This window comes from Lonchura striata, chromosome 4 (assembly GCF_050655825.1).
Source record: "Lonchura striata isolate lonStrDom1 chromosome 4, ASM5065582v1, whole genome shotgun sequence".
Taxonomy (NCBI): Eukaryota; Metazoa; Chordata; class Aves; order Passeriformes; family Estrildidae; genus Lonchura; species Lonchura striata.
Genome location: NC_140706.1, coordinates 23,957,540 through 24,195,024, shown reverse-complemented (window position 1 = coordinate 24,195,024; position 237,485 = coordinate 23,957,540). Strand labels below are relative to the sequence as shown.

Here is a 237,485-nt window from a genome sequence, read left to right as displayed (position 1 = left end):
AAAACTCAAAAATGAATGTGTTTCAGATGCACTGAGAATAGGGACTCCATTATCTTTATTGTATAATAGCAGCTAGATTATCTTTATTGTATAAAAGCAAAAGACATTCTATAAAATGAGCCCAGGTATTTACAACATAAATTTATAACTCACTCTTCTTTATACTAGAGCATTATTATATATATCTTAGGCTGTTTCCAGAAAAGTGAAAAAAAGCAAATGTTTCAGTGTGGGTTTTTTTTCAGTTTAGTTCTTTTTTTTGGGGGGGTGGGGGGTGGGATGGGGGGAGATTTTTTGGTTTCTTTTAATTCAAAGTAGAGTTCTAAGCAAAGTCCTTTTAATTCTTCAAAATGTACAAATTTGGCTTCTACTGAAAATAAGACAAGAATGTAAGAAACAGCAGGTGCCTGGAGATGAGACCATTAAGACATGCTGTACATCTCCCAGCTTAGTGGTTTTCCTAAAGTTGTTGATTTAGTTGTTCATTTCCAAAAATGAAAGGATAACAACAATGATTTGAAGGAAAGTTTTGTACAAGGGTCACTTGGTCATGTCTATATAGATCCAGTGATTGTTATACCATTTCTTGGTATATAATTTAAGTTTGAAAAGTAGTTAAAACAAAATGTAGTTATAAAAAAAAAATACTTGCACTGTGACCTCAAACAGAATGCGATTTTGATTTGATTTTAAATGTGTGATATCTGTAGTGTCTAGTCTGCTTTCATTCTTGTAGTGAGACCTTACTGCCTGAAATCACTGCATATATTCCCTCTAGTGAAGTGAAAAAAAACAAGGTGAAGAGGGAAGTGATGAATGCCTGCTGAACTACAAGAAATTTGCAAGAATCTGTTTACAGAAAAAGAGGATCTTCCACATGGAAGCTCAAAGTGAAAGTCAATCCTCCATCTGGAATGCTTATTTGATCCTGGTTTCCTTTTGAGGAATGTTTGAAGAATGTTCTGGAGAAGAATACTGAGTTTAAAATTAATTGGGACAATAATAATTTTTTCAAGCCCTTGATGTAAGGTTTCTGCTTGCCACCAAATTAATGACAATCTTTTATGGTAATAATCAAAAGAAGCAAGGACGACTCAAAGTCCCAAATTTAGACAAAAGATTACTTTTCACAGTAATAACTCACCAGCTCCCTAACCACTGCTTCCCCCAGTGAGCACTACAGAGAGGGATCTACATAGTTTTCCCCTAGTATGGGAGGAAGTCCTCCTAGTCTGGACTTTCTAGTCATCCAACTTCTTGTCCCTCCTGCTGCTCTTCCTCTAGTCATTGAACTACAAAAACTTTTTTTCTAAGTGTTAATCTAAATCCTTAAGTTTAGAGTGGGACACATTGCAGCACTGCAACTACATCCTCTTGCAGATAATATATACATTTATTCTCTCATTTATATCAGGTAGTCCATGAAAGATTAATAATGCTTTGAGACTGGCTTTGTTTTCTTTACCAACAACTTTATTGCTTAGTTTTCACTTAAGTGCTGTATTCAACCTCCTATTAGAAGCTCAAGGGAAGGGAAAGGCCATAATAAAGATCAACTCATTCAGACACAATGATCTGTGAAGACACCAGAACTGGCCATAGTCTGTGTATATATTCCATTTTGGTGGGACCACACAGCTTTCTGCCAGTTCCCTAGGCTCAGTGATGCTCTTCCACCCACCCCAGCAGCATCTTCATTGGAGATTCCTCAGTTGTTTCCATACCATACTTTTGCAAGGAGACACACAAAGTTTGCATGTTCTTGTTTACCCTGTCTTTCACACATTTTTGGCATGACAGACACCTGCTAAACCAGGGTGGAGGTCCTACCTGAACAAAATGAAAGTCTGTCCCTGGATTTTCATTTGCCTCATGGCTTCAAGACCCTGCCTTTCAGGCTACCAGAGTAAAAAACCTGCACAAGCAGAGGTCTCATGTAAGACATGACACTACATGAACACGTTGGGTACCCTAGAAGGGATTTCAGTTAACTTTTACTCACTAAGGTAAGTGTCCTAGAGCAGTGAATAATGCCAGCAGTACTGTTTACAATTTTCCTTTTAAGGCGTGGTTGTTCTGTTCATAGGTGTGCCAGGAAATGTTGTCCATGAAGGCTCCCTATTTGTTCTAAAAATGCACATACACAAGGGAAAAAGAAAGTATAGAAAGTAGCAGGAACAACATAGAAATGGATGGAGACATGCCTTAGGACAAGGCAGGCTTTTTAAGATCACATCACCCAGCACTTGCACCTTGTAAAGGTTCATTAATATGTCTCTTATGAAACCTGAAAATGGCAAGGATTTGTTGCCATTCTTCTAAAGATTATGTAAAGATTAAAGGTCTATCAGCCCTAATTGAGTATAGCTCAATCCTCCTTCAGCTCTAAAAGCCACAGCAAATAAATTCATGTACCCGGGTATGCAGTATGAAAATACTGCTTCTTTTTTATATGCACAATAATTTGGACTTTAATTTTACATGGAGAATAAGATAATAATTTGCTAAACATACGAGAGGACAGATGCCTGTTAGACCCTTAAATTTAAATCTGCTGTTGCCATCAATAATCATTCACCAGTTCACCAGTTCTGTTCTCTGTTTAAAAAAGTATTAAGCTGATGTTTTAACTAAATGGCCAAATTCACTAGATCTCTTTCCAGTTCCAGTTTTCATCTGACATTCATTTCACAGAGCATGTCTCAGCATTACAAGTCAGGTACATTTCCTTCAGTGAATTGCCCATCTCACTGAAAGCTGCTGCTTCAAAACCTGAAGAGATTGTTGCCATCCGGTCTTGCTTCCTCTCAGCAGCACTTCAATTCCATGGCTCCCTGCTAGGATGCCAGCTTGTCATTCCTCACACAGGGCACTATTTGCAGGGATTGAAAGACATAGGCCATGCCGTGCAAGCAAAGCCAGTTTATTATACCAGTCACCAGTATTTATAGTTCTCTAAGTTCCATACAAAATTTTCCTTTGCCCCTACTTCTGTAGCAACACAATCTTTTTGGTTACCAAGTCCCTGTTACATTCTTGTGCCAGCAATGTCCTTGTTACATCTTCTCTCATTAAAGTGGTCAGAGTGACCAGACATGATGTCTTCACTTTTGTTCTTGCCTTGAGTTTATCTCTGCCATGGTTTCCACTGTACCTGGGCCAAGATATCAGCAATGCTACCCAGCTCAGCTTCTGTAGCTGTCTGATGTTCCACACTCCCCCTCCTTTTATAAAAAAAGTAAAAGGTCACCACCATAAAATACCAATTTTTCTTGAAGCCAAATAAGCATCATGTGTGTCTCTAGCCCTGCTTTCACTATTACCATCTTCTTAGAGCACTTTGCTAACTACCTCACTTCTGTGCCTTCCTGACTGTCTCCTTGCAGCTCAGCTGGCATAATCCAATATCTTCTATTGGACTTCTATACCTTTCTGGGGTAATCAATATCTTCTATTGGACCTCAGAGCTGATTTTGATATCATCACTTGCCCTTCTTCACTGTCTACAAACATGCTGGAAGAAAACAGTACAAGTCTAACTATTGCACAAAAGATACAAGCCGTAAAAAAGCATCAGCAAACAGAAACAATACTTTAAAAACAAAACAGTTGGATATTCTACAAGAATGTGTTTTTTGTCTTGAAGTGAAAAGCACAGCAGATTTCTCTCATATGTTTTTCAGTTGCTCATCTTTATATCTTTATATCTTTATATCTTTATATCTTTACCTAGTAGGAGATCGCCTTAGAATAGAAATTAAAGTCATTCTCCATATGATTTCACCTCGTTACAACATTGTTTTGGTGGATGAGCAGTGTATCTTCTCAGTCTTGCCATGTATACAGATCCATATCTTGTCTTTCCTCATCCCTGTGGCTTTTTCCAACCAGCATCAGCTCTGCCGTTTTATGATAAACATTCTTTATTTTCTTAGACTTTCACATCAGTAGATTTCATCTCGGGCCAACAAGAGATAAACTGCCCAATAGAAAACATTAGTCAAGGGTGAAATGGGTGGGGGAAAGAGGATCAACTGAGACTACAAAAATTATTAGTCAAATTAAGGCACATTAAGGATGAAATGGTTCAGATTTAAGGCAATAAGAAAAAAAAAAGTGAAGAGAGTAAAAAATCCAAATAACCTAAAAAAAGAAAAATCAGCACCAAAGTTAAAATGGACTATGAGAATCAACTTACATCCCTGGAAGTTCATACACATATGCTAACATGGGAGTTGTGTGAGAACAGCATGGGAGTTGTGTGAGAAAAATATTTTACCATGTATAGCTGTCAGGATGACAGCAGGTCAGTGGCAAAACCACAATGATAATTTGCTCAGAGGGTGACAAGTCCTAGAAAAACAAGTGAGATAATCCCTTTTTATTCAGGAAAACAAAGCTTATGATTCACTGTGTGAAATATAGAACCAGTGGGTCAGAGCTCAACATTAAATCATCTATCTATAAGTACTATGCCAACAAATGGAAAAGCAGACCTGAGGAAAGAAGAAAATGAATTATACATAAGCATTTCTGCAATATTATAAGCGTTCTAAAAAAGTAAGTATAGGAATGAGTGTGCAAGCAGCTTCTTTCTGTGTGGTAAGGTCTACTTAACAGCCTGGTGTAACTGGAACCCTTCCTATTGCTTCTCCATGTCCCCAGGGTGTGTGCAGAGACTGGACACCAGCTCTTAGGAAGGGACATGCTGCACCATGGAAGAGTAAATCTAAGTATGAGATTGCTTGGAAGGATCCATGAAACACCCTCATATTTCTCCCCCATAGGCAATATCCTGCTAGTACATTACTGAAATCTTCAAAAGGCAGGATTTTGGAACTTATATATTTACACACACCAGGAGCATACATATATTTACTTATATTTCAAACTATTGCCATTACCAAACAAAACCATGGAGTATGGAGTTACCCAGGTAGTGGAGATCTTGACAAATTGAAACCGGTGGGAGGTCTGCACAAAGAGGTACTTACAGTAACAGAGGGAAGAGAAAGGTTTGTAGGAGCTAGGTGTGTCCAGTTAAGTATGTAATTTCAATTACCTAAGTTTAAGGACATTTTCTCCCTTGAAACAATACTTTTTTTTTTTGCTTCTGTGTTCCTACCTAGCACATACCTAATGTGTCTTACTTTAATGCATCCTTCAGAAATGGCCAGGCTGTATATACTGGGCAAAGAATGCAAAGTGACTCCCTCCTATAAACTACACAAAACACATGGGAACTAAAACCCCAAATATTATAAAAAGAATACATGTTCTGTAGGTGTGTGGGCTTTCACCATGAAACAGTATTTTTATGGGAATCTCTCCTCTTTCATGTGAGCACACTCTGCTGAGAATTACTGCCATGTTGTATTACATATAGCTGCAGTATAAAGGACATACAACAGAAATATCTCCTGTGCAAATTATGCATATTTTGGTTAGACTTTAATCTGTTCTATTTAAATTCATGACTCATTTCTTATGTGTAGATGAGATTTAAGGATCTACATTTAAGTTAAAGACTGTGAAATTACAATATTTTGACAAATCAAAATGGTTAGTGTTCCAAGTTTTCTACTTCAATAGCACCATAGATTTTTAATATGTTATAATTCGTCACCAAGTATTATTAGAAATTAGTCAGTGGTTTTAATGAACTAGACTCTTCCCTATTAAACAAAAAGAGAGAAATTTGAACAAGAATTTGCATCAAATAGGCAACTCTCTAAAACCCATACTGTATGTTTCATTTTCAATCATCTTCTCTAAAATTTCAGCCTGATGACCTGGATTGAACCCTCCCCAATAGATCTTCCAGCCACACCTACATTTCCACAGCACTGTATCCTTCTCTTTCTCACTCTGCCTCAGAACTGGCCAGCATTTGGTAGTTCCACCCCAAATATGAACTATCTGAGGTGTTTGTTCCTATAATAGTATGGATATAGGCAGATCTATCCTATAATTTCTCTCCTGTAATGCTGTCTCCAAAGTAGAATCATGGTCCTAGTACCCATATTATGCTAGATGACTGTCCTGAGGTGACACACATAGTTATGGCACAGAGTTATAGCTTATTCCCATTATCTAAAAACCCACAGACAGTCCACCTCCAAGCAGGATTGCAGATACTGGTTTCCAAGACAGCTTATTTCCATGACAGACAGAAGTGGGGGTGATAGAGACAGGTCAGCAAACTATATATTTGTGAGCAAGCTGAGCCTTCTGGAAGACTAGGTTTTGGAGATCCTAACTCTGCCATTGCAGAAAAAGGAGTGCAACCACACGGCTGCACTGGCATGCTGCTGCTCCTGGCATGTTCCTGTATGAATTCCAAGAGGCTTGTGAAAAAACACTTCAGTGACAGCTGATATGTTCAGTAAACACCAGTCCAGCAAGTATATTTGCCACCTAAGGAAAACCCCAGCCATTAGCTTACACCTGCATCTGGTGACAGGAGATGGCTGGGTTGCGTGGCAGTTTCTGCATGGAGTCCAGGAAGCTGTGATGTGCTGATTGTTTTATTTTCTTACCTATACAGCTTTGAAAAGACTTCCAGATATGCAAGACAAAAATATTGTCTCTAGTTTTGACCCCACGCTCTATGTGCTGGAAATTTGCTAAACTTATAACACAGGAGTTGCAAAGTCAGGAGATACAGACTCTGGTCCAGCAGAGAAAGGAGCTGACTAAGCAGGCCTGGCACCAGTAACAGAGAGATTAGATTAATCTAGAGCCAGAAGTGGGAAATAGTTCTTTCTCAGCAGCCACCCTGCAACAGTAGTTTCTGGTTTACGAGCCCTCAGGGAGCACTGGATCGACAGCAGCTGTGAGAGCTATTTGTCAGGAGTATTCAGTCTGATCCTGAGCCTTCCCTTACTTTTTGCCATTTACAGTGAATGCTGAACAACATAAATTCTGGGCAAACCTAGCTGTCTCAGGGGGAAGTGGGGCTCGAGTGAACTCTCTGGTAAATCTCTCACCTCTCAGGTTCCAAGAGAGAGCCTAAATTACATTGAAAACTCCTCTACAACAGGTGAGTGAGCAGGATTCAGCTGAGTATCCTGCAGTAGTTGGGATTTGGCACACTAAGATTCCCAAGGTATAGTCCTAAACATTCCTGGGAGGTGCTGAGGTTAATGATGGATGTGTGTTTCTTCTGATGAGAACCATACATGGGAAAAGGAGGCACCTCTGTTCAGTTTGTATTTTTCTGTCCTGCAGAAAATAAGGCTTTTCTTAGATATGTTTTCATCAAGGCATCACCAGCTTGGATGGTAGGCTCAGCTCCTCCTCAGAGGTCACTCTGCATCCCACCCACTTTGAACACCTTTCCATGAATACCCTTATGCTTGGGCTTTACCAGCTCTGAGAATGGCACCAGACAGTTAGAGCTGCTTCAAATGGCAAGTATTTGTCAAAATTATGTTCTGTGTAGGATTTCAAACAAGTCAGCACTTAAAGCATGGAAAAAACAATGAATTAATTTAAAGATTTTTCCAAAATATCTATTTGTGCAGTATGTGACAGGACATAACACCTACACATTATTATAGGGCAAAAGTTTTTTGCTTCCACAGTCTATGTATGGATATTGAAAAGAGCAGAGGCAGACAGTCTTAGGAAACAAACTAAGAGAACTCTCACCACTGCATAACAGTCTGCATAGTAGATCAGGGAAGTGAGATTAATAGAATGTAACAGGATCTCCAGAGGGACGCCTGCATCTAAGGAGGTACCTGTAGCACTGTCTTCCCTGAATATAGTGAGATGTCTTGCAGGTCTTTGTCTTGTACCTCCAGTGGCTGCCTGGAGACATCACTTACAGGTCTTTTTCATGCCTTCAAATAACCCACGCAAAGTTTCTCTCAGGCAGGCAGAGAAACCCTTGTAATCGTGACCACAGAGGCTGGTATGCAAAATATCTCAAGTTAAAATTGTGCTGTAGAACATTACTTCATAGTCTAGACTTATCACTTCTGCAACAATTTAATCAAGGTTACATAAGCTACAGAAAGCTCTTCACTATATGAAGATAAGCCTTAACAGAGTTTTGTAATAAAGCCTAATAGCATATACTGATGGGTGGGGGGAAAAATAAAATAAAATTTAGTTTCCATTGCAATAGGAGTACTGTGACTAGTTTTGCTTTCTTTCTTTTATTGTTATTGCTGGTTGTAAAATATATGAAGGAACAGCTAAAGTGCCTCTACTCTAGGAGATACAAGAATCCATCATTCAAATTACATCATCCATCAAGGATTAGTTTCCAGAAGTCCAGCTTAGTGCTACTTTAAGCAGTCCATAGGTGGGAATGGACATATAGAGCAAGAAGAGCAAGGCAAATGCCAATCTTCATCCAACCAGCAGCACTGAAGCAATAACATTAGATTGTCAGCAAGACATCATCTTCAAATTGAAATGTTCTCAGGACTCATTTTATTGTACAGATCAATTACACAGAGCCTCCTCCAGTCAATGTTATAAAAAAGCCACCTTGAAATTCATCTGAGACTCTTTCACCTAAGCCTGTTCTGTGTTTGCTGAAAGTGGCATTGGACCTTTCATCCCCTGTGTACGGTATGCAGGAAGATGGATAGAGGCCAGGCAGCCCAGGAGAGGAGAAGAAGAGCATCTTCACTTACAGCTGTAGAAGAGCATCTCCCACAGTCTCCATCAAGCAGTGAAGCCTCGCTCCTATTTTCCCATTAGGACTCTGGCATCAGTCCAGCTGCTGTATGGAATTGGTAAGCTCCTGAGACTTCTGCTGCTACCTGGCCTCTCTGAGAGCTGTTTTTGGGACTGCCAGCCTTATGTCACTGGGAAAGGTTTATGGAGTTCCAGGTCATTTCTAGATAGTTCCAATCATCTTTCAGGATGTTGTTATGAACGTGCAGCCTACCTGAAGAACAGAGGTAGTACAATACAAGACCAGCTGTAGTTCTCATTGCTGCTGCTGTTGTTACATCCTTTAACTGCATGTGGATTTCTGATGGAACTGGCTTCCATCGCTCTTCACCACTATCAAACAGTAAAGGCTAAAAAGCACTCATTCTTAAAGAAATGCACTACTTAGTTTTCCACTCTTACATAAACTTGGTACACTTAATCCACTTAGTCTGACATGGCAAAGTCTCAAATGGCTGGTAGAGGATAAGACAGCAGTTCTGCTTCAGTCTCAAGTCACCAAACAAGTATTAGTTTTCTAACTGTGAGTACTTTGTGGGAGGGAAACTTTGTGGGATAAAATTTCCCTCTAAAATGGGAGAAAGGCTGAGCTGGTACAATGGAGTAGATTAAAAATTTTATTTGTTTGACTAAAAGGTGGGAGAGATTATTTGCCACATGGTCTGTAAAAAAAGGGATCTTTTACTTAAGGCTTGGCCATGACAATTTATGTAATTAAACTATGTAATACTTGTGTAAGACATTTGGAAGAATTTATGTACCCCTCAAACATTAGAATTTTCATTTTGGTTTAAACTGCAATGATAGTAATTTTTTTCATATCAGATACTGATGAATTTTAGGTTCATTATGTTACATCAGTATATTCTAAGACTAAGCTTGTATAGGTCATTGGTATGAGATTTTTCTTCTCTTCTGGCATTGTCTACTTTCTCCGATTTAATTTAAGCATTTTACATTGTTTCTTTGCTGTTTAAAATGGCACATAATTACTTACAGTCTAAGACTCAGCAGAACACTCAATCACTTCCTAATGTATGAGTGTTACAGGTTTACTAGAGGGTAATAAAAAATCCAAAAATGTCACCTGGCTAATTGTTTAATAATACTCATGCATTTATTATGCTACATCCTGCCACTGATGCTGATAAAATGGAACACAGATGAATAGCTGTAGGCAACTTGCAGAGAAAAACTTCAGCCCCCTTGTTCAAATCTTCCTATCCTCAGAGTTTGCCCTGTGAGCACAGTGTGCACTGGAGAGCTGCATATACACAGCAATAGACAAAGCTGGCAATATCACCTATTGTCAGTCTCCTGACATTTCCATTGAAAGACCCTATTTTGGTTGTCCCTGCCTAACTGGACTAAAATGTTCTATGGCAGGTTCTCTGCCTCAGGCTGAGTTTTATTGGAAATATTACAGGGAAAAAGTACTCTGCTGTGTCAGAAAGTAGAGTTGGAGGAGGGGAACACATTGCTTTTTTCACATTACCAAAGCAGTTTAATTATCTAAACTGGAATCTGCTTTACCACTGCTCTTCTCAGCCCTTGCAAAGTGCTGTAGCTGATCAAGTGGCTGGGCCCATGTGACTATGGAAAAAAAACACCTGGATGATGAAAATTGCTGTGGAACAGATGTGCTTGAGTAAAGCAGGTTTCAGATCTCCATTTTTGTTTCAGTAAGACGATTCCCAGCTAGAAAAAGAGGCTAGCTCTAACCATTTAGAGAGAAACTGGTATCTCACAGTGGAGAAGTAGGACACAGTATTGGGATGAGACAGAGAGAATACACACTTGAAGAGGAAAGGAGAAAGGGAGAAAGGGAGAAAGGGAGGGAGAAGGCAAAGGGGAAGTGAGCAACACAGCCTGGGGCTTGCACCAGACAGCAGTCTATACTTCAGACCCTGATGGAGACAGAGATCACCAGGTTCCCTACCCTTTCCCTGCTAGCAGAAGCTTATATTGTCCTCATCATGTGGCTTCTCTGAGAACAGAATGACAAGTTGTTATCTCACCCACTGATGGAGATTTGTGTATTGGAACTGAAATACTCAATACCGTTGATTGACCCTGACATGTCAATATAGTTAATATGATTCCTCTGTAGCAGCAGTGGTTTCCTCAGCTCTTGGAATGGTTAGATCTAAAAAATATGCAGGAAAAAAACATAAGATAAATTGCAAGTCATATATATTAAACTACATTAAAGACTGATTCTGTATTTCTCATCACGTGCCATGTGGGATTGATCCATTTAATTTCTCACAGCAGTTAGCTGCCAAATTCTGCTTCCATGTTTGGAGCAGGGACAAACAGGACCAATGGTCTAAAATGGGATAAGGGGAAGAGCCTGGGCACTTTTCAGTTTGCCTGGCCCTTGCTCCCTTTCAAAAGTATGAGGAGAATTGATTTTGTATCTATGATTTAAAACCAAACAGTTGGTAAAATTACTGTTAAATGCATGTGTATATATAATTTACCATTTGTCTTAATTTCAAACCTCCATTCCAAGCTCTTTCAATAAAGAACAAATTTCTTTGGACAGACTTTTTTATTTCTAGTTCCCTACTTATCAGTACAGCAGGCAGTGAATGCTGGAGTCGTCTCTCCTGTCTTCCTTTCTTCCTCCCTCCCTCACATGGAGGGTGCATTTACAAATCATGTTTTACAGGAAACTTCCAGACTCTAAACAACCATAAGCAATGCAATGAATCACAAGCACAGACATAATGCATACACAGGAAGCTACTGAAATCGCTCAAAAAAGTAACTGAAAAAATAAACATGTTCTGTGGTGGTGTTGGAGGTGATGGAGAGGCAGGAAATGCTCATTTCTGAACCTGTTCACTCTGAGTCATTTGAGGAATTGCAAAGAAAACAGCTAGCATTTGTACCTCCCATGTGATGCTTTTCATCAAATGAAGGGTGCTAGCCAGAGACTAACCACTTCATCAGGTGTCAGGCTCAATGTGCTCTTCCCCAGCTCTCAAGGAAATGTGTTCTGCAGTCACACTGGTTAGGCGGAGGGGAAAAGGCTTATTTTTAGTGGTAGACATTTGAATCACTCTGATTTCTGGCAGTTCAGAGGCGGGCAGCGAACGCTCAGGCCGAGCGTAGCAGGTGGGGACTCGGTTGCCTCTGAGGTGCCCCAGCTGGGCAGGAGGAAGAGGCAGATGGCTGCCCCAAAGCCCAGCCCTGGGGAGCTGCCTCGGGAGAGCAGCCACTGCCTTAGTACCAAGGACAAGGACTGGGGACGGGGAAGAGCATCTCGGAGCATGGACCAGCCAGCCAGCTCCGATTCAAGCGCCTGCTGTTCCCTTTCATTAGAAAGACAATCAGACTCAAAGTCAAAAGCAGCGGTGTTGGATATTTTTATTTCATAACTCAATCCAAATGGTAGATTTCATGATAGCCTGAAGTGATGAAATTTAGCAAATCAAACAGGAATGTCCATTTAGGCAGCAGTAGTTACAGCTGTGTATGTGCCTTTGCATCAGAGCATCTTTGGGACCTGCTCCACCTATTCCTGCAGCTCCTCACAGGCAGCCAGATCTGCTCTACTGAAGTGCAGTGTCATTTGCTCAGTGCAGCCTGTAAGGTGACTCAGGTCTAGTATGCTCATCAAAAACAATATTAATACATTAATAGGACACAGATTTCAGATATATCAACAATTATCTGGAGCACAGCACAAGTCTTGACAGAAAGTATGCTCCTACACATTAAAAAGATTGAGAGCTAAAAATCAGTTAATGGTAAAATGGAAAAATATAAAAGAATACCACAAATAAAACCCATCTCTGCTGTGGGCATATTTCTCTTTAGTTCAGAGATCATTTCCAGAAGCTGCAGGAGGAAATAATTGTGAGTCTGCCAAACAATCTGTGACACAAAAGCCTGGAGTGGAATAATAACCAGAGAAAAGCACTTTATTCCCTTTATGTGATATATTTGTTTTCCCATCAGAAACCACAGAGCCATGATAAGCTGATGTTAGAATTCTGCAGCTCTTTCTTCATGAGGATCATTAAAGAATAGAATATAGCTATATTAAAAACTTGTGGTGGTGAAAATTAGCCATCCCTGTCCAGGAAGGGCTCTTTTTAACTACACAGGAGCATCTCTTGGGTGTGAAACAGCAAATGGCATACACAGGTTTTGCAGTAGACTAGTGTAGGAAGGTGAGCAATTCTGGTAACTAAGAAAGGGCTTCATGGAACTCATTGCTATTCTGGGACTGCAGTGGTTTTGTAGTTTTATAGGAACATTTCTCCCTCTAATGCAATAGCCAGCAGATTCCCTGCAAACAGCTCATTTCCTTAAGCCACGGGTGAGAGGGACATTTCTGACCTAAAAACAATATCTGACCTAAAAACATCTCAGAAAAGAATGGGGAAGTGAATTGGGAAAGGTATTTTTTCTGGAAAATGGTCTAATCAATCTTCCTTTCTTCCCATGATGTGTATGAGTGTCTTCCAGACACTGAAAACCCACCGAAGAAACAGTCCTCTCTGAAGCAACAAACAGCAGAAGGTGCTGCTCTGAAGTGTTACTGCATGCTTAGCAGAAGCAGAGAAGTGGTTTATCATGTAATGCAGCACATAAAGCCCTCATTTGAATTAGCCATGTAAGTGACAAATAGGGTTAGCAGCCCAAATGAACCCAGGGAAATTTGAGCAGAATTTAATTAATGACTTAAATCAATAATGAAACTACCTATGTTAATCTTTCAAAAACAGTCATTAATTTTTTCCTAAGCTCAACCAGTACATGGATAAACGGGCAAAGTCAAAGCATTATTTTTTTTCTTGAAGTTCCTTACTACAGAAATTTCAAACTGCAGTGAACTACCTAGTGAAATATTAATTCCATTTTCTTGTAGCTAAGCATAAGGGGATACAGCAGAGGAAAAGAGAGATGGCAATTAATAAGTTAATTTATTAAAAATTAAATGTAAAGTAAAAAATTTAAAGTAAACACATGTGGTTTATTTCTAATGCTATTGCACCTAATTCTATCTTGTGATTATCAAGGGAATGCACTCAATTGCAAATAAAAGAAAAGTCGTTCACTTGAGTCTGGAAATAGAAGAGATTGTGAAGTTTCTTTTAATGCAGTCCACTCTCTGAAATTGCAAAATTCCTTTCTATGTGAAGAATCTTTATCAGTAGTGAATTAATTGTATCCATATTAATATGAGTTGACATCATAAATTCACTTTGAAAGTCAATGACCAGATTTTTTCTGTGCAGCTACTGAAAATGAATATCACAAAGTATTTTCTTTTCTCACTCCTTTCTTAGCATATATATATTAAAGAAAATTTTAGAGGGGATATAAAAGCTCCTTCAACATTTTTCCCATCTCCAATGTAGTGCACACTACATAACAGGTCGCTTGCCACTTTTGCAAAGACTGCATTGCAATGTAATATTCTCCTCCTTGCCACTGTTTGGTATACAGCTTTTACCAACTACATCACAGTACTCTTTTATTTTGTCCATTAAGGAGTTGATAACGCTCAGTGCTCAAGGATGCTGGGTTTGCACATTTCTCAGTGTGCCTTTTGTACTGAGCTGTGCCAGGAGGTTTGTGCCCGATGCTGAAGCTCAGTTCTTAAGGATACATTCTGAGAAGTTCTGCTCTTCAAAGGATTTTGGGGAAAAAAACCACCAAAATTTATGAGTAGCTTCTCAAAAGACAGTCATAAATGAAACTGAAGAGTTAAATCTTTATCTAAGCTACCTCACATGCATATCTCTGAACACCAGCAGAGAAAAAGGACCCTGCCTTGGACAGCCTCCACTTTAAACAAGGATGGCTAGAAATTGCAGAAGCTGATTTGTCAAGAAGCAAACTCAGTTTACAGCAATGCAGTTGTTCGATCTGCTGCAGACTAACAGAATATTTGACTGAGGTCAGGTTTCCAGAGTACACAGCAAATACAGACCTGTAGACCTGGTTCTTCAGAAAGTCTTGGAATTGCTTACATCTCATAGTATTTTCTGATTCCTTCTGTTGATTTAGTAAGCATAGGAAAAAGAAAAAGCATGATGATTTAAAGTAGCCTGCTTTACATTGATTAATCTATTTAGACATCGAAAGGAGTTTATATTCTGAAGATGCAGAAATTCCCAGACCTGCGTTTTTTTGTAGACCCTTGAAAACACAGGTTGCCTCAGTGTGATTAGAGGTATGGAAATAAACTGAGGCAAAAGTGGAAATGTAAGTTATAAGTTAAACAGTGCACTCTAAACATATAGCTATGTTTAAAGGTCTAAAATCAATTGTTTGACCATCTGGAATAACCTTTAGTCTAAAATAATACAATTAATCTGGAAATAAAAATCTTATCAATCTAGAGTGGTTTATATTATTGCACATTACCTTATCAAAGTTCCTTCACAGTGACACTCATTGACTGGTACAATTTCTTTGCACTTGGCATGCAGGGTACTCAGTTTTCCTCTGGGAAAAAATAGCTCTAGCTCTGTGATGCCAAACACAAATGAAGAATTGCTATCCTAAACAGCTAAAATAGATGAAAAGTCTAATTGAAGGAAAGCATGCCACCTCTTCTGCTCAGGTGCTCCTGCCAAATTGCATGAAGGGCCACACTTTACATCTGGGTCAGGTCACTGGTGGTTCTTTACCCTGCCCTTTGTCTCAATCAAACCCTCTCCCTACACTCAAAGCCATAACAGTGCTTTGTTAATCATACATAATAAATTCTCCTCCCAGACAAATAGCAGGAGAAGAAACATAAAGAGTACCCTAAATCTTTACTTCACTGTTACTTGTTTTATACACAAAGGTAAAACAAAGTGAGGTTTTAACAGCAGCCACTGTGAAAAAGTACATACATATTTACATGAAATGGTTCAGCAATTGTCCAAGGAGGAAGAGTTATATCTGAATAATAAAAATTAAGGTTAGTATGGTGATGATGTTACTATGATACAATAACATATAACACAACCTTTGCACTAACAAAGTTTGCTAGATTCTATCCCTCCTTTCCCCTGTTCCAGGAAGCTTTGTTTCATATTTGATCTTTTATCCATAAATCAGGTCTACAGGTATTAGGTTCACAGCATCTGTGAATAAAACAACTACATAAAACCAAATAATATTAGGCCTAAGATTGCATGTGAATGGGGAGAAAAGAGGTAGCTGGAATACCAGAGACAGTAACAGAAGACTGGCCACAGACTCATTTTAGTCTGTCTTTCTGCAGTATGGAGTACAATCCCTGCATCATATTGGCTGGGAAGTTGACAGACGAGAAAAGCAATAAGGGGCATTATTGTCTCTCCCATCATCCTGTCTTTAATGATCACAAATTCAAACCAGTAATCTGTGGTAGTGCATGATGTGAGGTGGCACAGAATTGCTTCAAGTAATGTGGGTAATATCTGACATAGAGGGAATAGCTTAGATCAGTGTTTAAAATTTAATTTCCCAGACATTTCAAATTATTCTTCACTTAACACTAATTTAATATTTAGATATAAGTCTCCTCAGGGAAGGGAAGAAGGAAGAAGTGTGACTATGATACCAATGAACAGGGTGGTTAGAATGAAACAGCTAATCTAGAAAGTCAAAGCAATATAAAAGACAGAATTTATAGCAAGTGTTCTTATTGGCTCAAGTGGAAAAATTACACAGATGATTCTACTGTTTTGAAATACAATTGTTGAATTGAATGTCAAAAACCTTATTGCTGGCTCAGAAGATAGAGTGGTATCATTCTGCACCCATGCTGTATAATCCTAAATTTCTTAGCTATTGAGATCCTGCTCCTAGAACATCATGTCTCTGCTCTTACTTGAGCCTGTAGCAAAACCAGGAGGCAAACAGCAGAGAAAAAGCTCTTCCAAAAAAAAGAAAAAAGAGGGGCACAAACCCAAAAATTCTTCTAGTCTTTCTAGTTATTTTTGTAACAGAGATTTATTGTCTTCTCAAGAACCAATTGAAGCAGATTGCCATCTTCCAGATGTAAAGAACTATTTAAATGAACCAGCAGTATTAAATTGTTCTGAAGATAAAAAAAAAAAAAAAGTGTAACCATGTTGCTGCAGGTGAGATACTGAAGAGAAAAGTCTGAAAGGAAGTGGAAGTACAACAGCTTGCACCAGTTTTTCCCCTGTTCCCTATGCAGGACCCATCAGAGATACAGACTGCAGTGAGAGGATTGATGGGCTGGTCACTAGAGATAGTACTTCTGTAGTAGTCCCTTCATCTGCAATATGGATACAAAGGCTAAAATATAATTTTCTCTATGGATAGTTTCACCTGCGTTGGTTCTTTTAAGAGAACCAAATTATTCCAATTATCTCCACAGCAGAGATGTCCAGCATTGCATGTGATACACAGACCCTGGAGGAAGCTTGGACGTCAAAGCCAAATTCTACCACTCTCCCTGAAAACAAAATAAGCCCAAAAGAATGAAGAATGCTCACCACTTCTCTAATCAAGCCATAGGAATCTGCTGCTGTGACATTCAGTGAAATGTTTCTCTTCTGTTCTCAGGGGAGCCTGTGCAATGTACAATGCTTCTGCTTTCTTCCTGTTCTGCTGGGCACCAACAATCCCATCAGAATACCTTTTGTCCATCAGAATACCTTCTGTATGTTCACCATGTATCTGTGACAGCAGTGCTTTGTAGCAAGACCTTTCCAAATGCAAGAAAGTTTAAAAAAAATTTGAAAGTTACCACAAAATCAACCCACATATTTTCAAGGACGGTATTTAAATGTAACAGCAATTCTTTGTCATATTGTCAAGAGAGTTTTCTGTATTTTTAGAAACTAAGCAGCCAAAAATAGAATATGAAGTCTAATATTACTCTGCTCTCTTGACATGTAAGCCATTACAAAACCAGTTAAATTAGACTTTTTAAATTTATCTAAAATATTTTTCTTTTCTTGTTTTATACTGTAATTCACCAAATTTAACTATGAATTGGAACATGTCTTGATAGAACAATATACAATAGAAGTCAGATTATATCGTCTTCCCTTTCAAAATTAAAATAATAATTTGCTTTAAGACAATAGACACTTGAAGCATCAGGAGTGCAAAAAAAATTTATTTTGCAAAAAGAAAGGGGAGGAGAAAATCTCAGATATAATTCCTGCAATCTCTATTCATAATTGTTTATGTCAGATGCTCTATGGTTTGAATTGCTAAAGTAAGTTCAGGAGTGGGTAAATCAGGGGCAGGAGGGGTGAAAGAGGTAGGAAGAAGAATCAAATGTTTCAAACTGGAACTCTTGAATGCAGGTAATTTTGTCAGTTAATTTGACACAGTCAGATTCCCAGTGCTCCTTGGATATTGCTTTTCTAAGGTCATTTAGTACCCAGTTTAAAAGAAAAATTTTAAATTACAATGGAATTCCATTCCTATGACTATTCCATTATGTTTGAGACAAACATGCACTGTTCCACTATCTTAGCTTCTTGAGTCATAAAAGAACAAAGCAGGCAAAGCCAGGAGATAAGGCAAAACCACTACTTGAATTCAGGTTGATCCTGAATTTCTAGACTGAGGCTTACATTTTTCACTTACTACTGTCTCTTTATTTTTTCTTTCCCTTTTGGTATAGTGTGTAACTATGTTTCAAGAAAGCAGAAACTTAAAAACAATAAAATACTTTTTCAGGGAGAAGTTCCCACATAAAATACAGGAAATGAGGAAAAAATTATCCAATAGTATATAAATTTCAAATGTGTCCTCCAAACAAAGCAAAGTCAATAGCCCAAGCAAAACAACTGGCTCACTTGACCAGCTTTTTCCTTGTGTTTTAGAAGAAAGGATTAAAAAAAAAGTTTTCTTAAGAAAAGAAGACACAAACAAATAAAAATTTGGCAAGGTTAGAAAATGCAGAGTCAACATCATGTTAAAAGTATTTAACACAAGGGAAGTACCCAATATTGCTCAGGGATGGCAGAAAAAAACAAAGAAAGGTAACTGATTTTTTTTTTAAAAACCACACATTCATCAAGATGTTCTGATGGGGAAAAATTAATCAAATAGGAAAAAGCCTAAGAATATTTCAGTCCTTCTATAAAAAGTATAATTTGATCTACATGGATGCTGGCAAGTTTTGCATTCTTACATTCTTAAAGCAGCTTTTTTAATATGTCACATAACTTGTAACCCAGATTTTTTTCCAGCCATGTCCTACACTGTTCTCCAGCATGCCTCAGAGTGGAGAGTTGCTGAATTAATGAAATAAAACATTAGGACTTCTATGGTTACTTTTTTTGCTTTCTAGTCTGTCTCATTTTGTGAAAACAGCAAAGACTGGAAAAGTAATTAGGATGAAAGTAGTTCCATTGCCAAATAAACTTAATGGTGTCATTAAATCAAAGTATGCAAAGAAGACTCAGGTCAAGTAGAATTCTAATGATGTAAACCCCAGAAGTAGAATTCAAGGCCTACTCATGAACACAAAAGGGAAATCTTCCTCCTCTCCACAGAAATGAGAATTTCCAGATAATAGCATGTAAATATAGCATCACAAATGTAGCTACAGCAATGCCTACAAAATATATCTCAGATAATAGTACTTTATTTGAAGATGTATTACTTGGTTTTTATCTTTAATAATTAACATATCTGGGACCTGGACACACAAAATCATCTGAAATTATTTCCTTCTTTGTTATTATGAAAAAATATGGGCCTGTTTTTCCCATGTGTCCTCCATACATATGCACACATCTATACACACAAAAGCCATTTTATACCACACTGAGCATTCAGTCTTTGCTCTTTTCTCCTACAGAGACAGAAGAAGCTCTCAAGAAGAATGATGTGAGTTTGGAAGTGGGGATGGGGAGGCCTAGCAGGGCAGGGATTGCTGGGGTGAATATGCACTGTTTCCCTGGGTGGAACCTTAGCTGTCCTTTGGGTACACCAACCAAAGGATTGTGAAGAAACTGTGTTGGTCTGCTATTAATACAATAGTCATCTCTGTGATTGCTAAAATTGATTCATGCACATATACTATTTTTCCACTTGTGTGATTTTCAGGTGGATTTTCAGTTAGATACTGAATACTCCTATATAGTTAAATCTGTGGCAGAATTATCCAGCAGTTTCCTGATATGCATGCTCTACCTTATATTTTCAGAATAATCAGGTGCACTCACATTGCTATGCTATCAAAAAACTCTTTTTGACAGGGATTCTTTCAGCCAATTCACATTGCTGTTCCAGAGACAGGATTTGTGTCAGGTCAAACAACCCTCAATTTTCTTTGACAAGAGGACGATGACAGATTAAGCACACACTGAAAATGAGCACCGAGAATGAGGGATGTTTCTAAGGGGGGAGAAGAGGCCAGCTTTCTTCTTGGAAGGCAAGTGCTTAGGAAAACTACTGGGCTTTTTTGTCAGCAGGCTAGCTCCTGATCCCAGCAAGCAGCTGGCAACTGTGCTTGCTTGGCTGGCTGTGGCTGCAGAGGCAGCGCAGGCGCGGCGCTGCGGTGGAGCACAGGAGCTCCCAGCATGGCAGCATCGCTCTTCAGCCACTCAACTGTCTGCTGCAGAACACAGGACTGCAAAAGAAAAATATCACATCACGTGAAGGGCATCTCTCATTTCAATTGTGTAATGAAAGTTCTTCACTGCAAACCTTTTGCGCCCACTTTAATCAAGTCACTCAACAGAGCAGTGACACCTTCACTTCAACCATATAAATAGTGGTTTTGAACTAATATACTACATATTTCATGGTGAAATAAGAACTGTAAAATACTTGGACTGTTTTAAAAGAATCTTCAATGCATTGAAGTCTCAGGACTGCAACCCTGAGACAAAGCACAAGGTAGCAGTAACTTGTGCCATAAATCACTGCATGATAATCCAGCAAGCACCTTAAAATCATCCAAACTTTCTTTATCCAAACAAATAATAATTCTTTATTCAGTATTTTGACAGACTGATCACCAAATTGTATTGATTTGTATCAGGTCATAAACATATCTCAGTTTGAACTTTACTTCACTATTGACAAAACGCCTAGATTAAAAATGTTTAAAACCTAGTGAAAGTGTTTCAAGGCCTGGAAATAAATCCACATAAGCTGTGTTTAATTGGTGGCAGACAAATACTTTTAATATTTGAGACAGTAGTTTTTTTAAAGTATCAAACCTTTTTTAATTTATTCATTTCAGAAGTCTTGTCAAGTAGAAACACATATGGGGGTTCTTGTAAATTCAGTGGTAAGAAGCAAAATACAAGAACTAAAGCAATAATATTTGACATTCTGGAAAAGAAAATCTGAAGTCTGACAAATATCAAAATAAATTTAAAAGTATCATAGCATATGCTCCTATAACATCCAGCATTTATCTTCTCAAATACGATTAACTGAATAATTCATAATTGCTGAAGATGGGGAATGAATGAGTTTGCTATACTAATCTTTGTGAAAGTGATTACCAGCATTGCATGGGGTTTCCAGTACTCCCTTTTACACTTTGAATGGATGCTTTACTTCAGTTTCATAAATGACCACTCACAAGGACTTTTTTTCTTCTGTGTCATTGTTATGTATGGAACATAAGCCATTGCCAGCTATTTTTTTTTTCTTTTTGTCTTGCAGTTTGTATTATTTTCAAAAATAGTGCAATATTACAATTAGGCATTTGTCTTCCATGGAAGCGAAGATTTTCATGCATAGGACTGAAACCAAATTCTCGTTTTACAGAAAAAAGAGCATGCTGAAGCTGTTGATTGGGTTAGAGATTGTGTTTAAACTCAGGACTGCTTCTTTTACTCTCAACTGTGTGTACAAAGCAGGGACTTCAACTGAAAATATCAATTTTATTACCTGTCAAATGTAGTATATAGCAGGTGCTTTTTCAGTGACAGCATCCCTATCCTCAGAATGATTTTATCTCAGAGCCAAGTAAAGATAATGTTCCTGTGCAATCCACAAAAATCCAATTAGTGCATGGGTCTCCTTGGCTTTATCTCCACTCGTCAGGCCTTACTAAGGGGATCCAGCTCTCTCAGCCTCGCTCAGCCTTGTGCAAGCAAACGTTTCTTGGAGCAGAGGACTTTGCATTGGCCAGCACACTTGCACAGCACAGTGCTTTTGCACACCTCTTCTGCTTCCCCTTCAGATGGGTCCTGCTTCTATCTTTGCCTGTGATCATACTACCCAAATGTATCTGACACCCTCTGTGGCCATTGTTAGTAGAGGCTCCAGCTTTCTTTCCAGGTGGTAACAGGCAGTTCCCGTTGGGAACAGGAAGGCAGTAAGAGCAAAAGTTCTGGGAGTGAAACTGCTGGCTACCCACACGAGAGCTGAGAGCTGGGTAGAACACCTGCAGAAACCTGAACGAGTTTCTGTTCTTTTTTCTTTCCCTATGAGAGAAAGGAATAAATTTATTTTCACTGCCACATTTCCTTTAGGAAACTAAGGCAAAGGTCATGTGCTGAATGCTGAGTCACTGTTTTGATTTATGCACCCATTGCAGTTTGCGTTTTATCCCTGCATGTTGAGTAATCATGTGACACTGCCAACTATTAGAGTCAACTGATTTCCACAATTAAAATAATTCTCCATAAATATACAGGAAATGCTTAGCATGATTGTAAAATAGCACATAATTGTATGGACTTTTATTTTTGAAAGTTGTTCTACTTAGTTTTCTATATTTGATCCTTTACAAGGGAAGAATGAAAAGTAAGCAATACTATTATTTTTTTTTCCTAAACTAAGTATTTTTTTACTAAGTACTAAGTATTTTATAGTATTAATAAGTATTATTTACTTAATACTAAGTATTATTTTCTAAACTAAGTATTTTATAATTGTTTCCAAAAGCTATTATTAAATACAGTTTACAGGTAAAGACACAATTGTGGAAATCACTGCAGGAAACAAGAGGTGCTATCTGGAGCTATATTAATGTTTTCCTTCTAGCTCACTGAAGGAAACAATTAATAAAACAGGGATCCTATCAATTGGACACATGGTGCTCTTCCACAATGGAGGATGAAGCACCTTTACTTTTCTCCCTTTGGTGTCCCAGAAAAGCATCTGATTTAGCAAAATCATGCTTTTCTTGTATTTTGCTATGGCAAACTATACTTTCCCCTTAAATCAGCTCTGCATAGAGTTCCATTTGGGTTCAAGACCACTCAGTTCTCTGGGTCCTAAGTACACTGCAGCTGTGTGCAGTACTGCTGAGATATAAATAGATCATCATCTCAGCAGGTTTTAAAGCTACAAATAAGCTTATTAAAATTGAGACATTGCACAAACTGCTTTCAGTTCTATTAATGATTATCCTTTGATTCAGTAACACTGAATTCAGTTATTCCATAACATTGCATGGAAAGGTGACAGTCACAGTGATGTCTCTGGATCTAAGTTTACAGTACATATTTCTCTGAGTAGGAACAGCTACTTTTCATCAGGCAAATGTCTGAGAATTGAAAGAATATATAACGCAATTTTTTTTTGCTTAGAGGAAGCTTACCTTTATATCCTCGTATCAAATTCATCTTGGTAAGAGAGACAAAATGTACAACAGGTATTGCTGGTTCTGGTGGAAGTTTAGCAACTAGATGAACTGTTAAGCTCCCACCATGGTAAATGCTGTTCTGTGTTTCAAAACCTGAATAATCATCTGGTTTAATTTCCAAACATCTGATGTAATAGTGATTTCACTTGGTAGTCTTTTATGATGACCCTTTTCTCTCAGATAAACATTAGATTAGTCTCTTGGTGTCTAAATAAATGCTAATATCTCTAAAGAGCTAGAAGAGAGATGGAAATAGAAGACTTGGAGAAATTAAAAAATCTTTTAATTTCTCCTTCAATTTCCCTTTTCTGGAATAATAGAGCTTTTTGACTTCTTTGAAGTCTTACCAACCTTCCCCTACATTTGCATTTTATAACAGATTTTTTTATATTTAGCATTTTTCTTTGGCTAGCAGAAGAGGTTATGATATTGGATTAGTGCTTTATTCATAGTAGGATTTCAGATGAGTCATGGATATATCGCTGCAGCAGCTGTTGCAGACCTTGTAATGCCATTATGCCCTGACTCTGAGAAGTTGCACTGAAGTACTGTGGCTATCCTCTTAGTGATTTCTACAACACAGAAGCCCTTTAATGTAGATGATGGGAGACTATCAAAGGAATTTTTATGTAGAGCATATCCTGCAGGCATAATGCACACAACATGCACTTTTCATGTTTTGTGACCTTTTCAAATCTTATATGGAAAAATACTGCAGAAGATGAGGAACATGTACTTGCAGAAGTTTGTAGCTATGACCTGTCAAAAAAGATTCACTTCCTGAATAGTGAAAAAAAACAAAATAGAACATTTCCTAACTCAATAAAAGAAAAACAAAAACCCAAAACTCCCAACTAGACAGTGAAAGAAACAAGGAAAAAAAAAAAAAAAAACCAATAACAAAAAACAACCAAACAAAATGCTTCCATGCTCATAGTAAGGAAAAAAAAAACACAAAAGAAAAAACAAACAAACAAAAAAAACCTCCTCTTTGCTGATGATTTTTAAAGTCCTATTTCCTTGCTTATGGTAAAACACCTCTGCAGCCCCACTAAAGACCATTAATGTCTACAAGAGCTTTTAGAGGTCTTGCTGAAAAAGTACACAGTTGCAGTACAGAAGGAAATAGGTCTCATTTGACACCATAAATTTGGTCCGGAATTTAGCTGAATGTCTGCAGAAGATTAGAAAGCATCTTATACATTCCCAACACCATTATAAAATTCTGAGTTCTGGGGAAGAGTTATCATAAGCATAGACCCAGGTAATGCTTGACATTTTAAGCTTCAATCCCAAGAACTCTGCTAAGCTTCCACCCTTGAGTGATGCCATCTGCACAGGAATATTAATCCAGTATTTACCTCTAAGGTCTCTTATGTTAAAATTGTCACTCTCAGCTAAATTCAGATTTAGAGCAGATAACCTGCTACACCTGGGGAGAGGTACATAAAGTACAGCCACTTGTCCTAAGGACTCAGTAAATAACAGCTGTGATCACTTTTTTCTGTCAAGTCATCCAGTCAGGTAAAAGGCACTGCATTAGACTAATGGAAGATATATACCTGGCTTCTTGCATACATTTCTAACATTAAACTTTCTAGTCAATGCTAATTTAATTTGATTTTATTCCACTGCCTTTATTTGAGTATATCTCGAGTTAATCTGGTTTGTGAATATATAAAAAAAGTAATAGAGGACATGCATACAGAGATTTAATAGTAGCAAGTTCTCACTGCCTAATACAAAGGAAGGGGCATCTGTCATGTTACGCATTCACTCTGTATCAGAACTTCCTTCAAAGCTTTTCAGAGACTCCCATCATGCTGCATGTTTTGATTTTGCAATGAACCCAGTACATGGACATTATTTTGTTTAAAGGTCATGCAAACGTTGGCTGAGTACACTCTTAAACAAAACTATTTCATAAATACACATGGTTAGAATATTTCATAAGGGCCCGGTGTTGCAAGGTTTTGAGTATATGAGCAATGACCTTATTCCCCAGATTAGTCTGTATTTATCACCTACATAAAAGGGAATAGACATTGTAAATACTTACAAATACATCAACACAGATCAAAATAATCTTGTGCTATAATAGCAAATATTACCTCTGGGCAGCTAGGTATAGGCTAGATATAGTGTGTGTGAACAATAAGGTACTGTTCAATTGAAAGTTGGATGTTTTAGTTTGTTACATTGAGTGTTCTAGAGTTCCTGAAGAAAGTTACAACAGAATCTTCTTTCTTTAAAATGTATTGCAGCTGCTGTTCTATCTAGGTAGCTTTATATCTCTTGTCACTGTGATATTGCAGAGCTAAATGAATGCTGAACACAGACTTTATTAGAAAGTAAAATACCATGCCATGAGCATCTAACTTAGAAATAAATATAATTATATTCTTAATTTAAGAGTGGCATTCTTTTAAAGATTACGTGAGCATGCCCTTCTGCTCTTCATCTGTTTTTTTAATTGTGCCACATACATTACCTTACCCTAGAGAAGATAGAAAGGAAATGGATAGTGCAATAGGTCACTTCACTGATGAATAATCCTGATATATAGCATAGTATTATTTGGCACTATGTTTTTTAGGCAGAAGCAGGTTTTTTGTTTTTTTCTACTGACTAGAAAATAACACGATGGGTTTAAAATTACTAAAAATAAAACAATCTGGGCAGCATCCTTACACGCCTAAGGTTAATAGCAAAAAGGATGGTCACATTTGTCATGTCCAAGATTTAATTTTGAGGTTTTCTTTTTATTGAAGGATGTGGAATATATCAGAAGAAAGTTTTCACAGAAGCATATGAACACAAAACTTCTTTGGGAAGTTGGGAAAAGTGGTTTGTGAACAAAGTCTAAACTGAGCAGGGCTTCATAGGTGCATTAAAGCCTGTAAGGTTCAACAGGCAGCCAGGATACTGTGCCTTTCAACTCAGGAAAAACTGATTCTGTAACCCTTACAGTAAAACTTCCTAGTTTTTACAGGCATTCTAGAGCCGAAGATAAAAAAATCATCATGCAGGTTATTTTCAGATTTAATTAAAATTATTAGATTTCTGTCTAAGACCTCTTTAATGTCAAAGTTACTGTTTTACAGGCAGACTAACATTCTCCTGGAATGGCTTGATGAAATGTGCCATAAACATCATGAGTATTCTGACACTCCTGAGTATCAAATCTTACCTGTCATAAGAGCTGGACATTTGGTTATTACCCACAGCCCAAGAGCTGAAGCTTTTAACCAAGGACTATGACAAGTACCAACTCCAATGCCAAATACCAGACATTTGTCCACGAGTGTGTAGAAAGCATGAGTTTCTTGATGCCCTAAAAGAAGTGTACTTGTGTAGCTTAAAAGTTGTTGTTGTCTTAAAAGACACTTTATCCATTATTTTAACTACTCTCTCTCTTCATTTGCTTTGTACAATGTTCCATTACTCCTACTCCTTCCCTGTCTACAACCATCTCCTGACTCCAGTCCTCAGTGCTGCAATCACACCTCATCCTCCTTGGCATGCAATTGTCTCCAAAAGTGACACTGAAAAACACAGGAAGTTTAATTATTTCAGTTGTTCAATGTTAATCTAGTACATTTCCTCCTGGTCTGAGAAAGACACTGTGAAAAGCTAGTACAGAGGGGAATCCTGCTCTGTCCTTCAAGTCCCAGCAAATGGTGTAACCTTCAGAGATTTGGCTGTCAAATTCTGCCTGCACTGAGAATCTGCAAGCTCAGATGGAGTCATGACTCGCACAATTTCAAGTTGACTTTATTCTCAGCCTCTTTGGAGCAATGTCATAAAACATTCCTCTGACAAATAGGCAGATCAGCTGCAGGTCTGCAAAGGTTTAGCAGTTTCTTAAATAAACAATCAGTGAATATTTAAAATAGGAGTCCCTCACCCCACCATTTTCTCTCTCCCAAAAGGTTGGCTGCTCATATTTGAATGCAGTGAAATCAGGAAGTGACAAGAAGGCACAGAGATCAGTTTCCAGCCTCCTGCTACACTGCAGGAGGGCACTACAGACAGTGCCCATTGTACTGCCCTACTACTACAGAGTGACATCTGCTCACTCTCCTCAAACCGTGGAGCTGACTCATGCACTGTATTGCTTTATTTAACAGATTTTTTAATGAGTGGATTTCAGACTGATAATGCGTTTTTGGTTTATGATTTCCTTCTCTTTACTCATATTTGAATATGCCTGCTATCATACCTCTTAACTATCTCTATCTAGATACTAGGATAGATACTTAAATCTCTTATCAGTGCTTTCTGTAACTGACTGCCTGTAAAACTGAAAGCATTTCTTTTGGTACAGGTTCTCCTTATTTGCCCTCCTCATTTTCCCAAAAACATGTGTCTAATTGGATACAAGTATTTTAACAGTGTTTTTTGGAAAAGTATCCCAGCTGTTTTCAATTCAAACTTCAGCAGCCTTCCTCACCATCCAGTTATTCTATACGCAGTGTCATAACATCTTTAAAATTGAAAGTGTTAAAGCCAGCATAAAATGGAGGAAACAACAGTGAATTCTACTATTTTTATCAATGTAAAATTATATAACTTTAATTTGCACTGATTTCTTAGAGTGAAAGTAATCACTGAACAGAAGAATTAAATAGTCATGCTGTGTAATTCAGACCTGTGTGTGCCACCAGTCATTACCCTTTTAGCATTTTCTCATAAGAATTGCCCTTACAGAAGAAACCAATCTAGTATAAACATCTGCATTTTGTTTCTCTTCTGTGGTTTTAATCTAGTATTTGCATAAGCATGTGATCAGCCACAAAGAGGCCATCTGGCTGGCCACACTCTCCCTGATCCATTTTCTTTATGTGCCAACAGTGCTTGCTCCTGTGCCATCTTCCTTGTGGATAAGTCTGTTCACCATAACACTGTACCCAAACTATCAGCATGACTGTTTCAGTTTCTGTCTGCTGAGCAATGAGTACTTGTGTATTTGCCACAGCTTCACAAACATCAAGGAATTCCTGCAGAATGCTACAACAGCCTTGAACCCACTGTGAAGGCCAAGAAGTCTGGCAAGAGTTCAAATCTTTGCCTTGTTGGTTTGTTTTTTAATTTTCAGGCATGATGAATTTCCTCTTATTTTCAACAGCTGTGACTATCAAGTGAGTCGCATACACACTTCCACTTTCATGTTCCCCTTTAATGTCTGCTCTTGTATGACTGCTCTTCCTGTTTATCCAGTTTACCAGTTATATCATGACAAGGTCCTGTGAGGTTCAGCAGATAGTTACTGGTAGTGCTGTAAGACACTCTGTCTACTATGGAACTATATTTATGACTTAAGACCATGGAAACCCAAGATTATGATCATTTCAGTCCAGCCTTGCATGGTCTTCAACACCTGCAAAGAGACCTTGACAAACTAGGCAATCACCAGTTTGAAGTTCTGAAGTATTGACGGGGCTATTACCAACCAAGTAAATTCAACATGGAAAGTGCCAGACTCTGCACCTGGAATGGGGCAACCCTGGATGTACAGACAGACTGGGGAATGAGATGCTGGAAAGCAGTGCCACGGAAAGGGACCTGGGGGTCCTGGTCAACAGAAAGTTGAGTGTGAGTCAGCAGTGCCCTGGAAGCCAGGAGGGACAACCCTGTCCTGGGTCATCAGACAGACAGGCAATGGAGGGGTTTGTCCTGCCTTGCTCTGCACCGGGGTGGCCTCACCTCAAGTCCTGTGTGCAGTTTTGTTCAATATAAGAAAGATATAAAAATACTAGGGAGTATCCAAAGGAGGGCAACAAAAATGGTGAAGGGCCTTGAGCAGAAGCCACATGAAGAGCAGCTGAGGTCGCTCGGTCTGCTCAGCCTGGAGAAGAGAACCTGACTGCAGTTACAGCTTCCTTTTGAAGGGGAGAGGAAGGACAGACACTGATCTCTTCCCTGTGGTGCCCAGTGACAGGACCCAAGGGAATGGCCTGGAGTTGTGTTAGGGGAGATTCAGGTTGGATATTAGAAAAAGGTTTTTCAATTGGTTACTGGAAAGGGCTATCCAGAAAAGTGGTCACAGCCTGACAGAATTCAAGAATTTGGACAATGCTCTCAGACCCATGGTGTCACTCTTGAGGAGGGAAGGTCAGAAATGAGACTCAATGATCCTTTCAACTCAACTTATTCTCTGATTCTTTGATTCTGTGACTTCTTCTGAAGGGCTAAGTACTATTCTTAGCATTATTGAGGCCAGGACCTCATTATAATAGGGCTGGCATTATTCATATTAATATCAAAAGGGAATAGCAAGGCACCTTAAGGATATTGTTGTTCCAAACTCCCTGCCATGGACAGGGAACCCTTCACTAAACCAGGTTGCTCAGAGCCTAATCCAGTCTGGTCTTGATAACCTCCAGGGATGAGGAGTCTACCACCTCCCTGGGAAACCTATTCCAGTGCCTTGCCACCTTACAGAAAAGAATTTCCTCTTCATATCTAATCTAAACCTACCCTTTTGATTAAGGAAAAAAAAAATCTGTTCAAAAGATAAATAAAAGTTGAGAATTTGGAATTTGGAAGTCATGTGTGACAGCTCATAAAGTATATGGCACAATAGACCAGGAGACAGAAGACAGCAGAGGTCTCCAAAGATCTCTTCCTACATAAGCTCTCTCTCTGATTATATCCATCCCTCATTCTTGCAAATTGAGTTCTAGCAAGGCCTTTTTTGGGAAAAGATAATGAGTAACTTCCCCTCCCTCCACATTTAAAAAAAAGTTATGAAAGAAAAGGATAATGAGGTAGACTTAAAGAAGTACTGATACACTAACTTTATTGACCAAAAGGAATGTTTCTGCCCGCATATTTAATAGTATCTGGACTGTCTTTTCAAGGCCAACCTACAAAGCAGACTAAGAACTGACCATAACTGTATAGCACCATTGTGGACATCTAGGTTGACTGCTTCCAACTACCACAAATCCTTTTTTCAGGATCATACCTTTTCAGGAACTTGCATGTATGATGTGGGCCAAATGATGCTGCCACACAGTTTTTCAGGATGCACATGAGAGAAGATGCTCTTGCACACTTCCATTGCAAGCAACCACGTGTTTGGTTTTATCCTATGGAATTTTATATCCATAAGCATTTTTTTCCTTCAGTGCCATGAACGTGAATCTATAAAAGTATAAAGAAAATTTGAGTAAAAGATCTTTAGGCTCAGGTGTGGAGTTTAATCTACAAAGAACAGGATTTACAGATGTAGCATCTGTTACAGTCTGGATCTGCTTTGTTTCTGTTTGTCTGGGGTTTTCTTGCTTTCCTATGATTTGTTTATGCAGTCAGATACTGCTACAGCAGCTGAGGGAGAAACTAACAGGAATGCCTTCACAGGTTTCTATAAATCAGCCTAGAGATCGAATTATTTAATGTGATTTGTGGCATGTTCTATATGTCTAAATATCCACTTCAGGGGGTTGCAGTTTCTTTTATTAACGTCTCACCTCAGGAAAGGAGAAGTTTTGTATTTCATAATCATAAATGATACGCTCAACATAAATTTACATTGGCTTGTACAAAACAAGCACATTCTATAATAAAAATTTCACAGATGTAACATGTGGGGAAACAGAAGAATTGTTGTTTTCTGTTAAACCACAAAAATAACTGTCAGGAATTTCACTAGAAATATTCAAAATATCAGCAAAGTCAAACAGGTTTTAAAAACTTCCTTTGGAGATATATTTAACTGAGAAGATTAAAAACCTAACATGAGAAATTACAAAGATTAGAAAATAATGAGTTATTATGTAATTTTGTAAATAAAACTAATTACCATTTTATTGATTTCAGGAAGAATTTTAAAGCACTTAATCTAATCTATTTACAGATTAGTTAGCAGAAGTATATACTTAGAAATATGCAGAATGGATTTAAAATCAGAACACAAAGTCTGTAACTTACCCTTTCAGGGGTCAAAGAAAGCAAAGAAAAAATATGCTATTGCTCCATTGAGCACAGAAATAGTTGTTTTCAGCAATAGCAGACTCATCTGAGCTAGAGTGGTTGCTTCTCTGTACCTTTTTTGAGTTTTAGATGCAGTTATTTATGAAGTTTAATTAGACACTTCCCATTCTATGGGAGTATCCTGTGTATTCAATTACAAAACTAATGGTTCAGAATTATGAGAGTTTGAGATTAATTGCACAGTCACCAGTTGCTGTACTATCCTATGAAGCAGAAAAAGATATAACAGAAATCCTTTCCACAAACCTCTGGAAAAAAAGCAAAAGTTACAGTATTATTTTCCCCTCCATTCCCTTCCACTACTGTATGAAACCTGGCAACTTATCAATATATCACAAAGGGAAACTGCACCCTGAAAATTCATATGAATTAATAGCATTACTGGGAAAATCTAGGCTAAAATTTTATGTATGCCAAGTTTGTGAAAACTTCAAGCCTGCAGACCTCATTTATTCTGCTTTATATATGCAGTATTTTATATAGAGTATTTCCTACTCTGGTAGGCTACTACAGTGCACAGTTAGTATACCAGAAATGGAAATTTCTATATTATATAATAAAGTAAGCGTTTATACCATTTGCAAGAACAGATTTGAGTTGGGTAAATAGTCTTCACCCCTGAAAGCCATTACAGGTGAAATGGTGATGCAAGACTGGATCATCATAGATCACTCAAATCATCAAACTATGGAATAGTGGAGGTAGTATTTTTTGACATATGTATAAATGTGTATCCTTTCACAATTTTCTTTTCTAGCTCAAAATTTCAGCTGTCATTGCAAGACACTTTATGTCTGAAACAACTTATTCTTCTCAATGAATATGCAATTTTTCTGCATATATTTTAAAAATGAGGTTTCTGTCATCTTTTGTTCCAAAAGGTAGGGTGTGCTAACAAATTAATGCTAATAAATTTCTATCTGTTCCACTAGAACTTCTACATATTTCAAAATACGCATTGAAATTGAAGAGAAAACTTAATTAAGAATGTAATCTAATCTTAAAAGCAGAATACAGTCATATCATTTAATTTATAGCTGTGTTGGAAAGCAGGCTAACTTGCTTCTGTTTTGTAGTCCTGTCATGTACATTTCAAACAAGTGATGATCCAAAGCTAAATATTGGATTCCTTAAATATAGAGCACATTTTCAAGTGCATAAACTAAGCATATTCTCAGCTTAAAAAGTGGCAGAAGCCTTTTCTGACCTGTTTGTATCAAAACAGGAAGAGTGGCATGTGGAGATGGAAACTTCTTGAGTAACACAGATTCAATTTGCATAGAAGAGGTGAAAGGATGGACTTCATGCAGTTGTCTTCCAAAGGAAAAAAATAAATACAATGGCCAGCTGGTTTTGCTGGCTGATCACATGGGGGAAATGTAAAAGAAATAGACACTATTGTGCTTCTCCTAAAGTAATGCTGCAAGTGGATGGGGAATGTCAGGAAATATAGCAGCTGAGTTTCATTCATCTGGATGACATCTGGATAAACTGTCTGTTGTGTAACTATATGGTTAAACATGTTTATCTTACCTTGAGACTTTGTAGAATAAAACCTGGAAAAATGGACAACTTCTTAACTGATGGTAAGATTTTAAAAGCCATACTCATTCTTTCAAATATTACTCATGCTATAACTTCAAAAAAGGCTTTTTCTTAAAAAAAAATACTTTTAAGCTTTTATAGTAACTCAGAGTACACAAAAGTATACCAAGATTAAGGCTAGTAATTTTTTGGTTGTGCTGTTTGTGAGGTGGATAGTGGCCTTATTTGTAAAATAACTATTCACAATTTTAAATAACACTTGGCAGCATTGCTATAGTATCTTCTGTTCTCAAGAGAGTATACACTTCCAGCTGCCCAAAGGTATCAGTAATAAGCACCACTTGCCAGGGATATTACAGCCAAAAAACCCAGTTTAGACATAAAATAGCATCCAAATGTGGATTTAAGTGACAATCCTATTTGTCACCAACACTCCAGTAATCTGGGGGGAAATGCATGTTGACTGGCATTTATATTGATTTACAGTGAATTTCACAATTTCGTTGCAGCCTTTTAACAATAGTGAAGCTGCTAGAAATTGCAAACTACCACTCCCATTCCCCCTCCCCCAAGATTCTCTTTCACAAAAGGGTTCTATTGATGCTGGGAGGTTTATATATATATATATATATGTTGAGTCCCCTAAATGATTGCTTCAGTCAGGCTTCAGTGGAATGTCATAGAAAACTAGAAGCTGTTTTTTGCTGAAAGTAATTTGCACCAGCCAAGACTGCCCACAGCTGACTGACCCACACTGAGTATTTCTTAAAACTGGATGAGCAATACATGCTGTTTCCAGGTATTTTATTTTACCAGAAAAATGCATGAAGAGACATCCTTCTACAATACTTGTTTCTGGTTCAGAAAAGAAAAAACAAAACTCAAAACCCACACAAAACCACAAACAACCCATACAGATTGCTGCATAGGATGATGGAGAAAAGCATTCTCTTTTGAAGGACACTCTCAAGCAGGTTTTCTGGCCTGTGCCTTGAAAGAAATCCACAGTATTTATTTCCTAATGCAGTTTTCTCTGAAGCAAAGTATTCCTCTTCCTTGATATTTAAGCTCAGCATTTAAGAAAAACAAATTCTTGGTTCACTTTCCTCCATGAATGAAGCTTCATAGAATCATAAAATTAATGCTGAGAAAGACCTCTAAAATCATTGAGTCCAACCATTAACAATACTGCCAGGTCAATCACTAAACCCTAAGCACCAACAACATGTTTTGCTTCATCCATTTAGAGATTAAATTTATACAATTTTATCAAATATTCACTCTGTTGCTGTCAAGAAAAAATAAATATATCTCTTTATTTTCTTATAGTGGGTGTATATGCTCTATAGTGAATACAGCATCAATCCTACATCTGTAATCTGTGTTATGTATTTTCTTGGGGACACAATGGTGGCCTTTAGGGGACACGTCAGCCTCAAAACCTCTCAGGACTCATGAGACAATACTAGCTTTATTCTATTCCATCATCCTCGCGGCAGCCTGTATGCTTTCTGCCTGACTGAAACAGATGCAAGACATAATTATGCCAAGCAGACCTGCCTCCAAATCCCATCACCTTTCCTAGTGTTCCGCATCCTGTTTTTGCTGTGGCTGTTTCTTGCCGAGCATGGGGACGGACTGCGGCAGGCGCGCTGCTCAGCCTGTTGCAGCCACCCCGGTGTCAGGCTCACGGGCTGGAAGGGAAAGTGCCGCTGCTGCTTCCGCCCGAGGCATCTGCGGCTGGGACCTCCTCCCCAACAGCCCACACGGGAGCCGCGCTTGCATTCACACTGACTCACGGCTGTCAAGCTGCGGCATCCTCGCTGAGATTAAAAATAAAAAGTCGGGCGAGAGCTCGAAGGCTGCCTGTCAAACAGAGCGTGGCACCAACACTCTCCTGGCCTGAACGAGGGCTATGGAACACCGTTTCAAATTCCCTCTCCGGATGAACGCCTCCCGGCCCCCACCGCGCCCCTCTGCACCTCGCCCAGCAGCGAACGAGACGGCGCTGGGCAGGGAGGGAGTCAGGGAGCTCTGCACATAACCGCGGCTGAGCAGCTCTGCCGGCCCGCCCCTGCCCCTCGGCAAGGCCCCCGGGCTGCACACGCCTGGCGGGGCCCCGCGCAGCCCGCCCGCCGCGGCTGCCGGAGACACCGGGCGACCTTGCCCGGGGCTTCCCCCGCCCGCCCCCCGCGCCGGGCAGCGGCCCAGGGCTCGGCGCGTTCCATTCCCCCCGCCTCACGGGGTGGGGGGCGCATGGAGGCCCTTCGCTCGCTCCAGTGGCGGGACGCACACCGCCACAGTGCCGGTGACCGGTTAGGCGCGGTGACCCGAGAAGCCCGGGGGACGGGGAGATAGCGGCGGGACGCCTCGGGACGGGAAGGCGCGGAGGGGGGGCGGAGTTGGTAGGTTCCGGAGGGGGCCGGCGAGTGCGGAGCGCGGGCGCCGCGGCTGTCAGTGAGCAGCGGCGGCGCCAGCGGGGAGAGGCGCCGGCGGAGAGAGGCGCTGCCCCGGGTTGCCGGAGCCGCTGCCTCGGGCTGCCGGAGGAGCCGCCGCCGTCGGGACCCGCCGCCCTCGCCCCGGGCCTCGCAGCGGCGCGCTCCGGCGCGCAGCAGGTGCAGGGCGCGCCGTTGGAGGGAGGCGGCCGCGCCGCCGCCCCGGCGATGCCGGCGGTGCAGAAAACGGTGTCCGAGATCCGCTCCCGCGCAGAGGGTAAGAGCCGCCCGCCTCTCGGCGCCGGCAGGGAGCGACCGGGGAGCCCGGCCGAGGAGCCCGACCGGGGAGCCCGGCCGGGGAGCCCGACCGGGGAGCCCGGCCGGCGTTCCGGCGCGGAGCCGCGGCGGGGCTGCGCCGCCTGGCCGGGAGGGGGCGGCGGGAGCCGGAGTCGCGCCGCCGCCGCGCTCCTCGCCCCGGCTCCTTCGTGCCGTGCGGCCCCGGCGGGGCTGCGGCAGCGCCGGCCCCGGCCTGGGGCGTGAGCGGTGCCGGTGTTCTCAGCGAGGCCTCGTATTTATGGTTGTCTGTATCCGATGAGCCCCGGGCAGCGTTTTGTCCCCCAGCGATGGCAGCGGTGGTTTCGTTTTCCCCGCCGTGTGCGGCTGCTCGGCACGCCGGCCCCAGGCGGCAGCGGGGGCTCATAGCCTGGGGTCCTCGGCCTGGGAGTCAGCCGGAATCCCTCTTTTGTGTGTAACATGTACGTGTGCGCTCATCATCGGGAAGAAGCGTTTCTGATGCGCGGTTTGTGCCAGGAGGCTTCGGACACTGCTGAGATCTGGTGCCTAAGTGGGTTTGTTTAACCTGAGGCAACGTGTCAGCAGCTGCTTTGTGAAAAGAATCATTGCCCTAGGATTACGTTACTATAAAGTTTATTTTATGGAAAAGTAACATTTGAAATCGTGGACCTCAAAGCAGCAGTATGTTAGGACTGCCTGTCATTTTTGGTTGCTGTAGGTAACAATAACAATGTCCCGGTAATGGCATAAGTGGTATTGAGGCAGTTATGCTCGATTTGTCCCCTTGTCTGAAAGTTTCCTTGCTTAAACAATATATCCAGTTGATTTTTTTTTTTTTGCTTTGTTGTGCTTTGTTTGCTATTGGGGGACACAAACTTCCTCCCTGTATCTTTCTTCCTTCTTCCAAACAAAGAACATTTTAATTAATTTTTGTGCAAGGAAAAGCACAAAGAAACATAGATTAGAAGTAGGCTGTTAGATTTATGTTCTTTTCCAGTTTTACCATGTTAAATGCCTTCCTCCACCAAAAGTAGGTTTGTAGGAGGTCTGGCTCTGCCTCTGCTTGGGAAATGTTAGTGTCAAAGAAATAGAAGGATGCATCTAAGAAGGAAGGGAGAAAGTGCATCCTTTCAGGAGCACTTCTGAAATGTGTTTACAACCAGAGCAGCCTGAGACTCAGCAGAGAGTCCTGTATACTTATGGTGATTAGTAGATGCGTATAATGAGACTAGTTAAATGTCCAATTTTTCAGTGCTTAATTTCAATTCTTTTCACTTACTCTTGTTCCAGACAATTGGTTTTCACTGCAAGCTGAGCATCACATAAATGAATTGGTAAAATTGATGCTCTCTTTAAAGGTGTCTAGTTCCAGAACTCTTAATGGTTATTAATGGAATAAATGTGGTGTTCCCTAAAGGTAACTGGCTATCTAATATTTACAATTGCAGTAAAAGGGGAAAAAAAAAAAGTCTGGTTTATTTTTCAAGGTTGAATGACTGTGAATGAGTTAAATACTGGGTTTAAAAAGCTTACCAAAACCATTTTCTTTAGGACTGACAGTAGGTATAAAGCATCTTTTAAGAAACTTAACTTTTGGAAAATGGCATGATAGTTTTTTAATTACACCAGTCGAGTTGATTCTGTATGACTCATACTGTACTTTACTATATATATAGTACTACTCAAAAAAATTTGAGATCTGCTACTGTTTTCTTAGTCTTATATTAATGTGACACTTACTAATTAATTTGATCTGCATTTATATATACTCCATACATTTAGACTACATAGTTGGCATTTCTAAACAGCTCTTTCTAAATGTGACTGTTTTCTTGAAGAAAACTCCCAGGCTCTACTGTGTATTTGACAGGGACATAAAGGAACTGTCAGACCCTAGTTCTGGCAACCACCCAAGTGTTTTAGATAAGCACTATGCCAAGTGATGATAAGGCTGCTTTCAAAGAGCTCCACCAAAGTCCTACCCCCAGTGCAGAGTTGTAACTGGCAGGGTCCCTCTGTGTTCTTGGAACACTAGTAATACTGTAATCACAAACAGCAGCTTCCATGACTTCTGTCATGGTATGGACCATTCCTTGGCCTAAGACCTGTGGGGGTCTGACAGACAGTATTACTTTACTTATTCTAGAATTTTTGTATTGTATCTTTGGGTTTAAAAATCTCACTTTTCTCTCCTGTCACTGCAGCAACTAATTTCTGCTTCAGAGACCTTTTCCATGGATCATGAACTACATTACCAGGCTGGACTGTCTTGGACACCACAAATGATATGCTCAGATGAAACAAACCAAATCAGAACTATCAGCATGATGTAGCATTCCCAGGAAGTGGTCAACAGTTGCACAGAAGAATTGACACTACAGTCTGTAAATTACTGAAAAATAAAAATTGTAGGTGTTTTAGTGTCTGTAAGCCAACATGTTACCTGCGTAGAGAAAAGAATTTGAGCAAAAAGGAACTACCGATTTTGTGCCGTTTTTCCAAACCTCTGCAAATTCTTCATGGCTGAAGAAGGATAACCAAGCTTGCTTATAACCATGTTTTAATAGGTTTTTATGTCTGTTATCTTGTTGTGAGAAATAGGTGCAGCTTACTATTCTGAAGTGGTGTGTGTATCAATAAAGTCTCGCTCAAAGCACAGAAGATCTGGCCCTCAAACAAATTTAGGAAATTGATGTCATGTATTCTGCAATTGCAAAACACAAGGGGAATCTTTGAGTAGAGTGGCCTACATAAAGCTTTATTAAATACAGTAACTAACTGTGGTTATTTTAGCTATATACAGTTAATATATACATCTATTAAATAATATGAAATTGGATCATTCACATAATTATATTTCTTTTGAGAGGTTCTGGGAAAGTGGAATTGTTCTTAAGTTTTATTAGGGTTCTCTGAAGATTGAAGCATTAATCCTTTTCCTCTGTGTGTTGATGGAGTTCAGTGAACTATATTAGGCCATTGAAAAAGGATAGAGAGTTGAGGTGCCATGATGCTGCCTACCAAAACTAGTAGGTAATAACTAGTTCTTGTTGGTGTCCTTGTACAAAATCTAGGTGAAGCTGAACTGGGGTAAGATAACTTTCAGAGAACTGGTGAAATTATTTTCACATGAAGAAGGAATGTATTTTGAAATTCTGCAGTGGCCATCAGATTGTCTTCAGCAGACTATTGGGTTTTGTAGTGCCTAATGTATCCGTAGGTATTTCTACTTATGGTCTTTAGGACTGTATAACATTTTACCAGATTTAGCGATCATTATAGTCACTTTTTTCTAGGGTTTATTTCTGCCAAGTGTGTTTTGATCCCAGTGTTTCACAACAGGGAAAAAACTTGTTTTAGTTCTAGACAGGCTTGTCCATCTCAGTGGAACCAACAGGTTCAATCCGGTCATTTAAATTCCCTTCTGTTCTCTTGATTCCTCAGAAGAACAGACTGATGGGTCAGGTTCCCAATGCCTATTCTGTTACTGAAGGTCTGTCATGGCTTTGCAACAAATAATTCTGAAGATACTTTCTTTTTCATTGTGATTCCATCTTTGAACTATGCCACATGCTTCAGAAATACAAGCTAGCAAACAGACTATTCTGGCTTTGGCTGGGATAGACTCAGTTTTCTTCCTAGCAGCAGATACAATGCTGTGTTTTGGATTTAGGATGAGAATAATGTTGATAACACACTAATGTTTCAGTTGTTTCTGAGCAGCACTTACACTAAACTAGGAACTTGTCAGCATCTCATACTGCCCTGCTAGGGAGGAGGCTGGGAGTTCAAAAGGTTAAGGAGGGGACACAGCCAGGGCAGCTGCCTCCCTGCTGACCAAAGGGATATCCCAGACCTTTTGGTATTATGCTGAACAGCACAACTGGGGAGAGTTGGCAGGGGTCTGGCAGCCTGCTGCTCAGCGACTGGAGGGACAGTGGTCAGTGGTTGGTGAGCAATTCTGCATTACTTGTTTTGTACATTCTTTTATCATTATTTTCCCTTCTTCTTCTGTCCTATTAAGCAGTTTTTATCTCAGCCCATGAGTTTTACCTTTTTTCTGATTCTCTGCACCCACCCTTGGGATAGGCGAGTGACTATGTGGTGTTTAGCTGCCTGCCAGATTAAACCACAGCACTTAGTTGTATAAGAGGTTCTTGGCTACAGCATCAGCTTTCAGAGGTTTCAAAAGCCCTACTTAGAGAATAAAAACAAAATTTTTAGTGATGAAGAGGAGTGTATTAAAATCCTTTTAACAATTTGGTTGAGGGTTTTCTTTCCTCCCCTTTATTTCTATATTGTAGTGTGTATATATGTAACAGTACAATCTTGCAGTGAAAATGAGACTGTTTTAAGGAATGAAAGCTTAAAGACTTAAACTACCCTACCTAAAGAAAAAATTAGGGGTATGGAATTTACTGTTGTTGTTTTACTAATACACAAACTTTTTAATCAAGACTGGTGTAGGAGGAGTCCCTGCAAATACTGAGTGTTTGAAGAGAGATGCTTCTTCCAAATTTATTATTGGAATCAAAATATGGTCTTCAGTGGGTGTTCTTGTTGAAAGACACTCTAGTTGGTTTGGAGGCTGTGTTTGTTTGTTTCATCAGTTATTTATTTGCAGTTTGTTGGTATTGAAGATGTTTGTTTGATTTTGTTGTGGTTTTGGGGGGGGGTTTTTTGTTTTTTGTTTTTTCTGGGTTAGGCTGCCAAATGAGCCTGTGTGATTCCTTGAGTGTTTTGTTGGCACCTGTTAAGGTGGACAAGTCTGTTAGGCTGACTATCCTTCCTCTGAAGAGACTTCTTGAGATAAATACCAATGCTTGAATGTGTGTGCCTTTTATCGGGTGAGGAAATAAATAGAGAAATTGCAGATGGTGAATGTAGTAGTGAGGATTTCCTGTATCTTAATAGAGTCTGTGAATTATGAATGGGAAATGCAATGAAATTAAAAGTTTCTCCTGAGCCTTTTCTCAGTGTGTGGAGACTTGACCTTGAAAGTAATGTCCAAAATGTTTTTTTGGATAGGTAAGAGGCAATATACTAGGCCAGTGGACTGGATAATGATTTGGGTTTTGCCTAATATGTTTGCAAGCATATATAGAATGTACTAGAAATAAGTGTTGAGTTTTTATGTACAGCCCTAATTGTCCTTGACATGCTATACATTCTGATGTATTCAGTTGCATTATAACGTAGGGGTTTTCAATGTCTTATTCTCATACAGAATGGACAGTGTATATTTAACTATATACACACATTATTGGTAGCATATTAAAACTTTATGGTGATTGATTTATGCTATACCTGTTGGTACTTTACAAGCTCCAGCCTGAAGACTGGTTAGGCCTGTTGTCAGCAATGTAGTGGCTCACTGGTTGACAAAATATTAGTGAAAAGCCTTGGGAGAGAAGAATACATTGGTGTCCCATTTTACAGATGGAGGTTGGGATGCAGGCTGGCACAAGATTCCTCATAGACCATAGAAGAAGATACAGAAAACTCAACTTTGGCTAGTGGAGGCAGGTGCTGGGAATGTCAGTGAGCCTAATAAAACTATTTCAAGTTAAGCACACACAAAATCGAGAATATACTGATGCCACTTCTCTGGGAATAATCTGGCTAATGTCACAAAGAAAATCTGGACCAAGTGCAGGAATCTCATTAACCAATGAGATCAACCAGTTAAGATTAACCAGCTTAATGGCCTTGGCTTCCAATGACCACATCCTTCCAGCTCAAGATCTGTCCATCACAATGAGCACAAAATCAAGCCAAGGTGGCAGGACTGGATGAAGCAAGGCATTTGACACTGTCCCACACAGTATCTCTAGAGATACATGGATTTGATGGCTGGACCAGCTGGTAGATAAAGAAATGACTGAATGGTTGCATTCTGAGAGATGCAGTCAGTGGAATGCAGTGACAACTGACATTCCTTAGCTGTCAGTATGGGTATGAGAGCTGACTTTTTTTCACATTTTGTCAGTGATTTGGACAGTGAGATTGAGGGACTGCCCAGCAAGTCTGCTAACAATGCCAAGCTGTATGATGTGGTGGATGTGCTGGAGAGAAGGAATGTCACCCAGAGGCACCTTGACAGTCTTTAGAGGTGGCCTGTCTGAACCTCATGAAGTTCAAGGAGGCCAAGTGCGAGGTCCTGCACCTGGGTCAGGGCAGTCCCAAGCACAAATACAGGTTGTGTGGAGAATGGACTGACAGCAGCCCTGAGGAGAAGGACTTGGGGGTGTTTTTGGACTAGAGACTCCACAGGATTTGACAACGTGCATTTGGAACCCTGATGGCCAGCCATATCCTGGGCTACATCAAAAGAGGTGTGACCAGCACGTCCAAGTGTCAGCACCTCGATGGGCAGATGAGAGCTTCTGCTCATCTTCCTTGCTCTTGTGAGACCCCACCTGGAGTACTGAATCTGGTTCTGGGGGCCACAGCATAAGAAAGGCATGGACCTATTGAAGCAAGTCCACAGGAGGGCCACTAAGTTAATCACAGGGCTGGAACATGTATAAAGACTGGTTGAGAGAGTTCAGCCTGAAGAAATGAAGGTTCAGAGGAGAACTTCTAGCAGCATTCCAGTAGCAAAAGGAGGCCTGCAAGAAGGTTATAAAGGAACTTTTAACAAGGGCATTTATTGATAGGACAAGGGGGAATGACCTTAAGCTGAAGGAGGGTAGTTTTAGATTAGGTATTAGGAAGAAAATCTTTAAGGACGGTAAGACATTGAACAAGTTGCCTGGAGAGGTTGCAGACTCACTATCCCTGGAAGTGTGCAAGACCAGGCTGGATGGTGTTCTGAGTAACCTGATTGACTGCAAGGTTCCCTGCCCATGACAGGAGCGTTGGAACTACATGATCTCTAAGATTCCTTCCAAACCAAACCATTCTATGAATTAGCAAGAAGTCCCTGACAAAGCTCACATTTAAAAAGGGGAACCTACAAGAGGTCAAAGCAGCAACGGTGGCTTTGACCTCTTGTAGGTTCCCCTTCTCTGGCAACAGCTAAAGGATTAGAGAGAGATGGATTTAGGTGGCAAAGTTACAGCCTACCTGGGATTTAACCTGATGAGTGGCTTGCAGATGCCATTCTTGTTCTCTTTCAGATGTAACAGCAGGAAGATGAGGATTGAGAAGGGTGCTGCCTCTAAGCTGCTGCCACAGGGAGCCCAGAAACAAAAGACAGAATAGGATGCAGTAAACAGTGTCCTCTCCCCTTTGGTCTCTACTGATAAGATCAGCTTTCAGGAACCACAGGTTCTTGATACCAGTTGGAAAGTCTGAAACAAAAAAGACTGGCATTAGTGGAGAATGATCAATTTAGGGAGCAGTTAAACAAACTGGCAATACAAAAGTCCATGAGATCTAATAAGGTGGAATCATGAGTGCAGAGGGAGCTGGCAGGTCTCCCTCTAAGTGATCTTTGCAAGGTAAGGATGGTCTGTGGGGAGTGTAGGTTTTCACTGAGCATCTTGCATATATAAAAAAGACTTTTTTGTTTTTCTAGGGGTCATTACCTGTGAGAAATGCAAATACATTGAGGCCACATTCACAATAAATGTCCTTTTTGTCTCATGAAGTGCCTTAAATTTTGTGTAAGTAAATCTGCTTATTTAGAAAATCATGCTGTGTCTTTCCAGGCTATGAGAAGACAGAGGATGTTTCAGAGAAAACTTCCCTAGCTGATCAAGAGGAAGTGAGAACTATATTCATCAATCAGCCCCAGCTAACCAAATTCTGCAATAATCACATCAGGTACTAGCAAAAACACTAGAACATTGCATGCTGAATAGCAAAATTGAAAAGGTTTCATGAGTTTCATTTATTCTACATCTGTCATTTCTACTGGCCACCAATAATAGTCTTAGACACTGGAAGGAGTAGTGAAGTGAAATGAGGAGACAAGTAAGCTGTTTTGGTTACAAACTTGACCTTCTGAATTTTTAAGAATGGAGTGGAGAGGATACAGCTGCTTTACAGCTGGGCCATCAGTGTGTCCCTAGAGGATGCATTTGTTCTTCAGCTTTCAGTTCATCTTTGAACCTATTCCTGGCAGCTGAATGCTGATGCAGATGTACTGCACTTGAGCACAGCATTGTTTGTGCTTTGGAAGCACTTCACTTTTTCAGCCAGCCAGTTACAAAGATGCTGTGGTTGCCTGTGAGACTAGTGTTCAGTTTCAGGTTCAGGCTTTAGAGACTTTGCTGATGGTTTATGCTGGGGTTTTTTTGTTTGCTTTTTTTGAATTTTAAGTCATGCAGTAAATACTCATAAGTAATGTGTGTTTAGATCTGATAATATTCTCACTTTTGCTGTTAAAATTCAATGGAAATTAATGGCAAAGACACCTCTGTACCAAGTAGGTCTGTTTTCTGAAGGTACCTTTGATAATGTGCAGAATTTCTGTAGACATTGAGAATAATGTGGTGGGATTTTCCATGGCCTTGAGAAACTTCATATGCTATTTCTTGGTGTATACGACTTATTCTTCTGTCTTATGCTTACAGAGTAGAGGGCTTTTGCAGGATGCATCATTCCCCCTTATATTGTCAGTTTTATGCAAGGTCAAAGTAAATATTACTGTCTTATAAATAAGTACAAATATTCTTACAAGTGTTTTGTTTTAGAACCTTAGATGGAGGTGGTCTGTTCTTAAACAGATGTAAAAGGCTGACAGAGAGATGGGAGCTCAAACATTTTGTGAGGATGGCTTAGGAGAGATAGTTTTGTTAGGATAAATTTTATTCTCTTCTTCCAGCCTAGCAAAAGCACACTTAATATCCAGTATTTATCAGTTTTGAATCAAAAAGTAAAATGTTTCATTTGAAAGCTTGTATAATTGAGAGGGAAAGAATACATTTGAAGACATTTCTGTTCTTTAATAATAGCATGTGTTTTTGTCTCTTCCTCTCAGCACTGCAAAGTACAACATAATCACATTCCTGCCAAGGTTCCTTTATTCCCAGTTCAGAAGAGCTGCTAATGCGTTTTTTCTTTTTATTGCATTGCTTCAGGTAAGATCAACAATAAGATTCTAATGTTTTAAACTTGTTAAGACACCATTTATGTTATAGGTAGAGATAGTGAGATACTTGAGATTTCTGTACTGTTCTTTCCAAGCTAGCTGGCCTATCAGAACAGCTATATCATGTAGGCATATCTTTAATAAAATTATTGGGTTTGTGGCATTCTTGCTCCTTGGAGATAACAAAATGCACACATAGATTTTTCTATAAAACAGTTTAAGTATAGCTGAAATTCTCTTGGGTCAAAAATACTTGTGAGAATAAAATTCCATTTAAAAGTATCTGGCATATACAGAAAACTGTTGCCTGTAGTTGCCATTTCTTCTATAGGGTAATGTCTAAAAACATACTGAACTATATGAATTTTATTCCTGCAAGTTCTTTTGAGGGACAGGAATTACAGCTGAGTGGAAGTGATTATTTATTCATAGAGATAAAGATTGAAATTGAGCCTGGACAAACAAACCAGTTATGGAGTCCAATACTACAGCAACTATTTCCTGTAAACCAGCTAATCAATGTAGTGGTTAGGAAGGAAGCACATAGTCTGTTTATATCACCATTGTAGCTCCATTAGGTATGTTTATACAGTGTACCCAGCTTACTGAGACTTTTTTGAAGTACATAACATTTTGTACCTCTGTATTTTAGTTTTGTGATAGTTCAAGTTGAAAACATCGTGGGGTTTTTGTGTACTATTCTTTCAGTGCATTAGCTGATGATAAATAAAAAATTGTACTCTGTTCAGGTGCAGTCATAATTACCATTGACTAGTTCTGCATTTCAAACATATTTTAAATGTATTGTTTACAATATGTTGGTTTGTCTTTTGAGGTGTCATTGTGTTAGGGATTGACATACAAAACAAAAAATACTGTAAAATGGCACACTAACTACAATATGTACTCTTTGCTTCCTCACTTTGAATGTTTCTGCAAGTCAAAGTTTATTTCTCTGTCCTTACTCCAATGTCTTTCCTTCTACTTTAAGTGCTTGGGGCAGTTTTTTTTATGATGCACCTGCATAAGTAGCTTACAGTTTTCTAGGGGGGAGAAAGTTCAGGGTTTCATTAGATTTTCTGCCTGCAAGCCTGTGGCTTCTAAATAAACACCCTGCTAACCCCATCTGGCATCTCAGGTTAATCCAGTGATCCAGCAGCATTCCCTGCGATGCCACTGTGCACCTCAAGGTAGAGACAGAGAATACAAGGTTTCAGAAGTGTTAGCAAGTGGAGTTTTTAAAGTTAGAACTTTAAAGCCCACTAGTGTGTCAGGCTATCAGTGAGCCTGCATTGCCAAGAGAAGGAAATAGAGGAGAATGGAATTGGAGTACAGGCTGGTGACCCTTTTACTTTCAGATTTTGCCTGCAAAATAACATGCAGTTGGAATGGGAATTTGGACATATATTTAGGAAGGAATGAAAAGGTGGGAATAGCTGGAGAAGAGATAGATCCCTTTCTTCTGTAGCCAGCATATAGTCACTTGGTGGACAGTAGCTTTTGGCTTAATTTCCATTTAATTCCTTGAAAAACATCTGTAGTAACCTGGAAATAACCTGGAAGATAGATCTATATTGGTCTTACAAAAAGCATATTATATATAGCATATATCTTGTTTTCTTTCAGAAGTGCAATATGGTGGTAGCAAAAAGAAATGTGTAGAATTCATGAGTAACACTGGCTGTTTTTCAAAACATTTATGATAAATTGAGGATCTCTTTTAACCACTTTGGGGCACCACTAGTTAGTGTACTCTTCTCTTGCAGAGTTCTCATTGTCCTCACACTGCTTTACCGATAACTCTGTAAAGGCAGCAATCCTTTCAACTATCAGTCTTGCCATTAAGAACTCTAGTCAATATAATTATGGATAACTATCCAAATCTATGTATATCACATAATATACATGGATTTGGATAGTTATAATAATCACATTTTCTCACAATTTACATACATGTTTGCTTGCATCATCTGTGCCTGTACCTGGTTAGCAAAAATGGGGTTTTTTTTACTGTAGTCTGGCAGCTATTTGAAATTTATCATTTAATATCTAGTATGATTAAAAATATCTCTTAAGATATTAAGACTGTAAAGAAACAAAAATACCTTGGACTAGTGTCTGGTCTAACAAAAATCTAAATTGGCAAGTTTAGTTATATTTTATAAATATGTATTTTAATTCAATTTGAAACACAGAAAAGGAAGGTGAATATTTTGCAAACACTAAAACCTCTGGAAATAGGACCACTGAACCCTATACTTTTTAAAATGCAAATATTCTTTTATTGTATCAGCTGCTTCTGAATTGAAGACTATAAAGCTCTCTTGGAAATAATTAACACTGTGTCTAAAAAGTGAACTCATGTGTCTTTATTTGTACAGAAAGTACTGTGTCTTGTATTAAAAATGTTTTCAACCAGCAATACAAAATATTTTTTTCTCTTTTTTTTTAATAGCAAATACCAGATGTGTCGCCAACAGGCCGCTACACAACATTGGTTCCTCTCTTATTTATTTTAGCTGTAGCTGCAGTGAAGGAGATAATAGAGGATATTGTAAGTATTTAATAGCAATATTTTGTAAATAGCTATCATACTGTTCATTTAGAATATAACAAAAATGTTTCCTGGTTGTCAAATCTAGGTCCAAGCATTTGATGCACCTCTTTATTTCTGATGTCCCATGCATAAAATCCTTAGTTGCATCATTGTGACTTTTCATGGGTTTTTTTAAACAGATGGAGAATAGGCTTTTTCAGTTTTTTTCCTGTTGCTTCAGTCCAGTGCAATTAACTGCTAGCATTTCCTAAATGTTAGCATTTTCTTGGTGCTGTGATCTGCTGACTACTGATGGCCAGGAACAGACATAGAATTGGTCCTCGTTAGGCACCTATGCCAGGATTTCCTAGACTCTTTCCAGTAGCTGTCAGTGGTAATGGTTGTTTTGCTTTCTTCTTGCACTGATACAAAATTGTCTGTGGTAGTGTTTTGCTTTCTTCTCGCATTGAAAGAAAACTTTAAGGAGGTGGGACATTGTAAACACAGAAGCGTCCATTCTCATTTATTTTATTTTGAGGGACAGAAAGGAATTTCAGTCTCTGTTTCACTTCACACAAAGATGTTGGGGTTTTCTGAGTACCTTCTTTCCTTCTCTTCACTAGAAATATATGATAGAAACCTGTCTCTCTAACTTGCTTAAAATAACTGAGTCCTTTAATTAATGTCTTTTGTATCTAAGGAATTAAAGTAATCTTAATTATTTACCAAATCACTCTAGATGCTAAGAATTTCTTTATCTGCTTTTGTTTTATTTTAGTTCTGCAAGTATGTTACAAGAAGGACAAGACATTAGATATGTCATGATCCAGCAGTGTCTTGTCCACTAGAGGAGTAGTGTTCCTGTTTGTGGGCTCTTCTCTTTGAGTTTTGGAAAGTGTTTCAGGTAGTGTAGTCTTTCCTCGCACACAAGTAGTAAGCTGCCTGGGAACGCCAGATTTATTGTGTTTGAGCAGAATTACAATGTATATGTACATGACCAAGAGGAAGAGTAGTTTGGAATGGAGAGTGGTTGGTCACATGCTGCCTTCATTCTCCTCATTTACCTCTGTGAATGGATAGTAGGCTCCCTAGGTTGTATGAAGCTCGTGGATCGCAGCATTAAGTGGTTCTGCAAGACACAATGAGGTTTACATTAAATATTCTTCTTCTGTTTGGCATTTCTAGTTTTTGCTGCCTTACAGTCAGCTTTCTCCTTAAATGCCTTTGTTGCTTTCTCTTTACATAAACAAAATCTCTTTAAAAAAGCCATAAAAGCAATTCATGTTCTTTTAGATATTTTTAACCATTCTGCTGTTAATGCTTACAGACTTACACCATCTGTCAGTGTCTAGGCAAATATAAAACTGAGGCTGATGCTACTGTACAAAGTGTCCTTTTTAAAATTATCTCATCCAGTTGCTTTTCTTTTGTTGTTTGTTTCTACCATATGCTCTTTGCAACTTGAAGTGTACAGTTTGGTGTGACAGGGGAGAAAGACAGGAATCAGGTAGAGTAGGTTGTGGATATACCCGCTAAATAAAGTTCTCATTACCAAATGCTACAGAGATGCCTAAAACCAATACAGCTGTACCTTTTTTTTTTTTTTTTTTTTCTGAGAAAGCTAACCACTTTCTGCATAGTAAAATATTGAAAGTGTTTTTCCTTAACCATTAATTTTCAGTATGTCTCAGTTTTTTTTACACAGTGAAATATCTAGGACCCCCATGAATGGTAATCTTCATCTAATATTAAAGCTTTTGGATAGGAACCTTGTATACTACAAGGTAACAACAAATACACATGTCAAAATAATACTTTTAGCTCAAGAACCAAATGTTTCTCTTTATGGAATGAAATACCAAGAAGAGAAAGACATTAGCAGAAGATAATATTCATGAACAGCATGTGTTTTCCATATATGCATCAAAGGTGTTAGCAAGATTTGTGACATGCAGTGTTAGATTGTCAACTGTTTCCAATGATTTTCACCCACCATACCTCAGAAACACTGGATATTAATCACTTTTCAAAACACTTTATAAAATGGAGGAGATTCACTGTGTGGGCAAATATACATCTTCTATGGTCAAGTTATGCTTTCCCTTTGATCAAAAGCTATTTATCTGTACAGTCAGCATCTTTTTAAAAGGAGAATCTGCTGGTAATCTATGAAAATCTAGTAGAAAATAATATTTCAATTTTTCAAAGTTAAAAGACAGTCTTTTAAGAGCTGCTAGCTCAGAGTCAGATCTACATTTTATTGTCAACAAATCACTCAAGTATGTTGACTTATTTTTTTTTCATTTTACAAGATTGCTTTTGATTTTGTTTGTATCACAAAATCATGAATTCTGAACATCTGTTTAAAAAGTATACCTATTTAAATTAATTTTCTGAAACATGTTCCTGCTCAGGAAAAACTGAGTTCATGAATCCTAAATAGTGTGTTTAAACTAGCACTCTCCTAAGCTAAATAGTGTGCTTAAACTAGCACTCTCCTAAGCTTTTTTTATCTGAGTTTGGTCATACCTTGAAAATGCTGGCTGTTAATTGCTGTATCAAAAGATTACTGTCAAAAGATGTCTCTTAGCTCTATTAAAACTGAGGGGCATCTTCACCTGTTGGGGGGGGGGGGGCTGTGCTGTTGAGTTTTTGTTTGTCTGTTACTGTTGTTGAAGCTTTGTAGAAGTGGAGTCATGTTTACACAGTCATTGCCTGGCTTCAGATGTCTGTATGAGACACTCAGATGAAGAATTGTTCCATGATCTTTGCTGTGGTAGAGTCATCTCCCAGTTCCAGGAAAGGACAAAGTTATGGCTTTGAAATGCACCAGTTCTTTATGTAAGGAATGTGTCCAGATAGAGATTGCCCACCTGAAAAGATATTTTAGTACAGTATAATTAGCCTGGAACTGGATGTGACTTTCCTGGTGTTCATAACTGTGCAAGTAATTAATAGTCCTGTTTAAATACCTACGTGGTTTATTGAATAGATGAGTAGGAGGGGCTAATAGATGGGTTTGTTATAGAAGTATGAAAGCTTTATCTTATCAACAAAAGTCTTTAACCACTCTGCATTTTTAATTTAGAAAAGACATAAAGCTGATAATGCAGTGAACAAGAAACAAACTCAAGGTAGGAAATTTTTTTAACCTTTTTTTGGTGGGAGGTTGAATTTGTCAACTTGAACAACTGACATAATTGAGTGGGAAATTGCATGTGCAGATTACTTCAAAATTTCTCATGTAAACAGTTGAACTAATTATTTGCAGAGATGTTAGCCCTACAAAATAGAATATGTTCTAGATTAAGGTTGTGAGGTTCCTAAGAAACTTGAACATTTACTCATTTAGCAGAGGTAATGCTTTCACTGTTAGAAGTCGTAATCATCTGTATATTTGATGAACTTACATTATAATTAAAAGTCTGCATTTTTGAGTACAAATATATTTTTTTTCAGCCAGCAGTAGGAAGGAAGCATCAAAAAAATAGAACTGTCTTTCTATTCTGCTTCAAAACTGTGGATAAAAACGAATGAGTTATTTCAGGTTTGATTTGTTGGGGCTTTTTCATTAAATCTATGTAACAGTTTGATTAGAAATTATGAGATACTTAGCCAGTGTACCCTAACCAAAACATTGGCATGTTTTTTTTGTAAAAGATTTTGATAAAGTAAAAAAAAAGCTCAGAAAGTGAGGAAGATATTAGTATATCCTAAACATGCTTGTCAGGTAGGATGTCAAAATTTAGGTTCCTGCTTTGCTGCTCTTCAGCTTTTCATGTTACTTGTTCTGAGGTAGACCTCTCTTGATGGAATTAGTCTCGTTTTTATAAAGAGGAGGAGGAATGAGTGTCATGTGAATGTGATTGCACAAAATATGAAAAATACCACAAGGAGAAAAATCTTACATGGAATCCTTTGAAATATATTATAAAAATAATAATTATTTTTTTTAGGGAGAAATGTTGTTATCACCTAAAGATGAACAGTTGTGTAGCACTGCTAAATACTGGAAACATAAATTTTAAAGCCTACCTAAATAGTATATAAATTTTTACTGTAAAATGTATGGGGGCTGGGAGGGCAAGATAGCTTAGGAAACTATTGAGCATGTAGAAACTACTGAGCTCAATAGCAGGTATGGAGAGATTAGGATGGGACCTCTAGCAGGTTTGGAGAGATTAGGATTGGACTTTTCAATTTTTCTTCTTGTCCAGAGTGTAAAAAGATTTAATAAAAGACTTGTTTTACTCTTTTCTTACTCTTCTTCTTGGTTACCTCTCATCAGGGTCTTTGGTAGCTGTTCCTAAGATTCCTGGATGTTCCATGCATGCAGAAGAGTATCTTGGAAGTTAAATGTGTGATGAGGATAAATGAAATACTGCTCACACTGATAAATATGTTTCTGAAGCTAATGCAGGATTTGCATAATGTGCAGCACTGATCCTAACATCCTGACAAATCAATTTTTAAATCTGTTGTCAAGTACAATCTATTCTCAAAGCAATAATTAAAAAGCTAATTGGTGTGGTACTCTCTTACTTTGTTTTCATGTATTCAGCAGTTCTGAATACAGCAGACCCTGAAAAGTAGCAATGTGCATAGTACGTTGTAAATGCAGCTCCACCTTTGACTGCCTTGTAAACAAACAAAATTGTTAGTGAAGTGACATGTGCAATTGTAGATTCTGTATATGGGTACCCGTTCAACTTTCTGTTGCTTAATGATGATCTGTATCTCAGTTAGCCTTAAGTAATTAGCTTTCTGAAAGTTTACTATCAAAAACCTTTTCCAAAGGATTTGGATATATTAGGCTGCATTGGGGATGCTTTTTGTTGCATCAGGCTGCATACATGTGTGATACAGCAGGACACCATCAGACATTCTGAAAGGATGAAATCTGCTTTTCTGTAGTATTATGAAGTAGCCTTCTGTAGGGCAGATGGAAGATGCTTTTGAAAATTAGTTGTTAGAGACAGCTGAAAAGTGGGAGATAAAAATAAGAAAATCAGGCTGCAGGAGGCTTTATGGTGCAAGTTCTCTAACAATTATATAAAGGGTACATAACAACACCACTTCTTTTTTTGTTCTCATCAGAAATGGATTTAACTGAATGTTAGTGTGTGTTAATTGTCCTTAAAAACATACCAGATCAAGCTAGGGTTAAAGAACACTTGAGATTTCAGGTGGCTCAGCATATCTTCATGAGTCTGACTCATCTGGTTTTGTGCTGATTTTAACCAGTTAAACCAGCAAGAAGCAAATCCAGAAAGAAAAAATGATAGTGTCCTTCCATGGAGTGGATTAAAGGGTTCATCAAAGGGCCCAGCAAACCCTGGAGGCAGTTTGCATGACTCAGTGAGGGCGCACACCTTGACACAGGTTGCAGCAGGACAGGACCTTCCCTCTGCAGCCAGAATCCCCTTCTTACAAAGCCCCTAGCCACATCTGGTGACATACTTACATTTCAGAGCTGCAGAACTCCCGTGGTAGTTATTAGAGTGTAACTATTTGTGAAATGTAGTTGTCTGGACTGCTATAAGGTTATTTTTAATTCTTGTCAATTCTTTCATCTGATTGGTGCCATGGCCCCATCAGTATTGCTGTATTAGAAGCTGTATTGCTGACACAAGGGGATGGAAATAGGTAGTTGGTAGCACAATTATCAAATGTCTTGGATTCCTTAGGACAGTGTTACAACCAGTCATTACACTGAATCTGTAGTTCTAGCAGTGGAGGGAAATGGTTTGTCAAAATAGATTTTGTATAACAATCAGCTGGTTGGTGAGGCAGTCATTAAAATATATTGCTTACTGTCAGAAAGGGAGACTGCCTGACCTACCTTTGCCCTGAGCATATCAGCACTAATAAATTTGGGGGAAAGAAGGGGCAGACTTGCCAAGCAGGTTAAGTAATGGTTGCAGATATAATTGAGATACGCAAGAAAAGGAGTCAGTCTGGACAGAACCTCCAAGAAGATTTAAATGTAAAAGCCATGTGTAGTCCCAGATTTTGATCCACATTTTTGAAGTCAGCATACTCTTGTGTAAGAATTTGGTCCTGATTGGGAACTGATGCTTCCTGATGGTTTAAAAGCTGGAAAACACAGTGAAAGGGAGCAATCTCTTAAAGTTATCTGAGTATTGATACATAGCAATGTTTCTTTTTCTTTTTGCACATCCATCTTCAGTAACTGGGACTAAAAAACCATTACCTTTATTATTCTCTGAAAATAACAATCTTGGCATTAACTAGCAACAAGGCATGGTTTTTGTATCATAATAGTAACACATAAAACTAGAATAGTGGAGTGTGGTTACAATATTAATTCTTACAACCAGTGAAAAAAATATACTAAATTCTACTCTAAATAGCTTGGGGTATTTTCAAGATATGTGTGGAGGAGGTGACTGTAGTTAGCCTTGAGTTCTCCGATATACCAATAACAGAATAGATAAACTACAGTGAGCCTCCTGGCACTTTTAATTAATATTGAATATATTCCTCTTGCCCCCCCCCCACCCAATATTTTCAGAACTTTTTAACTTCAGAACTTTTTATTCCAGTTACTGATTTATTTTGAAAACATATTGTCGTAAAATCTGTATCAGATTTATTCGATTCTCTAGCCCTATAAAATGTTCTCATTGACTTTGTAATAAGATTCAATGGCACAAAACCTGTTATAAAGAATATGTGCTATATATTTGTGATACTTGATCTGAATTCATAGAAACAAGGTATGCTCTAAAATATTATGTAAATTAGATATGTCTGTATGGCTTTTCATAAAGAATCTAGCACACAACTTTGTACCGCAGTTACGACTGGAAAATTTTTTAATTTTTTCCTTTTTTTTAGTACTACGAAATGGTGCATGGGAGATTGTCCACTGGGAAAAGGTGTGTGTCTTTATTGGTGACTTTTAGAGCATAAATAATATTTAATATTTGTTTTATTTCTCCATGTAATTATTAATGATAAAGAATAATTGGTATTATGGGAAATGTATAATCTCTTGTATTTTATTTTTTCTTTGTTTATATTTGTCTCTCAAAACATACTTTGAAGTCAAGTCAGTTTTCATGTCATGAGTTCAAACTGGTCAAGTTCAGTGGAAATAAGATGAATGATATGATGGCTGTGGCAAAATTACTCACTTCCTTAGCATAATGTGGTTTTCCAAGGCAGAAACTTCTTTATGGAAACTAGTTACTTCCTGAATTTGTTGAATTTCATCAGCTTAAATCATGAGAACTTTAAAGATGTTTATGCAGTGGTTAGGAAGGGACTCTTAAAGGTATCTTTCAAGATAAACTTTATGCTGTCATCTAGTCACTTAGTTTTAATGGTTGCCATACCTGAAAACTTGAAGAAAATTTGACATGGTTTCCATACCTGAAAACTTGAAGAAAATTTGACCCACCATAATTTGGAGCCAAGGTTCAGATGGCTTATACCTTTGAAGAAGCAAGAATATAGTGTGATGCAGTAAAACTGTGGTTTTAGGTGAGATTAATTTCTTCTTTAACTCAGCTTCAGTCTTTCAGTAAAGTATTTAACAAAACCAGCCAAATTAAAGAACTGCATAGACAAGGCTATTAAATATTAGGCTTATTTGGCTAATTAAGCTTATTAAAGGTTAGATTTCCAAAGAATTCCAATAACTTTTGACAGAACTCTAGTTGTACAATCAAACTTCTCTAAGTGTGTGAGTTTCTAAGTCTTGCTAGGAAATTCAGCAGGTAAATATTTACTGTGCTTAAAACAAGGGTATAATACATTTTGTTTGAGACCATTAACCAATTCCCAGTTTTCTTTCAGGTAGATGTTGGAGATATAGTTATAATAAAAGGCAAAGAGTATATACCTGCTGACACTGTACTGCTCTCATCAAGGTAGAGATGCCCACTGATACTTATAGTGTAGAGGCTGGTTTCTCTACCCTGCATTTATTTATTTATTGTGATTGCTCCAAGGAAATAAAGAATAAACAAAAGTGCTGCTGTTTTGAAGTGTGCTCCTGTGTTCATTTGGTCATTTATCATTTAAATCAATTTTTTTAAATTGCGACAATTGCAGTTTTAAAATTACACTGGCATTCAATTTACCCCTAAGAAGAATGTAGTATGTTAATTTTGTTGTTGAATACAATACAAAAAAGGTTGGTTCCCTGTCTAAAAATTGGACCTCAACTGCCATATTTAGCCATGTTGACTTTTTGATATGTACCCAACAAATTTCATCCCATAAGTAAATCAAAATTTATATATTACAGGGAACAGAAATGGATTCTAAATTATATAGTCTCCAGTTTGATAATTGAATCAGGGAAAAAAGTGAACATGAGATGTGAATCATCAAATTAGTACTGTCTGAACACTCACTTTATTATCTAATATATATAATTATGAATAATTTCATCAGTTGGAGGCAAGACTTAATTTTTAGCATGTAATGCTGTGACCCTTTTACATGGACAATCAGAGATTGTTTATCATCATTTCCTTGGACAGTTTTATTTAAGAAATCCACATCTTAAGTGGGAGATGCATGTTTTTCAACATCTATTTGATCAGGTCACCAGACAACAGATTCTAAGAATGTTTTTTAATGGATATTACCTAAATGTGAATGTGTTATAATTTTTTTTTTTTCTGGCACAAGCAGAAGTGTTATGTATATGACTGTTGTTTTGGTATAAACCCTCTGTGACCCCACTGAAGTTAATTAATCTACTCATTACAATTAATAAAGTTAGGATCCTATGCATTTCTGTTGACAGGCTGTGGTATAGACTAGCACATTGTTTCTTTGCCTTCCATTATATCTCAAAATTAAGTGCAACTGTTTCTAAAACACTTCTAATAAATTATTATCTAGTATAAAGTAGTTCCCAGAAAATGTTGTAAATTTCCCCCACAGTCTGTCTTCAGTGCAACTGCTACTCATAACTTAGCCTGTATTTGGTTTCTTCTGTAAACCTTTTACTTCTGTACTTTGAGAGGCATTTATAAATTCTCCACCAAGATCTTTGCTTCTCCACCAAGAACTTTGCAGGCAATACACCATGCAGTAAGAACACTTTTTCTGTTGGCCTGGTAACAGTTTCTGTCATGCTAACCATATGTCTTGCATACTCTCAGAGCAGCTTCTTCATAGTCTTCCTGAGTAATCCCCTAAATTTGAATCTATTCCTAGATATCTTCACAGTTTTGCCCTTTCACATTTGGAGGACACTTGCATCACAGTTGTGGTTTACACACAGGAAGCACCAACTGCCTGAAAAGCCTACTTTGCAATCCTTGTACCCCCAGAGGAATCTTGTATCATAAGTTGACAGTGAAAATACTAGTTAGCTGCTACTGGCCTTTCCACTTTTTTTAACCCCTCTTTAGTGCCTTTTTTAGAACAAACAATGTGTGTCCTACTATGTGTGTCCAGCTATGACTGTTACCCACACTGAATTTTCCTGTCAGCTTTTCTTCTAGGATCCAGTGTGCAGTGGGGACTCTTTGAATCACAATTGCTTTTCTAGGCCCAGTTTAGGCATTTCTTCCAGCTAAATTGTTTTCCCTAATTATATTACTAGGATCCTGTTTCAGCCTTGCTTCCAGGAGAGAACCCTGTACTACTACATGACCTGTAATTCTCTCTGCATACTGGCATTTGCTCTCTTCCATCTCTTATCTCCATATGGCCATGTTTCTTCTGGAAGACTCTCATCAATTTTGCTTTCAGGTCTTTATTGATACCCAGCTACATTTTAGGTTCCAGAAGCAATACAAGTCTGTGGGCCTGGTTTTAATTCAAACTAATAATACCGGATTTTTTTTAACAGCAATAGCAGTTGCTGGAGAACAAGAGGATCTTAATTATTTTAGGAAACTATAATCTCTTACAGTGAAGGACACAAACCTCTGAGATTTAATTCTGTATGGTTCTTGGTAGTTCAGTGTACACTAAAATTTGCAAAACAGGAAAAAAATACAAAATAATTTTCAGCATGTCTACATAGATAAGGTACTTGTTACCCGGCTCTTCAGAAAAGCTGCTGGAAAATTGGTTGTTGTGGCTTTTATTTTTTAATTGATGTATGGACTGTTTAGAAACTTGGTCAGTTGAGAAATAAGCATAACACTTTTTTATGTTTACGTACAATGTCAGTGTGTTCTGCAGCTTAAAGTTTGTGCCTTAGAGTAAAATAAACCACTTGAGTAAAAATGAAAGTGTTCTAGCTCTTTTCTTTCTGACCTGATTAAAATAGATTTTGAAAAAATTGTCATCAGACATTTTAATTAACATGTATTGTTTGAATAATAATTTCAAACTCTGTCTTTTTGTCTTTGTTCATTTGTTTTGTTTTGGTTTTGGTTTTTTTTTCCCCTGTCAATTATTTTTCTGTTCTAATCATTTCAAACTGGGATGTGTAGGTGGCAGTAGGGGAAGTAGTGAAAGTGACCAATGGGGAACATCTCCCAGCTGATCTCATCAGTCTGTCGTCAAGGTTAGAATAAAGTAGTTGCACAGGATACGTGTATGTGGGTCCTCATATACCAAATATGAAAAACACTGCCATGTTGATAATCTTTGCTTTGCTAGTCACCTTTCTCCAACAAAACCTACATATTTATAAAATTAGAAAGGGTTCTTTTATCAAACACAGATTATGAACGTGAATATACACAATAACACTTGAAGAAGTTAAAATTGTTTCAGTCCTCTTGGTTTTTACACTACCTCCATGAAATTTTATCAAACAAGTTGTCACTGAATAAAAACAATTAAACACCAGGTTGAATATATTTTTAACAGGAATAGACATGTTTCTACCAACTTGCTATTTTCAGCAAATATAGTTTAACATTGGTAAGAGTGGTAGAGGACCCTCTGCACAAACTTGGATGTTGCACAATCTCTGCTGCATGTGGTGGCAAAAGCAGCGTTGTTCCTGTGTATTGTGACAAAATGCATGTTTTTTAGACAGCTTTATGCTATTGTCTGCACTATTACCACACTGTTTTTTCCCTAACCAATCAATGGGCCTGCCTTGATCTAACTTTAACTTACTTTGGAGGTCACTGTAATCTGCTACAGTTCTTGCAATTAAGCATGTGTCTCACTTGAAATGTCTTTGCTGCCTTAGTTTGTTTTACAAGTGCTTGACAAAAATATTGTTTGGTTTTTATTGTTAACTAATAAAAATGTTAGAATTATGAAAATTGTCTCACACAGGTGGTTCCATCCAAGCAGGCTAAATAAAAGTTATTTATATTTCTAGAGAAGTTTGCCAATAATAAAACAGTAGCCTGAATGTGCCGTATTACAATTTTTCACACTTTAATGCTTGTACTTTACAAAATTTTGTTAAAATAACCTACTTAACATCCTGCAAATAATCTAAAATTAAATCACTTCCCTTTAGCCACTTTTGCATTAATAAAGGAAATTTTAAAAATAATTGATGCTCGAATTTCATGCTAGAAGGAAGAAAAACACTAGAAGGAATTAAGTGGTGTAGAGAGTAAAACTTAATTCTTTTTAGTGTTAAGAGGTTTTTATGACTTACTTGATCCTTTTCAGAATTGAAACTTGTTTCTGTCTTAGATTTAAATAGTAGATGTTCTGTCCTCACACTCAGGAAATGTGTAAAGATAGAACACTTCTGTGTACAGTGCTTTTGTCAATTTTTCATTTAAGAAAATAAGCTTTGGCAAACTTCTCTGAAAATGTAAAGTACTGTTTGTTTTTATAGACTTGGCTGTAAATTATTCTGGTTTTGAAGATTTGATAAGACAAACCTCTTTGCATAAATAAGTATTACAAGATTACAGGATGTTTATGGATGTTGCCATTATAATTTTGAATTCAGGACTTTTTTTCTCTTAATAGTGAACCACAAGCCATGTGCTACATTGAAACATCTAACTTAGATGGTGAGACAAACTTAAAAATTCGACAGGTAGGAATTTCATTTTTGGGAATATTGCTAATATTATTTTTGTCTATTAATGCTTAAAAAGACATTTTATTACATTAATGGATCTTCTAGAAGACTGAAATTTTAGTGGTTTGAATAAAAAACTGGATTATTGGCATCATAAAAGTGGAGGAATGAGTGGTTACTCCTAAGTCATTCTTTGTGCTTTGTTTTAGGGTTTTTTGGGAGAATAGGTAGAAACATAAATGGTTTGGATATTGGCTTTGTTTCTAGAGGAACAGATGATGGGGCAGAAGCCCTGCAGAAAGCAGCTGATGGGGCCAGTATTGCCCTTCAGGGACAGGTAGGGAATAGCAGATTTTGACTGAGTGTGCTGTCAGTGTGCAGGGACATTCTTGCTGAGCTCTGTGATGGATTATAACCCTATATTGGTCATGGTATTTTCAGATGCCATGGTGACTTCTTCACTGTAGCACCCAATTGTGACAGTAGAATGCAGCTGGTCCATTTTGCTCCCATAGGGATGATTGGTTTTGGTCTTGCTATTAGGTTTGTAATACGTAGATTTGTTATTGGATAGTGATTTTTAATGTCATGACAAATGAATTTTGTTTACAGGGTTTGCCACTGACATCAGACATCAAGGACACAGAAAGTTTGATGCAACTCTCTGGCAGAATTGAGTGTGAGAGCCCAAACCGACATCTCTATGACTTTGTTGGAAACATCAGGTTGGATGGGCATGGGTACGTAAATACAAGGTAGAAGATCTTGGGCGATTCAGTCTATACAGTAGACAGCTATGTGTTCTTAAACTACTGAAGTAAAAATCTGAACAATAAATTTTCTTTTAAGTATTCTCTGCTAGACTTTAGTCTTTCGAAAACCTAGAAGCATAAAACCTTACTTCTAATGTCTGCAACTTGAGTTGTACTTTACATTACAACTAGTTGTACTTCAGAAAGCATTCGGTATTGATAATAGGAGAGACTGCTAATCAAATTCTGACAGTTCTGGAATATATACCTAGTAACTCACTTCTTAGGCATGTCGTTTGTTACAGAAGCGGAATAGAAATAATGTCTCTTTTTTTTTTTTTTTTTTTTAATTGTTTTCTTCTTTTTGTTGAAGTGTGGAGTGGAACAGAGTCCATTGCTGTATACCTCAAATCCTTCTAATTTGGTAGCTGAAAAATGTTTAATACCTTAGTTTACTGAAAGCAGGTTCCTTTAAAAATAGAAAATGTGCACTTACAACACACATGCTTGTAAAACTGCTTAATAAATTCTGAAAATACTGAAATGTTTACCAAATACTTACCAATACATCAATAGTCAGGGTCCTCTGTGGATTCACAGATTTACTGCTAGATCCAAAATTGATGGATCCTTCATTCCCAAAGACTTACAGTATTTCTTATTTATTTGTTAGGTATTTATTTCTCCATATCCAATATTGTTCATGTTTGTAGTTTTAGACTGATACATATAGTATCAACTAAATACCTCTTTTTTTTCCCCCTTAATATTCAATTTTTTATTTACTGATTTCTTACAGATGCATTCTGAGATTTTTCAGTCTCAAGAGTGTGGAGCTATTATAATTCCATTGTACTTGTCATTAAGAAGAAAAACTATTTACCTGTAATTCTTCTCTGAAGGTAATAGTTATAGAAGATCCACACATTAATTCTTCCTCCTTGGCTTGAAGGAAAAGCATACTTTCCTTTTTACTCTAATAATTCAATTTTTAAAATTTGATTAAAATAAATACTGAATGTGTTGATGGCTGTTATGCCTCAAGAATGTGTAGGAGGACGCCATCTGCTGGTCAAGAAATTTTTCATTTGAGAAATTACGTTTTAGAATATTTTGCCAATCATTCCTGTGCAGTAGGATTGTTCCAAAAGTGTGGCTCTAATATATTTACCTTCAGTGAAAAAGAATTGCAGGTAAGTAACTCTTTTTGGATCTTAGCCTTACTTCAACCTGAAAAATCAGGGATATGTTCTTTTTCTGCCCATAATAGAGGGAGTGAAAATTCATCTAATTAATATTTATTTGTCCAGATCTTTAGACCTTCCTACACATTATGTAGATCCAGCAGGTGTGATTTGCACTTTATTCTTTGCCATCTTAACATATTTTCAAAAGCAATAGAGGATGCTGAAAACGTGTCTCCCTTTTCTTTCACTTAATATAAGTCATTGGACTGCCATAAATGTATCTTGTTGACCCTTTCAGTCTTTCCTTTTACCCTTCATGGGAGAGCAACTCAAAAAAAAAAAAAAAGTTTGTTTTTTTTTTTTTTCTTTTGGATATCTAGTATTCAAGGAGATAGAACACCATTACAGATTTTTGCCTTTTGGCTAAATCTGTGAACTAAAAGAGGCAAAAGTTTTCTGGCTATCCTCAGCCTTTGAATGAGCTAATACTTATCACCAAAGTGTGCAGCTCTTCATTATGTTTTTGAGTATAGAAAATCATGCCAGCTTGGTTTTAGTCCTTGAAGACAATTAGCTAGAGAAGGGAGAAAAATTCTTTAACCTGGTTTATATGAACCTATGACTTGACAGTGGCTTGGTGAATGGTGAGGGGATTGTGCAACACAAGGTCAAATTCTGGTTATCCAGGCCTAAAGTATATGTTTTCTGGAAGACATTCTTAAAGTTTTGGATAAGAGTGAATTATTTTTGAAACCTTAGATTTTTAGCCTGGCTTTTATCTGTCAAGTTTTCTCTGTCAAAACTCCCAAAAAGTTAACTGTGAAAATTAGATTCCTAACCTATTAACAATAATAATGTAAATTTTGGGAAATTAGTTTTAACAAATGCTGATTACATTTAATCATTGCCATTGACTGGTTTAGTGTTAAAATGTAAAACTTCTTATTTCTAGTACTGTTCCATTGGGATCTGATCAGATTCTTCTACGAGGAGCTCAGTTGAGAAATACTCAGTGGGTTCACGGGATAGTTGTCTATACTGGACATGACACGAAACTTATGCAGGTTTGTCCCTTGGATTTTGTCTGACCTGTCTGTTTTATTACCTTAATTTACCATTCCATGGTACAGAAATATGGCTTGGTACTAAAATGTCAGTGATAGAGCATCTTTCATATCAATTAAAAAGAATAAAAATAAAGCAATTTCTTGTTATTTTAGTCACTTTATCCCAAAGTAGTTTTTTCACTAATAAGCATATTCATTGATTCTATTTTGTAATGTGTGCATTGAAAACTCTTTATTAGCAAGTTCTTTTATCATAGTTTTTCTTTTTCCATTTTTGACTGCTCCTAAAACTGCCCTTTAATGGGGGTTTCTTTCAAGTACAAAGGTAATCATTCTTGTCAGAAAACAAACAAAAAGTGAGGAGGGAAGAGACTGAAATTACTTTGTGTTTCGAAGTATCAGAACTGAGATGCACCTTTTGATAAAAAAGAATTTCAGATTGGTCATTCGTGCCTTATTTATTACTTTTCTAATTTGTAAAATAGTTGCTTGAAAAAGTGTGTCTGTTTTAGCAGCTGTCTTCTATTGCACTGACAAAGTGTATGCGCATTCATTTTTAATGTTTACTGTTAACTATTGTTGTTACCAGTGTTCTGTGTAATTCTTGTGTCACAATCTAAAGCTCCAGTTCATAGATTTATAAGCTGCTGGCTTTTGAGATGTTTTAAGTTAAAGAGTTACGACATTTTTGGGGATGATGTATTTGGGAGAACATTGAGAAAAGTATACAGTAACATGTAATTTGAAAAGCAAGAGCCATGTTACCTCATCTAATGTTTAATAACCACTGTTGATTTTTGTCTTTTGCAGAATTCAACAAGTCCACCTCTTAAAATGTCAAATGTGGAACGGATTACAAATATTCAGATTTTGATTTTGTTCTGCATCCTTATTGCCATGTCTTTGATCTGCTCTATTGGTTCAGCTATATGGAACCAAAGGCATACTGGAAGAGACTGGTATCTTGATCTAAATTGTAAGATCTAAAAGATTATATTAATATTTTATTATGTGGTTGCCTTTCATATTTGGAAATAAGGATAATTGCACAGTGTTTTTTGTCAGTCTCTCTTTGTTTGCTGACTAAAGTCATTAGGCTAGGTATATCATAGCAAGTATAAAATTTACCTAACTGTGCCGTCTGAACTCTTGCTAAATTCAGGAAGGGCGCGATGATTTGTGTGTCTCTACTTTTTTCAGGCATTCCATCTCTGCAGCTCAGCAAGGTCTGCATCAGCATTCCAGTGGCATAAACAGTCAGCTTCCTAGACATCAGACTGAAGCCTCTTTGAGCTGCTACCAGTAGATTGCACTTAAAGCTGCAGTGATTTTTCTGAATTTTTAAACTTGCTTGTCTTAGGAAATGATGCTGTGGCTTTATAATTTTTACTGGGCTTTAACTAGTCAATATCAGCACTTAATAGATTCCTCCTAAAGAAGATAAAAGAGACACAAGTTTCATCTAACATATTACACTGGGCAGCTGTAGGTAAGGTGGATGTAGGGCAGTGTTACACAGGCCTTCATGGCAGCATGCAACATACTGACAGAGTCTGACACTCTGGTAGGAAACAAAATTTAAAAGAAGTTTTCATGAATATATTTTGCAGTTAATTATTCATATTTTTGGAATTTCTTAGGGCCCTTTATACTTAGGCAGAGCCAGAACTGAAACAGAGCTCCTGAGTACAAAGCTTCTGAATGTAGTCAACAAAAAGGGGTTTTTGGGGGTTTTGGTAAGTTCTTAAAGAAAAATATTGAAGTTCTGATTTGAAGGCATTCCTAAAGTTTCTGTGTCTGCATTTATGATGAGCTTTGCTTTCCTTCTTTTTGATGCTGATAAATAAACATTTTTTTTTTAATTAAGAAACTCAACTTTCATGTTTTCCTAGTGAGATAAAAAAAATGAACTAGTTCATAGAATATTGACAATTTTGGGTAATATCAAAGAAGGTCATTAGATGCGCTTCATCTGTGCATTTTTTTTTTCTTTTCTGGGAAATATAAAAGTTTTAAGGATATGGTGGCTAGCACGGTAGTGAAGCAGCTCATAAATTGTTGTTATTTCTGAAAAAAGAAACATGAAATAGTGGCCATTGATATTTTGATTTGTGTGTTCTAAATTGATTATCCATGTCAGTTTATTTTCTTATACTTGTCTCATGATTAAATGAAATTGTTTTGAACTATGTAAGGTATATCCTTTAAGACTGTATTCAGTATATAGTTGTTCTGATACCAGAGATGTAAGAAGCATTATAATTTATATGTAAATGCATTTTATACTCCTTTCTCCTTAGTTATTTAATTTTTTAGCTCTCTGATCTTTTAGGCAAGTACATCATTTGGTGTTGGAATTTATATTAATGAAAGTCTCCAAAACCTTCTTTCCCGGATCTTAGAGTAACAACCAAAACCACATTGGACAGACAGGGGAAACCTATTTGAGGCTGATTTTCTTTGAGATACCTTAAATACAGCTAGGCAGGCTCCATCTCTTACCCTTTTGCAGTACTGCACAGCAGACTTTCTCATCCTTTCTGAGGTGCTAGTCTAGAGTTATCTTTAAAAGAAAAACCTAACACTTTAAAGGAAAAAGTATTATAAAACTACTTGTTTTTTTATATGTTAATACTCACATTTCCAGTTGTTTAGAACTTTCACTAGACTCTCTAATTTCATATCTTCCTTTCATGGGGTGTGAATTTAACCTCTTTCATAGCATTTTGCTCTGTTGAGGGAGAGTATATGATTATGTGAAGGCAGATTGAAAAGAAATTCATTCCACTATATAGTTCCCCTTTCAAAATATAAAACTATTACATTTTGAGTTTAGAACTTGGTTGCTTATGTAGATATTCCTAGATTTTGATCTTAAAATGTAGCAAAAGAGGAAATGGCTGGTAAGTTTGCTCTTCAGAAATTGGAGATCATTGTAAAGATTGCTAAATTTGAACTCCACTATTATAATAGAGGTCCTTAACTCTGAGGAAGGTCTTATCTATAGGCAAGTGATACTGTAATTAATTCCAAAGTTTCTTCTTAGAACACTTTAAAAATCAGCTGTTAATGCAATATTTTGAATACAGTACATATATGTACTTCTAAGTACAGTCTCAAATATTTATTTGATTACTTTGTTTTTTGGCAGATGGTGGAGCAAGCAACTTTGGATTGAATTTCTTGACTTTTATCATTCTCTTCAATAATCTCATTCCAATCAGCTTGTTGGTTACACTTGAAGTCGTTAAATTTATCCAGGCATATTTCATAAATTGGGTAAATATTATTTTTATAATATTGATTTCTAAAATAAAGTGGTTCACAAGTAAGTGAAAGGATAGATTGCTTGTCTATGTTTACATATTTTCAGGCTTTTTCTAAATGCTGTTTATTTATTACTAGTGGAATCTGAGGATAACAAATTATCCTTATATAATATATAATTATATAATTTATTATTACCTCACATTATAAAATCTGAGGTAATAATAAATTATTTCATTTAGTGCTCTTATGCCTGCACCAGATTAATTTTTGTAGCATGTTTGTTGTGATCCACTAATTGTAGGGAAGCAAAGTGAACCTTCTGTGGATTGCAGATAGAAATTTAAGGTTCAAATATTCCCCAAAACATGATTAAAGCCAAACAAGTTTAAATGTTGATACCCAAAAATTGATACATTTTATTTAACAGTAAATGAGAAAGAAGGAAAAAAAAAAGGGGGTGGGGGGACAGGAAGAGACAGATTAAATAGAAAGAGACAGATTAAATAGAAATATATCACCGCTCTGTGGGTCCCAACGATGTGTCATTGGTCCTCTCCATCTGTCTGGTCTTCTTGGTGATGAGGGTCTGCCTCCAAAAGCACAGAATTCAATGGATTTATATTTAATTAACCAGCCTGGTTTGGGCCATGTGGAAACGTCCAGGGCAAGTTTGACACCGTCTCTAGGAAGACTCTGCATCGCATCACGTGCATTGCTCTGGGGCAAGGCCTCAGGAATGAGTCTGGAGAGCACTTTGGAGGTCTTTGATGTTTGTGACACCCCCTCAATTGCCCCTCACACGACTGTCCTGTGGATGTGGCTTTCTTGGGCTGCTGGGGCATTGTTTCACAGCTGAGCCAGTTAGTGGGATGGAGGATGGGTGTTCACTACCTCTGGCCAGAGGTTGTACCGCATGCCCAAGGCCCTCCTCCTCCTCCTCCTCCTCCCTTGGTGGGGAAGGAGTCTGCACAAACCCGGCAGCCAGACTGGGAGGTGTGGCCTCCCCCAGCCCATAGCTAGGGAGGGATGATTTTAGGGACAGCTGCTGGGCTTGGCCCTCCTGTGAATGCTGTCCCAGCCTCACTTGTTTCTTCCCAGACCTGAGAAGATTGAGCAAAAGTGTCGCTTTATCTTACCTCAAGCTCTCTTAGGTGGCTTAACTCACAGTCCAAGGTTTCACGCAGGGGGCCCATTCAAGGTGGGCTTGGTGGTTGCAGCTTTTCACGTCAATGTTTAAGCCATGAACTAACACATTTCAGTCTCTTGACAGTGTTTTTCTGCTTTTTACTTTATTAGTATTGATATCCAGGTATCATTCAGAATGACAAGAAGAATGTGTTTTGCAGCACTGGGGAGTTTTGTCCAGTTTCATATTTTCTTCCCAGACTTTGGTATTTTGATTTGGCATTTTGCTTATTTTTTTTTTCCAAGCACAACCCTAGTTTAATGGAATGGGATTTATTGTACAAGGCAGTGTCTGCTAATATTATCTCTTATGAAACATATAAAGATCATTTTGACATCCTTTATTTTTTTTTCTTAATGAATTAGTGAGGAAAATGAAGGGATTACTCTGAGCTGGGAGTGAGTTATTTTCCTTAAAGCCATGTAAACATGCCTTCAATTTTTCCATTTTTTTCCAAATCTAAATTTATCATAGCATTCTGAACACTTTAATCCAATTCCTTGATCAAATATGTCAAGTACATTTGTATGTGTGAGATATGTTCTGGAGATGATAGGTAAGAATCCATGTGAAGTAGCAGGTGAAGCATATGCTTTATTTTAAAAGTTAAATACTTTTGTGAACAGTCACCTGGCTTTGATTTCCTAAGGGGTTTTTTTTGTACTGTAAAACAAATTGGAGAATGCAGTGAAATTCTTCCTTAATTGTCTGTATTTTAAAATAAATATTCAACAAAGACACATCTCAAATGTGTATATTGCTACTGTTTATCCAAGAAATCAGAAAGGCAGTTTTAACTTTTCTTCCTGTCCCAGTTTCTCATTATGAGGGATTAGTTGCCTTTAATTTATCCTAATCTTAAGTAATATTTCTCTTTCTGTGTAGATTATATTTTTATGGAGAAACTGGTCATCTGCAATCTGTTGCACTACGTTACCATGTTTGACAATGTTTTAATCTTTTACTGTATGTAAAAACAAACTCTGATGTTTATTTAGCAAGTAGGAGGAAAAGAATTCACACTATATGAATTGTATCTTATGTTTATTGTGTACTCTCAAATTTGTCCTCATGTTTTTATCTCAAGATATATTTATCTTGCTATTTAGAAATGACTGGTTGTGCATACAATAGAAGTAGGTAAGACTCACTTCTCCCTAAGAGTAATTTCTGCTTGTTGCTAATGTCATTTTAAATGTATGGGTTAACAGTTTTTCAATAATACTGATCACTAGAAATAATCTGAACAAAATCACCCATGAGAAAATCTTCCTTCTTCTGGGGTCTCTTGGAAGTGATCTGATAGTGTCTGTGGCTTCCCATGTTGAAACAATCTTAGGTGTATCTATCCATGTGTGGTCTTTTCTTCTACACTTAACTGTTCTATTTATGTGCTAGATTTTTTTGTGAGAAGTTCTGGAAGATTGATTTTTACATATATGTACTTTTTTTATCTCTAGGACATAGACATGCACTATGAACCTACGGACACTGCTGCAATGGCTCGTACTTCCAATCTCAATGAAGAACTTGGACAGGTAGATAAAAGAATTATTGGTTGTAACTCTGTATTGAAATTATTCATGTGAGGATTTATTTCAAAAAATATACACTCTAGCCTTATTATTTGCTTATTTCTATCTTCTTTGTTTTGTCAGATATTTTTAAAAATACTTGCAGTATCAGTGAATTAAAACCAGTATTACATGAACAATCTCTGTGTCAATGTGCATGTGGTAATCACAGAAGATGGAAGTATATCAATAAAGTTACTAAATCAGAGGAATTTTGAGCATTAAGGCTGTCTGAGCATTAGTCTCAGTATATACATTTATGATCATGTGTATCTTTAATTATGGCATTTTTTTTCACATGCTCTGCTTTCCCCAGAAATGACAGTGAGTGTCTTAGGGTTGAATTAGTTCTATACGTGTCCTCTTTTCTTGCCACTAAACACTGAAAGCTGTGAATGGAATGGGGGCTGAATTAAACCTGGAAATTTGGGCTTAATTCTTTGTGCTTTGGAGTTCTCTTTTAATACTGTAAAATCAGTTCAACTTTTCACAAGCCATCACTTGTTATGTGTTGTTCATAATTAGGAAGTATGACTTAGTACAAGTGTGCCTGGGGCAGAGGGTATGCTTCTAGAAGAACTACACATGGTATTTGTTTTTTCAGTCAATTATATTTGCAGTCTGGCTTTAAAAACATGCTGAACTTTCTGGTATACTGGTGATGAGCAGCTCTTGCTGTGGAAAATAAATTACATGCTCATTGAATTGAATTGTATTATGAACACAAGTATGCGTGTTCTTGCATTTCCTAATAGAAGTTCTATTAGAACTTCTCATAACTAATTCTTTACTTTATTGCATGGGCATGTAAAAGTTGTCTCTTGCTTTCCAAAACCAATAAATAATAGCTTAGTTTTAGCCATATAGTAAAGCAGTCCTAGGGAGTAATACATAAGAAAAGTACCTTCTGGAAAAAATGGTTGATGGTTATGTTCTGTGACTGCTCTACGTAGAGTACGGAGCCTTTGCCTGCTGGGTTTAACATGTATGTGGAGAAAATTTTGTTCTTTTCCTGGCTTTGAAGGGGAGCACAAGCTCCTCTAGAGGGTAAAAAGTCTTTGTTGAATCTTAGCTTTCCTTCTGTTTCATTTTACAGTATCTGTTTTTATTATCTCTGCTGCTAGTTTGTTATTCACATTCCCAGACACATTCTTTTCTTTTGACTTCTATAGTTTTTGTCTTCATTTCTTAGGATTCTTATCAAATTCTTCTTCACCATTAAGAGCTAGTCAGGCATCTTGGGATCTCCACTTTCATTTTTTGACGGATTCTTGATTTGAGCAGATTTTTGTATGGAGACCAAAGGACTCTACTAAAAAGAGCAGGTTTCTTCTTTGAAGTACATGAAGGTTGCACATAATGAAGACATTTCCCCCAAGAGATCTTCAAGTTTTAAGAAAGGCAAAACTTTGGTGTTGAGAAAAAAAAGGTTGACTTTTTTAGCTGTAATTCCCACTCTCCTATTGTGCCCATACACAAAAAAAAAAATAAATTTGCAGCATAAACCTGACACAGAAGGATTCCTTCTAACTGCTGATTTGGCTAAGGCATAGTTCCTCAGAAACATTTTTACTAATACATAGCTGTCTTAGTCCCAGGTATAATGTAGTTAATTCCTAATTAAGAATCCTTGGATTTGTTTTTTTAATTAGAAGTAAATTTTAATGAATTGAAGTTTACCTGACTCATAGAACTTTTGGTTCTTCACAGACTACCTCATTTCTTAATATATTGACTTTTTTCATAAGATTAGGTTTAAACAAAACTTTAAAATATAACAGGTTCACATATTTCAGCTTTGAATTTTAAAATGCTTTACCTAGTAGTTTCTGAAACAGAAGGGTTTCTAATGCCAGGGGAATAGAAGATGTAGAGTAAGTAGAAAGGAATGTGTTTCTCCTTTTCCTGTAGTTTGGCATTCCTGAACTGTTGTGCTTTACTAACATTTTGGCTTTAAGAAGATATTTCTACATCAAAAAGTTCAGTTTAGAAATGCATATAGATACTTTTCTTACCATATTGCTTTCTGTCAGAAGTTTAATGTTTTACTGGCAAAGTCATTTGTCTTCACAAGTTTCTTGCACTTCAGCAAAATATAGAGTGAGGAGTGGTTAATTACACCACTGTGCATTGAAGAAAGCTTAAGTTTCCTGACATCTCAGTTAATTGATTTCTTTGGAAATGGGTATGAAGGCTGTGTATCTGCCATGTTTATGTGTTGTTTTTGTTGTTGGATTTTTCCTGTGAACTGTGAAAATTGCAGAACAGGTAAAAATATTTCATATGTTGATAGTCATGAATTGTACTAGATATGTCACTAACTGCTGAATGTTGATGTATAATGTATTTTATCATTCATTTAGGTCAAATACATATTTTCTGACAAAACTGGTACCCTGACATGCAATGTCATGCAATTTAAGAAGTGTACAGTAGCAGGAATTGCATATGGGTAGGTATTTTTATATATTTCTTCCTCTGTGTACCTCTGCCTGTCCATATATACTCATGCATTAATACTGTAGTTAAAATAAACTTACACATGAAAATGTCTACAACTCAGTCAGCTTTTTACAGTGACTATAAAATGTTACTTACAAGAGACAGCATCACTTCTGTCACAACATCTTTTTTTTCAAAGAGGAACAAAAATAAAGTTCGGGTATACCACAGGCTTTCTGCTGTAAGGCAACTTCAGTATGCATGGTTTTGCCATCATTTACTCTGTTTAATGTTGTTACAAACAAAAGCCTGAAAGAGACTTGCAAAAAATTTGTTTGTTATAGTTTATGAAGTCTCAATAGAAACACCATATTTTTGCAATTATCATAGCCATCTAGGCACTAGCAAAATAGTTGAAAAGCAGGGTTTTTTTTGCAATTTTGTTTTATTAACCAACTACTTTTTTTAACATGTGATCCAATTTTTTAGCATTTGTGATTCTTTCTCCTCTCCCTGTTCTATTTTTCCCTTGCTTCTTGTGCAGCCATTGCCCTGAGCCTGAGGATTATAGTGTTCCTTCAGATGATTGGTAAGCTCTAAAAATCATTTAGCTTCTGCTGTTTCTTGAAGATTCAGGTTTAAAAATACTGAGCAATATATTTAGAGATGGAGCTAAATGTGAGATAGTGTACTGCTCGGAAGTTAATTCAGCATTGAATTCACACAAACTGACCATCTTGCACAAAGTTATGCCATCCAAATTCTGTGGCATTAAGTTGCAGACTCTGGAATACAATCTCTAAGTGGGTCCCTAAAATATAGTGCAGTCATTATACTGACAGTCCTGGTGCAATTCAAAACTACTTATTGGAGAGAAAGTTTTGTGTTTTCTTATATATCTGGTACTATGGTAACTTTAATCCCACTTTTCTGCTGGTAGTCAGTGATTAGTTAGCAATAATCAATAATATGTTTAGGGAAAAAATCCATATTTGAGGGTAAAAAATATGTAATGTTATTGTTGCTCTTTTACTTCCTCCAGATTTAGAATATTAGCACTATGTAGTTCTTAACTGGAACTGAGATTAGAGCGCCCAAATACACTTGGGACTAACATTAATGTCTTAGTGGGGATTTCAGGAAAGAAAAGTCCTGGCTTCCTTTCTGCTGTCATCTACATGAAGCCTTGTGCTTCTTCATCATACTTTCTTATACTAAATATTTGCAATACCATTCAAAGTAAGCTCAGATACATCAGAGAAAAAAATATCATTTTCAGTCTTTAAATAATCTCTATTTTATTTGTTGAAAGTAACAATAAGACAATATCACACAAAATTGGAATGTGTTGCCATCTTTTGTTGAAAACAATTGAAGAAAAAAAAATCTTTACTAAATTAGAATTAATAATTCTTTGTTTAGATAGAGAAAAAAACCAAAGCCAGAAAAATTCCTCCTGCAACACATAAAATGTAGTACACATGCATACCCCAAAATCTTACCTGACCTGAATATCATTTGATGTAGAAGGAAAATATTTACTAAAGATGCATAAGTTTCCAAGCAATTTCATTGAAACAATGCAGTGCCTACATGAAATTAAGCATGCTTGCTCATAAGCCATTAATGAAAAAAGACTGGTTTTGAATAAATATTTGTTCACATAAATATCTTTATGAACACATCTGAAATGGATAAATAAACTGATATCTAAAATATATTTAATATTTAAAAACAAAACAAAACAAACCTTATAGGCAAAAAAATATATTAGAAATAGTTAGAAAATATGAACTTGAAATTTCTTGGTGTGTAAATCTATTGCAACTAATAAAATCTCTTTGTGCCAGTAACATTTCTAGCCCTAACATGACTAATATACTAAATCCCAGATATTTTATATCTTTTTTTTGTATTAGAAAGAATTGTTTTCCACTTTGTTTTCTGTATTTTAGCACTGAGAATCTGTAAATTTTATATCTGAAAGGTTTAAGTGAACAAAGCTTAAAGCTTAGATTCTAAATAAATATAATGTGTCTGAAGGTGTTAATACTTGGCATTTCAAGATCTATTTGCTTTGCATTCAAAAAAGAAGTCTTGGTGAAGAAGAATGCTTCAAATTTTTCACTGTAATTAGAAAGTTAGAAAAGGTAGTCCTTGCATGGCAGAAGAGAGAACAGAGGAAGTTCTGCATTTTATATTCCTCCATGGTAGTTACTGCAGGACTTAGTTCACTTTTGGTTTTCATAGAGAATCTTTTGTCTGCCTTTCATGTATATGGCTTATTCTTCAACTTAAGTCACCAAATGTATTTATTCTTTTGTAAGATTATGTAATCCAAACCAAAAGTAAATGAGAAAAAAAATTCCTTCAACTGGATTCACTTTTCAGAATTGTTTTGTTTCACTCAAATTCAAAGTCATCTGGATTGTCTTAATACTTAGCTGTAGTATTAAGACTGTAGCTATAGTCAGCTGCAGTAACAAATCTTCCTAGAAGTGTCTACATATTTGAGCTCTCACATTCAGACAGAATATTTGTGCAATTTGGGAGATGTTAGTGTATGACTTTATTTCTCTAGAACCATCTCCTCCTTGCATCTCTTAAGTCCATACTTCATGACTGTTGTCTTGTCTTCTTTATCGTTCAATTTCATATGTTCCTTTTTGATCATAAGCAATAAAAAGCAAATTCTCTGCATGCAGACTTCTCTGATGTCTGAATTAATTTGTTTAGCTCTTTCTGATACCAGTTTCTAAATGTCTGCTTTTCTGCAGACATTTAGAAACTTATCCCAAAACTGCTAATTTCTTGATGACCTGTGATCTCTTTGGGCATATATATTTTCTGTGTCCCTTCTATAATCTCATTCTAGAGATCAGAAGACAAGAAGCCTCAGTTTTACAGTGTGGATATATTTTTATTCATCCTTCATTACCTGAATTCAGTAGAAAGACTTTGCTGGATTTAAGTGTATTTATAGAAACCAAGGTTTCTTCAAATTAAATAAACTTTTGAAATGTGAGACAAATACCTTTTCAATTCTTTTTCTCACAATATGTGATTTCAGCCTTTATTGTAGCAGCTATAGCCCAAAACTTGTGTTTGAAAGATTTGTATATAAACTGTTAAAATCATGCTAAGAGTGATCTCTTTTTTACTCAATTATTTCTAGGCAAGGCCCACAAAATGGAGAAGAAAAAACATTTAGTGACGTATCATTACTGGAGAATCTTCAAAACAACCATGTAAGTTATATAGAAATAATTATTATTGTTTTGTGAGATGAAGCCATTGCTTCCAGTAATTCAAAATATTATGTCCTTTGAGGGAAAACAAATAAATTGTATATTTTTACAAAATCAGCATGTGTTCATGAATACTTTTGTAATTGCTGATATATGTTAATTAGATCAAACCCTTATTTTCTCCCATCCATTTTTGTTTTGATGATAAGGATCAGATGTTACGAGTTTGAAGTAGTCTTGCGTTCTTCTTTCATCATCTTCAGATGATGAAATGAAGGAGGCATTTTGGAGACTTGTATTTGCCCCAAAGAGACAATACATTTCTCAGGAAAATAACAAGTTATTTATTATCTGGTTAAGAAACAGTACCATCATTACCACTTTCTACTTTTTGTTTGTACAAGAGATTTTTTTACCTAGCCATAAACAACACCTACTTTAAACAGTGTAACTGTTCTCTTTTTGAAGAGTTAAAGTGAATTGCTCTTTTCTTAAATTTTGTCCTTGCAGGAGGCTAGTTCCAGTTTAACTGGCAGACAGTGAAGCATTTTCTTCTTGCCAGTGCAGCAGTCTTTAATGGTAGACATCTGAGAACTATTCTCAAGTGTATCTAAAACAAAGGGGACTCATACTTACCTGCACATTTATATTTACAGTGCTAGTAACAGGGAGAGTGGCATATTTGGAAGGAGGTATCAGCTATTGCTGCTGTATTTAGAGTGTCCATGGTGTGCAATTGTTGAATCTTCAGTTTTCTGGTAGATGTGTAGTGTTAAGTATATATAATATGAGCATGCTATAAAAATGTGTTTGCATCTTAAAAATTCAGGTACACATTCAAAGCGAGGTTTCAACACTATTGTAAATGCATTCTGAAGTGCTTTGGAAAATAATTTGTAATTCAACTTTCTGAATTCATCTTAGAGGATGTGGGGGCTGTCAGTGGAAGAGAGTACAAACCTGCTCCCATTAGTGTTTCTGCACTACAGAATTAAATTATCAGAGATTGTTGTATTTTATAGAGTAATTGTAATGTTATTCTTAGTCCACTACAAATCTGAAAAACTATAAATATGCTACAAGAAGCCCTCAGCTGAGGTGGCAGCTGCTTTGAGCTCACTTACAGGGAATGCTGGGGTTTCTTTTAAACCAATCAGTTCATTCATTTTGCAAATGCTAGCTGTAGTAATAAGGTTCTTAGCTGTATTTGTCAAGTTCAGTCACCTGTTCTACTTACATGTTTCTTTTCCACTCTTTTGGCTAAATTATTTTAAGCTGTTTCCACTTTTTACATTTTGAAGTGCCTGATATATTCATCTTTAAAAGCAGTCTGATCTTGCAACATTTTCTATGTGATTTTTGTTTGCTACATATTTCTAAAGGTTCTCAAAAAGTGTTGTCAAATACAGTACAAGACAAAAGTAAGGGACTATTTTTTAGTAAAAATGACAACATCCAAAGAGTCTTCTGTGAATAGAATTCTTTCAATACATCGTTCATACTTACCTTCCCTAAAAAGTAATTGTTTGAACTGTTCCATGTTTCTGGTTATCTAATTTTGATTGTTATGATAGCAAATGCCGCTAAATTCTATTTATATAACCAGTATGTAAGTACAGCAGAAAGAAGGTAACCTTCATGCTGGAATTAGTTTACAGATAGTATTTAAAGAAAAGAGGTGCCTTTCATTAAATGTTTGTGGGCTATTATTTGTCTATATCTATTACTACATTTTGGTTGTTTATTGCTTAAATGATTAATCACACTGACCTATTTTTTTCCTTAGCCTACTGCACCTATAATATGTGAGTTCTTGACAATGATGGCAGTGTGTCATACAGCAGTTCCAGAAAGAGAAGGTGATAAAATTATATATCAAGCAGCATCTCCAGGTGAGACTCAAATAACTCAGTGAACATATTCTATCAACTCAACAAGCAAATTTTACTCAGTTTATTGTTTTTGAAGTATCTTCCAAAATTAAAAAAAAACCCAAACCTATCCCTCAAAAAATAATTTGTATCAGCTAAAATCAGTTTTCTAAAAAAGGATTTAGACTTTTTAAATTTTCATTAGAAAATATATTTGAATGTTACGTGGATTATATAAGGGCAAAGAATCAGCAACCATACAGCACTGCTAAGGTGTTGTCAGATTGCTGTGGAGTTCTAAAAGGAGTGCTCAAAAGTAAATAAAAATCAAATCAGGACAAAAAATTTATGTTTTTGCTTATTCTATAAGCCTATTCTGTACTTGGTAAGCATGATACTGATTTAAAACAGAAACTGTGTAATCAAAACAGAAATGTTTTTAATAGGATAGAAGTTGTGATTAATTCTGTTAAGGATTGAGAAAATATTATTGTGCCAAAGGTCTGTTTCAAGCCTATTGTGGTCCATAGACAATGTTTGAATTCAGGAAATGATTAAGCAAGGCAGAATGATTAAAATGTGCTCAGCTAATGTGTTACAATTTATGACGGGAAAAATTACCTCAAGTGCAGAGGTTCTTCCTTGGTTCCCCAGCTTCCAGGTGGCTACTTCTGCGACTCCTGTCCTTCAGCAGCTGAAAGACAAGGGCAGAGGTAAATAAAGTTAATGTAAATAAAGTTAACTGGGTCATGGCAGTATTTTACAGGGCATTCGAAACAAACTCCATTCTGACATCCTGAGCCACTCGGAGACAACTGATGACTGTTGGAGATGTGGTTGCTGGTTTCCTGAATGTAAACATTGAAGTTATCTGTTATTTACAGCAATGACTTAGCACTCTTTTCCAAACCAAAACTTAAACAAAAAGCATTGTATATTGTCCAGTGACCCAAGGAAGATGCTAACCTAGGTGCTTTGAAGAGGGTGCTCTCATTACTGAGCTGAGAGGTGTGCTCCTTTCAGGGCTTATTTTCTCTGAACTCATTTCATCAGTTTTCACAGGAGAAAAAAAGAGTTCTTTCCAGCAACACGTTTAATCTTAAAATCCATAAAGGAAAAAGAAAGTGAAAAGTACAAAAGCCTCAACTGTGTTGATCAAATAATGATTAACAGTTTTCTGGCACATTTGTAAAATAACTATTGAACTTGCTGCAGATGAAGGAGCATTGGTCAGAGCAGCCAGGAATCTTCATTTTGTTTTCACTGGAAGGACACCTGACTCAGTAATCATTGAATCTGTAAGTACTTTGGAGTAACATTATAATTACTGTATTTGCTTATGATTTAGTATAAATAATCTGAATAACTGCATTATGATACATTTTGGTTGTTTTTGGTTCTTTTCCTTGAGATTTTTTTTTTAATTCTTACCCTTCTGGTTTGTTTTTTTGTTTTTATTCTTCAGCTGGGACAGGAAGAGAGATATGAACTGCTAAATGTCCTGGAATTCACAAGGTAAATTTGTACTTGGTGGCTTTTTGTGAAAATACTTAGACACTTCTCTCATGGATAAAAATGCTTCCATTTTTTATATTTTTACAGGCAAAATATGCAGTTTGTGTAGCTTGTATCTGTGTAGTATGTAAACACACTATAGACAAAACAGAGTATGTGATTAAGATTACACCTCCTAGTTTATTGTGAAACATTTTTGGAGGGTTTTTTTTTTTTCTAGTTGTCTACATAGTGACTAATATTTTTCACTTTTGACTTTGGTCAAAGATTAAAAAACCTTTGGTTTCAAAATTTAAAAAAATACATGGAAAATAATATAGGAAAGTACTCAGACTTCTAAATGTATTTCTGAAAGCCCTGGCACCATATGACTTATTAAAAAGTAAGTGTATTTATCATGACGGATAAAATAAATTTTCTATTTGACCTTAAATACACTTGTGTAATTATGGCTTGTTTAAATACTCTGGACTGAGACTCATTATTTTCTGAGCAGCATCACTACAGTATTGACTAGTTGGTTTACTTGGGATTTGAGTTTTTCACATCTTTTGCTTTCAGTAAAAATTTTGTGTTAAAGTTCTTGGAGTTACAAATGTCCCCATAAGAAATATGGATGCAGTTTCAATTCTTATGTAGAGCTGTTTATATTGTATCTGCATTTGCTGCCTGTGTTCTAAATGTTTATGTAGGTCTCTTGCTTACTTTGGCACAGGATAAGGAAGAGATTTGCATGGAGAGGAAGTTCCCTTTTTTCTTAAAATGATTCCTCATAATTGTGCCTGTGGAAAGTGATTGTTGTTTTCCTTCCTGTCGTATTATATTTCCCTTAAACTTAGCTAAAAACAATCAAAAAAAATCCAATGCATGAGACAGACTGAAGATGTATAAGTTGTGTGAAATCAGAGTAGTTGCCTATAGTTATAGTAATAGCAATAATAGTATGAAACAATGAAGGATTCAACAGAAAATAATTTTTATAGTTTTGAATGTATTTTAATGTATGTTTGCAATTAATGTTTTTTTTTAATATATTGTAGAGGACATACGTGCATTTTTTTAGATTTATGTCATGATTTCATTTTTTTCTGCAGGCATTGCTTGCATATTATTTTTTTTGTAAGTTAGCAAGTTTGTACTGCAAAGCACATTGCTGTTAATTTGACTTCTGTGAAAGTTCATACTGTGCTTCTGGAGTAGCAGTGAAGTATTGCTACTTTGTTTCTGATTTTGATCTTTGTCTTGATTTTATAGATTTTATTTAAACTTCTGCGTAAGTATAAAATTGTAATTTAAATAGTGATACTTTAAATCTCAGCCTTTGAAGGTATAAGGTTTTTGGTGGGTACTGATCCCAGAATTTTATTAAGTATTCTGTTTTTATAGATGTTTTTGTTCTTATTCTGCAATATTTAGCTATGTTTCGAATTGACTTGTTGGAAGCACTAGAGGTCACCCGTGTTCCACAGCAAGAGAAATTTTGGCTCCACAACAGCACTATTTGTATGGACAGGAGCATGTACCTTCAGAGCAGTAATCTATTTTGAATAAACTGTCAAGAGTTTGCAGGTGTTCCAAGTTTTTCTCAGAAAAAATGCAAATTAATTCCTTGCCATTTTCCAGTACAGGCTAGATTAATATTCTTCTGAAAGTACAGTGCAACAGCATCAGCATTTGATAGGACAGTCTTACAGAGAGGCATGTTACAGAAGTAAAACTTGTAGGAATACTTGGTAGACTTGTCACTTCTGGTATTCTCTTTTTTAACTGATTACACTTGTGCCTGTGAAGAGAGAAGTAAACTTATACAACACAGTAATTATACTTGTTCATGGTGAGAAAGTAGTTGTCAGTCTAACTGGCAGGTGAGTATACTGAAGGTACTATGCTGATAATTCTTAAAATTAGCAACTAATGTCTGTGTTTACGTAGCCTCCAGTAGATAGTCTGCTTAGATGCTGTAACTGCTGTGGTACCTTTAGTTCTAGGAAGTGAAGGGTTGTTGAGATTCTCTGCTGTTCAGGCCTCCCTGTACTGTTAGGGAAGGAATTGTGCAATGCTGTGCCTGTACTTGTATTCTGTCACCTGGTGCTATAACAAATGGAAAAACTGCAGCTGTCCCTTGGCAACCCAAACCAACTCCTAGGATATGTGTCTGCAGGGCAGGGGTAGGCAAGTCACTGTCAGAGATCCAAAAGCATAGAAGTCTTATGTTTGGTTTCATCCCTGTGCCAAACTACATGCACTGTGTTTTCACCTGGGCCAGTTGTGAAATTGAGTAAGATTTTGAGTGTGTGATTCCTGGTGTTATTAAGGATAACCGATGTCCACTATCAGTGCACAAATTGCACATCAGTCCTTGCATCAACATGTCTTTTCTAGCAATGCTACTGAATGAGGTTTTGATTTGTATCTGCTTGTTTTCCTAGAGGAAAGAATTGCATTTTTAGCACCAGAATTAAGGTCACTGCCAAGTATTGAGTGCATATGTAGTAATAATATCTCAATATCTGGAGTATGTACTATCGGTTGATTTAATTACTGATTTTCGTCTATATCCTTGGGGCATATCTCCATAGCCTAGCAGAAATCATCTGTTTAAAGTTTCTTGTCTGAATTCCTGTGTTTTTGATTTACCATGCCATTGTATTTACCTGTAATTCAAACCTTGATTAGTCTGTCCTGTAGTGATTGGTTTGATGAGTAATCCACATATCTTAGCTGTTCTGCTGGGCAGACAGAAGGCATCCTAGAGCATTTGAGGCCTTACCTCCTCTCAATCATTTAGAGAGCTCCAGAATACTCTGATTTTGTGACTGAAGACCTGATACTTCTAAAAGGAAAAAAAGAATAAGTGGCTGGCAGAGGAGGTACCAAAACCTCTATAGCGATGTTTGTTTTCTGTGGTTGTTTAATCTTAAATCCAGTCAGATTGTAGAGTAACTAGACCTGTCAAGAGCTGCTTGGCAAATCTTGTGACTGAGGGAAGTATTTCTGTCTCTTTGACATGCTTGTGTCTGTTTATAATCCCACTGCAACTCCTTGGGAATTACCAGCTATTCTGCCTCTTTGTAACATCCCAAGGGGTTACCCAGCCTGCAGGTCCATAGAGATCACAACAGTGGGTTTGCAGCATTCCATAGCACACAAGAACATGGGGGCTTTTTTCCTGATTTTTTTTTTTAATTACTGATTATTAAAAATTACTCTTAGCAAAGGAATGTATTAAAGCACACCCTGAGGATGATTTTCTTGGGGCTGGCTCTTAGAGAGGTTCCATGTTCAGTGCAAGTAAGTCATTTATGTGGGGCACAGATATACAGGAATGCAGGGCACCACCACATTCAGCAGTCAGTAGATGCTGCTAATTTCTGTATTTCACTTGGGACAGTCAGTAGATGATGGTGTGTTCTTTTCTCCCAGATCAGTTTATATTTTCCCAGATTTTTGTAAATTCCTAATTTCTTATGATATTTTCTCCCTTTTCCAGACAAAAAGTTTTAGTTACAGTTTTGTGCATATTGATGGAATCTCATGATGTCTCCAATTTCTAGGCTTGCAGACATTTTCTCTGTTACTATTTCAGCAACCATCTTCTGTTCAGTATTTTTCCTGTTGTAACCAGGTCATCTCTATAGCTGCTCACATTACTTCTACAGAGAACAAGCAGAGCATAACAGTGGTCTCACAATTACAGTTATTTGTAGTCGTGCAATTTAGTGGTTTACTGTAGTTTCACCAGGAAGAGGAAATAAAACTGTCACTGCCATAAAAAGGTTCATAAAAAGTTAGAAGTCCTTGACAGTAACTGTTGGTCATTAGCTTTATTGCAGTTTTACTAAAAAAGTTTATGTCAGTGAGGATTCAATATCTGTTTGTACAGCTAAAATTTCAGAATGCTACAGGAAGTCATTGGTTATTCTTTGATACAATTCCAGTAGAATAATATGCAGCTCCATACAGGACTTCAAGGTTTCAGTCTTCTGGTATTGCAAGACAAGTACAAAACTGCAGAGTTTTTACTTGTCAAGGGTAAATATATCAAATTAGTGTTTTATACACCCCCCTAATCTACTGTAATTTCTTTACTATTTCTGAATTGAACATTCAGGCAACTCTAATGAGTTCAAGTAGCAGAAGCTAGATAGTCTTGGCTGGAATCAATGTGGATCTTAGACTTGCTTTTATTTTAGGCAGCTTAAGTGTAGTTTAGATGATCCTGATTTATCCAGTGTTGTCTAAGTAGATTCACAACTGGACACTGTCTAAAGCTTTTTGGAATTCTACTTATCTGAGGTTTAGAGGTGAAATGGAAAAGAAATTGCAGTAGTTAATGGCTTTGTCTGTGCTTTTGTGCAGTTTTCACAGTAACAATGTCATTTAATACTGCTATTCAGAAATTTTTACTTGAAGAAGAGTGCACACCCAGGTGAAATTAGAAAATGCTTTCCTGAAGATACATTTCAGCCTGCTACTTCACCTATAATTATAAATTTATTTCCTCACCTATGTCCACATTCCATTTACAGGATGTTTTCCATGGCAGTCTGAACTTCAGGAACCATTCATACAATAATGCTCTTTGATGATCTATAAATGAGATCCAGTTCCAACAGGAACCAAAATTGTTAAAGGACCATTTATTTCCATCTCTGTTTTACTGTGAACTGTTCTATGAGAAGTGTTTGGTTCCCTGAATAGTTTCTGTAGATTTATTTATAAAGTTAAAATTTGAAAGAGTTATGATATAAATACTCATCTTGACAGGACATGATCTTGCGCCTAAAGAATGCTTGTTGGCAAACCTAACAGGGAAGAAGACTGAAAGCAGACCGTGACGGTCTTCTCCATGTTTTCTTCCAATTTCTACCTCAGTTATGAGGACAAAAAGAAAAAAAATAACTTGGATTTTATTAATAACTGAGGGCCAGAGAGTAGTTAAAATTAGTCCAGCCTTTTTCCAGCTCTTAGCATACTGAAATTTTGCGTGATAAATGAAACTCTGGGATAACAGTAATAGGATTGCTGTACAGTATATGAGCGACTCTGGCTGGCTGGGAAAGAAGAAAAAACTGAAACAGTCTATGATACCTCTTTTTGATATTGATGATAAGTGCTTTGTGCTTTAAGGTGCTTTTTTGTCATACAGTATTTAGATTAAGGTGAAAATTCTTGTTATTTTGATGGTAAAAAGGCCTACAGAAGTATACACAGCAAGAAAATTAGCATTCATTTCAATTGTTAGACACTAAAACTATTTTCCATCCCAGTCAGCTGAGAACATAATTCAGAATAGATAGCATTGACTTTTTATACTTTGTGTAATATAAGATATATATTGATATTATTAGGTAAAATATTGGTAAATGCTTATATTTATGAACCACCTTTTACAGAGGATTTAATTTTCTTTCAGCACTAGGAAGAGAATGTCAGTGATAGTTCGCACACCATCAGGGAAGTTAAGACTCTACTGCAAAGGAGCTGTGAGTTTTATTCTTTTTTCACTGTAACAGAGAATACATACTACCAATACAAATACAAAAGCAAAAGATTATAATAACTGCAGTCAAAACATTGAAAATATGGGGGAAGGAATGTTGATGTACCTCTTTCAATTTACATTGTTTTGCTGTGTAGCTGTTCAATGTGATGAACTAGTTAATGTCTTTTTTTACTAACTGCCTATGAAGGTATGACATCTATTCTTTCATCCTATTCTTTGTACTGGACTAATACCTTTATGTTTCCTAATAATTGCTTCCTTCTGTACTTCCAAGAAAATGGATGATGAACCTGTATTAATTACTTGCTGGAGTAGCTGAGTATGGATCACTAGATAGAGATAGTAATCTGGCATAACTGACTAAATGGGAATATTAACCAACCATTGATATTATGCAGAAGTAGAATTTCCCAAGAGCAGTGAGAAGTACCTGTGAGAAGGTACCCTTATCATAATGCATATGGGAATGGCAGAGTTACTCATTTGTTCTCAGTCTGTATGTCAAGTCAAGTTTGAGGGGAAAGGAGATGAAATCCAATTGCAGAATGGCTTAAGGAAAGGAAATTTGTTGAATATAAGTGGCCATTTTTTATCATTTCAAGTGAAGAAAAAAAACTGTTGTTAATTTTCTGTGATGGCTACAAAAAAATCTGAGAATGGCCATTATGAAGTGCTAATTTTATTTTGTGGGCATAATATACAAAGAGGAGGACAACATTTTGGTACTTTTCAAAATAAGGGGAAATAACATCAAAAATGTAGAAGAAAAAAACTGCATTATAATAGAATGTGTAAATTTAGAAAATCTGAGGATTAGAAAGTCCTTTTCTAACTTATGAAATAAGGTTATGTCTTTTAATTTTTGATGCTATTTTTCACCCATTTTTCTACATTATTTGTATTGTCTACCCAATAGAAATCATGTTTCTATTAAAGTGTTCTGAGCTATATTTATTTGTTTTGTAGGATACTGTAATTTATGACCGTCTTGCAGAAAGTTCAAAATACAAAGAAATCACCTTGAAACATCTAGAGCAGTTTGCTACAGAAGGTGGGTGATACTATGCCACATAAAAACAAATATGAAATTCAATTACTGCTCAACTTTCCATTTTTTCAATTTTGTCTTGCTGTAGTGTTTTACTCATGTTACGTTTGAAAAGTACATTTTAGCAATGTCTCCTTAAGAAAAGTGTTCCTCTTCCTAAGAAATTTCAGTAATAACTTCATGCTTAAAAAAAACCTAAAAAACAACACACACACCCACAGAAAATTCAGCAGAATCTTTTAACCGAAATATATTTTTCCAGAGAGCAAACACATAGCACATTGTTTCTTTGAAGATCTCATTTCCCATGGTTGCTTTCATGTTCCATACCCAGTGAATGCTGTAGGGATGGGCACATAGGGAGAAGTAGCCAAAGTAAAGATGGTTGGAAATTATTAGTGTAGTGCTTTTAAGGTAGCTTTTAGCTGTATTGTTTCTGTCACCAGTCCCAATAAGGGGGATTGCCAGCATCCATATGGTTTGTTTTGGTGTCTGCAGTTTTAATAATCACTTTTACAAAACAGTTGCCAAAGGTGGGGAACCTCTCTTTGAGGGTTTGTGAAGAAGAAATAGTGAGTAAAATTTAACAGACTGTGAAATTAAGATGATTGATACAAGCAGCCAGTCAGTTATTTAATTATAGTGGATTTCACACTACAGATGCGAGGAGAAAAACAGACTATAGAAACATTTCTGCAGCTCCTCAATATGCAATGCCATACGCCATTAGTATCTCAGGAGTTGTACTGTGCAGTATCATAGTGTTACAATTTATCAATGAGTTGGTAGAGAGGAATTGGAAGCAGAATTATGAGAGTTATCTGAACAGCAGAGTTTCTACCTCTTTATTTTTCTAATACACTGCTACTGGAACATTAAAATTACTTTTATTAAAATTATCTTTATTAAATTTATCTTTAATGTGTCTTAAAAATAAGCTTCTTTCTAGTAGGAAGAAAACTAAAAAACATTGCTTATGTTTTGTTAACTGATCTCTGACCAGATATCCTTGTTATCATGAAAGGTCATTTTTTGTCATGCATATGACTTCTCTAGTTTTTCTCTTCTGGTTTATCATGGAATTTTGAGTTTTGGCTAGTGTATTAAGCAACTTCAGTCTCTTGATTCTATCAGTGACAGCAGAAACAAGTCACAGATCTGTTTCTTTTGTTAGTTTTTCATATCATGATCTCTACAGTAAGCATTTGGTTAGCCTTAAAGAATCTTAAAGTAATAAAGTTAGGATAAATTTTACAATAAAGTTGAGAGCAGAACTATACCCAAAAAAAATTGACTGAGCCCAAAGCCTTAGATACACACTAGGGTTCTAGAAAGGCTTAACCAGAATTAGCCAAGAAATAGTTATTTAGGTGTGAAGTTAGTTTGGGTCATAAGGTATATATTTGGTTACAGAAAAGACAAAATGAGATCACTGTCTTCTGTCCTGTGTGAATTAATGTAAAGATTTCAACCCAGTTCTTAATTACTATTCTCATTACATTGGTAGTACAAGTCCTTAGCAGTCAGGTTGCACTAAATAAATCAACATAAAAAGTGAAAAATTACATCGGTCTTTAGAACCACTGTACATATGATAGAATTAAGAAGTTTGTTCAGATATTTTTGTATCCTTCTTTGCAACAGATTAAAAGATTTACTGTTCAGCAAGTGAATTTATAACCTTTTAAAAAGCATAAAATTCAATCTTAAAAAAATCACATCTCTGGAATTGATTAAAAAATTGGTATTTATTTTTACTTCAGATTTAAATTGCAGCCAGCTATGTTGCAAAGTTTCTCATGAATATCCTTTCATGTGGCAGGACAGTATGTCCTTGGCATTTGCTGCCTGCTCTTGGTGTGTTGTTCAAAAATGAAGTGGTTAGCATGGCTGGCATTTATATGTAAGCATTTATTAAGCTTGAGTGTTAATGCCTGCTCAGATAAATAGAAAAAACCTCTGTAATTTTCCTGTATTGCTCCAGTCTGTTAACAACCAGGCATAATGATATTTTGTATTCCACATTTTATTTGGAAGATTCTTTTCAATCACAATGAAGAGAAGCATATTAAAAATTAAAAAAATATAATTAAGCAGTGATTTAAAAAGAGAGAGCAAATACCTTGAAAAAACTATTTGCTGACATTCCATACACTTGGATTTCTTTTCTTCATTTTATTGTCTGCAGAAAATATGTTGCAAGCATTGTACAAATAGTATCACTATTAGACACAGATTCCTTTCCTCTCCTTCACCTATATTCATTGCTTTGGACCTTTTAAGTATATCTCAGCATTATTATGCAGAGAAAGACAATCAGTTGAATTGTCAGCCTTGAGTTTATTCTTCTAAGTCTAGATGGTGAGACACTGTGTTCCTAATGCTGTTTAGTTGTCAGAATACCCACATTGCACATATTTTTTATCCTGAAGATACTAAATTACTTTTACATCTAAGACACATGTATTATTTCATGCCCAACTTTGTATCATTTCAAAATCGCCACTGGTGCTGAGCTGTATGTTCTAGAAGCCTGTGACCAAATAAAGGTCACATTTAACCATCCCTGGTTGTGGTGCTATTTGTCTTCTAGAACAGAGTGGGCAAGTGACCAAAGGGTAACTACATTAATCCTGCCTTCCCCCCTTCCAAATCTACTGGCCTCCAAACTGTGCCTAATATATAAAGAGTTACATCAGTGATATTCTCCAGAAATCTGGTTATATGTGAAAATGAGCTGTTAGAAAATTCACACCTAGCTACTTAAATTGAGTGTAAAATGTGTGCCATCAAAAAATAGATATTTCTAAACATCATGCCGTCTCAAATTCTTGCTGTAATGCTTAATTCATATTTTTGCTGAAGGAAAAAATCTGTTAATAACATCAACCAGCTCAAAAGTTGGTAAGTAAAATTGCCAAATGGTACATAGTAATTTTATTTTAAGAATTTGGAAAGCTGAAACAATCTGTGAGATGGGAAAGTTAAATGAGGGGATTCAAAGTTGGCTTCTAGATGATAAATTTAAAATGAGAATTCCCTAAGAATATTGAGGAGGGGTGAAGAGGGCAGTTGTAACATTGTGCTGATATATTTTAAATTTACTTCTTTCCAGCATAGCAGCATAGAAGTCAATAAAGCTTTTTCTCAGAAATGCAATTAAATTTTGCCCTTTTAATGTTTCGATGTACATACTTGTTCAGCAAATGTTGGGATTTCTTCATGTCTTTTTACAGTTTAAGTCAAGTCTTACACACATTATTTTTCCAGTGAAATACATCACCTGTATTACATTCAGCTTCTTTGAAACTGTTACTCTGTTAAATAAATTTCTATTTATAGTTCATTTTTACTTTATGTATATCTTTAAAGTTCTTCAAGATGTGCAGCAGTAATTTGAAATCAGGCATAAGCATACATAAAATACAGAATAATTTCAGCTTTCAAAAGTACTCATTGCAAGCTTATCAGGGAAGGGACTAACAAATACTGAATCATTATCTGCTTTCTCTCTAGGCTTAAGAACTCTGTGTTTTGCTGTGGCTGAGATTTCAGAAAGTGATTATCAAGAATGGTTGGATGTCTATCACCGTGCTTCTACAGCTATACAAAACAGAGTACTCAAACTTGAGGAGAGCTATGAACTAATTGAAAAAGTATGTGCAGCTTTTTGGGGTTTGGGTTGGTTGTAGGGAGGATGGGGTGGGCAGAGGGGTGAGCAGAAGAGTGGTTCTAAATTATTGTCCTTATTTTCTATACCATGAAAAGTGAATCACTATTAAGGAATAATGCTTAGATAGAAAAACGAAATCTAGCAATATACTGACAGTTCTGTCAGGTAGTCCTTGCAGTTTAAATAATCAAAATGAAGGAAACAATTAATCTAACAAAGTTTTTGCAGCAAGTAGCTACCTTGCTGGAAAGTGTTGATTATGGGTTGAACTACTGGAAAGCTTTTTTCAGAGTTCTTCCAGAGTGTAAAAACTGTAATAACAGCTAAACAACATCTGCTTCATTATATAATGATCTTGGAACAATGGAGTAGTCAAGATTGGAAGGGACTTCAGGAGGTGATCTAGACACAAATCCCTGCTCAAAGCAGGGCTAGTTTAGGTTGCCCAACACTCTGATGAAGTTTTGAGTATCCACAAGGAGGAAGTTTTTTAAGGTAATTTTTTTAAATGCTCAACTTAGGCTTTTTTCCTTCTTCTGAATTAAAATTTTTATTGCTGCAGAATGTGACTGATGCCTCTTCCTCTTTCACTCTGCGGTATACATTTTGGAGAAGGATGGCTGCTCTGCAAGCTTCAGTTAGCAGAAGGAATCCCTCCCTTAATCTTCTTTTTTTCCCTTGTTAAAGTCGTCCTAATTCTTCAGGTGCTCTTAATATAGTGTGCTCTGGGCCCTAAGCTATTTCTGTGTGCCTCTGTTGGACTTGTTCCACTTTATCAGCCTCTGTTTTACTGAAGGCCTGTAAAGCAAGCTTGCACCTAGATACAGCATCACAAGAGCAGAGCCTTAAGTTCTGGCAACACTGCTTCTCGAGTAGCCAAGCATGAGGTTAAGACTTCCTCAACAAAAAAAGGTCCCATGACTATTAAATGTATAAGAAAAAGGAGTTCATGAGACCAAAACTGCTTGAAATTTTGATACTTAAATTTTGGAGGGTTTATTTTGTTGTTGTTTTTTTTTTTCTCAGAAAGTATAAAATTCTTACTTAAAATTAATAAAATATAAAATTCTGACTTAAATTAAAATTCACTTAAAATTCAGAGTCTCACGAATCTATGGTGTTTTTTTCATGAAAAAGAAAGGTGAGGGTATATAGCTTCAGTCACTAATAAACATTGTTGAGCAGTTTATTTGGATGTGACAAAACAGTCTTGAAACTATGTTACTTTTTAATGCCATGACAACCCTGCTACCTTTACAAATTTGTGTATAAGCTGCAGAAGTACTTCCTCAGGATGTAGTATGCAGACCATGCTGCTACCAGGATTGCACACTATTAGATGTATAACGGTGTCTTGAACATTTAGCTAGTTTTAAAGGTATGGAAATAGGAAATATAAAAAGGGCTGTATTCACAAAAACTGTGCAGATTTGCTCCATAGGAAGCTAAAATAAAGAATAAAATGCTAAGATAAATTTACAGGTGTTTTGTATTTTTTACAAAGTGAAGAGAAATCATTAAAAGAGAGAAGGCGTGGTAATAGTACTCCTGAAGCCTTGAAATCAGAGAGGTACTCCTCAGGAAAAGGTAACTGTTGTTGAACAAGATACTGAATTACTGAGTGGATAATTAGTTGAAGTTTGAGTGGTCACACTGTGCAGTTTTGTCGAGCCACACAGATATCCAAGTTAAAGCTCATGGAATAAACTGGAAGTTCTTTTTATGTTGATACCAAATCTGATTAAAGGGTATAGAGTGCATTAATCTTCTTATAAATACAGAGAGTTAAATAGAATAAATGGAACATTGACATTGAATTTAAACAAAAAAAAACCCTGTATATATGAAATATTTTATTTTCACAGAATCTTCAGCTGCTTGGAGCAACAGCAATTGAAGATAAACTACAAGACAAAGTGCCTGAAACCATAGAGACACTCATGAAAGCAGACATAAAAATCTGGATACTTACTGGGGACAAACAAGAGACTGCCATTAATATTGGTATTATACTTGTATTTATTTTATGTCTTTGTTACAGGTTTAAAAATAATAGCAGTAGATGCAGTAAAATTTCTTTCAAAATGGAAGGTTGTCGTGTAAAAAATAATATGTCACTCCAGAATTTGAATGTGAACTTATTTTTTAGTCAGTGATAGGGGGAGGATAGGGAATGATGGATTCTGCCTCTGTTAAAATACTAAGAGCAAGAAAAAGTTATATTAGAGAGGAGACAAAAAAATAGGAAATAGTACTTTTTTATAGTAGCATACAAAATGAATTTAAAAGAATATACTGACTTCTGACAGTGAGAGAGAATAATAATATTCTCTTAATATTATTATATTAAGAGAATGTAGGTAGTTAGTTTTCTTTCTCTATTTTTCCTTCTTTCCAAGAAAAGTAAACTAAAGTACTGTAACATTTTAACAAAGGTTTATTTTTATTATTTCCTTTTATTATGAAGGATGGTAAAAAAGACTGATTTCAACAAATAAATCTGTATCTTTACATAGTTATACATGAAAGCTGTTTTTAACATTTAATAGTCTTTACATATGACCACATCAGCACTACTGCTGTAGTGTAGATACATGTCCAAAATAAAGCCTTACTTTAGTCGTATCTATGCTTTTTATTGGATATTATTATTTCTAATCTTAAAGAACTCTCCATATGCACATGATACAGTTGATCTAAGGTTATTTTCATTTGTACCTTCAGGTTTGAGGCAATACCCATAATACCAATATTTCCACTATATTAAGAATGGTGATATATATTTTTGACTGGGCAGCCTACATTATTAACACAGAAAATACATCCTATTTAATGCATCAAAGAATAAAAGAAACAATGAAAAGATGTACATATCCAAGTTTTGAATGAAATCTATGTTGCATTCTAAAAATTGACATGGCTTAGGGAGATCAGTTTGTTGTTTTCTCTAACTCTCTTTAAAGCACCTCTGAATAAGGCAGAGCAGCTGGAAGTTGCAGCAAGGGAAATTCTAAATGTTCTGACTTAGTACCTGTATGTACTTTGAGAAAATGCAGTAGAATAGTTTTTTATCATTTATTTCAACTAGGGAAATCTTATTTTTAATTCTGTCTGTAGGTCTCTTACAGGAAAAAAAAAATGCCTTATTATGTTATAATGGATTTTATTAAACTGATTTTTAAAAAGAAAGTATTTTCTAACAGGTCATTCTTGTAAACTTTTGAGAAAGAACATGGGACTAATTGTTATAAATGAAGGCTCTCTTGATGTAAGTAAAATCTTTAAAAGTTCTCAGTTAATGAAACATTATTTTATTGCTTAAAATATCCAGACATTATGGTGAAAGTGGTGTAAAAAATAATTTGGAGTGTATATTTATCTGGATAAACATAGAAAATTCTGCCAAAAGCATGGTTTGGGGGGAAGCTGTTTATGTTTGTTTTGAGGGGTTGCTTTCTTAATTTTAGTATTCCATGCTTGGAAGACTGTATGAGCTTTGTGACAGAATGTTACTGAATAACTGGAAAATAGTCTACATCTTCTGAAATCACAGTGCAGCTACTACACAAAGGAACTTCACAACCACGAGCAAACAAATTCCATGTAGTAGACTTCATCCATGCAGGCTCAAAGCCAGGAGCTTCGCATTATACTAGCATTACAGATGAACCACTTCTAGTGTGATGATTCAAAAGTTCAATAAATATCTATCAAGCAATATATTTTTATAGTAAATTTATATAAATATGGTAACAGAATAAAAGGTAGTAGCTGCAATGATAGCTGCAGTGTACTCCCTGTTCCAAACTGGAGTGTCTATAGATTCTATAGAAATGGAGAGATCCTTTCCTTATATACCTATAATACAGGGTACATGGAGATGCAAATATGTTATGCCAGCTGAATTTGTACGTGCAAACTGGTCACTTGAAAATCTCATCTTGGTGATATAATGGCTTTTTCAGCAGCAGGTGAATGTAGTCTGAGAGGCAGTTCAAAAAATAAGAGTAAACTAGCTCTATGCAAATATTTTGACAAGAGACTATTTATGAAGTTTTCTGTCTGCCTCGCATGATGGTGTGCATTCTACTGTTTGATGAATGTGTATCTTGTGTCCTACCCTTTGCTTGCTAGTGTGGTTGGAATGACAAGTCATTCTCTATTTCTAGTGTGACTCACTACCTTGAGTAAACTACCTTGTAAGTTCTAATGGAGGAGTGGATCAGGTCTCAGGAAATGAAGAGAGGGACAGATTGATGTGACTGCAGAATGCTGAGTCAGTGCAGTTGCAAACATGGATCAATTCCTCTCTCCTTTCTGCATACTAGTAACAGTTGGCAAGAGACTGTAATACTTATCTGGAATATTATCTGTTAAGGAAATCATATGGAATGATACTTTGGCTTTTGAGTAGCATAGGTCCACCTCTTGTACTGGGACTCTGAGCACCCATGAGGGTGGCTGGACAACCCAATTTCCTCTTTGTGAGAGGAACTGAGCAGCCAGGAAAGCTTGGAGAAGATGATCTCAGTTTTGTGGCACTTGTGTATTTGGGATTGTCCTAGTTTAGGGCAAATTTGGGGAAAATCCTCTGGAAGGAGCCCTCAGAAAACAAACCCCCACAGCCCCTCCCCACCCACCTGGTTTGGGAAAAAATTTTCTCTGAGAGAAGTGGAAAAGAACCTGTTTATTTAACAAACAAAGCACTCCCCAGCACCAAAAAGAAAATTAACAATACCAGATGACAGCAAAACTCTTTCACCACTCCGAAGAGATGACAAATCCAGAAAGTCTTTCCTGGGAGTGGTCGCTGGGGATTGCTCTGGGCACTGGGGATGGCTGCTGCAGATCACAAAATGCAGGCTCTGGGTGCTCGTCAGTGTTTCCAGGTGCCAGTCCGGAGCAGGTTGGATGGTATTCAGGAAAAGGAAAGGAAAATAAACAGTCCAGGGAAAGAATTGGAGTGATTAGCTAAACTAACTAGGAAGCAAAGGCAAAAGTAGAAGCAAGCAAAGCAAGCCAGCCAGCACCAGCCTCTTCTAGACAGCAGACCATGGGGGGAGGTGAACCAGCTGATAACAAGGCAAAACAAACCTTCACTTTCAGAGTCATAGTATCAAACATAAACAGAACACTCGATTGGAGATACAAACACCATAATGTCACCCTAGGATAGGGATCTTTGGTAAGAGTTGCTCTGTGGCAGTCCTCTCCTCCTTGTTTCTGAAGTGTAGCCTCTTGTTATATAAAGATGTTTATAGGTTCAGTGGCATTAGGGAGATTGGCTTTTCTTGGTCTGCATACTCTTGTGAAAAACACTGAAACCTTGCACTGATAACAGTGGCATTAAGTGAATGCTTCTTCCCCTTGCTGTTAAAATAGTAGTATTTGTCCATTGCATACCAGTGGCTTTTCCTAAAACACAGCTTGCTCAAATCTAATCCCTTCATGGACATTCAGAGTCCCCTGTCTCACAGACATGTAAAAAAAAAGGTGTAGCAAAACAAATACCTCATCAATTTGATCATTGTTACGACTTAAGCATGCAAGACAGAGGAAGTTAGAATACAATATATTTGTTCAGACTGTATCCCTGCTCTGTCAACTGAGCTTACAAAGAATATGCTAAAATAAAATATCCTTTTTTATTTGAACAAATATCCTTATTCTTGAAATTACAAGTAAAATATCTCAACCCCATCCACCTCCTCAGTCCACAACATTAGCTGGTATAGAACTGAAAGTATTTAGGTATCTCAACTCTTTAGAACATTGTTTGGGGGCTCTAGTCCCATGAACATCTTAGCTTAGCTTCACAAGCAAAATGTGGGGTTTGTTAGTCAGTTCTTATAGTTGCGTACAAGAGCACTGGATTTTATTTGTCTTCATATTGACCTAATGGACTGCTAAATTTCACTATAGTACTGTTAATCATAGACAGATGTCCACGTAGCCTTTATTCTTTTATTTGTGAATTTAAACTACAACTAGAAAAGTTTGATTGCCATTCAGTTTTATTGAAAAATATTTCATTGAAATACGCAAAGTATTTAAAAAGGGATATTTTTATGCTGCATTTAATCTGTGGCATGTGATTGCAGCACAGGGACTATGCCCACAAAGGAATTTTAAATTCAACAATTTTACAATTTGAGTTTTGTTTTGTCTTGGGGTATGAGGTTTTTTCTTTAAAATGCAGTATTCTTGGAGCTACTTGTTGGCATGTCTGCTTCTGATAAAAAATGAAGATCAGTTTAAGCAAAAGAGTTCACCACTAAACAATATCCCCAAGTGCCACATCCACAAGCATTTTAAGTACTTCTGTGCATAGTGACTCCACCATTTCCCTGGGAAGCCTGTTCCAATGTCTGAGCACCTTTTCGGTAAAGTTTTTCTTATATCTAATCTAAACCTCCCTGGCAAAACTTGAGACTATATCCTCTTGTCTGTGGCTGGTTGCATGAAAGAAGAGACTGTCCCCTCATCTCACTACAGGCTCCTTTCATGCAGTTGTAAAGAACAGTAAGGTCCTCCCTGAGCCTCCTCTTCTCCAGGCTACGCAATCCAAGCTCCCTCTTCTGCTCCAGACCCTTCCCCAGCTCCGTTACCATTCTCTGGACATGGGCTGATATCTCAATGTCTTTCTTGTCATGAGGGGCCCAGAACTGAACACAGGACTTGAGGTGTGGCCTCACCAGTGCTGAATAGAGGGGGACAATCACTGCCCTGGTCCTTCTGGCCACACTGTTGCTGACACAGGCCAGGATGCCACTGACCTTCTTGGCCACCTGGGCATACACTAGCTCCTGTTCAGCTGGCTGTCAACAGCACCCAGATATGCTGGTTTTACAGTTCATACCCAGTAAACAATGCACCCATCTGAGTCACTATAAGCCAGTTTTTCCAGGAGAATGGCTTGAGAGACAAAGGCTTTACTGAAGTACAGGTAGACTACAGCTTTTCCTCATCCACTATTCGTGTCACCTTGTCAGAGAAGGAGATCAGGTTGATCACGCAGGATCTGCCTTCCCTAAACTCATGCTGGCTGGGCCTGATCCCCTGGTTGACCTACACATACCTTATGATGACACTCAAGATGATCTGTTCCATGACCTTCCCTGGCTGCTAGCCCTGTAGTTCTCCCAGATCCTCCTGGTTCTTCTTGTAGGTGGACATCACATTGGCAAACCTCCAGCTACATGGCACCTCCAAGGTTAACCAGGACTGATGAAAAATGTTGGATGTGGAAGAGCCTCGAGCTATTCCACCAGCTCCCTCAGCACCCTCAGGTGGATTCCACTGGGGTCTATATAGTTACATATCTAAGTGGTAGAGACCATTTGCTATTGGATTATGGGGATTTCATTACACAGAAGAAACAGTAGATGGAAGGAATATGACTATTCATGTGTTGTTTAAACTTTGTTAGAAATTAAATAGTCCTCAGAGATGAGAAAAAATGATACTTCCTTTATGTTGCAATATTTCTTAATTAGAGAAGAGGTTCTGGAAAATAGTTACTGTTGTCATTTTAAAGACTTTTTAACATGTAATTTTAAACAGTGTAACTTCATTTCTGTCACAGTTTCTAGTGGGTGAGAGCCAGGAAACAAGTGCACAATTCCCCAACAGCCTAATTGCATTCTAGATTAACCAATGACTTTAGAAGGCCAGTAGCAAAACATTCAAAAAACAATTAATAACAATGTGTGGAAATGGGAGGAGTAAGTTGAGTTGAAAAGGCAAAACAGTATCTTTAATTTCATTTCAGAGGGTTTTGAGATTTTTAAATAGTTCAGTGTTTTACTTTTAGGTGGCTACACCAAATTTTGTTTATGTATGCCTGACATCACTGAAGTAGCATAGTTATTTGGTTGGTAAACTTGTAAAAAAATATGGGAACATGTTGTCATAGGATGTCACTAGCTTCCAAAGTCAGTATTTTACAAGCAGAAGAGAGACGTTTTCTCATCTTCCTTTCTCCTCTAAAATATTTTTTACTTCTGGGCTTTGAAGCAGGAAACAGAAGAAAAGTATGTTGTACAGCTCTGTAAAGGTCTTTCAAAAAGAAAGAAGGGCAACAAGCAATATTTTCCATCCTTCACGACACTCCGTGGTAGAGCTGCACTGTAGCTAACTAGATGTCAGTGACCTTCCCAAAGCAGGCTGCTGTGTAAATAAATGCATATGAATGTATTGTCTACTGAATGTAATCTGAAGTTCTCAGTAGTAGATCACAAAATAGTGACTTCTGTAGGTTTGATTCCAACTGTCATTAGGAATTGAAAAATAATTGAAAAATATGTTCCTTTGTATAACATGTTCTTTATGTTATAATTGTTAAATTGTCTTAAAATATTAATTTAATGTGATAGAATTATCAACTATAATGCATATATTTATATCACTAATTATCTGTGTTTCCTTTTTCTCAAACATTTAGGAACATTTTGTATAATAGTAAATTCTAGTATCCCTCTATATGTGAGTCAACGTTTGTATTATATTAGTTTTCTGTATCCCTGTGTCTTCTGGCAAATATTTATGCAACTATTGTTGCTGTCCAAAGAGCATTAAAAGTTCCACTGCAATTTATACACTTCTTTTTTGGCAGAGTGAAAGAGCAATCCTACACAGCATTTTTCTACTGTGTTTCTAATAGTGCTACCATTGCAAATTTATCTTCAGTTTATTATTTTCACTTTATAATATTTCACCTTTATATTATTTCACTTTATAATATTTGATAGCAGAAGCAAATGGCACCTTCCTCAAAAACCAAAGTGCCAGTGTTTCTGATCACACTGAAGAATTTGGATTTAACAATATTAAGAACTAAAAATAATGGACGCCATTTTTTTGTGCAACAGGGAACAAGAGAGACACTTAGCCATCATTGCAGTACTCTTGGTGATGCTTTAAGGAAGGAAAATGATTTTGCTCTCATCATTGACGGTAAATCTCTGAAGTATGCTTTGACATTTGGAGTAAGACAGTATTTCCTGGATTTGGCTTTGTCATGTAAAGCTGTTATTTGTTGCAGGTAAGGTTTATGTTATTCTTTCTCCATGCTATTTTTATTGATATATAAAAATAAACTGAAGTTATGAAATAGTGCTATTCAAGTGAAATAGCACTGTAGAGCAGTCTGCAACAAAGTGTACTTGTCAGAGTCACTCAGACTGCATATTTCCAGGAATATAATTTGTAATCCATTGCGAGTAGTCTCAATAAGGTTGAGACACTAATCTTGACTTTGAATTGATATTACAGTTAACCACAGGTTTTAGCATATCTAGAGTGGACTGTGGATCTTTCTCCACAGGCTGGTTTTCTGTAAAATGTGGATTACACTGTATAAGAAGGGCACAAAAATGTTAAAGGTACTACCCAGCATGCTTTTTATTACCTGAGGCTGGTGAAAATGCCTTTTTTAATCATTATTATAGGGTTTGTTTATACAATGAACCCTTCCATCCTTTCCTGTAAATATCATCTATTACATCTATAAACTACCATTGTTCCATTAAAATAAATCAGCTTAATCTGAAAAACTCTGTTCAAAATGGAACTATTTTTCTGCTTTGCAAAAGGACACAGAAAAGGAAGCAATAGTGTGATATCCAAATAATCACCAGGGTTCTAGTTGTTCCATCCCTTCTGAAAAGCAATGTCATGCTACCAAGGGATTTTTCAACTAATGTTTTTGTGTTTAAGCATTGTAGACATGGTTCAGCCTGAAACAGTTCGAATTTCAAACTAAGATTTTACTGTCTGCTAAACTGAGAAGTTACTCTGATGAACAGTTTATACTGTATATAAATACCTTCCTGATGTCAGTAGTCTTTCTGACAGATAAGCTGGAGTATTGTGCTTGTTCTGCTAGGTTAGGTTGCTCAGTACAGTAACAAGCACGAGATGCATGTAAAACTGATCCTTTAAAGCTATATTTCTTTTTCTTCTCTTTCCATGATTGTGTTTTATGCCATTTGAAGAGATAATTTTTCTGTTTCTGTTGAACTGGGGAAACATTGAGGGGTATTCTGTACATAAATCTGTATTTTAGTGTTGGCATTTTTGTAAAGAAACAGCAAAGTGCAAAATGAAAGTTTCTGCTCTAGTAGTATTCTCTGCCATTTCTTCATTTTACACTACTATAATATCCTTAGGTCAGTTGATTTCAATGCATATCTAGATATATGTCTGACATACTTTGTGGTTGCTTAAAAATTGGCTACAGGTTTAAAACTAAAATGCTTGCTTGTAAAACTTACTGTTTTAATATTAATATATTTAATATCCCATGTTTCTCAAAAGTCAAAATTCTGCTAAAATACTTGTTTCTGTTAAATGCTCTGTCTTTAGTAACAAAAACTTCGTTTCCTTGTTTATGAGCTTGAAAATAAGAAGTTTTAAATGATGTTTTTTAAAATTTAAATATATATATATTTATATTTATATAAATATATATATAACCCAGACTTAACAAAAATGTAAGGTCTTTCTTCATCCATATAAAGGCAGTAAACATCTCAAATTCTCTTTCGTTCTAGAAGTACAAATTACACCACTTTCTTTTAATTTTGCTGGCTGCATTGAGTTGTGCAGAAGCATTTATTACCAGTGAATTCTTCCTTAGACTAGCTGTAGCACAGATGATACTGACAAATATTCAGTAGACATTTCTCTTCAAAAAAAAAAAAATTCTATGCATGTTATTAATTCCAAGCAGATGTTTGGCTTAAAGACTTTAGCAAACTGAATTCCAGCTCTATATTGGTTTCAGAGTAATATATGCAAGAAGAATGTTAAATGGCTTATTCTGGAGTAAAAATGTACAGCTAAGAATGAGCAAAATTAATGAAAAATACTTTTTACTGGTTTCACCATGAACTTGAGGCAGTCACAGTGCCATCTTCCAGCTGCCCCTATAACATTGTCTAAAAAGTAATTAAGGTACTGTTTGTGAGTAGTTAAAAAGATGAAAAAGAAGTACTCATGTCAGGAATCTTCTGTAGAAGCTGGCTGCAGCAAGTCTCGATACAAATCTCAATAGCAAAGTTCAAATAAAACATGTACCAAAAGATCATAGAAATATTTTTTTCATATAGGTGGACCACAGAATTTTTCAGAAGGGCTGTTGCCCAGATACTTTCAACCCAGGTTTTCCATAAGGCTGTACTCATCCCATGCAGCTTTTTCTGAAGTCAAGTAGTTGTGCATGTGTTGTGCTGGCCACTGAATAATGTGATTACATAGCCACCTTCAATTTGCAGCTTTATTATTTTTCATTCCTTTATTTTTTTAAATACATTTTTAAATAGTTCTCTCTAACACACTTGGTAAGGTGACTTTCTCAACATAGAATATTCCTTCACCTTTTAAGTAGTCCAGAGTTTAGAAACATTGTTTTTTATTAATTTTGCTGTGAATGTGCTTTTGGCATATACCCTTGAAGGGCAATAACAATACCACCTTGCTGACCAGGATGTTAATTGACCTGAGTTTATTACCTTTTCACAGAATATAATGTTTTAAAAGTACATTCATTTGAAAGTCCTCTATTAAACCTGTTTCCTTTTTTATCCCTTAGGGTATCACCACTTCAAAAATCTGAAGTTGTAGAAATGGTTAAAAAACAAGTCAAGGTAGTAACTCTAGCGATTGGTGATGGAGCAAATGATGTTAGTATGATACAAACAGCACATGTTGGTGTTGGTATCAGTGGGAATGAAGGTCTGCAGGCTGCTAATTCTTCAGACTATTCAATTGCTCAGGTAAGTCATTACACTGCAAAATACTACACTAAAATATTTTAAAATACTACTAATTCACATATGTGTGTTTTAATTGTATGTTCATTTTTCATGTGTTTTGCAGTTCAAGTATTTGAAGAACTTGCTGTTGGTTCATGGAGCCTGGAATTATAACAGAGTAGCTAAATGCATCTTATATTGTTTCTACAAGAATATAGTCCTTTATATTATTGAGGTAATTTTACAATACATGAAATATTGCTTCTTGAAAGTAAAATCTTAATTTTGAGCTTTTGGTTATTATATGATTTTTTAAAAGTATTTTAACTAAATAAATACCTACTAGTAGTGAATCTTGAAATTTTTAATAAGCTGGTTAATATTAATCTTTTTTACTTTAAAAAAACCCAGTTGTTTAAAAATGCAAAGTAAATATTAGTACTAAATGTTTTAATAATATTGCTAGCTTATTAAAATGCTGTACATATAACATCATTTCAGTACTTAGGGAATCCAGTTACAAGATTGCCTTAAATATACCCAGAGATGCGAGTGCTTCAGCTCTTTGCTCTGGTCAGGGGCTGTCAGGTTTGCAGTCTGCAGCCCTTTGGAAGGTCTCTGCTGCACTGCAGGGCTGCTGCTGCTCAGAGCAGTGCCCAGGATTTTTACAGACAGGTTTATTTCCATTCTTTCACCTTTCCCTTGCTGAATGGGGTGGCCATGCGTCCTCAGGCTCCTGTTCAAGAACAGGAATACTTTCCTGAAAGTAGCTGACCTAGTTTTTCACCTGGGATTTTAAGGAGTGAAATCTTGCAAAAAATACAGTGATATGAGAGGATTGTGTTGTAATAAATGTACATTTCTTGGTAGGTATGGTTAGAACAGAACATATAATTGTAGTTTTCACTCCTTTCATGACCACACAGCAATCATAAAATGTTGAACATATTTTAAATAATTTTTTAAAGCTCCTCTCTCCCCTCCCTTAATTTTTTCCCAACAACTGCTGCATCTTTTATAATCAAGTGTGTATATATATATATACAGTAATTGCATTTATAATTGATTCAAACTTTCACAATGAAAGTTAGGGTTAAAAATGTGGAAAAATATTTAATTTTTGAAAATCGTGACCATAAAATAAATTTTGTAGATAGTCTTATTTATTTTTTACATTAATAGGGTTAATAGATACCCTTTAAATTTTCATCGTTTTTTAAAATACATTTTCAAATTGGTATCTTAAACTTGTGAAGTAAGTTTTTTTTCTTCCAGTTTTTTTTTCTTCCCAGGTTTTCTGTTAAACCTGATGTAAACATTACATTAATATTTCCAATTTTTATACTTATGTGATGTTACTCGTAATATTTCAAAATGCTTTAATAATTTTTTAATATACAAAAGTTGTAGCCAAAAGAGTGCATTTTTCTTACCATATTTTTACATTTTCTAAATTTCCTCTTTTTTCTCTCCTTACTGTGTTATTACTGCAAATAGATTTCTATTTAAGTAGCAGCAAGTTAAGTGAATTTAGTCTGTTTAGAAAAATATAAATTAGGAAGCTATAGAAAAAGCAAGTTCACTAAAGGTCCTTTTTTGTGTAGAAGTGGCAGACTTTAATTGCTGTATTTCAAAGGCTGCGTATCTATTTACATGATCAGACTTCCAGAAGTGCTGATTAGCAGTAGCTCTAGAAGTATTTGAAAAAAACAATATTAATGTATACTTTGTTATGGAAAGCATACAAAGGTTGGCTTTAGAACATATCAACTTATTTTTCTTAGATTTCTGTCATTGTCACCTGCAAATATATTGTAAATTTTTAACTTAAATCAGATGTAAGTATACCACTTAGAGAAAGAAAGTTAAATGCAGGATACAGAGATCGTAGCCTAAAGATCCAAAGGCTTTGATTTTATGAACAGGTAGTCTCTTCCTCCTGAGAGATGGAAGGGCAAAGAGATCATTTTGATATGGGTTGTTATGACCCTTTATATATAATGCATGCAATTATTTTCCCATATACACCTCCTCTGGAAGACAAAATAAATTCTACTTGAATTCCTGTATACCCCACGTTTGTCAGTTCGGAAAACTTTTCAGAGATGTTAATAGCTCATGTCAATACTGTGAGTGAATGGGCAGAAATTCATCATTGAATGTCTCCAGAAAGGACAACTGCCAGTCTTGAGTCTCTCTTTTCAGTTTTTTTGTACAGACCAGGCGTGGGAGCAGAGAGCTCAATGAGTATTTGTAAGCTGCTGCTTAATATGCAGAAATGCTACATCAGGAAAACTTCTGTGAGGCTTTTGTGACCACACCTCCTCTGTCTTGGAGTTTAGAAAATAGTACTGTGAAAGGCATGTCTGGAAGTTACTTTAAACAAGTTTCCTTTTATTCTGACAATAACTAAAAGTACCTGCCTTTACTTAATAAACATGTATCCTGTTTTTAAATGCCTGCTCAGTACTAATCAAGAAAATAATGGAAAATATTCCATCTAATCTAAAGTACAGCCTTTATCCTTAGGCATTCATGGGCTGATATGAAATTGATGTAAATTGGTTTTTTAATTCAGAAAATGGTAAAGCTCTATGGTGATACTTAGGCACAGTGACCAGTGCTTATTGGCATTTAAACTATTCATAAGAAACTAGAAGTGGTCTGTAATAATGTTTTTCTACTCTGTGTCTTGATACAATTGCTGTTTAAATATGGGCCACATCTTTTGTCTAGGACTAGTCACAATGACTTGAGAGGATATATTCTGATGTATCAGTCTAAATTACAAGTGAAAACTTTGAATCTCTAATAGACCACTATTGTGCTTTATTAAGCCTGTACAGAGCATCACACTCATGTAGGACAAGCCTATACAAAGTCTCCTACTTATTCTGGAGGAGCTGTCATTATTTTATAAAGGGGATTGAGACTGATCTCATGATTGAGAACTCCTTTGTGGATTGGTTTTATTTTTATAATTACCATTACTGTATACACTCTGTCATTAAACTATTCATTTTATTAAGTCATTAAAATCACTCTTTGACATCAGAGGAACAAAATTTTCCCATTCCTACTTCTCATTTTGCTATCTAGTAATAACTAGTAATAATGTAAAATTACAATTATAAGCTGGTTCATATTAAGTAAAAGGGATTTACAGTTTTAAAAAATAAGATTTTATTTTACCCAACATGAAACATCAAATGAAACAGTAAAAGACCAAGACAAGCAGAAGAAACAGATGTGTGGAGTTGAGATTTAAATTTCCGTCACAGGTGTTTAAACTTAAATTGCTATTGTTCATAGCAATTTAAGTGATACTATGAAAATAATTAATTTATTAAGTAATTAGAGCTGTAATGACTTTTTTTACTCCATAAACTTTGGACTATGGAGAGGTTATTTTTCCCCTTTCCCTAGGCTGTTCATGGCCATAACTGGAATTTACCATTTTGTTCCTATTTCCTTTGCCTGACCTATCAGATGAATAGCCATGATCATGTTGAGACCCATATAAAGCATAACCCCAAACATGAGCAGGCTTCTGGGCACACTCACACTGGGTCTGAGCTGCACAGTTCAGCTGCTGGGGTTCACTCTGCCATGGCTTACTTGAGGTGTGCAAACTGCACCAAGTTCAGTTTGAAGCACACACAGCAGAAAGTGATTGTGCTCATGTCCATATTTTGGCATTACATGGTTGGAAAGCTTAGAAATACAAGGATCTGTGTTGAGATCCATCTCATTTTAGACAGGCTGGGGACCTAAATCTTTCCATTTCAATGGAAAATTTTGTAGGCATTGAACTACAAAATGGTCTGAATTTTCACTGCCTGTTCACATATATAGTCTAAAATACTTTGTAAGAGCACCAGTCACTTGTCCTTCTGTAAAAGGGAGCTGGATTAGTAATTTGAGTTGTTAAAGTAGGACCTATACCCTAAGAGAGAAGTGTTTGAGTCTGCTCCTAAATTCTTGTCCACATCCTAAAAGCTTATTTTTCAGGTACAGCTGCCTTCATTGTCCATCCAAATAGGATGAAACACACTTGTCTGAATAAATTGCCCGCTGCAGAGCAAGTGTTTCTTGTCACTATTAATAATGTAGCAAGCGCCATATTAATTTCTTCATGTAGGGTTAGGAGTATAATTTTTTAGGGCCTGAGATTCAGAAGTTTAGGCAAATAGGTAGTTGATTTTCTTCTTCTCTTAATTTGAGGTGAGTGCTGTATTTGTCTTTGTCTTTTCTTTTTCTACCTTTTAGATCTTTTAATTTTGAGCCATTATGGCTCGAGCCAGTTGTTCTTAATGTGAATATTCAAATACTATCTTGTAAATAATATAAAATTAATGTTTCTGCTGAGGTACTAAAGCTGTTTTGTCTCTTAAATATGTGGTATTTCCATTAAACAATAGTGTTTCTTCTGGAGACTACTGCTTTTAGCCACATTGAAAGATTTCTTTTTCATGGACTTTTTTTGATAGATTCCATAAGAACTTCAGAACTTAGAGATGCTACCAAATTCCATCTCTCTTTAGTTTGCATCTAGGCCTCTGACCAAAATACATTCCACTCCCTTATTACACTAAAATGACTATAACTTGTGTGCTTTCTTTAGAAAAATGTTAATGCTAATATTTCAGGAAGTCGATACTATACCTTAAAGGATTTATTTACAATTTTATACTAAAACTGTTTTCAGCTTAAATACCTTGAAAATTCTAATTTAAATTCTGTACCAAATAATAAGCTGATAGCAACATTCAATTGCAAATTAAAATTTATTCTAAATATTTTCCTTGATTTTTAGAAGTCGCTCCAAAACATTTCCGAGTGTTACTTAATGTCATTTACCTGTAAGAGCATTCAACATGTGGAATAGATTCAGTGTATGTATTTAGGCCTTTCATTTAAAGCTAGCATTTTATAACACTTCACCTGCTGGTTAAATCACAGTGGAAAGTTAATGTCTTTTCCATATACTCCTTGGTTATGAAAGGTCAAATCTATATGTACTTGTGGTCTTTTATTTTCTTCCTAGAGAGTGATACTTTTCTTAACTCTATCTGAAATTACCAGCAATGAGATGTACACATTTATGACCAGCTACTGAGTCACATATCTTCCACCACCCTAACTCTTTCAAATCAATATTTCTAAAATTTACTCCAGTATTTGATACAAACAAAGGAAAAAAAGCATCAATTGTACTGATGTTGAGTGTATAATTATTCTGTAATGCACAATTGATTATGTACTCATCATGGACCCTTACACTCAGCTACTGAGAAGCTGCTGCCAACAAATTCATCACAATCAAATCATCATTCGTATTTTGAAAGTCAAAAATCAAAATACAAAAGAGATGTTAAAAATCTGATTCAACTGAAATAAAGTAATTCCATTGTCTTTTCAGTTTATAGTCTGAAAGGTTAGAAAATTGTGCTTGTTGCACTTAAATCTACCTAGGTATACAAATTTAGCATTTATAAGATTTTGGAAAATTCAGGGTATTCTCTCTTTCTGTATTGCAGCCTTGAACAGTCATGACTTTGTATCCAATCTTGTTTTAATAAGTGGCCACCAAAAAAAAATTTACTCTTATCTGTTGAACAAATAGCAATTTTGGCTGGATTTCACCTCCCATTTTTAGTGTTAATAGTTGCCACATTCAAGAGGTTTTCCATGTCAAAGGATTCACAAACATGTTCAGGCATTGCACCACATGATTAAAGAAAAAAATCTTGAGTTTGATCATAGAATCCAATTACCTGAAGACCAGACTGGGTACATACTGATAAACATACATATTGATTATAGCAATTCATGCTTCCTTAATGAAGTTAATTAAATGTGAAGTGTAAGAAAGCAGCATCTAAATTCAGTTGTAAAACATGACTGTTAAACAGAGTAGAATGTTCAGATGATTTTGACTTACCTAAGAGCTTTCATTTTTCTTAGACAATATAGTTTCAGTTTTAACAAAGATTCATCAGATGTGCTGCTTCTCCACTTTGCCATTGAACTAATTCAAGGATAAGAATAATAGGAGAAAGTAGATAGACTGCATGCTGTGCTGAAAAACATTAGAAAATATGTTATCACATATTTCAAATTCAATCTCTTTTCTTTTAACCTTTTAGCAAAAAATGATTAAAATTATGCAATTAAAGAGGTGTCTGCTTCCCTCTCTACAGTACCCCCTATAGCTGAGTTAGTGCTTCTTAACTAAGTAGTTCTAGTTTAGTGCTCTGGTAAAGCCTAATCCTTTCATGAGTAAGGATTATTGGTAGTTTTAAGTTCCAAGCAGCAGGTTAATGAATTAATCCTGTTAGTCAAGTTTGCTAGCAATGGGAAGTCTATGACTACTAGTCTGTAGGTTCCCCTTCCACCAGCCCATATTTCTCGGATTTTTTTTTTCATTAAGAATTCAGTGAGCTTGAATCACTCTTAAAACCTTAAAGAACCTGACATTTCTTCTGAAAATAGTAACCTCCTTTGAATGCTTTCCTATTTGCATGGAATTGCTGACATATCTGACTAGATTGCCCACTATTGCCACTGTTCCTGATTGAAAGATGGGTTTATAATTAATTTTTTCATATGGATTTCAACCAGAACATTTTCAACTGTGTTATAAATGTGTTATAGGGGGTATCCCTTTTTGTGAAGCTGAGGAAAAAAATCTGTTTATTGTACCTTGCAAGACATTTGAATAATACACAGTTCTAATCTTTTGCAGGTCTGGTTTGCGTTTGTCAATGGCTTTTCTGGACAAATTCTTTTTGAAAGATGGTGTATAGGTCTTTACAATGTGGTAAGACAATTTGTGTGCCTTTAGTTACATTTATCCATGAATGTTTCTTGAGTAAGCAGTCTTTAAGTAAATCCTCACCTCTAAAGTTCTGCAATTTTTTCTTTTTAAACCACCTACTAGATGTTTACAGCAATGCCTCCTCTAACTCTTGGAATATTTGAGAGATCCTGCCGAAAAGAAAACATGCTGAAATACCCTGAGTTATACAAGACTTCCCAAAATGCACTGGACTTTAATACTAAGGTAGATCTTTGTAAAAATCAAACATAAAGCAAAAATTCATAGGAATTCAGTGTAGTTAGTTACCCTTTTTGTTCTGTGCTGATCATAATTAAAAATGGAGAGGATTTTTATTCCTACTCTTTCCAGATATACACTTGTCAGTGAATGGTACAAATCATATATATTTTTTTTCATTTTTACCAAGTATGGAAATAGACAACAAGGATTTCATTTTTTCAACCCTTTTTTTTTTTCTTTTTCCTGCTGGTAATAAAGCTGTCTTCTGTAGTTCTGTAGGCAGAAGTGATTAGACCTCACTGTCACCGGGCTGTACGTATTTGTACTGTTATATGGAAATGGATTACTGAAGCCTGTGGAGAAGTGTTGCAGTGGACAATAAGAACTGTCACTAGATTTGTAGAGGGAGGGTCATGGTACTATTCTTTGTCAATTTGGAGTTGTGATTTTATGGTTTAATTTTGAGTTTTGGGAAAAAATACTTGGAGTCAAGAATGTGTTAGTGTAGATCAAAAGGAATCTGAAGTTACTTTAGTTGGAAATGTTGGGTGATGTTCAACTTAGATTACAATAAGTAGTACTAAAAGAATTTAGGACTCTTTAATGCATAAAATACACAAAACTTCCACAGCATTACCTATAAAAGTCTCTTCTAAAAAAACTAAATTAAACTTTTGCCTGAATCTGTGATTTCATGAGTATTTGACTTTTGTAAAAGATTCTTCTGATTTTATTTTTTGTTAATATAATTGTGACATTACAAGTAATGTCATTTTATGTTGAATTTGGGGGCATTTTTAGTATATCCTGGAATTAACAATGCTTATATGTGATGATCTGTAGTAAATATGCAGAACTGATACAGCATACATAACTCTTATATCTGCAGCACTTGTGCTGTATAACTGGAGTTACCCTAATAAACACATAATTATTTGTCTAAATTGTTTTTATTCACTGAAACAGATCAGATTTTTCTCCTCCTTCCTCATTTCATCCCTTCACCTACAAAAGCCAGCTGAAAGCTGTAAGGACACTGTAACAGAGTCTCTCGTGTCCCTGTGAATGCTTTCCAAATATGAGGCTTTTCATGGTCCCATAAATACAGACACTTTTGTGTTGTGATAGTTTTAATAAACAGTGTAAGTATGAGTTATAATAGTTGTTTTTCTGTTTTAAAATAAACTTTATATTTTTTTTATTGCACAGAGTTATTACTGACTTAATTGGAAATTCTGTGACTCTTCCCATACAACATTTGCTATGAGTAAATGTCTACAAGCTCACCAGCTACAAAATTCCCACCTATATAAGTTGCATAGTTGGTGTTAAAGATTTGGAAACATTACTGCCTTGAATGTTGATGCAGATATTTGTTATGGTAAAAGGGATCAAAGGTTATGAGGTTGTGACAGGGGTTAAAGGATTAGCATAGGACAAAAAGAATTGGTCAGGAAAATGGAAAAGTAGAACTAATTTTTCTTGCACCCACCTGTGCTTTCTGTCAAATAAAAACTTCTGGTAATGACATAGCAAGAAGGAGAGACAAAGGTTAATGAGTAGCACAAGTTTAAATCTGCAAAGTATTAGAGTGTAAATTGGACCATGCAACCTAGTGTAGCTGTATAATCTAACAAAAGACGTTGAGACATTGTGGAAAATGTGAGACAGGCAACTTAATTTCAATTGTTTGAACATCTTACCACTCAAGATACACAGCAGTCAGTTACAGTAAAAGCCATAACAGTCAAAAGCATTGTTAGTTGAAAAAATCAGTATTGTCATATTGAACGAAATGGGTTACATATTTTTTATTGTCTTTTTATGTCATTATGCAGTATATTATGGAAAGCATTAATAGAGTGTTTTTTCTTAAACTTAATACAATCCTTTGCAGAAGGCATCTTTTACAAATGAAAATAAGTTTGGAAGTAAAACTTCAATTGTTTAGCAAATACATTAAGGGAATTTTAATATGATCAAATTGTGCTCCTCAAGAATGGAGTATGTAAGACAAAATTTAAGGAAGAAACTGATATTTGTCCTTTTTACATTCCTTAGTGTGTGGGAATATATAGGTTAGGCATATGTGTAACTCAGATTTTAATTTTTCTACTATCTAAATTTATTCTTATACTAAATGCAAATTATAAAAGCTAGAGTCCTTTTTAATTCCCCACTTAGAAGCTAGCAATTGTTCCAGCTGTCTAGTTTAGTTTAATTTTTCTGATGATATTCCCATATTTTTATATTGTAATTTCCCTTCTGAATTGAAATTAAAAGGAGGAGATAATACACACTTTTTTTCAAAGCATAAAAATAAACAAATGACCCATGAAGAGCCAAGAGGCAGAAAGTGCCTGTCAGTTATATTACTTCACAGTGGTGGCCTAACAAAAACACATTTTGTGAATCTAACACACAGATAAAAAAAAAGGTCAGGGTTCACAGAGCTAGTTTATTGCAAATGGTTCTCATGGATTTTCTGTTTTCTCTTTCTTAGGTTTTCTGGGTTCATTGTTTAAATGGCCTCTTCCACTCATTCATTCTGTTTTGGTTTCCACTAAAAGCCCTCCAGCATGGTAAGTATTATGAAAAATAAAAATATAAATGTTGAAAAGTAAAAAATTTGTAGATATTATCTTTTTTCTAAGGGAAACTTTATAAGTAGTAAGATTTCAGTGTGATTAAATTTCAAGATACCATTTCTAGACCTAAACCAGATGTCATATACATAAAATGTTTTATTTAAGATCTGTGTAAAATTAGGAATAATAATATGTACCTATACATTTAACTATCTCGATAGTGTTGATGTAAACTGAAACAAGATGGAAAAAAAGAGATTGCTATTTAATTATGCTATTTTTTATAAAATACACTACCACCGTAAATACCTACACGATCTTAAAATGCTACAATCCCTTGTATTGTCTCTTACATTTTGTCAACATTTAGTTTTATTGTGTATGCATTCTGTCCTTTTAGTTCAAGGCCATACTAATCTGCTAATTTATATATTTATGAGTGGGATTGTGACAGAGGAACAGTGGTATATTGGACTGTTCAGTCCTATCCATCTTCTAGTTCAGCTGTTGTATATGCTTGAGCTGCAGAAGGAAATGGGGTGGTTGAGAGGAAAGTGGTGCTAATTAAAGCAAACTTGAAAGCACTGCTTCCACTTTGTGAGAATGTTTGGGGTTGGAAGAGCTCTCATAAAGGGGATTTTGTTTTGTTTCCAATTTGTGGGGAGAAAAAAATCAAGTGTATACTTTGCAGCTTTTCTGAAAATCAGTCTCCTTTCAGTTTTGGTAATGTAGCCAAGCAGTCTGCCCTGGCATAGTGGACAGAAATGTTCTCATGGACTTTTGAAACTGCTGAGACTAGTGGCTCAGCTCAGCTGAGTAACACCTGCTTATGCTCTAAAAGCTTAAGGGGAAAACACTCTGTGACTCCTAATGGTAAAGGGAGGGATGAGGCAGCCTGTTTTCTCTGAAAGACCACTCACATCACACCGAATGTGAGTTCAGTGGCAACAGTTTGCATTGGAGAGGTTTAGGTGGCCCAGGAGGAATGAGATTCCCAAAATGTCAGTGCGTACTCTAAAACCATAATCTCAAATTCAAACTGAAATCCCTGTTCAAAGCTGCAGCAAATCCATGTGAGAGATTTCTGCATTACATGTTCAGTGTTCAGTGAGTGTCTGTGGTGATGAAGAGTAGAGTTCATTTGTGAATGGCAGAGGTACCTGTACAAGCATTTGTGAGAGCTCAGCAATTTCAGCCCACAAACCCTGGACTAGAACTGTCTTGCTGGCCTCTGTGAGTCTGAACAAATTGCCTGCTACCTTCCCTTCATTGCTAGAGAAAGGATAGGTAAGGGAGCAGAACTGGGATTTGGGGGAATTGTGTACATCATGAGGTGATACAATCTGTACCTAGCATGGTTCTGGTGGTGCTCAGAGTTTTACATGAAGGAGATTCAAGTGCAAAAAAAAAGATATGCTATTAATTAAATCACTGGTGTCTGTGAAGAGGAAACGGAAATAATGCTATTAGTTTCCTAAGGAGTACCAGAGACACGAACTTCTGAGAACAAGTCCCTACTTCCACCTTCTCTTAAAAGAAAAGGTGCAGGTAGATCCTGAAATATGAAAGCTATAGCTCAGCTTTGTGCATTAGAGTGCTGAGTTCCAGCACTCTGACCGGTGGAAATAGACTTAGCTGCCTGCCTGTTCCTCTGTCTTACTCTCATTATAATCTTTACTGCTAGGTATGTATTGTAAAGCAGTGCAGTGCATATATTAGCAGGTATTTATTAGAATGTTGAAAACCAAATCTTGAAGATTATTAAAATCTCTTGGAGCCCTTCTCTTGGTCAGATTCTCCTGTTTAGTCATAGTCTTGTTTGTATGCCAATTTGTTATCTGTAAGCAGAAAATTTCAAACTGCATCTGTCATAGTAGAGTCTATCAAGAAATATGGGACCAGAGAATAAGTAAGGATTTGTAAGAATTGTCAGAATTGGCTCTATGGGACCTTACCATGTAAGGTACACTTACTTACTGTACAATTTACTGTTGTACAGTACTCAAAATTTACACTAAATGTATTGTCATGTGGGTACAAAAAGTGGCACATAAATCTTCCCAGAAACTTCTTGAGTTGCAAATTTGTCAACATAAATAGCAGAAGCCAAACTTGTATGTACTACTAGATTCCCCAGGTGCTCCCTTTTTTGTATCATCTTTAAAATAAGCTATCCTCTCAGCTTTTTTTGGGGGGCTTCAGCACCTGTAGTCCTTCATGGTGTGCTACTGTGTCCAGAGAGAAAGTTAAATAGGGGAAGTGTCAGAAATGCAGCAAGTATCACTAGAGCTGAGGATGCAGCCATTGTGAGCTCCTCATTGTGGAATGGGAGACAGCTAGGTTAAGGAGGACTTCTATCCTATTATTTTTGTGTGAAGTTGTCCCCTGCTCTGATATTCTCTTCCAGAATATCAGTAAATACATCCTTTTTTTCTGTGTTAAACTGTCTTCACATGTCCTGAAAAGCTTTTAGAGAGGAGTATTCTTTATCCACAACCAAAATGTATTTAATTTTAAGCATATATAAAGATGATACAAAGGCTGGAAAAACATTCAACACAAATATGAAAACATACTTAATTAGCAGTGTTTAATATACCATATGCCAGCTGAGATAGTGGAAAATAAGTGCTTCCAACAACAGGCCATTTTTAGCAGCATTTATTACCATTTCTGTCACCTTCCTCTGTCCAGCCTAATCAGAGGAGTTATAAATCCATCTCTTATTTCCCCCCACAGAGAAATACCTTTATTCTTCTCTTTCCCCCAATACAGCTTTTTAAAAAATCCTTATTATTCTTTTTTTTATTGTCTCTTACTTTTATCCTTACTTACTACATACACAGCATTATACTCCATATAATGCAGTAAAAAACAATATCCTGGTGGTTAGAGCCTCTACAGCAGAGTGTTATAGTTTAGTTGGTTTAGTTGCACTATATGAACAACCTTGAATGCCAAAAGCATTTCAAAACTGAACAAGGGAAAATGCAACCCCCCCCCAGCACGTTTAATTGAGAATGAAGAATTTCCTCATAATAATTCAGTTGTCTAAATAATAATCCTGTGTTTAAAAATAAGTTTGACAGAACTGAGATCAGAGAGGCCTATGCTGTAAAAATAGTCATGAACTTCTGATAAATAATGGAAAATTCACTGCTTTAGAATCTTAAGCTTAGGAAATGTGTTTTTTATGAAAATACGATTTTTTATGAAAATGCATCTCTTGAGAGTTCTGACTCTGCATAACTGATGTGTGTGTGTGTTTCTATATGTGCCAAATGGATATGTACTTATATGAATCTACATATTTGAGTTGGGTAAATTTTGAAAATTTTATGAATGACAAGCATCTCAAGAATTTAATCTGAGTATATTTTGTATTCTTAGTAAAGTTGAATTCAGAAATATGAATAAGAGCAAGGATAAGTTTCCATACCAAAAATAACAGAATTCATGAAAATCTGACTCTAAAGCTTTGTGCTTATTTACATGTTATAATCAATATATACTATAACCATTATATTTCACATCTTTCTGAAGATAAGATTTTATATCCCTGATATTAAAAGAAATTGCACTAATTGCACTGCTACTGAGTACTGAAAAGTTGGTCTTATTGGTATATGGTGTCACAAAAAGTACCTGTTTCCTGCATAATCCCTGGAGTCACTGAACATTTTAAAGCACTAAACATGATACAAGTCATAGTTCTTTAGTGTTCACTGCAGTTCAAGATGAAATCTCATAGTATCCTGTAGAAAATGCTGCCACTTCTTTTGTATCAAAATTAAGAACATACATAGTCCTGTTGTGAATATTTCAGTGTTTTTATTTTTATCCCTTTTTCCTTTTCCAGGTACTGTATTTGGCAATGGCAAAACTTCTGATTACTTGCTCCTGGGTAACACTGTATACACTGTAAGTTCTACATTGGCTCTATCTGTTTTAAAGATGTGCTGATACTATTACTATTAATTCTATTCATAGAAGACTTAATTCAGTGCAGTGCCTTAAGAGTAAGAAATGGCTCTTGAATGACTCTTTGAGAAGATTTGGAGTGCACTTTGTGTTCTAATTCCAATTTTTAAAACAAAGCACTTTAATAAAGATGCAGACAATACGTTTGTTCTTTACAGTTAACAGTCTGGATTTTTGAATAATGGGAATTATAATTCCCTAATTAGCATGGTTATTAATTTAGCTTAAGTTCTTGCATTGGAAAAATCTCAGGCTGTTGATTATAGAAGTGGTTTGTGGATTTGTGATGTTACAATCATGTTCTCTCTCTCTTAATTTATCATGAGGCCTTAAAAGAGGCACTGAGCCATATTGAATAAAGGTGGTGGGATGCCTTTTCAGAGGCAATCAAACCACCAGAAATACACCTGATCCATACCTAACAGTTGCTCTCATAGACAGTAGTCATAATTGGGTTTTTTCCTTTTAATCTTTTATCTCCTAGAACAAAATTGTAAAGCTAAATATGTGCTTTTCATTTACTAGATATGAATGTCACTTAATAGCAGGGTTTCCATGATCTTTCTTAGAAGCTAAAATAGATTTATGCTTACTGTTTTTCAGTGTTTAAAGTTTAATTAATTTTTGAAGTTCCTCACTGGTGGCAGGTACAAAAATGAAATTAATTCTTTCATTAAAGTAAGGGGACTGTAATATGAATTTACATCAAAATCACTTCTTTGGGGAATAAGGAAACACCATAACTGAAATAAAAGGGAAAAATTTTCTAGACACATGCTAAAACAGTGGTCACAATGCTGCTTATATGTCACATTCTCCAATTGCTTTTCAACTAGGAGAGCTGAAACGTGACCATCTTGAGAGGTTAATTTCTTGATACTAACCTGCAGAGTGGTCAAGAATTAAAAAAAAAAAAATATTTTCCTTCACTTTGGGTTAAAAGTCTGGGGAAATCTGGAAGTTGAAATTGATGTTTTCCTGCTCTTGCACAAGAATTCAAGGAAATCTGGAACATACGTGATTTTTGGAGAGATTTTTCAGAATTAGGGTGGAGTGTTTTTTTAGTTTTTTTTAATCTGTTCATGTAAAGTATATGAGTAGTAACAGTTGTCAGTCTGATCAAAATTCTGAGGCTAAGGTAATTCTCATTCCTCATACTGTATACAATGTGATTTTCGGATGTCTGTAGTCATCGATTCTGCAAAAGTCAGTAAGAAAGGAATTCAGAAGTTGATAGAGTTTAGTTTCTTTGGATCCACAAATAAAATTCAAAAATATGCAATGATTCATAATACATCCTGGAATTATTTCTTTAAACATAAATTCTAAATAGGAATAGAGTGCTGTGAAAATACCTGTAGGAACATTTCAAAGAATCTTTTTTCTTAAAAAAGCTCAGTCTTTATACAGAATACCAGTTTGAGTTCTTGCTTCCTGGGTGGGATTTAGTGCACTATTGAAGCAGAGGAGGGAGCAATAAACCCATATTCTTGAGGGAGTGGCTGTGCATAGTTGGTGATTTTGTTAGGGGTATCAGGTCTGATCCCATCACAGGTCAGTAAAGGCCCTATACTCACACTCTGTATTTCCTTTTATAGGGATTTGCAGTGTTTGTTTTGTGGATACATTTTGTCCATGTAGCAGAAATGTTTGATGTTATCCTGAAGGATGTTTACTTCTCTTATGACTGACCTCAGTAGCGAACAAGTGTACCAAAGGAGTTTGTTTGGGTTATTTTTCCATAAATCTTTTTTTTTTTTCATGCATCCAAATACAGAACCCAAACTGGATAGACCAAGTAAATTAGAATACTCATAATCATCCTCAATTTTCATCTAATTAGTTTTCATACATGTTTTAGATAATGAAATTGTGGTGGTGTGATTTTTTTTCCTTAATAGCACAGTTGCAATAGGAATTTTCAGGATTTCAGAATTGAAAGTATAAGCTTATAGGTGAAAGATTTCTGGCAGTATTTGTATCCTCTGTATCCAGATAGAGTGAAAGATTTGTCATACATATTTAACTAGTTGCTTCAGCTTCTGATTGAAGTACATTTCTTCTGAATTTCTGGGTTACTTGAAGTTCAATACAAATAAACGCACTGACAGTCAGTGCTGCCAACTTGTCCAACAAACTAGAAAACTCTAGTTTTCTAGAAAAAAGCTATTGCTATTAGAGTTGGAGCTTGATCTTTGTGACTCCTTTTTTCACCGTCATGTTCTTCAGATTATATGTAAAGCAAAACTTGTGATACACATTCAGGAGTGAGTTACAAAAATGTAATAACTATTTCTTCGGTAAACAAAAAACTTGCTTGGGTGAATTTCAAAGAAAGGAGATAAACAATTTTCCTGGATCAACTAGTCCTTGCTGTGGGATTATAAACTTTCTCCTGTTGCTCATCTGCAAGCTAAAATGGAGCATGTCCTACAAACGTGATGTTTTCAGAGACTGCTCTATAAAAAGTGTAAAAATAAGAAAAGAGTAAAGATGAGAGGAAATAATGAAAATGACATAACAGACTTACTCAACATGTTATTTGTATGCAGAACATAAGTTTTATATTACCAGTAGTTAACTCGGGCTTTTCAGGGTTTGGTGCCAATGACTTATTTACTAATGAAGTGAACAGAATTTTTGGTTGTTTAGACTAATGTAAACTTGAACAGTTGCAAGCTTTTAGTCCAGCATCTATGTCTTCTAAATCTGTCTTGGTGTAGAAAGTTGTAGTCATCCTGTCTGTAACTAAGGGGTCTTTAGTCTCTACTGAAGAAGACTACTACACTTTCCACAAGCCTTTCTGTGTAACCAAAATACCATCAATAAAGATGTAACACCTTTGTAAGAGCCAGACTTACAGAGTTCTAAGAAGCAAGGATAAGATTTCTAATGCAAAAGAAGAGCTTTCCAAACCAAGGGAGTGGCCATTATTAATGGAAGGTAGTAAGTCTTAATGTTCCATTATTAGCTTATTACTGGGTTGTATCCTTAAATCTTCTAGTGGCAATTTACTTTTTCTTGTCTTCTCCTGAAAGTTTAACCAAACTAATAATTTCTGTATGTTAAGATTACCATATCAAGAATCCTTTCTCTGTCTTTCTCTCCTCAAGTTTGTGGTTCTGACTGTGTGTTTGAAGGCTGGATTAGAGACCTCATATTGGACTTTGGTAAGCAAATGTCTCTACCATATTCTCAAATGTTCTGTGCAATATAATGGATGAATAACTGTATTGTTTTCTTCTTATTTTTTATATTGCACTGTCTAAGAGTTTGTCAACAGCAAACTGTGGTTACTGTGTGGAAGGACAGAATATCCACATTCAAAAAATAATGCTCAATATTGAAAATTACGACAGTTGTAATACTTAAACTAGAAAAATCAAATTGCTCTGGACTTACTATAACTGAATTTAAATTGGCTTTAAATACAGTAGTATTGCTGCTGTTAGTATTGTTTTCCTTTAAGAAATAGCTAACTGAAGTAGTAGAGTTAAATTAATACAAGGCATGTAAATTTAATCCTATATATCAAAGTAGCCTTATAAGTACTAGGTAGCAAAGATCTTATTTTATGTTATAATGCATCTGTGATAATTGTTCTTTTTTGGTTTATTTTAACAGTTCAGCCATATAGCAATCTGGGGAAGCATTGCACTTTGGGTAGTGTTTTTTGGAATCTACTCTTCTTTGTGGCCAGTCATTCCTATGGCACCAGATATGTCAGGAGAGGTAAAAATATATTTTAACTAACATCCAAATGTGTGAAAAAAAATATCGTATCAGTCTGTAGTACAGACCTAATCTTTACTGGATCCTTCTGCTAACTAGAAAAGCATATGTCATTCTGTCTTCTATACCTTCAGTATGGTAGCCAAGTTTATTCAAAACTTTTACTCTTGTGAAAATGGAGCTTAGCTAACAGGCTGTGGATATATGGTCTAATGAGAAAGAATAGACAGGTAAGCTGCTTTTCAGTTCTTAGGTAAGCTTTAATTTTCTAAAGAAAAGTCTTACCAAATGCAGTTCTCAGAATTACAGTGCTTATTTTTCTGGAGCATTTTTTTATAATGAAGTAACCAGTAGTAGCCTGGTTAAGGCTGCTTTTAATCTTGGTTTTTATAAATTTTCCAAGTACTTCCATAAAATGCCTCAAAAAATTTGAGGTGCCATAACATTGCATGAACTGCTTGTCATGAACACTTTCTTTTTTATTAATGTGCTGCTTGGAATGCATTATTGTAATGTATCTTTAACCTTTTGACAGTAATTAGTAATTTCGCATTCTTTTTAATCACATTTTTGTAAACCTGCTCTGAATATTCCAGGTTGGATTGAATCTGTAAAAGATGCTTATTTGCTGTCTTATCTGATTTAATTGGAGCTGCAGTCCCAAATTCTCAATATCATTCAGTTCCAGAAATATCTGAAGTATTCATTTCACAGACACTAATGTCTGCTTCTGGGCATGATCAGTACCTCCAGAGCTGAGAATTTTGATGTGCATTCTCAGTGGGAATCAGAAACTAAGAATACCAGCTTGTGTCAAAAAGATATTCTTCTAATTTTTCTCAAAGCATATCAATTAAATCAAGCCTTACACAAGTGAAAGAGTGAGTCCCTTTAACACCACCACCACTGTGATATAATTCAGCACTTTAAAAATTTATATACGATGTGGGAAATGTAGGTGCATATCTCTCCCTCACTTGAAAGTAATTAAGACTCATAAATCCAAACTCCTATTTAAACAGTTAGAGGGAAAAATAATATACAGGCATTTCTGTAACTACTACATTTTTATGGAAAGCAGTGTTATCTTAAATACATGGATGCCTAAGGAAAATAATTTTAAAATACACCATTTCTAGCTGGTTTTCCTCTGTATCATAATGTCTTACCTATATATATATATATATAGAGATAGATCTTGTACATTACCACATTGCCTCTACCACTCAAAACTAATTCTGTGTATTATTGTAAATTAAAGTAATCAAAGCTATTGTACTTCAGCATTTTTCTTCATATATACTGTGTTTTATACAGGAGACAGAATGTTTTTGGAATTTGGTGTTTTTAGAGATTTTGTAATAACTTTATGACTTTTAAGACTGCAGAACATTCCTTGTGATAAACACATTGGAAACAAAATGGTGTGTTATACCTCGTGTGACATAAGGGTGGATACTACTGAAATAAAAATATTATAGTTAGTACATTTTCAGACCCTGAAGTTTCTGTGAAAACACCAGTTTTTGAGGGACTGTAATTCCTGTGATCTTCTAGAAGTGGTTCTTCTTTAAAGAGATCTAGCTGTGAACAAAATAATACTCTTGTGGTTTGAATTCAACATTGTGCCAAAGTAGTCTGACTTATGAACCTCAAATCATTTATTTGTTGTGATAAAACTTTATCTGTACTTGAAACAGGTAGTCTTATTTTGCTGGGGTGTTCGCTTATGCATGTATGTGTATATAGTAGTTTTGATGTGTGTATGAAGTTGTTCGAAGGGGGGTGTTGTTGACTGAGGTTGGTTTTGTTTTCTTTCTAGGAATATATTTCAATGTCTGTGATGTCAGAATAAAGTCTTCTAAAAGCATCACAGGCCATTGAAGATTGTGTTCAAAACTCTGGTCCAGCTTTTTGCACTGCACTCTGGGTGGCTAAAAGTCCCGTTGATGCATACTACAGCTCAGACTGGAAGCAGGATTTTTGTAAGCTTTCCTGGAAGCCCCTCTACTGACTGAGTGGTCTCTGACAGGGCAGAATTCACTGACTTTCTCTGTAGCAAATCAGGCCTTCCAAAAGTATTGAAACTAAAATATTCATGGATTTATCTGTGCAAAAGATTGTGATGTGGCAGAAACAAATCCATATAAGCAACTCTACTTACATGTGCAAATACTGCTTGCCTGATTTACTCAAATGTGTGAGTCAGACTTGAAAAAGTCATCCAACTATACTTGGCAAAAGTTAGAGTATGTCAAAAGCTGACAGAAATACTGCTGATATGTCTCCTTCTTAGCTTTTTGTCCATTTTAGCTGGTATGATCTGAGAAATTATGCTAAAGGGGACTTTGATTTTTTTTTTTCAAAATTCCCCCTTTTTAATAAACTTCAGATTTATAAGGATATGTAAATAAGGATATATAGTTGTGGGTTACATAACTGTAGTCCTTAGAAAGTTTAAAAGTATTGTCTTTCTTCTTCTTAGAGCTGGTAACAATTCTGTCTTAGTAGGTTTACAGTCTTTTGAGTTGGTATTCTTGACATCATATTCGTCCAACAATTAAGTTCCAGCTAGATTATGTCTTCTACAAACATATTTTCATGTCTTCTTTGCAATAGAAAAGCACTAAATGAAACATTCTAGTAGGGATTCAGTTTTTCTTCATGTTAATGTCATAAAAATAGTAAGAGTCTTCCTGTTTATTCTTGGTGCTGTTCCAAGAAAATAAAATTCTAGTGCTCTTGAAAGGGAGAAAAAAAGCACATGGAGGTGATGGAAAACTCATTCATTGGATGCAGAGGAAGGTTTTAATCTAAATGTTTTGAAACTAATTTTTTGTATCCATTCCTATAAAATATTCGACTCTGATAAATGTGTTTCAGTGAGAACACAGCAAGGTAATGATTTGAGAAAAAATTGAACTGTAACAGAAGAAAAGAAGAAATATGCTGCTAATGCTCTTATGTTGGAGCACTAAAGCTAGTGGCCCCAGGTTAAAGCATAAGAGTTTTTGGTTTGTGTTCTATCCAAGCATCATCCAGTCACTTTTTTCTGACTTTTTACACTAATTGTTTCCATCATTTTGTGTTTTGTTCCAGTTATACAGAAGATAATCAAAGTTGGCTTTTACAAATAGGTTGCTGCATGTTGGTATCACAGAAGGAAATATTGCAGAATGCCATGCTCTAAAAGAAAATACAGTGAAATGAAAAATTAAGGCAGTTAACAGCATTTTTTCTCTGTTGCCTAGGCCACTGGAACCCCTTTCCTTGACATATTCCTAACAGTACAATCAAGTGTACTTCTGCTTTGAGTTTTCCCAGAGCAAAAGCACACAGGGCCCACCTTGATCCAAAATGTCCAGTTCATCTAACATGCTGAGGCAATTCTGGCCCCAAGACCTTTGTTTTCTGGTTTTTCAAGACTGGTAGACCTGCACTAGGTCAACTCACCCACCTGTACAGTGCTATTTCTCACAGTGTGGGAGCTATGTGGCTAGTTGTGTAGTGGTACAGTAGCCCTAAGTCCTGGAAGTAGTGGTAGTTTGTTGCTAAATAGGTAGGACACCAGAAGACTTGCAATTTGACTTTTGATTCACATAAGTAAGGTATCCTGGCACCAAGTGTTTTCCTGATATGAGTAACTGGTAGTTCTTTAGCTGATTATCTGTTAGAGATTGACAGTAGGTGTCTGGGTTTAGTAGTTTTCCATATTAAAATTCTGAAAAATTTTGAAACCGGTTACATATTGCCAACCTTAAAACAGTTTCTATTCCAGTTGTGATTTTTTTTTTTTCCTTAAAGAAGTAAAGTTCCAAGTGAAGAAAGCTTCATTCATTTTCACTAATTGATGATGTTCAGATAAAAACTGTCAGTTCACCATTGTCTTTTGGCAGACACAGGCTAGAAGGAAAAATGGATGAAAACTACAAGAGAAGCAATGGGCTTTATGAAGCTGAAGAAAATGGGAAAATAGGCCATAAAACTGAAGAAGAATATGTGATAAAAAGGGGTGATAACCTAAGTAATTAATTATATAGTATAGTATCTGTAGCTAGTTGAGGTACTGTAGCAAATCAACTTCATGCATCGTTTAGTAGAAACAAGACATAAATATTTCATCATTAATTAAGTGAAACTTACTGCTTACTTTCATATTATTTTTCTTGTACTTTAAAATCACTAATTTAAACATTACTTTCCTTGAGTTTATTCCAAGAATTAAGGACTATATTCTTCTAGTCTTAGACACAGATCCTAAAAAACTAGGAATTCAAGTTCTATCTGCTCAGAACAAAATATTAAAATACCTTTTATGTAGGGAGGATTTTGGTAGTAGTAGCAAAACACTATTTCTGTTAGAAGGAATGGGGATGCACAGCTTATGTGAGAGAAATACTGAAAACATTTCAAAAGTTTTCATTGATTTTGTAACAACTTTGCATCCTCTGTGGCATAGTCTTTATTATATTTCAATTTGCATGGCATCTGCAGGAATGTTTATTCATGCATTTGCTTTCTGTTGGTACTGTCTGGTATGGAAACATGTGAACAAGGAACTTTATGGGTTATTTTCTTAATATTTTCTATTTTACTTAATATTTTCTTACTTTTTACAGTAAAGACTGTACTTTTGGGTGTAGGTTTAACACCATATGTTTTGACCCGTTGCATTTAATTTCAAAAAAAGATGTCACTACAGAATAGAAGAAAATTTTTATTTTGGACTTGAAAAAATCAACTGCCTGGGTCTGTCTTTCTACTACATTGATATAAATTAGGTTGATACTTCTATGTATAATATTAACAAATAGATAATTGAAATATACTTCCAAAATATTTTAAACAACTTACAGTATTTTCTGTTTAGGCCAGATGAAGTTTGCATACGTTTTTTAAAAGTAAATGCCAAGTCTGTACATATTTAATAAGGTATTTGCTTTGTAGGTGTATTTTCTTTTTTCATTGAAACTCTTCGATACACAAGAAAACTGTTCCGTCATACTGAACAAAATGGATTTTTAATCTTCAGGAAATTGCCAGCGGTTTCCTATTTTCAGTGTTTTGTCATATTTAGAAGAGAGTTTTATCCCAGAACACCTGTTTTTCTCCCACAAAGTACTCACAGTTAGGAAAATTATACTTGTTTGTTGACTAATGAAATTTCTGGAACTCAAATCACCTAATAAGAGCAGCCTCCATTCATGTGTCAGTAGGCTGTAAAGCTGCAAGAACCTTCCATTAGTGCTTCTATCCCTGCAGTTAATAGGTCTACTTTTCCTTTAAGTCCTCTTAAAAAAATCAGATTGATTTTTAAATTATAAAAATAGATACATTTCTAAACAAATATGGTTATCTCTTTCTTGAAAAGAGCTGGTTATGGTCTGAGTTGCAGACCTGTAATTGAGGAGGGGTGAAAAACAAATCAATGTGTTGTATATTTCACACTAGTAAAGCTCTTTGTTACTGTTTTGTGCTCTGAATTGTTAGGCCTCTTTTTTTACACCTATATGATTAATAAGATAGCTTAGAATAATAATACTTCACTTGAATAAGAAGTATGACATTGATACTAAAGCAAAAGTTCAGTATCCATAGAACTTTTTAATTTATTGCTGTACTGTAGACAATGCACTGTAAAGTTCTCCAGAGCACCATCTGTTTCTGCTCTGTCTGACCCAGGGGATTTATAAAACTACTGGCGGAAATTGGAGTTAAGGTACAAGCATGTATTTTACAGAATTTAAGATCATTTGATTGAGGTTTGCAGAAGTCTTGTGAAAAAAAGTAATATTTCTTTGGGAAGATTTAGCTGCAGTGTGTAGAAAAGGTGTATTAGAATATACTATATTGACAGCATTGGTTTCTTAAATATTGTTTCTCTCTGTATTATGCCAAGTATCCAGCTTATATGAAATCGTGTTTATTAAAATATTAGATATGCATCCTTTAATGCCTGTACTACACTGGGGTTTTTTACACAAAAACACCAAATAACTTTTTTGAAAATATCGTTTTGCAGATACTTCAATCTCTAATGAACAGGTCTTTAGTAAGATGTTTGTCTAAAGTTTGATCCAAAAGTGGGAATTGGTTTCAGTCTAATGTAGAGCAAAGCCTACAAAGCAAAGTATTTAGGATAGGATAGAATACAATCATAGAACAGTTGAACAGGTCTCGGGAGGTCATCTGATATAATGCTTCTTATGCAACACCAAGTTGCCCCAGACTGTGTTGCTCCAGACAGCTTTTGATAGAGAGACTACAACATTTCTGAACAACCTGTGTCCCTGTTCAGTCACCCTCACAGTTAGAAAGGTTCTCTTGATGTTCAGATTCAAGTTTTATTTCGCGCTCCTTGCCTGTTGTGCCGTGACAGGGCTTCACTTGAAATAGCCTGGCTCTGTCTTTGCACCCTCCACTCAGAGTGAGAGATCCCCCTGAGCCTTCTCTTAGGCTATAGTCCCAACTATCTCAGCTTTCTCTCCTGTTTGAGAGATGTTTCAGGACATTGGACTAATTTCAGTATGTCTGTGTTTCTTGTACAGGGGAGCCCAGAACTGGAGACTTCCCTAGGTGTAACCTCATCCATGCTGAGTAGAGGAGACCTGCCTTCCCCTCTGCTGGCAATACTCTGTCTAACGAAGCCAAAAGATACCATTCACTTTGTCACAAGGGCCCATTGCTGGCTCATTTTCAGCTTAGTGTCCATTGGGACCCAGTCCTTTTCTGCCAAGCTGCTTTCCAGTTGGGTGGCCCCCAGGATATACTGCTGCCTGGAGATGTTCTTTCCCATGTGCAGGATTTTGCATTCCTCCTTGTTCAACTGTATGAGGTTCCTGTCAGCCCATTTCTTCAGCCCTTTGAGGTGTCTCTGATGGCAACACAATGCTCCTACAGCATTTGCCACTCTTCTCCCCATTTTGTGTCATAGCAAACTTCCTGAGGGCACACTTTGCCTCTCATCCAGATCTTTAATGAAGATGTTAAATGAAACTGGACCCAGTATTGACCCCTGGGGTATACTTTCAGTTACTGGCCTCCAGCCAGCCTGATACTGATCACCAGCTGCCATTCAGCCCATGTTCAGTGTATCTCACAGTCCTTCATCCAGCCCATACATCAACAGCTTCTCTGTGAGGGTCTTAGAGCTTTTGCACCCTGTTGTGTTGTCACTCCAGCTGTAAAAGGTGTTATTAATGGATACTTGTCTCTTGCACTTTTAAAAAACAGCTGAATATTTTTAATAACCTTTGCAGAATATAGCATAATAAATAAAATTAAATGGTTGTATATTTAAGAAAAAATACAATGGTACTTTTCCTCAGCAGGGAGAGTTATAAATAATGCCCCTAAAATCTGTTAAGAAATTATTTATCTAAATTCCTCCAAACAAGAGAATTACTGTGCCATGCTTTTAAGGGAACCTGGTAGATAACTGAGTTGGCAATCTCTATTTCAAAAAATTGCTTTGAGCTCTATATGGCAAGCAAATACCAAAGTCTATCGACTCTAACTTCATTACCACAAAACTTGTGGAATATGGTCATTCTTCAGTGGCTAATATCTAGAGTAGCTCTGCTCTATTTTTGCTTTTTTTTTTCTATTTTTTTCCTGTTGCACTGCTTTATTACCAGTCTGGATTAAAAAATATCCAAACTCTGTGTCTTTTTTCTTTTTTTTTTTTATACAAATAACTGGTGTGCTAAATTTTCAAGAACATTGAAATTATTCAACAATAAAAGTTAGGCTTTTCCTTCATAGTCCAAAATATTTCTCAAGCCCATCCTCTTGTAGGCATTATCCTACAGCTTTAGCACATTTTCATCCCCCTTTGAAGTTTTCCCAGTTTGTCTTTTAAGACCTGTGAGTCTTTACAAAACAAAAACCAGTAATCTGTATGTCTTCCTTTCTATACCTATGTGGATCTCTTGTTTAGAGAAAAAAGTTTTGACTCCTCAAACCTTCACATTTAATTGTACTTTGTCTAGTAGCAGACATTTATTTGTGAGCCAGAATCTATTATTCCCAGATATACTTTATAAAGATCCTTCTCCAAATTCAGTAGTTACATTCTCAATCTCTCAAACAGGAACAGCAGAGGTGATCTTTGAACTGCCCAATTTATCTTTTTTGCTTCCAGTGGTCTGTCTTGGTTAATATACTTAATAACCCAAGATCCCAATAGAGAGGAACTTAATTCGTTGAAATTCTGAGGAACACAGTTCTTAATTAAAAGGAGCTAAAAGGTGTTTTTTAAACTCTACATAGCAAAGACTAGAGGCAATACAAGAACTTATTTGTAGGAACTTCATTGCACTGGAAGTTAATGCAGATCTGGTTTAGAACTACAACAGTAAGTACTTTGGCATATATGAAGGCAAATACATGCACATACTAATGAAGTTTGTTCTGTAGGTTGAAAAGAGAAACTTTTGCTGGTTTGATGCTGTTGAGGTATTTTATAGCTTCATAGTTTATAGGAAGGAGATGTGTACTTGAAATAGATAAACTGAAAAGGGCAAGCTTTTCTGCAGCAAGAATTTTACCACTGTTTTCATTTTTCTCTTCTTATTTTTAAAGGCTTTTTAAAATCTGAGCCAGCTGTTTTGGCAGATCATTTCATAATGAGGAAAAAGGAAATATTCTCTGTTCATTCTGACATGTAATTTCCTAACACTACATCTTCAGCAGTGCTTTAAAAATGTTTTGCAGCCAGGATTTCTTATCTGCTACTAAATCATGAAAGGGAGTATTTCTCAGCAATTTTTTATTTTTTGAAAAATGAGAAACTATATAAAAATCTAAACTTAAAAAAAACAGATAATTTATTTTAGAAAGTCTTAATATTGAGCATGAACTACACATACAACAAATTATTTATCTTTCCTGCAGAATTTGTAAGTCCTAAAATAAACTGGGCTTCCCAGCTCTCATTTTGGATTACTTCTAAATTCCCCTGGGAGCCACTTTTGTGGCAGATTCCATTTGGTTTCACAAGGCCTAAAGGGGGACGACTTGGCATAGACCACAAATCTCTCACATTAGGAACAATTTGTAAACCACAAACAGAGGCAGCCAGAGTCCGTCCCCAGAACAGGCTGCTCCTGTTAGTGCCATTGTCTGAAAGGGATTGGTTTGCCATTTCCCAGATGACCTGCCTATGTGTAGAGAGATGTGAAAAGTTAGAGACAAAAATGTTTTCTACAGAGTGAGGGGGGAGCTTTCTTGTACAGAAAGGAAGGAAATACCTCTGTGGGATTTTATTTTTTCCCCTCTTCATCCAAAAAATACAAAGAGGGCCTCTGTCTTTAATGCGAATGTCGGCTTTAAATCTTTTAGGTTTGGATTAACTCTGTAAAAGAAAAAAAATCTGACAGGCTTTCAAATATGACGCAGAAAAACTTTTTTTTTTTTACCTCAATTCATGTTGTTCATTTGTAAAGCCAAAGGCTGGCTGGAGTGAATAGTAGGCACCAGTTGTTCCTTCATTCATAGTTAGCATTACAATGGTCAGAATTAACATCCTAAGACCTACATTATCACTTTTGCTGTTTCACCAGCAAACATTTCATACTGGGTGGCTAACACAAGGACAGCTCTTTGCTATGTTCTTGTAAATATAAAAATGTTGTTAATAATAGGAAGTATTAATTGTAATTAGTTCAAATTGTATTTTTTTGCTTTTTCCTTGCTTTTAAGGGAACGAAGGGAATAATAATTGCTACTTAATTATAAAATGACTTGCAAAATGCATTTATGATAGACATTTCCTATTAGCTCCTGTTTTAGAAAATGAGTATTTCATCAAATATGTCAAAAGTCAGGTTTTGCTTATAAAGTGACTGCTAATACATTTTTTCCTCTAATATATTTCACCCTGATACAAAATTTTCTCTTTTTTTCCCTTTAGAAAATATGAATTGTTTTAATTTGAACCTGCCACTGCTCAGTGTTTACACCTTTGCTAGCAGCTGTTGAGAGAAGTAGTTAGTAGGATCTCAGGGCAATATCTATGTCCTTTTAAGATAGCCATGGGAAGGTTACCACATTTTTAAAGTACATTCTAATGCTTTCTAAAGAATCAATGTCATTAGGAATTTGGATACAAAAACAAGGTAAATTGAACTTTTTGCTTATCTGAGAATCAGGGTTTTTTCCGAAAATAATTCACTTCTATTTTCATATATCTACGTATTGAGTATAATTCTTAAATGTTCATGTATGTATGTTGAGAAATTAGATTTCAGGTACTGCAAGCCACCTACTATTTGTCTGCTAATTAAAACTAGTACAAATTTTTATTTATTTTACATATCAAGGATTAATCTGTGAAAGAAATTAGTCTCCAAGTAATGAAATAAAGGATTTGAAAGTGTACTATTGTGTAGTGATATTACTTTCAGCCTCTCTACAATCAAATTGCATTATAAAATACTTCTAATACTGACTGCAATTCAAACCTGTAGTAACATGCTTCAGTAAGTATTTATCATACTCTTTGCATCCATAATATTATCCATGTAGACATTTGAGCATGAATTACAAGGGTAAAGACATTTTTCCTTTGATGTCCATATGTTGTGATGTTTGTTTTGGCCATTCAATATGTTTTCGTTTTTAGTATTTCTACAGACCAAGTTATGAACAGCAGAAATTCCTATGTATTACATATAGTGGTGTATAGGAAAAAAACAAATACACAGATAAAAAAAATTATGTGGTTTTCAAACATTTCACCATGTATTAATGTGTTAGGTCTTCATTTAACAATATGTTGCATAAATGGTTGTTTCCTTATTTCTTGTTTTTAAGCAATCTGTTTAGCAGGAGTCTGAGGCAGTGTGGGAACTGTGGTACAGTGTGGGAGAAAACTTTGCTCCAAGTTACATTGCAGGATAATTGTAACAGTGTCCAGTATTCAAATGAGGGGTCTGAAAATGTTATATCCTCTTAGAGTAGATGGCAAATTGGAAAACTCCGGTCATAATGTATTGAGAAAGTTGGAAAAGGGTGGATTTTTGATAAATCTGATTTCAATAGAAATGCCTGTAATCAACACAGTGGCATAGAGCAGCATTGTGGAGGGGTGATTCCCCCATACTAAGAGCCAAGCCGTGTATCTTTCTACCAGCTTCTTAGCATGAAATAGTGCTTACTATTTACTGGATTTATGTTGCATCTCAGGGGATTTTAGAAAGGAATTCAAGTTCCATTTCACATTAGTCAGACTAGAATGATTAATTTAAATTTGCTTTTGATAGCCTCAACAAACTACTTGATATTTATACGATTTTTTGCTCGTTCTTGTCATGACATTGCATTTTATGCATTTTCTCTTCAGGCAGCTATGATGTTCAGCTCTGGAGTGTTTTGGATGGGACTTCTGTGTATTCCTATGACAGCTTTACTTCTTGATATAGTATGCAAAGTGTGAGTACAGAAATGTCGGTGTTTACAGAAGAAAGTACTGACTTTTAATTGTGTGTTATAATTACTAATATAATAAAAACAATTTAAGATCAATTCTGGGGTTTATATAAGATAAATTATGGTGATTATATGAAGTTATTCTTTACCGTCTTTGTTTTGGAAAAATTATTACAGGAGTTATTGCTATTTTAAATGTTTCAATAATCGTAGTGTTTTATTAATAAATAATTTTTGTTTCTAATTTGCAAGAACAGATTATAAAATAAGTTATTTAGATTTGTTTTTTGATATTTCTCCTTGTAAATCTTTGTTTTAAGTCTGAGGAAATGGATTTATAAATTGAATATTTATATAAGCATTAAAACTATCTGTTGTTCTACTTTCAAGAAGAGTAAGTCTGGCAGTATTTTGCATGTACTTACAGGGTAAAGAGAGCTACTTACAAGACACTAGTAGATGAAGTTCAGGAGTTGGAAGCAAAGTCTGAGGATCCTGGGGCAGTTGTGCATGGCAAGAGGTACAGTAAAAATCTGTAGAACATTGTCTTAAAAAATAAAGCTAAAGATTTTTAGCTTTATACATGTATCAAAGAGAAAAGGTTATTTTTCGAAAGCCATACGAATGAAAAGCATCTGTGAAGGACCTTCAGGTCTACTGAGCCTATGTGTTTTTTCATAGGCTTATATGGAGGTTTTTATCAAAAGCTTTAACTGATGTGTTTGTAATTGACTGATTTCTGGTTCTTATGTATGGAACAAGCTTGAGGTGCAGTTCTAATTCTGTGACTTTTGCATGTGTTAACAATTAATTCACAAACAAAATAAGAAGAAAATGGGTTAGAACAAAATTAATTTAAATCTGCATCATTTTCTAGTATAGCCATAAACAGGGCCTAAGGACAGAAAACAAAAATTACAAAAATTACATAAATGTGTCTAGTATTTTCTGAAATTGAATATAACAAGCTGGTTTTGTATTTAATTCCAATCCAGGGCAAACTAATTTGATTAACCTATATGAAGGAAGTAAAATTTTTAAGACTCCACAAGAATTCCCTTGTTATGTCCTCCTTCATGGACCAGGCAGATAATTTTAAAAGGGAGAAGGTAAAACTGAACAATTGGACATTTTCTACATGTAAACTCAGCATAAAGGTGTGCACTCACTAAAATATTTCTGACTTTTTAACCCCAAGCTGAACTTGTAGCAAGCACTCGCTGAATGTATGAAATGCAAAATCCCCTTCTCCCCCACTTCCAATTCATTAGTGCCATTTGGCTGTACTAGAGCTTTCTTTTCTTGTCTTGATTTTCATGAGTTTTGTGAAGTCTAAAAAAAAGCCAAAACTGCTGATACTTGATTTTCCTGTTCTTTCTTTTCTTTGGACTGCTGTTATTTAGTATCTTCATGGCAAAAAGCATAGCCAAGAAGACTTTTTTCCTACCAAGCTATGCACAGAAAGAGACCAGAAAAAACACAGCCACTTCTTTTACTAGAGGTTCAATTTTCAGAAAGTACCTTTGGTTCATAAAGATATTTTAGCAGTCTTATTGTATTCCTCTTCCAGCTCAATGAGAATCTGTTTACTAGGATTTACCAGGTTGAGATCATGTTACATCAGATACCAAGGTGATAAACACCATTTTTAATGGGACAATATCCAGATTGTGTGAGAACTTTCACAAGAGTCTTTTGTCTCTAGTTGGGTTTCTTTCCTAGTAACGAGAAACCAGGGCTCCAGGAGGCATGGAAGCTCATCCTGCCACCCATGGAACTCCTAGTCTAGTGTGGTGGGTTACAGAAGAGGACATAACCTGCATGCAGTCTCCTATCAGGCTCTCTATGCTGTCTTTGTAGCAGCAGTTTCACACTGGTAGAATCCCCTAGTTGGTGGCAATTCCTACTTCAAGCTCACTTTTCATTCATCACTGCAAGACCTAACCATTGATTGCAAGAGTAAGTTCTCTTGCTTTTAAATGTTATGTAAATTGATTGTTACAGATGCTTTTCTTTAGTGGCAGTGGTCATTGAAGCAGATTTAGAGCAATTAACTTCTTCCAAATTAACCGATTCATCTATCAGTGTGCTGAGCTTTGGAGCAATGTTTGCTCTGTGCTCTTTTGCAAAGAGCAAAAGTTGTAGAAGAATGAGTTGCAGAAAAGAAAGCAGACATTAGCACTAGACGGTGCTAAAAGGGGAACGTCTTGTGGGTATAGAAAAAAGTAAGGTAACGTACCTTTGTAGTGTTTCATACTTGCATTCCCAAGACTTCCCTTGTATTGCCAATTCAGCTACTTTAACTTCAGTTACTAGGCAGGATGCTTTTTCCTCATTCTACACCAAGCATGTCTTCCAAATACCTTCTTATATAGGTAAAATGAGCTTGGTGTTTTCACCACCGCTTTTGTAATTACCTTTTTATCCCACAGTTAAATAGTTATAAGGGCTCCATGACAGCTGTTTAGTAACCTGCCAGAATATCTTTCTTAGATCTAATTCTTCTCCACAATTACTTTTAGACCAGTATTTCTGAAGGATACAAGCATCCATCTTATATGCAAATCACTGGATGTTACACAACTCAATATCTCTCAAGATTTTATTCCCTCACTTATTTTTTTAATGTATTAAAATTGAGGTGATATAGCCAAAATTTAACCTTTTATGGAGAAAGTATTAATTGTTAAAGAAATGGTCTGATGAACTGACTTACTTGCATCTAGAAAAATTTGATTCCAATTTGTAAACATTGCATAAGCCCAGATTAACTAGTTACCAGTACAGAGTAAGTAGTTAAATGGGTGAGGAATGTCCTCTACATCTGTTTAAGATATGTACATGAGACTTTCTTATTCTAGTGTGTATATCTGTGGGAGTACCTTTTTCTTTTACAGCAGAAGAAGGGATGTGTTCTCATTAAATGCCAGAATAACCTAAGAATATATAAATCACTGCATGACTAAAAGGTAACTGGGAAAGAGTGAGAAATTTTTCCTCTCTGTTCATTCCCATCTTAGAAATATAGAACAAAATAGAAGTCTCAGCTTCCACAGATAACAGGTCAGGACTCTTGAAGTGGATAGCTGTTGTAATCAGCATGTATCTGAATGTTTACTGAGAAGGGAGCCTACAAGAAAGCCAAAAGAGTTTATATGGGCATGCAGTGATAGGACTGAAAGAGGGTAAGTTTAGTTTAGATACTAGTAGAAATTCTTTACTGTGAGGGTTACAGGAATTCATAAAATAATAATTTTTTTCTATAACTGTGTTTAATTGCCTGTAAAGGTATACATTTCATGTTCAAAAATAGTTAATATTCTGCTTGTCCATATAGGTACACATAATAAGCATAAGCATTTACTGTATTACTGTGATCTAACATTGGTTAATTATGAAACCATGTCGTCTTGGCTTCACATGTAGATATTTAAATATGCATTTGAATGGCTACAGGGTGAGTTATAATAGAGAGCCCCAGTATTTCAAAAATAGAAAAGGAACAGAATTTAATACTTGAATAGCTGAGGCACTTTTCTCAAGTGTATTTCCTATGTATTTTGTATTTTCTTTACCAGCAGTGGAAACTTCACTATACATTAACTAAGACATATGCATACTTCATGTTCTTGTAAAAGTTTAAGGTAGTCTTTTCACTGCTTACCATTTAAGCAATGAAATGTGGTGAAATGAGGAGGAACATCAATAAGACTTTCACATTGGACTTCTGAAGGGGAGACTTTGGACTATTTAGGAGACTTATTCAGAGAGCTCTTTTCGAAGCAGCCCTTAAAAACAAAGGAGTCCAGGAAAGGTGTGTGTGCTTCAAAACAGAGATCTTGAGGGCACAGGAACAGGCTGTCCCTGTGTGCCAAAAGATGACTGGGTGAGGCAAGCATTCAGCCTGGATGGGCAACAAAGTTTTGAAGGAACTTAGAAATAAAAAGAGGATGTATCATCTTTGGAAGGAGGGTCAGGTCTCAACAAGTATTTAAGAGGGTTGCCAGAGCATGTAGGAAAAAAATTATGGAGGCCAAAGCTCAGTTCAAACTTAATTTAGCAACTTTTGTAAAGGAGAATAAAAAATTATTTTACAGAATATATTAATGGCAAAAGGAAGGGTAAGACCAACCTTTGTTCTTGGATGAGAGAGGGAACTCAATAAATGCAGATGAGGAGAAGGCAGAAGTGCTTAATGCCTTCTTTTTCTCAGTCTTTAGTGGGAAGATGACTTGTCCCCAGGGCAACTGTCCTCCTGGGTTACCAGATGGTGTCAGGGAGCATAATGTTCCCCCTGTTATCCGAGATGAGGCAGGCAGAGAACTGCTGAGCCGCTTGGGTGTTCATAAATCTGTGGGACCAGATGGGATCCACCCCAGGATGATGAGGGAGCTGGCAGATGAACTTGCAAAGTTGCTCTCCATCATTTACCAACAGTCCTGGCTCACTGGTGAGGTTCCAGATGACTGGAAGCTGGCCAATGTGGTGCCCATTCACAATGTGGTGGGAAGGAGGATTCTGGTAATTATAGGCCAGTTAGCCTGACCTCAGTACGTGGTAAGGTAATGGAACAGTTTATACTGAGTGTTGTCACACAGCACTTACAGGATGGCCAGGGTATCAGACCCAGACACGGTGGGTTTAGGAAAATAAGCTGTGTTTGACAAAACTGGTCTCCTTTTATGACCAGGTGACCCACGTGGTAGATGCAGGAAAGGCTGTGGATGTTGTCTGTTTGGACTTCAGCAAGGCCTTTGACACTGTGTCCCACAGCACTCTCCTGGAAAAGCTGCAGCCCATGGCTTGGACAGGAGCACTCAGTGCTGGGTTAGGAACTGGCTGGATGGCCAGGCCCAGAGAGTGCTGGCGAACCGTGCTTCATCCAGCTGGGGACAGTCACCAGTGGTGTCCCTCAGGGGACTCTGCTGGGGCCAATTCTGTTCAATGTCTTAATTGACAACATAGATGAGGGTGTTGAATCTTTCATTGTAAATTTGCAGAGGACACTAAGCTGGGAGCGTGTGTTGATCTGTTGGAGGGTAGGAGGGCTCTGCAGAGAGGCTTGGAATGGTTGGATGGATGGGCAGAGTCCAATAAGATGATATTTAATAAGTCCAAGAGCCACAATAACCCCCTGCAATATAGGGGGTAATTATAGGCTGGGGACAATGGGGCTGGACCGTGCCCAGGCAGAAAGGGACCTGGGGGTACTGGTTGACAGCAGCTGAACATGAGCCAGCAGTGAGCCCTGGTGGTCAACAAAGCCATCCTGATACAGGCATCCTGGCCTGTGTCAGGAGTGGTGTGACCAGCAGGAGCAGGGAGGTCATTCTCCCCCTGAACTTGGCACTGGTGAGGGCACACCTTGAGTGCTGTGTCCAGTTCTGGGCCCTCAGTTTGGGAAGGACACTGAGATGGCTCAAGTGCGTCCAGGGGAGAACAACGAGGCTGGTGAAGGGCTTAGAACACAAACCCTGTGAGGAACAACTGAGGGAGCTGGGGTTGCTTAGCCTGGAGAAAAGGTGATTCAGAGGTGACCTTGTCACTCTACAACTCCCTGAACGGTGGCTGTAGTCAGGTGGCGGTTGGTCTCTTTCTCCAGGCAGCACTGACAGAACCAGAGGACACAGTCTCAAGCTGCATCAAGGGAAATGTAAACTGGATATTAGAAAAAAGATTTTACAGAAAGAGTGATGAAGTGCTGGAATGGTCTGCCTGGGGAGGTGGTAGAGTCACATCCCTGGATGTGTTTAAACAAAGACTGGATGTGGGACTCGGTGCCATGGTTTAGTTGAGGTGTCAAGGCTGGACTTGATGACTTTGAAGGTCTCTGCCAGTCTAGTGATTCTGTGATTCAATATGAACATTCCATTCAGGAATACAAGCAAGGAATAATGGTACCAAGAATTGTATAATAAGCATGCTAATGTTTTAAATAAAATATTTTTATTAGAAAATAACACCTGTCAAACATTTCATAGAATTTCACCAATGTATTGCAAAGGAGATGCAGCTGATAACTGTAACTAAGTGTACCCATAGTCTTCCACCTCCTTGGCCTCTTAATTTTACATGAAAATACTGATTTATTTATTCATTCTCTGTATTCTAACAGTTTGGATTTCAGTCTCTAATTTTTTATTAATGTCACTTAAACAGTTTACAGCTCTGAACTAAAAAAGAAGTCTCCTACACAGCATAGACGAGCAAGCAGGATGAAAAAAAAATCCCCAGAGAGTTAGATTAGGAAAGGACTGAGAGTAAGATGAGTTTCAGTTTCAGTCTCTCCATTCTTGATTCAGTCAGCAGATGGCAACTATCTTCCTGGAATTGGTACCAAATTTTTTTTTTCTTACAAGGAAGTCTCATTACATCTTTTCATTCAAAACATGGCCACAGAAACATTTTCCCCTGCCTATCACCTTACCCTTCAGATTTTCCAGCTAGCATTCCTCTATGGGTGTGAAAATTTTAGGTTTATTTTCCTTTTCCAACTTGGAAAAGCCAAGGTTTCACCATATGCTTTAACCACCAGACTAGAGGGGAACAGAAAGATGAGATAAACCATTAGTTTCTCCAGCTCTAAACAGTGATTCAGCTTCATATATAAGTATAGAGTCACTTAAGAAAGAATGAACATTTCTAATTTAATGACTTGAATGGTAAGCTAGTAAGGAAGGCAGTCTAGTTCCCTTCTTTGCACCACTTAGTCTGGTTGATAGCCTGGGAAGGTCAGTCTGTTGCACTAATTCACAATAATATTAAAAAGTAATTTGAGTAATCAAAACGTGGTAACATAAGGTGTGTGAAATATGTTTTTCTTACTACATCATTGCACAAGAGACAACTTGGCTAATCTAGCAAAACTGTAGCAATATGAAATCACTATATACTCACATTAAACATAAGGTACATCTCTTTTTTAATTGAACTAATTTTAGACCAGTTTACATTGAGACTCGGCTGGATTTTTCAGCATTTGAGGTGTTTAAGTTATAGGTTGGTATTTCTTGAAACACAGGCTGTAATTCACAGTGAATATCAAATCAAGAGGACACTGAAGAGTTTGGTTTTTATAATATAGTCCCTTGCGCAGATTTAATATGTTATTATAAAACGATAGATTTTGCAGTTTTTCTGAGCTATGGCTCATCTACCTGGTATTTGTTTAGTATGTTCCTATTAGAAAAAGTTCAGCATAAGACAGAAAGGAAACCAAATACCTTTGCTACTTGTTTCACTACAGTTTGCAGCATTTGGCTGATGCTTGAGTCTCAATTTAAAAAATGTTTAATGCTACTGTTTTCCACTTGGGCTGAAATAGGGAGTACCTTGGGTCACACTAAAGGTACCCAAGTGTGTGTACACAACAACACAACTCAGTAGTGCTGGGAAGGATGGAGATGGGTGGAAGTGGCCAACCTTAGCAGCAACAGTAGTTTGTTAGTTGGGTATGATCTCCAGAAAAACACTTTTTAGAGTTTCCTGGGGAAAGCTTCTTTCTAGAGCACTTTTCATGGAAATAATGTTTCTGTACACACAGCTGATGACCATGAACGTGGCTTTCCCTCCACTCATTTCCCATCCCTTTGGGGTACTGTGTCAACAGAGGCTGGGAGCACTTTCTATGTAAGATAAAAAGACTAATTCAGCCTGGCACTATTCAAGCTGTGCTACATCAAGGAAGACAGTACCTTCCCTTTACATTGTGTGTTTCTAAAGGAGTCACACTCAAAGGTTCACAATATCATTCATTTATTTGTGTTGTCAGCACACAGCAATGTTTCAAACAGATATTTTGCCTGCACTGTGACAAGTAAAATCATTACCAGGGATCAGAATTTAATCTTCTGTCCTCATGCAAGCTTTTAATCATAATCTTAATTATGGCATCAGGCACAATTTAAAAAGAAAAAGGAGGATGGACACTTCTCATTTAACAATTAATTCCATTGAGCAGACTCAAACATAAAGGGATAGGGTAATTAGTAAGTAAATATTTTTCACCTGTCTGCTTTCTCTCTAGCTTAACTGAAAGAGCCCAACTACTGAAGAATGTTTTTAAGAAGAACCATGTGAACTTGTATCGCTCTGACTCTTTGCAACAAAATTTGCTTCGTAAGTGTTCACTGACAAAAATTAATATCCATTAATAACATAGCAATAAAATTCTGCCTTTCACTGTACTTATTTATAATAAAAGTGCAGTATCCTAAACCTTTTAGACCATGTTCTTTGCCTGTGGTTAAGTTGCCGTTCATACCCAAGATACTGTGCAGAGTTCTTTCTGCTGTTTTATAACTGCAAAATTCTGTAAAAAATGGCACAGGATTTTACTAACTGTTGAAAAGAGGTTTATCCCCCCTCTATTCATCTTTGTTAAGTTGCTTTTATTAAAGCTTAAAAAAAATAAAAACAATCAAAACTTAATTTGTTTCTGTTTTGTTTTATATCTGTAGATGGCTACGCCTTCTCTCAAGATGAGAATGGAATTGTTTCCCAGTCTGAAGTCATAAGAGCTTATGATACCACAAAGCAAAGGCCTGAGGAATGGTGAAGAAACACAGCTGGACATTTAGGCTTTAGTTGTTACTTTTGTGAGACAGGCTACTAGATCTTTGCTGGGAGCTGCGACCATGGTCCAGTTATCAGACATCAAAAGATCTATGATGGTCTTGTTCCATAAAGTTTGGATTTGTGTATTCAGTAGACATAAGCACTGTGCAACTATACTGTAACACACCATCTCTAAATTTTTAACAAGTATTTGCTTAGCCTTTGTAAACAGATTGGAATTTACCTTGTATCTTGCCAGCTTGCTTATTTTACAATGAAACTGGATCAATACTGGTCATATACTAGAAGGGCAGTGGTTGCTAAATGTACTTTACATTGACAGATCAGCTAGCATCTGTGAAGGTTTTTAAGTGTTAGTATATTTAAATACATTTGATAACAAGCCTTTGATTTCAACAAGTGCTGAAAAAACCCAGTATCTTAATGGTGTGAATTCACCTTCTTTAAGAAAGATTTTGAGTCAAGATGCTCATAGATGTTTGTGTCAAACTAATCTAAAAACATTTGCCAAAGAAGTTCCATAAATGTTTTCTGTTAGAAACAGTTTGAAAGGAAACTATCTCCAGTCCTGATCTCAGAACTGCATGCTTGAGTCTCCACACTTGGGGAGAAGGTACAGTGAGTCTAATTTGAGTGGCCTTTTTGGCATTTTCTTTCAAAACTGCAAGTCTTTGCACCTTTGGCCTTATACAAGCTTTCCCCTTACTTTCATTTAGTATTGTGTATGTTGAATATGGCTGCCAACTTGTATAATGGAGTACACGTAATACTTTATTCAATTTTTAAGAATTGCTCTGCCTTACTTCCCTTTAGCAAATTTAATTATTTTTGTGATGCTTAGTTGTATCTGCTTATACTGTAGCTTCAAAAGAAAGTTTGTTTAAACATATTTTTTAAAATTAATCAAATTTTCAACATTTTTATACTAAGATTATTTGAAATGCATACATTGAAATACAGAGCAAAGCATGCCCTTTGTTAGTCTATGGTATGTAGTGGTTTATTTGCACTAAAGTCACTTCCTATAAAGGTGTGAAATACATTGCAGTCTCTTTACAACTTACTGGTCATACAGAATACTTATATACTCTCACCTTTAATTAAAATTAAGAGGAAGTGACTGCAGAAAAAGATACACAACTGGTATGAGGGGAAAAAAAAAGAGAGCAGTATTAAATGAGAACATTGTGATACATTCTTTAAGTAGTTATACTTGGTATTTCTCAACTTACCATCCAACAACTGTCAAGTTTCAAACTAAGAAAGGCTACTTGAACTTTAAAATTTAGTTAATTCTTGCCACTCTTTAGTCCATGTTTAATTTTGGGTTTAAAAGCCACTATAATTACATTAAAAATACAATTTTTTTATAGTAGCAGTTGGTTTTACTGTTAAGTAAATTTTTGTGCATTGCATAGGAATGATCTCTTTTTTCCTTTCAATGGAGATCAACCAGATGGAAAAGCAGAACAACAATATCCCCAGTGATCTGTTAAATTGAGTATTTCCTCTTTGCTCTCCAAATCATAACAAGTCATCCAGTGCCATCTTTTCTCTGCCCTCCTTCATTGTCATACTAAAAGTGACTTTACCTCCTTGCCTTTCATCTCGCTAAATGCTTAACATGTAATTAATCTCATTATCCAAGTTTCTTATCCTCCATTCTGAGAGAAACTTAAAAATACACAGAGAAAGCCCAACAGAAGGCACTGTCTAAAAGCACATGTGTAGGAAGGTGTATCAGTGGGAAGGCAGTCTGCATTTCGTATGCATGTTATGCAGTGTCTTCCTCTCACGAGTGCAGAGTGATCTTTAAACAGCAGGCACAAGGAGAAAGGGAACTAGAAACAGTACTGCTAGTCACGCAGACAAGAACTGCCTTCAGAAAAGCCATTGCAGGCATAGATAAATAGATGGATCAATATGGGAGGGCCAAATCACTTGACCTAAGGCAAGAAAAAATTCAGGGGCATGCCCCTTTCCTAAAAAGAGATCCCTATTTTCTGTCATCCAAGGGACAATGACTGCCTTCAAAACATTTCTGGTATTAACTATTACACTGTTGCTCCTTTATAATCTTTCTGTGTACTTAATTCATATAAAATTAATCTATATATAGGTTTTTTGTGGGCAATTTTTTTTCTGTTCTAATTGGTTGAATTGCTAATTATGCAGATATAGATTAGAATACACTGTGAAATACATACAGTGAGATATTTACATGATCTCTTATTCTTCCTATCAAATAAATTTCTGTCTTACCATTATAATACAGTTGAAGAAAACAACACACAGTACATCCCAAACTAACTATCTTAAAAAGGAAGAAAATGACTGAAACAACTCTAAAATCCTAAATTCAGATTAATTTAAGGGTTTGTAAGTTATCACAGCATTTCATGCTTACATCTTTTCAGAATTTGAAGGAGTACTTCACGAAGTGCATTTTTTTTACTACTACTGATGAATTTTTCCTGTCTCTAATTTTTCTGATAATTAGTGGTTGAAAGATACCACTTCTTAAAAATAGCAAAAAAGACAAATATGACAAAAACAGTGGGTTTTGATTGCTCATACAATTCCATTTTTAAATACAAGATTGTCTTAACTATGTGTGCCCACTTTTAAATCAGGCCAAGTATACAATATGCACTTTTATTTTCATGTTAAGTACACAGTAATATAATCTAGTTCTATCCTGTTAGTGTGGCATACCTTTGTTAAAATAAGGGGATTCTGCTGATGTTTGTTTAAAGGAAAAAAGAACAGTTGAGGCAGAAATGCTCATTAAAATGCCTCTGTTCTTACTGTTCAAAAATTCAAAAGTGTATTAAATAGAGAGTTCACGTGGACTTTTCCATCTCTTTCATGGGCACTGCAAGTTGGTATTAAAAATTTCCATCTAAAAGATGAACCTGTGCCACTAAAAAATCGGGTATCTTATATAAATAGTTGTGCTTGATTATTTTTAAATATATACATACATATATATAGAAATTATTCAAAAGAGTAAATGGAAACAAATTTTAACAAACCTATTGACAATTTGTATCTGGAATTTTTTCTTGCCATTTCCTAATTTTACACATATTTTTGCAAAGCAGTTTCAACAGATTTATACTTAGTCATCATTCTATTTGTATAAAATGATAAATAAAATATTTTGAAACACTAAGAGATAGCTGAAGATTCTTATATGTCCATATGCATCCATAAAATTCACCTTGTTACAAAGATGAGCATTAACTGTCTTAAGATGTGTATCATGACATTTGAACCCATCTTGAATGATGAGTAATTTGGAATATGTGTTAAATTTAAGGAGAAAAGTTTTTCCCTTTTTTTCTTGTGTATTGTGTAAAAGCAGTTGTAGTTCTGATGAATTTCTCATTCTGTCTGCATGAGGCACTATTTCTAAGTGTTCTGAGGCGATGCATGGTGGTTGTTGATCCCTGTTTTTTAATGCCTTCGTTAAAAGTCTGCTCATAATATATCGAGAAGCTAAGTGCTGTGTAAGCAAATGAGTTTGTCAGTTCAGCTTCCTTGGTACTGGATGTTTTCACTGGATACAAAACTCAACAAATGAGTTTCTCCTTCCCCCTCGCTGCCCTCGCTCCCCCAGTTTCCTTGCTGTTAACCAATAGATCTTTATTAAACAAAGGAATATTTTAGCATTCCAAACCTGGTTCCTGCTTATGCAAACCACTACTCTTATAGAGTTCAACTGGACTGCTTGTGAGTATAAGGACTACTCATCTGAGCAATGGTGTACAAAGTTGGGCATTTTTGAGGGTTGATACTGAAATAAAAGTATTTTCATGTAGAGTGTGATTTGTAATGCAAAGCTGTGACCAGAACAAGTTTTGGGTTTTTTTTAAAGTCATATTTTATAGCATTTCTTTTAATGTAGCATAGAAGCCATAAATGCATTAATATTGTTTTTCTACTTCAACATAATTTTTCGTAACGATTTTCAGTGTTTGATATGTGTTAACCGCTGCAGAAGGCGGTCAGTCTGAAACAGCAAAATTTGCATTCAAGATGAAGTGAGGTTTTACAGCTCCACTAAGCCATTATGCTGAAACTGTTGTGGAAATTATGAAGCTGCATGAATGAAGATTTTTTGACTTGGTGTTTATGGTAGTTTCTCAGGTTTCGTTTTAACTGGATGTTAAATGCACTGTGTTTTTTAAATAGTTCTTTCAGTAATACATTCAGTTCTATGCAGTGTTAAATGTCTTTTGGCATTTGGTGAATGTGCATGTTTTGAACTGCAAATTTTAAATGTTTTGTCATTTAATTGTTAAAAACTGAATAAACTTTGCCATTAAATTAAGATGCCTTGTTGACTTAATTGGTTGGAAATGCTAGGGATCACTTTCAGAGGAAAACATATCTCATCATTCTTGGGTTTGAATTTTTTAAAATGAGACATACCAGAAATATTTCACAAAAATCATAGAGTTCTTACATTTTTTTAAAGTAAACTGAAAAAGTAGTAAATTGGTTTAAAGTTTGTTGGGTTTGGTTTTTGGTTTTTTTTAAGCACCTCTTTTGAGATGTCTTTTTCAGTTTTCTTGTGACAAAGAGGAAAGTTAAACAAAACCAAAAGTTAAAAAAAAAAAAAACAAGGAGTGCAGGAGTCTGCAATTTAGTGACTTCCAGCCAAGCTCTGACATAGTCTGGTGGTGATACCCTATTTTGAAAGAGAAGTATGTAGTACAAGAATGATAAGAGTAAGAATAAAGAAACATCACCTCCCTTTTCAGATGAGAGTGGTAAATACTGTATCCTTTGGCTTTGATAATAGCTGGTATTTCTTTCTTCTAACAGAGCCCACCACTGAAAAAAATCAATATATCCAGACCTTAACTGAGGTTTGGTAGTAGCTGGGTGACTGAATTTTATATATACACTAGACAATGAATTTATTTTTTATTCTGTCCAAGCAGGTTCAATAATACATGCATCTTCTTATATGGTACTAGTTTCACAAGATCCAGTCTGTAGTAGCAGAGCTGGTTTAAGGATATTCCACCTTGTAATATTTAGCATCTCTTTTATACTGGCAGTCATGAGGCTATTGAAATTAATCATTTTATAATTCAGTTTATAATGATCCAGGCTCCCTCTCAAATCCTTTCCCTTCTTTCTTGCAGCAAACATTATTTTTAAGCTAAAATCATTCCACTAACCTGAACTACAGCCCCCTGAATTTGCACAAGTCATAGATGGAAAGAATAAAAAGAACAGAAAGGCATTTCTTTGTCTGCCTTTGCTAACAAAAACAGGATAGCATGGAATTACAGCCTTGGTGTACCTCTGAGTCAAAAACTTTATGTGCTATTGGGGGACAGTGGCTCCCTCAAAAGCAGACTCATTGTTCAAAGGAGTTCCAGTGCAGACAGCACATTGCAATAGGCAGCAAAACAGCACTGAAAACCAACTTCATCTCCTTAATGTTCCTTAATGTTCCTTAAAGTTCCTTAATTTTCCTTAATGTTCCTTAATGTCCTTATGTCAAGCTGTAACTGAACAGTAATGAAAAAATTCTTCTGAAATTGTCCCTTTTTTTTTTTTTTATTCCAGTGGGATTAGTATTACAAATAATCCATGAGTTTACATAGCCACATACTGTACTGCTTACCTAGTTTCAAATAGAATCCTTCAGACATTCTTGCAAGTACTTGTAATGTTTTTCCAAGCACTGGAAAGTCTTGATGCATTTTGGAGATACAAACTTCAGAATCTCAAATTGTGGAAGCCCAAAACAAATGGCATGCCACTATCGCTCATTGTCCACAGAAGGCTTGGGTTTCATCTATTACCAGTTAATGGCAATCAAAGCATTTGTTGCAACGTGTGTGAATGACAGTGATCAATTTAATGAGTGTGAATATTCTTTGATTTTAGATTGATGTAGTGCTAGTAAAAGAAGTATAAACTGAATTCAGAATTCCAAAAGAAATAGTTAAATCTACTTTGTTAATATGGCAGTAAAGCAAGTAGTGCCTGTAAATGTTACTTCTGATTCTAAGCAATTGCTTTCAGTTCAAGCATGCATCCAGCCCTTCAAACCTTTTCATTAGTCATTAAAGTGCTATCACAGTGTCATTTCTGTTCTGTCTGCATGTTTTAGGAAAATTTCCTGTTCCTATAAATCATAGGAGTATCTAGTGCCAAAAGGCTCTTTCCTTTAGGAAGGAAATTCAGCATTCTCTCCTGCACACCAAATCCATCTGGGTCAGAAACTACTGGCACAGGCAGAAGTGTTTCTATCCATGGGTTTTATTCTGGCCACCTCCTTTTCTCTCCCTCCAGCTATATGGGTCACTGCTACTGTAACTACATGAACAATAATAGAGTTGGGTTTTTTTAATTTTTATTATCTTTGTCTATTTGCAGATGGTGCATAATCCCCACCTCAATTGTTTTAGAGGTGGCACTGTACAGCTATTTTAACTACAGCTGATCCTTCCCACCCAAAGAACCACATCTGCGGTATTTGTTGCAATTTGGCTACTGATCTGTGAAATGCTTAGCATTCTCTAAACTTACAGACTTATCTAAGTCTGATTAAATGAAATTATTCCTGTATGTCAAGTTCTTCAATTATTCTGTGAGGACAAACCCATTATGCAGCATCAGGGGAAGAAAGGAAGTGGCTCAGAGGGGTCTTCCCTGCTAGGCTGAGTTTCTTGCTACATTGCAAACTTCACAGCTCTCCTTAGGCTGAATAGTCATTAAAATTTAAGGCTGTGTGCAAGTGTAGCAAAAATCTGTCCCTATGTTAAAACATTAATAACTGACTGCAGAGCCCTCTGAGACCACCACACTGAAGCAGCCTGGCCTGTACAGCACCAAATGGTAACGGGCAGTGACTGAGCCAAACTCACAACTTTGCTGTGTACAGTCTTTTTTTGAGAGAAAATACTGCATTTAAACCACTCACCACCTGTGTCAGTGGCTCTGATGACTAGTTGTTCTTTAAAGGTACATAAATTGCCCCTTCTTAGTTAAAAGTGATCAAGTTTCTGCTTCCAGAATGGGTCTTGGTTTACTAGATAGAGATTTCTTCTAATTGGAGACTAACTATAATTTGTAAAAAAATACAGTTGAATTGGTTTGCTGTTTCTGCTGTACACAGGAGTGATCAGTGCATCTCACAGTATGCTTCTGAACAAGACAGTTGACACATCTTGAAATATTCAATGATTTTTCAAAAATGTTACTTGATGGACAGTCCCATTCATAGCCATTCAAAATATGCAGTGAAGAGTCCTATGAAACCTCATCAAAGGCAAGCAAAAATTTTCTTCCTTGAAGATTGTTTCTACAATAAAATTACGGGGCAGAACACTTAGCTTTCAATTAATTTCCTGAATACTCAAAATCTAATTTTTAGTATCTTGCAAAACATATACACAGCTGTGTATCATGATTTGGGTTATAATTAACGATTACAGCATTCAAGCTAGAGTCTGTTACTTAAAACATCATTGTAATATAACTTGTCTTTCTGCATTTCTAGCAAAAATTCTGTATTATAATGTTAATTGTGCAGTAAAAAACTTATTTAAAGGGGTATTTTGAAATATTTTTGTCATAACTACTGATCGCTAGATATTCGCAATAACATTATTCAACTCTTCAGAAAGAGCCAATGAAGCTTTTCTAAACTACTTGTTAAATAGGTCAGCTATAATGTACTTCAACAAATCATACACACAGGGAGTTTGAGGCTAATAAAATGGGAAAGCTCAGCCTCTGATATTGTAGATTCTGACCCACAGAATGACTTTGGCATTTCACAAAAACAAGTATACAGAGAAGTCCTTTAATGACTGCATTTTTTTACTTGTGTATTTTCCATTTGCTTACTGCACATATTTGGTTTAGATGCTTTTTTTTCATCTTCCACTTGGTTAGGAAAAGGAATGTAGAAGGGCAAACAGAATTTATTCCTAGTGCATGATGTTTAATCTAAAATACCCAACTAATCAGTGTCATTTTCAACACTTTTTCACTGCAGCTGCATGTAAAAGACATAAATTAATCTATTTGTTTGCCATATAGTCAGAATTTTGTATTATATTAAATCTGCACAACAGGTGCATTTAAAGTTGTAAATCATTTTAAAAAGCAGAATAAACTATTTTAACAGGAAAAAAAATACAAAATAGTTACACCAACCAAATTCAACGAATACCACCTGTACAGAGTCATACTGATGACACAACATTTCAACCACACAGTTTATTGGTAGTTTTTTTTGTGTATTACTACTATAATAATTAGTGATGTCAATGGTGTAAATGCATTTTAAATTACAAATTTGTCTTTACATTTTATACATGGCTAATTTTACAGAATTTCATTATCAGTTTGTCCAACTTACACTTGCTGAGCAAAAAGCTGACAATAAATACTTCCTTCTGAAGAATGCTCTAGTAGACTGCTATTTTTAGAATTTTATGTGGAGAAGTTATTGGTGATATTGCTGAATACATTCTGCTTTCCTCATAGATAATTTAGCTGTGTGAGACTGTCTGATCTTCAACTAGCCTAATTACCACTAGTTTTATCTACCACTGTTAAAGTTTACTAATATAAATAATCAGTGTAAGTTCAGGTAGATTATGTGAATTTTTAAAAAACCTCTGCATTTTGATATCTAATAAAATTCTTCCTCTTACTTTCATTGCTCATGGAAGTGGTAAGCTGTCAGGTGTTTTCAAGGATGCTCTTTACTCCTCTCTTACTTATCAGGCTTATTGCTGCTTTATAGAACTAGTCTGATTGTTATCAGTGGAAAGCAGCCACTGTTTGCTAACTAAGTTAACTGCATTAGGGTAAAATGTTATTTATAGCACTGAGTACCTTCATCCCAACATGGTTCTTTTATTTGTCTGTGAACGCATTCTGCACAAATTAGGCAGAGCAGTCCAGTTTTAGAGCAACAGTTTGGAGTGTTTTACAATTCCTTTGTAAGCATGATCCAAGTTTGGGAAATGCAATCTCAAGTGAGACCCCTCACTTTTCAAGGGCCACTCACCCACAGGAACAGTTCTGACTTCTGCAGCCACAGAGCACATCAGTGTGACACCCAACAGCAGCAGTTCCTGCGGTTTCAAAGGCTGCATTACCTCTTCACAAGTTCTCTCAGCTCTGAGTAAAATCAGAGCAGCTCTTCCCAACCAGGGTAGGCTCTGGCTGGAGAGGATACCCAAAGTATGGTGGAGACACCAGAAATCCTGATGGCTGGGTCAGGTGGACCGTGTGGGCTGTCTGGAAGCAGCCAGATGTGTAGGGTGGAGGCGAGGACGCCGTGAGGCACCCTGGCTCTGCCCGGGGGAAGGAGAACCTGCGGACGGAGCTGCTCGTCGAACTGGAACTTGTCGCGGTACTGGACTGCCTGGACGGCGTCCTGAAGCTTGTGGAGGCCAAGATCATGGGGAGAGTCTCGGTCTGATAGCTCCGCAGAGAAAACCGTATTGGCTGTGATGGTTGTTTAGGTCGTAAACATGTGCAACAATAAACTGCTACCAGCGAGCCCACGATAATGAAGGCAATAAATATTGATCCCACAATGAGGAATGGAACGTAGATTGGTTCTAGGAGAAGAAAGAAGAAGAAAAGCCATGCAAATTAGCCCACTTAAGTAACAGATCTTCTGTTAATAAACTCCACAGTGTTTATGAAGCCCCATATCATTGCAGTCCCAATAACATACCAATCTGCTCAGAAGACAGACCACCATTATCACTGAAACAAGATCAGTGTTTAAACCCTGTAGATTCCAGTAAAAAATTCTTTCTGTTACAGTTTTAATAGTTACCAAAGGTAAAAGCTGTCTACATCGCTGGTTCTTGTTAGGTATAGCTCAAGAATCTCACTCCTCTCTCCCTCCCTCATCCCCCAAATTGCTGGGACTGTCCAGTGTTAACAGCTTGAATCTGCAGGTGAAGCTCAAATGCTGCAGATGCTATTAAATCGCGTCCTTCCCTAAGGTGGAAGATAAGAGCAGAGCGTGTGACTTGGGAAACCAGTCTCCGTATGCGCTGCCGGATTTCTTTTGTTTGAGAAACTGACGGCCACTAGCACGGCGAGGCCGAGCGTGCCGAGCATCGGGGCCCACGCACACCTCCGGGAGCAGCGAAGTTAGACAGACACAGCAGAGTTTGCCGATGAGAACTTAAAATACAAGTGCAACTTCCAGTCAGGAGGGATCCTGCTGCCGGTGCCCTCGGGAGCGCAGAGCTGCGGCCCCGGGGCTCCCGGTGTGTCCCGGCGCGGGGCCGCAGCCGCACCTCCGGCGGCGCCGCCCGAGCGCACCTGGAGCCGCGCTCGCCTCCGCGCCCCCGCCGGGACGGGACAGCGACCGCCGCCGCCGCGGGGGCGCACCGGGCTCGGCCCGGGTGATGCTCCGCGGGGACCGTCCCCCGCCCGCCTCGGGACCCGCGGCCGGGCACTCACGGGCGGTGACTCCCGGCTCCGAGGGTTCCCGGTCGTTGGTGCAGCCGCCCTGCTCCAGGCGAGCCTCGGCGGCGGCGCAGCAGTAGCGCAGAGCGCAGGAGCCGCAGCAGATGGTGGCGGCCGCCGTGTCGAAGCCCTCGGGGCACTGGAAGCCCTCGTGGTAGCCTCCCTGCCCGTCCACCCAGCCGTGGCAGTATTCGCCGCCGCCGGGCTGGCCCCCGCCGCCGCCGCCCAGCAGCCCCAGCAGGAGGCAGCGCAGCAGCAGCCGCGGCAGCGCCCGCCGCCGCCCCGCCATCTCCCCGCAGCGCCGCCGCCGCCCCGACGGGGCGCGCAGGGGGCGGCCCCGGGCGCGGTGCGCGGCCTCCTGCGCCGCGTCCGGGGCTGGGAGGCAGCTCCACAGCACGCACACCCTCGCACAACCCTCACATACCCTCGCACACCCCCACTTACACACCCTCACATACCCTCACACTCGCACACACACACCCCCACACACACCTACACACACACACAGACACACACCGACACCCACACCCACCCCCACGGCTCCCCAGCCGCGCCCCGCGGGGCCGCCCCGCCGCTCACCGCCGTCCCCGCAGCATCGCCCCGCACGCCGCTGGCCCCGGCCCCTGCGGCTCGGCCGGTCCCGCTCTGTGCCTTGGCGGAGGGAGGGAGGGAGGCTGCGGCCAGATCAGCGTTTGCTTTCCCAGAGCCTCATCCTCTCGGCACGCTGTGCCCGGCCTCTGCGAGAAAAGGGCTGAGCGGGACTGCGGGCATCTCCCGTCCCACACACCCGACCGTGCCCCTGACTCCCGGCCGCCACGGAGCAGAAAGGTCTCTGCACTGGCAATTTATTAAAGCAGCCCTGCGTTTCTAAGGGTTAAAAAGCAAGTACAGTGTGTGATTTATTACAAAGACTTTTTGCTTTTTAACCTGTTTCCCTTCCTCAGTACTTTTTATGCGCAAAGATATAACAGCATATCCCCAGAAGATTTACAGCCTCTTTTAGTCAAACACCAGGCCCGTCACCTCTATTTTCCAAAGGGAGAGAATGGGTGTGGGGCTAGGGAGGAGGAACACATCTGTTCATAGAAGAATCCAATCCTTTTTCTGCTAGAAGAATAATAGCAAGTCACCAAGCAAAAACCACAAAAGGAACTGCTTATTCATTTATTCTAGAGGAAAAAAACATTTTAAATGAACTGAGCAGATTTGGAGTTCTGGTTCAAGCAAAGAAACGTTTCTTTAAATGATGTCTCCCCTGTGTGCTATCTAAGAGGCACTCTTGCTCGAACGGTGAAAGTACTTATGAAACTCATATTAAAGCTGCGCTGGACAAAAGAATGCATTTTTCCTGTATCTGAAACTTCCTGACATCATTTACCACTGGGGTATGAATATGTATATCAGAATCTGACCACTTGTCCAACATTTTGAATGCTCATGTCACTAATTTCCAAAGTTGGCAAGTTTAGTCAAACAAAAGGAACAAAGTGTGCTGTGTACCAGCAATAAAATGTGTGCTTAGAACCATCTATCAAGACATTAGACTTCTGGCCAACTCCTAAATACAGTCCACTAGCACTATATTTGTAGGGTTTCTTTCTTTTAACTAATCTAGTCTATTTTTTTCCCCTCTGGCCCTTTTTTCCTGTTTTGATTTCTGTATGTATAACCAGTACCACCAAATCAAAAAAGCAAATTTAAAAATTGTGTAAAAGAAAAATATTTTTCATGGCTATTTAACAGATATGGCTATAGAAGATATAAAAGAAAAACAAATAGATTCTGAAAGTAAAAATGTGATATTCTGTCCTCCTCTGCATTTTCATTTTGAAATGATGATGTGGATTAAACTTTTACCAGCTGTCCTGACTACAAGTTCCTAGTTTTTATAAGCCAATGTTAAATATTAATACAGTTTTGCATTTAGTTCACCGTGGTTTTAAAGCAAACATAACCTTCATGGAATGTTTTAAAATGTATGACTTTTAAAGGCCTAATCCAACTTCCAGGAAGGTCAAAAGGAATCTCTGTGTTGACCAGGATGAGGCTTGGAGCAGGAACTCAGTAAGGTCTTCATGGTGCATTTAGCTGTCTCAGGTGCAGAGGGAAGAGAGACAACAGAGCCATACTCTGTTTGCAGGAAAGCCTCATTTGGAAGGAGTCAGTGAATAAATATCTCACAGCTCATATGATGATTTTGTTAATTAATTCATCAGTTCCCAAAAAAAAAAAAAAAAAAGTGGTCTGAAAAACATCTTCTGAGATATAGAGATATTTCAGATCCTAAGCTACCATAGGAACTGCAGTGATAGAGTTCTGGGTGAAGGCACTGAGGAGGCTCCCAACTCACAGACGTTGGGAAGATTTTGACCTGTGTTTATGTCTCCTTGTTTGCTCCATCTCTAGTGCTTGGATTGTTAATACAAATGTTCATCTTAGTGTTCCATTAGGCAGAGGCTGTTCTCTGCTCCCCTCTCTTGACGGCACCTGTACAGAGTGTCCTGCAAATGGGCAAAATTAACCTTCTCTTTATTTGAATCCCAAATTTCTCCATCCTGCAAGAAAATTATTTTAAGAGTTTCTTAAGTATGGGTTTGCAAGTGTGTGTTGTTGGTTTACATTTGTGTGGCTAAATAGCATTTCAATTACTCAAGTGCATTTATCTCCCTATTGCCAAATAAGTCAGTGGCAGATTTCAGGACTGATCCTACAAACACTGCTAGCCTGGAAAGCTTTGAAAATACATGAGTTTTTCTATAAACTGCTGATGTTTTAAATTACTTCTTTGGTCTTTTTCCTTTTTCTAAAATATTGATATAGCCTGCAGAATGTGATGTGACTGTAGTGAAGGTGAACTGGATTGTTCTGACCTAAATAGTAAAAATATTTGTTCTGCTCCCTTTTTTGCAAAGGTACAGTTTAACATGCTAAAAGATTAATTTGCATTGATTTTTGCCATTTGCCTTAAACTAAATCCACAAATAATTAAGAATACAGGAAAATACTATCATGTTGACTGTTGCTGATCATCCTACATCTGCAGGATGTAGGATGACATTGGATGTCATGGATAGATTGGATTTGAGGACACTGGATGGCTCTGAGTAGCTCGCTTTTAGACTGGTTTTTGTTGGGTGATGTTCCTGCAAAGTACCAGTTCTGACTTTGCTTATTATTTATTCCCACCAAAACCTTCCAGCTTCCAGGTGATGTGTCATAAACTTAATTACATCGCACTCATTTTGAATGAGAAACATTGTTTTTAAAAGCTCATCTAGTTCTGAATGGTTTTCTTTATAAAGCTCAGTGTTAAAATTAATCGAGGTGAGATCAGTCATATAGTCGGGAGAAAAGAAACGTAATTGTATTTTAAGGTCTTATTATCTACCAGGCTTTTTTTACTGTCTCCACAGCAAACCTACAGGGAGAACACATTATAGCACTCCTCATCTGCTTCTAGGCAAGATCAAACAATTTTTCTTAAATGACTTCTGAAATAATTGGCTCCCTGTGCACAGTAATTACCTTACTATTGCCAATTAGATCAATTGTAAAAACAGATATTAAAATCTTCTTAAACATATACATATTCGCTAACAATTATTTTGCTAAATTCCATTTTCTGGATTTGGGCTTTTTTTCTTTTTTCTTTTTTTTTTTTTCCTGATTTCACTATTACACTTTTGGCATTCTTTCAGATTATAAAGCAAGGCCGTGACCCATGAAGCTCTACCATGAAAGTAAATCCTAATATCACTTCAGGCAGGTACTACCAATTTAAGGTAAAGTCCCAGAACTTTGGATTAGCTACTAGAGTCCAAGCAGAGACAAAATCTCCCAAACATTCCTAAATAATGTCTGAGTTCTGTCTTGACTAGGGCAATGACAGGTAGGCTCAGCTCATATCTTTCCTGATAGTCATATCTTGCAGGATCATTCATTTCACCCTAGCTCTTCATTACATTTTGTCTTGGATTTCAAAGGGTAAAAAAGGCTTCTAAAAACAGGTACCAGCTTCTAAAAACAGCCTCGTGCAAGCAGATTTCCCTTTAAAAATAAAACCAAAGATTTTGCCACCTAAATTGCAAGCCCTTGAGCTACATGATTTGCTTCATTGTGCATATAAAGACTGTGTTGAATAAAATCCTGTATGCTGATCTCCCAAATTATATCCTTAGTCTTGAGTGGTTATAAGAATACCCTTCCTGCAACTGTCCTGCTGGGAGAGCCACCTGCCAGGCCACAAGCATCCCTGTCACCTGCCAGGCCACACATGTGTCCCAGACTGGAAGGGCTGGCAGGAGTGGTGCGAGACGCCCCAGAATCAGCCCCATGTCCCAAGGAGGCTCTGGCTGCATCTCTGCTCCTCCTCTGGCTGCAGAGCCTCATCCTATTGCCTACATCAGCAAATTAAAAGGCCCATGAAGCCCATAAAGTAGAAATGTGGTGCTTTTCTTCTTTCTTTTTCCTTGCTTCTTTTTCAGCATTCTTTTGTAATTTTCTGGTTTGGGTTGGAGTTTGAAGCTCTGACAGCCAGCTTTTTATGATTTATTCCTGCACTGAATGGTTTTCCATCCCAGTCAGGAATATCACCATGTTTGCTGAAGTCTCTCAGGAATATTTGAGGGGTAAAGTTACATAAGCCAGCTGTTAAAGGCAGCAGCACTTACTCTTGCCCACAGGTAACCATTGCAAAAACTGGTTAGAGTTTGTGGAGAAAAACATAGAAGTCAGGCTATCTCAGCCTCATGACTATCAAAGTAAGTGAGATTAATCACAAGTGCCTTAGGGCTCACTCAAGAAGCAGAACTTTTGATTACTGGTATCTCAATCTGTGTGTACACGTCACCATAATGGCTCCTTATCTGGAGTCTGTAGCACTGCTAGGTAGAGGAGTTGGGATCAAACCTCAGGAGTCATCATTCTCCTCCTAAGACAGCAAGAGTGGAAGATAATTTTAAGCCAGCAAAGTAGCTTCCCTTTTTGAGGAACATTTTATCCCAGCCATCCCCATCTACCCTTTAGATGATCACTCTTGCCTTACTTTTGAGCTCTACAGAGATCATGTCTTCAAAGATGATTTGATTGTGGTTACATTCACAACTCACATGTGCTGAATGTATCCCCTCTGTACAACCACAGCAGTGCTCTCCATCTCCTCAGGAGAGCAATGCTCTCCTCCATCCATCTTTTCTACTTCTAACAGCTCTAAACACAGAGTTGTTAGAAGTAGAAAAGCAGGGACGTATTTCTAGAATAGATAGGAATTTCTGATCTTACATGATGTGCAGTTATCCTTCACTCCAGGTGTGGCTAAAAATACCCTGTCTTATGGCTACCAAGCAAGGTTTTCTAAAGAAATGTTTAATTGTACCTTTAAACTAGAAGTTCCTGTGCTTTGGAATTCAGAAACAAATTCTCCAAGCAACAATTCTTGATTCTAAAAAAATGCTCAGTATGTAGTTACACCAACCACTAGTAGAACAAGAGCTAATAAAGCCCAAAATAAAAAGTAAAAAATAAAGTAGAAAAATGACTGGGTTTTTGTATTTCAACAGCGGTTTTCAAAGCACTGAACATGGGGAAATGTTTTGACAGCCAAAAAAAGATTGAAAAATGGCCACATTTTGACCACTGTTTTACATGAAAACTGTTAATCAACCATGATTTGGCACAGAGCTCCTTCTCTGTGAAAAAATGAGTTATTGCAAGTAAATGACCATACTTCCTAATAATCTTAACCGCTGTAGTCATTATTAAACAGTATCAAGCTTACCAGCTAGAGGTGGAAAGCTTGGTATGCTATTGCCAGGCAATTCTTTAATCCCCCAAACAGTCATATTAATGAATATTGTAACAGAAAGGTCAGAGGAGAAAGCAGAGTCACATAGCATCAGACCTGCTTTACTCTGTAGCAGAATGTGTATTTCTTTTTCCTTGAAACAGAATTAATGACCAGGAAAAGGTGAAAGGATGTGAGAGAACATGATATTTGAGTGTAGAAAAGTGTAGAAAGAAAATGTCTTTACCAGGGAATGAAGACAACTGGGTAGGTGGTTTGTTTTGGTTTTTTTTTCACTCAGACCAGGAAAAAAAAAAAAAAAAAAAAAAAGAAACATTCAAAAATAAAGAATTAATACATACCAATGCTTTTTTATTCTTCCCCAAAATAAATATTGCTGTATATGAGGGCAATGTTTTAATCCTTATCTGAGTGCCTAAAGATATGCCTAAGTTTAAGAATATGCATTTTCCTTTTTTGTTATTATGAAATTAAAGCATGAGAATAACTGACAAATAATTGCACAAAGAAATCTCCAAATGAACACATTGTGGAATACCTTTAGCCTTAAGTAGGATACGTCCTTTAAAGAACTAAGGGAGAGCTTGTTTTGTAGGATATATTAATATCTAGCACTAGTTATTTGCTTATTACACATGAAAATTACACACAAGGAACTCACAGGCAGTGGAGCCTCTGATTTAAAAGAGTAATTCCTTTGTAGAACTAAACCTGGTAAACTAAACTGGTTTAGTTCAAATTTAAATTTGAATCAGCAACCAAAGAGGTAATTTTATTAAATATTTTAATGGTACAAACAGGAATCTTAAAAAATTCTTATATTACTGCTGCTAAAAATTTAATGTGAGCATTAAATATCAGCTCTCCAATGCTAAAAAAAGAGCGAAATTCTGCATCTTTGAACATAGGACCCCTTAATTCCTCTGGCTCAGGTCCCCAACACCATCTTCCTCAGACTACATTTCACCCAGCTGAGGACCACCCATCCACATTTGTGTTGATACCATTGCATGTTTATAACAGATTGTTGTGGGGTTTTCCATGCATTGAATTTAACTTGTCTGCAGAATGGCCTCTTAACAGTTCCTACAAACTGCAGACTTCCCAAAGAATTTAAGACATTACAGGTCTGAAGAAATTAACATTTGGCAACATAAATTAGTTCTATATTTATGATAATGTAATCAGTGAATGACAGATTAGATGAGATTAAAGACTGAGACCCATATTCTTTGTTCTGACTGCAGGTGAGTAGGATTTAAGGAAGAGCTCTACCTCATCTCCCACAGCCTAGAGCAAGTCAGGGACTGGGTCACTCAGTCACTGAGTAGCTGCAGAGTTGCTGTGCTCAAGTGCTTGCTGCTCCTGACATGCTGCATTTCCAGATCTGAGCAAGATAGGTCCTGCCAGTCACCTCGCCCAGTCTCAGCTCTGTGGCCATCCAGAACTGTTTCAGGGGAGGTGAGAAGCCTTGCAGCAGTGCCATCTCCACCTCTGCATGCAGTGAGCAGCCTGATAGGCACAGGCTATCTGGCTGAGCAGGATGTGCACAGAGGGAATATCTGGGGATCCTGTGCTGAAGTGCACTGTCCTGAATTTCATTCAAACAAGATTTGTGTGCCAAAAAGAGTCTTAGCTAGCAAGACAAATATATAGTCATTTTAAACTTTGGATCTGTAATAACTGGGGACTGGCTTTAACTCAAAGCCTAGAGCAGGCACACTGATACACTTTTGAAAATCTTTTGCTGGTAATTTCTTGATGTCACCTGAACATTAGGCAGATGTCTTCATTGGGCTGTCCTTTCCTCTGAAATAATACTGTGGACCGAAAGTCCTGTTAAGTGTCTAAATAGAAGTATGAACGTGCCTCTCTAAATGGTATTACCCTTCATTTGCAGGCACAGTATTTCATTTGCCTTTGTGTTGCTGTGATGGTTTAACCCCAGCTGCAATTCAGCCCCTTGCAGCCACTCCCTCACACTGTTCTTAGCCCAAATCCAAAGCACAGTCCTATACTGGCTACTCTGAAGAAATTAACTCTACCCCAGCCAAAACAGCATGGTTACTGACTCACCTGGTTCACTCTGGTCTTGTCACAAGTCTCCAAACACTGGCTTCTCTGTTTGAAGATGAAAGATCCCATGAGACAGCCAAACAAGTTGGTGATTTACAAACTGGGTGCTGCCATAACCAAAGTCATGATGCAGTGGTGCCAGGCAGAGTCTGCATTTGTGTCTCACCACAGTTCTACATGCAGCAACCTCTTCAGTCAGCAACCTCTTCATCTCCCTTGCCATAGCTGGAGAGACGACATGACAGGCTCCTGTGGAGCTTCCCATGGTATCTTCCTTCACACAAACATTAGCCAAGCATGAGCCTTTTCCCTGCTGAAGGTGCCTGCAGGATGGGCTGCCTCCCAGTGCCCCCTGGCACAACATCTGTGAGCAATTCTTCTGTCACTGCTGTTCAGCAAGTAGTGGCTTTCAAACACTGTCTGCTCCCTGAGGGGTCTGTACCTCTTGCACCTCCATCTTTGTAAGCAAATGCAGTAATTGTGAGTGGATGGCAACTCAGGGTCACCAACATAAACCTACTGCTGCTTGGGCCTCATCTTGAGAAGGATTTAGTTGGTTTGCAGTGGTTAACCAACCAGAGAAGATTTTAACTGAAGAACTCAGTAGGCAGCCACTATTGGGATGTATATCCATCCCATCTGATATCCACCTTGCTTATCTCTCTGCTGCAATGAAGAGCAAAGCGCTTTCCCAGCAACATTGGACCTAGTGCCTTCTTAGGGGCTCCTGGATGAGCCTGGGAGTGACTTCTGCTCAAGCCAGACAGCCCCATGCACACTTTATCATTTCCTATCTTGGTCTCCATGCCAGTTTTCCTTCTTGGGAGATAAAACTTTTGGGAAGGAACAAAGCTGTATCTCATGCTCACTTACATGCTTAGTTTTAGTTATCATGTGCCAGTCCTGAAGCCCAGATTTAAGGAACAAAAGTCAGCTCAAAACTTCCTGGCATCAACTGTACATCAGAGACATTCAGAAAAAGGTAGATATATGATGGTAGTATGTTCTTGTAGCCCAAAAGACCAAAAACATCCTGGGCTACATCTAAAGCAGCATGGCCAGCAGGCCAAGGGAGGTGGTTCTGCCCCTCTGCTCTGGTCTTGTGAGACCCCACCTGCAGTGCTATGTCCAGCTATTGGCCCCCCAGCATAAGAAAGACGTGGGCCTGTTGGAACAGGTCAAGAGGAGAGCCACAAAGATGATCAGAGGAATGGAGCTCCATGAGGACAGGCTGAGAGAGCTGGAGAAGAGTAGGTTCCAGGGACACCTTATAGCATTTTCTATTACCTAAAGGGGGCCTGCAAGAAAGCTGGAGAGGGACTTTTTCACAAGCAAATAGTGACAGGACAATAAGCAAAACTTTTAGCCTAAACAAGAAGAGGCTTAGATTAGCTATTTGGAAGAAACTCTTTACTTGTGAGGGTGGTGAGGCACTGGAACAGGTTGCCAAGAGAAGCTGTGGAGGCCCCATCCCTGGAAGAGTTCAAGGCCAGGTTAGACAGGGTTCTAAGCAACCTGGTCTAATGAAAAGTATCCCTGCCTGTGGCAGGGGGTTTGGAATGAGATGACCTTTAACGTCCTTTCCAGCCCATTTTATGATTTTAGGCTTGTCTGACACAAGCAGCAGTGTCCACACAAACTCATTTAATCCTTTGCACTTTACAGCATTACAACCATGTAGGAATCAATGCAATTGTGAAGCCTGATTGTTACTCAAAGAAGAATTGTGTAGGAAAATATGTACAGGCTATACTCTGCCATGTAGCACACTAAAATAATACTAAAACTTTAAATAACTTTGAGAAGATTCAAAAAATGTTTTGGTGAACACAGTTATTTTTGAGACTGGTAATGTTGACTTAAAATATTTAGCTTTGAATTTACTTAAAGTATTCTGGTAGACTGAATGTAGTCATGTGTTTGGGGAATTAATAACTTTATTTCTAAGTATTACTTATTATTCTTATATACAACAGCCAGAGGAAATTTTCTTTTGCTTATCTACATTTCAGTCTCTTTGCTTAGATTTCTTTTGGGATCTGACCTATAAAAACAAGTGGATTTATGATACTCTAAAGTTTACAGCAAACACTTAACAAATACTCCTATTTCAGATACGAAGTTTATAGTGTTTAAATATAGTCTTCGATGTTATCATTTTCGGTGTTTACTGAGTGAAGTAGTTTTCCAGCAAATGTCAAGAAAGCAGCTAGTATGTAAATATACCACAGAAAGTAAATGCACACTGCCATCTACAGAGCAGGCTAGGGATATGGCAGGAGCAGTTTATTGCCAGGAGACATGAGTATTCATAACCAAAAAATGTCACGGCTTTTCCTTTATTGGCAGCAGTTTCTGCTAGTGCAGAGCATGTGCTGCAAAAGAGGCATCGTGATACAGACTGTGCACGAGTGTTGGGTGAGGAATGAGAAGTGGCACAGAGTGTGGTGGGCGATTATTTCTCTGATGTTGTTTATAATACCAAGGCTGCATTTGGAACAGCCAGGTGAAACCATGCAAGAGGGCAGGAGGAGTGCATGTGCCATTCCCGGTGGGAAAGCTCCAGTGGGGGTGCCAGATTGCAGACACCACTGCAGCCCAGTTTGTGCAGTGTGTCGCAAGAACATCATCTCAGATCCCAGCTCTGGCAAAAGCAGATGTTTCATCCAGCAGTCTCTCCCTCCCCATTCCTGACCTGTGTCTGTCTCTCTCCAGCTGCCTCTCACATCTCCTCCCTGCCAGCTGCTGTGACTGCCCAGCGCTTGCATTTCCCAAGAGCTGCAAGGATCGGTAAGGAGCACAGGACAGTCTTGGTCCCACCCTCCAGTTCAATTCAGCTGCCCAGCAAGGCTGCAAGAAGCACCTGCTCAGGTCCAGCCAGCAGTTCTCTCCACAGTCTGCAGGAGAGAAGCAGGAGGATGTACCAGTGTACCACACATACAGATTATATGAGTAACACATGGGCAACATTTCTCTCTTTCTCAAGGGCTCCTTTTTGCAAGTGAAAAAAAAAAAAAAAAAAAAAAAAAAAAAAAAAAAAAAAAACAAGGGAAAATACCTCACTTCAGCTCCTCCCCTACATCTATCCTATGCACAAATGTCCTATTCAAGAAGTTTGTGAAAGACACTAGGTGGATAAAAGAAACTGGGAGCCGTTGTGCAAGGCAAAAGCAGCCATAGCGGCACTTTGCTTTTCCCACCCACTTCCGTGGGCCTTGCAGGCCTCCAGCAGCCACAGGTTGTCCCTTGAAAATCTGCAGTGCTCAACAGAGCGCACTTTGTTCATAGCCTGGTTTTGAGCCCTTTGCTGCTTGCTGGGTGGCTGTGAACTGGAGCATCTCACTTGTGTTTATCACTTTATAACTGAGGCTATTTGTACAATTCCTGTAGTAATAAACCACTGGGGTTAGACTGAGGTCAGTGGAGCAAGTGCTGGCGCTAATATGTGCAAGTACACTGCCTATCACAGCTGGGTTTGATAGCTGGCATGTCTATATAAATCTTTGACAACAATAATAGTTAGTAGCCTCAACCTTAAATCACTATTAATACTGTTCTAAAAAACCAGTCCTAAATTAGCTGAATCATTAGCCTCCCTCTCAGAAGAAAAGTTAATGTTTATTGTACAGACTGCCTGTAGTCCCCTGTATTACCCATGTTTGGCTTCCTTCAAGGAGCTTATCTCATCCTGAATTGATGATGAATTATTACAAACTTAATCTTACTTCAGACTTTTGGCTCAGGAGCCTAGAAATTTCTTCAGTACCAGATTGTTGACTTCAGCCTCAATTAATGATCACTTTTTATCAGCTTAGTTCAAATGTTTGGTTTCTAACTTTTGGTTGCATAGTCTAAACATTTCCAAAGTCCAGATAGACAGCTTTAAATTAAAATGTTGTGATTTTGATACTGAATTGATGCCTTCCTGGCTAAGTGGGAATATTTTATTCTTTTATCACTTTGATTAATAGACCTGTTACAATTCCTATGCTTTAAAGTACCAAGGAGTGAAACAAATAAATGTCATGTAGATTAACCTAGTTAAGACCTAATCTTACACTTCCATGATAAGTTTGTTTGTTTTTTTTAATTTTTTCAGACGCTAAGGTACTTTCTAGTAAATATTTCATAATTTTGCAATTATGAATAATTGCACTTCTCTGCAGTCACCTATTTCTCTTTTTCTTAGCTGAAACTTTTGTTCTGCAGATCACATGCTGTATTGTTAAACATCACTCTATTTCACAAGCACTCCAGAGTTGAACTTAAGTATCAGCAATTTATTCTGCAAGAGTCTCTGCTAGCAGATTGAAGATCTTTACCATCAATAGTTAAGACAGGATAAAAATTCATGTCTTCACATGAAACACTGGTAGTTCTGCCAAGAATACCCAGTCCTCAGGCATTCTCAGCCTTAGATGTTAGACCAGTCACAGATTTTGTAACGGCTTGTTCCCACACCCTCCATCAAATACCCCTTTGGAATTAAAAATACACTACAGGAAATCACAGTCTTTAGCACAGTAAGAATAAAAATGCTCAGGTTCACTGTTACTAATAATGAAACTCATCTTGTCATCTGAATTTTGTAGACTTACTTTGGTACCTTCTTATAAACTAATCAAGCAGATTTAAACATTTTTTTTCCAGAAAGACAATTAAGTCACCTTCTGGTAAACAGGAGATATGTTTGAAATTGAATACACCTTTTATATTCTGAAGTTTATTTACAGCTAGGGCTTTGTATTTAGTTAGAGAAGTTGAACTGAGACAGAGATACTAAAATAATTGTCATTCTTGAAAATAATTTAAAAAACACTTTATATTGTTTTGGTTTGAGTGATTTGAGATTCTTAAAATGCTCATTAAGTTTATTAATATATGTTCTGGTATGAATATATGTGTATCCCTGTCTTGTATTTGCCAGCAATCATAAAATGGAATTAACATATTGTCCTAGTGCATACTTCAGATTTATGCAAAGAATGCTACCACATATTCCCATCACTTAGGGATGAAAGGTAAGATACATTAGTTCCTTGCATAGCCATGTGGACACTCATCACAAGAAAGGATTTGTAAATATGCTGAGACCTATTTGAACCCCAATTTAGTTAAATAAAATGGAAGCATCCATGAGATCAAAGCTGTGCATCCCACTGGTCAGCAGGGAACTGGTGATACAAGAAACTATGGAAAATATGGAGGTGCCCAGAGTTGCATCTTCCTTACTGTGATAGAGCCAAGACTTCTTTAAAACAATGGCCTCTTGTGACCATTCTCCTTCACAAGGCAACTTAATCACACAGATAATTTATTTGTTTTATTCCATTCTCATCTCTAATAAGTTTACACAAACTTTTGACTTCTGTCCCACTGTACAGGTCAGGGGCATCAGATACTATCTCTTTATGTGTGCAAACATCATGACTGGTATCTGCCTATTAAATGCCTGCCTTACCATCATTTGTCCTGATTAATTCCATGATGAGAAGTGAGATGCCTGTTAAATCCTGCCTTTATTGGAGCGCTTAGACCTCTGTGCATAGGCAAGTCATAAATGGAGGATTATTTTGTACCCAGGCTGTAAGCATGATTGCTCTGGCAATCACAGTTTTTGTATGAATAAATGTGCTCAGGAGCAGATGTGTAAATGAAGCTCTGGGGAAGAAGTTTAAAAATTTGTCGCTCAGCAAAAAGTGCAAAGTTATAGCAAGGTAAATTTAGAGATTATTTTCCTTCTGTATTTATATATATATTTATTGGATAGTTGAAGAGGTAAGAGACATGGGTAATAGACTTATAATGAAATATAAGTTATGATACTTACCTGTGTTCTTTTTTACTCATTCATATGTCGGTTTGAATATTATAGAACTCAGGAGGTCTCCTCTGAGATAACTTCAGAGTTATACTGTTCTTGGTCAAATTATCTGTCCTGAAACATCTGATAAATTTTCATGGCTATCATATTATTTTTCTCTTGGCTAGCTGCACCTGATACTATAATAATACCACTGGGGGTAGTTATCAAATAGGCTTTGGTATTGATAGCTGAATACTTTCTTAATCTCACTGACTAGCTCAGCATTTTAATAAAATATCTAATGCCTATGAAGTCTTTCCTACAAAGCGCTTTTTCTGTCCTACTGGGATGTCTTTGAAACAGAGCAAGTTCTCTAAAATTTATGTGATTTGCAAACTTTTCCCTCTTTTCTGCAATTCTTCCTGAGGATTACATGTCCATTTTTTAAATTACATCATTCTCTGTCTGATATTTACCACTGTGACTTCAGTTTAACACCAATAACATCATGAAAATAATCATGGTTTGCAAAAGATGGTTAGCTCTGACCACATGCATGCCTCTGGTGCTGCACTGCTGACAGTCCTGCCTCTTCTTCTGTCATGTCAAGTGCCTCGTCAAGTGCCCACAGTGTGCCCAGGACATCAGACAACTGACATTTGCTAACGTGCAACCAAACAATGACCAGTCCTGTGGGATGTGATTCCCCTTTCCCCAGTCATAGGCCTTAGGTAAAGACCATTCACCCTCTAGGAATGACAGAGTTAAGTCTCTCAAAATATCTCTGTGTATTCAACCTCTCTCCCTTGCTCCAATAAGACACTTCCTTAGAACAGACCTTTTCTTTGCAAAGCAGCCAGAGTCCTTCTCACATGGAAGAGCACATGGCATTTCAGTGGAGACAGGCAGGTTAACTAAGAATGGCTGCTTTTGGGATGAGCTTCTTAGGTGCTGCATGTTCTTCTAAGGTGACTCTGAGTTTTGGGGGGAAATCATATATTACACACTCCATCATTAACAATGTTCTTTGGATCAACTGTGTCATATCTATCTGGAACACTCAGAGAAATTGAGGGAGACTTCTGAGTAATTTGGCTCAGTTTCAGTGTGACAGAACCAATGTGATTACAGGGAAGAATTCCACCACCCTTCAGAGTGTATGTTCCCTGTGAACTTTAGTTAAATTTATAGCTTCTCTTAGACAAATAGCTGTGAACAAGATAGCTGCTTTCTGACTAGATACAGCCAGAAAAATTTTTTTTCTCAAAAAAAAATAATTGCTGCTATTCATCATCTGTACCTCATCTCAAGAGTGGTCTGCTCCAAGTGTTCTCCTTGGGGTAGCTGTGGGAAATACTATTTGAGTCTTCCAGAACTTGATAACATAAAAAAGTATCATGACACGACTTGGTGCTGGATACCACAATTTTTAGCCAAGGGTAGAATTTCTACTTGAATTTCTGGGTAGAAGAAGAAAGGATTTTTTTTCTTACTTAAATTTGTCTCTCTTCTCATTCAGCTCCAGCTCCTGAGACAGTCTCATCCCACTCAGGCTGGAGCTCTCCAAGAGGAACGCCCTCATTTCTGGGGGAGAAGAAGAGAGATTCTGGCCAGGGCATGGGGAAGCAGGGTGCTCTAGGCATCATGCCTCCATTGCTGGAGCATCATCCCTGCATGAGCAGGGCAGAAATACAGCCCAGCCAGGCAAAGTGGTGCAAGGCCTAGGACAAGGAATGCTGCCACTTCATGGGATTTTGGTATCAAGAAGTTTCATGTGCACTTGAAATCACAATGCTCCCAGAGCATCTTTGCACCCAGAGCATTTTAAACTGCATTGTACAGGTGCTCAGGGGCAGTGGGCTGGCCAGGGGTGTGACCACACCCCGGCTGTGATGCAGCCTGGCTGCCTCACCCAGACCCTCACCAAGGTCCCTGACAGAACCATGGCTTGGTGAAGCTTCCTACAGGCTTGAGTAGACTCCCCATCAAGAACCCAGAGTAGATGTGGCTTGGGAAGAGTCTGTCCTCTCACTGATTACAGAGTGACTGTCCTCTGGTGACAACTGGAAAGATTTGAGAAGTGTGAAAGAATAATTTATTTTGCTACATTTTTGACATATGTTCTGGCACCATAATAACTGAAACCTTTTATCATTCTCTTGTCTACTTTTACTAATTTGGATTTTTTTAATGCAATGGTAAGTACACTAACCTTTAGTTTAAAATGTTGCTTCCTTTTGAAATGAAGATCTTATATAAATTATCAAAATAAATCCAAAATATTCTTCAGGTAGTTCAGTATTTACTTATTTGTTTAAATTATTCTAGCTAGAGGCATGCTATTGGATTTATAGGTGTTTGGATAACTTAATTTAGAAGAGCAAAACAGACTAAACTAGATAAGAGAAACTTAGGCCAAATTATACTGGTTGTGACATATGTGATACATAATGCTGTGTAATTAGATATTAAAATTGTTTCTGTACAGCAGGATGTTTTATAAAAATGGGACAAATGTTTTTTAAATGTACCACTGGAAACCAGACAGATGGTAACCTATATCCCCAAGGAGGATAGCTGAATTCCACCAAGTTTTTTATATTAATTTGAACTGTAGTGAACAGGAAAGGAGGGAATTTGTTATTATAGTCTAGTTTGCTATTAGTCAATGTTTGGCTGAATGTGCAAAGGATGCTTATATGGTGCTTAGTCTGGACAGTAATATTTTCTGTGGATTTGTTCATTCTTGAGCAATAGCAGAGCAGATGGTGACAAAGCAGATCTAGCAATAAATCATGGAGACAGGGTACTTGAAGGAAGTAAGGTGATCCAGAGGAACAAAATAGAAACTGAGGGATAATTGTAACACAAATGCACAGTGTATTCCCAGTAATTTTATTAATGCTGGTGACAGTACTTAAAGGCTGAGCATTTTCATGCAGCTTGGCTGTTAAAACCCCTATTAAAATTTTTAATCAACATCCTTTGGGAGCAAAATTTTCAGGGTGCATACAAAAAAAGATCTCTGCTATGTACCAAAACTCCTGGTGACCACAGAATTTACAAATGCCTGACAATGATAAACTGCAAGATGCCTTTTGAGACTCATTTTGTGGCTACATGGACTTAGCTCTGAAACCCTGACAGCCTTCAGGACAACCTGATACACATAATAGTAAAGGGAAAGATGTCTACAAATACAAAAGAAACAGCAATCCCAGGAAGCAACATCTCAGTGGAAAAATTCTAGCCCACTAGCAGCTGGAGGGTAGTGCTCTCTCTGCCCCCTACTTGGGAGGCAGCACAAAGCCACATCTCTGACAGAAACGGACACTTCTTTGTGAGCCAGACTGCAGTGTGACCCTGGGAATGGTGCTTCCTCATAATTCCCTGCCGTTTGCTCTCATGCTGTCACACCAGCACCTGCATCAGTGCTGACAATGCCTGTCTCTGTCAGATCTGCTCTCATACTAAATATTTCACTGGAGTGTTTATAATGCCATTCCCCAGGCTGGAAGCTGCTAATACTGAGGAAGGCAATGGTGATCAGTTCAAGGCCCTAGATAGCAAAGTGTCCCTTAGCCCCTTTTCTTGCACTAAAGCAAGGCAGAACCTTGGCTTCCAAAACATGCAATAAGATGAGGAACTGTCAATTCCCAGCTTGTCAAGTTCAGGCAAAGAATTTCTGTTGCATTTGATACTTGGATAATCCAAAGTCAAAATATCCATTGATTCAACCCACAGATCTCCATATCAGATCAATCTTGGTGCGTTTCAGGATGCACTAGGCACAGGCAGCATCATACAGCCCTGACATGCAGTCAAGCCAAATTTAACCTGTGATTATCAAGTGATTATCAAGTGGTTGGTACTCATGTACCCCCTTGAATCACTTGTCATTCACTTTAAGTTAGCATTTGCTCTAATCTGCCTCATCTCACTGACCCTCTGAAACAGTCCTACTACAAATAATGGCTGAGCAAGGTGTGTTTGTGTGCTGCACGAAGGAGTGTCACACAAAAGAGACTCCTTTTACTCCTTTTAGCAGATGGAGGACTAGGCAAACTAAAGGCAGAATTCTTGAGAAAGAAGATTGGCATTTTTGATGAAAAATGTATCATGAAAACATCTTTCAACAGCTTGCAGAGACAATAATTTAAAATAAATAATTATAAAAATAGAACTATTAAACTCACATGGGCAGTTTTTTTTGGTATTGTAATGTCTCCCTTTTCTTTTTCTGGTCACATATTAGAATGACTTGTTGAAACGTGAAAACAGGTGGAAAAGTTAAACAAGCCATTAATATGAAGAGTTAAAAGCATAGTATTTGGTTTTCCAGTAGCTTGTTTCCAGGTTTGAACAAAGCGAGTAACAAAGCTTATGTCCCCTGTCTTCACATAATCTTGCATAGTGGCTGGAGCAGCCTGATTTCCCATGTACCTGTATATATCAAACTCTGTATCATCAAGGCCTGCATGCTGAAATCCATTTGGGATGTGACTGCTGATTTGCCCATTTCTGATTATCATCAGGACATTTATATATTAGCTAGATACTGCAGAAGTATCATTCTTTGAATACTAGACTATATGCTAAGTGATACAAACAAAATTAGTTTGATTGAAAAATTATGCAGTGCAGACACATAATTAGCTAGAAAATCAGCTGATTTCAGCATGGTTGCTGTGTTGGCTTTCCTTGTCTATTATCATCTCCCCCAGCTTTGTTTACCTCCTTGGTCTGAGGTAACATCTGGGCAAGAGTACTGCCTGTATTTTACCTCAGGTTCCCCCTGTGGTGCCTTAACTTATAGTCCAAGCTCCAGGTTGGAGGTTTATTCAGGGGAGAGGCTTTGGAGGTCACAGATTCTGTCTGTCCCATAACTTGAGCTGATCTTTGTTTCACCAGTGATATATCTAGGAGCAGTTGCTTCTTTATATAGTCTGTCAAAGAAAGAATTTTAGTCAGTATGCATGACCCAGGATGATCTCCCTTCTTTTCTCCTCCTTCCTATCAAAGAAGGGATGAGAAGATAATGTGAAACAGAATTTACTTATGTCTCTTCAATTGTAAAAAAAAAAATTATGAGAAATGGTGTTGGAACAAAAAGTTTAATGAGTCACATTTCAGATGCCTTACATAATGTTTCCTTCCTGACAACATTAAAGGATCATCAGAATAAGGAGGCTGAAGTTCTTGCATCTGAAATTTTGTACACTGGTTATCCTTTTATGCTCTAAAAAGTCAGGGTCATACTAACACCTTTGATCCTCTGGAGTAATTAATTCTGTCAAAACCAATGCAGCCAGACCTATTAAAGCTTTACAATAGCAAAAAAAAAAAAAAACCCCAAGCCAGGAGGTATGCATTGGAACATGGTGGTACAACATTTTCTGATGTGAAGAGAACTAAACGTCAAGGGCAGAGATGTCTTTACTCTTCCTACATTTTAATTCTTCATCAAAGTCAATATAAGGAGAGAAACAGAGTATCTGGATCTATATTCAGTATTATTTGTTAGAGATAGCCCTTTGTGACAGGCCTCCTTCCATCTTGAAGCAAAGGAGGGAAGTCCCAGGGACTCCAGACCTAGGAGCCCACCTGCACTGTTCACCAGAGGGGTTTGGGTGGCACCTGCTCCAGCAACAGAGAGAACATCCTCATGTTATTCATGAACAAGCCTACCGTCTTGCTCCTTATAATAATTTCACATTGCTAAGAAGCGCAGCATAAAAATTTTAAGAGGCCATATAACTCATATGTTTAGAAATACTCTTTTAGTTTAAGAAAATTGTTCTGTTATTCTGAGACATAATGATGAAAGAGAAGCCACTTGTGCACAAACAATTTTACTAAATAATTAAGCTTATTTGATCTTACTTTTAGCAGGAAGTGTGATAGCTTCTTTTGCTTGGAGTTAGTATTAAGGTTTGATCTGAAAGGTGGTGTTTCAGTGGATGGGTAGTACAATTATAAAATATACTCAAATATCCAATGAGAACTGTTCTTAAGGTATGATTCAGTAAGATAATAGTTACTGGTATAAGATTTTCAGCGCTATCTTGTGCACAGCTGTTATTTTTAAGGAGAAAAAATCCTTCTGGTGCTAAAGCTGTGGAAATGAGGCCCATTTCATGTCAAGAATGATGTATGGACTGATAACTCCTGAAAGGTGAAGACTTACTTATCAGACGTCTACCTTTAGAGTTATGGCTGGCTGAAGTATTTTGACCAATTACTTTTACTGATGTCCTGAGCAGTCTGTGAGCTTGTTTTTGTTACCACTGACAGTATGGTCCAATTTGATGCCCTCAGACCAACATAACTAAACAAATTAGCTTTCCATTCCAAAGAAAATATAACCTGGAGTAAGCTGTGACTTATGTGAAACAAATGCTGGCTGCAGCCCTTGGGGTCTGTATTCTTACCTCCGGCCAAATTACCTTTAAAACCACACAGGAAAACTCTGAAATTCAATTAATGAGTACTTACTACCAAAAAATAAATTGCTAGGGCCTGTGTGGATACTGGAAAAAATATCAAGTCTTCCAGAAGTGCAGCTTTTTATGAAATGTTCAAATGGCTTGAGAGGTTGGGGCACCAGCTGAGCAGCTCTGCTCTGTAAGAGCAGTGGAGGGAGCAGCAGCCCAGAACGTGCTGCTCTGGGTTGACTTTCCTGTGACACCATATAGCCTGCAATTAAAAACACAAAATATGTGTACCTAACTGAAAATGTGTCTGTTTTGTTTGCCTCTGATACAGAAGCAGAAATCACTTTGTACTTTACACTGTCCAAATCTCTTTCCTTTTCCTGTTCTCTCATTTACAGGATTTGGTGTTCTTCTGCTTCTCAGAAAGTAGAAGGTTGGAGTGTGTTGTAGGATAAAGTTTAAGAAATAATAAACCATTACAGTTGCAATTGAGTTTATTTCCTTTATTCCACATTACCAACTCTCTGTGGTTCTGAGGTCTGCTCTCAGTAACAACAGAGAACACAAGGATATCAATCCCTGTTGTAATTTTTCACATTTTATATAAACAAAACCAAAATAAAGAGAAATAAGATAAAAAATATTTGGAATGTCTTTATAAAACAGGAAGTATTTATGCAATGTAAGAATAAAATGCATTTTCTGACATTATGAGCACTAGTGCTCTTTCTTCTGTCCTGTCAGGAGAAGGACAAGGAGAAAGAGTATGGACAATGACATTTTTAGAGCTCCAGGTCCTGGAACCATTTTGAAAATAACATATTATATTTTATTTTCAAGATAGTTGTCTATCCTTGTGAAACTAGACAACTCTTAACATAGTTTGTTTAGGGGAAAAAACAACAGTCTGAGTAATTATTTTAGAAGAGGTGACACAAATAAGATACTTCAATGCCTATTTTCCCCATGTTTCTTTGACTCCTGAGCACCTCCCTAGAATTTGTACTTTTCTTCACTAGTAACAGCAAGAACAGTTTTAAGCTACATGTCCAAGATCAGAGAGGTGCACACTCATCTCTCTTAAGGTTGTTTAGCTTTACACAGATGTCAAAAATGTTTACTTTTGTTACTATAGTTACTAGAAAGAAACTCATCATGCTAGTTGTTTATCTTGTTTATTCTCATTATCCTGGGCTTGATAGCAGGACATCAAGATTATCTGGGTATATTTGAAGATCAGAGGACTTTAACCTGTGTAGAATTAGATGTCAGGCTGCAATTTCTTATAATGAAAATACCCAGCTGTATCTTCTGGGACTCTTGTGACTCCCATCCTTTCTTTGGGCCAACTATTTAGCAACTGCAGTCACATGGATTTGCTCAAATATGGGATGCAGACTGGAGTGTACAGCAGTAGTTTGGAGTGTACAGAAGAAGTAATTCAGAAATTACTCTGATGAAAAGTATTTGGACTGTAACTTTGGGTGTCCTCCAGAAATTTTCCTTTTAGAGGGACACTGTGAACTTCAGCTGCAGCAGTCTTACAGAATAAAGAATAGATTTCTCATATATGTCTGTGTTCTCCCAAAATATGATGTGACATTTACCAAACACACACCTCTAAGCACAAAGTATAAGTTTATAGTTCCCATTTCTAAATGTAAACATGCTTGAGATTTTGCTTTTGACAAGTACCATTGATGGATTTACACTTGTGAATATTGGAACTGGATTCCTGCAGGGTGCAAGTCTGATTTTATTGCATATAAGAATACAAATGTATTTCCAAAAATCACATAATCAAAGCTCTAACTCTGAAAGAATTGCAGACTATATTTTCACCCTTTAAGTTGAAGTTACACTTCTGAAAAATTCCTTGTTATTTCATCACTCTTCTAAATATGGTGACCAAGGTTTAGACTCAAAAGGGACTCTGGGATCCCAGCTGATTTCTTTCTATTCACATATTCATCCCAGCTGTAAAGGTCTGTTGGTTAAATCAGGCCTTTGAAATTACTCCTCTATAATTCTTTGTCTTACTATTCGGCCTTTCCCAATCATCTTTGTAACTCAACTGCCCTCCAAGGACTCACGGAGGAGTGACTGACTGGCATTGAGACTAGATAAATTATTCTGTTGATGGTGCCTAGGAAGTAATAAAATTCACATGAGTCCCTCAGATCTGGAAAGCCAATGAAGTCAGAAGAAGGAAATAGCAATAAAATCTGTGTTTTGTCAAAAAGTCAGTGAGTGTGTGACTGTGAATACCTACAAGGGGTAGTCTCTAGAAGAAGAGGTTACCATTTCTGCAGACACCTTTGACACAAACAAAACCTGGAAATAATGGATGATATCTCCATTGCCTAGGACTGTACCTCATTCATTTTCTTTGTGACTGGAAGAATATTTACATAGCAGTTTCCAGCCAGGGAGCAGTTTCCAGTCAGGGAGCTCAAGAAGCTTTAAAAACTACAATTAGTCTCACCTCTGAGTTTGGGCAGTGCTATCTCTATTGCACAGATGGAGCAACATTAACACAGGGAAGCTGTTTATCAAATGAGCAAAACCAGCCTGTAGAGAAGGTAAAGCATAAGGCCCCAAATGCCTGCCCCCTGTTCCTGCACTTTGTCCATTTTTCTGTCAAAGAGCCTTAATGAGCTTTATATATGTATAGTAATATCAATGCATAATAATCTGCTTTAGCATTCCAAGGAAGGGCTAAAAAATGTAAGAATAAGACATAAATCATTGATTAAAATGTCAGAAGTGATAAGAATAAAAGATTGCTTCTGCCTTTGCTGAATTACATATGCAAATTTGCATACACTACAAAATGAACATCTCTAAATGAATGAATTAGAATCTCATGTAGAAATGACTGAACCACATTTGCATACAACATTTATTAGGAGGAGATGTTCTTATTTTTGGAATAAACAGTGAGAACAAATCCCTGGAATCTGCTGAAGCAGCGTGTGCCTGCAGCTTGTCAGAGCACACTGTCCACCCTGCCAGTGTCTGCAAACAAATATGAATTGTGCCCTGAAAAGCCATAACTAGAAGAATCAGGAACACATTAATGCATCCCAAACATTTACAGGCATTTATCACATTGTTTGTAGTCTGAAAAAATTAAAACCACTGAGCTTTTCTTGATATTATTTTCTTTTCAGACAGCCAGATTTGTACTTGGGCAGGTTTGACTTCACAGGAGCATCCATATTTATTTGAAACAAACTTTATATTCTGCTAGCTAAAAGACAGGCAACTTTTCAATAAGACCAACCTTAAGGCATTGATGCAATTAAAAAGTATTGGAATTGGAAAGTATGATATATCCTACCTATATATCCAAGACCCCAAATTATCTGGCATAGAGAATAATTAAATAAAAATCCTATCTGAAGTCTATGTTCTTCTTTGATGTATGAATTCAAAACATTGTAGTTTTCACAAAAACTCATGAAGTGCTGAATCTTCTTTGAGGTTTATTTCATCCAGAGCTTCTTTTATTTGAAGTAAAGGTGAGCATGCTCAGCATCTGCATTTTCAGCCACCATAAAAACTATTCCAAATATAGGAAATTCCTTTCAATTACTTATGGTTAAAGCACCAGAGGAGAGAGGAGAACAGGAGGAAATACATCCCGACTCCCACCCACAGGCATCCCACAAAAGACTTAGACCACCTCTTCTTCCTTTGTTGCTAGTTACTTCTTAAAATTAAGAACTTATGGAAAAACACATGAGCCCCTTTTCCCCGGGCACCGTATTTGCAGTAGTGACCCTACTAATATTTCAAATGTTTTGCGTATTCACGTCGTGGTTTAACCCCGGCCGGCAGCTCAGCACCACGCAGCCTCTCACTCACTCTGCTTGATGGAATAAGGGAAATCGGAAGGGTAAAACCCCCGTGCTAACAACTAGGAAGAAAATTCACCCTACCCCAGCCGAAACCAGCACAATTGATCAAAGCAATGGAATGTAATAAAGAAGGAAAAAAAAAAAGAAAAAAAAAAAACCAAACCGCCTTTTGTAGAGACGCGGCTGCTTTTTCCCGGAAGGTCTGCAGGCCGTGCCGATGCCGGCCGTCGGCAGGCCGCTGGGAGCCGGGTACCGCGCCCGAGCCCCGCGGCGCCGGGCGGGAGCGGCGGCGGGAGCGCCCCGAGCGGCGGCGGGAGCGCCCTCTGGAGGCGCCGCCGGGGCGGGCCGGCCCCCCGGGCAGCCCGGCCTGGCCGCGCTGCGCCGATGTCCCCAGCCTCACCCTGCTGTCGATGTCCCCAGCCTCACCCTGCTGCCGATGTCCCCGGCCTCACCCTGCTGTCGATGTCCCCGGCCTCACCCTGCTGTCGATGTCCCCGGCCTCACCCTGCTGCCGATGTCCCCAGCCTCACCCTGCGGCCAATATCCCCAGCCTCACCCTGCGGCCGATGTCCCCAGCCTCACCCTGCTGTCGATGTCCCCAGTCTCACCCTGCGGCCAATATCCCCAGCCTCATGCGGCCGATGTCCCCAGCCTCACCCTGCGGCCAATATCCCCAGCCTCATGCTGCCGATGTCCCCAGCCTCACCCTGCTGTCGATGTCCCCAGCCTCATGCGGCCGATGTCCCCAGCCTCACCCTGCTGTCGATGTCCCCAGCCTCATGCGGCCGATGTCCCCAGCCTCACCCTGCGGCCGATGTCCCCAGCCTCATGCGGCCAATGTCCCCGGCCTCACCCTGCGGCCGATGTCCCCAGCCTCACCCTGCTGTCAATGTCCCCAGCCTCATGCGGCCAATGTCCCCGGCCTCACCCTGCGGTCGATGTCCCCAGCCTCATGCTGCCGATGTCCCCAGCCTCACCCTGCTGTCGCCACACGCGGTCTGTCCCAGCGTGTCCCCGGCGCGGCATCCCCTGGCAGATGTGCCCCTGTCACTTGCTGCCTGGGCAGTCGGGTGCAGGGTCTCAGGACACCCCCAGCAGCTCACAGGTTGATGTGCCTGAGACACTGGATGCCATCCAGAGGGACCTGGACAAGCTCAACAAGTGAGCATATGGGAACCTCAGGAGATTCAACAAAGCCAAATGCAAGACCCCTCACCTGCGACAACCCCCACTATCGACACGGGCTGGGGATGGATGGCCCCAGAGCAGCCCTGCCGAGAATGGCTTGGGAATGCTGTTGGATCAGAGGCTGGACATGACCCGGCAATGTGCTGTTTAGCATGGAGAAAAGAAGGCTTCAGGAAGATCTTATTGCAGCCTTTCAGAGGTCTTACAAGAAAGATGGGGACAAACTTTTTTGCAGGTTCTACTGCAATAGGACAAGGGGTAATGATTATGGAAGTTATAGAAGTAGGATTTAAAAGAAACCTGGGTTCTGCTGGCCAAAGACATTTTCCTGTGACATTCCCAGTTCTCAGAGACATAAAACAACGCAGTACCTTGGCACAAATGAATCTTGGACAGCTGACTACATTATCAGTAACACTGTGTATCAGATACCTCTTGAGGAAAACTGTGTGAAAAGGAAGGTGGTAACGTTGTGGCCATTTGTAACATCCCTATTTCTTTGTCACTCTGAAGTGTAGGACACAGGACATCATTCTGTGTAAAGTAGGGTCTCAAAATATGTCCAAAAATCAGAATAACTGACTACACATCCTGACTTCAGATTCATCAGAGTTTCTTCCAAAGGTGTGAAGATATATTCTCCAGTACATAGTAACCTTTCCCTTCTTGGCAATTCTAGCTCACTTTTGGCAAGTTTCAGTATGTCAGTCACTCTAAGCCCATAGATGAAATTTGGAAGGACTAATTTTTTTTTATATTAGACCAAAGCACAAGTTTGAGCAAGGAATATGGCACATCTTTTCATCTCTTTAGCACTTCATTGCTTTCAGTGGCTTGGTCATTACCTGGACCTCTCTGAACAAACCACACAGTGCATGCAGAGAGCAATAGGGTGGCTCCTACCCTGACTCATTGACCTTCCAGGGAGACAATTTTAAAAATTAAAGTTCAGAAACCTTGGGGGATTCACTTGTAAACAAGTGTATTTGATTTTATTTGTGTAAGAGGATATCTTCTAGGTTTGATCTTAGCCATGTCACAAACACATCTACTGAAATTTCTAAATTGTTTCTCTAGGCAAGGTGAAGCCTGAGGAAATTGTCTTGATTCTTTGTAGTGACCAGATTTTACATTTTACTTTATGCTAATTTAACACCTAAAGATTCCATCCTTCTCATCATAAACAAGAAAGGCTTCTTAGAACAGACACATAAAATAAAAAAATTTCTCCACTTGTTGAGGGGAGTCTCCCTCAACTTACAAATATGAAACCAAGAAGAATAAAAAAATATATGCAAGAAAATTATCTTTTAAAGATAATCATATTCTAGAAAATACAATATGCATTGCTCTGAATATATTTTGGGGGAAAAACGATATGTGCTAAATGAATTTTCTCCATCTTTGGATAAAATCTTTTGTTGTTGGAGACATGCCAATCATCTGACACTCCCTGCTCCATAATGGACTGAACATGTCCCCAGAATCATTCCTCTTAAGTTATACCCTGGATGGATTTATTCCTTTGTGTCCTTTCATCAGGTTTCACCAGACAGCTGCTAACAGGAGGCCAGAAGGAAATATTGGCAAATGTGTCAAAAAGTGGTCATAGCTGTTTGACCATTCTGAGTCTGAATATAATAAGTATTGATTTTTTTCCTCTTTCTTTTGTATTTGGTACCATTAGTTTAGCATTTTGTTACCATATAATTATTAGGAAAAAACCAGGATCAATATAAATATAGCCTTTCAGTTCTTAATTTTCTGAGTTATCTACATTCATTTTCACTTGGATTTGGATGCATTTTTTGAAAATTGCTCAATCATTAAAAAAAAAAAAAAAGGGAAAAAAAGTCAAATTCTATTATTCCAGAAATTTCTTTTGAGTTCAGTAGAGGGGGTACTAAGCATTTAGAGTGAAAATCAGACTTGTGTTTCAGGAGCTTCCTTCCCAGTCTGGAATAACAAACTGCTGCTTATTCTATGGATTTGTACAAGATAGATCCAAACTGATGGCATTCTAATCCAGCAGTCATCCAGGAAGTACTTAAAAAACAATTATCTCACAGCAGAAGGATCTTTCTTTAGAAATCTATGTAGAAATAAGTGAAAATTTTATGCAGTTTCTGTTGTCATGGTTGTCTCTGTCCAAATCACAAATTAAATAAGTCCCAGCACGGGCTACTGTGTTACCACTGTCAGGTAGAAGAACAGAAAATTCCTTGGAACAAGAAAAGATCACTCTCTCTCAGAGAGAGATTACAGAAGATACTATGAACTCAAGTCACAAACTTCATCACATAATTCAGTTTTGCACTTGCCTTGGAACACTGATGATCTAAAAGAACCTTTGAGGTCTTGGTTTTCCCAAACCAATCCAAATCTGTCATTTTTACAATATATGGCTTTAAATACCCCGAGTCTCCTAAAATCCAAAGACACCCACCCAGTATCCAGCTAGTCTAGTTCAGTGTCGTTCTTGGGGGAGTTCTGATCAACCTCCAGTTAGGCACGCATTGGCCCTCTCTGTAAGAACAATGAACCACCAAAACATGGTCACTCTTCTCTCTACAACCCAAAGATCTGCTGCCCACTAGTCTCTGAACCTGCCTAAACCACACCACCAGGCTCAGCAGGTCAGTTCAGCCAGCAGTGGATGTCCTGCCCCATGGTCAGAAGCAGAGCAGCTCATACCCAGAGGCCTCGTGGGACCCTCTTGCTGGGCTGGAGCTGCGGGTTTAAGCTGAACAGGGCTCTTGGCCCAGAGCTCCCATTCTCGTGTTGCCCTCTCCAGCCACAGAGTATTGCTCAATAGCAAGCCCTCTGACTGCATTTCATGCTCTGGGGGACATGAAACTCACAATGAGAAACAATGGTCTCTGCTTTATCTTTTCAAGGAACTGGTGTAAATTCTTAGCAGAAGGAAAGACTCTGATATGGAAGTAATAACCAACAGCCCTGAATGGATGAGCTGGTGATCTGGCAGGAGGGGCATCACTTTTTGAGTGACCACTAAATGTCATTTGGAATCATCCTGTTGGTAAATAGATCCCTCTTGAATATTCAGGGGTTGTTTGGTTTTTTTTTAAATTCACTTTAGTTGCTGAACAGTTAGTGTCTGAATTTTCAACATCTGCAACAAATCTACCAAGCCAACAAGTAATTACAAGAGTTTCCCAAAGCCCTGAAAACCTTGCCCCTCTGTCAGCAACAGCTGTTCCATTAGTTTAATAGTGTGCATAGTACCCTCAAGATCCTCAAATTGCTGCTTTATATTTCTGCCTTGGCAACTTTGATGTATTTTGAGAGCCTTTTTTTCACCAACCCATCTAGTCTTTCTAAAGAGAAATATATGAAAACAGGAAACTCTCTTCTATGGTTGCAAGAAAATGGTACCAATGTTCCATGAGATGTGAAACATTCCCAGGAAATTTCCCCCTTCTGTGTACTTCTGGAGGGGTGTATTACAATGTTGTCAGCATAAATTAATGAAAGCACTGTAAAATGTGAGCATTATATAAAAGAAGGGCAGTAGTTTTCAAAAGCAATTACTTTTCAGAGTAAAACAGTAAGACTGTACAGGCCATTTTAAAAATACTTTCTGGGTTTGTGTTACCCATTATTGCTAAATATTCCCAATCCCAGAAAGAGTTTATTTTATCTTTATTATTCTTTGTTTTCATTTTCTTTGAAATTATAAAAGTGCATTAAAACCCCTTAAAGAGAGCATTCAAAACAAAAACAAGAGTGTGTTTAAAGCATTTTGTCAGAATATGTTTCAACTAGAAAAATCCCTCAACTCAATACTAAAATGTCTTCCAGGAAGATTTTCTATAACGTTATGCTTCAGTTAGAAAAACATTTTCAAAAATTATAACATCTGTTGCAACATATTTGATCTAGATTAACTTGATTTCATCTTCAAGTTATTTAGTTGAGAAATTTTAAAACAAAAATAAAATTGTAAATGTAATTCTTGCCAATCAAAACATTCAGCTATCTTTCTCCATAGGACTTTTTTTCTGTGTTTTCCACAGAATGGAACTGCCACTAGAATTTCCCACAGAAAGAGGACTTTGCACAGCTCTAATTAAAACAGCAGTCCTACTGTCAACTGTGTGGGAATTTGCTGCCCCAAGCTCCTTAGCATCACCTTTCTGCTCCCTTCAGTAACAGTATTAATGAAGATGTGGTGTCTCCAAGATTGATAGATTTGAATTTAGGGCAGCAGTTTATCAGAAAATTAACAGGTTTTAGAGCTTCAGGAGACAGTTTGCTCCAAGGTTGGCTCCAGCCCTCCACACAGATACACCTGAGAGAAGATATCTTTGGATGCCAGCTCAGCTGAGTCCATCAGCTCAGCCAGGCAGCGCCCATGAGCAAATGCAAGACAGCTCTGGAGTCCATTCCAGCTGATGGATGTCCATTCCAGTGTGGATGGAGATAAGGAAACATTTAAACCAGCCCTCAGGAAGCCTGCCAGAAGGGTGCCCTGCCTCTCCTTTGGATTGAGATCCACAAGCTCTTTCCTAAAACAGAATACTGAAAATAAGGATTTTCCATGTAATTGAATTTGCTGTGGGTCCATTCACCTCTCTCCAGTTTCTCTGTGAAGTGGAATCTGCTTTTCTAAAGTGCTCCAAGTACAAGTGCTCGGAGTGCTGGGATCCGTGGCATGGCCACAGGCAGAGCAAGGGGAGCCAGCCCTTGGGTCCTCTCCAGCCTCTGTCACCAAGTGGGGATCCTCCCTCTGTGAGATTGATATCACTCCTGCAAGACACTAAGCCAGGAGAAATGGAGTCAAGGAAATGAACAGTTTTTAGACACTAACAGGTTGTTCTAACAAAACAATGTTAAGAATCAAGCAAGCTGACAAGAGAAGTGCCAGGCCTAAGCAGAAACCCCCTTGGCACTTGCTCAGGGGAGGTAAGCAGCATTGCTGCTCTCCTGCAAGGATGTGCCAACATGTTTTGCTCACCAGGTTACAGTAAGAATCACCAGCTCTGTCCACTGGTGATCCCCTTGATGAGCTGCCTTGACATACTTACAGCTTCGCAGCTCACCTGTGCATAAAATCTACTCTGTTTTAAGTCGTTGTGGTTAAATCTGTGTATTTCTCTATTAATGCATTAATCAAAAGCTGGCCTAGGTTTAGATTGTCACTCTTCAAAAATAAGGCTCTTAGTTGTCTTAGGAATGCAGTGTATAGAAAGAAACAATGACAAAGGGCTAAGAATAAACAGAAACATATTCTACCACAGTACAGTGGTACAAACCCATGATATAAACAAATTTGGAAGTATATTCAGTTCAAGTCTTTGTAAGGAGATGAATGGAAAGGTAATATGATAAAACCATCTTCATTTACAAGCAATCATCGTCAGAGTTACCTGCATGATGACCCAAAACTTCATTGATGTATATTGATAATGTACATCATGCAATAAATCATTTTTCTGACATACCCATATTGTCACATAATTAATCTCTCTATTTCTTGTAAGTGCAAATCCTGCAAGAACTGGGGAATTACTGCTATTCCATTTTGTCAGTCATAACCTTCAATTGCTCAGGCCTTTGTCATTGCACATTTCAGTGTTCACCCTCACATATCCAATCTCTGTGAGCAGCTTCATGACTTCCTTTCTCCATTTTAAAAGCCGTCTTAATTGCCATCTAAGCTCATTTACAACCAAGAGGCCCAGATCTACAAAAGAAAGTCTAATTAAATTGTGCTATTTAATACCAGAGGATGTTACAAAGGCCAAGTAAAAATTAGCTCAGAAGAGATCAGATGTATTCATGGACAGTGGTGCTACTGTTGCCTACTAAACATGGGTTCAGAGGCAACCACTAGCTTAGAAAGTTCTTCAGCATCTAAAAGGAAGGCTCGTGCAATATGTGCACTGTTATTTGTGCTCCTTGGGCTTTCACTTCTGGTACTTTCAGAGAACAAATACTGGACCAAATGCAGGTCCTTTCTCCCCAGCCTGGTGTCTGGTATCATTCATTTCCAGAGCAGGATGGACACATTTGTTCATGAGTCACCAGAGAAGAAGGGTTCCTACTCCTTGAGTTGAAGGGAGACATGGCTCAAATTTGGAACAGAGTTGCCCTAGCAGTGACCACTCTCAAAGCCCACAAGGCTGCACAGAACTAGTCTGCAACATATTTCTCTGCTTTGCTTCTCTACTCAGGGAAGGTAGAGTGTGTGGCAGAAGCAGGAATTGCAAAACACAGATTAATGGAAGAAAATCCAACCAAGATGCACATACAGACACCCACAGTCTTCAGCTGCTAATCACTGTATGACCAATGCGGACTAGATCCCCATCCCTACACTCCTGTGTAGATGATTGAAGGTAACCAGTTTCAAGAAATGAACACAGATCCAGAAACATGCAGGATCAGGGCCTAGAGAGGTTCCTGCCCCAGGACCAAGATCCTCGTCTTGGTGACACCTTGCCCCACTTCACCTGCTTGGGAAAAGTCCTACAGTGCAGCCCAGTCCCCAGCACAGAGCACAGCCAGCTCAGACTTTCTTTTAATAGCCACGTGTCTGCATTTTTACATCATTAATCACCTTAACATCATCAACCTACAAAAATATCCTATCTTCTCAGGAATGTGTCACTGTGTAACCATTTCACCTTCAACTTTTTCTACACTGGCAAAAGCTATGTATTTTAGGCTTAAAATCTTGGTATGTCATAAGCCCAGCCTTCCTATACAAAATGTATGTCACCCTGTTTTGATCTCAAGTATCTCTAGCTGCAGCCCTAAACCCTACTTATAGTAATGAATAATAATAATCAATATATATGGTATGCTTTCTTTCATATTTTCATGCATAAATTGCCCATATCCCTTAAGAATTGGTGTGGGAAAATACATTCTGTAGCATTCTTCATAACAAAATAGTTACAGCCTATGCTACATACTAGAAATTCAGCGAGACACAGCAAGAAATCAATAAAAACACAAATTGCTCCATCAATACGTACATTCATTTATACTCTTCAAGGTTATCTTTGCTATGCCAGCACAGAGACACATTTTCTCCATATATAGCCTTGCATATTAAACCAGGCAAGAGAGAAAGGAATGGAAACAAAAGCTATCAGTACAAATCTAATCTAGCTAGCATGCACATTCACAGACTTTAGAGTTGGTTTTCCTCTCTGCTCAGGAAGCAGTCTGTAATCTGGGCACACCAGCTGACACTGACTCTCCATTCCCTGCAAAATTATCTTCTCTCAAGGCAGATATGTTTAGTCATAGAAAATAACCTCAAATTCATCTTACGTACATATCACTCTATCCACTGGTATAACATTTATGAACAGGACTTTTTTTGCATCAGTGAAAGATGAACATGTTATGACCCATGAATTGATGGATTAAATTCTGGTTGGTGGTCATCCATGCCAAAGGAGCACAAAGAGAACCCACATAAATGTCTTTTAGGGCACTTCACGTGCATAGTCTTGAGCTGGAACCCACTGCTCCAGCCAGACTGTTGCAGAGGACAGACCACACAATGCTTACATTTTTACTCACATTCCCATTTATGGATTATGATGGTGCTATTTTCAAGGCTGAACTAGGTCTGTTATGCAGAAAAACACATCCTGCAAACATTGGAGTTTAGGGACAGAAGAGACTGTGTTCCTAACAAAAAAAAAGTAGAAAAATACTAGGAAAGATGTGAGGAAGGATCTGTCACAGGTCTCTATTTAATAGAGTCTAAACAAGCATAGCAGTGACAGGTAAAAGTTTCTTTGCATGAGGTCTCTGATGCAGACTAGCTACACTGGGAGATGTCTTTCTTCCTGTAGCAGTCAGTCATTGTAGAAAACAGCAGTTCAAGAGACCACCCTGGTGAATACGTGCACTGCTATTTTGGCATGTTATTAATATTGCACACCATAATACATTGCTTTGTTGCAGAATTTTAATTGCACCATTTATTATTTGTACTAATCAATCAAAGCCTGACTTGTCATGCCTGTGTCATTGGTATTTTCCCTTTCTGTCCAGTTCTGATGCAGTCTCTTTCCTCTTGTTTCTATTGTGTTTACTATTAAGAACAAAAATTCTGCAAGGTTAAGCTGAACATGCTCTTTCTACTAGGAACTAATCATTACATTGCTTATGGTGGAGAGTAATTTTTTTTAGGCAGATCTTCATGGTGTTCCCAAGAAGAGAAAGTGAACCTTAAAAAAGCAGAGAAAGAGCTGCTTCCTTTATGCCATCTTCCTGATGCTGAGCATTTGGGCAACAGTTACACTTTTTACTCTTACCTACTGCTAGTGAGAACACCAAGGTATAGATGTGAATTAATTTGATGTGTTCTGGGCATCTCAAATCTTAATGTAGGATCAACCATGTGTTTCTGCAGAGTGTGTCATGGATTAGTTCTTTTATTTCAGATCAGATTTCCATGCCTAGAACTTAAATGTCTAATCCAACTAGTTTTCTGAAAACCTATTTGATTTTAAACTAATCTGGATTTTTCTTTTTTCATCAGATAGTATTCTCAGATAAAACCTTTTTAAAAGGCCATAACAGTACCAATGCAAGAAAGTAAGATGGAAGTCTGTATTCTTGGAAAGTGTCTTGCTGCTCTGGAGGCAACTGAATGCATCTCTTTGCCCATGCAACACTTAACATGACTCCATTCCTCCGCACATGAGGGGTGCTTTATTACCTCTTACTACAAACACAGGCACAGGGGAATTTTTTCTGAGCTTTCCCTGATGAAACCTCAGTGAATCTTACAAGTAGTAGCAGAAGTCCATGCCAAAGAACCCAAACATCCAGACGCTATGGGAGTTGCATAGCAGCACAACCTAAAAACTGCAGAAACTTTGTGTGCTGGAGAAGTTAAACAGAAGAGTTAGCAAGCTTGTTTGTTTCCCTCTCTGGAGGCAGCTGCAAGCAAGTCTCCTAAGTGTTTTTCCCTATGTGTGGTGTCTCAGCAATACGCATGTTATGATTTTTGCCCAATCCGTGTTCAATATGGAAATGACAGTCTTGCAATTTTTGTAATCATCTCACTATCTATCTCTGGATTTCGGCATTTAGGCAGACAGGGGCACTGCAATGCCCCATGATTAGCTCTGATTGTGAAACTCCTTCCATAACCAAAATGATAAAAGTGATCAATCACCTTAACAATAGTTAATAGCTCTTTTCCAAAGCCATAATAATCCAGTGCTACAGTCTGACTATAGCAAGCTATTACCCTATGAGCCCAGCCTTGTGCTTGAAACAGCACTGTTCTGTCTCATCTAACAGCCTGAAAGGACACCATATATCATCCTTCTACAGGCTTCTTTCCACCATCCTCCATCCCTGCAAGGTAACTCCTGCTTGTCTCTGACTCTCAGTCAACATCATAAAATCTCAGTTAGCTCCCTGGGAGGCTGTCATAGGAAGTCTCCAGTCCCTGAAGCCACTTCTTGCTGTCTGGCTGTTTTTTACCTCACTATAACTCATGTCAGTACCAGACCATTTCTTTTCACACCCATCCTTTTCCTTAGAAAAGCAGAAGAATATTGTGAATTTTTAAGCGCACTCTCACTTAACATTTGAATGCTAAAAAAGAGCAGGAAAATGAGCTTGTATCATAAAAACTGTAATCTCTCTGGCCTCCATGCCAGACCTGAAGGCCTGCAGTGGGGCTTACACAGTAGCATCTCTCTGAAGTGTGGCGCAAGGATGTAGCAACTTTAGCTTTTCCAGTTCAGCTACTACCTCTCTCCAGAAGTATTCAATTACCAAAGATGTCACAAAGATGTCATTCCACTGAAATGTCTCTGCCTCTCTAATTTGTCTCAAACCCTTTTTTTTCTAATTACTAATTAAACTAAATTGAGTATATTGAATGTTAAAGGACTTTTCACTTTTATATGTTATGAGATAAAACCTTCTGAGAAAGTCAAGACAAAATTTGTGAGACTGATGGAATATGAACACATGACAAGTTTCCATGTCAAATCAAAGTCAGCTAGGCATCACACAGGAGGGATCATAGAACCATAGAAGAGTTTTGGTTGGAAAAAACCTTTAAAGGTCATCTAGTCCAATGCCCAGTGGTTGCTCATCACCATTTGTGTTTCAGGAAAAAAATAATCTTCCTTATGCTGGACTCAGAAAGCAGCAGGATCTTCAACATCCTGTAACTGAGAGCTCATTATTGCTATCTGCATATGTACTGCCTGATACTCTCTACTGGTTTTCACACCAGTCTATCATTTCATTCATAAAGCCAGGCAGGGCACTTGTGATGATGGTTTAGGGATAGGGTGAGTTTTCAGTTAATATTACTCAATCATTTTCTGCACATTTATCACTAAGAGCTAGTGCACAGCCCATCACCAATCCTGAAAGGGTGAACACACAAATGGAAAAATTAATTCCCGCTGAGATGAGACTTCTCTATAATCTTTTGAGAGCCACACAGACCTCTGTCCTGAGACAAGCCAAGAGCACCATGGAGTTGGGAGAGGTCTTAACCCAGACTGCAGCATGAACCAGGAGCACCCACAGTCCCCCAAAGCTTGAAGAGTTTCAAGAAGAGTAGCATAGCTTTGATGTATTCTTACATTAATTACCTTTTCATTAGGTAATTTATTAAATAGTAGACAGAAAGAGAAAAAAATCAACTCATCAGTACTGTAAGATAGGTAGTATCATAAACAAAGTAGAGATAGGATAAAATATTTGAGAAAGTGGAGACAAATTTCTCAGCCAAGACAAGGGAAAAGATGGGTGTGGGATGGTGCGGGTTCTGCTGAACTCTCCTCAGGAACATAACTTGTGGGCATTTGTAATGATCTAGTACAGCCAGCAGTTCCTCAGGAAGGCACAACGTGGGGAGAGCAAACACTTTCTCACAAAGGCTGGACAGCACTGGCACATCACAGTATCTTTGGCAAGGTCCATGTTTCCAGAGCCCTCTCTCTCTGAGCAGCAGACTTCAGCTCCCACATCCTTATTTAATACACCAATAAATAACCACAGGTTCTCTTTTCCCCTGCAGTGACCAGAAATTGCACCCACTCTAGAGGAACACTTCACTTACCCTGTGATTCAGTAGCAATGACTTCACTAGTTAAGCTTTTGCCTTCTGGTTAAGGATGAGAGAAAAACCTGATTTGGAAGTTTTAGATGGAGGATAAAGGGTTTATTTAGATTTAGTCTGGAGGTTTTTTCCTCCTTACCTGTCCTCTGAAAGATCCCCTCAACTTCTTAACAAATATATTTAGCATTTTTTTCACTGTAATAACCATAGTTTCTTTATTATATTGGAGTTTAAAGTCAAAAACAGATCCCCTCATCTTTGGCACATCTACAGGTCCTTTTTTATTAATTTAGTATTTGCTTATACATTTAGTTCACACACCCTCTTAGTAGAGATACGTTTCCCACTGGAAGTCCAACATTTCCAATTCTCCATTATCTGCAGCTGTTATGTCCATGACAATATCTGTGTTTCTGGCTTCACACCAGCTTGTCTACCTGTGTACAACTTAAAATTCATAGACATTCCATTTAATTTCAATATAATATTCCATTCATCTTCTGCAGCAGTGTCCATTGGTCAGAGGAAATTTTTCTGAGCTGGTGATGCTGTTGTCATCCTCATTGTTCCTGCTTTGTCTGTACACACTCTACTGGCATATGCACTCTGGCAAAGTAACATAATCCATTTCAACTTAGCATTTCTTCCCAAATATCAGTTATTATTATTGCTTACATTGGTTTTCACTGCATATCTATACATTATCTTTGTTGACCAGGACTTTCAGACACTTTCTTTTCCTCTACCATTCTGTACTTCCCTTAGCAACCATTGTGTCACTTCTGTGTAGCCCCCATGAGAAAAAAATGCAGCTTCCCTTGCCACTTCCAGAAATATTATTTTTTGCCACAGGTTAATTCTAACTTCTCAAACACTCCTGTGGGTATTTTGGCCCAGATTCTTGTGATGATCTTGTCCCTTTTAAAGACTTTGGACCTCAGGATTGCTGGCCTTAAATGAGTCACGGACAATGTTCCTCTTTTTTAGTCTTGGATTTATAGATATAGATATAGTTAGGTTTACATACACATATGCTTGCATTTTTATACATATATGAACATATATGCTCATATATAATACATCATGCAATGTTAGCAACAAGTTTTTCTTCTGTGGTATTTTTCATCTCTTCCCAGTCATGTCTCCAGTCCTCCAACCAATTTTGCGGTCACCTCTGGACTTGCTCCAACTGCTCCATGTCCTTTGTATGTTTGGGACACCAGAACTGTAGCCAGTACTCCAGGTAGGGTCTCATAGAGGAGAGCAGAGGGGTAGAATCACCTCCTTTAAGCTGCTGGCCACACTGCTTATGGTGCAGCCCAGGATCCACAGGCTTTCTAACACTGCCTGCTCATGCTGAATTTTCATCAACCATCACCCCCAAATCCTTCCCCACAGGGCTGCTCTCATTCTTCTACTTTTTTTTTTAAACCACCATTTTATCCCCCAATAAGAAAGGCCACATGAGACAACGGGTCTTAAATGATTGTCCTGGGACTAATTGATTTTTTTCCCCCATGATGATTTTAAATATATCTGAGGTAATATGGGGTTTTAGCTTGAGCAGATCTTATTTAATCAGACTTCTCAACAATGTCATTCATAATGATGACAGTCCAGTGGGAAACTGCAGCAACCTGAATTAAATCAAGTAGAATATAAATATAACCAAGGTATTCTCAAAGTAAATACAACTAACCAGTTTAAAAATGGCAACTGGCTTTTGCTTTTTTAATTGGGGTGACATTTTGCAAGGCCATTTCTGGGTGAGTTTCATATCCTTTCATTCTCTTCAGCTTTTCTTATTTGTATAATGTTACCAAGGCATATATGAAATACATTTCAAAGTACAGATATCAGCTCATTTACAGCTAATTATAATAGGCAAGTGGTGCAGTAAATGGAACACCCGATTTTCTCCCCTCCTTTTTCTCCTTTTGGTTGAAGCTTTTGTGATGTTCTCCAGGTGACTCCCATGCATAATGTAACACTGGCAATGCTGTTTGCATAATAAGCTATTTTCTACCACAGAAGCAGAAACATTTTATCACTATAGAGAAGGCTTGGATTATGAATACATTTTCATATAAGTTGATTTATGTGAAAATTACCAATAAATGCATTCTAGCCATAAGTAAAATGTTTGTTCCTACTTTAAGGAGTAGTTTTATTTGAAACTTACAGGGAGGGAGAATGCACATCCCACAAAGGGAAACTACTTTATTAGTGTGATTCTAATGTCAGAGCTTTCAGTCACCTTCTGAGGTATGGAGCTCCCTGAGTTTCCTCTAGCAAAGTCAAATGAGAAAATGCTCAGCACTAGATAGAAGTATTCTGCACCTTACTACACTGAGTTCCCAGCTCTGTGGCCTTTAATGCAATATAAACACTCAATCAAACCTGGCTCTAACCCATTGGCATCTTCTGCAGTTTTCACAGCAGCTGTTTGTTGCCCTTTTGTTTTGAAGGCAGCTACATTTTTATATTTTGAGGCTTCCTTATTAGTCTTTTTTTTAAACATTTTTATTCAAATTGGAGCAACACTGTCAGTAAGACCAGCTCCGGAGCCTCGCCTCCCTGCCAGTGCTCTCAGAACAGAACTGTGAAGGCTCAGCCCAGCCCAGAAAAGGCACCAGCAGCTCCATGTGCTCACACAGACCCTCACCCCTCTCACACCCACACTGCAGCAAGTGGAGCAATGGCCTTACAAAAGCCCCCACATGGCCCTACACCCATTTCTAGATCAGCACAGGACCACTGTTCACGTGTTTGGTCACAGATGAAATCTGACCTAGATGCATATAAAGCACTAGTCTCAAACTGACACCCTTGAGACTGAGCTGTAGTGTCCTTTGAAGGCAGCAAAATAGAGGGCTTTGGATGTGGCCATTTGCATTGGAGGGTATCCCAGAACCAATTAATTGCCATTGCAAGTGAGTTTTTGATGAGCTAGGGTAAAGAGGCATTCCTCAGGGAATGCTGGACTTGCTCCTACTCAATGAGGAGCTGTTCCTGCACAGTACAGTCTCGGAGCAAACCCTGGTCCTCCTGAGCCTGTGGAGACCTTAGCATAGCTGTCTGGCACAGCAAGGTCATGTCTCAGCAGAGCAGATCAAGCCTCTACCTTTGAAATAATGAATAAACCTACACCTCAATTTTTCAAAGCTTTACACTGCTCAGATCTTCTGCTACTGTAAATCAAGGTAGTTTTATTGACACCAGAGGAGTTCTGCTGGGTTACATGAGCTGAATGCCTGACCCAAGGCTGGCAATCAAGATTATTTCTGCTTAGTAGATAACTCACAGAAGAAATTTTTTCATACAATATGTGAATTGTTTTAAACTCTACAAAATTAAAAGGCTAATTCTGTAGTTGGAGGGGAGTTGACCTCTGCAAATGAACAACATATAACATTTTTTGCCTGAAACGTTACTCTGTAGTTATAAACATCGCTTAATGTCGTAATTTCCCTGTAGATTTTGTAAACTTCTGCAAAGCCTCTCTTCGTAGAGATCCATTGATTTCACCTGCATTATACCAAATAGGTCGGTATGAATTTTCTTCCAAATACATACTTATTTTTCTAAATGCCTTCCAGTTTTACTAATTAACTTCTCTCCCTTTCCCCCGCAGATCTGCCCGTGAGGAAAAGCACTGTTCACAAACAGCCTTGAGCACTACACACCATTCTTCAGTTCAGCAGCTGAGGAAATGCTGTGACTCTTTAGCAGCTATCACTGAAGCTCGGTGGGAAGCTGGGCCCTCCACAGCAGGCTCAGCTGTGCTCAGGCCCACACTGCTTGTGGTCCAGCTCTTGCTGATGGCAGGATATGCTGTGCATTGTCTTTGTTCCAGATCTGACAACGCTTCTGCCCTGAGTTGCCTCCAGGCAAAATCCTGCATCATTTGTTCCCACACTCTGCTGCTGAGAAGTGTCTGTACCTACCTCTGCTTCTCATTTACATTTGCTATTAGGGTCACCTTATAGAGCACAGCTCAGTATATTTCTCACCAGAGAGAAGAATATTTTATATAAAAAATCAAATTAAATCCTTCTCCTAAAAGGGATATTCCCTGGACACACCCAGATTTCCTATATGACCCAGGCACCATTCCTGTGCCCCTGAAGTCTGCTCCACACCATTAGCCCAGAGGCACAACCCAGCCAGCTCCTGAAACTTGTGACCTGTGTTGTTTTCAGCCCCTCTCAGGTGAGCATTGCAAGCTGCACATTTTGGCTTGGGATACCTTTTTTTAGGTACCAGAGGTCCTTGCAAGCCTCTCCTGCATGATGTCCTCTTTGTGCTGTGCCTGCCTTGTAGCCTGCTTGGTAGCCCTCCCCTCACATCAAGGAGACTGGCTAACAGCTGTAGAGATGCCTGCATAAAGTTGCTTTCCCTACTTGCTGCTGGCACTGGTGCTGTGGCAGCTCCACTGGCCCCACCTTGGGTCACTGAGCCAAAAATCTCTGACATAATGAAGGAGAGGCCCAGGTTACTCTACTGTGGACATGCCAGGCTCTCCTAAGCAGAAGGTGTCACAAAAAAGTCCTGGATATGTTCCCTCACTTATCACTGAATCTCATGAAGAGACTGGTTCAGCTTCCCTTATCCTGCTCCTTTTCATAACAAAATTGATGCTAATTCACAAAGTAGCACTGACCCCCTATGTTTTCATATTTTCAATTTTAAAACATTATAAACTGTATCTATTTTACTACCATTAAATACATTGGTTTCTCTTAAGATACTACCTAGTGTAACTGCTAGAGCATGGATTCAAGATATTAAACTAATTCATGTTCAGATGAGATGGTGTGGAGATTAAAGGTGGAAAGCAAGCTATAGAATAGGGATATTAGATCATGCATTCTTAGTTACATATTTAGTATATCTATAACAGTTCACTTTTCCATTTTAAACCCTACTAAGTGGAGACTATTTAAAGGTAGTGCTGTAGTAATAAAGAAAAGGTCAACTCAATGTCTGTCTTGGCCATTAATCAATCTTCCCCATACTTTCTAATTATCTTGATTGCCTGATTGAATGAAGCATGGGACACTGATCATCTATATGTTCCTTGGTTATATCTGCTCTTTTTTTTTTTTTTTTCCTTTAGACAAGAGAGGATTTTTTCATGTAGTGACTATTTTTCAAAAAAGATTGCCAACTTCTTGCTCTGATAGCCATCTCCTTTCCTGCCTTATCTCCCACCATTTTCTGTAGCAGTTTTGCAGGCTGTTCCCTATAAAATGTTGAAGTGTCTTTAATCATCTCAGGTAGCAATTTTGTGTTGGCTTTTTCCTCTCCTTTTCAGCAATCTGGGATTCCCAGCATTAGTCTTTGTCTCTCTCTCTCTCTCTCTCTTTCTCTGTCTCTCTCACTTTTCTGGTTATGAATTGCAGTTTTTTGTTTTTAGAGAGAGTTTAATGCTATGCAGTTATACACAAACACAGGAACAAATTATACACATGAAAAGATCAGATTTTTTTTATAGTGATAATTCTCTTTTACTCCTGGGTGTCACATATCCATGAGGGACCCCAGAACTTCACCAAGAGCAGCCAGATATCTTGTTACCAAGACACTGGGGACTGCAGAGCACATCTCCATCCCCAGGTGACAGGAAGGGCCTTGTGGAAAGAGTGTGGCAGGGGACAGGCAGCAGGTCACATGCAGCCTGCAGAGATCTACCCCAGGGACTGAAAATACATGTGACTAATGGCATACGGAAAGGGACAATTGTGCTGCTCCCATGTGAGCTCTGGGAGATAGTTTGGTCTCAGTTCAGCTGCACAGGGTGACAGGAGACCTGCAAGGCTGTAAGCCTCATCTTAATTTTTCTGTACTGAATGCATTGGGAGTTGGAGAGAATGTTTGAAGATGCAAAAGGGGATCCTTTGGAAGCATTTCTCACCCCTTTGATTATCTCTGCAGCTTGACTGAATGAGTCACACAACCCAGCTCCTTCAGATTAATGCCAGGCAAACAAAGCATATTCAACACATCACTGTCTTACTGTGAGGTTTGTTTTCTTCCTGTTCATAAATAGTTTGAGAACAAATGTGTTCATTGTTTGAAATCTTTGGCCAGTAATTTGTGCAATTTACACAGAGTCTATGATTTCTCAAGTAGCTTATGGTGAGCCCTGTCTTCCTTCAAAGCTGCATCAGCAGGCAGGCAGCCTCCACAAGCTTTCATTGACAGGCACCAGCAACCTCTCCAAACCTCTGCACAACTTGGCCCTTGCTAGAACCAGAGTGCACTGGTGGTGTGATGCTTAGGTGCTCCAGCCACATCCCAAAAGTCTGGATCAGACTGAAATTCTCCATTATGATATAAAAATGGAACTGGAATATTGCTGGGCAAGTGTTCTCCTATTTTTTCTGATGTGAATGCAGTTACCGAGAGACAACTCAAACTCTTAACATCCCCATTCTTTACACACTGACATCCCCAAATCAGGGTAATTTCCCCAGCAGCTCTGGGGCAGTGGGCTGGAGCTGGTGGAACCTAAGCCACTGCATTCCCCAGTGCAGCACCAGCACCCCCAAAGCTGGGTCGAGCCAGCTGGCACCTTTCCAAAACAGATACCCCCTCGGTTCCTGAAAGAGGTCAGCTGAGGTTGCTGGGGTGTCAAACTCATTTCTCCTCCACTTGTCTGTACTTCAATGGCAGAAACCACTCACAGTGATGCCTGAGCAGTTCCTGCTGCCCAGCATATCCTAAGTCGTGGTGCTTGCCTGCTCTGCACATTAACCATACAGCAGATGTACATATCTCTGCCCTGAAGACCTAGAGAGCCTGGTAGTATGATTTTCTTTCTTTTCTTCCTCTTGGGAGCATTTTGTAGGAGCCAGCTGCTGATTTTATGCATTGCAAAGCCACGCTTGCAGTACCTTGGTGGATGCCACCCCAGGCAAATGGTGCACTCTACTAGAAATAAACAGCACAGCCACATTAGCACAGGTTAAGGGAGATTACTGTTGTATGACTGTCTTATTTCCTAGTCTTCCAGAGACAGCCTAGCAGTGATAAATGAAATACTACCCCTAATGGAAAATTACTAACTGCAAAATTACAAACTTTAGATTCAGTAATAGTACATTCAGGCAATATTTGCATGACAAATAAGAAAAACCTCTGACAGAAGAATCTTTCATGTACTTGTCTGGTTTTATCACTCAGCTCACAGTTTTATCTTGCATTTTATCATATTGCCCTTCATGTGCCATCCAGTAGCCAAAGTACTAAAATATCCTTAATCTCTCTGTATCTCATTACAATGTGAGACAATGGTTTTGGAAAACTTTCTGTTAAGAATGATATATATCAGCTGCATAAAGTATATGCTCAAAATTCATACAGTACATGGAATAGCACTAAAAATTCTAGGACCATCTTAAAAGCAGAAGAACTGGATACAATGATGTAGAAAATACAGAGTGATAGGCAGGTAAAGTGTTACTAATAGATCATAAAGACAAATGAAAAATATCAAATGCAATTTCATTTAATGAAGAACACAGAGAAATACATATCAGTAGGTCTGATGGCATAAGAATTGCTTTGTAGGCTGTGTCCTTCCATCCTCAGAGGAGGGCTCCATGACATCTGTTTAGGACAAGTACAATTGAAGAGAAATCACTTTGTTTTGTTTTTGATACCTTAATCTGTAGTCACAGAAGAACATGATACAATAAGCTAACAATATTTATAAATATTGTTATTTACTCAATTAAATCCTTATCAGCTTTAGATCATAGATATTCAGCACTGCATAATATTGGGCCCTTAATTGCACATGACTGTTGTCACACCTTAGTGTTAAAATCATTCATCATCTACCTGCATTTACAAGTGGAAATCCCTTTAAAGAAAAGTAAGTGTGAATGTCATTGTTGTTGTTGTTGTTGTTGTTATGATTATTATTACTGCTATTATTTTAGCCTCATCTTGATGGGGTTTTACATTCTGAAGAGTATCAAGTGGCATTGTGGAAGTCAAAGTTTCTAAAATGCCTGAATTTGGGATGCTGTATTATACTGTAAATAGCTGGCAATTTATTAGTTACACATTCCATTTAATACACCAGTTTCTGTGTATTTTAAGATCTCTGTTTTTAAGTCTCTCTAAGACCCCTGTTGTTTCAATTACTTATCACTGTGGCCTGAGGTATCATTACTGTGCTGAGGATAATAAACAACTCCTATTTCTGCTGCTGGAGCTGTGACTAACTTAGCATGATCAAGAAGCAGCATAGGATGGAGAAGTAAGTGCCATATGGCAGGTGGTTGATCCTAAATCATATTCTGCTCTGCCAGCTTTATTATGTGGTCTGGGGCAAACCCCTAAACATTACCTTTTGGAAGATCCCTCAACATTTATTGACTACACAAGATCAGATTGTGGTTTTGAAATAATTTATCTTCTGCTGTTTCTTTGCTGTAGTAGGATTGAGGACTGTTGTTAGGAATGGCAGCAGTGTATTTAACACAACAAATTTAGAAATGCAACATTGAAGGACTAAGCATCAGAGCCATTCCATTCGCATAGCAGCATGGAGCTGAATGCCAGTGCATGTTCTGATGGGGATCTCAGACTTAGGGTCTGAGGTGTTTGTCTTCTCACATGAAGCCACATTGCTTCACTCAGTGTCAGTTTTGACAACTATTCCACAACCCTAATGTTCCCTTTAAAGTTTGGGTACAGTTTCATCTGGTTCTTCCTGTGAAAGTCTTATTAATATTCTCCCCACAGTATATTTTTATATTCTCTTACCCATTACCAACATTTAACCAATTTAAATCAGAATTCAGGTCATGTAACCTATGCTAACTTGTTATAACCAGGTTCATTTTGTTGCTTTAAAAAGTCTTAGTTTACAATAATTTTGTCAGCCCTGAAGAATGTTGTAGTTCAGAGTTATCTGTGTCTGTGTATCATCTAACTTATGTCAGTTTTAATGCCAAAGAATTATGTCACTTTTTATTTGCTTATAATGCCTCAAAAATTACATATTAAGAGTTTTTTCCTTTATGGAAGAATAGAAAAAAGACTGCCTAAACTCAAAATTCATACTTCAGAATCCTGCTGTTACCATACTTGCAATCATGTCTTTCAGCTGATTTATTCCCATTAAATCTAATGTTACAGAAAAAAAACTGCTTTGCAAACATTTAATGGCTTCTATGAGTCTGAAAAAAAAATTAATCAAATGAATCCATAAGTTTTGCCTCTTTAAATATCTTATTTTTCCCCCCAGATTTTGCTTCTTTCAAAAGAAGCAGTGTCTGGTTGTTTTTTCCTGTAGATGGGAGACTGTGAGGTCTCAGGCATTTGAACTTCTTTTTCAGGGATTTTTTGGACAGACTAATTTGCAGATTTGCTGATGTAAAAGTGGATTTACCATCCAAAAAACCCTGCCACTTCAATAAGAAAGTTTGAAACACATCTCCAATGCTCTTCTATCTGTGCCTAACCATGAGCAAGGTTTCATCATACTGCCTGTACCCCATCTTCCACCAGCAGCTCTGAAAAGAAGCTGCTTTGCCCCATCAGACTGCTGGCTCAGGTGTGTAGACTTTTCAGAGTGCTGGGAAGGATTCCCTCTGCAGGTGCCTTTAAACTTGCTCCACACATGGATTTACTATCACAGCAACTCTTCTAGCCCAAATGTGCTGTGTTCCTGTGATACTGTCATCTGCAAGGCAAGTGCAAAATCCTGCCCATGGCAAGGCACATGTGTAATGGGGACAGGCACTGGAGACACATCTTGGAAAACAGAGCTGCGTGCAACCATGTCAGCCCTTCAGGACAGCTGTCCTCCACAAATCTGTCCCTGGATGGAATATCAGCCAGCAGGGATGAGTTTTTAATACCTCCAGGATTATTTTGGAAAGAAATTCTCTTCACAAGATGGGAGGAGTCCACAGAGAACTCATACAGGTCCCCATGGATGGACTGTGAGCAGAGCAAGGCTGCCACGCTCTCCAGAGACAGTAGCTGCCAGTAGCTGGGTCTCTCACAGAGATAAAAAGATTGATGGCTTCTTTTCTATCCATTAGTGGAATGGTCAGTCCCCAGTTTGGAAGAAAAAAAGAGAAATATAGTAGAAAATTAAACAGAGAGACAAGAGTTGCTTACAATATCTCCATTAAAGATGTGCAATGGGATGAAGAGATACATTCCTCAGTGCTGAGGGTGCTGTGCAATGATTTTTTGCAGTGTAGAGTGTTTATACAATGCTTGTATTTTATACCCCCCACACATAAATGGCAAAACAACCCCGTCCCCAAATAAGTAATGACCTTTTTTCAGAATACAGGTAAGTAAGGGGATAGCTGTATATGGTCAGCACTTTAGTTTATGTCCTTACAATGAGATTGCAATTCCTCTCACACTTATTTTTCCCCACTCTGCTTGAAAATCCTGCTGTATGAGTCATTGTTGCATGGCAGATGTAAACATCAAGCTTGGTTTTCCCCACATGCAGAAAGCTCTTCCCTCAATAAAAACTGAACAGCTTTTTTTATTTTGCCTCACCCAGATATAATCTTGAGGTGTTACATATAGATGTGCATTACAGAAAGTTACAGACATTTTGCAAAACACAAAATGAAGAATTCAGGTCTTTCGATGTGAAAATTGGCACTGTTTTTATGTCATTTTATCTGCAAAGTCATGGAGAGCCTTAGACTTCAGAGGGTATAAAAATCATCACTCACATGTTTGGTAAAGTATAATTAATTTCCTAAAAATAACATTGGTATATGCTAAATCTTCTAATTGTAGATTGTTTGGTGTTAATTATACATAATACCTTGCTATCTGTCAAGATTTTGTCAAAATCTAATTCCCAGAACTAATATTTCATGATCTTCAATTATGTAAAATACTGACTTCCAGACCCAATGAAGAGTGAAATAACAGACCTTAAACCTTCAGTGGAGCAACACTCTCATTTCAGGCCTGTCAGGGCGTAAAGGAAGGACTGTTCTGCACTTTGGGAAAAGAAAGGACCATTTCTTTTGCTACACAGTGAGCTTTTTAGCAACAATTGTTTAAAGAACCTCATTAGCATAAGAAAAAGGCTCTTGGTAAAAATGAATTAGCAGTCACAGTGCAGGTGAAGGAGGCAGATAATATATGCAAAAAATGGAATAGATTGTGAATATGGTCAATCATATGGCTGTCATTTCCACCTGATTTCTGTCTGACACACACGTCCATGCCATAGGAAAGTGGCCCCAGTTCAGTTTTGTGCTTCATGTGGGAACACAGCCTGTACCTGGAGGGTGTGTCAGCTCCTATGTCCCTTTGGGCATCTCTGCTCCAGAGCTCCCAGGGTTGCTCACTATCACTGCCTGGCCAAGGGCACTCCATCCCAGCCAGCAGTGGACTGTAACGATCTCACAATCAGTACCTGTCTCTAGAGTCAGGGAGAGAAGACTCTAAGGTGCCTCAAACTGCTGAGAAACATTGTGGAGGATTCAGCTGTCCTCTGCTGAGTTCTTAAAACAGCCAGTTCTAAGGCAAGGTCCTGCTTGAGTTTGGAGCAGTGAACAAGTGTTACAAGGACAATCCTGCAAAAATTTTAGGCTGGGTTATTGGTGTGCACATAAGGATCTCCAGTAAAGAGTAGTTCTGAGGATGGAGTTCACAGCTGGTAAACAGACCAAGGAGTCACACTCACCTCTCCTTTCCTTGTGGCAGGGATTCCAAATGTTGGGTATTACTGTCATCATCATCCTCATTATTTTGTATGGAAACACTGGTAACTGCAATGCTTTGGAAGCATGGTTACTACTGGTTGTTTGGAGAAAGAGCAGAAAAAAAATTAAATGAGCCCTTCACAGGTAGATCTTCCCAGACTCTGGTCACCAGCAATTTATGACTTCTTGGCATGGGTAGAGTAACTCTAGCTCACATGTACACAGTCAGCAACAACCCTATGGTTTGTACATTTCTCTGATGTCTTTTGGATGCATTATAGTTTGGATCTTCTCAGTCTATGGTGCTGAGTCCATGTAAAATAAGTGTGTTTTAAACTTGCTAGTTGAATGAATGTTCCCCAGCTTTTACAGTTGAAGGAGTACTGAATCATCATTCTTCATTCACCTTTCCTATACCACTCATCCTTTTATAACCTCTTGTTACAACTCTTTCCAGGTATCCCTTCTCCAGACTGACAAGTCCACGTTTATTTGAAGACTTTTTATATGAAGGTGAAGCTGAAGTCTCCCTAATGCACCTCACACTTTGGAAAATGAAAAAAAAAAATGTAGGTATTATACTGTATAATCTGAGAAATAATATTTGATCATGTAATTAGACTGCATCATAGACAAATGCTCTAGGGAACAGAGTTAATGTTGCATGTACAACCTTAATTTTATTTCCTGACTTTTAAATGCCGAACTAGGCAACTTTAACATTTTCTTAATGCAATTTTTGTATGGAATATTATATAGGCTATTACATATGCATGCATCTTGAAATCTGGAATGCATTAGGCTGTAGCACACAGACTGTGGCACACATATCTGTGTACTAGATGTCGTCACTAGTCTTGACTGGCACCAGCTCAAAATTACACAGATCATTTCAGAATGGTGGTCTCAACGTTTTTGAGTGTCACTGCCCTGTTGTTTATTTGGCATTTCTGTAATTCTTACACAGGAGTGTTACAGAGAATTGGCTTGAGAAGTCTTTTTTTTTAATTGATTGTTGATACTTTTTATAACCTTTTTACAAAGCTAGCCTTATTTGAATATTTAGGTTTCAGCAGCTTAAGAGAAAAAGTATGTCCTCAGAATCTTTAATAATTATGAAAATGTCAGAGAATACTATAAAAACATAAAATAATTTTCCAAACAGAATGACACTATGGCTTTACTTCCTGATCGCTGCAGACCTCCCTGGGTAGGAAGACAGTACAATCGAAAGCTAAGAATTTCCCCTTTCAAGTGGTAAGTGTAAGAAGTCCTTTTCTAGCTACAAAGGGCTATAAGATGACTGACTTCAAGGTTGACTTGTAAAGGATTAGACACTGTCCTTTCTCCATTTTGTTCCACACTGTAATGTCAGGGTATCTCTGAAGCTATATGGCAATTTTAGAGGTTAGAAGAAATCCTTTACAGAGTACTAAAAAACTGCAGGGTAGACACTTGAATAAACCAGAATATAGGAATTATTGATGTAGCTCATCTAAATAATTCAATATTTAATCATCAAATAAAAAATAAAACATACCATGTATTGTCATTAATTTGTGACATGGAAGTGTACCATTGGAAACAGGCTTTTATTTTCCTGGTCAAAGACACCCAACACATGTCAGGATTACAAAAGTTTAATATCATATGACAAGAGCAAGATATCTACTGTCTTTAGAGGTTACTCTTGAAGAATGTCACCATGGACTTGATGGAATATACCATTAATAAATCACAGAAATGTTCTTCCAATAGAGTAAGTGATTTTTGAAAAGGGCAAAAAAAAATCAAATAACATATTCAGCTAATAGGATTTGATCAGCCGATCATCTAGTGAATATTAAAAGAGCTGATCTGATGAATAAATTATTCAGTGGAAGAAGGCAAAATTAACAAATTATGTATTTGCTGAACAACAGCTAAACCATTCAGCACATATATAATTAAATATTTATTCATACATATTTATAAATAGTTCTTACACTTTTTTTTTTGTTTCATCCAGGTGAATAAAAACTCTCAACACTTTTTTTCTTTCTTCTGAAGAAAGTGGAAAGAGCCTGTCTTCAGAAAGCTTGATCTCAGTTCAGCATCTCATTGAGGCCAGCTTCATTTGCATTTTTAATCTATGTAAGTGAACATGTGAAATCTTAAATGTGTGTCAGGTTTTAATATTTAGTTTTCCAGTTTTCTGGAGGCACGTGTATATGTCTGCAAGTCTGCAATTGCAAAGAGAGAAAGGCCATGTCTGTGCTCATGCTTTGTCTAGATGTATTGGGGCAATGGATTTTCTTTTAAACCTGGACAGCTGCCTTTTTTGATACTTAGGTTTTTCCAGGAGCCACAGTATCTTGTTTTCATACATATATATGGTTAGAAAACAATAATTTCTTTGGAAATCATGGTCTACTCCATCATTAACAGAGCTGACCAGAGAGGATTTTTTCCCAGCAAAAGAAAATTACAGTAACCATGATATTAAAAAATTTAAAAAGTACATTGATTAAGTACGGAGACAAAAAAAAAAGAAACAAAAACCCACCAGCTTTCTTTTTTTAACAAGCTAAATTCTACATAAGTGAAATGGTTGTTTGTAGAGGGACAGCAAGAAATGCTTCCTTGTAGAGACACTCTCATACCAGCTTGGAAGATTTTAATAAATTTTTAAACATTATTCCAAATTAAAATAATGTAAATTATCTAAATTCTGATCTCATCTAGTCTACCTAAGGATGGCAGAACCAGCATCAAACCCATTAGATACTTTCAAGGAGAGTGGCTGATATAAGGCTTCCTCAATTTTAAATTAGGATTCAGAGAAAGTGCATTAGCTAAAGTTAACTCTCACCTCTCTGTTGGTATAAATGGGCAATTTCTTCTGTTGTAGGCCACAAACTCACATAGCAAAGAAACAAGAATATAATAATGAGGATGCTCAGGATATAAAGAGATACTCATGACAGAGTAATCTAAAAAGTAAAGCTGATGGATGCTCAGGGTATTCTCATATTTTCTGAGACAACCACACACATCTCATCAATTTTTTCCCCCTAAATCCTTTACATTTAAACAAGTAAAAGCATACATTTTCATAGAATGTTACTTATTTGAAGTGCTGTTCTGAGAACACCTTTGGTAGCAACCCATCTGTGGCTGGAAAGCCAGAGGTAGGTGATGATCAGAAGAGTTCCAGCCTCTGCAAATACAGCATCTCTGCATTTACCCTTGAGCAAATGTGGTTTCACCTATTTTTTTTTTTTCCCCTAAGCAAATGTAGCTTGCTGTGGACACATTCCCATGCATAAAGGCTTGCACAGTTATGGAATTCCTTCTTACATTAAACTGCAGCAGTCTCCTGGCCCTACATCCAGAAAATTTTGCCTGTATGTGCTGTTGCCTTTTTTTCCCCATTTCTATTAACGTGGAATTTAATTCAGTTTATGTTTCAAAGTTTTTGGAACCTCTCATAGCTGAGCTATTTTGTGGTGTACCAGTCTGTGTGCAACTGAGGTCTCAGGAAACTCCAGGTTTTGCCCATCACTTTCTTCTTTTCTGGACTTCTAAGAAATTATTTTGCCCCCAGCTTTTTAGGACCTTCCACAGGATTACTAATGCTGCTTCCACACGATTACTAATGTAAGGGAAGTCCTTCATTTCTGTTCCATTAAGTGATTGAACTCTCCATTTAAGGATGCAGAGAAGCTGTTGTCATTATTTCATCTAAGTTTTAGAGGCTGCCTGATAATGGAACAGTGATGAAGGGAAATGCAGGGAAGAATTTGTACCCTTCTGTTTCTAGGCTCGCTTTAAAGCTGAAAAGACATCTAATATGGACTGAAGCCTTATTTCAGCAAAGATTCATATGTCATTCCCACGCCTCCATCTCTTCTGGTATCTTCAGGCCCAAGTTTTTTGTCAGATTAAGCTGAGTTGACTCTCTGATCAGTAAACACCACAAGGCTGATCATGTGTACCCTGTTGTGCTTAAACTACAGATGCCCCATCTTGATCAGTTTAAGGAAGCATCTGCTTCCAGCTGTTTTCCTCTGTCCATTCCATCTGTGTTTTCATTGTAACTGATGTGCACAGCTTGCTTGACAAAATTTGACCACATTTTTGAACAGCCACCAATCTGTGTAAGTGCAGGGCCCAAGTGTAATACTTCAGTGCAAAATATCAGTGAAGTCTCTGCTTGGGGAAATCAGTGTTTTCTACTCTAATTGAGTTCTAGCTCAGTGTGACTTCTGACCAGCAAGGACCATTGTTGCAGATGATAGATAAATATGATTGTTCATAAATAATACAGCTAGGATGAGAACAGTTCTCCCAGCTAGCCGGATGACATCCCTGCCTTCGGATGAGTCCTGGGGTGAAATGGGCTGTTCCATCCCACCCCCCAAAAGATGTATGGCTCATCCCACACCTCTGTACTTTCCCCTAAAACATTAGTGTCTGTAACCCCATTGGCCCATGCCTTATCCCAACCCACCTAGAAACCCCTGATAAGGGGGCTTCGAGGGGCCACGCGCCCTCTTGGAACCTCTTCCCCCCCCTTGGAACTTCCTCCCCTCCCTTGGAGCTTCCCCTCTCCTAAACCCTCTTTTTGTCTCTCCCCTCCCCCTCCCTCTCAGGGCCGGCCATGTGCTGCATCTGGGAGCACGAGGCAGGACCCTCCTGCACCCCCAATAAACCTCTTTCCCCAAGGGCAAACTTCAGAGATCTCTGCCTCCATCCATCCACACCGTGCAGGAGCGTGGCAGTTTCCACAGACCACCTTTTTGCAAGCCTGGGCAACAGAGATTGGAAAGTACATGAGGGGCAGGAACTAACAGGACCAGTGAGATGCACTCAGGTTTAGTCAAGAACTGGGTCCCAGCCTGTGGCACACCAGCTCTGCCTTTAGGTGCACAGCCATCAGACCTCTCAAGATGCTGGTCTCAAAATGCCAAGTGTGCAAAATGAGGACTAAGCATTGCCAAGAGCAGCTATGCAATACAGAGCAACTCTACATTATACGGTGATGGCCAAGACCAAGAGAAAGCACCGCAAGCTTGGGCAAGGGCTAGGGAAAGAGCTAATGCTCCAGAGAGGTGGAGATATTCTAAAATGCTCCAACACCAGACAGTAAAGATTTTTTAGGGTAGATGGAAGTTTGGACTGTGTTATGTCATTCATTTTATTCATAATGTATTTCTACAAAATGCTCAGCAACAAGTATCCTATACTGTTTCTCCCTGCTTGAAACTGCTTTATGTAAGCTATCTTTAATTAAAACAAGCTTTTTCATGTGTCCACAATTGATTCCTTAAAATATTAATAATTTTGCCTACATTGGGTATCAGAGCCATTACTTTTTCCTGTGTATCCTTTAACTATATTTAAATAATTCATTTATCCATTTTCCAGCCCTCGGGGAGACTTGGGGTTTCTTTTATACCATGTGATCCCATTTAAAACAGAGGATATTTCCTCCTTCTAAAGTTATAGGATATTTTCTATCTTTCCAGTGTTTACTAGGCATAAAAACCAGTTAGCAACCATTTTATTAAGACACAAATGCAGCATGGAAATATGTTTCTGCCTGTGTATAAATGCCCTTTCCACTGCTCATCAATCTTTTACTAATTAGAAAGACAAAAATATTTTAAAACCAATTAATGTCACTGAGAAACATTCCAGTAATTCTCAAAATACAATGTAACCATGATAGATACATTTCAATTATTTCAAAGCGTGTTCTCAGAGCACTGAGTAAGCATAAGGGAAAATAAGGGGCTAAAAGCTACACTGCTTGGTTGATGAATCTCTGACATAGGATGTGGATTAAGGTTTAAGTGAGACCAGCAGTTCACATTCTCCCTCAAAAAGCTCCTGAGTCACCTGATTAAAGTGCAACCTTGACAAATATGCACAGCGTTGTCTCTCACAGTTGGAATCACCAAAGAGGCTAAAAACAGCACCGTGCACTGCATAATCTCTAACCTCAGGGGACAACAAAAACAGAGAATTGCTGTGTCAATCTCATTTCCTTGTTAGGCTCATTATCATAAATGTGGGCCTTTGGTTTTGAATGCTACACTTCAATAAGATTTACCTATCAACAGCTGCCGAAATATTGAATTCCACAGTCATCTTTTCCTTTTGATGCTTTCCCTTTTGTTTCTTTATCCATAAACATGAGCAACTGAGCTAAGCTTAAATTAACTAGCCAGGGTTAAATGTTTAGGGCAGCAAATTATGGCTAGCCTGCCTGCAGAGTGGTTTAGATTACAGAGGAGAGTTGCCAATCTCAGCTCTCATCATACACTCCAAATGTGCAGAGCAATATTGGCAGTTCATGGCCAAATCCTGCTTGCTTTAGCTATCACAGGAGCACTGCTCCCATGAATAAGTGGAGCAAGATTTAGCCCCTGCTCAGAAGATAGGGATGAATCACACTTTTATTCTTTGAGTACCTCACAGTACCTTCAACACAGACATGTTCAGTGATTGATGGCCTGTGTCTAGATTGGGTATTTTTCTATATACTGACAAATATTCTCTGTGCTATGATTTCTAGGAGCAGAGGAGTGTATACTGCAGCAATGTTTGGTTTCTTATTTTTCATTGTGCCTGTTGCCTTTGTTTTGATTAGGTTTTTTACTGAGGACCGGTTACTTCCCATCATTTTTTCACTTAGAGTGCTCTGCAATAATCCTGTTACACATCTCCAGCCCTTAGTGTCAAGTGAAACAGTGAAAACTTGAATCAGTAAACAGGTAGGGAAAGACACAACCTTCTCTTCGGGGTCAAATCCCAAGTCATGGCACAGTCCAAGGGAAATTAAGGTGTTTGGCTTTCTGAAAATGAGACGGAGGTATCAGCTAAGGCTTTTTTTTTTTTTTTTTTTTTTTTTTTAATTGATCAAGGTCAAGGTAAATGCTATGTGTTAACTGGTTTCATCATTTCATGACTACACGCTGAGACCACAGGGGAGCAGTAGGCTGTGCCACAGGAGCAGCCACGGAAAAGGGCAGCCCAAAACCGCTCACAGCAGATACAGTGGCATCTTCCCATCCACAGAGTCCTCCTGCAGAAGTGGCTGCATACCTGTACAGAGCTCAGGAGCAAAATGGGGTTTCCTTATAAAAGGGCATTCCACAAGGGAAAAGGCGGGACCACTGGGGTTAAACACTTTGTATCACAGGACTGACCTGAAGGAACGCATCAGATTAGGCACAGAACAGTCTTTTGGCCACAACACCAGAGTCTGTCATCTGAAACTCAGGGGAAAACATAAAAGGAAAGGCGAGGAGACATCAACAGATCTTTCAGGTATGTATACCCAAAAGAATCGCTGAGAGCAAACTAGGAGAAACGCCAAGCTTTCCTAAAAGCAACTGAAGTGATACTTTGGTGGCGATGGGCACCAAAAACCTCAGCAAAAAGAAATTCAGTGCATATTCCATTTTCCTCACAGATGAGGTCCCCACATAATTTCAGTGGCTTTGAGCCCCATTAACTGCAAAGCTGCTTCTCTCTTCCTGTCCATGGAGAGCCAGCATCTGCCCAATGATCTGCCTGGACCGCGAGAGAGAGGGCAGCTTGGAGGACGTGACCTGTCACCCCTGGTTTTCTCCGTCTCTGTGAGGTTCATTTTAGGCAAGGATTGTTTCTTCCCCAAGGAGCTCAGGCATAGGCACCTACACCAAAGAGTAGTGAACTCTATGAATGTAGTTGACACCTGAGAAAGTAATTTTAGGCTGTTTATTTGAATCTATCTTTTAGGAGCTTAATATTAACCTTATACAATTTTAGTACTGACCTCCAATAGCTGCTGTGGTAGAGGCCAGTCAGACAAGACAAGGTAGAGGACATCTTTAATTTCTGAGTGGGAACAGTTTCTCTCACAAATATTTCCAGCCTTTATTTTGCATTACAATACAATTTTCTTTTTTTTTTTTCTAAGCACAAGTGATCAGACTCAGGCAGGAAACAAAGAGACTTATGATTGATTTTGCTTAGGTAAAGCAGCGATTTCTATCACACTAGCCTTTACTTGATGCTTTTGGCTGCTACAAGGAATCGATTTACTCTACTTGTCATAAAAATCAAAACCAAAGCCAGCCCAGCTCCTGGTACACTCTGCATGAAAAGAATGCATGGCTTGCAGAACTTAACTCCACTTTTCTGCAGTAGATGGGCTGAAGATTGCAGGAGTTAATTACCATCAGCAGAGAAAGGTTGCATTTCATTACCAGTGAGCCCAATTCTGACTAAATAAAAAAAGCTGAAATGGGAGAGTGATGACCACAATAAGTGGCCAAAACTACACGTGCTGAGAGGAATGATTTCCCACTGCCGTCGTTTAATACAGCTAAGGTGTTCTGCAATTTTACTTCCACAAGCCAGAGGGTTTATTGTAATCCTGATAAATAGTAACAGAAGCAGGAGAGAAGTGGGACAGAAGAAGGGAAATGGTAATGCAAAATATAAAATTGCTTAGCAGAAAAGAATGGAGAGAGCAAGAGAGCAGTTTGTTATCGTTTATTTTTCTTCAACATATCATTCAGTTTCAGCTGTCTCCCATCTCACCCAGAGCTCCACCATTTCTCAGAAACGTCTTTCGATGGCATCTCATTCTCCTGCTGTCTTTCACCATCGCTTCATTATTTCTTAACTGTCCCTGAAAGGGCCCGGGTAGGCGACAGGGGAAAGTGAGCAGGGGACGCGGGACCAGCCTGCGCCCCACGCGTCCGCCGCATTTAAGCCGTTTGCAAAAAGCGGGCGAGGGGCGTTGCAAATAATGTTAAATGTGATTAATCTCCCGGATTCCTGGAAATATGACATGCATGAGTTACAGCGAAACCTCTTTTATTTCGCCATGAAATACTTCTGCATAATGAGAAAGAAAATGTCCTCTGTGCCCTAATCAACTCTGACAGGTCCTGGACTCCCGAATACTTTTATTTATGGCATTATTTATTTCACCCCTAATAACCGGGGAGGCGGGCCCGCGGCTCCCTCCGTGCGGAGAGAAGAGGGGAGGGAGAGCGGGAGGGATGGCCGGCGGGCGGCGGGGCTCCGCGCCCGGCCGAGGGGACACAAACTTTTCGCGGCGGCCGTCGCTCGGCGGGGCGGGCCGGTCTCGAAAGCCCGCGGCCCCCTTCGGGCCGGGCGGGGCCGGGCGGGGCCGGGCGGGGCCGGGGGGCCCGGAGCCGCTCGCCCCCCGCCCGGCGCTCACTTGCCCCGCGAGGGGGTGCCGGGGGCGGCGGCGGCCCCGCCAGCGCCCGCCTCCCCGCCCCGCTGCCATTAGCAGAGATTACCCTAAACACTTGCCGGTCGCCGCCCGTCTCCCTCCAGGCATTGGCGCGACCGCCTGTCAATCAGGCCGGCGCCCCGCCGCGCCGGGGCTCCGCCGTGCCACAGAGACGAGCGCGGCGGCGGCAGACACAGCCCCGGAGCGGGGCCGCGCCGCGCCGGGGGAGGCGGCGGAGGATGGAGGAGGAGATGCAGCCGGCGGAGGAGGGGCCCAGCACCCCCAAAATCTACAAGCAGCGGGGTCCCTACAGCGTCCTGAAGACCTTCCCCGGGAAGCGGACGACGCTGGCCAAGCGCTATGAGAGACCCACCATGGTGGAGGTGCCCCGCGGGCGCGGAGCGGGGCAGCCCTTCCCGCACGCCGCCGAGCCGCTGCCCTACGCGCCGCACGGCCCCTTCCCCAACGGGCCCGCCCGCCCCGGCGCTGCCCCCGGCGCTGCCCAGGGCCACCCCCGCCCGCCGCCGCCGGCCCCGAGCTCCTCGGGCCGCTACGGCCCCTGCCCGGCGGCGGCGGGGGGCGGCGGCGCGGAGCTGAGCGCAGGTACCCGCAACTCCTCTCTCTCCTCCGCGCAACTTCGCGGGGCACTTTGCAGCAGGCGGCAGCGGGATGGGGGCTGCGGGCTCCGCCGCCCACACGCGCGCCCCTCTCCCGGGCGGCCGGCGAAGGGCGCGACGCCCGCCGGGTGCCCCCGCTCGGGGCTGGACGCGGCGGGGACGGGCCGGGCGGCCGGGTCCGTCCGGAGCTCGGGCGCCGCTGAAGTTCCCGCGGCGGGCGGGGCCGCTGCCCGGCCGGCGTCGCCCCGGGGCGGTGGGCAGGGGTCGCGGCGGGGGCCGTGCCGCCAGCCGCGCAGGACCTGGCGGGGCAGGCGCCGCCGGCCGGTGCGCACCTGCGGGAGGGAGGGAGGGATGGAGGGATGGAGGGATGGAGCTGCTGCCGGCGGGGGCGGGCGGGGGGAGCCCCGGGCCGGCCGCTCCGCTCCGCTCAGCCCCGCTCCGCCAGGGAGGGCGGCAGGCTGGGGCCGGCTACCGGAGGAGCTGCTGGTGATGGAGAGGCTGCTGATAGAGAGGTGATGATTTTAACAGAAAGAAAATAGATCGGCTGCTTGCCTGCACCGTTTTCATAAGATGCAGCGACAAACAGGAGATCAAATTATTTTATTTTTTTTTTCTTTTAAGGTGTAAGATACTGAGACGCTGAATGCATATCTTTCCTCTGGTGATGGCTTGGAGTTAAAAAACCACGTAGATCTTGATATGCAACCTAAATTTGGCATCAGGAAATGGGAAATTGCATCTTTAAGCAGAGTACAATCAAAAATGAATTACAATAAATCCTATATAATTGCATAGGTCATTCTCTTTAATGAGATTTTATTAACCTGACTGTCAAGCTTTTGAGTCAGGCAGATATTTTATCTTCTTCAACTGATAAAAGTGTCAGCTATAAACCACCATATAAATATTCATAAATCTACACATCTGTGGCAGCCTATCAGCATCATTCTTTTGGACATTAAAAGCATTCTAATTACTTTCTGTCTAGCAGAGCTGAAATGCTGCCTGTTATAGTATGTGCTTGGCAGGCATGATTGCTTTTGTTTGCCATCACAAATAGCAGCATCCTATTTTATATACTGATGGTCCAGAATATATTCAGGGTTTGACTGAACAGGATGAATATTATGAAGCACCATCTGGTTTTGATAACATCGGTTATATTAACTCATCTGTTAATTTTTGACACATCATTGATTTATTTATTTAGAAAAATTGGATCCTGTTTTGGTATGTTGCTGTTTGCCTTTGTAACAAATGTGATGACATTTCCTTACTAAACAGGGAGATACGCTAGTTAATAGGATATATGGGTATGTTTTAATGCCTGGGTTTGCTTAGAAGTAGCCTTGTACTGGATGAATTTAGCATGTCTTGTTACAAATAAGTACTTTACCAAAAAAGTTTAACACTTGAATAGATTAGCCAGAGAATTCACATCTCTGGGGCGTAGTTCTGTGATCCGTGGCACAAGGTCATCCTTCTTCATGAAATTGCTTCTTATATGAAATGCCCAAATGGTATTTAAGTATTCTTTGTGGCCCACAATCAAAACACTGATGATAAATGTGACACCTACATTTCTTTACAGAAGCAGATTATGCCATGGAAAACACTCAGCTGTCTGGTAGATATATGAGGCCATATTCACAGCAAAGCCCTCTGGGCTTCGATGAGCAGAAGTTTGGACTTTCTTTTTCCTGGGCACATTGTACTAACCAGGCACTAGAGCAGGCTTCAGAGCTTGTCTTTGATTTAATTCTGTGCTAAAGAGAGTGAAGGAATTGCCATTCATGTACCAAAGCTCTTTGAAGTCCCTGTCCCTTCAACTGCACATTCAGGCTTTACTTCAGGTTCCTATATGGTTCCCAACTTACCCTTTGCTCAGGTTTGAGTGCCAAGAGAAACGGAACAGGAGAAAGCAAACCAGAAAATTGCTACAGTGTGTACAAGTAGTGTTTTGCACAAGTTGTTACCAGAGGTGGCTCACAAAGTTGGGAAGGGGACTGGAGCACATTCCTATGAAGACAGGCTGAGAAAGTGGGCACTGTTCAGCCTGGATAAGAGAAGGCTGCGTGGAGACCTCATAGCAACCTTCCAATACCTTAGGAGGGCCCACAAGGAAGCTGTGGAGAGGCTCTTCAAAAGGAACTGAAGCAACAGGACAAGGAATAATGGGTTCAAACTGAAAGATGGGAAATTTAAGTTAGATATGTGGAAAAAAATTTTTACTGTGAGGCTGATGAGGCACTGGATCAGGTTGCCCAGAGAAGCTGTGGATGGATGCCCCATTCCTGGCAGTGTTTAAAGCCAGCTTGGATGGCTCTTTGAGTAGCCAGGTCTAATGGAAGATATCTCTGCCCACAGCAAGGGGTGTGGAACTAGATGAACTTTAAAGTCCCTTCCAAGCCAAAACATTCTGTGATTCTATAAAGCAATAGGCAAGGTTTAGATCTCCTAGGTATTTTAAGCCCAGAGTTAAGGATGCTTTGCTGAGCTGTGTGCCCATCCTTCCTGCTTGGTGATGGAGTAACGCCATCAGCTTGTTCCTGGGAGCTGTGGCACCACTAAGATGAGCAGGAAGCTAGCTGGGACCCCAGTGCTTGTATGTATGTGAAGAAGTCCCATTGTCCAGAGGCTTGAAATCGTCTTAACTAACATGTGAGCCAATTTAATAGCACAGGCTGCCTCTGGGGAAGCAGAGTTGGGGTTTTGCCCCTGGAGAGTGAGGGCGTTTGCATGTTCCCCATGCACAGTTGCCTGTACTTTGGCCAGGACCTGTGGGGTCTCTGCGCTCCCCACAGCAGCAAGGGGGACAGGCTCAGAACACCTCTTAGCCAGAGGCTCATCTCAAGTGGTGGGTGTTGTAGAGAGGGACAGATCATCCCCTGAGTAGGTGTCCAGCTGCACATGCATTCTCCACAAGGCAGTCACCATCCATGATGTCTACACTTTTACACTTTTCCCACTCCGTTTATCCTCAGCACTTGGCAGGTGCTTACTTGAATACAGGGTGGAGTGCTGTAGAGCAGTTTGGTAGGGATACCCACTTCCTAAGTTCAGTTTCAGAGATACCTCTCTTTTTGCTGATACCTTTTCACTTGTGCAGGCAACAGTGAGCAAATACTAGTAAAATACCACTCCTGGGATGCCTAACTCTGTGCCAGCAACTTAAATACTTAATGCAGTTGATTCTTAAACTTCAGGCATGACATTTCTGGCCCCTTGGGATTCACAGCTCCAAGTTTGCTTTTGAAAGTGGTCACCTCAAACACAGTCACGACTAAAGGCACTTCCATGTTTTTGCTGCCTTTTCTAATGGTTAGAACTCTTCACAAGGGTAACCAGATTTTCCCTCAGTTGCTCTCTAAGAGACCACTCTCACCTCCAAACTCCAGCAGAATTGCAGGAAGAATGGCTAGGGAAAGGAAGAAAAACAGGAATTCTCCACTCAGTGCCATGGTGAAGAAAAATTTAGCTCAAGATCCCATCATGCAGGGAAAGATCCTGCATGAGAAATGTCATCTTACAATGAGGAATCTGAAGCTGCAGTGCAACACAATCCTTCTCTCTCCTGTAGAGGTTACTCTGACTGCTGTTGCTGCTATGAGCCACATGGATGGATTCATTCAAAGTACCAGCAGATACTCATTTTCCTCTGTAAAATATTAGTTCTATCCAGATTACTTTCCTGGTAAGAAAACTATGTCTTTGGTAGTATGTGCATTGAACAGTACAATAATCCACCAAAGAAAGTCCTTTTCCTTAGGAAAGCATGATGTAGACCTTACAGTGAAGCTTAAAATTTAGGGTGGGCTTTCATGGAAAGCACAGGAAGAAGAGCAGGACTGGTAGCACCTGATATCAGTGCCAAAAACATGGTATATTTAAAACAACCAATTAATAAGGCTTTGTTATGCCCAGACAGAAAAACAATTTGTTTTTTGAACAGTTTGTTCCATGAACAGCAAAGATGAACATCAGTGTTTTGACCTTACCTTACAAGTTGTGAGCCCTCATCTGGAAGCAGGTCTGTCAGATAAGTACTGAAATGGCCAGACACTTGTAGTCTTAATCCACTGGATTGTCTAGATGATCTTCATGCAAAATGCCCAAGAAAATATTGCATAGTCATAGAAGGTGTCAAATGCTCTCAATTTTGTGACCTAAGCACAGATGGTCATATCTAAAAATATAATGACCAAGTCTCTATGCTTGGATAAAGGCCAGTTTGAGAGGTACTGTCCCAGGATCTCAATTAATAAAAATATTGTAATAAACAGATCAAAAAATACAAATAATCAGGTGAGAGGGCTGAGTCACTGCAAGGTGAAGAGTGAGGTGATTGAAATCGCTAAGGAACCTGAGAGTCACAATCCCTCTGAAAATTAAATACCAATGAATACATTTCCTGCAGGAGAGAATGTATGGCATTCAGACCCATGAAATACTTATAAAGATGACTTTTTAAACCAGCTGTCCAAGAATACAAAGGAAAATTTGGAAAATCCACAACCCGAATCCAGAGCCACTGAGACCAAACACAATGCTTATTAATAAAGCTGTCTGATAAATTTTGAAATTTTGAAAAGATCCTTAGGTGTGGGAAAAGCTGAAGTTATACCTGCCAAATTTTTCCAGGCATCCTTCCTGATTCCTTAGTTAGTGCAAGTTATCAGACTGAGTTTCAGACATTTGCTCTGACTAAATCCTGTTTTCAGTCTAGCAGTTAAATAGCTAAGAACCTCCCTGAGTCCCAGTGTCAGTGAGAAAAAGATGTGAAGATGCATGCTGTATCTGAAGTTTGTACCTGGTTTGCCATGTGCTAGTATCTTCTGGTTGCTTGCAGTCTCAAACAATCCAGTTAGGAATACTTATGCTTTTAGCAATTTAATCCTGTTCTCTTAGCACTTTATGGGTCTTATCCAGCAAGTCCACCTCCAGGCAAATGTGTAGTTAAAGTCAATAGAAGTTCTGTAAGACTAAAGACTCTGGGGTCTGAGACATTAGAATTACATGGTTGGTGAGCAAGGTAATAACGAAAAGGAATATCACAATAAGACTTTAATATACTGCTTACATTGTTTTAGTCCAGTGCAGGGATTTCACTAGAATCCTACTTTCATAGAAAATACATACATAATATTAAATCAATTAAGAATCATAGATTGGTGTTTATTCAGTAGTAATCACATAAAACCAACTTTTTGTCATTTCTTAAGTAATTAGATGTTGCACAGTGCTTGCACTTCTAATTATAGACGGTCTGTAAAAGCTGAAATCCCAATTTCTACAATATATGCTAAATGGGCAACATTTTCTTTTATCCATCATAAGAAATAACTGCAGTTATCATTCTCATTTAGGGTTGTTCAGACTGTGGGTGTGTGCACCACTACTGGTGTCAAAGTCTCTTCAAAGCAGAACCTACTTCAGCACAGAGACAGATATTTCCAGAATATGTGCTGAGAGCATCTCTCACTATTGCTGTCCAGCAGTACCCAGAAAAAAAGCATTTGTGCATCTCTGGGTTAGCCTTTCAAATGAGCCCTGCTTTGTCATGGCTCATTTTTATGTCTTTGAGTATGGGGTGATGTTAAGAAAAAAAACAGTAATTGCTGTTATTGTGCCCTTGTAATAGATCTGATACTGAAGATTAAATCAATAATGTAATTTCTGTATAAAATTTCAGTTACATTTTAAACCATTATCACAGTGACTATACCTAATGCATAAAATTTTAAAATGAAACTAATAATTAATTTAATCTTTACTGATGTTAATATGTATTTTGCTATTCTTCAAAACTAGTATTTTGAATGTCAGGCTACTTTTTGCTGGTTTTAGAATAAATATTGGAGTAACATCTCTTATAAGAGTCTAATCCCTTTTCAGTTGTTTCATTCATATCTTGTCCCCATGCAACAAGGATATGCAAAAAATATGTAATCGTTTTGTGAACAGAGACAATAATGATTAAAATACAAACAGTATAGATGACTTCAGGTCTGGAATCAGATTATAGGATTAAAATGAATGAAAAAACACTCTGTAGTAGGATTGCAAAGTTACAGTCAATATCATCCTGTAATAATTTTAATGGGGAAATGTGAAAAGAAGTGAAACAAAGAAAACACATTTTGGGGTTGTTAGTGATGCTTGAATTTCCTAGTTTCCTTTTGGTTTATCAGGTCTCAGCTGGACAGCTGTCATGCCACCAGGATTCTGTTCTTTTATTTCATATTACATCTCCTGTCTTGTTTTGCAGTTGCATTAATTTTAAGGGTTAAAGACAGCTGGCCTTATGTTGGTGTAGAAAAAGAGAAGTCGAGGCAGTGGGTAATGGACTTGTCACCTCATCGGCTCCCACTTGGGTACCAGTGCATTTCTGCCCTTTGGAGTTCATAGTGTGGACAGAGGGTACTGCATAATGCTTTGGATCGAAGATGTGTTGTAGAAATCTGCCCTCGTTAGTCTGAACCTGTCTCCAGGGGTGTGATATGGCTCATAAACACAGGAGGCTGATGGCAAGAATGCTTGCAGTGGTCTTAGGACCACTCCAGTTCTTCCCATGGAGCCTCTGGACAATCCCTGCATGGCCCCAGGCAGCCTCATGACCCAGCACTGGGCTTGGGTTTGCTCTGCCCACCTCAGGTTCCTGTTTTTTCAGTTAAGTCCTCAGCAGATCACATCAGGGTTTTGTGCTGGGGAGGTCTCCTCTGGCTGCATTCAAGGCTGAAATATTTGTATGCTGCTTTAGCCCTGCCCTCTTCGCAGAGATCCAGAGGATGGTACAAATGCAAATTAGTGTTGTTTCAAATAATCTTCAGGTCAGCTGTACTGACCTCAGTGTAAAGTAGATTTTCTACTAGACAGTGGTGGATCTTGAAGAAGTGCTGTGAAAAGTGCCACCCCTTAAAGGCCTGAATTCAGAATGTTTCTGTTCTTTATGTATTATGAGTGTGATGAGGCTACTGATGAAGTTACGGTAAATGAAGGTCTGGGGTGCTTAGTCTCATGTATCTGTAGCAGGTTGCCTTTTCAAAAGTAAATGCATTTGTCACTTTCTAAAAGTCAAGCCTGCCTGAGAAGTGCTCTCCAAAATTGGCAGTGCTTTAACCTACCAGTCTTTTTTTCTTTTGCAAAATGTTAGTTACATCTGTTTAGATACCTAGAGGAACTTAGCTTTGAATAAGGTGAAAAAAAACTTTAAAAGGTGCTGTTTTTACTGGGGAGCCTAACAGGTAATATCATAAATACCTTGGTCATTTTCTGTCAGGGTCCAGGAAGTATTATAGCAGCTTCAGCTACACATGTAGACATTGCAGAAATGAACCATCCTACTCTGTAGGTTTAGCTTGTAGCTGCTATTGCTCCCTGAGACATGACACCTCCTGTCATGAGAGGCAAAACTGAGTAGGTGCAGCACGGCATCCCTATCCTACTTCCAGAGCTGAGCTGCTGTCTCCAGAAACTGCTGCACAATCCCATGTAGAGTTTCCTGATTGTATGCAGAGCATCTTGAAGAACTCCACTCTCCACTGTGCTATACTGGCCTGCCTGCAAACCTGTAGGATGTCTAGGATGTCTTTGCTTGACTTTAGAAGAGGTGTTTGTGCTTATCACTCTGAGTAGTTCCTGGACATATATGGAACCTAGAGGAAAAGGAACAGAAGCAAAGTCCATAGAACTGAAGGTCAGTTGTGTGGAGTGTCCTGTGCCCAATATCAAACAAGTGCATCAAAGACAAAAAGGAGAAATAACAAAGCTTGGAAGCCTTGTTGGAAAGGAACTGGGCATAGGACAAAGGTATAGTGCAAAGTCCTACAAATATATACAGATAATGCCCTTCAGCAGCTTGAAATAGGCTTTCAGGTCAGTACTTACTTGAACTTGTAGCAAATTGGATGCAATTTGAATTTTCTTCCCCATTTTCATGACTTAATCCCTCTGAAAGAAGATGTCAGTAAGCAGTGTCTATCATCACAATGCATTTCTGATTAACAGCAAGGGCACAAGGGCACTCTCAAAATAGAAACAGAGTCAAGATTGTTTTAAATCACAGTGTTGCAGAAGAACTAAAGCAGAAGCCATAATTTTAATATGTTCAAGAATAAAATGCATGCTACTGTAAACAGTTGTGTACATTCATTTAGCTGCTACTGCCTGGCATAACCTCTTGCATTAGGTTTCTGTGATTCATCTTTTCTTCTGTTGCAGAGAGTCGAATGATTCTGGATGCCTTTGCTCAACAATGCAGCCGGGTTCTAAGTCTCTTAAATTGTGGTGGAAAACTACTGGACAACAATCACTCTCAGTCCATGATTTCTTGCATAAAGCAGGAAAACCCAAATTATAGTGAAAGACAAGAGCAATGTCAGCTTGGGAAAATGGTCCATAGTCAGACATCAGACATTTTAGACATAGAGATGCAGTATATGCAAAAGAAACAACAAACCTCAGCCTTTCTGAGAGTTTTTACTGATTCCCTTCAGAACTATTTACTTTCTGGGAGCTTCCCTTCTCAGAACACCTCATCAATAAATGATTTTAGCCATTTGGCAGATGTGGATCCACTTTCAGCCTCTCCAGTACACACTTTAGGTGGATGGACATCTCCAGCAACATCGGAATCTCATGGTCATCCATCATCTTCTACACTTCCAGAGGAGGAAGAGGAGGAAGAGGAAGAAGGTTACTGCCCTCGGTGTCAAGAGCTAGAGCAGGAGGTAATTTCATTGCAACAAGAAAATGAAGAGCTTCGTAGAAAGTTGGAGAGCATTCCAGGTAAATAATCTGCCATGCAATGTGATAAATTCAGAGATAAAAATAATGTAATAGTTTATTTCAAGTTTTAGTAATTTTTAAAAGTTGCAATCATAATAATCAAACACTGGAATTTGTCTCCAGCCAAAATTCCTATAGCTGTGCCCAGTGAAAAATTACCTGCTGATACTTATCTCTGTGAATATTGAGTCCTACACTAGTAAGGTGTGTTCAGGTGGGGATACACTTGTAATCCCAAATTCCAAATATCAGTGGTGGTTTGTCCTAGTAATTTCAAACATTCATAACTTTCATAACTCTTTAACTGTCTTGTTCTTTAATTGACATTGCAACTTACAAACCTAATTTCCTTTTGGGGCTCCTTTTTTTTGGTTGCTGTTCAAAGTTACATCCATAATTTTACCTGAAATAATTTTCATTTTTACTTTGAACAGTTTCTCTTAAATTGCTGCTAGCTCAGTGAGAAGCATTACTAAATCTCCTCCCATTCATCTTCAAATAAATCTGAAAAAACCCAACAAGAACAACAACAAAAACCTAACAACAGCATTCCAGTTCAGCAATACCTAGAAGCCACTGGGAGAGAGAAAGAAATCAAATAGAAACCCCTTCTGTGAAAAGCTTCTCTTGCTCTTTAAACCTAGGACCTCTCACTGTTCAGGTGAGCCAAGATACTTGAAGAGTGGTATGGGATAAGGACTAGGTATCCTGGACCTGTATTTTCTAAACTTTCAGCACAGGCAAAAATACACCTCAAATAATAATACTAAAAGCAAATTGGAATTTAGCAAAGAAAGAAGCATACAACATGTTTTTGACACTAGGCAACTGCATCTTTTTTACCTGAATTTGAGTGCTTAGAGTAGTCCATGAAAAGTTAATTGAACTGATCTCTGAATGTCAGAAAAGCATGTCTAGTACAGCATGAGCTGCAAAGATGCTAACTATGCAGAAAGGAAGAAGGCAGTAACCAACTACTGCCCCAACATGTAGAAGCAGTTGCAAAATCTGAGCAAAATGCAAGCAGTAGTCTTCATAATTCTTCTCCCCAGGTATCAGTGATGTACTATGCATTATTTATATCACATCATGTTTTTCTTTTGTGCATTGGTCTGTAGGGATACTGGCAAATCCCATAAGCAGCATTGTTCAGTGCAAAGAAAACGCAAAATTTAGAGTAACTCCCTCACTTCTCCCAAAAATTTAGAATTACCATAACTCATATACTGGTTGCAGCAGTGGTTAGTACATCATCTGGTATTGCATGACAAAGGGAATTGTGTGGACTTCAGCTCCTGTGGAGTCCTACCTTCAGGTATATAAGACTAGAGATGATCCTGTAGGGTTTGTAATCTGACTGACAGCTTTCATTGAGTCCCCTGTACTGAACACAGTAATTTTTTGACTTTCACTAATGCATAACTTGTATTTGATTCAAATAGTATCTCAGAAGGCCTCCAGTTTCTGGTAAGAAGTGTCTATATCTCTTACCTGACACTTGGTTCCAGTGCTTAATTACACTGGTGAAAATATGTGCCTTGTTCCCTGCTTGACTACCTGAAATCAGCTTTTAACCATTGACTTTTATGCTTTGCTGCACTAAATGAAGTGCTCTATAGGTCTTGGTACTTCTTCTGATTGAAGGTACTTACAGACTGAAAGCTGACTTAATTTCCATTTTAAATAAACAAAGCAAACAGTACTGTTTGAAACTCCTCAAATTACTTGAATCCTTCTTTGCCATTTTTTTCCTCCCCTTCTGCTAATTTCTTTAAAATCTGGGCACTGGAAATGCATGCAATATGTTCCTATGGGCCTGATCAAAGGTAAATAGACTCTTCACTTGCACCCATGGTTTCCCTGGTGGGTTATGCAGCTGAGCTTCTCATTCTGTGCACATTTCTTCCTAAAAGTACACACTTTGTATTTGTCTGTGTTCATGTACTGAGTGTTCCAGATTGCTCTGACTGTCCCACTTGCCCACTGTTTGCTGATTTGTCAATTTCCGTATCATCCAGAATTTTTCAAATTGTTTTTAAATCAACTTTGTGGTACTGGTTGGGAATGTTGAATAGTTTTGAAGATGTCATCAGTCCTTGTTGGGCCTTTCTAGAAACATGTCTGTTAATGATGATTCCTGCAATGACAAATATTCAAGATGTCAATAGCAGGTTCCTAATAAATAGGGTTTGGTCTGCTGGTGTTGAGTGTTGCTACTGTTGCAATCAACTAACTCATGGTAGTAAGTAACATGCCCTTCAGGAGTCTAGGCATTTTATACTGTTCAGACCAGCTTTTTCAGCCAAATCTATGTGCTTATCAAAGAATGACAATCAGGTTAGTCTGGCAAGATCTATTTTGCATATGACCATTTTGGCTGGCATTAATTATATTCATATTCTTTAGTTCTTTGTCATTTGAATCTCATGATTGCCTATATTTTGCTAGGATTAATGCTGGGTTAAGCAGCAAGTATTTACCTGGGTCATCACACTTAGCCTTCATCCCCATTTAAAAGTGATAAACATACATAATCATATTCCCCCAGGAATCACAAAACTCCTTGTTAGCAGTGTATCAAAGGAAGCAGACAGACATAAAAGATGTGCAATAAGGTAGGACTTCATCTGCCAACATAAAATCATCATCAGATACATCTGCTGCTTTCTGGTGACATATCCAAATAGATCTGAAGTGACCCATGTGTTGAGAGCCACAGAAGATCCCTCAGATTTTGCCACATGGTAGAACAGAGATTCTCAGGCAGTCACACAGCCACCACTGAGCAAAGTTAATCAAAAATAACTAAAGACAGTGTCTAATTATTTTTTTCTCTAGTGTTCATTTTGCTCCTGTGAGCTTCTACTACCAAAAAAGCTGGCAGAAATTTTTCTGTGGCTTGAGATGCCCAGCTCTACATGTAAACAGGAGCTTGTGGTCCTGTGCCTTTTTTTCTTTGCTCATCAAGATGTTGCATGCCTCAGGAGGCAAACAGAAAGCTCTCTGCAGAGTGTCAGCGTTGTCTGCCACCATCTATCACATCAAACTCATCTCGGAGCACAAACTTTCTTCCCTGCATGTTCATCTACCTCGTGCAGGCCATCGGCTGGGCCAGGGAAGGCAAGGAGCGTTGTGGAGAGGCAACCAAGGCAGTAGCTAGATGAGTGTGAAGGTTGCCATACTGTCTCCATCAAGCCACTGAAAGGGCAGGAATTTTTTTGCATAGTGGTTGTTCTTCCCATCCTTGGGAGAGCTAGTCCAGAGCTGCTGGATGAGGCTGGCAAGGGACCCTGTGGGGCGATGGCAGTGTGCACCATGCCCTCCCCACAGTCACTGAGGCTCCCACTAGCAACTCTGCCAGCAGAATATAAAAGCACCAACCCCTCGCTTCTGCTGTATAATATGAATCATTTTATCCTTCTCCTGAAATACTTTGCATTTCTTTTTTTTACTTTCCATATGCAAAAGCCCTTTTAAAATCCATGAGAGTTTGCAATCTAAAAATAGTTGCCGCTATACATCTCTGCCTCAAGCTTTGGAAAGCAAGGCTCACAAATAGGCTACCATGAAAAAGAGTGTTTTCTCTGCAGATGTAAAGGCAATTTTCTTCTTTTTTTAACAAATATTACAGAAGACATATCCTCCTGTAGTTTTTGGACACAGAAAATAAGATTTTTCAGTTTTCAGGACTCTGCCCTGTTGCTGTAGAGCCCTTCAGTTCTGTAGGATCTTTTTGCCTGTAGCCTAGCGTCACTCTTTGGCAGATCGCCACTGGAGAGAAACGATTACATGGATAAAATATCCCATATATTTCAGTTGCTGAATGGGTAGACTTTTCTTTCTCAAAAAAACCCCATTTGATTTGACTGAAACAATACTTAAATTTGTATGAAAACTTAGAATACATATTTCTGTAGAATAAATGAAGAAAAACATTGTATTTCAGTACTTGGGGTTTAAAGCAGTGCCACTTCTTTCAACTTATCCAGTTTTCCCAATATCAATTTTTTTAGGGCAAAATATTAACCAAGCATTTTCAGTTTTCAATTTTACTGAACAGAAGAGAAGCATTTTCATTTGGTGTGTTTTCATGTCTTCTTCCGAAAAATAATTGGAGTTTAGGTAATTCCTGGAAGGAGTTTGGCAAACTCATCATTGGCTCTTTAAGGTTTTGAAATAATTAAGAACAAAACAAAGTAATCCATCCACATGAGAAGAAAAGTGTCTCCTAGTTTCTTTCTTCTGTATAGAAATTACTGTGGCTCTGATACTTTCCCAGTAGTGAATCTAAAGACATATTTGTGGAGCTGCATACAAGACATGGATTTTAACCATGAGGATATTAAAGAGTTCTTCATTATTATCAGCATGATTTTCTAATGCTTATTTATCTGAAAGGGAGAAATTTCAAGGTGATTAAAGCAAAGGTCTATAATCATGAGTTAGGGTTTATCTCCTGGTGCTCCCAGCTTTGCCCCGTGGTTCTGGATAAGTCTGAAAGTAGTAAAGAGGTATAATTTAGTAAGGAAATGAAGCAGTGTGTGACAAATACAATGATTATTTTTACTTTGGCCAGCAGCAAAAAATTCTCCAGCAAATAGCAGAGGGATGGAGAAGAAAGGAAAACCCTCTCAAATGTTGAGTCCTGGTTACCTATAGGGCCTACATTCATGGTGGCTAGAAGTAGCCAAAGCAAAGTGGGATTTGCAGGTAGAGTTAATATCAACGTAATTGAAAAAGACAAGTTTTCGAGGAGGTTTTGTATGCCCAGGGCTTGACTCTTCTTCCTGACTATTGGATGATATAATAAAAGATACTACTATTCCCTACAAATCCTGTCTCCTTTATACTTTCAGAGCCTCATGTTTCCAAAGAGCCTACCACAGCCACAGTACAGATAAAGCAGCCATCAAGGGTTATGATGAACACTTTTTCATGTCCTTTTTTTTTGGTCCTTTTTCTTGATGTTCACATTTAACCACTTCTTTGGTTTCCCTTGATGTTCTGGATGTTTTGGTCTGATCTGTGGCCTCGTTCTGCTCTTAAGCTTCAAAGTGTGAAGTTACTGTGAGAAGAGAGAGCCTCGGGCACCCAGAGTTTGGCACAAGAACCCCTTTGAATCTGTAGCACGGCTTTGCTTGCTGCTGGGGGTGACAGCTTACTTTGCTAAACCAACCTGAGTACAAAAACTTATTGAAACATGTAATTGCAGCAGACCAGGGCTTGCTTTATCTGTGTTCACTGCATTTCTGGATACAAAACCACAAGAACTGGGGAGATCAGGTTTCTCAGCCAACTTGGGAAACTGGAGCTGATGGGAGTTTTGTGGGTAGCTGCAGTTCAAGGATGTCAAGGATGAACTACCAGCTCTCAATTTTCTTTTGGCCTTTGCAAGTAAACATTTGGTTTTTAGTGACACAAACTGCTGTGCCTTCTCACAGGGGACTTCCTGGTTTCCCTGTTAGTTACCAGCAGTGGAAATGTGCAGTACAGGGGTTTACAGAGAATGTCCCTTCCAAATGGAAGACTTCACTGCTGAACGGGACCACAAGAAGAGGCTCCTTCTAATGAGTAGAAGGAAAGTGAGAGAGCACAGACAAAAATAAAAGCCACAGGAGCATATGGCAGCATCACTTAAATGAGGTGCACAGCTGCCTTTTTTTATCTTTTTTAATCTGTTGTTTATGCAGAGGTGTACATCCCAGGGGAGGGGAACATTCTTTTTTCTGGAAGAAATCTATTGCAAAAGAAAATTAAAAGTACAATGGCTTTTCAGATGTAGATTTATAGAAATTAAATTATTTGCCTGGAAAACAAAGGGATTTTTAAAGTAATGGGATATTTGCTTGAATTTTTCTCCTTTCTCTGTTTTCAGCTGGCATGTAGGTCAGTTTAGGAAATCTTTAACACCCTCCTACACATTGTGTAAATTCGTTTGATTTCTGCTATATGCTTTCACTACGAATGGGTGCTGGTTTTATTTTACCATCCACTCACAAATATCCAAATTTGCAGGCGCTTGAGCACTGAAATCAGTTCCTCCCCATCTCTCCTTGCTTCTTGCTGTTTTTCCAGCTCATCACACCCCAAACAACTTACCTTTGTGGACCATCCATGCAACTTTTGCTGGCTTTCAGCTGACTAATGAAATAAATGACCATATGAGCTAAAATAATCCAAGCCATGCACACTTCTCCAAATCTCAGGCAGCAAAGGCATCTCCATTAATGTTATAAGAAATTCACACAGCCCTGTGGTTCGTCAGCACGTTCCCTATCATTTGTTACATCTTTTTGACAGTCAAGCATCAATTTAGAAATGCCCTGCAATGAACTCGGAGAGCAGCCTTGCTCAAGGTCAAGTGAAGGAGGACACAGTGCACTGCTGAGCCAGTCTTGGCTGACAGCTGCTGGCCTGAGCAGGGTGGATGTAGATGTTCACCCTTCCCAACTCCCCTCCCCTCTGGTGAGTCAGAGGTAAATGGTCTTGAGTGCTAAGGGATTCATCAAAATCTTATTAATTACAGAATAACCAGATTTCTTACTGTCTGTTTATGGGGATGAGGCCACTGCAGAGACACACGCAGCCAAACTGGGGGTGAGCCATCCCTTCTCACTGGGACTGTCTGCTGCTGCAGGAGAGGTTGGAGATGCACTTTATTTACCTTGGAGATGTGCTGTATTTACAGCAGGCCCAAGCATCTCTTCACAGTGCTGTGCTTTGGCAATATAAACAGCCCTGGAATGTTTTACACTGGAGGCTGCATTTTTGGGTGGATAAATGAGAGTTCTCATTTTGACAGATACCAGTGTAAGTGACTGTGTCTTGGTAACATTTATAATGAGCAAAAAGCCAGCTCAAACCAGTAATAGGGATGTTCTTGTCTCTTCATAATAATTTGGAAACAATTATTAGAGGCAAATGTTTAAAAATAAAAAAAAATAGAGTGGGTGATAATTGGGAAACATTAAAAACATGTCACTTAAGGACCCAAAAGACTATGTCGGAGGAAAAGTACAACTGGTTACAAAACCAACCAGTTTAGAGGGAAAGTAAAGGAAGAGTTAGAAACTTAACAAATAGATTAGAGGGAAAGTTTATGTGATGTGTAAAAAGCAGTTTTATCAAGGGCAAATTAATGATTAAAATTAAATGTGGAGCATTGTCTTGATTAAAATTAAATGTGGAGCATTGTCTAGAGAAGGCTTCCTTTCCCTGGAAAAATAAAGGAAAAATATGACAGCCTAACAACAGTATTGGACCATTATCACACAGAAATAGATTTTATCAATAATATGGAACTGTTCATTGAGTATTTCTGTTCTAGTACTTGTGAAGAGTAGCATGATGTAGTCACACCAATATAAAGATGATGGTAAGCAGGTAGAAATATTTTCCATTTCCATTGCAACTCTGGGTGTTCTCATACGTTTATCAGCAGCTTCATGTGGGACTGCAGCCTCAGCTGCCTGTCCCAGCTGCCTCTCACTGCTGGGACACTGAAGAGCAGTACTGCTTGGGCACCACAGCTTTTCCTCCCTAAGTGCACAGCAACCAAAGGCACAAGGCAGCTGCTACCAAAGTGTCTTGTTTTCAAAACCATGAGGTCTGGACAACTCACTTCAGGAGCTAAACCCAACATGAAAAAGACAATTCTGACCATCATTTTTCTTTATTTACCATCTTTATTTTCTTTGTAATATTTTTGATGCTTCAGAAGACTGAAAGATGGAAATAGTATCTGATTTTTTTTATTAAAGGACGTGAGATATCTTGGATGATGGTGGTTTCATTGGCCTGATATTGAGCCGAGACAAACTAATTGCACCGCTGATGCCAGCTTCAATTAATAGAGTGCTAACCAGAATAATGGCATTAGTACCAGGCTGCATCTTGCCAAATTATGGTTTTGATGAGATGAAAAGTTTGGTTGATGAGTATTGCAGTTATTCAGGGTGTTACATAACATTAAATTACAAAACATGATTTAAAAATACAAATAGATTTGTGTTCGGGAAAACTGCAGTGATGCAGTTGAATTTCTGGAGGGATGTTTTTTGTGAAACTGTTCAGAGCCCATGTTTTTAATACTTTAATCCATGAGGGAAAGCATGCAGTCATTGCCTACAGCTTGCAAGAGGTGCAGAGGTAGCTGTGAGAGAGGAAGATGTGGGGTGACAGACCTGGCCAATCTCTGTGTATTGGGGTATAGAGAGCATGGCTCTGCTTGGTTTCAGCCCCTGGGAAATGCACTGAGAAAGGCACTGAGGGCTTTCAGGGCACTGAGAAAGGCTTTTGGAAGTCACAGTGACTTTCTGTCTGGGTATTGATACACAGCATGGCTAAAAGACCTGTGGCCATCAGCTGTACAGACTTTTAAGTAGGTGTAGGGACTCCACTTTTAGCAGGACCCTAACACCTCTGGAAGATCAGTGCTGAGCTTAAGAATGAGAAGAGGGAGAAATTATTTAACCACTAAGTATGTAGCAAGTAACGGGCATTTTCTATATTTTTTCCAAGAAATTTTGTGAACCCCAGTTTGAAGGAAAACAAAATGCAGACGTGAAATAAGGTTTATGTTCCTGTGGGTAGAAACTGCATCACTGAGAGATGACAGATTTCTATGGTGTTTTACCCGCTGATGCTGTCTGTGGCAAGGAGGATTTAGTCCAGGCAGTCGCTGTGCTGTGTGGCAGCTCAGGCCGAGAGATCGTAGCCTGGATTTTGTCATTGGCACAGTGCAGGTGTTCCACTATTAATTAGAAATTAAGATTCTCTGCAGAGAAGGCTGTGACAAGCTGTGCTGAATAAGCACTTGTTACAACATACAGATACCTTGAGTAACAACGAAGTCTTAAACTTGGATCAGTAACAGCAAACACCTGCCACCTTCTACATGTGTCCTGGGTAACATCTTAGCCAGACCAGCGTTCCCTGGCACACCAGGTTCCCTGTAGGCTCTCCTCCTCCTTGCCCTTTAGCTCCTGCAAAGACCTTGCCCTTTCACTCTCTGCAGGTCATCTCCAGTGTCCATTCTGAGATGCTGACACTTGCAGAAAGTAAAGGCTGTGGAAACCTCTTCCCTAATGGGCAGGAAAATTACTGCCTCTACACAGGCTTTTTACTAAATCATAACAAGAGTTATCTCGATGTTGGTATCTCTCCCACTACTTACAGTAAGAACAAATTGGTGATGTCCTGATAGTGGATACCTGCATAAACATGCAGAGTTATCAGCCCATGGGGCTATGATCTTGTTAAACCTGTAGAGATGCCCATCAAAGATAAAAAAAATTATAAACTGGTAGACTTAAAGGATTATTCATCTTCCTAACTGGGACATCCAGGTTCTTACAAAGCTACATTTCCTGAAGGGTTTGGAGGAAACAGTTCTCAGCAAAGAGGATATCTGCAGAGCCCTAAGAGGGACGCAGCAACAAAACCAAAGCTTTGACTCTCCACCTCGTTCTGCCCCTGGGTGGTTTCTTCTAGGTTTCAGTTAATATGGCAGCCCAAGAAATCTGGATTTGCAAGTAGCACGTGGTGTTTGGAAGGCTGAGGTTATTTGTATCAACAGCAAACTGCTATGTCATGGCTTTAAAGTCAGAAGTGATCAGCATCCTCCAACCACTACAATGATTAAAAAAAAAGCCTACAATGCTCAAAACATTGGTGCTTTTATGAGGATAGAAGTTTTTATAAGCTTTGGCCACCTTTTAGTACTTTCATGTTTCTTAGTGGTAATGAGAAGACATTTTATCAGCAGCATCGAGTTCAAGTAGAGCTGCACTTCATCTGCTTAGGACACAACAGGTTAAGTAATTTCCTGTTGTCTTCTCAATTAAGCCCCATCCCCTTGGAAGAATATAGGTGAACACATCCTTGGATGGCCTGCAGTGAGATTACTTACTGTGTGAAAAAACAGAAGCAGGAGTAAATGCACTGATGGGTTGTCTTTACAGAGAAGTCAACGTGGAGTGCAATAACATATAAATTTATTAATCATATCAGGCACTTCACATGACTTCTATATGCAGACTGCTGGATGTAACTCCTCTTATCCCATACTAAAGGGTCTGTTTTGCACAGAGTAATTTTGTTCTGCACCCTGTCTGCCTAGACAGGGGCATAGTAAGCTGTGTGGTGTGAATGCCAAGAAAATAGGGGAAAATACCCATAAATCCTACCTTTAGACATTCTCAGATATCTCAGTGCTTGCTTTCAGATTGCCAGCTTAAGATAAAGCCCAAAACACATTTTTTCAGGTGCAAAGAAATAATAAAATGCAAAGAAATAGTAATTAAAAAAAAAGGGAATGTAAATATTTCTTCTGGGTTTTGAGCTGAAGCTCCAATTAAGTCTGAATACTTTACAAAAACAACCCATTCAAAATGTGGAAATCATAAAGTACCTTAGAAACTGTGCTTATTTAGTCTTGCACAAGTCACTTGTAGTGTTGGATTAATATCTGTTTAATTCTCCTATGGTGTTTCAGGCTCAGGAGAAAAGAGCTGTATTTCAAAAATACTCCAGAGTTAATCAGGGATGTGGCAGCATCTGCTTAAGAGAGACCCATAATTGAATCATCCCTAATTAACCTATCACCTCAACAGAAGGGAATAGGATGTTGGTACCACTACTGAAATGGATAAGAGTGGTGGGAATAGAAAGGGGGAGGATGAGGGCAAAGAGAAATAAAGCAATTTGCCTAACACCTAGTTTTATAATAAATTTGGGAGGAGGGAGGGAGTAGAAATTGGCGTCTACCAGTCATTGAATCTCTTTAGTATATTTAATCAGACTGTAGTTTCAAAAACATTTAAGCATATTTACATATTAATAAATGCATTATTTAGGTCCAATAAATGTTTCCTTCTTTGTATGATTTGGGATTTTTACAGTATTTACAGATTTTTCTTTTCCTTACTATCATTACTGCTGACCTAATTTATATTTGTAGTAATTAACATTTCAAACTTAGGAAAAAAACCTTTGAAAACTAGCGGGTAGAAAAACAAAATTAATTTCAAAGACCTCGGTATAGGCAATACAATACTTGTACATTTATTAAATGAAATATCTTCACAAATCAAAATGAGAAGTATTTTCTATTTGAAATAAATCTCACAGACATAGAAAAGAGATACTAAGGAACACTGCTTGATTTAATATTGTTGTTCTATTTTATGCTTTATAGCTAACATACAGTAATTGCAATTTGTTTCATGCAGTGCCCTGCCAGACGGTTTTAGATTATTTGAAGACTGTGCTTCAGCACCACAACCAGCTTATGGTACCACAGCCAGCAGACCATCCAACCGAGGTAGTGTACAATGAAAACAAGCTACATCTCTTTATGCTTGATAATTCATTACAAACACGTAGGCAAAAAAAAATCAGTAGGCATTTAGTAGTAAAAACAGGTTAAAAACTGCCATTCTTAAGTGCAGTAATCCCCTAAATGGAGGAAACACATCATCAGTATAATCTAGAGTTACTTTACTGAGCAGCACATAACTCCCTCCATCAGCACCAGGTGTGCTTGCCTTGCCTTGGGTAGTTTTTCTCCCCTCTTTCTTTAGAAAAACCATATTTGTGAGTAGAATTTAGGCTAGGGCTATCTGGTGACAGCTTTAGCTGTGTGACTGAGAGTGGCTGCACATGGCATGCAGCAGTTCAGGGTGTATATCACTTTGCTCCTCCATTCAGTTCTATCCTGTGCAAATTGGTATATATATTTATATTTATCACTAGCTGTTATCAGTCAAGTATATTCCAAGGATTCATTTTCCTTTTTTTAATGCTCTTTTGCTTAACTAAAATTTTCAATACTGTAAAAACTGAAGCTGTTCTGTAATGTCTCACAAGGAATAGCTTGTCACAGTGTGACCAAATTTTTTTATTCAATTAAACACACAGTTATTAATCTTTTATTCATAAATTTCATCATGTACAAATACAAGGAGAGATACATTTGTATTTTTGGTTCTTCCTTCAGCGTCTGCTTATTTCATTTCTGGGAGCTTTTATGTTTGTTTTAGTTTAATGACTGCTGGACACACCAAACCACATCATGTATTTACCAAGAATGTTTTGCACAGAAGTGCTTTACTCTCTGAGGAAGCAATGAAAGTGCATCTGTAGCAGGAATCCAGTAATTGTTTAACAGAGTAGCATAACACTATATCATGCCTTGGAGAAGAATGAGGAAAAATATCTTACATTTCAGGGTGAACAAGAAAGAAGTATTATAAAATTGAGGTTGAGGAGTTATGCGAAATTTATTACCCTCTCCTCAGTTAATAGCAATGTGAGCTCTCAAAAAATCTAGATGTTGGGCCTTTCTGCACCCTGTTTTCATCAATGCTATATATATAAACAGAGAATAGCTTCTAGGATAGCCTGCTGCTTAGCAAAGCTGCCCATGAGCACCTGTCCTTAGTGCACATGAGCAAGGCTGGAGCCTAACCCTGTGCCATTATGGGCTTGCATTGCATAAACCAGGTCTGGCAGGGCTTGCAAGCAAGGCAGTACTTACAGTTACCTGCAGCTTATCCTTTGTAGTGGTAACAGTAAGAATGGTCATTGCTTTGCTAAAGGGTTGTTTTAATAGGAAAAATAGGTGTCAGAAATCAAAGGTAGGAAAATAACTTACTTTATTTGAAAGAGATGTGAAGCTAGCTGCTGAAAAAAACTTTTAAGTACCAGCATGAGGAAGGATCACATGGTCCTTTGTACTGATGTTGTGGAACAAGCCAAGGGAGTGCTCATGCCAGCTCCTCCTGGGACAGAGTGGTCACAACTACTTCAGCATAAGAGTATATTACCTCCAAAGAGCTTTTCATGCTGCCCCTCTACTCTTCTTCCTTCCCCAGCTGCTTCACAGTGTTGGAAGAGGACAAGGAGCTGGACTGGATGGATTGTAATGTTCTTCCATGGCAGTCTTCAGACTTATTACTGGCTTCCCAGGGGATCATGTACTGGGCAAAACCTGAAGCAGCTGCCTGTATCATTAATGGAGGGCAGGAATTGACCCTGACCTGTGTGCAGTGACCTGAGGAGATAATGAAGTGCAAAGAGAAAGCCCCAAATTTAACAGGAGTATACTATAGGTGAAGGGTTGTTCTCTTAGGTGTTACTTGAATTTATAGCTACAGGGGAGTGAGTGAAGTGTTGAGGTGTTTGGGGTGAGAGGCCCTTCAGACAGACAAAGCCCATCTCTTCCCTTACATCTTGGCTTCCTTTGCAGCATTTTGGGTTTGTCAGTAGCTGCTTTTGCCAGCAGCTTATAGCAAGGCAAACAAGTAGCAGACAGCCACACAGGCTGAGCTCCCAGTGATGCTAACCCCACTGGGAGGTGGTGTGACTCTAGATCATACAGATTATCTAATGATAATCTCAGCACAGTCTTCACTAATCTCAATCTTCCATATATTTATCAAACTTGCAAAAAAATTAAAAGCAAATACCTGAGGAAAAACTTCAAAGATGCTCTCAAGCTGTCTCCCAAGATGCTATAATAAATATGTGAAAGAAGGCAAGTAGTTTTCAGATATCAAAGGCCTGGAAATGAGAACACTGCAGCAGCTGGCCACGAGTGTGGCATGTGGCTGAGCACCTCACTGAGCATCAAACCTGGGTTTCTCTAGATCACTGCAACCTGTTGAACCTGAGGGCTACACAAAGAGTTTACTAATTGGGCTTCCAGATTTTTGTGGTTTGATAAAGAGGTGCAGCTGTAAAAGTGAATGAGTCTCTAGGAGGATGTGGTTTGGGTTTTTATTGTGTACTTCAATTATTTCAAGTATATTAACAGTACCATCTTACATTAATTGGGTAATCCTGAACTATAGCATTTTACAGGCAACAAGAATTAAATACAATTTCAGTACAATTGACTTAAGAGGGCTTATAAATGTGTGTGGATTACAGGAATTCCCATAATTAGTCCCACAGCATTCATTTAATGTTGGAATATTGAAGCACACAAATTAAGAAAGGTTAGAAGCAAAATTTTTTTCCAGCTGACACAGTGGTATTTCTTTAAAGCTATAATTTGAGTTAATACAACATTCATTAATAATAATGAAGCTTTTAGTTTTCATAGTTGCTTTACTTATTTTCTTTACAGTTTTCACAGTTACATAATTGCTGTCAAGTTTCAGGTGTGTTGTACAGAAGTAATAAATTTATTATAAGAATAGACCAAAAGAGTTGCCTCTGAAGTAAACTATTAGCTGTGATGAAGTGATCTATTTGATCATGGTCTTCAAAGAGCCTTTTTATGCATTCTACCATACTAAGAAGAAACATTAAACTTAAATAATATGCCCAGTTGCTGATTCTTAACTCCTTTTAACCTGCTTGTGAAAGTGGAAATTATCAATAGCTACACCTCTCAAAATGTATTCATTGTACCTCACCCAATCTGAGTTCTAGAAGATGGAAATGTAATTTTAGAAATACTCATTCTCTGTAAGAGTAATTACGTGTTCACTTTGGATTGTGTTTCACTGTCATTATCATGGATAGTTTAAAATTTATCTTTTATTGCAACTGACATCTTCGTTTATTTGCCTTGTAAAATAAGCAACAGAAATATTTCATTTTTCAGGGGAGCAAGCAGTTGCTGAACAACTACCCTGTCTACATCACTAGTAAACAGTGGGATGAGGCTGTAAATTCTTCCAAGAAAGATGGACGACGGCTCCTTCGCTATCTCATCAGATTTGTTTTCACAACCGATGAGCTTAAGTACTCATGCGGCCTTGGAAAAAGGAAAAGGTCAGTGCAGTCAGGAGAGACAGGTCCTGAAAGACGTCCTCTGGATCCAGTTAAAGTAACATGTCTCAGAGGTACTGCATCTTTTCGCTCAGTGTCCACCATATGTGATCTCATTTCACCACATTGGCTCTGGCTCAGTAGAAGCATTTTTGGCTGACAGTTGCAGGACTAGAAGGGGTTTCACAGGCAGGTGACAAGCGTTCAGAAACCCTTCACTTTCTTTTCATACATACATACAAATATGTGTGTATGTATAGTATGTGTGTTTTGGGTGTTTTAGATGGGAAAAAACAAGGCCTCTTATTTAAGAGAGGACCCAAATGCAAGGGCACAGGACACTAATACACTTTAAAAAGCAATGAAGTAAAACCAGGCAATCCTGATTACACTATTTTATAATAAGCTCAGGTCATTTGTTACCACCAATACACAGCAAAACCAATCAAAGGAATAGTTACAGTCTAATGTCTAGTAAGGATATGATGCACAAGAACACAGGGCATCATTTGAGTTAGAAGCTGAGTTTCAGAGTAGGTTTGAAAACATCTTCTAGGTCAAGAATATCTTCAGGTTAATTACAAAGTGTACAGAAGTGTGTTGTCAAGAATTTAACTTATTTTTTTGGCATACTGGTTGCATGAAAATGTTAGGGAACAACTTTCCCCCATATTTAGCCTGAAAAGGGCAGGGAGATTTGCAAGCATTTCACAATGTTAGAGAGTGAGGATATTGCACAGAAAGGGTATAGATTGAAAAGAATGTTGTGTACTTTGTTTGAAAAGGCTGGTAGCAAGCTTTATAACAAAGCATACAAAACAGGACGTTTTAAAGCCGAAGTAAAAATATATTTTTAGTTTTGACTTCTGCATTGTGTAAATGCATATGCTTATTATTTCTTTAATGTATTCATAGTTAACTTTATCATATTTTTGAGCACATATGTGAAAGTTTGGTTGAACTAGCCTCAAGAATATTTTACTAACAGTGCAATGTAAATAGCTGTATTGTGGTCAGTCAGTGATAAAAATATCTTCACTCATTCAACTGGAGTCCAAAGTGGTTATACACATCAGATATATGGGTCTCTTCCCACTTAGGGTAGAAGAATCCAACAAGGCTAAGTGGATAAAACTTTTGGTTAGGGTACATTATTGATGTAACCAGGTAACAAACTCAGATTTTGCATACAAATTAGGCAAACAAGCTGTTTTTGTATTACAAAATAATCTCTTAAGCTGCTGTATGAGATTCTACCAGAACTCTATCAGAGCTAAATTGAAGGGCAAATCCATCGTACACTATGGTGCAGAGGTTTAGAGTGAGATTCAGGAGCCCAGAAATTCTCCTGGAAAATGAAATCTGGATACAAGTACTTCAGCATTTACTAAGTTACTTTAAGTATCACCTAATAATTTACCCACAAGCACAGTGTTGATAACCTTTTCTTCCCCTTACTCTGACCTGCCTCCCAAGACTAATAGTAAATTCACCTGTACACGGAATTTTGCTTGTGGCCAGTCTCTTTTCTGGGGTCCTGGACTCACAGAACACAGGGAACATTCATTGAGAAAAAGAGAAATGGTAATTTCTTTAATTATCAGAAGCTTGTAGAGGAAGCCAAAACATGCAGTATGTAATGACCAGCTAAGAAGGCAGAGTAGACAGTTCTCCCTTTGGGCCTTCATGTCTAGGTGGGAACATGACAGCTTTCTCCAGTGCTGAGAGTTGGCCACTAGCTCCTATTCATTTACAAGCCAAGGTAACAAGTGTCTGACTAATTCTCAACCCAGCTAATTATGCCTTTACACCATAGCAGAGAGTGCAAATTGGTTCTCTGTCTGCACTCAGAGTTTAAATATATATAAACATTTTTAATATACTCCTACAACTGACTGGTGTCTGGAACCAGTTTTGAAACATCCTGGCATGCTTAAATTATAGCATTACTTCTTTACGTGGTAACCATTTCTCTGAGAAAAAGATGAGTGTGGGGGCACATGTGAACATAACTAGGTAGGAATTACTGTTGCCTGTGTGGATTTCCAGGGAAATGAATTTAAAACAGAGATCGCTATCACTTTTGCAGACACACTGCTGGAGGAGCTATGCAAAAATCACATCCTAATTGTCCAACAGATGAGATACCTTGCAGGCACAGGAACTCGTGTAAAAGCACAGCATTCCCTGTCTGGAGATGTGGTGACAGTAATGAAGTTACCTTACACCACTTACTGTGCAGTTGGCTTGTCAACAGTAGAAAATAGAATTTAAAAATATCCTGGGACACACAATGCTGCATGAGGGAATAACTAATGTTACAGAATAAATAAGCAACTCCATTTCTATATGAGGTACAGAGTATCCAGTATCTCTAATAAGATGCCCTTACACTTAAAATTATATTTGGATGTTTCAAAGTCCAAATACACCTATTTGAGCTATGTCTAGCAGTTACAACTCCAGACTAGGCAGGGCGCCTTCTGCAAGTCTGGCATATAGCACGTCAAAGAATCTGAAAAATAAATTATAAAAAATGTAATAATCACATACAAATAGCTGCATGTGGCAGCAGCAGCTATTTAAATGGCTAAAATGCATGCAGTATAATTCATTTTCTCCTGCATTGAAAACTACTGCAAGGCTCCCCAAATCAGCACTCTGATCTCATTTAACTATTTCTAAGGCCAAATTAGTGTCTGAAAAAGTAAGTGTAAAATACAGGGAGATGAAAATAGCAGAACTGAAAAGAAAGATATCCCAAACAGACAGGAGCACCAAACTGAAATAAAGGCAGTGACATTTTCCAGCAGGCTGGGAGCTCCTGCAGGTTGCAGGTGCTGAAGGAGCCAGCAGAGGGAGGTCAGAAAGAGCCAACAGCAATCACCTTGGGGTATAGATACCAGCAGGTTTCTAATAAAATATGTCCTGGCTCGTGTTAGCTTCCACAAGTATTGCACGTGCTGAATCACAGCCTTCACTTTAAATTAGTTCTTTGTATTTCCACCAGAAAGGATTTTATATCCAGGTCCCATGAGTCACCTAGGTAGCTCAGGTGTAACAACGTACACTGCATGTGGAGAAACACACTTATGCAGAAATAAAATAGGTCCAAGTGGCATTATCATGGCATCCCCCATAAGGCTTTACTTCTGCTTAAGTAGAGCAGCAATACCTCCTTTCTTATTTCCCATGAGCTTCTGACACCTGGGCAATACCAGATGCTGCAAAGACAAGTTGCTTTTTATCCTGGCATGTTTTCCTGCAGAGTTCATTAGGATGCACTGTACCTCCAACCCGGACTGGTGGATGCCGTCTGAAGAGCAGATAAACAAGGTGTTCAGCGACGCGGTGGGACACGCGCGCCAGGGCCGCGCCGTCGGGACTTTCCTGCACAACGGCAGCTCGTACTACGAAGGGACTGAGCACCCAGGGTCACAGGATGATGTCTTCAACAGAGGTATGCAAGATGGATCTGGAGATTGATGGCAGTGAGAATCACAGCATACAACAGTAGCAACCACTTAATTTGGGAGAGACTGTTTGTTAAACATACTTAACCCTGCTGTCATTTAGGAGTCCAAAGCATGTTTGCATACATTTCAGCTTCTCCATCCTACCATATCCCAGTTAACAGAAAGAAATCCACTTCAAGACCTGCTTTATGGGACTTCTCAGTGCCTATTATTTCCAAATCCTTCATAGCTCACTCAAAGGGAGCATGCAGTCCATTTCATCCAGTTGTAGAGGAAAGGTCATTTTAAAACTATAAAAGTGTCAAAAGAAACAGCAGCTACTATCTCTTCAGCCTATTGATAACAATCACAGGCCCGGACTCAGAGCAGCTGGGTGCTATTTGCTTTCCCTGACTAGGAGATTTGTACAAGTCTGCACACTTACAACAAAAAAAAGGAGTGGTTTCCCATTTGCTAACAGCAAAGAACATAATTATAAATGCTACCTTAAAGTACCACACAAGACAGAAAATCCAGGGACTTTCTTAGCCGACTGTCAGGAAATTAAGCTTCTCGAGTAAAACAGCAGCACTCATCAACAGCAGAATCCTTCAAAGACCCAGAACAATAACAGGCATTTCTAACAGATAAAAATTGTGTTGTATATCAGATAGATAGTATATTTCTCTAGATTTCTAGAGGATTAGAGTTGATCATGACAGTTTTCATTAAAACAAGATTGCTAAAAACAAATTGCCGTTTCAGAAAACAGATTTTCCTTTGTTCCTATTCTGCAGCTGTATTACGTAGCTTTAGAGGCTTTAAATTGCCTTTTCTTGTTTTCACTTTAATTTGTGTTTTATAGCCATTCTTTGAAAGAGGTGAGGCAATGTGCTGGTTTTGGTCAATGTTGCATTCAGGGAGGGGTTGGGCAAGAAGAACCTGGTTTAATGTTCTGTAGTAAGTAGAGATGGGATCCAGACTGAGAGCTTTAAGAAAAGAGCTGTTGGAGCAGAATTTACAATGGTTCACAACCTTGGAAGCAGATACTAGCTTTAAAAACAAAAGTCAATCTGCAAAAACAGTTTCATTTTAAATGTTTAGGAGTCCGCTGTCCCTCTAAATTGATCCATGCCAGAAACATGCAATGCCAAAGAAACAATGCCCTTTCCTTTCCACATCAGGGTGTTTCCATCTCCTTACCTTTGTGTGCTCACTCAGGCCAGTGTTGGTATCTTCCACAGCCTAAACCAGCACTTCCTGAGGCAACATTTCCCCACTGGCAGGTACAGGGAGCTGTTTTTGGGAAGAAAGCTCACTTCCTCAGTTCACTTTTGGCCACCCTTAGTGCTACCTCATCAGCGTTGACTCTCCTGAACGCTCACATACTCCCCCAGCTTTCCTCACCACCTTGTGCAAGCCTCAAGCCTAGCTACTAATGGCTCCCTTTCCCCTTCTCCTCCCCTTCCCAACCTGCTCCCCATGCACCAGGCAAGGCAGGGGGCAGTGGACCCTTCCTCAGAGACCAGGAAGGGCTCTAGGGTGTAGTGCTCCTTGTGTCCCAGCCTGGCTGCAGGGCTGGGGCAGTCTCCCCGAGTTCAGCTCACCCACACAGGAGCTCCTTCCTTCCGACCCTCTGCCTCCCTTTGCCTGTGGTGGTGACAGGTCTCTCCTGGCCCTTGGGGCATCTCGGGACACAGGCTCCCCATGCACTGCCATAGAGAGGACCTTGCTCAGTCCCCATGTGCTTTAGTCCCTCAAATGTCCAATACCTCTCAATTCACTTTAATTTTGGTGATTTTTTTGAAAGGGGGTTGAAAGGTACTCACTGGCCCCAAAATAATTAATTTATTTTCTTAAAGTCAACTAGCAGTTTAGTCACACAGGACCTCACTAGACCAAGGGGTTTAGTACAGCATTCCTTCATTACAGGCAGGAGGTAACTTTCTTGGAGCGGTCACACCACGTGGTGGCGTCTAGAGGAGAAATTCAGTGTATAGAAATGTCACAGTACAGATATCCTATAGTAGCTTTTCGGTGTTGAGCTTACACTTTTTTAAAAAGAACTATAATAGAAGATGTTACATTGCTCAGATGGTGTAAGTCTTGCTGGTCTATGTTTAATGTGGTGACACATACCAGAACTATTTGGTAAAACATTTCAGAATGTGTGAGTCAACATAATACTGTAAATTTGTCCACAGCGATATGTATCATGCTGTATTTTTGTAAACATTGTGATGGTTTCCTTTCAGATGCTTAATTGTATGATGTTTAAGATATAAACACTTTTTAACAGTCACAACAGAATTACTGAACTGGACAGACCTCTCACTTAATAATGGAAAGATTTGCTGAAATAACTAGTAAGCCTAGCTTTATTTCTAGTGTAAAAAGCATAGCCAGCATCCTGGAACCACTCACAGTCCTCTACTCTCATTGTGCAAAATAACCAAAAGTATCATTTCATCCTGAAAGTGGCTTTGGCAGTACAAATTACTTTGCAGGTTTGGACCTTTCTTTATGAACAAAATTTTGTCCTCAATTGCTTACGTGCACTGGCCAGTGACATGAATCATGGCCACCAATAGGCATTAACAGACACCAGCTCATGTTTTTGTTCATGTTTTGGTTTTTTGTCAGTTCTTCATTTTTAATTGCCATCGTGGCCACTTGACCCACACATTTCATTCTAAAAATCCCAAACCTTGCACAACAACCTATTCCAGTTAATTTGTTCATTAGGTGTTGTAAATTCATACACATTGAAGCATCTAAATATCTGCAATATGTTAGATATGGGACCTGAAATAATAGATAGCACATAAGCCCTTGCAGAGGGAGATATCCATATTTAGGCAGTGTGCTTTATAAGCCAGCACATCCCTTCCCAGCAACAGAAGGAAACTGCTATCTATCATGTCACTCCAGGAAGTCCCAGGAGGATACAGATTCTTGTCTTATCCTTCCATACACTTTAATCTTACTGTCATTTATGTATCTGCCTTCTCTCAAACTTTGTGTAGCAGCACTGCACGCCCATCTGTGCCAACATGCCTTCGCTATATTTTCTATGACAAATATTTGTGGAGAAACTGTGATTAAAAAAAACATTAATCCTGATATTTTTATTGTTATGGTGTAGTTAATTCTATGAATACTTTCTTATGATGATTGTACTGTGTAGAGTAAGTACAGGTTAGGGATAGACCTTTATCAGATATTGTACAAAAGAAAAGTGCATAGTGTAATATAGACTAGTAAGGTTTTTGTGACGATTTCTATAGGATGTGTGAATTGTTTTCTATGTGGCAACACACATTTCTTTTAAAGAATATAAAATCTTAGAGAATTTTTTAAACAGTCAATATTTTTTAATTATAAAGACATTTGTTACCTACAGTTTACTATTTCAGGTGTTAATTCTAATTTGAATATTGGTTTTATTACTACATACCTCCAGTTCCATTTGTTCTGTTGCATAAAAAATGCACAATAAAAGTTAGTCTCTGGTTAACCTGTCTTTCTTTCTCTAGAGGCAATCTTGTGTCAGTGTGACAGCCATGATACCTGGGTCTCACTATAAATATATATTAAAAGTTTTAGATTTATATAAAGGGCTAGAGCATTTTCTTTTGCATTAAATGCTTGTTTGGTATGAAGCACCAGAAAGCACAGGAAAAGATTATGAAGAATTCAAGTATGAATATAATATAAATAATTTTCACCTCAATGTACAGCCACATAGATTTATGCTGGTTAAACAGAAAGACTATTCAAAGGAAGTACCCATCTGCAATCTTAGAACCTGGATTTTCAAGCAGTGACATTTAAATCCCATTTTAATTCAGAATCCAGTGATGGCTGAATGTATCCTGTTCTCTTAAACGCTTTAGAAAATCCTGGCTCCAGATAATTTGTAGAGGAATTACAGTGACAAACATTCAGCGCAGCAAATCACTGCTGCTGGGCTGTGAAGCCAGGGCCAGTCCGCAGGCTGGTGTCAACCACTTGAAATAGTTACCAAATAGTACCATTATAAAACAGTGCTTTTAGGTGCCTGTAATGCTGCAAAACTAATTGGGGTTGGGCAAGTATTTTCTAGGTCAGGGGCTTCAGTCTACTGCTTTTTTTTTTTTTTTTTTTGTGACTATCACAATCAGTGGGAACAGCTTACTAATATCCCCACCAAAATAATTTAGTGGAACTCTAAGAAATTGAGGTAGAAAATCTGTATTAATCTATGTGCAAAAAAATATAATTAGCTTCTGTTTGAAAAACTTTGACTTCCCAGACTTTTGGGCAATGGCTGGAAATGTCTGAGGGCAGATCTGGAGGCAAGAGGGAACAGGGATGGGCTGTGTATGAACCAAACAGGGTGAAGCAGTACAGGTAGGAATTCAGCAGGGAAAGCTGGCAAGGAAGAAGAGTACAATAGGGAACCAGAGGCAGCAGTCATGTTTATGTAGCTCAAAAAGAGAGATTAGGTCTAACAGGAGGGCTTTTGGAAGGGGATAAGCGTGAGAGGTAGTGCCTGGGGCCAGGCAGGCAGAGAGAAGGGGTACAGAACAGGTACCTGGGATGGGGAAGAAGCAGGCCAGGGAAGTAACTGCAGTGGAACAAGCAGCACAGATGGGGAGTGTAATTCAATAATGTTGCATTTTATCATATCCACTAAGTACCTTTAAAACATACTGGTAAGGCGATGGCTAAACTGTGCTCCTGCTGTGCAGCAGTGCTGGTGCCCTCAGAAGCATGGCCCGTGCAGGCAGTTGCATCTCTCCTGAGACACAAGATGTCCCTGAAGAGAACTTAAAAGTCCAAGCCAAACATAGAACCTCATGCATATGAAGGTATTTAGTTTTTAGATCATTTGCTTTGAACAAGCTCACGTGCAAGCTCATATTATTCAAGTGTTTGTAGTGTTACTTTAATAAGATTACTCACGCTGCAAACTCTTGTCCTCAATCAGCTAGGAAGGGTTTACTCTGCCTCCTTCCCTCTGCTGCAGCACTGACTGAAGCCAGTGGGCTGCCACTAGCTCAGGCAGCATGGACAAATACACAATGCCTACCCACTTGCAAAGTGAGTTTCTGTTTGGAAACTTATGCTCATCAATAACTATAACCAGTACCCCAGGGCTTCAGCACAAGGTGAGTGTAACTGCAGCTCCAGGAAATCATCACATAAATCTCAGTTACTGATAGAGCAAGCCAACACCACTGATGTGACCTGACCACTCCTTAAGGCCTATTTAAATCAGAAGCTCTGTCTTGGTTATTTCCTAGTGAGTTCATACATAAACAGTTCTCCAGGGATAAACCTTCCCTGCTGCACCAGGGAGCCCTGTGGAATACTTGGCAGAACTCAGTATGTGACCTTGCCCTGTGAATGCAAAAACCCTCCTCCACAGACCCTTCAACATTTGAACTATAAAAGCAGCTTCTACTAAAATGTATCACACTAAGGAAAAAAAAAAAAAAGCCATACCAGCAGATTAATTAGCTAAATTGAGAGAAAACAATCCTGACATGAACTTGAACAACAATGTTGGGAAAAAGCTAAAAAACCCTTTTGTCCTTAAAAATGCTTTAAACTTTCCCACTCATCTGACAGATATAATTGCCTCAACCTAGGTTGTCT

General features: G+C 38.2%; 3 protein-coding genes across 10 annotated transcripts; 2 read left to right on the top strand and 1 right to left on the bottom strand.

The window, feature by feature from the left end:
* The first annotated feature begins 35,264 nt into the window (after positions 1-35,264).
* On the top strand, positions 35,265-140,842 carry ATP8A1 (ATPase phospholipid transporting 8A1). Of its 7 annotated transcripts, none has more exons than XM_021553144.4 (37): positions 35,265-35,500; positions 43,173-43,287; positions 44,447-44,546; positions 47,013-47,111; positions 50,182-50,227; positions 53,955-53,995; positions 57,527-57,600; positions 58,986-59,055; positions 59,653-59,780; positions 61,932-62,043; positions 62,857-63,022; positions 65,198-65,325; positions 67,963-68,040; positions 70,440-70,528; positions 71,063-71,107; positions 73,694-73,766; positions 75,553-75,658; positions 76,853-76,935; positions 77,103-77,152; positions 82,569-82,638; positions 83,625-83,709; positions 87,223-87,362; positions 89,245-89,383; positions 90,583-90,647; positions 96,250-96,422; positions 98,973-99,156; positions 99,260-99,370; positions 105,884-105,958; positions 106,079-106,201; positions 108,702-108,780; positions 112,646-112,707; positions 115,881-115,937; positions 116,392-116,499; positions 127,844-127,932; positions 128,357-128,449; positions 135,956-136,047; positions 136,389-140,842. In XM_021553144.4, the coding sequence occupies exons 1-37, from the start codon at positions 35,452-35,454 to the stop codon at positions 136,484-136,486; spliced, it is 3,495 nt and encodes a 1,164-aa protein (XP_021408819.2). In that variant the 5' UTR covers positions 35,265-35,451; the 3' UTR covers positions 136,487-140,842. The 7 variants fall into 7 exon arrangements, with proteins under 7 accessions (XP_021408819.2, XP_021409623.2, XP_021408024.2 ...); XM_021552349.4 differs by lacking the exon at positions 57,527-57,600 and adding an exon at positions 54,918-54,991 and having other exon boundaries at positions 35,342-35,500; XM_021553948.4 differs by lacking the exons at positions 57,527-57,600; positions 71,063-71,107 and adding an exon at positions 54,918-54,991.
* A 3,485-nt stretch (positions 140,843-144,327) lies between these two features.
* On the bottom strand, positions 144,328-147,307 carry SHISA3 (shisa family member 3). Its single transcript, XM_021555719.3, has 2 exons — positions 146,983-147,307; positions 144,328-146,120 (listed from the first exon to the last, which is right to left on the bottom strand). Exons 1-2 carry the CDS (start codon positions 147,275-147,277, stop codon positions 145,669-145,671), a joined length of 747 nt encoding a protein of 248 aa, XP_021411394.2. The 5' UTR covers positions 147,278-147,307; the 3' UTR covers positions 144,328-145,668.
* Positions 147,308-204,342: 57,035 nt separating this feature from the next.
* BEND4 (BEN domain containing 4) lies at positions 204,343-235,364 on the top strand. 2 transcript variants are annotated; one of them, XM_031504558.3, is made up of 5 exons: positions 204,343-204,805; positions 213,040-213,606; positions 224,838-224,929; positions 228,221-228,461; positions 231,656-235,364. In XM_031504558.3, exons 1-5 carry the CDS (start codon positions 204,442-204,444, stop codon positions 231,871-231,873), a joined length of 1,482 nt encoding a protein of 493 aa, XP_031360418.1. In that variant the 5' UTR covers positions 204,343-204,441; the 3' UTR covers positions 231,874-235,364. The 2 variants fall into 2 exon arrangements, with proteins under 2 accessions (XP_031360418.1, XP_085433964.1); XM_085577838.1 differs by having other exon boundaries at positions 204,344-204,805; positions 228,221-228,390.
* The last annotated feature ends 2,121 nt before the right edge of the window (positions 235,365-237,485 follow it).

What these genes read in the sequence shown, in the direction of transcription:
- ATP8A1 (XM_021553144.4), top strand. Translation starts at nt 35,452, where the DNA reads ATGCCGGCGGTGCAGAAAACGGTGTCCGAGATCCGCTCCCGCGCAGAG. An exon ending in GAACAAGAAACAAACTCAAG is followed by an intron (nt 50,228 to 53,954) that starts GTAGGAAATTTT and finishes CCTTTTTTTTAG; the next exon opens with TACTACGAAATGGTGCATGG. An exon ending in CTCATCAGTCTGTCGTCAAG is followed by an intron (nt 57,601 to 58,985) that starts GTTAGAATAAAG and finishes TTCTCTTAATAG; the next exon opens with TGAACCACAAGCCATGTGCT.
- SHISA3 (XM_021555719.3), bottom strand. Translation starts at nt 147,277, where the DNA reads ATGGCGGGGCGGCGGCGGGCGCTGCCGCGGCTGCTGCTGCGCTGCCTC. An exon ending in GGAGCCGGGAGTCACCGCCC is followed by an intron (nt 146,121 to 146,982) that starts GTGAGTGCCCGG and finishes TTCTTCTCCTAG; the next exon opens with AACCAATCTACGTTCCATTC.
- BEND4 (XM_031504558.3), top strand. Translation starts at nt 204,442, where the DNA reads ATGGAGGAGGAGATGCAGCCGGCGGAGGAGGGGCCCAGCACCCCCAAA. An exon ending in CGGCGCGGAGCTGAGCGCAG is followed by an intron (nt 204,806 to 213,039) that starts GTACCCGCAACT and finishes CTTCTGTTGCAG; the next exon opens with AGAGTCGAATGATTCTGGAT. An exon ending in TAAAGTAACATGTCTCAGAG is followed by an intron (nt 228,462 to 231,655) that starts GTACTGCATCTT and finishes GTTTTCCTGCAG; the next exon opens with AGTTCATTAGGATGCACTGT.